Source organism: Tripterygium wilfordii, chromosome 12 (assembly GCF_013401445.1).
Source record: "Tripterygium wilfordii isolate XIE 37 chromosome 12, ASM1340144v1, whole genome shotgun sequence".
In the NCBI taxonomy this organism is placed as follows: domain Eukaryota; kingdom Viridiplantae; phylum Streptophyta; class Magnoliopsida; order Celastrales; family Celastraceae; genus Tripterygium; species Tripterygium wilfordii.
Window position 1 is genome coordinate 6,032,781 of NC_052243.1, and position 288,358 is coordinate 6,321,138.

At 37.4% G+C, this 288,358-nt stretch overlaps 18 protein-coding genes, 3 long non-coding RNA genes, 1 other non-coding gene and 1 pseudogene across 27 annotated transcripts; 14 read left to right on the forward strand and 9 right to left on the reverse strand.

Annotated features, from left to right (window-relative positions):
- Positions 1-7,552: 7,552 nt before the first annotated feature.
- LOC120010508 (sec-independent protein translocase protein TATA, chloroplastic-like) lies at positions 7,553-11,801 on the reverse strand. Its single transcript, XM_038861299.1, has 4 exons — positions 11,705-11,801; positions 11,369-11,420; positions 9,722-10,112; positions 7,553-7,891 (listed from the first exon to the last, which is right to left on the reverse strand). Exons 1-4 carry the CDS (start codon positions 11,799-11,801, stop codon positions 7,757-7,759), a joined length of 675 nt encoding a protein of 224 aa, XP_038717227.1. The 3' UTR covers positions 7,553-7,756.
- Positions 11,802-13,909: 2,108 nt separating this feature from the next.
- On the reverse strand, positions 13,910-17,366 carry LOC120010207 (light-inducible protein CPRF2-like). The gene is made up of 6 exons (XM_038860929.1): positions 16,927-17,366; positions 16,601-16,694; positions 15,374-15,578; positions 15,133-15,208; positions 14,918-15,043; positions 13,910-14,516 (listed from the first exon to the last, which is right to left on the reverse strand). Exons 1-6 carry the CDS (start codon positions 17,302-17,304, stop codon positions 14,130-14,132), a joined length of 1,266 nt encoding a protein of 421 aa, XP_038716857.1. The 5' UTR covers positions 17,305-17,366; the 3' UTR covers positions 13,910-14,129.
- An 829-nt stretch (positions 17,367-18,195) lies between these two features.
- LOC120011276 (mediator of RNA polymerase II transcription subunit 14) lies at positions 18,196-29,155 on the reverse strand. 2 transcript variants are annotated; one of them, XM_038862354.1, is made up of 9 exons: positions 28,635-29,155; positions 26,746-27,825; positions 25,407-25,504; positions 23,666-23,840; positions 22,532-23,543; positions 21,915-22,401; positions 21,380-21,866; positions 20,042-21,120; positions 18,196-19,453 (listed from the first exon to the last, which is right to left on the reverse strand). In XM_038862354.1, the coding sequence occupies exons 1-9, from the start codon at positions 28,842-28,844 to the stop codon at positions 18,652-18,654; spliced, it is 5,430 nt and encodes a 1,809-aa protein (XP_038718282.1). In that variant the 5' UTR covers positions 28,845-29,155; the 3' UTR covers positions 18,196-18,651. The 2 variants fall into 2 exon arrangements, with proteins under 2 accessions (XP_038718282.1, XP_038718281.1); XM_038862353.1 differs by having other exon boundaries at positions 21,380-22,401.
- Positions 29,156-52,130: 22,975 nt separating this feature from the next.
- On the forward strand, positions 52,131-58,953 carry LOC120010681 (annotated as a pseudogene).
- Positions 58,954-62,968: 4,015 nt separating this feature from the next.
- Positions 62,969-64,574, reverse strand: LOC120010680. Its single transcript, XM_038861474.1, has 2 exons — positions 63,995-64,574; positions 62,969-63,345 (listed from the first exon to the last, which is right to left on the reverse strand). The coding sequence occupies exons 1-2, from the start codon at positions 64,503-64,505 to the stop codon at positions 63,266-63,268; spliced, it is 591 nt and encodes a 196-aa protein (XP_038717402.1). The 5' UTR covers positions 64,506-64,574; the 3' UTR covers positions 62,969-63,265.
- Positions 64,575-66,298: 1,724 nt separating this feature from the next.
- LOC120010679 (receptor-like protein kinase ANXUR2) lies at positions 66,299-68,965 on the forward strand. The gene has a single exon (XM_038861473.1). It carries the CDS (start codon positions 66,299-66,301, stop codon positions 68,807-68,809), a length of 2,511 nt encoding a protein of 836 aa, XP_038717401.1. The 3' UTR covers positions 68,810-68,965.
- A 4,290-nt stretch (positions 68,966-73,255) lies between these two features.
- On the reverse strand, positions 73,256-73,362 carry LOC120011605. The gene has a single exon (XR_005471058.1). It is a non-coding gene; the product is annotated as a small nucleolar RNA R71 (small nucleolar RNA).
- An 824-nt stretch (positions 73,363-74,186) lies between these two features.
- On the forward strand, positions 74,187-74,966 carry LOC120010509. The gene has a single exon (XM_038861300.1). It carries the CDS (start codon positions 74,187-74,189, stop codon positions 74,964-74,966), a length of 780 nt encoding a protein of 259 aa, XP_038717228.1.
- A 15,750-nt stretch (positions 74,967-90,716) lies between these two features.
- On the forward strand, positions 90,717-91,857 carry LOC120011555. Its single transcript, XR_005471045.1, has 2 exons — positions 90,717-90,843; positions 90,995-91,857. It is a non-coding gene; the product is annotated as an uncharacterized LOC120011555 (long non-coding RNA).
- A 538-nt stretch (positions 91,858-92,395) lies between these two features.
- LOC120010366 (stemmadenine O-acetyltransferase-like) lies at positions 92,396-94,320 on the forward strand. The gene has a single exon (XM_038861141.1). It carries the CDS (start codon positions 92,769-92,771, stop codon positions 94,125-94,127), a length of 1,359 nt encoding a protein of 452 aa, XP_038717069.1. The 5' UTR covers positions 92,396-92,768; the 3' UTR covers positions 94,128-94,320.
- A 6,116-nt stretch (positions 94,321-100,436) lies between these two features.
- On the forward strand, positions 100,437-102,099 carry LOC120011550. Its single transcript, XR_005471043.1, has 3 exons — positions 100,437-101,452; positions 101,685-101,899; positions 101,990-102,099. It is a non-coding gene; the product is annotated as an uncharacterized LOC120011550 (long non-coding RNA).
- Positions 102,100-102,128: 29 nt separating this feature from the next.
- LOC120010510 lies at positions 102,129-102,461 on the forward strand. The gene has a single exon (XM_038861301.1). The coding sequence runs from the start codon at positions 102,129-102,131 to the stop codon at positions 102,459-102,461; it is 333 nt and encodes a 110-aa protein (XP_038717229.1).
- Positions 102,462-102,485: 24 nt separating this feature from the next.
- LOC120010511 lies at positions 102,486-103,407 on the forward strand. The gene is made up of 2 exons (XM_038861302.1): positions 102,486-102,693; positions 102,788-103,407. The coding sequence occupies exons 1-2, from the start codon at positions 102,486-102,488 to the stop codon at positions 103,405-103,407; spliced, it is 828 nt and encodes a 275-aa protein (XP_038717230.1).
- A 27,028-nt stretch (positions 103,408-130,435) lies between these two features.
- Positions 130,436-132,581, forward strand: LOC120010272 (probable WRKY transcription factor 74). Its single transcript, XM_038861028.1, has 3 exons — positions 130,436-131,575; positions 131,655-131,780; positions 132,223-132,581. The coding sequence occupies exons 1-3, from the start codon at positions 130,848-130,850 to the stop codon at positions 132,368-132,370; spliced, it is 1,002 nt and encodes a 333-aa protein (XP_038716956.1). The 5' UTR covers positions 130,436-130,847; the 3' UTR covers positions 132,371-132,581.
- A 22,433-nt stretch (positions 132,582-155,014) lies between these two features.
- On the forward strand, positions 155,015-155,997 carry LOC120011523 (histone H1-like). Its single transcript, XM_038862656.1, has 2 exons — positions 155,015-155,147; positions 155,253-155,997. The coding sequence occupies exons 1-2, from the start codon at positions 155,049-155,051 to the stop codon at positions 155,772-155,774; spliced, it is 621 nt and encodes a 206-aa protein (XP_038718584.1). The 5' UTR covers positions 155,015-155,048; the 3' UTR covers positions 155,775-155,997.
- A 1,856-nt stretch (positions 155,998-157,853) lies between these two features.
- Positions 157,854-158,345, forward strand: LOC120010512 (protein FAR1-RELATED SEQUENCE 5-like). Its single transcript, XM_038861303.1, has one exon. The coding sequence runs from the start codon at positions 157,854-157,856 to the stop codon at positions 158,343-158,345; it is 492 nt and encodes a 163-aa protein (XP_038717231.1).
- A 60-nt stretch (positions 158,346-158,405) lies between these two features.
- Positions 158,406-159,821, forward strand: LOC120010513. Its single transcript, XM_038861304.1, has one exon. It carries the CDS (start codon positions 158,406-158,408, stop codon positions 159,819-159,821), a length of 1,416 nt encoding a protein of 471 aa, XP_038717232.1.
- Positions 159,822-161,794: 1,973 nt separating this feature from the next.
- On the reverse strand, positions 161,795-163,210 carry LOC120010514. The gene has a single exon (XM_038861305.1). The coding sequence runs from the start codon at positions 163,208-163,210 to the stop codon at positions 161,795-161,797; it is 1,416 nt and encodes a 471-aa protein (XP_038717233.1).
- Positions 163,211-163,270: 60 nt separating this feature from the next.
- Positions 163,271-163,762, reverse strand: LOC120010515 (protein FAR1-RELATED SEQUENCE 5-like). The gene has a single exon (XM_038861306.1). It carries the CDS (start codon positions 163,760-163,762, stop codon positions 163,271-163,273), a length of 492 nt encoding a protein of 163 aa, XP_038717234.1.
- A 4,057-nt stretch (positions 163,763-167,819) lies between these two features.
- Positions 167,820-190,700, reverse strand: LOC120011493 (renalase). The gene is made up of 9 exons (XM_038862617.1): positions 190,256-190,700; positions 188,894-189,163; positions 186,820-186,946; positions 185,723-185,784; positions 185,378-185,608; positions 177,025-177,146; positions 169,025-169,163; positions 168,417-168,594; positions 167,820-168,341 (listed from the first exon to the last, which is right to left on the reverse strand). The coding sequence occupies exons 1-8, from the start codon at positions 190,619-190,621 to the stop codon at positions 168,451-168,453; spliced, it is 1,461 nt and encodes a 486-aa protein (XP_038718545.1). The 5' UTR covers positions 190,622-190,700; the 3' UTR covers positions 167,820-168,341; positions 168,417-168,450.
- Positions 190,701-207,038: 16,338 nt separating this feature from the next.
- On the forward strand, positions 207,039-221,396 carry LOC120011095 (flowering locus K homology domain-like). 2 transcript variants are annotated; one of them, XM_038862137.1, is made up of 7 exons: positions 207,039-207,197; positions 209,637-210,276; positions 212,347-212,599; positions 215,769-215,917; positions 216,006-216,284; positions 217,767-217,964; positions 220,919-221,396. In XM_038862137.1, the coding sequence occupies exons 2-7, from the start codon at positions 209,647-209,649 to the stop codon at positions 221,102-221,104; spliced, it is 1,695 nt and encodes a 564-aa protein (XP_038718065.1). In that variant the 5' UTR covers positions 207,039-207,197; positions 209,637-209,646; the 3' UTR covers positions 221,105-221,396. The 2 variants fall into 2 exon arrangements, with proteins under 2 accessions (XP_038718065.1, XP_038718066.1); XM_038862138.1 differs by having other exon boundaries at positions 207,040-207,197; positions 217,770-217,964.
- Positions 221,397-262,490: 41,094 nt separating this feature from the next.
- LOC120010915 lies at positions 262,491-266,431 on the reverse strand. 4 transcript variants are annotated; one of them, XM_038861840.1, is made up of 3 exons: positions 266,186-266,431; positions 265,224-265,276; positions 262,491-265,133 (listed from the first exon to the last, which is right to left on the reverse strand). In XM_038861840.1, the coding sequence occupies exon 3, from the start codon at positions 265,017-265,019 to the stop codon at positions 262,734-262,736; it is 2,286 nt and encodes a 761-aa protein (XP_038717768.1). In that variant the 5' UTR covers positions 265,020-265,133; positions 265,224-265,276; positions 266,186-266,431; the 3' UTR covers positions 262,491-262,733. The 4 variants fall into 4 exon arrangements, with proteins under 4 accessions (XP_038717768.1, XP_038717766.1, XP_038717769.1 ...); XM_038861838.1 differs by having other exon boundaries at positions 265,224-265,344; XM_038861841.1 differs by having other exon boundaries at positions 266,113-266,431.
- A 13,407-nt stretch (positions 266,432-279,838) lies between these two features.
- On the forward strand, positions 279,839-281,071 carry LOC120011399. The gene is made up of 2 exons (XR_005471016.1): positions 279,839-280,195; positions 280,268-281,071. It is a non-coding gene; the product is annotated as an uncharacterized LOC120011399 (long non-coding RNA).
- Positions 281,072-288,358: the final 7,287 nt, after the last annotated feature.

The window sequence follows — 288,358 nt, forward strand, 5'->3', positions numbered from 1 at the left end:
GCAGTTATAACAAGATGGTCCAGGTGGCAGCACATGAGAGAAATGAGGCAAGTTGTTGTGAGAAGGTGATAGTAACTTCCAACTTACAAAACATGGAGTAAATCAAGGATAACTGCAACAAGATCATGGTTTATGGAGAAGAATTTCGTGCAGGACAGGAGGTATAAAAGATGGTAGACAGACATATGGAGGACAACAAACAATCAGTCAAACAGACAACAAAACTCAAGCCCAAAGGCACTTTCGAGCTTCCTAGCATTTCAATTACTTTTCCAAATCCTTGTCAATTTCGAGCAAATATGATGTTGTTCATTCCAAATTCTCTTGTATTTATTTCTTGTCAAGTTTCAATGCCTACCATCGTTGTGTAAATTGTTCTTGGTGTCTAGTTAGTCTTCTTCATTTCAATCTCAACAAAGCGCACTTCAATGTGGACGTGTTGTTTATAAGCTTAACTTTTGGGCCCAAGGGCACCCAAGCTCTTATAGGAGGGAGAGTCCCTCCACTATGGGTTTGGATTGAAAACACAAGCGCCCACTCGCTCGCCCGCCGTGCCAGGCCGACTGATCGGTCGAGCGTGGCGAGGCAAGCAGACGGGTAGGGCCCGTGCGTTATTTCATTTTTTGGCTCATTAGTAATCCAGATTCATTGAATGTAGACAGATGACTTGGTCAAAACTTGTTGCACGTCCTGGTCAAGTGGGGGCCTGAAAATCAATGGTTGATCACTTATTTTTCTAGGCTGGTGGTTGTTGGGCTCTCCTATACAAGGAGAGTTTAGCAGCAAGTCTCAACACACCAAATACCACAATCATTCTTCTCTTCTCTGTGTTCTTCATTCTTCTCTGAGAGTGTTGTTCTTCCATTGGTTCTATTTACTCCTCTGGTATTGTCGTGCATTACCTGTACGTGCATATCAACAGCTGAATATTGTCTATGTACATGCATATCAACTGCTATTGCATAAATTATGTCCAGTAAAAAGTCTGTGCATATGAATTGAGTGAGCCAATCAAAAGTCAATTGAAAATTAAAAATTTGCAGTCGTGCATGTCTTTGTGCATGAAAATATATGTGATACACAACTGAAAAATGTAGTTAAGGATTTGTTATTATTGATCAATTCTTGTTCCATGATTCTTACATGATATATTGAACTCGTGTGCTATGATATAATTTGTGTGGTTCCAATAATCATTTTTTGTGTAACCGGTTTTGAAAAATTGGAATTTCTTTGATAAACAAATATTTTGATAATCTTTTTAGTGATTAACAATGACTAAGCAATGTCTAGAAAGTTATGTCTAGGAAAGGGGTTACTTAATTGTGCGCCGTATTAAACGGAAGACCCCCTCTTTCTTAGGAACGATCTGGTTGCTAAAGTTGTTAGTCTCTAATTTAGATAGTCAACAAAGTGTTTTTGTGCCTTTTTAAACCAATAATTTTGTGTTGATTCTGTGGTGTTAAATTACCGAGGCTTATAATTTTGAATTATTTGATCTATTTGTGTTACTTACTCTACACTTTGACTTGTGTAGAGAATCAATGGAACCAATTAAAAATGTTGAGGGATCCACTGTACATAGGAGGTGATGACTTGACCCCTAGTGGTTTAAACAACCTAGGTGATGTGGCTACTCCTAGCGGAGGTGTGCTAGTGACTGCTCCTATTAGAGGTGTGGCTGCTCCTAACAGAGGCGAGCCTAAGACTGCTCCTGTTGAGCCTGCTGCTCCAGCTTATGATGAGGGGAGGACTACGGCTCCTCTGGCTGGCCGTTTAATGGTTCCCGCCAAAAAGCCTGAAAAGTTTACCGGCAAAGATTTCAAAAGGTGGCAGCCAAAGATGCGTTTCTACTTGACCACATTGAACCTTGTCAAGTACCTCTACGAGGTGTGCCCTGTTCTGTTGCCAGGCGAGCAAGACAAAACGACTATAGCAACAGTCTAGTTTTGGAAGGATAATGAATATCTGTGCAGGAACTATATCCTTAATGAATTAGTTGATGACCTGTATAATGTGTACTCCAAAACCTCTTCAACCAAAAAGCTTTGGGACTCTCTTGAAAAGAAGTACAAAACTGAGAATGTCGGTACTAAGAAATTTATGGTGGCCAAATTTCTTGACTTCATGAGTGGATGGCAAGTCTATTGTCAACCAACTTGAAGAGTTCCAGCTCATCTTGCATGAAATACATGCTGAGGGATTAATAATAAAGGTGCCATTCCAAGTGGGGGCAGTCATCAAGAAGTTACCTCCTAGCTAGACTGATTTCAAGAATTACTTGAAACACAAGCGCAAGGCGACAAACATGGAGGAATTGATGGTCCATCTGAGGATTAAGGAGGACAACAGAAGAAGTTGGCACTTTCAAAAGCTTCTAAGGCCCACCTGGTGGAAACTTCCAAGCCCAAGCATGGGAAAAGAAAGAGGGAGCACCAGACCAAAGGGAAACCGAAAGAGCAACTCAACAAGTTTCAGGGTACTTGCTTTGTCTGTAATAAACCTGGACACCAGGCTAAAGATTGCAGGAAGCATCCTGAAAGGTACAAGGCCAATACCAAGGGAAAGAAGCAAGCCCACCTAGTTAAGGAGGAGGAAGCTTAAGAGGTGTTTTTTGCTGTCATCTCTCAGGTGAATATGGTGACAAACACCAAAGATTGGTGGATGGACACAAGTGCAACCACACATATCTGCTTCCACAAGGAACTCTTCTCAACATATGAGAAGAAAGATGATGGTGAGAAGGTTTATATGGCTAACTCTGCTCCAGCCACCATTGAAGGAGTCGGAAAGGTGATCCTGAAGTTCACTTTCGGTGAGTTGTTGAATGTGATGCGTGTCCCGGATATCAAGAAGAATCTGGTGTCAGTGCTCACTTTGATCGAGAAAGGATTCAAATTTGTATTTGAGTCAGACAAATTTGTACTCTCTAAGGGTGGGATTTATTTGGGAAATGGGTATATCAATGATAGGATTTTTAAAGCCAATTGTGTTGTAATAGATTAAAAGTCTAAATTCCTGTACCCAAAGACTATTATCAATAAAGAAGAGTCTTCAGCTTACATAGTTGTGTCTCCTTTTCTATGGCATGGTAGATTAGGACATGAAAACTATAGTACAATGAAAAAATTGGCAAACGTATGTTTAATTTTCAAATTCAATTTGGATGACAACCACAAACGTGAAACATATGTACAAGCAAAGTTTGCCAAGAAAGAAGTATTAAGCCTCTGACATTAATCCATACAGATTTATGTGACTTGAAATTTGTCCAAAGTAGAGGTGAAAAGAAGTACTTTATTACTTTCATTGATGATTGTACTCATTATTGCTATGTTTATTTATTAACTAGCAAAAATGAAGCAATGGACATGTTTGTAAAGTACAAGAATAAGGTTGAGACTCAACTTGGTAGGAAAATTAAAGCACTAAGGTCCAATAAGGGATGAGAATATGATTCTGCTCTCTTTGATAAGTTGTGTGCTGAGTTTGGAATAATCCACTAGACTACAGCGCCATATACACCTTAACAAAATGGAATTACTGAGAGGAAAAATCGAACTTTAAAAGAGATGGTTAATTCCATGCTTATAAGTTCAGGTCTACCACAAAACTTATGGGGGGGAAGCAGTCTTGACTGCTAATTACATTCTTAATCGAATGTCCCATAAGAAAATAGGTCGCATTCCATATGAGATATGGAATAAGAGACCACCATTCTTCAAATATTTGAAAGTGTGGGGGTATCTTGCTAAGGTGGTTGTACCTCCACCAAAGCAAGTAAAACTCGAACCTAAGACAGTGGATTGCATATTCATCAGATATGCTCAAAATAGCAGTGCATTTAAATTTTTGGTACACAAATCTGAAATTGATGACATCCATGTCAATACGATCATGGAAACGAGAGATGCAGAATTTTTTGAGAATATTTTCCCTTGTAGACAAGGCGAAACCTCTCAGAAATGAAATAGAGATTCAAATTCTGAGAATGAAGAAATCAGTGAATAAGAGATCGATGAAACAGAACCAAGAAGGAGTAAGAGATCGAAAATCTCTAAGTCCTTTGGTTCAGATTATCTAACATACATGTTAGAAAGTGAACCTCAGACTTATAATGAAGCAATGTCATCTCCAGAATCTCCATTCTGGAAAGAAGCTGTTGACAGCGAGCTAGAATCCATCCTAAGTAACCATACTTAGGAATTGGTAAATCTCCCACCCGGGAATAAACCAATTTGATGTAAATGGATCTTTAGGAAGAAGCTAAAAGTTGACGGATTCATTGATAAGTACAAAGCAAGGCTTGTAGCCAAAGGGTATAGACAAAATGAGGGTCTAGACTACTTTGATACTTATGCACCAGTCATGAGGATTACATCTATTCGGATGTTAATCTCGATAGCTTCGCTATATGGATTGGTGATACATCAAATGGATGTAAAGTCGCTTTCTTAAACGGTGAACTCAATAAAGAGATTTATATGGAACAACCTGAGGGTTTCAAGGTCAAAGGACAAGAACACAAAGTGTGTAGACTTGTCAAGTCATTGTATAGGCTTAAGCAAGCTCCAAAACAATGGCATGAGAAATTTGATCAAGTAATGATTCGAGATGGATTTCGAATCAATGAATGCAACATATGTGTTTACACAAAAACTATGAACAATGAGTGTGTAATCGTTTGTTTATATGTCGATGATATGCTGATTCTTGGTCATAGTGTTGAGATCATCAACAAAAGCAAGAAAATGCTATCGAAGAACTTTGACATGAAGACATGGGTGAAGCGGATGTGATACTAGACATTAAGATACTCAAATCTTCGGAAGGCCTAGCTTTATCTCAATCACACTATATTGAGAAAGTGATTGACCGATTCAAAAGACAAGGCATCAAGGATGCGAACAATCATTTTCTCCCTCACCTGGTCTTACATAAGAATATTGTAAACAATATTAATCAACTAGAATACTCTCGACATTATTGGCAGTGTCCTGTATATCATGATATGCGAGACCAGATATTGCGTATTCTGTTAGTAAACTAAACACATATACGAGTAATCCTGGACATGAGCACTGGAAAGCTCTATTGAGAGTATTAGGGTATCTAAACAAAACAAAAAATAATGTTTTGAGCTATGGTAAATACCCTGCTGTTGTAGAAGGATATAGTGACGCCAATTGGATTTCAGATTCAGAGGAATCGAAATCAACTAGTGGTTATGTATTTCTTCTTGGAGGGACAGTTGTATCATGAAAGTCCTCAAAGCAAACGTGCATCGCATGATCAACGATGGAATCAGAGTTCATCACTCTCGATAAAGCCGGTGAAGAAGCATAGTGGCTTCGATACTTTTTGGAGGACATTCCAATATGGCCAAAGCCTATGCCTGCAATTTGTATTCATTGCGATAGTCAAGCTGCAATTGTAAGAGCATAAAATATGATATATAACGGAAAGTCTCGACACATTCGTCGAAGACATAATTTTGTTAGGCAGTTGCTCTCGAGTGAAATAATTTTCATAGACTCTGTGAAGTCTAAAGAAAATCTTGGGATCCGTCTACAAAAGGTTTGAGTCAAGAGGTGACTGACTATGCATCGAGGGGAATGGGTTTAAAAGCCTTGATTTAATAAGTTACCTTGATGGAAACCTAACCTCGCGATTGGAGATCCTAGGGACTAGGTTCAACAGGACAACACAAGTTGGGTGTAACTTAAGTGTGAGTAGTGTGAAGTATTACTCCAACCCATTCCTAGAATGCACAAAGTGCTGCTAGAATGTGTGTATAAGGTTAAGCTATGCTTTTAATGATTACTATATCTTGTGATAAATACAAGTGGAGTATTAATGATACTCTTGATAGGATATCACCTATGTGAGTGAAGAGTAAGGCCGACTCTATGCAAATCTTTTAAAGGCGGGATTTTCTAAAGCACTCACTGAACCCAAGACATTCATAGCCGAAATAATGAACACAACCGAGAACCAGTTATGAATTGGATCAGTGTTGTGTGAGGTCTGTTGTCTAGGCTTACACAAACAACTGGCAGTTCAAGGCATCAGTCCACTGACTAGTTAAGTAAGTCCGATAGGCTTTCACTAGGGAAGGTTCAAAGCCAAAAGCTACCTATCTCGATGCAGTATTGACTCTATTGCACTCTCAGACGTATTCCTGTGTCCGAATTGTCGTCTGTTTCCATTCAATGTTGGGGATTATTGGAAAAATGGTGGTTAACCTTAGTTTGACCTAAATTAAATGACTATTTAATGAGTCATTGAATAATAATTAATGGCTCTTAATCTTCAATATGAAGAAAAGAGTTTGGAGTTTAATTTGGTCCAAAACCATTTTTCGGTTGAATGGAAATTGACTCCAAAATAGTCATGTTAATCATGAAGAACAAAGTGCAATAAGTGTATGTAGGTGAATCCCACATTGGAGAAATTCATTGTGGATGTGTTGTTTATAAGCTTAATGTTTGAAGTAAAGTTTTGTGCCCAAGGGAACCCAAGCTTTTGTAAGAGGGAGAGTCTCTCCACTATGAGCTTGGATTGAAAACACACACGAGTGCGCGCGTGCTCGTCGGCAAAGTCGGGCCGGGCCACCCGGTCGATCGGGCGTGTCGTGGCATGGCGAGGTGAGCAGGCTGGCCGGGCCCATGCTTGGAATTGAGCTTTAGAAGGCCCAATATCTCCTAATTTTTTACACAAAAGTCATTTCATTTTTTGGTCCATTAGTAATCCAGATTCATTGAATATGGACAGATGACTTGGTCAAAACCTGTTGACTCTGGCCAGCAATATCTGCTCGGCCCACTACCCTCATTACCTGGTCAAGTCAATTGTAGCCCAAGTGGTTGCACGTCCTGGTCAAGTGGAGGCCCGAAAATCAGTGGTTGATCACTGATTTTTCTGGGTTGGTGGTTGTTGGACTCTCCTATATAAGGAGAGCTTAGCAGCAAGTCTCAACACACCAAATACCACAATCATTCTTCTCTTCTTTGTGTTCTTCGTTCTTCTCTAAGAGTTATGTTCTTCCATTGGTTCGATTTACTCCACTGGTATTGTCGTGCCTCTTACCGGTGGTGTGGGGCGTTGTATCTTGGGAAGAGATTGTCCGGAGAGCAGAGGCACCAAATTGGCCTAGACAATTTGGTTTCGGTATTTTAATTCAAGCATTTGTTCTTGTATGTGATGTTGTGTTGATTAATATATGTTATTATGCTCGGTTTCTTGCTTGTTCGACTTGCTTGATGTAATTAATTACTTATATGCATGCGATAATTATCCAACAAGGTTTGCATTTCATTTATCCAAAATTGCATTTTACTTCCTGGTGATTCGACACCGGTCTCACCAGTTTTATTACTTGTCGACTACCCTACACTTGGGATAAGAACACACTATTTGGTGTCGGTCACATATTAGACTCAAATGCCACACACTAGGATTCCAAAGAACATCACCATTTCCTGTTAAGAGAATCATTGTTGAGACAACTCAACTCTACCCCAAAAGATATAAAAACTACAGAATTCATCCATTGATTGGAGTTAGCAGAATTCGTATCTTTAAAACTCTCAAAAAGACTGTATAATACGGAGGCAAGAGGCCTTGCTATTCCACAACACAAATTCTCATGTGCAGCAGATACACATTGAAATTGATCTACTAGTTCTAACCTTAGATACAAGAGATACGATTAGAGATGTGATACCAACTAAATCATATTTCTACAACTACGAACTCATACACTCTCCTTGGAGCTTGGAACTTCTGTGCCTTCTTTCTTCTCTTCACTTATTGCTGTAGTTTTCTCTCCAGCAGATTCCGTTGCAGAATCGGGATCCTTTTTAAGTTCCGTCTCAAACTCTTTTGCAGCCTGCAAAAAGCTCACAGATCAGTTACATACATGTATTGCTCTGTGCGACGGAAAAAGATGGCAGACATGAAAATTTGAACATTGCTTTTCAAATGTCGGAGCATTACCCAGTTCCATACACATCAGGTTTAACCAAATGGAGAACCCTCAAAATCGAACTCTCAAAGATCACTTATCATAAAGAATGGCCAAACATCATTTGCAGGTTGATCACTCCACAACTGATGTTTATAATTTTTATTCAGTTTTTTCTAGGATCAAATATTCGATTTTCATTGATTTCTCTTATGGATTCCTGTAGCCGACAAGGAATAGTTTCAGACAAGGCTCGGATTTTTTTTTCTCAGATCAGAAATTTCTTACTTCACCTCCTAATAGAACAGAAGATAAGGGTCTAGAAATAACTGTAACAATGCTTCAATGTTCTAAGTTTATAAATGGCCAAAACACACGTACAAATACACGTTGACAAAGTTTTAATTAGTAAGTTAGTAACATTTGGGAATTCGTATAATAAAGTCATTTAAAGGGCGTCTGAGCCTTCTTTCTCAGTGTTAAGGATTGAAAAACAAGGACGCCTAAAGAGGTGACCAGTCTTTTGTGCTTAGCTGCCCCCTGTAGAAACCGTTTTATTCACCTTTGACCTGACAATCTTAAATGAAAGAGCTAAAGAGGTGACCATTCCATTGTGGATGGCTGCCCCCTGTAGAAACCACTTTATTAACCTTCGACCAGACAACCTTCAATCAAAAAGTAATGCTCGTTGAAGCAAACAAAAAAGAGCAATACCATGCATTGAATGATGCTATGGTGCAGAAGCGCTATACCTATTAAGTAACCAAATGTCCATCCAAATAAATTCCAAATTTCAATCACTAAGAGAACAAGTGTGAGAAATGATACCATTTGAAAACTATATGGATTCAATTAACAGAACAGGCAAGTTAGCGCACAAATTAAGTAATGATTACTCTCCTCACCAAAGTAATTGTAATAAGATTTTCCTTATCTTGTCATCGAATTTTTCCTCATAAAAGAAACCACCAGGCATTGGCCCGAAAGAGCAAACATAATACTAAAAATAGCATTCTACACTTTTTTTTCAACATAATACTACAAATAACTTCTAAGCTTTTTCCTACAATAAGGTTCCTAACCGTCTAATATGCCATCATGAGAGTCTGAGACATACCAAAACCATGTACCTTTAAGCATTAACTCCATGGAAATGACTACTACTAATTCCAAATATTAGATAACTCAAACGTCCTACTTATACTACACTATGTTGTTGAACACCACATAGAGGAACAAAACTAATGAACAAAGAAGTGAAAATTTTAAAGCCTAGACTTTTCTATCATTTAAGACCCAATGAATCAAGAGAATCACATTCAGTAACAACATATTGAAAGGATGATCTAAACATAATTTCACATTCAGTAACAACATATTAGTAACTTGATCGTAAAACTGAGCAAAAGCTGCAATACAAGAAAACTAACGAACCAGTAGCAAGCTCGAAAACTTCATTTCTTCTACTTAGCTATCTTTCTTCCCTCGAGGGAATCACAATACATGCATCCACAATACAAGAAAATATGTGTATTTATAAGGATTTAACGTTGAAACACAGAAACAAAAGATTCCTAATTTTCATTTCGCTTTCATAATTATTCTTCAACAACCAAACTAAGGTGAAGATGAGATTCGCAAACTGAACTTTTGTTCTTTTGGCCTCATTCAAGAATCTCAAACGGTGAATCGAACTTGAAATTTAACAGTTTCTTTTTTCAATCATCTTTCATTCATATGAAAAATTCGTCGAACCTGTTGAAAGCTCTTGACAGTCTTTCCGATAGACCTCCCAACTTCAGGCAATTTCTTGGGTCCGAAGACCAGAGCAGCCACTCCAACAATGACAACTAGCTCTGGCACTCCAAGACCAAAGAAAGCATTACAAGTGAAACCCTTCTTCTTGATAGCTATTCCAGGTCTGCATCTGCTTGATAAAGCCAAAGAATTATGGGTTCTGAAGTTGAATGAGAGGTTATTGTGGAGGAAAGTGGAATGGGAAGAAGAGAAGAAGGGGAGAGAAGATGGAGGTCTTGAGATTGAGAGATTTACGATGTCCATGGCTACTCTCCCACTTTTTGGGTTCCGGATTTTGTTGGATGGCTGTGAGAGAGTGAGAGAAAATTTGGATTGTCCACTGATGGCGCTAGCGTTTTATTTGTTCTATAGTTTTATTTATTAGATTATCCAAATTGTTAGCAATATAATTTCTTTTAGAAAAAAACAATAAAGTATAATCATTAATATTTGCAAAGCTGCCACATCTTAACTTAAAATTAAATTTTCTAATTTTTCTTTGTAGAATGGGCAAAATATAATATTTGATCCCTCAACTATACTCTCAATTTCACTTTTGTTCTTAAACTTTTTTTTCCTCTTAACTTCATCGTTCAACTATTGAAAAGTATCTATTTCGTTCTTCAAGTGAGAGAGTGGCCGAAAAAATCCAACTTGACATATATTTGATATATCGGAATAATCCTAGTCAATAAAGGTGAATGATATTATCCCTAAACTATTAATGTCTAGCATTTCTAGTGCTTAAAAAATGGATATATATATATATATATATATATATATACTTCCTTTGTTTTGGGAGTAAGATGAGCTATTATTTGTCACAAAAAAATGAATTTACTTATAAAATTCAGTATGTTGAATAAATATAAAATAACTAGCGTCTTGCCCACGCGTTATAACGGGGTGTTGTAAGTACATGTGCGGTTTTTTTTGAGGTTGTATATATTAGTATATATTGGTATTGTTCTGATTTAATACGATAGATTCGTATATTATTATTATTTTTGGTTAATTTGTTTCTTAAAAACATTAGTATTGGTCTATATTTTTAGAATCCTAAGGTATGCGAAATTTTGTTTGTGTTTTATATAAAAAAAAGTAGTGACTTGAAAAGGCGCAATAAACCCCCAAAATCCCGCCTTATCTTAATTACTACTACCATAAAACCCTTTTGCAAGTCAATTATTGCGAATAATTAAGCAGTTATGAACTGCAAATAAGATGAATTGAAAGGAAGTTGAATCATTGAAATGATTTTTTTGAAAGACACATATTAAAAAGATAGCATTGTTTGTATTGTTTAGCAACTCACTCTCTATATCCGACTTAAAAAGATAGCATTATTTGTATTGTTTAGTAAATCATTCTCCATGTCTGACCCAGTTAAAATTACTCGTCACAACGGAACGGGACTTTTGTAATTTCATCATGTTTGACTCTTTTTTGGAAGTTTAATGAGAGCACACTATATTGCATATTCCAATTGCTTATAAGAGTCCCTTTTGGGGAAAAACAAAAATTGCTTATAACATCATATTAAAAAATAGTCTAACCGGGTCGATAAATACATAGATAAACAATCCAAACCAATGACATTAAAACTTGGAAACAAAATGAGCATCTAATAGCGACAATAATAGGGGGAAGGCAATGCCTAAAATTGATGGAAACATAAAAAAAAATATGCAAATAAATGTAAAGAAGCCATTGTGAATTCAATTCATCACCACTGGTAAGTAATGGAGGACTGCTAAACGTGTTTCTTAATTACAAACTCATGTATAACTCGTATGGTAGACGATGGACATCTATAGTGTATTGCAGCATACATTTGTCCCTGGGATCTCCATTCCATTCCATTGCAAGTTCCAAAACCAAGATTCAGGAATTTAATCTAGTTTATCTAAATATTTGAGAGAGAGAGAGAGATTCAGGTACCCAATAGAAGAGAGCCACTCTCCTCGTCCCCGACTCCATCTACGATTGTATCTCTTTTTCCCTTTATTGCATATGAGAACTCTTGCTTAGAGAGCATCGAATCCGGAGAAATAAAATAGTTGTATTATATATGGCCCTAAATAGAAGTAGACGAAAGAAGAAGAGAACAAAGAGGGTTGTGTATATATTGCCAATGATACAAAAATTAGTGAATTAATTACTACTCAGGATTGTCATAATGCAGTATAGTATTGCCACCCATTTTTTGGACGTATCATGTTTCTTGTCTTGTCTCCTTTTGCTTTTGTGGCTTGTCTGTCGTAGTTTCTGCTCTTGCTCATCTGTTCTCTTCTTTGTTCTGCCTTGTTTGATGTCTATCTTCTCTGCCATGATGTAATTTTGGAGATGAAAGGTATGAAATACCTTCCATTTTATTGAGTTGGAATAAAGCTTGTTGATGTGTCTTTCTCCAGTTGATTTTCTTCATTTGTGGCATCATGTATATGTATATTGTCCTTTAAATATGTCAATGCATTCAACGTGAGTTTTGGAACTGGAGTCTACACCAGTCAATATGCCTGCTTGCATTATTGAATCTTTCAACCTATTCTATATCAGTAGTTGGTGTATATAGCTATATTTTCCCACATAGTTTGGTTGTTGTTTTCGGAATTTTGTTTAAATTTGTGACACCAAAATAAGCTAAGAAAAACACAACATAACATACCACCATTTCATAATTTTCACCCCCAACTTGAATTATACATTATCCCCAATGTCAAAAGAAATAAATGCACAAGGAGCACAAAATTGGAAAATGGATTGTGAGCACACCAAAATGAGATGGAATCTAAACTAATCTTAAGCACATATGTACAAGAGTGATTCAATCACGGTGTTAAGGATGGGTGGGATCCTTGAGATCCCAAGAATATCCTCGTAGTCACTACTCCCATGTTGAGGAACATAGCAGACTATGCAGGATCTAGTCCCATTTTCTCGGAACTCTCATGGGAAAAATTGTAACCGGGATTTGAGGCACTACACTTTTCGAACATTTAAAAAAAAATTATACACAAAGCGGCGTTTAAAAGACTTTTTGCATTCACTTGCTAAATGTATCTTTTTTGATTTCGATAGATGCATTTGGTATGATTCAACTTTAATTAGGGTCTGGTGGTGTCACCTTGGTGGCCACTAAAAGTCTAAAAGGTTTGCCTAATTATCAAGCATATGAGGAACGAATATTAAAGATTGAGAGATTTTTTATTTCTTTAATAAGCGAAAAGGAAGGTATGTAGCATATTTTTCTTTATAATTTTATAACTCAGTTAAAGTTTGTGCACCTTTTCATGACTATTTTGGTGGCAATAAGAGCAATTGCAATGACAAAAATTTGTTGGGTCAGCAAAATTCAATACTGGGTCCCATCTCTATTACATAAAAAGTCAATCCAAACATGTATCTCAATACAGTCACATCAACAAAACACATCTCCTAATATAACCACATTAGCAAAACACAAATTCCTACACATTTTTCCTTTCCATCTAACATGGTGGCCAACAAATTCCCATGCCCTCTATAATATCCCCAATAAAACTACACCAAAACACATCTCCTAATACAGCCACATCAGCAAAACACAAAACTCAATACAACCACATCAACAAAACACAAAACCCTATACATATTTGTTGACCCAGACAAAATAACACCATTGCAAGTGCTCCAAAATGTGGGAAATTAACATTAGTATATATTATATATTTAAATATATAGTATTAATTTAATGTTATGATAAGCCAACGATTTAGTCTTTATCGTACCGGTTAAACCTCTTAAACCTTGAACCTTCCACTTACCGGTTATACTTAACGGTTATACTTCTTGTCAGGGTTACATCAGTTGCAATCCACGACATTTTTACTCAGCTGAACCAATGTGGAATGCATTCTCTCACTGTCAATGTCTGTGGAAGGGTCTCTGGATTGATAAAGAAATCTGAAACTTTCTCATCTCTTCCTTGCATATACTGTTCACATCGCCATACGCTACTACATTTCCAGACAGTTCCTTATTGTCTGGGTGTGGATAGACCACCATGTCCATCAATAGCTGCAAACTGTACCATTGTGGACCATCTCAAATAATAACATTAATCAAGCATCAATGGCTGATTTCAAAATAGAATGAAAAATCAAGTGACGATCAACGGAAATTCCTAAACTAGACAAAAAAAATGCTTGGTATTATCAAGTTATGTACAGCAAATGTCAAGTAATGGATTGAAAGACAACTCCAGCACTTTCATTCACATAAAGAATATGCATGAAACAAATACAATTCGGGCAAAAATAGTATCACAACATATTCTTTCCAATGAGCTCTTCTAATAAAAACCTAATACTTGACCATTCCTTTGTCACTGCAGTTCTCCATTGGAATGGGGACTCATGCCGCCACGGATCCGCTTCTGCAGATGCTCCAAACTAGCCACACGTTGCAAGGAAGCAGTTCGTCCCATCTTGTTCCCTGCCACTCCTGCTGTTGCAGAATTTGGCTGAACATTTTCAATAGAAGTGATGATACCATCATTGACTGCATTGTCTTCAGAAGTTATAGACTTATCTGGTGCCTGCTGATAAAAGTGATGCTTTGAGTCATCTTGCACAGGTACAGCAGCATCTACAGATGAGTCAGGAGGGCTTCCATCAAATGATGGCACCCCCATTGCGAACATATCAGGCATTGCATGGAACGGGGGGTTCAAGCCAGTCAGTCGTTTTACTGTGTCCTCTGCCATCTTCACCTGGATGTGTCCATATGCAAAAACATAAATATCGGCTTTTCCACTATGTATCATCTCTTTCTGAGTGTGGCATCGCATTTTATTTTCCGTTGTTCAATGTATTTTCTTCAAGGCCATCTTTCGATGCCCTTCTGTTCCTTTTCATGGTTATATGAATTGCTGCTTATCAAAAAAAGTATCAGCTTTCCAGCTTGCTTATTTGCAACAAAATTTCTTCCTTATTCAGTAGAAGAAGTGGCAAGGGGAAGGATACCAAAGAGTGAGATAAGACCAGGGAGATCCCCCTGATCATCAGATTTTAATCCTCAGCAAGCCAAAGCCTGCGAAGGTGATTGCTTGGCAAGGGATAGATAGGTACCTTTCAGTAACAAAAACAAAATGAATGTAAATGAATGGCATACCTTTGCTCTCATTGTTTCCACATCAGCTTTTAGAACTCTGTTATCAACAGCTGCGTCATTATACTTCTGGCTTATGTCAGTGAAACGCTTCAATAGAGAAGAATTCTCGACTCTAAGTTGAGCAACCTATGAAGAACAACTTTTAGACATATCTATGAAGAAGAAGATAGAAAACATAAAAAAGCAATGGCATTAGACAGGACTAGTAGCCACACCTGTGTCTCAACCTCAGTCAAATGGGCCTGCTTTCTTCTTCTTGAGCGTCTAGCTGACTCTCTATTTGAAAGCATTCTGGAAAACACAACATCACCAAATGAGATTCAACAGAAGTATCTGATACAAGAAATCTATCCATCAAGGATAGATAGAAAGGTGCAAATCAAAATACCGAACCCAATTGCATCTATGAAACCAACAACCCATATAGCCAAAACTTATAATAGTGATTATAGTTACCTCCTCACACGTTTCGCATCAGCAGGGTCCATATTCTCTGTCATTGCAGTTTCCCCTTCATTTTCTTCATCTTCTGATAGCTCTCTTGATGATCCACTGGTTGTTGACCTTACGGGAGCCCCAGATTTCTTTTGAGAGACGGGTAGGGCAGGAACCCCTAAAGGTCCATTAGTATCCTTATCTTGTGCCCTTGATAAATCATGCCCTGCTCATACTAGCAATATAAATACAATTATCCCAAAAGAGAACTACAAAGAGCACATGCCTGAAAAATGAACCCGAGTGAACAAAAATAAATACAAAGAAAATAAGTTGCATGTCATCCCATTGCAAAGCCTTTAGTTCTGAGTCATACAATAAATTCTTGAAGACACTTATATGCCGATGATAGCCGAACTACAGTTTTGAATCAACAAAGGCCATAACAAGCACCATATTATGTATACTCATCCATCTCTTCCATAACTGACAAACTAAACAAGGTCTTGTCCCTAAACTCGCCAGCACAATATTTTTGCCTTCAAATACATTCCCAACCATCATGGTTGCCATCAACTTATGTACTTCAGCAACCACTTGGGCAGTCACTGTGGGCTGCTTGTGCAAAACCAAGCACAGATTGCATATGAAAGTTTACGCCATGCTATCCTTTCTTTCAACAAAAATGAATAAGAGGAAAATGAACATTCTGTAATAATTTCTCTTTAAGCATTTAAATTGACCAAAAGTGAACCCTATATGTTCTATGCTTGCAAAGCAATGTATGCTGCAGTTTCATTCCTTGGTTGTGCAATCAGCGAAGTTCATACTATGGTAAATATTAAGTAAAGCCACTATTTCAAAACCTGTCTGATGGTTACACCTTTTCTCAGGTTTGCAAGCTTGGATCACCATTCTTTTCTTAGGCTTGTGAACTGAGATCACTACCAATTTCTATTGCGCTACGAAACCTGTCTGGCAGTTCCGCAATTACACAGAAATTGTTTATCTACGTTTGAAATTGAAGGCCGATCTTGTTCATCAGTATTTTTCCAGTCCAATTTTCACAGCTGATTTGAAAACAAAGAATTATCTTTCAGGAATTTTTTGTCCTTTATTATTATAGTAAAGGTTTAATATTTCTTAAACTTAATGGAAGAAAACATAGTTATACACAGTTGGACACACACAAACAACACTTCTACCTCCATATAAGACAAACATGCTCTTTAAAGAAGTGATGCAAACCTTTAGGAGCGTGGGATCCCAATTGTGAAGTATTTGGAACCCTAGATGCATTGTCAGCTCTAGCAGAAGACTCTTGAGCTTTGACCAAAGATGCCTAATACATTAATGGAAAATATCAAGTCAACCAATATCTACATGGCTGGATATCTTTCCAACCTAAAAAGAAGAGCAAAAAAAATTATGCTGCAACAGGGATACAATGGCTGATTAAGGTTGCAATTAATAAATATTGCGCGCTAATTAATTGCAACCTTAATCAGAAATTCATATTTCTCTCCATTGCATAAACAATCATACAAGCACATACACAACTATTCACAACTCACCCGAGTCAAAGCAACAGCTGCGCAAGCGAGGTTGAGTTTGCTCTTGAGGAAGGCCTGGTACTCCTCTGAATCGGGCGGAACATTGGGAGCAGGACCATTAAACGTCGCCGCGTCGTTGACAACACTGTCATTCCGCGTCTGAATCTGTTGCTCTTGTTGATCTCTGATCGTCACTCGGGCGTCGCTCGGCAGCTGCTTGGCAGCTCCAAGTCCAACTGAGGATGATTTGGGAGAGGAGGAGGCCTCTTGGAGAAATCGTTGGAAGGCCCACTCCGATGAACTTCGATTCATGAGGGAAGATTCTTCTTGTGATTCCGGCTGCGGAGACCAGAACTGATGATCGGAGATTTCTTCGACGGAGAATACCCTATCCATCATCCATCCGTAGTGGTCTCCCTAGTTCCCGGCGTTGGTCTTGTTTGTTGTTCCAATCTAATCTGAAATTTGACCTTTTTATCTGACGTGGATCCAATGTGTAACACATGGAGGAAGGTCATGTTGTTGGATATACATGGATTTAATCACTCATGTAGGGTCCACCATCCAATTGTGGAAGATCCTATGCGCACTTTCCTTTCCTTTTCTCTCCTTTTTTTAACAATGATTTTCTTCCTTTTTTTTATTTTTTTTATTTTTTTAACAAGGATAGGATTTGGGGACGGAATAAATTCAAACCCACAATCTAACGAGTGAATCATCCCTTACATACAATGGGTCTGTTTGGGAGTATTGTCAACTGCTGTGAGGTGTGGTGAGGCGCTGTGAGGTAAAAAAGTGTGGTGCTGTGAGGTGAGTTGAAACGTAAAAAGCTGTTTGACGATTGTGGTGCTGTGCTGTGAGGTGCGTTTGGCGTATCTAAATTACAATTATATTAGATGACTAATAATATTAATATAAAATCACTTAACGTTTACCTTGTACATTAATCTAAAATAAAATAATTGACCTAATTTGATTACCTAGGACAATTCAACATATATTGTAAACGTTATTCAACATATATTGTAAACGTTTGGGAGTGCTGTGAGGTGTGATGAGGTGCTGTGAGGTAAAAAACTGTGGTACTGTTAGATGAGTTGGAACGCAAAAACTGTTTGACGTGTCACAAAAAACTGTGGTGCTGTGAGGTGCAGTGCAACTGAACGCAGTTGAAACACACTGCCAAACATGTTCAATTTAATTGTCATTGAACGGCTCACTTGCTTTCCTGTCCTTTTCTGTGTACATCCATAAAACCTTAATGATAAAAACGACTATTGATACATTAAATAGATATTGGGTTAAAAACATGTGATCATTGAATCATTGATGTCCAAACACACTCCAAAAGGGTACTCTAGAGACCAATTAGACATCTTGCTAATGTCCATTGAATTATACAACAGCTCTTAACAGAATTTATTTTTTTTACAAAATCTGTCTACCAAGTGTTATCTCTGTACGGGGAAACGACTGCTAACATTAACCTTATCTCCAACAACAGGGTATAACCTATCACAAAATCAACCAAGCTACTCTTTATAGAACACACCACACCAACAGCAATTTCATTACCAGTCTGCTGCAAAATCAGTAACATAGTTGCTCAAATCTTCACCAGAGAATCATGTCACCAGGACTTGCATCTGTAATGAGGTCATCAAACCTAATGGCAGCTGAAAGAAAGCACTCCCACTAACATCCCAAATCATTAAAGATATCTACTGGTTAGCAGTGTCCCAAAGCTCATGTCGGCCCGGAACTTGAAATAACTCCACTGCCATCCCTCAGGCATTGAAGGCAAGAATGAAGTGTCCTTTGCACGCTATCTGCAACAATTCTTAACCTTCCTTGAGCAACATCTCCAGCAGAACTCCCATTAACTTCCACTGTTCGAGCAACTCTCTGTTTACATTTCTCCCAGTCATCAACACGCACCCAGCAAGCTCGGCCTCCATGGCTTCCTTCCATACCAAGGAAAGAAACATTAGAGTTTTCACCAAATGAATATCTCAATTGCACAGACACACAGTGAGGCAACCAAGCAGCACCACCAGCGGCATTTAGATGAGGTATGTGAGCAGGATCAAGAACAACAGTCAATGCAAAATCAACGGAGTTATGAGGCCGATCATAGTAGACGTTACTCTTGGCTGTGGTTGAGTTTTCAGAGTTCTCATCCATTTTGAAGCCATTGTGATTTTCCAGACATAATTCAATACGAGGTTTCTGTGCAGGAGCTACTTCTCCACCTTGGGTCTGAGTTAATCCTTTCTTCCATGCAATTAATTTTAAAAACTCCTTTAAAACTGAAATGGGCAAGGTAAGGAGTGTAATGAATGATGCAACACGAGAAGCATCATAGGGCTCTGATGCAACACGACGACTGAAATAGTCACATATCTCTGCTATTTCAGATTGAGATAGTTCCTCTTGTGCACTTGCAGAGTTTTGCTGTTGTTGCTGCTGCTGATGATGGAAACGCTTAACACTAAGGACTTGAAGAAGAAGTTGAACTCTGTGAACACTTACTGCAAACACATATCCCCTGCAAAGAGACAATTAATGCCTTGAAGGTAAAGATGACATGATCAGCAAACAACACATGCGAGATCTACAGTTGCATGATGAAAGATTTTATGCATCCATTGGGCGGACTTCCTTGTGGTGATAAACAAAAAACTGATCACAACAGGTACTGATACTGGAAAGTATAACTCCACTAAACTCAAGTATGAATCTTCTTTGTTTTCTTGTTTTCAAAATTTTTGAGTGCAAGATAAGATCCATACATTACGTTCCAATAACAACCAAAAGGACTGAAAGGAAAAGGGGAAATATGATAATTTGAGACAACAACTTGCTTAAGTATAAGAATATGCAAAATAGTATCGAGTCAGTCAACAGACAGAAAAAGACACCTTTTCGCTTCCTTTATTTCTCCTACATCTACTTCATTGAGTAGCATGGAAACTTTAGAAAATTGCTAGCTATCAAATGCAGGAAGAAACAAACAAAATAATAAGCACATCACACAATGGAAAACTTTAAAAATCAGAATAAGAATCAAGCATACTAAACTTTTCAAGAAACAAAATAAAAGGAAAATATGTAAGCAATACAATATTTCTCTTACCCCACAAAGAATCGCAATGCTGGCTGTTCCTGGTCCAAATTTAAAAGCAATCCTTCATTGTCTTTCAAAATTGACCCTAGGATCTCTTTCAAAAGGTCTGGTAACTGCGCAAATAGCCAGAGCACGCCAAGGTACTTAAGAATACCTCTTAGAACCTTCTTGAGAGCAACAAGGGGAACCCATCCACCTCCATACCCTCCATCGTCACCTAGACCAATAATAGCTGTATTCAATTCTCCTCTCACATGTGCTGGGACACCAGTCCCTGGGGATCTACGTACAGGCAATCCAGTGGAAACACTTGCCAAATTTGATGATACTGAAAGAGCATTCCCAACACGGTTCACACCGGTAGCGTGGCTACCAGCCCTAGATATCGCAACTGAGCCTGGCAGGCCAACTCGATTTCCATTTGCACTAGACAATTGTGAGCCTGAAACTGGATTCTGATTGCTTGAATTTCCCAGCCCAACCACCTGTTGACCACTGGTGAAACCAGGTTCTAATCCATTCAATTCTTGGGCAACATGCTCCATAATGAAAGGTCGAAATTGTGGACAAGGTAATGATCCACCAACTGATGGGCCTCCCTTTGGCGGTGTTGCTGGTTGCAACCAAACCTGATCGCCAGCAAAGCAGCGCATATCAACTGCAAAATGCTTGCGGTAAATGATTCGTATCCAGTAGGGACCACGTAGCACCACGGAAACATCGATGGGCAATAGCGAGCTGGGGACAATGCCAGGACCACCTCGCCCAGCAGCAGCTAACATTGCAGCGCCATGAAGGCTATGATTTCCAAGAGAACTAGCAGCAGTTGATACAGGAGGGTTCCCTATGGGGCCAGAAGAGGATTGACCAATATTTGAAGTGGAATTGCTGGGCAGAAGTCCTTGTGGTGGGACATACCCAGCCTGTTTCGGGATAGAACCAAAAGCTGCTACACCAGGGGCTCCAGGAACTGGACCAGCTCGTGCCGGTCGAGTTGCTGCTGCAAGAGCGTGCAAGGGTCCAGCAGTAAGGCGAATACAGTCCAAAAGGGATGCAACTTCAGCCCCATTTATGAAATCTTCCAAGAACTGCACAGAACAGAAGCATTAATATGACTGCAATTTTTTGAAGCCGTAACACGTCTCTGAACAATAAAAAGAGCATATTAAAAGCAAAGAAAAACTACACTGGACTATCATCCAGAGCATCAAATACTGCAATAAAAGAAGATAAATCATTTAACTTGGACCCTCAAGCAAGTGGCAAAAAAGAGCACATGATAATCAGTAAATTTTATACCAAACTCCATATAATGGAATCACTAATCACAAAAAAAGATGAATAAACCTTAGTATGAGGCCAAAGTTGGTCAGGGGAAACATGCATAGTGCAACCCTCTTTCCCCGATTCCCACTCAACAACAAAACGAGCTAGCACACCCGAACCAAAGCTAAACCACAAACTCATTAGTCCAACTGCCTCGATTCTAAATACCCTCCTCATCTGCTCCGACATTTTATCCATAGCTTCAAAAACACCTTTTCCTCCAACTGGTGCTTTCATATCAGAGTTTACATTGCTATCTTCTGATTTCTCATCAGCTCGTACACCAAGCAACTTCCTCATTCCAAGGGCAAACATTCTAGCATTAGATAGTCTTCGAATATCTGCCACTAACTTCTTTATACTATCTGCTTCAACAGACTGATAACTCAAGACAACGCCATCTGGATCATAACGGATATGTGAATCTATATCAGATGTGTTAGCAATGCGAACACCAGAACCCCATGATGTGTTATTGCTTCCTTTCTGAAGTTCCCATAAATCTCTGAAGTGTTGATCGTTTATTTTGACGTCCCAATACATGCTTCCAGGTCTGCCAAGTCGCAAGCATATATGCGGCCATGTATCAGCTCTGGCAAATGGAAGGCGAAACCATATATTTGAGGACGCACTTCTACGACCCACTTCTTCAACATAAGGAATATCCAGAGCGTCCATCTGGCTAGTTAGTCTGGCATGCTTAATACAAAGAGAACAATGCCTGACCACATGGAGAAGAGTAGAAACATAAATGCTGGGAGGAGCATTCCCTTTATTTGCTTCAGCTATAAGATTCCCATAACTGTATACTTCCTTTTTATAGACAGTTTCTGTTGTGATCAACGCCTGTGGTGATGGCCGCTGTGCAAGAGCTGATTCACAGATTTTTCTTCTCTTAGAAGGTCCTGCATTGGATCCAATGCCCCTGAGTGATGGAATAAAATTCAACACATCTGAAACCATTCGCTTTCGTGGATTACTGTCAGGTTTGGAAACAACATAATGACTTGAGCTGTGAATACATGCAGGATCCGCTGCATGGGCTGCAAATAAGGTTGGTTACTTTAGTTTAATCAAATCAAACTACGAATATCATAAATTTAAAATGGAAAAAAAGGGAAGGGAAAAAACATAGATATTTCAAAATAAAAAAATGAAGAGAGCTTAACTGACCTGCAGAAGTTGTTCCGGAAAAATTCATTCCACCAATTCTTAAAGATCCATCTGAGAGACCACCAGGTGAACTTCTGGCACCATTAGGTCTAGCACTAGGTAACGAAACTCGGGGGCCAGTTAACTGTGGTGAAGATGATAGCCTAGATGACCTACCCACTGACACTGCATCCTTCGATGAATCATTCAAAAATCTCAGCTGTTCTTCATCCATTGCAGTAGTAGAGCTAAGCTCAACTGAATTAGGAGATTTAAGCGATACCAAATCCTGATCTGATTTTGAACCTGACAGTTTCTTCACAGCAGTGCTTCCTGCTGGGCCGGAAGATAGTGAATTGAAAGAATGGGAGTGCACTGGCCCCTTGATATTGCTAGATGAATACAAGGAGCCATGGTAGTGGGAGGCCAAACTCGAAGATTTCGCATTATTCTGGGGCACCTCCCACTTTGGAGGGGGAGTTCCAGGATTTACAGAGTGAAGATTTGTTGGAATAGAGCCCAAATGAGGAGCAGGAGATGCACCGAATGAAGAAGAAATGTTCTGAACATGAAAAGGAGGAGCACATGCCCCTTTCTCAAGTTCAAACACTTCATCGACAACAGATGAAAAACTTGATGGTGGATATCCTGCAATTTGCACAGCACCCTCAAAGTTCAATTCAGAAAGAAGAGCATGATCTGAAGCCGAATTGGAGCCACCAGCAATAGGTAGAAAATAATTTAATTTTTCCAAGTCCAGTAGACTAAGATTCAGCTCATCTTCAAGCATCCGTATCTGGCTAATGTCAATTTTCATTATACGCAACACATTACTTGAGTCATTCAGAGAATGAGTCCTTCCAGATTGGCTGGGTTGAGTTTCTAGCAATCGAAACAGGGGTTTGAAATCTTGGTCAAGCTGCAACAGTAGGAAATAAGAGCCCCCACAGTCCGGAACTCCCATCAACAATATATTTGAACCTTCCAAAAGGTTTTTGGGTACTTTTAACGCACCATAACCATGTTCATATACCTGCAAAATCACTAGTCACTCCATCTCTGCGATGAAAATCAGACAGCAGTGCCTTGAGGCTCTACCACCTTTCCTTTTTTCTCCAAGACCAAGAAAAAAGGAAGAAGAAAAGGGATATTTACCTCAAGACCTAAAAATCTTCCAATAGATGCAAATAAATGCAAAATACTTTTGCTTCTTAAGCTCATAAATACTTCTGCTGCAGCCATACTCCCCTGATTTAAAGCATCTTCACATTCTAACAGTGCCGAAGGTCCCAGAATATTTCGGGATGACTGTAGAAGAAAGCGACCATTCCTACAGGTGAAAGCCAAAAATTAAAATCGCGTACAACTTTCATGATTTTGTATCCTCAAACTTTGCAAATGAAATGTTTGACCAAGCCAGTTTTTAACTATTATTCTTTTCTACTCTAAAGTAGAGAAGCTGCTTGGAATTGAGGAGTTAATGCCCCCGGAGACCTATAGGATATTAATTTAGGTAAACAAAAGTAATAGAATATTTTTAAACCTACAATACAGAGAGCAACGAGAAGTTAATATTTTCAAAAAAAATCTCCACAGCATAAGAATTATTTTTAAAAAACAATTAGGATATTTATGTGTATATATATACCCAAATTTTAGCCACACATATCCCAACAAGGCAAATTTGTGGTATCATTTCCCATACCATGTTTTCTTGAGAACTTTTCTGATGCTAAATATTAATTGCAGCCAGTAAAAATCTTTAGAGTCTTTCTGCATTCTGCCAAACCAAGAATTTAGCAGTGCAAATAATATTTTTAGTTTTTACCCTAATATTTTTAAAAAAAAAATAATAAACAGCCCTTCTCTTTTTCTTTTTTTTCCCCCCTTTTTGGTCGGGTTAGTCAGCTCCCTTGTTCTCTCTCTTTTTGTTTGGTTATGGGTGAAGATAGCCAGCATAAACCTGAGATTCAGCTAAAACCAGAAAAGCTCTAATTTGTCAAAGGACTGGGTAGATTAAAGCAGCGAAAACCTAGGAAGAAAAATAAACTTCAACAAGCCCTCTGAAATTCAAAGACAAAGTGACGCTTCAGCATCTGTAAGTCAAAGCTCTTCAAGCTATGTCAATAAAGTGAAAAGCAATGGAAGATTTCAAAGCGACCAGGTAGAGAGGCCTTTCAAGGATCCTACACACACACTTCAGCTTAGCCTCCCCCGTGCAAAACAAATTGTGAGAAACAAGACCTTCACTTTTGACAATCACTACGAAAATGCATATACAGCAATTATGATCGATCTCGCGGCCTGTTGCAAACTAGTATGGAAATAGAAGAAGAGACGATAAGAAAGCCAGAGTGTGGGTAGGCCTATTGGTGCAACAGGTATATGAGCTACTTCCTGCTATAATTCACTCCAAAACGACTTGATCATTGACTTTTCATTTTGGCAAAGAATAACGTAATATGCTCTAGATGCTGTCTTCAACCTAACCATCTTCTAGACCTTTTGACCAGATTAAACATAAAACCATGGAAGATTCAATCCAACAGATTTTTGTGTGTGGCTCAAGCTTATTGAAGATGTTTTCATTCGGGACTCTATTACTGAAAATAAGAGTGCACATGGTGAAATGTAAGTTTTAAGGAAACTCCAAAATGCTGAGGGACTCTAAAAATACGGCCTTGACTGGATTCTAGAATTGTTTTCCTTGTGGAATCAAGGTGTCATCTAGCTTGAACGATATCTAGCTTATACCACGATTCTATCCCGTGTCATGCACATAGAGCCTAGCAACTAGCATTTATGATCCATGAATAACAGCAAGATATGGAGGTAAGAGGAGAGAGTGATGGAAGGACTGCGAGAAGAATAATTTGCCCGTGAAAAGAGGGGATACCTTATATTTATGCCAAGGGTGAAAAACGAAGAGCCATAGGCACGCACACGTAGTACTTCCTGTCCGTCATATTCCCTGGTAGTGGATTTGTTATCTTTCTGCAGATAGAAATTCAGTGAGCAAAATCAAGTATAATTGAGTTATGGTTGATATGCACCAATATTTGTTGAAGCACAAATATATAAGAGAGAGAAGAAATGAACTTATTCCAATTATAACATATCTTGCAACTAAGTAGGCATTCCTATTGCTAGACATACAAAGGATTTGCTGAAACATAATGGACAGCTCTATCAACCTATACATTGCATATTTCACAACTCATATAATCCAAGACATCACTATGAAGCAGCACAAAAGTTCTGCATCAACTCCAAGAAATCAACAAAAAAAAAGAGTACACTATTAGGTTCAAGTAGTCTGTGTAGCATTCACTAACAAGCAAAAAATCCCACCAGAAAACAAAAGGACAAAAATTGCATGCCAATTATGTCCAGATTCCTCAGGAAACTCACACCTTTCCAATTCTGTTATTTCCCTTCACAAAAAAGGAAACTCAACACATTTTCAGACAAGCATATTTGTAGGAAACATAAAATGATGGTCCCAAGGTCTGGCACGGAATTGATCGAACAACATACCATCATGCAGAAACCATAATACTGAAATTTAACTCATAACATATAGTTACACCCATGATAAGAAAACAAAGGGGCCATAGTTCTGAAATCCAACAACAAAAATTTATCCAATATTAAAATAAGCCCTTCATCATAAAAAAATAAAAAAAAGGGTTAAGTTTGCTGAAGATAGACCAGAATAAGTGACCTCAAAAATCAAATTTAAAAGTGATTTAAGGGATCACCTTAAACTCTTCCCTGGAAGAAAAGAAAACAGATACTTATTTGAAGCAAATCCACTAAGATGGCTAGGGCATATACAACTTAGATATATTACTGTGGTAGTGCATAGAGGAGAGAAGATTCAAGTAGGAAAAAATAGAAAGAGAAGAGGGCGACCAAAAAGACAAGGATAGAAGTGATGAGAAAGGAAAATGCTTCAATAGGTGACAAAACAGAAATTTGAAGTCCAATCAATGCAATCTACACCTTCATCAATCTTTGAGCTCCACGGTATTGGTACTAGGGCAGTGATATAAAGTTTCAGTATTATTTCGAATCAAGACTTATCAATGATATGCAACACTCAAAAATATTAAAAAGAAAAGTGGGAAGTTAATCAGTTAACTTTGAGCATCTTGCCCCATTTTACTATAATCATATCAAGGATAGCCAAGAGTAATCCAAAAGAGCAATAAAATTGCACAATAAGGACCAACCATTTTATAGTCAACATCAGGTTCTTCCAAGTGGGACTGAAGAACAACATCACCTGCAGCACGACAGATCTGAACATTTTTCCCCAGATCCTTCTGAATTTCAAGTAGTCGAGTATACCTATTACAACATATAGCTCTAAGCAGCAAGTTCTCAACATCAATGCAACTCTGATCTATAGAAAATTCTGCCTCTTTTCCAGTTAATGGGTCTATAACAAATGTGCTATGAAGACATTTTATCTGCAAATCTAGTCCAGGTTCAATCTTTATAAATGGACATGTTGATGGTTCAGATGTGCTAGAGGTTTTATCCAGATCTAGCCAGTAAATAATTTTTAACCCTGGAGTTCGTAAACCAGCTGAATCACCTTCTCCTTCTTGGTTTGGTTGAAGAGAATTTGAACTACCTCCATGACCCACATTACCATCAGATATAAGCTCAAACCGAATAGCATCCTTCCATCTTCCTTGCCGAAGGGCTTGCACTTGCCTTATGACAGTGTCCATAACAAGGGCAACACAAAGCTCATGGAGTACAGAGTACAATATCCCAAATGGATTATCTGAAGCAGCCATTCTGCGCTCTAAATCATCTCCAAGAGCATGCCGTCGTGTTTCTTCCAGCTTTACAAGTCCATTTCTCTCACCGACAAGGAGCTCCAAATGCAGTATCCTCCACATTGATAGGTGGCCTCGATAGCCTAGAGTAACTAACACCTTAAATTCCCTATCCACACGAAGTAGCGCAGTTCCATCAAAAACTTTAACCTCAGAAATTTCTTTGGACAATGAAACTTCAAGTAATTTAGATCGAACAAGCATGTCCAGCTTCTTTAAAGCTGGTTTTTGCTGATCCTCTGTCAATGTGGTCTGCATGCCCACATCTTCTATACATTTTGGCAATCGCTCATAAGACCCTGTTAATAGGACTTCAATAGCAGATGGAACATCATACACAGGAGCACGAGCTTGCTGAAGTCCCTCATGCATGAAAAACAATGAATCTGCAGCTTGGACAAGACACGTATCGTGACTGGATAGAGTTGATGCAAGTTGCTGACAGTACTGTATGAGCGGAACCTGCAGATCATAGACAAGCACAGGAATATATTGTCAAGACTAATTGCACTGTTATCCAGCTCCAGAGCCTAAGGCATGCACTAACCATCACTACATTAGAAAAGGTTACAAAATCTAGAGCAATATTTTGGAAATCCAAATAGCATTACTAAGCCAATATTTTCTGAAGGTCTTTCTTTTCATTTTCTGACCCTGCTTCTGTTTTATCAATGAAAAATCACAATACTCATCTCAACTTTCAAACTGTGATGCCTAAGAAGCAATGGAGAAACCTCTCCCTCTGCGAGGCTAAAAATAGCATCCATCTAAATCTCCCTGAGCCCTCCTCCAGCGGCCAGACCCTCAGACAGTGCAGTCCTTCCCAATTTTTGAAAACATAATTATAGCCATAGCTAGCTACGCAACAAGGCCCCAATCAAATCTAGCAACCCATTTGCATTATTACAACCCTATTATGCAGGTTTATGCACAAATTCTCAACCTCAAAGAACATTCTTTCTTTGCAAAAGTCCCCAAGAATTGAACATAATTTAAAATTCCAGTCTTTCGCTTTCCTCCATTGTATCAGAATTGAAAATGAATAGAATTGAACAAATGTAGAGATAAATCAGCAAACTACTTAACTACTCTCTCCCAAATCCAACTGTTTCACTTTCCTCTGCCATTCCAGACGATAAATAAGAAATTTGAAACCCAAAAAAAAATCAAATGTAACATGAATCAATCAGACAAGCTAAATTTACGATCTTTTCCCCGACAAACAACCAAATCAACTGTTGACGTCCGTAACAGTAAACGGTAGCACTGACCTGTTGGCACCATTTGGCAAGAACATTGAGCCTGAGCATGCGCTGCTGGGTCTTAACAAGGTATTTAAGAAGATTAATCTTTTTCTCCGAATCAGACTGCTCCGTGGACTTGGATTTCTCAACCAGCTCCTTCAGTGACAAGAACGATTCCTCTGCCGCATGACTAACCAGTGTCGAGAACCCCACCGTCTGTTGCCCTAACTCGGCCATTGTTCGCTAAGCAAAAAAAATCAAGATTATGAATTTCTTTTCTCCGTCGAGAAGACGCGAATCCGCTCTCTCCACCGTCTGTCTTTTGCCGTAACTCAATCAGACTGCGTAGTTAAACCCAAAACGAACAGACGAATACTACAAAAACCGATCGGCGAAGGTTTCTAGAGAAAGGCAGGCAGTGTTGGAGGCGGAGATCCGTAGATTGAAAATAATGGAAATTAGGGTTTGAAGGTGATAGAGGAACAGTTGAGAGCACACAAACCCCTCTCTCATGAGAGTTCTGTAATACTCCCTGATTTGGGCGAAATCGGATACTAATAATATAAAGAAGACAGAGAAGGGAATATGAACTCCCAAATAATCGAACCTCTTTTTTGGCTTTTGGGTCCCACCAATAGACATCTTTACTACATGAGATTTTAGATTTTAATTTTTTTAAAAGATTAACTAGCAATAATTATAGGGCCAGTTTGGTAAAGTATTTACAAAGTAGTAGATATGTCAGTAGAAATTGTGGTAGCAGAAATGTTGGACAATTTTAGTAGCAGATATGCTGCTTGAATGTTTTGTGGTGTTTGGTTTAAATTTTGTTGATAACATTTTTTCTGTGTAGCATATTGTGATAAATTACGTGTAAGGGTATTATGCATTTTATTTGTAATGGAGAAAAATAATTGTATTAAAACATAAAAATTAATTTATATGTTTAATATAATCAAATAAAATTTAAATAACAGTAAATTTAAAGTTATTTATATTTAATATAATGAAATGAAAATTATACATAAATTAATTTATAATAAATTAATTTTAATTGTTAAAATTTTACTAACAGTTAAATTTTTTATTAATTAATTTATAAATTGAGAATTATTTTAAGAAAACTATTCATTAATAAGTGGATAACACAGCATGTGAGGGTAAAAATGGAACAAAAAAAAATAATGAGGACAATATCAACTTTTTACATTCAAATGCTACTAAAATGGTCCTTTAAAGTAGCAAGTGGAAAGTAGCTTTCTATGTTGGGTAAAATGGTCTCGGTTTACGTGCTCCAAAAACTTGTTTGGATTGTAAGTAGCATTTATACTACAAAGTAGTATATTAAACTTTTATCCAAAATACTTAAGTATTCTTAATAATTTCTATTGAATTTTTATTTACCAATGAGAGGTGGTTTGATTTGTAATTAATTGAGTTAGATATACATGTACCCAAAATTCAATTCCCACAAAACATATTTCTAAGTGATATTAAAAAAAAATCAAACTTTTACTTTTTAATTTAATTATACGGTGCAAAGTACCTCCAATAACCTTTTGTTTTACCACCACAAGCTATTTTCTCTCATTTTTCCCACGCTCATTCACTCGCATCAACCAAACAAGGACCAATGGTATTTTCCACCACCTGCATAACACAGGAACAATTCGATTGTATGCAAGTAGACACTTTTGTAACATTGACTATGATGATGTCTAAAACAGGTCTACCCTATCAGACAAATCAGCCAAGTCAGACTGAGATGGAATAACTAATTTCTCCTTTGCTGGTACGTGATCTCTTCCTTCCTTCCTGCATAAGGAGCGAACATAAGCTTCGGTAGGGCCCCGAGGGTGTACTCGGGGGGACCTCTCCGACGCTTAAGTCAGTACAGTACTAAACTTGGGAGGATGGCTCGTTGCTTCAAGCGTTGTCTCTTGCTCAGTAAGTATTTTAGAGTGCAGGAGTTAGATTGCTTACCTGAGGGCAGAGGTTCCCCTTTTATATGAGTTTGAAGTGTTTGAGTTGTAGTAGGAGTCGGACTCTCTCTCATTGGTTTTCCAGAGGGTTTCTCGGATGGTAAATCCTATCTGTATCCCTCTCCAAAGGGGAGTAGGACTCTATCTAGAATTGGCGTCCTATGAGGACTCTTCATCAGTTGAACTTCGTGCGTACATGCTTCTGTAGTACGGTTATCGAAGTGCGGTCTTCGGTCTGATAGTGCAGAGGCATACACTTCGGTCGAGAACCGAAGTGTACCCTTCGGTACGTCATCCATATTGTCCTCACTGGAACTTATTCTGCCACGTGGCTTTCTCCCATTAGTGGAGCTATTTTGGGAATATCAGTTGCCCCCCACACTCTTACCGAGGTATCTTAACGATGAACTGGGTATGAGTGTAATAATGTTTGTTCGACGGTTCATTTTTGCGGACAAGATCGAAGGATGCAGAGCGTCACAACCTACGCACCGTTAGATCAGATCTTTCTTCCTATATAAATAGGTGGCCTGCAGTTCTCTTCGATTTTTACTCGCCTCATTTTTACTATTTAGAGCGTTTAATCTGACTGACCGACCGAAGCCTTCCTTTGCAAAACCGAACATACTTCAATCTCTAGTTCTCTCAGTTTCCATACCATAAGGTCAGTCTTTACTTCCTTCTATTGTTTTTGTTTTTATTATGTCTCTAAGTTCCTCCACTTCATCTTCCTCTTCGGGGGACGCGTCTTCTTCCTCTACTTCGAGTGAACGGACTGCGTCTGACTCTGAAGTTAACATCATCGATTCTCCTACCCCCGGCCTTACTGAGGCTTCGGTACTTCGGTCAGATTATCCCAAAGTTGCTGATCGAAGTGAACTTCCTCCAAATCAACAAGTGGGGGGAGACGAGGTTGATTCCGAACCGACATGTTTATCCGGTTCAGGATTGGATGATCATGGGGTGTCAAATATCAAGAGGGACTTCGGTATCCCCTGGGCCTGCCATCGTATACCTTCAGACGAACACCCCCGTCATCCAAAGGAAGGGGAATTCGCCGTCTCGCTCCATTCCATAAAATACGGTGCAAGGATTCCATATCCTCCTACATTGATCAGTTTTTTCCGTATCTGCAATATTTGTCCCGCTCTTCTAGCCCCGAACTCCTGGCTCTTCCTTAATACCGTTCTTAACCTTTGTGTCAAATATACTATACCCTTCAATTCTTTTATCATTCAACACATTCTTAGATTAAGTCGCCATGGTAGGGAGGCCGGTCTATACTATTTCCAGTTTCGGCCACCCATTGAATCTCCTCGTTATCAGGCTTCAATCAGGGATTGGAAGAAGGGTTACTTCTTTGTGAAGGCGCCCCTTCAACCTGGAGAACACCTCCCTTTTCGAACTGAGTTCGGTATTCCCCATGTCTTTCATTTCAATAATCCTCGCGAACTAAGGCATGAGACAAATAGGGATTTATTGGACCGACTAAAGTCATACCTTCCTCCCAACCCTTCGGTCAACCTATCTTTTAGTAAGATTGACTATGCGTACACCTATTCTTCGGTCCTTCTTCAGAGAGGTGTGCTTCGGTTGGTCTTTTTAGACTTCGAGAAATTCATTTGTTTATATTACCTATTTATTAACATGTTCGATCATCCGTTGTGCAGATATGGTGAGCATGGAGGACTACGTCAACATGTTCAGCGCTGGGGCTTCGAAGGGCAAGAAGCACTGCATTGGTAAGGGAAACAGGAGGAAGCTGAACCCGAAGCGTTCAAAGAAGAATACAACGGTAGAGACTTCTGCTGCAGCCAACGTGCTCAAAGCTCCCAAAACTGTTCACAGTTCGGTCAGGGTGACTCAACCGAGCTCGAACCCCTCTCGGACTTCAGATTATGTCAACATCCCTCTTCCAGTGACCCAACCTCCCCGAAGGATGGATATTGAAGACCTCACTGTTCATACCCCGAACTGGGATGTTCTGGTGAGTGATTCTGCCAATAACCCAACCATTGCGGGTAGGACGGTTGCGAAGGCTCCAACTCCGGCTGACTTCAGTCGATACGAAGCGCTTGCTTTGTCAGACAAGGTGTCAGAGCTGAACGTTGCAGCTATGAAGGTATAATAATTTTATTTAACTTCGGTTCTCCTTTTTTGACTTGGTATTTTTACAGATGAAATTGGTCCCGAAGTACCGAAGTTCATTATGCCTATGTAGGTTGTCTCTGTTCTTGCTACACTTCCTGGAGGCATAGCGAACATGGCTCACAATGAAACGACAGCAATTGAAAGGGCCGAAGCAGCTGCCATGGCGAAGGCGAAAGCTGAAGCCGAGCTAGAGACATTTCGGGCCGAACTGACGGAGAGAACCGAAGCTCTAAATGCTGCTAACGCCAAGGAGCTCAAATACCGTAAGGAAAAATCCCGGCTGGAGGCTGAGGTCACTAGGCTTTCCCAAGCTGCTGAAGCTGAACGAGTGAAGGCTATTGCCGAAGGCAAGGCCCTGGGGGTTCAAGAGTTCAAAGCCTCTGAGGAGTTCAAGTTAACTCTTCGTCAAGAAGGCTACTTCGGTGGTCGTGGTGCCTTCAAAATGGCCAGGAAGGCTCTAATTGAGGCTGGGCAAGATCCAAGTGTTCTTGATAAGCTTTGCCCGGTTTTGGTTGGAAAGGACGGACTAGAGGAGTCCAAGGAGGAGATATATGCTGAACTTGCTAGGGCTGAGGAAGAAATTCGTCGACAGGCTGAAGATGACGAGAATTCTGAAGAAGATTTCGAGGATGGGGATGAACATCCTTCCACTGTTGATCTTACCGTAGTTACTTCGGATGAAGATCCCCCTCATGTCATCCCTACCGAAGGTGATTCTCCCATTCACTCGGCCGAGCTTGGCGAAGTTCGTCCCTTTACGCCATAGGGTATTCCTCCACCAAATCCTCCTGAACCGATCTTGCCAGAAGCTACCCTGCATGAACCTTTAGAGACGGAGCTGCCCCCTTCAACCGAAGACATTTAACTTCAATATTTATTTATTTTTTTTTGTATGAACAGTTAAGTATCATTTGGTAATGATATCTCTCTCTTTTCATGTTCAGTTCGCTCTACTTTGATTTGCAAAATTTGTTGTGAGTGCTTGAAGTGTACTTTATTGTCTGACCTTACTTCGGTTGAGGATGCTTGAAGTGTACTTCGAGCGTGAAGTACTTGTCGTGGCCGAAGGGTTGGCTTCGGATGAAGTATACACTTCAAGATCGAAGTACCTGATTCGACCGAAGGGTCTAAGGGCCGAAGTGGCCTAATTTTGAGACTTATAAAAAATTTTTAAGCTTTGGGCCGAAGGGCCTGTTTGGACCGAAGGGTCTTATGTGGACCGAAGGGTCTTATGTGGACCGAAGGTCTTGTTTGGACCGAAGGGTCTAAGGGCCGAAGTGGCCTAATTTTGAGACTTAGAAAATTTTTCTAAGCTTTGGGCCGAAGGGTCTTATGTGGACCGAAGGTTTTGTTTGGACCGAAGGGTCTAAGGGCCGAAGTGGCCTAATTTTGAGACTTAGAAAATTTTTCTAAGCTTTGGGCCGAAGGGCCTGTTTGGACCGAAGGGTCTTGTGTGGATCGAAGGGTCTTATGTGGACCGAAGGTCTTGTGTGGACCGAAGGGTCTTATGTGGACCGAAGGTCTTGTTTGGACCAAAGGGTCTAAGGGCTGAAGTGGCCTAATTTTGAGACTTAGAAAATTTTTCTAAGCTTTGGGCTGAAGGGCCTGTTTGGATCGAAGAGTCTTGTGTGGACTGAAGGGTCTTATGTGGACCGAAGGTCTTGTTTGGACCAAAGGGTCTAAGGGCCGAAGTGGCCTAATTTTGAGACTTAGAAAATTTTTCTAAGCTTTGGGCCGAAGGGCCTGTTTGGACCGAAGCGTCTTGTGTGGACCGAAGGGTCTTATGTGGACTGAAGGTCTTGTTTGGACCAAAGGGTCTAAGGGCCGAAGTGGCCTAATTTTGAGACTTAGAAAATTTTTCTAAGCTTTGGGCCGAAGGGCCTGTTTGGACCGAAGGGTCTTATGGAAGGAACGATTAGGACAACTTCTGATCTGTTGTTTATTAAACTAATGAAAAAATAACAACTCTTTTTATTGTTCAACTAAATAAAATATCTACGTAGATTGTCAGCATTCCATGGACGCATCTTCTTCCCAGGGTTTTCTGGGTCTTCAATTCGGTATGTTCCTTCCTTGAATGCTTCAATTATTTTGAAAGGTCCATCCCACGTCTCCCCTAGCTTTCCGGGGTGTTTTCCTACGGCCTCCTTCTTTCTTAAGAAAAGGTCCCCTGGGTTGAACTTTCTTTCTTTGACCCTTCGGTTGTAATACCGGGCTGTCCTCTGCTTGTACGCAGCAGTTCTGATTCGAGCCTCTTCTCTAACTTCCTCCACCAAGTCTAAATTATTCAGAAGTGCTTCATTATTCTCTTGGATATTGAAGTTAATGATCCTTGTAGACGGGATTCCAATTTCTACAGGTATCACGGCTTCGGAGCCAAATGCCGGGGAGAAGGGTGTTTCTCCAGTAGAAGTCTGTGCTGTGGTTCGGTAGGACCATAACACACTCGGTAGTTCTTCCACCCATCTTCCTTTGGCACTATTTAGTCTTGTCTTCAAACCTTGGAGGATCACTCGGTTTGTCACTTCAGCTTGCCCATTAGCTTGTGGGTGACTGACCGAAGTGACTCTGAGATCAACCCCCAACTCTTCACATAGCTTCTTCATCTTTCCTCCGACAAATTGTCTGCCGTTATCAACAATAAGGGCTCTTGGTATCCCATATCTACAGACAACGGTTCTCCAGATGAAGTCTATTACCTTATTCTCAGAAATAGTTGCAAGTGGCTCCACTTCTAGCCACTTAGTGAAGTAGTCCACGGCTACTATCAGATATGTCCTTTGACCCGATGCTGGTGGGAATGGTCCAAGAATGTCCATACCCCACTGAGCAAATGGACAAGGACTCTGAATAGGCACCATCTGGCTAGAAGGAAGGTGGGGTACATTGGAATGCCTTTGGCACTTATCACATTTTTTAACAAGCTTTTTGGCGTCTGACACCATTGTAGGCCAGTAGTATCCACAACGTAGCACCTGATAACTTAATGTTCTTCCCCCTATGTGACTTCCACAAATTCCTTCATGCACTTCCCTTAGGGCGTAATCGGCCTCTCTGGGCGCCAAACATCGCAGGTATGGAAGTGTGAAGGATCTTCTGTATAATTCTCCATCAATCAGAGTATATCTTGCTGCCCTTTTCCGGAGACTCCTTGCTTCATTCCTATCTTCAGGAAGTTTCCCTTCAAGCAGGAATTCTCTGATTGGGTCCTTCCAACTTGGTTCAGCTTCAACCGGAGCCACTTCTATTCAGCCGAAATACTTGGTTGAGGAAGTACTTCAATTCTGACCGAAGTAGGTCCTTTGGCTGAACAGGCTGAAGCTAATCGAGCAAGGACATCTGCTTTTGCATTTTCCTCCCTAGGTATTCGATTGATCTCTACCTTGGGAATCTTGGCCAGTAATTTCTTGACCGCAGCTAAGTACTTGACCATATTTGAGCCTCTCGCCTCATAGTCTCCCTTCATTTGTTCAGTTACTAGCTGAGAGTCACTGTTGATCAACAAATACTTAACTTCAAGTTCGACAGCAAGTCTCAATCCAGCTAGTATCGCTTCGTATTCTGTTTCATTATTGGACGCTTTGAAATGAAAATGAAGTGCATGTTCAATACATATGCCCCCCGGACCGAAGAGGAGTACTCCGGCTCCGCTACCCTCTTGGTTAGAAGAACCATCAACGTAAAGGTTCCATTTTCGAGCTGCAGTAACCAATGCTAAAGCAAATTTCTCTGCTTCGGTATAATGAGTCTCAGCATCTATCATGACCTTACTAACATAATACACTGGCTTCTGAATTTTTTCTTCTTCCCGGATAAGGACTGCACTAACTGCATGATCTGTCGTAGCAAGGTACAAGTACAATACCTCTCATTCTTTTGGACATGTTAGTAGGGGAGGATGTCCGAGGTATTCCTTTAAACCCTCAAATGCCTTCTGACACTCTTCAGTCCATTGAAATTCCTTGGCCTTTTTTAAGGCCTGGAAGAAGGGTCTACACTTATCACCCGACCTAGCAAGGAATCTCCCAAGTGCCGCTGCTCTTCCCGTTAATCTCTGAACCTCTTTCGGAGACTTCGGAGGTTCCATCTGAAGAATGGCTTCAACCTTCTCTGGGTTTGCTTCGATTCCTCTACTAGTGACAAGGAAGCCTAGGAATTTTCCTGAGCTTACTCCAAAAGCGCATTTGTCTGGGTTTAATTTCATTTGAAACTTATCTAAAGTGTTAAACACTTTTTGAAGATCTGAAGGATGATCTTTCGCCCTTCTACCCTTCACGACCATATCATCTACATATGCTTCTACTGATTTTCCTATCTGATCAGCAAAGACATGGTTTATCAACCTTTGATAAGTGGCACCAGCATTCTTAAGTCCGAAGGACATAACCTTATTGCAATATGTCCCTTCTGGAGTTATGAATGAGGTACTCTTCTCATCTCTTGGGTTCATCTTGATCTGGTGGTACCCCGAATAAGCATCCAAGAAGCTAAGGAGTTCGTGGCCTGAAGTTGCATCCACTAATTGATCAATCTTAGGAAGAGGATAGCAGTCCTTAGGACAAGCTTTGTTTAGATCCGTGAAGTCAACGCACATACGCCACTTTCCATTCGCCTTCTTTACCATGACCACATTGGCCAACCAATCTGGATACCGCACCTCTCGGATGAAACCGGCTTCAAGTAACTTCCCCACTTCTTCCTTGATAGCAGCTTGTCTCTCTAGGGCGAAGTTACGCTTTTTCTGTTTGACCGGTTTAGTCCCCGGTATGATGCTCAAACTGTGGGAGATGACTTCCCTACTAACTCTTGGCATCTCATGCGCACTCCCTGCGAAGTTCTTTATGTTAGAGAGGAGGAGCTTGGTTACCTCTTCAGCTAACTTTTTATTTAACATAGACCCTAGAAATAACTTCTTTTCAGTTCCATTCTCCACAGTTATTGGAAAAAGTGCTTCAACCGGTGTTGGCTTCAGTATCTTCTCTTCTTCCCGAACATCTAAGCTTCCAACTGACATGGAGGTCTTCTTCTTGTCCTTCAAGTCCGTGTAGTACATCATTCGAGCTAACTTCTGATCCCCACTCATTTCTCCTACCCCATTAGAAGTTGGAAACTTCATTTTGAGGTGGTAAGTAGAGACCACCGCCCGAACCTTGTGCAGCAATGGTCTGCCTATGATGGCATTGTAGGGGGATTGAACATCTACTACAAGAAGATCGATCATATGCATAACCGTCCTTGGATAGGTTCCCAAGTAACAGGTAGGGATATGACTCCTTTGGGAACTATGGATTCCCCTGCGAACCCATATAAAGGAACCGAAAAGTTCTTCAATTTTTCTTCTGAGATCTTCATCTCTTTGAAGGCGTGATAGAACAAGATATCTGCAGCACTTCCATTATCCACCAGAACCTTTTTCACTGTGAAATTTGCGATGACTGCTTCTATTACTAGGGCATCATCATGTGGATCCTGGATACCTTCAGCATCTTTTTCTGAGAAAGTAATTTTTTCTTCATCCCTTCTCGGCTTCTTTCTTTCCTTACTTACTTCATTTATTCGAGCATAAGCCCTTCTAGCTGAGGAGCTTTCTCCTCCTGCGGCCAGACCTCCTACAATAACTCCGATTGTCCCAGCAGTCCCCCTTTGGTGACGAGGAGACCTATCCCTTCTTCTTTGTCTCCTTCGGTCGTTATCCCTATCATCACCATCGGTTCTTCTTCTCTTTTCTTCTCTATCTGAAGTGAACTGCTTCAGATAGCCTCGCCTTATGAGGCCTTCAATCTCATCCTCGAGATGCCTACATTCTTCAATGTCATGACCATGATCCCTATGGAACAGGCAATACTTATCTGAAGTACGCTTTTCTGTCGGGGCCCTCATTTTCTTAGGCCACTTCAGTATATCCCTGTTACTTATTTCAAGAAGGATATTATGCAACGAATTATTAAGAGGAGTATAGGAACTATACCGAGGGACTGGACCCTGGTCAGTCTTTCTACCAGACTGATCATCCTTCTTCTTGTCATTCTTTCCTTCTACTCTTCCTTGCTTCTTGCTTGAAGGGGGCAAGTCTTTCTCACTCTTTCCCGGGGTGCTCGAGCCTTTTTTGGCAGGGGCCGAGGAAGAAGAAAACTGAGAAATTTTCATCATGTCTTCTGACTGCATGAACTTATCTCCCCTAGCGTAGAGTTCTCCCATACTCTTTGGGCGTTTTTTCGTCAATGAACGTACATACGCTTCATCCCTTACTGTCCTTACCAGGGTCGAAATAGCTACTTCTACCTGGACGTGTGGGATTTCCAAACATGCTCTATTGAACCTTGCAAGAAATGATCGAAGTGATTCTCCATGCTCATGGTCAAGATTCATCAGATCCAAACTAGTCTTTGCCGTCCTTCGTGCGGCGGAGAAGTGAAGTGCAAGTTTCTCGGACAAGTCCCCAAAACTAGTCACACTGTGTCTCGATAATCGATTGAACCAAGTTCTTGCTGGTCCAAAAAGGGTTGATGGGAATATCTTGCACATTATCAGGGCATTTGCTCCCCGACACTCCATCATTGATTTGAAACCCTGGATATGATTACAGGGGTCAGTTAACCCTTCATACTTCTCCAGCTTTGGAACAATAAGGTGACGCGGCATTTCAACTTCAAGTATTTCAGGAGCTAAAGGGGTCAACGTACTATCCCACACTCCCTCCATTGGGGACACTCCTTGTAGTGCTGCAATCTTCTTGTTCATCTCATCTAGGTGTCGACCGACGTCTTCATTGTAGGTAGTTCCCCTTCTAGTACTTTCTCCAATGGTACCATTGGGATTCACCCCTCGGCTTGGTTCTTTAGACCTACCTGAGTGTGAACTTCGCACCTCCTCATTGTGCGGGATTTCTTGGTTCACTTGTGTCTGTTGGTTCATGATTAGTTCAGTCAACCTTTGCACCTGCTGGGAAAGTTGTTGGAATTGTTCCTGAGTGCAAGGTACTTGGGACAGTTCAGCGTCCTGGTTATGCTGGTTGGTTCGGTCAGCAACATCCTCCTGGTGTTCTACCTCCTCATGATGGGGGTGTTCACCCTGCCCCCGGTCAGGAGCATTAGGGTCATCAACTCGACGGCTTGTTTCTGAAGTAGAAGCGACATTCTTTCTCAATCTGACCATTGTGAGTTTCTTTAGGGAAGTGTACTTCCTTCCCACAGACGGCGCCAAACTGATGATGTCTAAAACAGGTCTACCCTATCAGACAAATTAGCCAAGTCAGACTGAGATGGAATAACTAATTTCTCCTTTGCTGGTACGTGATCTCTTCCTTCCTTCCTGCATAAGGAGCGAACGTAAGCTTCGGTAGGGCCCCGAGGGTGTACTCGGGGGGACCTCTCCGACGCTCAAGTCATTACGGTACTAAACTTGGGAGGATGGCTCGTTGCTTCGAGGGTTGTCTCTTGCTTAGTAAGTATTTTAGAGTGCAGGAGTTAGATTGCTTACCTGAGGGCAGATGTTCCCTTTTTATATGAGTTTGAAGTGTTTGAGTTGTAGTAGTAGTCGGACTCTCTCTCATTGGTTTTCCAAAGGGTTTCTCGGATGGTTAATCCTATCTGTATCCCTCTCCAAAGGGAAGTAGGACTCTATCTAGAATTGGCGTCCTATGAGGACTCTTCATCAGTTGAACTTCGTGCATACATGCTTCTGTAGTACGGTTATCGAAGTGCGGTCTTCGGTCTGATAGTGCAGAGGTATACACTTCGGTCGAGAACCGAAGTGTACCCTTCGGTACGTCACCCATATTGTCCTCACTGGAACTTATTCTGCCACGTGGCTTTCTCCCATTAGTGGAGGTATTTTGGGAATATCAGACTAAAATCCGCAGGAATGCACAAGTCAGCTACGAACACAAAAAATAGTTTCTCCAACATATATTAACGACAATAAAGTAAATGAGACCAAAAAAAAAAAAAAAAGACATTCTCCCAATTTGCTATCATTCTCAAGTTTTTTCAAATTTCATCATGTATTTTGAAAGATAAATCATTTTTGAAATTTCGTTTTAAGAAAAAAAAAAAGTACCAAATGCTGATGTCATGTGCTAAAAAAATTATGAGAGCCGTAAAATGAAAAGGGATATTTATGTAACTTTACAATCTTCGTCCTTATTCTTAATTTTTTTTCATGGTTGTGTTTATCGGAATAAGTTTTGTTGATTTTATCCTTATTGGTAATTATCCATTTAAAAAAAAAAATTAATAACGTGTTGTGTTAGAAAATTATATATTTTAACATAATATATATTAGTACCTTTAAACTTGTTAAAGGTACATAGCATAACATGACTTCACCAAAAGATAGAACATTTTTCATTTTCGTCACCGAATGTTTAAACACTCAAAGTTAGTAACATAAAATTGAAATTTGTTCCATTTTTGTAATTTGGGCAGCACATATGTGAAAGGTTGACCACTAAATAAAATAATGGCGTGAAAAATAAACCTTCTCTATATCTCATCGGATTCATCTCTACTATTGCCACAAATATGAGCACTTGGGGGATTTGCGATCTGGGTTTTAAATTATCACAAATCTTACACATGGATGCTACAAGGATCACACCATCAAAAAACCCTTTTGGATCTATAGGAATGAATCAAGAGACAAATTGCACCACCCATTGGTTATCTCCATAGAGAAACAAGGTAACCCATGATATTGAGGGTCTTGTTTGATGGAGTTAAAGTAAGACAATCTTGAACAATATCATCAACATTGGACACAAAAGGCCCTTTAGGCTATCAAATCTGCCATGGGCAAGCGGCGATGCATAGGGAGATGCTCCCTTTCGAAACCCAACCTTATGCCCTTACGGGCTCCCTAGCCCTTATGACCCTAGTCTTGCCCTTCCCATACTTGATACCACCATCCTTCCTGATCTTTTCCTCATTGAGGATTGTATGGATTACAAATGGAGTGGGTTCTAATATGAGTGAAAATGGGTTGTTTGGTGTGTCTAATGAGAGAGCTTGTGAGTCATTTGACCACAAGCCTCGTCAAACTAGAAGGGTTGACTGCCCGAAAGTACCAGCCCGAATTATCATAATGGAACAAATTTCAACTTTAGGTTACTGATTTGAAACGTTTAATCATTAAATTGAAAAATTATCAATCTTTTAGTGATGACATGTTATATTAACCCAACTTACTAGTTATGGAATTTCTACCTACAAAAAATTATATTTAAAATTTTCTAATGTTTAGAATTATTAAATTTAGATTTATTTATATTAAAGAATATCTAAACTCAAGGATGGAATCATGATTTAAGGATGTGGGAGCCAATATATTCAAAACATCAAACAATCATAACAAGAAATGACACTAGCAAAAAAAAAAAAGAATCATCTCTCTATCCAAACACTTCTAAATCTTTTAGATCTGCTTCATCTAAAGGGAGGAGAGACAAACCTTCCTGTAACATTCCAAAATGTGACCCTAGCATTAACCAAGTGAGTTAAAATCTTACCCTAATAAATATAGTAAAGTCATAAGCAAGGAGAGGGGATGTGTATGTTTAAATAGGGGAGAAAGGCATGCTTATTTTTGTACTTCTCCATACTTTTGGTTACCAAGAAAGAAAGAGAGAGAGAGAGAGAGAGAGAGCAAGGGAAGTGTCTCATCATAGAAGAAAAGGGAGATATTGGGAGGCAAGGCTTGGCAAGAGATAAAGGAGTTCCAAATTCTAGTTACAAAAAGAAGGTAAAGAAATAGATTGATTTGGTTTAGAGAAATGGATGATCTAATGACATGCATGATTAGAAAATAGAAGTTGTGCACACATTATAATATTTCTTTTGATATTGATAAACACCACCGATTCTAATAGAAGAAAATTAATAGGGACCGAACCCGACTTGATTTACGACAAGCGCAAAGGAAAAGCTCCGATTTTTTAGTAGGGATATCGACTAAGGTGAGGGTTGCCACCGCTAAAACATTCTATATGATTTCTATGAAACTATGGCTATTCGACACATATATATAGTGTTCGTTTTAGTAAATTTAATTCCCCAAAAATATCCAATGATTTGTGTGAATTGATGTTGCTACTTGGAAATTTTGATGAAGCTTTTGGTTGGGTTTAAAGGCTGCTGAAATGTATACCTATTGCTTTTATATATTAAATAATTTGTACAATACATATGTCCGGCCGATGTGGCAATATTGTTCCTCTTATGTATGTAAGTGTATGTAAGTGCATGTATATATATAGTTATATATATATATATGGTCGTATGATATGAACACGGGATATGGCACGACCAAAATAGAAAAGATTATATATTATATATATTTTTATGATTAATCTCTTGTGTATTTGTAAGTCATACATGTGCCGTCCCGGATATAATTTATACATGTTGTTTGCCCAAATGGGCAAGAAAAGTCATTGAGTACCTTGGATTGATAAAAGGAAAGTTGGCATTTACTTGAAACTTGAAGTATTGATTATGAGTCATTGGAATGTGATGACATGTTTTGGAACTTCATATTTAAACTAAAAAGTAATACTACTTTTAACTATATGTGTTGAAATTCCCTATTCCACACTCTTGGTGAGTTGTACTTGATGGATTATTATTTAGTTATGGGATATGTTGTGAAAGTCGGTGCACGCGACAACCCCAAACCTTGGCCCGGTTGTGGGGACTAATTGAATTGGAAATTTGATGTGTTCGGGTGTGGTAGGAAGTGTTGACCCTACTCACCGCCCATCATAAAAGTACCACGAACTTTCTTGACGAAGAGGCTCACACGTGGTGTTCCCTCCCTACAAACCGGAGTGACGACTTCGGGTTAAACCGTACAAGGGACGCGGTCCACTTGTGGATCATATGTGGAGGAATGAATGGGAATTATTTTATGAAAACACATATATACATGCATATATTTCTTTTATTCATATATATATAATTGTGTATAAAGCGACCTACATTGAATTTCTTTCTTTTCCTTACGTAAACCTGGAATTATTTGATTTAAGCCTCAATTGTAGGGTATGACTTATGCAAGGAAGATTTACTTTATATATTTATTTTTGAAAATTTAAGTGTTCTTTGGATTAGCTTGGTTAACCCTCCTACATGTTTTCCATACATGTAGATAATAATACAAGCTAAGAGGACGCGCTTGAGCTCGCACAAAGCTTGGATGTTATGTTTATATTTATGTTAGTTTTTACTTTCAATAAGTTGTAAAGAACAACCTAAGTAGTGATGATCAACTTATCTTGGTGATGTAACTAAAAGACTTGGAAGTTTATTAAATATTGTGGTAGTTATTATTGATGTTTTAGTATGGTTCCAAAAAGGCTTACGGGGGCTATGCACGTGGACCCAAATGGGTGGGAAAGCGTGGATAGCTACCGTGCCGTGTAACCACCTCGGGTGAAGGAGGGGTGTTACATTTGTTGGTATCGGAGCTTAGGTTATGAATCACGACCTAAGCTAAAAAAAAAATAAATAAAATAATAATAATAATAATAATAATAATAATATATAAATATATATGCATAGATAAAATAGAAAGATGGGAGATTAAGTACGATTATATTATATAAAGTCCTTATTGGAGAAATAGTTTTATTTTATTGTTATGTGCTACTAACTTGAGTTGCTTGAATATATTATAGATGAATCCAGGAAATCAGGTTGCGTACGTTCCCAAAAGTTGCGATATTGGAGATGGTGACCCGAGCTGTGGGGTACGGTTTTCCGACCTACCATATGGTAGTAGAGCCACATGAGGCTTACATGCGGCTAGAGGTATTGCTGCCAGGTGGTGCCATGGACGAGCCGGAACCCAGGCTCGAGGTTAGGGAGAGGTTGGACCTCAATGTGGACTATGTGAGGGAAGTGTTAGCCGAGAGAATGTTGGAGAGAATATGTGAGCATGGTGGCTACAAGATTGGGGATTTTAACTTGAATAGGATGGAGAACTATGGTAGGGCATTTGGGGACATGAGAAGGAGGATCTCTAACCTCACAAAACAAGTGGACGTGATGGTGGCAAGCAGGAGGAGGAATGCGGCCACTTTGGAGGAAGTGAGGCAACAAAGAGATGTTGCCGAGCGAGATTTATCACGTATGGATAAAGAAAATAATGAGCTTAGGGCGAGGGTGTCCCAATTGGAGCATGAGTTAGATGTCATACGCCATGGTGAGAGTGAGAATGAAACGGACCCTAGTGAGGAGAGTGGGTTTGTTTCAACGACCCAAGGGTAGAAGGCCTTTATTTTAATCTTTAAGTATTTTAGTTAAATCGTTATGACTATGTTACATTTTCTCTAGTTTCCGTGCATGACAAAGTGAAAAATCCCTATCATGGGATAAGGTACCATGAGGGTACAAGATTTTGTATAAACTAGTACTGTTTTATGAACTGTGGTGGTTGTTTGCCTTTAATGGATTTCCATAATTATGTTAAAACGGGCTATGAAGTGTTTGCTTAATTGGTTAAGTTCTATGACTATTATTGCACAAAAAGGCATTATATATATATATATATAGCTGTGTATATGATTGAAGCATGCGTACTATATGTATATACACGTCCAAGTCATGTGCAAGTGAGTATATTTGCTACTTTTTGGATACCACAATACCAATAAACATACGCATATAGGAAGCCATACAAATCCTTGATATGTTATTAGGCATGAATTCAGTAAAGTTAATAGAAAATAGAATCTGTTTTGAAGAATGGCATCAAGAAGACCATGGACACGGGGACATCCGTACTCATCAGATGAGGAGACAAATGGAAGCAATCATTCTGAACAAAACCAAGGAGAGCACGAAGGACCCAACGATGGGACAAACCAAGAAGAAAATGATCTAGTACACCAAATAGAAAACATTGAAGAATTTGCTAACCTACCAAGCCATGAGGACACCTATCAAAATTCCTTGGAAAATGATGAAGACTATGTGGACGAAATCAATCAAATGCTCGAAGAGGAAAATCCATATGAACCCGAGCACGGGGATGAGACAGAAGGAGACAGTAATAATCATGGGAAGCCGAGAAGGAATCAAGGTGAACAAGGAAACAAGATACTTGGCTTAGTGAAGGCAATTGTACAAGCTATGGGAGAAGCCAATAAAGGAGACAAAACGAAGGGACAATCGTACGAGAGATTCCTGAAACTAGGGGTAACCCAGTTTCATGGAACAAAACTCCCGAGTGAAGCGGAATCATGGCTAAGAAGCGTCGAAAGAGCACTGAAGATGTTAAAATGCGGAGACGCAAAGAAACTCGAATATGCTACTTTTCTCCTTCAAGGCGACGCCTATAGATGGTGGAGCTTATACCTGGAAAGGCAAAAGAAACCGGATGCGGTGAGCTGGAAGGATTTTACCATCCAATTCAAAAGACAGTACTATCCCCCAAGTTATATTGATCAGAAGATAAGCGAATTCTTCGAACTTAAGCAATGAGGGATGACTGTTTATGAATATCTACAGAAGTTTCAAGAGCTATACCAATTTTGTCTTGGGATATGTTCTACTGAGGAGATGAGGTGTAAAAAGTTCGAACACGGACTCCGGGAGAACATTCAGGACTACACCAAAACTTTTGAGTGTACTGACTTTGAAGTACTGTTAAGGAAGGCATACATTGCAGAAGCCAGGACTTTGAAGAAAAAGGAACAATTCCAGGAGAAAAGAAAGGCTCACGGAAGGTTTGACGAATGGCAGAACAAAAAGGGGTGGTCCTCGGGATCATCTAAATCCACAGACAGCAAAATGAAAACGGAGATGAGTCGCTTGAAGACTGGAGAAACCGGACAACGAGGAGGCTTCAATCTAGGATATCGTGGACGTGGAGGACAAGGAAATGCTGGGGGAAACCAACCACGGGCAGAGGTGGAGTGTTATGGGTGTGGACAAAAGGGACACTACAAAAGAGACTGCCCCCGCAGTGGAGATAGTTACTCGATGGGGCAATCTAATGCCACACCCAATAACGCTGTGAGAGGTGGAAGTAACAGCACAAACAATTGGCAACAAGGCAGAGGAAGAGGAAATGGTCGAGGGAGAGGAGCTCAATCTAATAGGCCCAATACTCAGACCAGTGGAAGCAGGATTTTTGCAGTGACCAGAGATGAGGCCCAGGAGTCAGAAAACCTCATCGCAGGTACCATGAGATTATTTAATGCCGCTATTACTGTCTTGATAGATTCTGGAGCTACGCATTCGTTCGTAGATGAAAATTTTCCTGTAAGAGATTTTCGTGAATTGGGGTGGTTAGATAAAAAGCTAAGCGTAATGTCAGCTTTTGGGAAATTGGTGACCTTTACTAGAATTTATAAAAATTGTGAGTTATGGGTAGCAGGAACCAGATTTGAAGTAGATCTAATTCCTGCTCAGATCCCTGATTTCGAATTAATTCTAGGAATGGATTGGTTAGAGAAAAACCAGGCAAAATTGAATTGTAAAACGAAGGAGGTGAACTTGTCAATTGGTGAAGGAAAATGGATAACATTCACAGGTGATAGAAGAATATTACCTAGGAGTATAATCACGGTTTGTGTAGCTAGAAAGATGGTTAAGAAAGGATATCCAGCATATTTAGCATATATCATCAATGGAGAGATTGAGAATTCCCAAATGGGGAACATACCAGTAGTGCAGGAATATGTAGACGTATTTCCAAAAGAATTACCAGGATTACCCCCGATTCGAGATATAGAGTTTTCCATAGACTTACAACCTGAAACTAAGCCTATCTCGATACCTCCCTATAGGATGGCTCCAGCAGAGTTAAAGGAATTGAAGGTACAACTGCAAGAGTTGTTAGACCTAGGGTTTGTACGGCCCAGTGTGTCACCATGGGGTGCCCCAGTATTATTTGTCAAGAAAAAGGACGGGACAATGAGGTTGTGCATAGATTATCGACAACTAAATAAAGTGACAATTAAGAATAAATATCCACTACCCCGAATTGACGATCTATTTGACCAATTGAGGGGAGCAAAGGTATTTTCAAAAATTGATTTGCGGTCGGGGTACCACCAATTAAGGATTAAGGGGTTAGATGTTGAGAAGAGTGCCTTCCGTACAAGGTACGGTCATTACGAATTTTTGGTGATGCCCTTCGGGTTAACAAATGCACCAGCAGCATTCATGGACTTGATGAATAGAATTTTCAAGAAATACCTCGACAAGTTTGTGGTAGTATTCATTGATGATATCTTAGTATACTCTAAGGATCATAAAGAACATGAAGAACACTTGAAGATTGTGTTGGAGACTTTGAGAGAACAAAGATTATATGCCAAATTTAGCAAGTGTGAATTTTGGTTAGAACGAGTCACGTTTCTTGGACACGTAGTGTCAGCACAAGGGATACTTGTGGATGACGAGAAGATTAAGGCGATAGAGAATTGGGAAGTACCTCGAAATCCTACAGAAGTTAGAAGCTTCTTGGGATTGGCTGGGTACTATCGACGGTTCGTAGAAGACTTTTCCATAATTGCATCCCCCTTGACTAAGCTTCTCCGAAAAGGAGTGAAGTATGAATGGTCGGAGGATTGTGAACGAAGTTTCAATGAATTAAAGAAAAGTCTTATCAGCGCACCAGTGTTAACCTTACCCAATGAGGTTGACGATTATGATGTTTACAGTGATGCTTCAGGGAAAGGTTTGGGTTGCGTACTCATGCAAAACGGTAAGGTGGTAGCTTACGCTTCAAGACAATTGAAGAAACATGAGACAAATTATCCAACGCACGATCTAGAATTGGCTGCAGTGGTGTTTGCTTTAAAAATCTGGAGACACTACCTCTACGGAGCAAAATTTTGAATCTTCACGGATCATAAAAGTTTGAAGTATCTACTCGATCAACGTGAACTGAACCTACGACAAAGAAGGTGGCTGGAACTTTTGAAAGACTATGATTTCACGATCGAATATCATCCAGGAAAGGCCAACGTGGTCGCAGACGCATTAAGTCGAAAGTCGGAGTTCGAACCTAGAAGGAGGAGATATGGCATGACAAAGACAAAGCCTGGATATGAATTGCAGAAGACTGGAATACGGTTGGAGGAAGATACTGGGAAAGGAAAACTGTTGACCCATTTTGTTACTAGACCAACGTTGGAGGAAGAAATCAAGGTTATGCAACTGCAAGACTCTCGGTATGCTAAGTGGCATGAACAAATTAAAAAGGGAGAAAATCGGATATACCGAATTGATGAGGAAGGATTTCTACGATTGGGAGACCGATTATTGGTGCCTAAGAACTGGGAAATAAGGAAGAAAATAATGGATGAAGCACACTTATCCCCATATTCTATGCATCCTGGATCTACGAAGATGTATCGAATGCTCCGCCCCTATTATTTTTGGCCAGCAATAAGCAGGGACATTGCAGAATACGTGTCAAAATGCTTGACGTGTCAGCAAGTAAAGATAGAACATCGAAGCCCAGGAGGAACACTTACTCAACCACCAATACCAGAGTGGAAGTGGGAAGACATCACGATGGATTTTGTTTCAGGACTCCCAAAGACTCGAACTGGGAAGGATGCCATCTGGGTGATTGTGGATCGACTTACAAAATCGGCACACTTTTTACCTGTTAGCACCACAGAATCCATGGACAGACTTGCAGAACTCTATGTGAAGGAAATTGTTCGATTACATGGAGTACCCAGGTCCATAATCTCAGATAGGGACACGCGATTTACGTCTAAATTCTGGGGACAACTTCAGAAGACGTTGGGAACACGCCTAGGTTTCAGTACGGCATATCATCCTCAAACAGACGGCCAATCAGAACGTACAATACAGACATTGGAAGACATGCTCCGGGCATGTGCTTTAGAATTTAAAGGAGGATGGGAAAAGTACATACAACTGGTGGAGTTCGCATACAACAACAGCTACCATGCTAGCATCGACATGGCACCCTTCGAAGCATTATATGGGAGGAAATGTCGGACTCCAGTATGCTGGGATGAAGAAGGCGTCCGCCAATTAGCTAGCAAGGAGATCATGGAGTGGACCCTGGAGAAGGTGAATATGGTCAAAGATAATCTCCAAGTGGCACGAGATCGGCAAAGGCGCGCGAGAAGTCATCGAGAAAGAGAGTTGGAGTTCAACGTTGGTGATCATGTGTTTCTGAAAATATCTCCACAAAATAAGTTGTCAATCAGCCAAGATTCATGCAAATAAGTCATGGTAATAGTCTATTATCGAAAGCAAAAAAAAGTAGCGAAACTAACGTAATATTTTGAGGTTTATGGAAACGATGGGGGTAAAATGGTCTTTCTACTATAAGTAAAAAAAGATATGAAGAATCAAATTTTACAAAAAAAAACCCAAACCCATTTCTTCTCCCCGCACGACACCCTCATTGTTGACAATCACTATTCGTCGTTCGGACATTGATGGTCCCAAAAGAACCCTAAGGTCCCGAGCAACAAAACCCAACCCTCATTATATGACGACAAGCCATAAAACAGTCAAAAATTCCTTGTGAAGCATGGAGGCGCCGCCTCATTTCATCGTCAATCCAGCCATTTTGGCTGCTTTTGGGGGAAATTGCAACCACCTTTGGACTCCACAGTCCAAGGAGCTTTAGAACTAGCCGAGTTTTGACCAAAACTGTCAAAAGTAGGTTATTGGAAGTTCAGGCTTCGGATGTCCTGCTAGGTGTACTTATAACCTAGTTAAGCAATAATTGGTGATCGATTTTCGGTGAAAGACCAGTAGAAGGTCATGGTAGGGCTAAAGAAGGGTTGTCAGTCGAGATTTATGATACTCGGTAATTGGTTTAAATGTATTTATTTGAGCATACCTTGACGAGATATTACATCATTTGTTACATGGGCATCATTTTTGGATCGTCATATCCGATTTATTCCTGTTATATATGAATTCTTCTTTTATTTCCATTCCGACACAAGTCATTAATTTTCTATATCCTATTAGGCATTTGGCTCACCCTATTCTCTTTTCTTGTCTTGGTTACCTTTGTTTTTAGATGAGCAGCTGTTGGGCGAGTGATATGGGGGTAGTCCATTTTGTTCCATTCACACTTTGAATTTCTAGTAGAACTACTTTGTCTATTCGGATGTTGGTAATTCTGCTGTCATACATATTATGGATGATTTGAGATTTTTTGGATATGTCTTTGGATTATGTCTATGACATTTGGGGTATTTAGACACTCGTTGGGATCAATATTCCTATATTTGGATATCCGATTGTGATTATTGCGTGGATTATACATGTTACATGATTTACATATTTAATTATGCTTTTAAGAAATTTTATGAGCCACTTTTAGGCACCTTTCATCTTTAGGATTGACTTTCATCACTTTATCATGTTCCTTTTTACCTGTGGAATTCGGTTAATTAAGATTGAGGTAAATCTCTTTATTTGTTACCAGTTACTAGTGATAAAGCCTTATCTTAGATAAAGTATTTATCATATGGTAAAGTGATAATCATCTTAAGACTGAACAAACTATTTTGATAAGTATTGGATTAACTTTTTATCATTTGTCAGATATTTTATCTAACAAGTCTGCAACAAAACATTTGAAGAAAATACTAGATCTTGGTTCGGATTCAAATTTTAGTTTCATGTTTATTCTCTCTATAAATTGAGCAATAGATCAAATGTATGTGTTAGAGACATGGATTCATTGTGAGAGAAAACACAGTAAAACCTTTGTGAAATACTTTGATGGATTCCAGATTCATAGGTGGTCACCCGAACACCCTTGGTGAACTCCAAGGTTGGTTTGAGTTAGGTGGATTCCCAACAAAATTGTCTCGTTTCAAATTCTTGGTGGATTCTGAGGTACATTACACAATTAAGGTGGATTCTTGCTATGTGAAACATACACTAGATAAAGGTGGGTTGTAGATAGAAATCGTGCAGTTTGGATTTTCTCGTAAAAATTGTGTAGTTTGGTTAGTATTTATTATTCCGTAAGTTTTCTTAATTGTTGACTATTGTAAGAACACGCATTTTCAGTTAATAATAATACTCAATTGATTAGTTAAAATTAAACATCAAATGTTAATTTGTATAAACACGTACAACATGAAATAATAATAGATTGATTATTGGTATAAGACTAGCAAAAATTAATAAATGCAGTAACTATTTCAGTAATTAATAATTTCACTCCTCCAAATCCTTCATGTTAGGTGATTGATTGCTATAATAATAGTAAAAATTAATAAATGCAGTAATTATTTCATTAATTAATAATTTCACTCCCAAAAAACAAACAGGGTTTAAAGTTTGAAGGGAAAGCCACGTTTGTAATTTTTATAAACACGTACAACATGAAATCATGCGACATACACTTCTTCCAAACTCTCGTCAATCACGAAACCCACGCTTGTCCAAAATCCCCTCACCACGTGTGATCTACTTCTCTCTACAAAACGCATACCCAAACCTTTACTTTCCAATCGTTCGAACGACGACCCGGAAATCGGTTTTCTCGACTTCTCAAAAGACTTCCCTTGGACGAATTTGGGGTTGAATGCGGTGTTAAAAGGGAGATATGGCGGGACAGGTGGTGAAAGTGAAGAGAGAGACTCTAGAGGCATGCATGACATGCCTTCTTTGTAATAAACTGTTGAGGGAAGCTACAACGATATATGTGTGTCTTCATACATGTAATTGCTCTCTCTTGGGTTCTTTTTAATTTATTTTATTAGATGGGTATGTTCTTGTTTTGCATATTATGATCTGGGTTCTTTGTATTTTGCGATTTCTTGATCTGGGTTGGTTCTTGTTTAGAAATTCGGACGTGCTAATTTTACGATTTCAAATTCATTTGCAATCCTTACGTTTTTCAATACTTGGATTCTTACATGGTTTTATCTATTGATTGCTTGCTACATGGTTTTATCTATTGCTTGATTTATTATAGTTATTAAATGTGTGGCTACATGTGATCTTATGTGGTTAATGCCATCAAGAATGATGATTGAAAATGTCATACACAGTTCATCGGCGGGTCTACACTCTTGATTCTATGTTTCATGTACTTAAGGAGCACCTGGAAGTTACTGCAGTTTTTCGTTTGCATTTTTTGAAGACTAGATGCAATTTGTGTTATTTTCTTGCTAGAAGCACAAATGAGTAGTTGTTTTACAAAAGCATCTATCCAAAAATATGCTGTTTATTGTAGTTAGCTTTGATGTTTTAATTGTTGATTTTTCTGACAAAAATATGTGACCTTTTCATTAAACACAAGGTTGTCGACGTAAATTTTTTTTAATTTTGAAATAATTTTTCACATGTCTTGTCATTGAATCGCTTTGGCTTAACTATATTTCAACATCCATTGTATTTGACCGAGACATAACTAGTCAAATCTTACCGTATCAATTGTTCTTCCTTGCCTGAAAAGCAAGTTCTGTCGTTTATTTCATGCTTAAGTGAATATATTGATCATTGTTTTTGGATCTAATTTTCTTTTACATTCTGGTTCTAATAATTTAGGACAGTTGGTGATCATCCTGGGATCTTCTCTGCCTCCTTATTTGTATAGGTGCTTTGACTATTGGTCAGCAGAGGGCATAAATTTCTCATATAGGGACAGAGAAGCTGTTTAAGACCTTCTCTTTATAGTGTGAAAATGTTCGTATCAATTTGCAGCTTTTGCTGTGCTTTGAATCCAATTTCCTTGTTAGCAGAATGTGTCCTCGTACATGGTAGATCTAAACATTCTATCATTTTGAAAAAAAATATATATTAAAAAGAAACGGCATACAGGTTACTTTCACTATTAAGTTGATGTTTGGTATTGAGGCCCTGAGGCAGTTTAACTTAGTTATTTGCCGACTTTCGTAACTCTAAAGTGGATCTGGAGTCAGATAACGAGGTTTTTACGAAGGAGGATAGTGTGTTGTCAAACTGCTTATAAATAAGGGTCACATAAACTAGTTAACACACGTGCAAAACTTCTTTATTCCATCATATCCTTACTTCTTAATTCTTATCATTATGTCTTCTCCTTTTTAATTCTTATCACTGTGTTATCCTTCATTTTACTTATTATTGAATGATCTGAAAAAGGATATTACCTGCATTTGTCTACCATGATTTTCTTTCTTTTCTGTGGAAAGGAAATTAAGGGAGGGGGCATGTTTTTTGTGTGTGCATTACATTATTTGTAGAACTTATACCTTCCAGTTCCTACATCATCTCCATAGAACCTTTTGATTCGACGATTAGTTTCTAATACTTTGATTTTGATATCATAACAATCTACAGGAAGTGCATATATGAGAAGCTCTCAGATGAGGAGGCAGATTGCTGTCCTGTATGTGATATTGATCTAGGGTGTCTGCCGGTAAAGAAGCTCAGGTCAGTAGCTGATTCTGAATTCTTGATCTCTCTTTAGTATACATGCACATAAGCATCGTCAAACTAGCTCGGCGACATATGACACATGTAACGACGTTAAGTAGATACTTCTTTCTTTTTCTATTTCTGTTTTTTCTCTCATTTCCTTTTCCTTTCTTTTGCTTTTGGTTGAATGAACCACATTTCTGTTTTTTCTTTTTTTTTGTAGTCGTATAAATTCCATATAGATGTAGGCAGATTTCTTGAGTTCTTCATGCAAAGGGGTCTACTTAGACTGATGGCTCTATGTTTTTAAGACTTGTCAAACTAATAGCCAGTGTTGCCAATTATTTTAGAAAGGTCTATGCTCCTGAGTAATTAATCCAGACAAGCCATTCCTTACCTGCTTGGTATTGTTGATCTTTACTTTTTTTTACAAATAGTATGTTTTGGCTTTTCCTAGAATGTTTTAGTTGAAATGTTACTGAAAGTAGACTTTGGGGGCTGACATCTTCAGAAGAAAAAAGGACTAACTCAGTGAAAAAGGTTTTAACAATGGAGGCTAAGTCTGGGAAAAGCAACTGCAACATCTTAAATATGCTTGAGAAATTTTCATGTTGCAAAAGACATCCTCGGCCTTCCTTTCAGACTGTTCTTTATGTAGTTCTTCTTTAAGAAATTCTAAATTGTATGCACAGATCCCTATTTTCTGGTTGCACGTTTACCTTTATTTGCTTTGTGTCCCCTTTTTCTGTCTTCAATCTTATTTTCTGTTTTATGCTATTAGATGATCTCCCCTCATAGTCACTTCTGCCTTGTATCAAAATATCTCAATCATACGGTTCTTTTCCTGGATCTAAATGTCATAGATTCAAATATTCTGTTCTCAAATCTATTGAATCTTCTTGTTTCCACATGGCCGTCTTGCATTCCTGTTCTCCAAGAAATTTAAGTGACTCATAACTGTTCATTTATTGCTCATTCGGTGTAAATGCTGGAGATATCTTATAGACTCTACTTGTTATAATTCTTTAAAATATATGTCCATTGAGTTGAAATATTTAGATAAGAATCGGAATGGTTGCAAGGCCACTAGCAAGACCAATGCTTTCCTCACTAGTTGGATACTAATGTTGGAGAAAAAGTCTGAGAATCAGTGGTATGAATGATTTAAGGTTGTAGTAGAGAAGGTCACATGTTTCTACAGAAGTTATAGTCATAGAATTGATGCGTTTTAAATAAACTATATATTAAATTAAATGAATTTGCACTCGACTTTTAGTCCTTTTTGTGTGTTAGTCTGTGTTCTGGATTTTTTTACTTGACTTTGAGTCGATTTTGGATATCAATTTTTATCCGCATGTACTGGTTGTGGGTGGTTCATTCATTCGGCAATCTGTGAGAAAACTTAAATAGTGCAGCGCAAACTAAGTAATAATGATTGTGTTTGCTGCAACCAATTGCATATTAATGTTTGCTTTTCCTTACTTCAATTCCTTTGTTACAAAGTGGAGTCTGGAAGTTTCATTGAATTACTTTTCCTGCTATTGGGATTTCTTTTAATAACTTTCTAGCAAACAATTAGCTGATACTACATATCTTGAAGCTCCTTCTATATTTTTCAGGCCTGATCATAATTTGCAAGACATAAGGGCAAAAATATTTCCTTTCAAAAGAAGGAAGATTAAGGCCCCTGAAGTTACACCTTCTATTGCAGCGCCTGCTAAGAGGAAGGAAAGATCACTGTCATCGCTGGTGGTCAGTGCTCCCAAAGTATCAACCCAAACAGGCTTGATGGGAAGGAGAACAAAAGCTGGGGTGAGAAAAGATGCACCTTTACGAGGCTGTGGTTTTATTCTAGACCTACCCATTAAGAAAGTAGAGTTTTTCGAAGATCGTCCTATGAGCTCAAGCTCGCCTGATTCTCTGAACAAAACTGCTCAAATAAACGGTAGGTAAGGATGACTTGTTTTTGGCTCCTTATTGACTAGCTTGAGTTCCGATTGTGAGTTGTTTGCAAGCTATTCTTGCAATTGCATATTATGTTGCTTATGTTTTTTTTGTCATCCTTTTTCTTTTTTCTTTTTTTTTTGGGGGGAGGGGGGTGGGTGTTCTTCTTTATCTGTACTAAGAGTTCCTTATTAATTATAAATCAATACAGAGTTCTGATGTGGAGAATTCTCATGAACGCAAGGCTAAAGAAGATATAGAGAATGATGTTGATGTTGGAACAGTAGAAGGAAAAGTTGATCTCTGGACACCAGTAAACTGTCTTGTGGAAGCTACTAAAAGATCCAAATCTTCAAAGTTGAATTTGCAACCACCTTCCCTTGCTAAGTCGGAGACATCCAATGGCCATGCATATGAATTTTATTCACCCTTGTCCAAGGCCAGAAAAGCTTCTCTTACTTCTCAAGACAGTAAAATTCTTATGACTAAATCCAAAATTAAAGAGCGTGGAAATCATACTAAGGTTGAAGATATTAAGGGGGGACAACTTTGCTTCCAGGACCAGTGAACCGGAGACGGTTCCGTGCAGCATCACGAAAAAAGGCAGTTATGTCTGAAGGGCGGTGCACCTCGGTACAAACCATGGTAGATACTTCAGTTACTAAGTGCAACAGAAGAGACAGACCAATTTGGTTCTCTCTAGTTGCTTCCGAAGACCAGTAAGCTGGCCCTATCGCCTAAAACATTCAAAATAATTTTCATTTTCAAAGCTTGATTTCATTGATGTAATGTTACTTTCTGAATTATGGTAAATACTTCAGGAAAGGAAATGAGTCATTGCCGCAGATTTCTGCTTGTTACTTGAGGATTAGGTGAGTTCCTATGATCTCGTTTCGCATTTGAAATCCTCAGTTGTGTAATTTCTTTTAGTTCATGTTCTGATTTCTATGCCTATTAATGTCTTCTTGTTGCACTAAATTTTCAACCAAGTTTACTTGTGAATTATGCATTTCTAGCAAGAACTCATGAAAATTAAGAGGTCTATCCACATGTGCATTATCCACTAGATTTCTCTCTTTTGATGTCATAAAAAAGACAAGGTTTTTTCCCGCTGGTCAGGTGTGGGCTTTTATTAAATTAAAGCTAATAGTAGCTATTAACATGCAAAGGAAGCTTCGGTGAACCTGCAATCTCTCAGTGAGTTTGATGATTTACGGCACCTTCACTTGGGTGTGTGCCTTAATCCCTTCTGTTAATGTGCTTGCATTTGTGTTGACATATGAGTGCTTCTACTAGATCTCCTAGGAGTTTGGTTTTTTTTTTTATGACACAACTATCACTCTCATACCATAACAATGTAAAATGTGTACACTCTGTTTAAGATGTTTCAAGTACATGGAAAGAGAACATCTCGTTAATTTGAGAACTAGATAATATACAGAACTGTTGCCCTCTTTAGTTTGTGTTGAGTTGATGTCCTCTGCACTAAATTTATTTCCCATGTATTTGGGAAGGAGCGTGATTGTTTCTCAATAAGTTAAAGTATGAGTTCTTAATTTTTCTTTTCAATTTGCTTATATTAATAATTGAAATTTTACTCTATCGTAATTGTAGGCAGACCTTCAGATATGGTCATCTACTAAGTGTCATATTGTATTGAAACTTTTGTTTGGTGCATTGTAGGGATGGTAAAATGCCTGTCTCGTTCATCCAAAAGTACCTTGTTAAGAAACTTGATCTTTCAAGTGAGGCTGAGGTGACCTTTTCTTTCTTTCCCTTTTATTAGGATGACATATTCCAAGTTTCTGTTAATGCTATTTATGTTTTCTTTTCTTTTAAAAAAAATATATGCTTGCTCTATGATGGGAAAGATACGATATCAACAAGACTATTTGATCTAGGTTAAGGGTAGCACTGATTGAATGTCCAATGCGGAAATTATTTTAGATGGCTTGGCCATGAAAAGGTAGGGATATTGATGTGGTGAGTGTGTAGCTTTAGGTTGGAACAAATGGCAATGGAGAACTCACATAGTGGATTCCGCGAATTTCTCTTGTGGATTCATGTAACCAACTCCAACTTGTTTGAGATAAGACTTTGATGGTGATGATTGCCTATGATTGATTCATTGTTCTTTCTTGAAAGCTAGAATACTGTAAGTACGTACGGTTGTGTACATCTCCTCCTCTCCAGACACCAGTGCAGGAGTTTTACGTACAAGAGTTTACTTTTTTTATTAGTTTACAAAATGTTGTTGCCTAAGCACCAGAAACTTGTGGGAGTCTTGTGCACGAGAGTTGCTTATCCTTTTCTTTAATCACCTTTATCTATAATTCGCAAACATTATTGCTAGAAGGGAAAGTTGTTGCCAGTTTGAGGACAATTATTTCCATAAATGACTTCAGCATTTGATTGTTGTGTTAATAATTTTCTGTAGGCTAATGAATGAAGTTAAATTTCTTGGTGTAACATTTTTACTAACGATATATAATGCATTTGACAGGTTGGGATTTTATGCCGAGGTCACCCGGTGCTTCCAACGCTGCAGTTACATAGCTTAGTGGATATATGTTTTGGTACAGCACCGACATCGAAGAAGGTACAGGCATCCGTTGGCTCCTCGGCCAAGGACTTTGTAATGGTCCTGTCATATTGTCGAAAAGTCATAGCGTCTTAAAACGAGTTACATAGCTCGGTTGATGCTCTTTTTAGGCTTCCCAGATTGCCTTTTCGTAAGTGATACAAGAATATCATTCTCATCGGCTATTCCTAATCCTGGTCTTGAAAATGTTGGAATAGGAATTATATTTTCTTCATACGACCTTTGATATGTACCAACATGAAAATGGTGTTCCACAATATCCTTCATAGGTAAACCTGACCTAGTTATAGCAATAGCTGCATGAGAACAAAGGGAACCTAGCCAGCTGACAATTGTGACAAGAACATTTGTCATATTTGCACATGGTATAGACATGTGCAACGCAGAGATAGCGGTGCAACATTGAGAAGGAATGAAAGAATTTGTATAGGAGAGAGTAAGAGGCGACGAGGTAGACCTAAAAAGATATGGCTAGAAGTAATAAGAAAGAATATGAATTTAATATGAGTGGATGAGTGTATGATCCATGATATAAATGAATAGAGAAAACAAATACATGTGGTGGATTTTTGGTGATATTCTCATAGACTGATGTAGTCGAGTCTAAAATTTTGGTATAAAGTGGATGATGAATATAATGATTTGGACTCAATATCCCATTCCACTTAGCTGCTTCTTTCCTCTTCTCTGAAAACCAATTCATAAGCTTTATTCTTATGGCATCTATCATAGGCATGATGGGCAAGCTTGTAGCATCAATTATCCATGCATTGAAAGACTCTGCAGCATTCGATGTCATCTCATCATATCGACATGCTCAATTATACGTATTGGTTCGATTTTCAAAGTGTAACCCTTGTAGAAAAGTATCCACAATAGAACATCCTTTTCTTCTTAATTCATTGAGCTTCTCGCTAAACAACGCTTCTGTTGGAGCATGCACACATTCACGAAATAAAAACACCATTTTCTCCCTGAAAGTATTTGTAAATGCACAACGACTGAATTTATCCCTAAGGTAGTTCTTCAAATGTTGTCGATAAAAAAATGGTTGGTTGTAGGGAAAACTTTGTGCAAAGCATCCAATAAACCATCATTTCGATCTGTAACAAATGTAAGTTGACATTCAGACCTAACAATCTTGTATAGTTTAGACAAAAACCAAAACTAATTCTCTTGATTCTCTGAGTCCACAACCGCAAAAGCCAAATGATACAAACTTGAAACCAAAAAAGTAAGATTAAAGACATCAATACAATTAATTATAAAAATAGTAAGATTATAAATATAAACAATAAAACAATGACATTAAGTAATAGTAACAGGAATACACTAACATTAAAAATATTAATATTAAAATAGGTAAGATATCAATTACCTTGGTTACCGTCCTTTCTGATGGTAGATAATATGATACCCTTAAACCTTTCCTTAACGAATGTCCCATCCATGAACAAAATCCACCTACAAAATTTGATACCACGAATGCAAGCATGAAATGCAACGAAAATACGATGAAATCTCTTCTATTCATCATCCACTTCTAAAATATTATGACTACCAGGATTATAAGTCATAGCAGCTTCCACATACCACCTTAGTTGTTTAAAGGACTCACTTGGTTCACCAAAATACATGGACCTAGCGTTAGCAACAACTCTCCATGCCTTTTTATATGGTACAATCAATCCATAATTTGTTTGCATAAGATTTACCACGTCAACTCCAGACAATGCTGGATTAATTCTAATATGGTCCTTAATCGTCTCTGCTATGTGGTTAGAACTCAACCTACTAGAATCACCATTAGATAAAAAAAATTAACAACTGTGCTCTTTTATAAATTTCTTCACATAAGAAAATCTATTCACCGTCAAATTCAATGCAGATACATACGAACTACATCCCTGTGAATATTTCTCACTACACTTGGCTGAATATCTACAAAATGCAAACCTAAATCCCTCTACACCTCCCTCAAATATCCGCGCAACATGAGTAATAGCATGAGACCAATGAGATGAAAACAACAATCTCTTACTAGTTAAAAAATATTGATTATCCAGAAGATTATCTTCAATTTCACAAACAGTAACATTAACTGATGTTCCTGTTCTCCAATAACATGTTTTCATCCCTATTAATGTAAATTATCTAAATCAACAACTTCTGAAGACATGGACAATACATTTGGGTTCCCAATTATTACTATTTCTTGATCAACTGTTGAAACAGTAACATTACTAGCAGCAAACTTCAAACCAAACGCACGAGCTAAACATATCATACTCTCTAATTCATCTTGATTCCTCAATAAGCAACTAAGATGTCCAGGCAAAGAATACAAAATATAAATACTATCACTAACACAACAACTCCAACAATCAGACAACTTACATACTAAAAAATTAAATTCAAAACCACTACCAATCTTCAAAACCATAGCTTGAGAACCAAACTTACAAAGTAACAATAACTCTTCCTCCATCATAAACGATCAACAAAGTAAACAAATCTCAACTGGAAGCACACATATTGTGTATGTTAAATTTAATTGACTCTTTCAAAAAATCAATCTCTACTGTACTCCAAAATGCCTTGGTTAATCCATAAACAATAGCTGATAATGTAGATCATAGGTTCACCGATCATGTAATCAACTTCAACTAGGGAGGCGATGGCAGAGACAAGACTGAGATCATTTTTAACGATTACGAGATGATCCTTTTTTCCTTTTATTATTTATATGAAGGTCAAATTTGGAATTATGGAAATTTTAAACATTTTTATAACATAAACAAAAAAATGGACTTATGAGGGATAAAGTTTTTTAGAGTGGACTTAGATGTCCTACTAAACTATAAACAAAGGTTTTTTATGGGTTCAAATTAGTATGGGCTTGTGTCGGGCCTAGAAAGACAAAGCCGTGCGGGACAATATGAGTTGGCATAAAATGAACAAAGTACTACACATAATATCTTTACCATATCGATCACTTCGGTAAGTCAAAAAATTCAACCGTTAAAGTTACCGGCCGCATCGATTGGTAAACTGAACAGTTAGTAATGGTTAGTTGACAACCAGTAAACCGATCAGTTAGTAATGGTTAGTTGACAATTGGTAATTTTACCAATAAGACTCCATAACCTCTACACCTACTTTCTAAGAGTGTGTTTAGATTGAGGGATTTGGAGAGAATGAAAGGGGAGAGAAGAGAAGGGGAGGGAAGAGAAGAGAAAGAGAAGAGAATGGAAAGAATAATAATTTTCCCTCTCTTGTTTGAATAGATAAAAAAAAAATAAAGGAAAGAAAATTAGTTTCATTTACTAATTTATCCTTATTTATTTATGTTAGAGTGTTATGTACAAAGGTAAAATAGATTTTTAACATATAAATAACTTAACAAGTCATCCTCCACACTGCGAAGTGGATCTCCCAGGCATGGTCTCCGATCAGTCACCGGTACTCAAATAGTGTATCTATTGCTCATAGATCTCACCGTGTCAGTGCAACTAACTGGTGCTTTGCAAGTTTGAAATGTGTGATTTCACTGATTTCTAGTTTCACGATTGTCTGCTGCTTTGTTTCCTTTGCTTTGCAAGTTTGAAATGTTTGTGTGATTTTACCGTGTCTTCTTTTTCATTTGATTATGAATTGGTTATGAGACAGTAAGTATGACTTTGCAGGTACATTCTTTGTTTGGGACAATTAATTTCTTGCTGCGATCTACCCATCAGGAAGCAGAACAGATTCCTCCTGTTAAGCATTCTTCTGTGGACAGACAATATTGTATCAAGACCTATGGTCATAATTAAAGAAAATAAAAATAAAAATTATATTAACATATATTATATATATATATATGTCGATAATCGATAAAACCAATAGTACTGAATTTTCAGTACCGATATTAGCGGTAAAATGCTATATTGAAGAATTGATAATTGTATACTACCGCATTGTCTTGCTTGATAACCAAATGCTCAATAATGGTATGGTATTTCGGTAAATACTGTTACCATAACACCCCTAATACTAGGAGTGTGAAGTGACGAGCCGTTACATTTTAGTCTATTTCGTAGAAGTTTAATGAGGGTAAAATTTTAAGTTGGACTATCTTCTCAATCATGCTAATAATAATAAGAATTAAGAAATATGACTAATCAAATAAAAAGTGTACCAAGCAAATATAAAGCTGGACCAATTCATGTATATCATTGGTTCTATCTCCATATAGAAAGAGGCCAACCTCATGGTGGCATGCACTGTTGTTTCTATCAAATTATATGAAACAAAATTTGGGTTGCATACAGGTTGTGTCAAATAATAAAACAAGGGGAAATATATTATCTCCACAAGCTCTCTCTAGCTAGCCAAATTTTCTTTTCAAAAGCCAAATATGTAGTACTCACACACTAGGCTTCATAGCTAGAATGATTTGGGGAAAAAAAACTAAAAAAGATAATGCCCCAGATTAATCCATTAATGCCAAGTTAATCAAAACCCGGCTCCAAGCCAACCTCATGAGCTTCTCTTAATTTCTTGCTTTCTCTATCTCTCTCTCTCTCTGTCTGTTCTGTACAATCTCCATATCTCACACACACTTTAGGAGGATTGCATCACCGAACAAGCAACAGCTTGAGCCCAATGCTTCAACTTGGTCTTCACTTGCTGAGGATTGTCTCCTGCACAACAATCCCAAAAAGACCACAAATTTTTTATTACAAAAATGACTTAATTTGATCGACAATTCCTTTTAGACTCTTAGAAGACTCTATTTGTGTTCTTTGGTGCTCTTATTTTAGAAGAACAATGTTTTCTTAATGATAAGAAACCATGGATTTTTGGTTCATGTAAACTCCGACCAAGGCAAGTCACAGGGTAGGGGTTATTGCTGGAAGGATTAATTCTACCCAATTCGACCACTCCAGAGAAACGAACAAATTTTAATAGTTACGTAAAAGAAAAATTAACTAGTCGCAGGGTAGGAGTAATCTCGTAGTTTCTACAGGGTGGAGACGATGAGGTCGGTCCATAAATTGTCTTTCTTTTTGCTGCATTTCACTCTTAGGGTTGAAGAGAGATAGTGCATTAAGATGTTCACAAGGTTTAACTTGATCCTCTTCCCCAAAGATCTCAAATGAGGGAAACCTAGAAGAGCTGATTCTGTTTATATAATTTTGTGCTCTATTAGATAGAGAATAATTTTTTTAATGGATTTGTCTCTCATCTTATGCCAGACAAGCTGAAACTTGAGAAGTATTCATCCTACTCAACTTGACGAGTATGGAGCAGCGAACAAATTGTAATGCTTATATGTATAAGAAAAGATACCTGGGCTGCATATTTTCCAAGAATCAGACTCACTCCTTGGGCTCCCAAACGAGAACGAGCGAGCATCAAGGGATGAGGTTGACGCACGGCTACGCGGTGTCGACACTGGACTCGGAGAGAGCTGGCGGTTCACTGCAAAATAAAGGTCTAAAGCTGGCAATGTGTTGCACAATTTATGTCCTTGCTCTTCTTTGAACCCAAACCCTAGCTCTATACACCCTTTAAGCTCATGAAGATCCTCATCGGTCAAGTCCTCAGAGTTAATGATTCCATTCTTTCTCCTCTCCTGTCGTAGCATTTGGCGGCGACGTTTCTCCCACGCAATGTCCCGTGGGGTCTCGCACATTGACAATTGCTTCGAAAGTCGCTTTTTGTTTTTCCAAAATGAGGGCACCAATGGCATACGCTCCAACTCCTGATCAACCTCCGAGTCATATAATGATGGCGATGACGATGAAGATGATAACGACAATGTTGCAATGCACGTATTCTCCTCGTTATCACAAGACATTTTGGTTGAACGAAGACAAACCACACCCTCAAAGGGTTGTAAGTGATGGTCGGCCACAACAGCAGCAGAAGGCGCTGGCGCGGCCAACCGAGAGATCGGTGTGGGAGGGTGGTTGGTGTGGAGGTGAAGGTACGTATCTCAAATCCAAGGAATTCCTTTTTTTTATTTTTATTTTCCCTTTAAAAAAATTTTATTTATAGGTTTCCCCTTTTATTTATTGGAAGGACAACAACGCTAAGTAGCTGAAGGAAGAGAGATTGGCAATTTTGGGTTTTATTGTGTGAGAGAAGCGGACATCACTCCCATCCATTAGGTTGGTTCACCATTCATTTCTAACTGTCTAGTGTAACAATCCTTGTTAATTTTGGAGGGTTTAGAACTAATTTTTGGTAATTCTTGAACTAATATTTGTTTCTAATAGGAACAACTTTTTGTTGGTATGCGTTGTTGAACAAACATTGTTAATTAGAATGTACTATGTTATTATTTAAGTTTCACTCATAATATTCTTGAATTAATGTGATGGTGGAATTCTTTAAACTAATTTGCATGTTAAGGATAATGTTTTTTTATATAAACATTGTTAAAATTTTCACTGTAGGTCATTGGATAGTGTCAAAGTAACTCGAGTTGTCAGTCAAGGTGTATATATATATATATATATATATGTATATGTATACCATTTTGATCTTGAAAGCATGGACTTGGAACCATTTTCAGTTTATCATTCAGATGATATAATGTTTATTTATGTTAATTTACATATTGCATTGTGCCATGCATGTTCTTTGTTTGTGCGTATATACACGCGTAGTAAATATAAGAATAAATAAAACAATGCAAGTGAGTCGTTGGTTGAATATTAATCATTTTACATGTAACGGATCACTTACCCATTAAATTGTGAGTTCGAATCCTACCCTTCCCCAAACCTCAGTTTCAAAAAAAAAAAAGAGAGTAAAATACTTAAATAAATTCTTAGAATTTTTTGTTCATTCATTAGTAGCTAGGAAAGCTAATTAGCTCAGGGTTATCAGGTTCGAACAGAGTCGAATTTTTATTGAGCTCTAAAAATGTATAATATTATTTTTGTTATTAATTGTTTTTAACGTGAGGGAGGATTCAAACCTTGGACTTACTCGAACATGTTCACGAGCTCTTAATGTGTTTCTTATAGCTCATTTCTAAGCTAATTAAGTAATATGTTGAGTAGATTATTATAGTTTTTATGTACCAAATTCATTACTGCTATAATAATTGTTGTAAGTATATGTTTAGAGGGAAACAAAACAATATTAGTGCTAAATTTGGTGTACAATTATCTGTTTGTAACTTTCAATGGTAATTCATAGCTTGTAGAAACAGTCAAAGGCTATATATAAAAACGATTCTCACTCTCCATCATTGATTTCTAGCCACCTTAAACATTCCACCATCAACGTTTACAAGCAAATTTGGAAACCAAAACTAAGCATCAAAGAAAGAAAGAAAGAAACCAATAATACCAAAGGGAGACAATAAGTTTTCTCCACATTCTCTTCTTGCCTGGTTTGGTCCCTCTTGCTAGTCCAGGCAAGGCTATGAATGTTTTTCTTTTTGAGTGTCCATGGATGATTGATTAAAAGCTCATGCATGGCTTAGCCTACTATATATCAATCCCCCCACTAAAATAATAGAAAAAGAAGCAAACTGGTCTGCTTTTTTTTTGTAATTTAATTAGGGGGAAACTTTCAATCTCTTCTATTGCATTCAATTTGTTTTCCTGTACGCCCTCGCTCATTCGATCGTCAACCATGTACACTAGTAATCACATTTTCCTTTCTGTGCTTTGTTTCTCCATTCTTTTCCTCGTCCATCATGTAGTTGGTGGCACACCGGAGTCATTGGTTTTGAGTTGTGGCTCAAAGGATGGTGGCAAAGATGCTGATGATCGGTTATGGGAACCGGATACCAAGTACCTCTCAGCAGATGCTGGGAAAAACTCGATTACATCCACTGCTTCGTACCAAGACCCTTCAATTCAATCGCCTGTTCCTTACATGGATGCCAGGATTTTCACATCAGAAGTGTCCTACACATTCCCTGTCAAATCCAACACGCGTTATTGGGTTCGATTCCATTTCTATCCATCTGTTTATACTGATCTCAACATTGACGATTCCTATTTCTCAGTTATTGCTGGTGGTGTTACTCTCCTTAAGAATTTCAGTGCATCCATAACAGCACAAGCCCTCACACAAGCTTACCTTATTAGAGAGTTTTCTCTTGCCCCTATTGACTCTCCTGTTCTTAATGTCACCTTCAAGCCCTCTGATAGACAAAACGCATTTGCGTTTATCAATGGAATTGAGTTGATACCGATGCCTAACATGTTTGATTCGGCACTAATGGTAGGTTTTTCTGATCAATCATTCGATGCCAAGACGGCGGACGCGCAAACATTGTTTAGACTAAATGTTGGTGGACAGTACATTGCACCTGTAAAAGACTCTGGTGATCTTGGAAGGGCTTGGTATGATGATGTACCTTACATATTTGGTGGTTCGACCGGTGTCAATCTTCAGGCGAGCGATAATTTTCAAATCCAGTACAAAGATTTGCCAGAGTATTCAGCTCCTGTTAATGTTTACAAGACAGCAAGAGCAATAGGTCCAGACAGTGATGTCAACAAGAAAACAAACCAGACATGGTTGTTCCCGGTTGATGCAAACTTCACCTACATTGTGAGGCTACATTTCTGCGAATTCCAACTCTCGAAAATCAATCAAAGAGTTTTCAATGTCTACATCAACAATCAGACAGCAGAGGGTGAGGTTGATATAATTGCAATGACAGGAGAAAAGGGAGTGCCAACGTATAAAGATTACGCAGTTTTTGTCAACGAAAGGCAAGGAGATGAGGAGATTCGCCTTGAAATGAGTCCATCAGATACAACAAAGCCAGAATATTTTGATATGCAACTTAATGGATTAGAGATATTCAAGGTAAGTGATGGCAGCAAAAACTTGGCAGGTCCTAATCCTGTACCTTCTGATATGCTTCTTAAGTATGAGCATGACAATCCAAAGAAAGATTTTAATGACTACAAGAAATCTAATGTGGGTGTGATTGGTGGAGCTGCTGGTGGTGCAGCTGCATTTGGTCTAGTGTGTGCTATATGTGTGGTCGTTTATCAAAGAAAGAAGAGAATCCTCGGGACGGAGTCTCATACGTCTAGTTGGTTACCTGTCTATGGTAATTCCCACACATCAGCAAGCAAATCAGCAATTTCTGGCAAGAGTAATGCAAGCACTCACCTATCATCACTGGCTCAAGGCCTTTGTCGCCACTTCTCGTGGACGGAGATGAAGCAGGCCACCAAGAACTTTGACGAGTCTAATGTTATCGGTGTCGGTGGCTTTGGGAAGGTGTACAAAGGAATCATTGATGGAGGTGTCAAGGTTGCTATTAAAAGATCAAACCCACAATCAGAACAAGGAGTCAATGAGTTTCAAACAGAAATCGAGATGCTTTCAAAGTTAAGACACAAGCATTTGGTGTCTCTGATTGGGTTTTGTGAGGAAGACAATGAAATGTGCTTGGTCTATGACTACATGGCACTTGGTACCTTGAGAGAGCATGTTTACAATTGCAAGAAATCACATCTTTCATGGAAGCAAAGGTTGGAGATTTGCATTGGAGCAGCAAGAGGACTACACTACCTTCACACTGGAGCTAAGTACACAATCATTCACAGAGATGTCAAGACCACAAACATTCTGTTGGATGAGAATTGGGTTGCTAAAGTATCCGATTTCGGGCTCTCGAAAACTGGTCCAAACATGGAAAATGGTCATGTTAGTACTGTTGTGAAAGGAAGTTTTGGTTACTTGGACCCTGAATACTTCAAGAGACAACAACTAACTGAGAAATCTGATGTCTACTCCTTTGGGGTTGTCCTGTTTGAGGTGTTATGTGCAAGGCCTGCTCTCAATCCTAGCCTTCCAAAGGAGCAAGTTAGTCTTGCCGATTGGGCGCTTCATTGTCAACGAAAGGGAACACTAGAGGACATCATTGATACTCATCTCAAGGGGAAGATCACGCCAGAATGCTTGAAGAAGTTTGCGGATACAGCTGAGAAATGCTTGTCTGATCACGGATTCGATCGCCCTTCCATGGGTGATGTGTTGTGGAATCTTGAGTTTTGTCTTCAATTACAAGATGACCCAGATGGTTCTTCTAGACATGGTGGCGAGGGAAGTAGCACCACAAACAATACAATGGCAATGCATTACAACAACCTTGGCCTTGACACAAATGCATGATCCGATGACTCTGGCGCTATATGGGAAATCTTCTCCCAGATTGTCAATCCGAAAGGAACCCATGAATGACAAACAAAATTAAAACAATCAACCAGTTTGAAGGGTGATCATATGTTGTTTGTATTGTGTTGAGTACCTTCTATTCCTTAATCTGATTTTTTTCTTCTCTTTTATCAATGCACTGGGTAGGCCATATAAAAAAGTTCATAGAAGCTTGTCAGCTATCTAAGCAAAAATAACAGAGTCATGTTCCCTAAACTTTGTGCTCTATATGGCTATTATGCATCTTTTAATATTGTAATTTCTGGTAATTGTGCTTACACATAAATATATACCCAGAGATTATATATAACATCTTCCTCTGCACATCCTACAGTACCCAGGATTCAATAAACCCATCCACCCACTGTAATAGAGTATTTTTAATAAAAATTATACTGTTAATATGTATATTTATATTTAAATAATCATAAGCACTTTCATTAAACCTAACTCTCGAGTATATTGAATGAGAAGAGGTCATGAATGTCCTAAAAGTTAAGGGATAATTGGCAACAAGAAATATTACATTTTGCGGTGAGTTACCTATTAACTTGTCCTGTTAAGACTCAATGTCCTACTGATATGGTTTTAATTGCCAGCGCACAAATCGCACAAGTAATAAAGAGATGAGTAAATTATCATTTCCATTAGGGATATGTTAGCAAAAGAAATCAATGTCAAACAACCAATAATTATGCAAATTGGGTAAAAAGCATTAGCGATTGGTTTTGATTTTAACTAAACTAATTAAAAAGAACAAAGACAAATCAAACACGAGTATGTAATCGAGGATGGAAAGCACTTGGGTACTTAACTTCACCTCACCTATCCAATTCAATTCCCTTGGTCCCTTGATCCCTAATTCATCTCTCACTAATGACAATCGATTTCCCAACCTATTCAATGTTTTATTCCTAGATACATCAAACGTATTTTCAATATAAATCCATGTTATTCCTAACAATAAGATTAATATATCAAAAACCCATTAAGAACTATGAAAATCATTTAACGATTGCATAAGTCACAAACCTATATTCCTATGGTTCATGAACCCTATGTCATCTATGGCTTGAGGCAAACCCTAGATATCTCCTTCCGATCTCAATCTAGACAACAAATCAATTGAATGATGATCTAACATTCAAAAGCATTAATCACACCCATAGATAATCAAGAGAGAGAGAAATCAAGAAATAAGGAAACGAAATTTATTGTATCTTCAAGGTTTGGTTACATTAAGACCCTAGTAAGAAATCTAGCCACTCATGGAAGCAAAATACATCATTAAAGAAAGGAAATCAACCATAGAAACTAGGATAGAAAAGGAGAAAGAAAACCCCCTTGTAGACCCTCTTCTTCTCCAAGCTCCAATGATGGCTCCAAGCTTTCAATGGTGGTAGAATGAAACCCAGCTCCAAGAACTCCCCCAAAACCCTATTTTATGCCCTTTTATATTTCCCCAAACTCTTATGTCATTTCCAAAACAAGTTGGGGTCGTTTTGGCTTAAAAACACGTGAATTCGGAACTTTTTCATGAAACTACGCGTGCTGTGAATAGTACCTCCTATTGATCGGGAATATTTCCGATCGATCGGAAATACAATCTGCTTCCATGAGTTTTTGGGTATTTTGACAGGTCCGATCAATTAGGACCATTCCCGATTGATCGGAAATCAGTTCTGGACTCTAAATCTTCATTTTACACTCTTTTCCTTCATTTCTTGCCTTGGTACCTACAATATGCTAATATAGTTTTCTTAAGCAATATCAACTCTTAATCAACTCAAAATGGGATGAACTCATGTGTAAATGATGTACAAATGTATGTATATATTTGGCATATCACCTACATCGATGGCATAAAGCCAACCAAGTGTTTTATATTGACAAAATCCACCCTTACATGTCAATAGGCCTTTTCTCAAGCTTAAGTGAGTTGGCCCTTTGTCCACTTGCTGGCTATTATCCGATGTATCCACGAGAATCAGAACCTCAAAACAGATAATATAGTTCACATGTACGAAGGTGTGGATTTTTGATACGTCCTACACAAAGATAGTTCTTTTACACAATCAAAATGCATATAATTTTGTGAGTTAGTTTTTTCCTTGCGATCTTTCTACATTTTTCTTTCATGTGCAAATATTTCTTTTGTCGAGAGAAAGTGTTAATATTGGTGTAGGTTTTACCTTCTAATGTAGACAAGTTAGTAAGTGATAACACATATTTATGCACATTTTACATCCCTTATTCCTATACTTTGCACTAGTTTCCTTTGTGAAATTGGTTGTTTTGATGTGTTTTGTGTAAGTTTTGAAGGAATACGTCCCTAATGGTGATTGAGAGCTAAAGAGGCAAAAATATGGTGAAATGAGAAAAGATGAATATGTTTACAATTTTGAAGCCAAGTCAAGTTCCTAAACAGATTCGTCAATTTCACGGAATAAACTGGATGCGCTCAGGAAGAACTGGACAACGAGTGATATACCGTTGGAAAGATCTAGAAGTCTAGTTTCCATAGAATTTTACGGTTCGTGATTTGGAGTTCCCTAGAGGAAGTTGCATCAGTTTTAGCATCAGTGGTTCAGTGCAGAAATTATATACGAAATTAGAATATTTGATACCTCAAGTTACTATTCTTGGTACTCAAGACACGAAACAAATCTTGGGAGATTACGGGGCACTCGAATCTTGTGTTAGAAGTCAATGACAACTCTCTCAGTCAATTAAGTTCAGTTTTCATAAGGAGAAGTGTATTGAAAGTCGAGTTCTGTATCAATTAGGAAAATCACTTCCTTATGTTAATTGGACTTAATTCCTATTTGGTCTCAAAAGTCTCAGTTGTGCCCTATTGTGAAACTATAAAAGGGATGTAAAAGTCATCGAAGAACACACGGACGAAGGAAAGAACGAACAGAGAACACAAAGAGAAGGTGAAACCGGCAGCAAGCAAGCAGAGATCTACTACTTGGTTGTCTCTTTCTCTTATGTGTTTGAGTGTTCAAAACAGATGATGAGTGGCTAGTTTTCCTTCAGTTAAGGGGCTGGTTGAAGCCCGAACATGATTGTATTGATGCTTCGTTAATCTTTAATCTTATTTCTTGAGATCGAATGAAAATCTTTTCACTATATTACTTGTTGATGAAATCTGAGATATGTTTCTTTGAGTGCACGCTTAGATACATGTTTTAGGATTCTATTGCTAGGACAATATGATTGATCGCCCATATCTTCATAAAGTCTCAAGTAGCCAATGAATAAGATAGTTCATATTCATGTGAATTGATTTCTAGGTTATGTAAGATGCATGCCACATCTTGTGAATAAGATAGCTCATATTCATGTGAATTGCTTTCTTTGTGCTTAATGATTCTTGAATGTTGAATCTATGAACATGCCATTCTAGATTGCATCTTAAGAACTAAGTTAAGGAGTACATGCCATGCACTTGACATACTAATTAAGAGAAAGCAATAAGATAAAATCAACATGCCATTGTTTTATCTTAAACATCGTCATTCATGAATCAAGAATTACAGTTGAAGATTGCAGCAATACATGATTGTTATTGGTGGATAGCTTTCCCTTGACTCTTTCTCTTATAAGAATAAAAAACGTTTCCTACTTCTTATTGATTATTCTAAGTTAGTCGTGTAGCTCGAGTCACAATACTGTTTAGCTCGAATCACAATTAGAATTGATTTGCAGTTATATTCCAATCCTCTGAGGGAGATACCCTTGCTTCTCACTATACTCAACAATGTTTTTCTTAAGTTGCAAGGATTAAATTGAGTTATTTTTTAGTACCTATATTGGTTTTCAAAAATAGCTGAACAATTTTTGGCGCCGTGTCGCCGGAGATTGTTTTATTTAATTGCAAATTGATTTTCTTTTTGTTTCTCTTTTCAGTGTATGCACACTCGAAGTTCTCAAGGAAAGGACCTTGTTTACAATCCAGAGATTGAACGCACTGCTCGTCTACATCGTAAAGAAGCAGCCCAACGCCGAATTACGAAATCCACGATCTAGTTCGGACGAAGAGGAAGAGCAGCATATTTTTGAGGATAACGCAAAAATCTAGCTCAGCCATCATGCATTGCCTTTACTCCTACTGCAGCATCTACATATAGCATATCTCCTCAATTGATCAATTCTGTACCACACTTTTATGGAAAGTCGATGGAGGATCCAAACATGCACCTTCGGGAATTCTATGATCTATGTAGGACATAGAACATCCAACACCTAAATGCCGAGGGACTCAAGTTAATTCTTTTTCCCTTTTCTCTAAAGGATGATGCTAAGTGGTGGTTAAATTCCTTGCCAGCAGGATCTATTACCACATGGGATCAGCTGGCCACCAAGTTCATCACAAAGTATTTCCCTGCTCAGAAAACAAGGCAATTGAGAAAGGAGATAAATGCCTTCCGGCAGAAAGATGGAGATTCTTTTCATGAAGCGTGGGTGCATTTTAATGAGTTGCTTCGCAAGTGTCCTCATCATGGTTTTTCCAAAGATGACCAAGCTCAATCCTTTTATGAAGGCTTGAACGATGCCAACGAAGTCTTAGTGGACTCAGCATGTGGGGGAGCTTTCATGAATAAAACAAGTAATGAGGCTTTCAAATATTTGAGACCTTAAGTGAAAATTCTCAGCAATTCTCTACTGGAGGAAGACAAGGATCAAGGAGTAGGAGTGTTTATGAAGTAAATGTTCGAGATGGATCTTCCTCACAAATAACAGCTATTGAAAATAAATTAGACATGCTAATGAAGACCATACTCCCAATAAGACAAGCTACTCAAAGTGAGGTATGTGCTAAATGTTTCAATATTGATCATACAACTGAAACTTGTCACATGTATTCTACAGAGCTGGAACAAGCTAACTATGCGGCACAAAGGTCAAGGTATAACCCTTACTCCAATACTCATAATCCAGGTTGGCATGACCATCCAAACTTAAGATGGAGTAACAATGACAACGTCCATCAAGCAATTACTGCACCTCAAGGCTCGAGCCAAGGACAGATAGCTCGAGCTATGAATCCTCCAGCACTTTTGCAACGTGCACCTAGTAAGTCACTTGAAGATTTGGTTATGACTATGGTTGATAACACTAATTCCTTTATACAGAAAGCGGATAATCGTTTCCAAAAGCAAGATAAGGCTATAGAGAACCTTGAGAGACAAATGAGTCAAGTTGTGATGTTCTTTCTCAAAGGGAACCGGGTAAACTCCCTAGCCAAACCGAAATTAATCCTAAAGGAGTAAACCCTGAACAAGCAGTAGCTGTGACTTTGAGGAGTGGAAAGCACATTCTGGACAAGCCAATGTTGAATAACAAAGGAAAGAATGATGTGGTAGAGGAGGAGGACAAAAGAGACACAATTTTTGGGCAAAAGGAGATGGAAAAAAATATTGAGGAGAAGCAAACAACCGACCATCAGGTAACCAATGCTTCAAATTCATATACTGTGCCCATTCCTTTCCCTCGCAGGTTCATGAAAACCAAGAAGGAGCAACACGAAAAAGATATCTTGGATACCTTTCGTAAGGTCCAAGTAAACATCCCTCTCTTGGATGCTATAAAACAGATTCCCAAGTATGCGAAATTTCTTAAGGAGCTTTGCACTAACAAGAGGAGATTTGAAGAACATGAAACAGTAGCTCTGAGTGAGGAGGTGTCAGCTGTGCTCCACTGTAAACTACCTCCCAAATTGAAAGACCATGGAAGCTTTACCATACCGTGTACCATCGGTGAAAAAAGGTTTCAAAAAGCCTTACTTGATATAGGTGCTTCTATAAATTTAATGCCTTTTTCTGTTTATGAAGCACTTGATCTAGGTGAGCTCCAAGAGACTAGTGTGGCTATTCAACTTGCGGATAGATCACTTAGACGACCAAGAGGTTTGTTGGAAGATGTTTTGGTACGTGTGAATGAATTGATCTTTCCGGCCAACTTCTTTGTGTTGGAGATGGAAGAAGCTGTTATGCCAGTCTCCTTACCCCTCATACTTGGCCGGCCCTTCATGAGAACTGCGCTTACCAAGATTGATGTCTATGAAGGAACCTTGTCCATGGAAATTCAAGGAGAAAAAAATTGGCTTTAGAATTTTTGAAGCAATGAGGTATCCTTGTGATGATCAATCTTGTTTTTCCATTGATACTTTTGATTATTTGGTGCAGGATACATTCAATACAAGCATGGGTGATGACTCTTTAAAAACTGTGCTGGAATTGGGTTTGTTACCATGCCAACAATCAGCCATCACAATGACCAATCAAGAAGCTATTTGGTGTGAAGAATTGGAGAGTTTGGTGGCTGCCCTTGAAGCTTTGCCACGGATACAAGGTAAGTATTATTCTCCTTTTATTTCTCTTCCAAGTTCTAATGAAAAACTTGTACCTTCTGTGATTGAGGCACCAAAATTGGAGCTTAAACAGCTACCGGACCATCTACAATATGCGTACTTGGGAGACAATGAGACACTACCAGTTTTTATCTCAGCTAACCTTTCGGTAGAGGATGAAGATAAGCTGATTCTAGTTCTCAGAGAGCATAGAACAACATGGTTGGAGTATAGCAGATATCAAGGGCATAAGCCCAACCACATGCATGCATAGAATACTTCTTGAGGAAGGATCAAAACCTACAAGAGAATCCCAACGTCGATTGAATCCTCCTATGATGGAAGTGGTAAAGAAAGAAGTTCTCAAACTTCTTGATGCCGGTATGATATACCCTATCTCTGATAGTAAATGGGTGAGTCATGTACAAGTTGTGCCCAAATGATCTGGAATAACAATTGTGAAGAACAAGGACAATGAACTAGTGCCTCAACGTTTGCAAACGGGCTGGAGAGTGTGCATCGACTATCGCAAGCTCAACAATACTACTCGTAAGGATCACTTTCCTTTACCTTTTATTGATCAGATGCTTGAGTGTCTTGCAGGTCATGCATATTATTGTTTCTTGGATGGCTACTCGGGCTACAACCAAATTGCCATAGCTCCGGAAGATCAAGAGAAGACGACATTCACTTGCCCCTTCGGAACATTTGCATATAGGAGGATGCCTTTCGGTTTATGCAACGCGCCTGCCACATTTCAACGTTGTATGATGAGCATATTTTCTGACATGGTCGAAAAAATTATTGAGGTATTCATGGATGATTTTTCAGTTTTCGGTAATTCTTTTGACCATTGTCTTCATAATTTGTCACTTGTTTTAAAACGTTGTCAAGAAACTCACCTTGTACTTAATTGGGAGAAGTGTCACTTCATGGTAACACAAGGCATAGTTTTAGGCCATATTATATCTCCTAGGGGTATTGAAGTTGATAAAGCAAAGATAGATCTTGTTCGTTCTTTACCACCCCCTACATGTGTGAGGGAGGTTCGTTCTTTTCTTGGTCATGCAGGTTTCTATCGGCGCTTCATCAAGGATTTCTCAAAGATTACAAGGCCTCTTTGCCGCCTACTCCAAAAAGAAGTGGAATTTGAGTTCAATGAAGAATACAAAGTGGCGTTTGACAAGCTTAAGGGAATGTTAACGACAGCCCCTATCATTATGCCACCAGATTGGAGCCTTCCCTTTGAATTAATGTGTGATGCAAGTGACTACGCGGTGGGCGCTGTTTTGTGACAACGAGTAAACAAGTTGCCCCACGTTATCTACTATGCATCTCGGACTCTCAATGAGGCTCAAGTCAATTATACCACCACAGAGAAGGAGCTACTTACTGTTGTTTTCGCTTTAGATAAATTTCGATCATATCTTATAGGCACTAAAGTGATTGTTTTTTCTGATCATGCAGCATTAAAATATCTTCTCACAAAAAAGGATGCTAAGCCCAGACTAATTCGATGGATGCTCTTGCTTCAAGAGTTTGATACTGAAATCAAAGACAAGAAGGGGTGTGAGAATGTTGTGGCGGATCATCTCAGCCGCATGACACATACTCAAACTTGGGAAGGTGAGGTTTTACCCTTACAAGAACAATTTCCTAATGAACAAATCTTTGCTATGCAGGTTGCGGATCCTTGGTATGCGGATATCATCAATTATGTTGTTACCAAGAAGATTCCGGCGGACTTCACTAGAGCACAAAAGGATAGACTTGTCACGATGGCAAAGTACTATGTGTGGGATGATCCATATTTATGGAACCAATGCCCGGATCAAGTGATAAGAAGGTGTGTACCCGAAAGTGAGTTTGATTCTATTCTAACTTTTTGTCACTCTTATGCATGTGGAGGCCACTATGGAGCTAAGAGGACAGCTCTTAAAGTACTTGAGAGTGGTTTTTATTGGCCATCATTGTTCAAGGATGCATATCATTTTTGTAAGACTTGTGATCGTTGTCAAAGGACATGTAATATTGGCCCAAGAAATCAAATGCCACTAAACCCATTCAATATTGTTGAAATCTTTGATGTTTGGGGCATTGATTTCATGGGTCCCTTTCCTTCTTCTCATGGATTCCTTGATATACTTCTCGCTGTAGATTATGTTTCTAAGTGGGTGGAGGCACAGGCCACTCGGACTAATGATTCTAAAGTTGTCCTCAGTTTTCTTCGAGCTAAAATCTTTTCAAGGTTTGGTACGCCTCGAGCTATTGTCAGCAATGGAGGCACTCATTTTTGTAATAGATCCTTTGAAGCTTTGTTGAAGAAGTATAATATCACTCACAAAGTGTCTACACCATACCACCCTCAAACGAATGGTCAAGCAGAAGTTTCGAATAGCGAGATTAAACACATTCTAGAAAGAACCGTCAATACAAACCGAAAAGATTGGAGTGATAGGTTGGACGATGCTTTATGGGCATATAGAACTGCCTACAAGACCCCCATTGGCATGAGTCCTTTTCGGTTATTATATGGGAAGTCATGCCATCTTCCGGTGGAGCTTGAACACCGTGCTTATTGGGCCGTCAAGAAGTTCAATTTTGATATGAGGTTGGCGGGTGATCATAGACGTCTTCAGTTGAACGAACTTGACGAGTTAAGGTCTGAAGCATATGAGAATTCTCAAATTTACAAGGAGAAGACGAAGGCGTTTCATGATAAGCTAATTGCCAAGAAGACCTTTGAAGTTAACTAGAAAGTCCTTCTCTTTGATTCGCGACTTAAGTTGTTTCCGGGTAAAATTCGCTCTCGTTGGTGTGGACCATTTGTTGTTACTAATGTTTTCTCTCATGGTGCAGTTGAAATTCAGAATCCAAAAACAGGGAGCATTTTTAAGGTGAATGGGCATCGGCTTAAGCCATACCTTGAGTTGGTCACAGAGCGGTTGGTGGAAAATGTACCTCTCCGCGACCCTGATGTTAGTGCATGATTTGTGGTGCCGTCTGGCTGAAGACGTTAACTCAAGCGCTACTTGGGAGGCAACCCAACAAGGGAGAAGAAGGCTACACTCAAGCTGTATCAAACACAATCAATAGTGCTAGGTTTGCTGGAACACTTCTCAGCAGTAAACTGTTCACACCTGTTGAGATAGTGATGTATATTTTCATTTATACTGAGTATACAATGAGAAACCCTAGAGAGGGATCATTTAGAGGTTGACAGCTGTACAATTAAATACATACCAAAGAAAGTAAACCAGAGTATATTAAGTCATGCTCTAACAGTATCAACTATAATATTTTTGAACATCTAGATCCAACAAAAAAATACACGGATATACAAAATACCTTGTTGGAGCACATAGAAGACTGAAGAACTTGGATAATTTCTGTGTATTTTGCAATATCACCATAGTACATCTTTATACAAGAGATATGTAACTAAGTATAGAAACAAGATATTACTAACTTTTCTTTTCTTTTCTTTTCAGTTTTAATTTCTAATAGTTAATTTCTTTTCAGTTTTCAGTTTTACTTGTTGATGAAATCTGAGATATGTTTCTTTTCTCTTATTGTTTAGTTTCGGTTTGGGGGTGTGGGAAATGTTTAGAGTTAGTAAAAAAAAAAAAAAAAAACTGTTTTTGAAACCTTGATTTGAAGTGCTACTTTTGCTTACTAATGGAGATGTATATGTTGTGCATTGATCAATAATCTTTGACTGAGAGAGTGTCACGTAGGGATTGCATCATAGATGATTCATTTAATTGTGTTGTGCTCTTAATATCTTGGTGGACAAGGATGCCATAGCAGAATGAACTGTGGAAAAATAGTGGAGACTACCTTGTGAGATTTTTGAGCCTATACTGATTTTTTCTGAGAGATGCATTGTTATTTCTATTCTTAAACACTCTCAACTTCGTCTTTTAGATTGATCTCACTAGTCCTTGCATTGGATACTAAAGAACTAATCTCTATACAGATATCATGATGCTTGCCTTTGCTTTTGAGTTGAATGAACCCTGAAAGATGAAGTTAGGCTATGTGTGTCTTACCCTTGTTATACCTTTTGAATTAATTACCTTTTGTGTGCGCCGTTTACCCTATTGAAACCAAACACTTAAGCCTTTTCTTTCATTACCCTCAACTTATCCAGCTTGCCCTGTTCTGAACCTACCTTGTAGCTTGAGCTATGTTAAGATAATCTTGTAGAAATTCAAAGGTTAAGCTGGAAATAAAAAAAAAAGAAAAAATATGGTGTGTACCGAGGCAGATTGTGCTTTGAAACACATGATGTACCTCACTAACTTACACAAATTAGAAGGTAGAAGTTCTACTAATACGTTGTACCACTTGAAATTTTTTTGGGAAAATTGCAAATAAAAAGTCTCTAAGAAGATTTTGTGTATAAGAGAGCTATGAATTTATAAGACAAGATCGGTAGTGGTTTCTAAAAAATTAAACTCACCATATATTCTACTCCACCACTTATTATGAGATATTTAGATATTTCTTAACCATAGCATTTATATTACTCGTGACCTTTTCTCAGTCAACATTCTTTGAGTAATTGATTCAAGAATTTAGGCCTCTTTGCTATCACTACTGGTTTTTGTTTTGGCTTTCAAAAAATAGAAAAAAAAAAGTGTTTGTTTGTATTTTTTATTTTCGTTATCATGAAAACCTACAACAAATTTTCAGAAAATTTAAAAAACGCAAAAAAAAAGTTTGAAAAGTTTTTAAAACATCACACACACGACGACCCCCTTTCTCTCTGGCACGACATGCATGCCGACCCTTCTCTCACTTTCTCATTTTTGGCTTGGGTCTGACCCAGGTTTCAGGGATGGGTTTGTCCCTGGCCCAACTTCTTGCCAGGGTCGGTCTCGAGTCAGGCTTCGGGCCCAAGTCGGCTTTCGGGCTCAAGTCCATCCTAAGCCGAGCTACTGGCCGGGGTCGATCCCTAGTCAGGCATCAGGTTGGGTTTGTCCTGTGACAGTCTTCGAGCCATGGCTTCTTGCCTGAGTCGATCTCGGGCAGGGCTTCAAGCTCAAGTCTGTCCTAGGATTGTCTTCGGGCCCTGGTCGATCCTGGGTTGGGTTTTAGACTCGGCTGAGGTTGGTCTAGGGAGCGGGCTTTGGGCTCGGGTCAAGCTTCTGGCCCGAGTCTATCCCGAGGCAGGCTTCAGGGTCTGGGTCAATCTTGATTAGGCTTTGGGCCCGAATCGATATCGGGTAGGGATTGGTCTTAGGCCGGGCTTAGGGTCAGGGTTGGTCTAGGTTTGGGCTTCGTGTTCTAGACTGTGCCAGGCTGGGCTTCATACTCCTGTCTATTCCTGGTCGGGCTTTATGTCAGGGTCTTTCCCAGACCAGGCTTTGGTCCCGAGCTGGGTTTCAGGCGCTGACTTTTTCTGTGAATCAACACGCAACCAAACAGGTAGTCAAATTTATGTTTTATGTTTTACATTTTACATTTTACATTTTATATATTTGTTTTTTGTTTTTGTTTTTGTTTTGATAATTTTTGGAAGTGATACCAAACAAGTCCTAAATTCGTGTAAAATGGTTGTTATAATAGCAAATGTCATATAAGTACCACTTTGACAACTATTGGACACTTAGGTCCACTTAAAAATCTTTTTTCCACATAGGTGCCTCTTTTAAAAAACTAATAATTTCATATTATCATATTTGTCATCATTCTTCAATAGAAATAGATCTAGGAATACCTAGATTTAAGAAATCCCCCCCCCCCAATTTTCACCATGGCCACCGTCTACCTCCATCTCTACCATTGCCACCGTCCACCTCTACCACTGCCATCGTCCGTCTCTATCTCCACTGTCGCACCTCCACCATCATCTTCTTCGTTTTCTTATTCTTCTTATTTTTATTCATTTTCATCTTCATATTCTTAGATGCCATATGTAATATGAGATATGAGATCGTAAGATGAGATGTAATGAGTTCATATATGAGATCGTATAGTTATAATGTCATAGTTTCAATGCTACTGTTTTGAAAATGTAACATTATAGAATCAAATAATTTGACTTATTTTTTAATCCTCTATGTTTTGAAATTGTGAAATTATACAATAAAAATATTAGCATTATACAATGTAGATGGACTTTTAAATGTCTATGTTACTGTTTGAAAAAGTAACATCATCATGTTACTGTTTCAAACAGTAACATTACACGAGCAAAATGGACCAACTTTGGGTCTCCCTTTTCAGTGGCCGTTTGGACGAAATATGACTGGGCATTGTGTGTCTTAGTTAGGGGAGTCTAACGACGATAGTGGTATAGTGAACCGTCACTGAAATCGTCTGGATTTGAGACTTTTTCTACACAATGGCTGCGGCTTTCCAGCCAAACGGACTATCGTATGTGGTGAAGGAACGTTAGAGTGGATTCATGGTGATGTGGGATTCAATTGAGGTTGGAGACCAACCTCAAGATGAAGAAAACATGGAGGAGAGAGAGAGAGAGAGAAATTGTGTATATTTTTGCGGGGAGCTAGGAAGAAGAAAATAGAAAAGGGTATAAATGTAATTGACCTATTAGCGGGTAGTTTTAAAGAAAAGAGTTTTTGGGGTGGACTTTTATAGTCAAAAGTATAGTAATTAGTACCGGCTTGGAATTATCCCCTGTTATAATTAAAGATATAGATGTAAATATATAGACTTTTTATTTTATTAAAACCTCTAAAGATTCTTACAACTATAAATTGTATTAAACTAATAATACCAAAATACCCTTCATTATACAATGGACACGTGGTGGTAAAAAAAAACCCAACTTACTCGAAGAAATACCTCGAACACAACAACTCGGTATATTACCTACAAAGGTTACCTCTGGCAGACCCGAGAAGAAGAGCACTTCACTATCACACTTGGGTAATGTCCAAATATCTTGGATCATGTACCTCTGAATATCCGACAGGGCTATCTCAGATAAACTAGGAAGGTCACACAGAGTCCAAAAAGGAGTACAACTCCCAATGATAAATCCTTCTCCAATTTGAAGAGCAAGACAATTTGTTTCCTAGTGAAACTAAAACCTTATTGAAACAAAGAACACATTCCAAAAACGGAGTAGGATTCATTAAACCACTATAAATGCTACCTCTATTAGATATAATTTACACACACAATTCAATTTTTTCACTACATATTTGAAAGCCCGAACTACGAGTTTTCAATCCCTAGTTTCCTCACATTCTAAATTAAGTATCAAAGCGTCTTTACTAGAGGAATGTACCTTGGGGGACCTTTTAGTCTACGTTTTGCTCACCTTACAGAGAAGCGAAGCCTAACACCAGGAGCATTCAAAGAACTTAGTTTGACCATTTAGATGCATCAGTAAACTGAGCAAGATTTACATGTCATCAAAGTGGTGCAGTGTATGGGAAGAACGTAACTTTCCAAATTAATTATGGTCCAAACTAGAAATACCAGAGAAATCAACAATTCAAGGGTCAGTGGTTCCCAAGGTGATGATCGCGTACATCAAAAATATCATTAAGTTGAAATCCTAAGCAATCAAATCTGCCAATTGCTAATCTCGAGCATCAAAACGTTCCCGTCACTTGAAACAATTTGCTCTGCTACTTCAACAAATGCAAAACCTCTCTCAGAGGCTTGACATTAGTCAGTCACCACAACTACAAGAGGCTACTCCCATCCCGACCAACATAAACAAGGATGTTGCACAACACTCTCACGCTGAGGTGTCCAGACATCATAATCGAGAAATCACCCTACTCATACCAATGAGAGGAGAGTGAACATATTGAAGTTGTGATGGATTGAAAAATTGCCGCACTAAAGAAGGGTCCACTTCACGATACTGCATGGGTTAAAACGCTAACACTGTTGGCACCTGAGGCACAGAATATCAAGATGCCTAAAACCTTCAATGTATAGACTATTAAAAATTACCAAGGAAAGGGTGACCTGGTTTATCACGTCATAAGTTTCAAAACTATAATGGAATTTCAAGAAGTAGCCGAGAAGGAATGTTGCAAGGTTTCTTTTGTCTCTCTTATTGGAATGGCGAGAAAATGGTTTCTTTGTCTTCCTCAGAGAATCATCTCCAACTTCGGAGAATTGTCCCACATGTTCATTACTCACTTTGCCAGCGCTAAAAAATTGAGAAATATGAATATCACCTTGGCGAACATCATGCAAAGAAATGACGAGTCACTTCGAGCATTCATCACTTGATTCAACCAAGAGTGCTAGAAGTGCCCAACCCATAAATTTCAATTACGGTTATGACCCTTATCTGGTCAGTTTGACAAGAAACTCTAAAGCACACACATTCGAAAAAACCACCTCAAGATATAGGAGAGCTTTTGGCACGCGTTGAAAAATACATCTACGCAGACGAAACTATGGGGAAGCACATTATGTCACTAACTCGCCGATTGGGTCCACGATGAAGAAAAGAACCTCTAACAACCGAGATAGAGCAACCAACGATAAGAACCGTACCTCAAAAGACGTATAGAAGTTCGACAAAACACAATGTTCTTGATACAATAACTAACGTCTCCTAAACACCTATGTGAGGAAGGTTTTCATGGGAATATTGGATAGTGATCTCCTTAAGTAGCACCCGAAGATGAAAATAAAATCTGACAAGAAAATTAGTGACAAATGCGTAAGTTCCACCAAGGATCGATTCTTGACATGAATGAATGTTGACATCTTAAAGATGATATACAGGGCCTCATCCAACAAGGCTACCTCAAGAATTTTACTAGTGCAAGGGATGAGAAGAGAAGAAAAGACATGAACGATGATCGAGAAGAAGAACGATACCCAGAGAAGAGGGAAGATGACTCACCTCGTGAGCAAATCTATGTCACTGCTAAACCATCAATGTGATAATCAGTGGACTAGCATCAGGAGGAGAAATTTTTTCAGGAAGAAGAGCTTACGACAGAAAAATCCACCAAGTTGATGACAAAAGAAAGAAGTAGAGATGGATGACGAAGTTATCACCTTCACCGAGAAGGACACAGATAGCCTACATATTTCTCATGATGATGCGTTAGTGGTCGAGATTATCACAGTCAACTATAGAGTGAAAAAGATTTTGATCATTAATGGAAGTGTAGCTAAAATATTTTTTTTATAATGCCTTCAAGGTGATAAATATCTCCAAGGATAATTCGAAAACATTCTCATCCCCATTATATGGCTTCTCTGGAGAATATGCTCTTTCCAACTCTCGAAGTAGTTACACTTCTAAAGTGGTCACGAAGTAGGGGTACACACTCATAAGTGTCGTTATGATGCTCGTGAGTACCTTTGAAGTCGCCATTAGTTGATATTTATGAACATAATTGGACGTTTGATTATTAAGGCAAGGTTTCATACAACAATAGGGACTCACTAGGATTTGAGGAACCTGTTACGTGCGGGGAAGGTGTTAAGCATCCCATGACGTCTGTCCGAGTCAGACAATTACCATTTGAGAGAGAAAAAAGTTTCGAGTACTATCACAGTTAGCAAATAAAACTACAAGAGCATTTATAGTATAAATGTACATGAAAAAAGTAAAACAAAGGGGGGTTTGAGGGTCGGTCAGACTGATATTCCGCTCACAGCTTGTACCACTTTATGGAGAGACTGTATATGGCTTCCAAGTGAAGGCGAAACCTTAATGTGAGGGGGGTGCGATATATGTTAAGAATATGACTGGATGAAGAAGTATGTGATGAACGAGTGATATGATACTCTACCTTTTCCACATGGATAAATAGGGGACATGAACATATGCACTACATTTCAGACACAGTTTACTACGACATACAGGATAAGGACCCGTGCGGTTGTGACTCGTGAAACTCTACATAACATGATTTTTGTGAGTAAGTGATACGGATGAATGTAAGGCATGTTATGCTACATATTTCAAGTAGACATTTTTGTATGCATGATCGGGGTTGCTACACCAAAGCTTAACGGTGGCAATGGGGAAAGGTGAGAAAGTATATCGAAAATACATAGTGGGACATGTACATCAGAAATGCATAGTGGCTTTCCTCTAAGGAAGAGGAGCTGATGAAAGAGAACGGTTTGCTTCTCAAAAATATATGAAAGAGAAAACTCCAAAGCTGAGGACCTCAGAGCATCCATTATGGCCATAGCTCGTGCAGATGCATTGCTCTTCTTGTCACCTTAGCCTTCTTGTTCGTGCCAACTTCATCAATAGACCTTTGAGCCTTCCTCTTTGTCACACGTGGGGGCCACTCTGCATGTTCAAGCACTCATTTACGCTGGCCATATCTGGAAGAAAAATAAAAACTAAGTTAAAATCTTCGAGAAAGTAAACATAAGAAATTATTGTTGGAGTGAGAGAAACCATTCTACCCTAGGGCAGCTTTGTCGAAATGAGAAGCCTTAGTGAATTCACTAGCATACAACTCGGAGGCACAGAGAGTTTAGTGAAAATTCTTTTGAAATCTATGTATAAGTCCATCTCTGTGACAATAGCTCTAGCAGACAAAGAAACTTATTAAACTTAGGAAGACTCCAGCTGGTACGAAAGGCTAAATGGCTACCCTCGGTTAGGTGAAAATAAGAAAGAAGATGTTGGACAACAAAACAAAAAAAAAAATATTTTCTCGATCATAGAGGAACAACCAAAAAATCCAAGAATTTGAAGATAAACAAGCCAAACAAATGTCAATACGATGGAAAAAACTAGTCAAGGCAGCTAGAAAAGGAGTCTTAGCATCATACTGATGTGCGGAGAATAAATGACAAACTCCCTCTACGAGGATTGAACGGGGGATTCCTCAGCAAAAGTGGGCCTACAGGACCAAGGTATTCTAACAAGTCTCCTAAAGCTCTCTATCTCTTCCTCTGTAAACCTACAGTCAAAATCTTTCAGCTCTGAGATACCATCTTCGTTCCCCCTTCTTGAGATTTGGGATGAGGATTATCAAGATATGTTATTTCAATGGGCACATCCTTGGTCCCATAAGAGAAAAAGGATTCCCAAAGGAAGAGGAACCCTTAAAAGATTCAGTCGAGGCAAAAGTCCTCGAATCCTCGAGAATACTTTCATATATTTGAGAAAAAGAAGACATCTTGAAAAATATCTTAAAAGAAAATAATTGCTCGAAAAGCTTGTTGCTAAGAAAATTGAGATAGCTTGAGGCTCTAGAGTCAAAATTTGTAAAGAGTGAAAATGACAACTCTTCACTATTTATAGGTAAGACTTAGATTTGATCAACAGGCGAGATTGTGAGACTTTTTACATTCTCAGATCCGAGCCATCCATCTCATATTTGAGTCTCATTTTGACAACCGTAAGAACACTAAATGCAAACCTCCACCCAACTAAAAAAATTCAAAATATATAGGTCTATGGGACATATAATAATACCAAAACATCCTCCACTCAACAATAGACATGTGGTTGTCCAAATGGACACTGAACTTACCCAAAGAAATACCTCATAAAAAGTAACTCGGTATATTACCTACAAAGGTTACCTTGGTCAAACCTGAGAAGAAGAGTCCTTCACTATCACACCTCGATAACATCTAGATAACTTGGATCATGTACCTCATAATATCTAGCAGAGATATCTTAGAAAACTAAAAAGGTCACACAAAGTCCAAAAAATAATAAAACTCCCTAGGAGAAATCCTTCTCCAATTTGAAGAACAAGAGAGTTTGCTTCCTAGTAAAGCTAAAACCTCCTTGAAACAGGGAACGCACACCACAATAGAGTAGGACTCATTCAACCATTGTTAAAAGGCATGCCCATAAAGTATAATTTACGCACACAATTCACTGCTTTCACTACATTCCTGAGAATCTCAAACTATGAGTTCTAAATTCACAGTTTTCTCATGTTCTAACTTAAGCATCGGAGTGTTTTTTCCCGAGGAACACACCTCGAGGGACCTCTTAGCATATAGAGTTTGCTCACCTTATAGATAAACAAAGCCCAACACTAACAACATCCGAAGGACCTGGTTCAACCATCTAATACGTCAACAAACTGAGCAACATTGCAGCACATCATCAAACATCAAATAACAATAACACAAGTAACAAGAGCAGCTAGCGTGTTGGTGAAAATTCCTTTTCATTCAGGGGCAGAGGCAACCCTGGCAGAGTGGGGGCAAGTAGTTCTATTTTGACACTTATAGTTCTCTTTTGTCTTTAGTGTTTAGGTTTTTTCAAATACCCAACTATCAAGAGTTCTTTTATTGATGAAATTGCGTCATATATCTCTATTTTGTCTTTTCCCTTTGTCAAATACCTAAAAGGCTAAAACTAAAAGTTCAATATTCAATCGGTTCTTTTTGAGTTTTGACGAAGCTTTCGGCACGTTGTATGTCTTTTACCTTTATCCTAGGAATTAGGAAATACAGTTATATTATTATTCCCTTGTATATGAACCTTGTGTTACTGGAAAAGGGAGATTAGAGAAGAAAATGAGATGATAACTTCGTATTTTTGTTACATGTTGTGTGTAGATTACTCTTTTGTCAAGAATTTATTATAGCTTTAAGTCAAATTTTTTTTGTCTTCAAATTTGCCCTCACCCACTGCCAAGTCTTGCTCCGCCACTGTCTTCATTTGTACAGGTATGGCTTATCCTTGACATATCTACAACATATATAATTTGGTTTATTGAGTTATACTTTCAAGTAGTTTTCATTATTTATATGATCCGCTCCTATCTAATAATCCCATACTTGGCCAATGGGCAGAATTACCCTTGACCGAGCCCTAAAAAAATTTGGATGGGACAAACCCTTTGGTTGGGTTAATATAACAATTGATCATTGAAAGATGGTTAGTGTTGCAATTTGGCCACTGACAATAAAATTATTTTAAATTGGTCACCAACACTTTAATTTATGTCAATTAAGTTATCTAGGTATAATTGAGCAATTTCGATGAGTCAACTTGCTCCGTTAAAGCAAGTGTTCCATGTGAAAAATAATTTCCAAGGTGGAAATAACTAAGTTTTATAAAGATATTTGATTATGAAATGGTGCACTTCAAACCAGCTTCAAAACAACTGATATATGCACCGCATCATTAACTAAAATGATATGTTTCATAGGATCTCCTATGATAGACATGAATCCTTTCTGGAAAGACCCAAAGCTAAACACTAACATCAAAACTCAGAGAACCTCGCAAACACTGATCTTCTTTGTCAAAGCTTCGTCGCCAACCTTGATCTTCGCCGCCAATCTGATACTCAAACTGATCTAAAATCGAACAAAACTCTGTGGCTCTTCAAATCTGCCACCATAGAGAAACTCTTCTTGTTGCAACGAGGAGTATCTTCAGATCCGCCACCACAATGCTTCAAATAGTCAGCATCTTCTTGTTGAAACTCTTTAGATCTGCTACCACATACTTCAGGGGTCGAAACTTTGAATGATTCTTGATTCTGCTACACCCATCAAAAGAGAACAAGAACCAGATCTTCTGCCCCGTTACCACTTTCATCATCGTGGAAGTTGTGGGCTTTCCGAGAGCCTCGAAAGTCTTGAACTGTTTCTTTCTTTTTAAAATCGTCCGACCTTTTTTCAGGATCCGGATTCAAACCATGGCGGTGGTTGAAAAAGAGGGGAAGCTAGCAGGGCTTATGGTGAAAGTAGAGGCAAAATGGGTGGAAAGTGATAATGGCTAGGAAATTAGAGCAGTCATAATGATAAAATTTTGTTGGATCAATAAAAACATATGAGATTTTGTGTGGCACTATTGGAAGATGTGTTTTGTTGATGTAGTTGTATTGAGATACGTGTTTTGCTGATGTGGCTATATTGAGATTTTGTGTTTTGGTGTAGTTTTGTTGTGGACAACATGGAGACATGAAATATTATTGGCTTCCATGTTGGGTGGGAAGGGATAATGTATAAGAATCTGTGATTTGTTGATATGGTTGTATTGAAAGACGTATTTTGTTGATTTGACTGTTTGGCAATATTGATTTTTGTTGGCCTAGCAAAATTTTACCATTGCATTTGCTCGTAGAGGGAAACCTTGAGCACGTCGTGTAGGTGGAGAAAATTGATAGTTTTATATTTTAGGTCACTGTTTGCCACGTGTGAACGTCGTTTGTCACATATGCAATCTTTAACTTGTTAACTATCAACCTAACAACTCAGCAGGTTGACTGACCGAAATTGCCCAATTCTAATTGAGGGTCTGAATTGGCACAAATTGTAGTGTTGATGACCAATTTGGAACAATTTGACAATAAATGACCATTGTATTAACCCCTCTTTGGTCCATTTTTCAGATCAAAGCAACGAGGCGTTGCTGTCCCACAAAATTCAGGATGAGTATGACTAATAAGAGAACTTTTATTTACACACTAAAAGCTGTTAAGTTTACATCACAAAATTTCACTTTATAAGTTTACAGCAATTTATTATAAATTTACATCAAATTAATAGTGAGTAACCTAAAATACCCTTAACATAAAATTTTGAGTTTAGAAAGTACGAAATTTACACACTCATACACATCACCTTCTTTAATTTATGATTTTCATCCCGACCCCAAGATCTTTCTTTTAGTCTCATGCAAATGTTGTGAAAAAAATCAAAAGAACTCTTTCGGAGGGCTGAATCCGTTGGAATGTGATATATGCTGTAATAATATTTTTCTGGAAGCACGCTCGTATTAGATGTGAAACACGAGTTACAGGTGACATGTGTAACGTGTTAGGTTAGTCGAAAAATCTGTTAATGATAAGGTTAGGGTGAGGGAGATGATGAGTTGAAGGATTTTTACTATCTCCCAATCATCTTATTCTTAGAGGTTAAATTCTTATTGGCTTCATCAGTAGAATTTTTCATCTGTAAAAAAAAAAAAATCTGAAATTTAAATGATGCAAGTAAAAGATTCAGTGTTGTGGGACTAATAATTGACCCATTATCTCTAAGTTAGTCAATTAGTTGGTTATTAACCCACTGAGTTAGGCAAAGATATAATTATTATTGGTGCTAATGTCATGTCACCCACTTAGATTATTGACATTTAAAATGATTAATGAAAACAAAAGGTTTGAGGATGGGTAATGTTTGTCGTATGAAAATGACTATGAATTCTGTCACTCATTTTCCAAATGGAATTATAATAATTCCATTATTAAAAGTCAATCCGAAATGAAATTGAGTAATATTCCATTATAAAAAAAAAATCAACGAATCCTCATGCTCCATTAATTTATTTGAAGTATAATTAAAGGTTGCACACATTTGCCAGATTAAAGGTCATATATATATATGATTGGTCAGACAGAATATCAAGATTTGGCCACTTGACCAAATAATAATAATAATAATAATAATTCAGGATAACTTTCTTTTTGGATCAAATAGGGCATTGGCCAGCAAAAGAACCTTACAACTAACAATTTTTTTTTTTATAAATAAATTTAAATTGTTTTGATGTACAATTCCATCATGCCAACTTTGTCCTTAGTTAAAATTTAAAATTTATAATGTGAGTTAAAAACAAATAGGCAAACTTAGCATTTCGCTTCCTCCATCAACATCACACATTCCAAATGCCTGCATCAATTCTTTTTCCAGCAAAGTTTCTTCTTCTGTCCTTCGTTCAATAGAAAAGGTATTATTGCCAATTGCTTCGATTATACTATGTATCCTCTTATGGTTACATTTTGTTCAAGTGAGTTAAATGATTCAGAGTATGAATATCTGGATTTCTTTGTTCAACTTTATTTTTTAAGTGAGTTCAATGTTGTTTCTTTGTCATGTAGGCTGTGCACCTATAAATGTTCCTCGGTTCCTCAATTGTAGAGTCTGGATTTCAATCGTGCGGTTATTGTTGGCTTCTTATTTCGTTAGTCTGATTTCTTTTGGTGGGAGAAGATCGTGCGGCTGAAATTCTTGCATTGTTTTATGGCGTTCGTCGTTTTCTGGGAGCAAGTTTTTCAGGTGTCGTCTTCTCTGAAGAACGTAGTTTCTAGAGCCATAGCTTAGGTTTTCCAGGTGTCTTCTCTTTTTGATTCAGGAAGGTCTGGATCTTTCAATATATGCCACAGGTTATCTTTGATTCATACATTTGTGCTATACATGCATCTCCACTGTCTGGGTCCTTACATGTCTTCCATTACCCATTTTGCTTGACAAAGCTTGTAAGGTAGTGTTGTGAGAACCGGACTGACCCAGCCGATCGGACCAGAAAACTGGTGACCCGATTACCAAACCGGCATAGTTCTATCAATATTACCGTTTGAGCATGTGACTCGGTGAAAACTGACAAAATCGGACGGTCAGACCAGAAACCCGATGACCCAGCCGGTTTTACATGAACTAGAGATGTTATTTTTTAGATTTTTTTTTGAAAGACCCATAGACCATACACACGCTAAGCCATGACCGAGGGGCATGAAGGCCACCATAGCGGATGGAAGCTACCCAAATCCCAACCCCCTGATAAGAATGGAACCTTGGACCTCAAGGTCCTGGGCAGACAACTTGACCAACCAGGCTACCTCTCATTCTCTATTCTTTAGAGTTAAATGACTACAAAACATTGAGTTCTTTCGTAATTTCATTACATGTATTTCATTTTTTTACATATAATATGATAATATCAATATATGTATATTAATTATCACTTATCAAAATATATCAATAAAATCAATATGTCAATATAATATATTATTATTACATTGTTAAATGTCAATATTACATACATATTTTTTTGGATGATCATATTTCATTATTTATTTTTATTTTTTAGCATTAAGTTTAATTATAATATATTTTTTATTTATTAATTGAACATACGGTTAAACCGTTGACACACTGATTGAACCAGTGATCCGATCCTTTACCCAGATCGATGCTCAGGTCGGTTTTAATAACATTGTTGTAAGGTCAGTAATGCAAGTGAGTAGGAGCTTGCAATGAAACTGAAGTTATTCTCAACTTCAGTTGGTCTTTTAGGTTGAAGAAGACAGACGTTTGAGTGTTGTCAGTGCGTTTGAAGTTCCTAAGGATGCAATTGGTGTCAAGTCTCCAAGTGGGAGATTGTTGATAGGTGTGGTGCATGCCACCATTAATTGATTTGGTTGATGTGTGGCCTACCACCATTAAGTGTAGTGCATGCCACCATTAATTGATTTGGTTGATGTGTGGCCTACCACCATTAAGTGTAGTGCATGCCACCATTAAATGTGTTGCGCATGCTACACATTAAGTGAAGCCTCCACTTTGAGCAGCAGCAAGAGTTGGACTTGGGAGCAGCCGTGATGGAGTCTAATTCATGCATGTATTTTACTATATATACATTGCTTAGGCTAGGCTTACATGATATAGACCAAAAACCAGAGAAATCTTTTGTATCCCGTTGTGTCTCCTCAGAGATAATTTCTTCATAGTGAATACTAGCAACACTCCCGTGGACTTGGTACCTTGGCTGAACCACGTAAATCGCTGTCTCTTGTATTGTTTGTGTTATTTCCGCTGTCAAATCTCTAACAAACACTGTGATTGGGTAGCTAGTCAGCCAGTGAAAACAAATCAATGGAGGTGGAGATAATATCCAGAGAATGTATCAAACCCTCTTCTCCAACACCCATTCACCTCAAAACTTACCACATCTCTCTCCTTGATCAATTCGAACCTCGCGTATATGCTGCTAATCTTCTCTTTTATCCCCCAAACAAAGCTAATTCCATCTCTGAAACATCAAGACTCTTGAAAAAATCTCTCTCAAAAACACTTACTCTTTATTACCCTCTCGCCGGAAAAGCCAAGGACAGTCTTTCTATTGATTGTAATGACGAGGGTGCCTGCTATATCAGTGCTAGAGTCAATTGTGATTTAAGCGACTGTCTCAAGCAACCAACTTCCTCAACACTCCCTAACTTTCTTCCTAGCGGGATTTATTCAACTGAGTTAACATCAGGAGCTCATGTTATTGTGATACAGGAAACTCTGTTTTCTTGTGGTTGTATAGCCATAGCCTTTCTTTTTTCACACAGTATTTTGGATGCAACCGCTTCAAGTGGATTCCTGAAAACTTGGGCTACTATTGCTCGACAGCCGAGTACTGGAGTTAATTTATCTCCCAATTTTAGTGCCTCGTCTATCTTTCCACAAACTAGTGATGCATTCCCAGAGGATCTAACAGTTGTTAACTTGACGAGTTTCTACCATAGAAATGGCAAGTTTGTTGGAAAGAGATTTGTGTTTGATGGATCAGTCATAACCAAACTAAAGGCTAAAACAATGAGCTCGGGAGTCCAGAACCCAACGCGTGTAGAGGTGGTTTTTGCAGTGTTCCTTAAGTGCATCATATCAGCATTGAGAGTAAAATCAGGCAAACAAAAATCAGCATTGGCAATAACTACCGTGAACTTGCGACGGAAGGCAGTGCCACCGATCCCTGATACTGCTGTGGGGAATTTTGCTTGGCTAGCACCCATAGTCCCTCAAGTTGGGGACACCGGGGAGTTGTGTGATATTGTGCATCGGATAAGGGAATCCATGTCGCATATCAATGGTGAGTTTGTGAAGAGCCTTGAAGGTGATGGGGGGTTTAACTTCTTTTGTGAGTCTTTGAATGAGATTGGTAAATTGTGTTCTAAGGCTTTGTCGGAGGGAGCGGTACCAATTCAGTTGAATAGCTGGTGTAATATGGGATTTTATGAGTTCGATTTTGGGTGGGGAAAGCCTTTATGGGTTCCCTTTTTACTTGGAGAACCACCCAATGCATCCTTCATCACTCTCATGGATACAAGACAAGGAAATGGAATAGAAGCTTGTGTGGTATTGGATGAAGAAACCATGACTATGCTAGAGCATCACATGGAACTCCGCTCTTTAGTCTCAGTAGACCCAAATCCTCTACAAATTGGTTTGTTAAGCTCAAATCTTTGATCAATGTTGTTCCTTCTTCTTGTATTTTAATTTCTTTTGTAAAATGTTGTCGTTCTTGATCAATCTTGTTCTTCTTGTATTGTCATTTTGAAAAAGGCTTATGGGTGGATGATTTCTCCACAATGATTTTATTTTTGTTTTATCAGATGATTTTAGTTACAAAATCATCCAAAGGATATAACTTTGTGGACCCTATCCAGCCAAAGAGCCTACACAAAACAATTATAAGGTTGACTTAATGTCAAGTGTTCACAAGTTAAGAGTCAAAACTACTTACAAATTTAAGCTAAAATTTCTTATATTTTTTCCTCCTCAAAAGTAAAAAACGCCATTACTTTTGAGTTTTGTCAAATGTCACTATGCTAGTCCAATTTTGTTCCTAAAAAGTTTTGGGCCTGCGTTGGCCTAATCGGGTGAGTTAGAGGTTTGGACTTGAGATCTACGTCCTCTGATAGTCTGATAGGTTCAAGATTAGGGATGTTTTGTTAAAGAATCCATGATTTGTGGATCGAAAGCATTACACATTCATAAAATAAACATCCATAAAAGTACATAAACATGTGTCATGCCTATGTGGTTTATTTAATAAAGTTTTGTTTGTTTTTTTAATCTATGTGGCATACCTATCTAGCTTAGGACCTAGATTATGTAAGTTTATGGATGAGAAAATTATGGACATGTATCATTTTGGTTTGTCGATTACCCTTTGCATTGAAGGTTTCCCCTGTATTCTCGGTTAATTAGTACTCTTTTCAATTGATAAAAATAGGACTACATTTTTCCTATCATTCTATATCGAAAGGATTGAATCATACAGCCTTTGGGCTACAAACGCTTGCGTTGGTGGGGGAGCTTTCGGAAGGATCTAAGTTGTAAGGCAGCCTCATACGAGTTAGATTTGATCATTGTTAAGTGGCACACCAAAACTGGGGCAGTTTTGGTTGAATCTTTGAATTATCACATATTTCATCTTGGAGAAGCTTGGTTTGTCCTTTCTTCCTTTGATTTCTCTACATTCTCGCACATATCTTTGTCTAAAGGTTTTTCGATTGTCACCAATCCTTTTCAATAAAAATGGTGAAGAAATTCGCTTATGCAGTTTTGTCACTTGTGACATCTTTTTCCATATCCCAATTCAATTCTCGTTCCATATTCCAAAAAGTTTATCATTTGCATTCAGCAATTGACGTGCATGGCTATACTATTGAATTTATCACTGACAAAGTTTTGACAGAAAATATGAGTAGTGCATTGGGACAATACTTTTGACAGGAATTTGATTAGATTTTGGCATCTTAAGCTGGAAAGGATTTGAATGAAAAACTGGTAGCCGAGGTAAGCATTAGCAGGAAAGAGAGGATTGCATTCATAAGATGCGCACAATAAAATGAATAAAGAAAATCCAAATGAGCTGGCAGCCTTGAACTCAAAAGTGGGCACCCATGCAAATAGGCAAAGAAAAGGAAGAGAGATAGTTGAAGAGTTGGGTTTGAAATGAGTGACGGCCTTTACTAATCAGCATAGAGAAGATGCATTGACAATCCAGAGTCAGAAAGTCAAACCCTACAAAGAAGCAGATTTGTTCTAGCAATTCGCAACTGTACGCGTGATTGAGGATGACAAAGCCTTGAGAGAACATGCATTCACTCATTATTTGAACAAAATTGGTCATTACATGCATCATTGTTGCATAAGGTTTGTATTTTTTGTATTATGGCAGGTTTATGTAGAAGGTACAGCTTGGACATAGTCATTTTCCTCAAATCAAAACATATCACTTGCTTGAAACATCTTTCTGTTAAGACGAGATTACAAAAACTCTTGAATATCATCTGCAAAATAAAAATCATTTTCAGCCAAGCCGGGAATGGCTACAGTGATCCCGAGCACCTTTTCTCAAAATAAAAAAATCATTTTCAGCCAAGCCGGGAATGGCTACAGTGATCCCGAGCACCTTTTCTCAGAACAAAAAATCGTTTTCAGCCAAGCTGGGAATGGCTACAGTGATCCCGAGCACCTTTTCTCAAAACAAAAAATCTTTTTAGCCAAGCTGGGAATGACTCCTAATGATCCCGAGCACCATAGCCAAGCCGGGAATGGCTTCAAATGATCCCGAGCACCATAGCCAAGCCGGGAATGGCTCCAAATAATCCCGAGCACCATCAGCCAAGCCGGGAATGGCTATAGTGATCCCGAGCACATATATCAGCCAAGCCGGGATTGGCTACAGTGATCCCGAGCACAGATTTCAGTCAAGCCGGGAATGGCTGCAGTGATCTCAAGCACTTTTTTCAGCCAAGCCGGGAATGGCTATAGTGATCCCGAGCACTTTTCATAGCCAAGTCGGGAGTGGCTACAATGATCCCGAGCACCTTTCCTCATCCTTCCCGTATGAAACTCGGTTAACTACACCTTTGTCTGCCTTTTATTTCATAGAAGACATACAAAGGGGGCCAGCTGTAGTAACCGATTTTTGTCCGGTCGAATAATAATTAATAAAAACAAAAATATACAAAAATGCGAAAATTCAAGAGTCCGTGTCATAGGCTCACATACTTAAACAAAAATTCAATGCCTATTTCATGGACCCACAAACATACAAAAATCCTAAGACCCATTTCTTGGACCATAAGCCCATAAAATTCAAACTCAAGCCCAATACAACAAAACCCTAGAAAATATATAGAGAATAAAAATAAATTAATTAAATGGAAAATTAAAAGTGGAAAAGATCAAAAAGAATAGCCACATTGGTTAAAAGGAAAGAAAAAGTAAGGGCAAAAGGGACAAATGGAAAGAACTAGGGTTTTAGGAGAGAGGGGGTCTCACTCTCTCTTAATATAAAAGAAAGACAGCATTCTTCGAGATGAAAAAAAAAAAAAAGAGGCAGCCGCACAACAAAAAAAAAAGGAAAGGAGGAAACCGGGAGAGGAGAAAAAAGAAGAAAGAAGAGAGAGCAAAGCCGGCATAAGAAAAACAGAGGAAAAAAAGAGAGAGATTGGAGCAGCCGCACAACAAGAAAATCAGGGTAACAGAGCAGCCGGACACCACAAAAGACAAAAAGAAAAGCTGAAAAAAAAGAGCAAAAGGGAAGAGAGGTGAAACCGAGAAGAAAGAGAAGAGGTAATTTCTCATTACTCTATGGTGTTCTCGCTTCAACTTCTTTTTCAATTTGGTTTAATGACGTGAAGATTATTCAACTTAGATACATGGATTTGTGTTTGGATCTGGATTGATATAGGTTTATTCTCAGCTTCGTTTATCTGGGTTTGTTTTTGACTCATGAAAAATGTTTATGTTGAGCTAATTTATGGGTTTATCAGTTTACTGTTTGTGTTAATACATGATTTTTGATTTGCTGGTTTTGATGTCTGGTCATGGCATGTTGTATTGATATCGGGTGGTGATATTTTGGGGTTGAAATTTGATTGTTAATACCTGATTTAGCTTGCCCTTCTATGAAGTTGCTGCTGGTTGTTTATGGATTTTAACATGTTGGCTTGTTCTCCATGGTGCTTGGTGCGGCTATATAATGTTCAGCTTGAATGTTTGATTTAGTTTGATACCTGTGGTTACATGATGTTCAGCTTGAATGTGTGATTTAATTGATACATGCCTAGTTCTTGATTGTGTGGATGTGCCTTATGCGTTATTTCGAATGAGAAAGTTCTGGGCCTGTAGCTCATATTTCTGTTATGAATGCAAGGTTGATTGTTATACATGTTACCATGATCATGATAGACTATTGGTTCTAGACACATTCCTGAATGTTTGGTGTTGAAATTGTTGATTGTTTTAGCTTATGATTCGTGCATCTTCGAGTCTATTGAATTGGTTGAAATTGAGTATCCATTTTAACCCATTTTTGTGTTTGTTTGTTGGGTTTGGATCGGGCTTGACCCTACTTGGGCCGAGGGGCAATTTAGAGCACTTGGGCTGAAGGGAATACTTAGAGGATTTGAACCGGATTTGAGCAACGGGCCTCATGGGCAATATTCTAATTGTTGTATAATATTTGTATTCCTCATTTTATATTTGTCTTTTATACATAATTGTAAAGTGTAAGCCTTGTAATAGTGTAGAAAAATAGTGGATGTAAAATAAAAAATGCATACATGATATCCTAAGATGCTAGAAGCATATAGAAATTAGGAATTGATTTTGTGAATGATGATTGCATTAGAATGCATGCTTAGAACTTTGATTTTTCACATTATGCCATGATGCTTAGATGTATGCTAGGATTGTTTAAATGCAATGAAAATGAATGCAATGCGTTAGTCATTAGAATTAATTCAAGCCGTCTCACCTTAATAAACACACCAAGATTAATTATGGAACCCTTATGTTTTGTTTAAATACCAAAGAGCCTTCAAGATATTGGGGTTCCATTGGCATTCATCCAAAACATTTGGATTTCGTGGACCCGGAAAGCGAAGTATTAGGAGAATTTATTTAAGGACTCAAAGTGGGGTTTAAAGATATTTGACCCGTCTGATGGGCCTTAAATGAATTCTTTCTTTTCTCATGAAGAGTATAATTGTGAGTAAGACTTGAATTGAACATTTCTATTTGATTGTGGGCCCTTTTGGTACATCAACCAAGTCCCCAAAAAGTACATTTTCCAAAAATATTGAAACCCACTCAAATTGGAATTTTTCATCCAGACTAAGCAAAACAAATCATCTTTGGCCAAGCCGGGAATGACCCCAATGATTCCGTGCACACCTTTTTTCAAATAATCCAAATCCACTCCAATTGGAATTTTTATTCATCTTTGGCCAAGCCGGGAATGGCCCCAATGATCCCGTCAAATCATCCAAATTCACTCCAAGTGGAATTTTAAGCATTATTGGCCAAGCCGGGAATGACCCCAATTATCCCGTGCACCCTCTTTTCAAATCATCCAAATCCACTCCAAGTGAAATTTTTATTCATCTTTGGCCAAGCCGGGAATGACCTCAATGAACCCGTGCACCCTCTTTTCAAATCATACAAATCCACTCTAAGTGGAATTTTTATTAATCTTTGGCCAAGTCGGGAATGGCCGCAGTGATCCCGTGCACCTTTTTTCTTTAAACCACTCCAAGTGGATTTTTCATCACATTCACAATGAGATTTTCAAAAACAAATTAGAGCCAAATAGGAAAACATTCAAAGGTAATCATTTTCGGGAGTTGTGGGGTGCCTAACACCTTCCCCATGCTCAATATACCCCTTTGCCCATTTTTCTCGTAGACCAGAACGGATGTCCAATTGCATCCTAAAAATCAATTGGTGGCGACTTCATTGTTTTTCATGCCGGTTGCTTCGGGGGGTAAAACAAGTAAAAGGGGGGTTTTTTTTTTGAATGTCAGACAAGGTAAGGTCAGACAAGGAGGACAAGCGTCATGATTTCATGAAGGGGGTGAAACAAGTAAAAAAATGGATGGGAATAGTGACGCCCATTATTAATTCCTTCAACAACCCATTCAGACAAACCCGGGTGTTTCAGATGTATCTATATTTCATTCTTAAAAACACTTTGGAAAGTAGCAACAGATCCACTTGTATATAAGGAATCATATTTAATACAAAAAGCGTTCACCAACCTTATTCAATGCTGCCAAGCTAATGACCTTAACACTAGTCTATCAGCACCAAGAATGACATCCTCAACGAGTTTATCCAAGGCAAATGGCAAGAAGTAGTGCAAAAAAGACACACCATAAATTAAACGTCCATTCTTCACATATAGAAATCCAGAGAGATTTTGATTGAATCCTTGAAATTACCTGAAAACCAAACCTGGGTACTGCCCAGGTCTCGTGAAGGCGGCCTCTAAGGTTGTAAAATGAGACTTTGAAGGGCTTAGCCCATGCCCACATCCCCAGCATAAAGAAGAAGGTAATAGGCAAAAAAGGCAGCAAGAACATTCTGGTAGTATACGGTATCAAAGCATATGATGTAAAAACAAACGGTGCGTGCATTGACGATGTCAAATCCACTACATGCGCTAGGAATACAAAATCTGCTACCCTCTCATTATTTTCTGCATTAATGCAAATTTGATGTATAAAACCATTTTGTGTACCAGAATCTGAATTCATTTTCTTGTGGAGTTCCCAAGACTCGCCCTCGAGTGTAGTGTACTCCATAAGGCATCAAATTAGGTTTGCGATTAGTTTTGGTGCTTTTGATCTTCACCGTGAAACCTGATACATGCACCTCCTCTCCCGTTGATTGTGGGCGCTTCGTTCGTGTTCATACGGCTAATCCAGAGTCTTTTTTGGTCAAGCTCTTCTTCTCTTTCACCTGTTATGTTCTCCCCGCGGGTGATTCGGTTTTTTTTTTTTTTTTTTTTGGGCTCAAAATCTGAGGTTTTGGAAATGGAACGGTCGGAGAATTTGATTTCATTTGTTTCGGTTTGTCATTTGTTTAATTAATTTCTCTCATTTTCATCACATTCCTTTATTTTTATTCTGGGAAAAGGAAGTTCATGGACTTTCAATATGACTAGAATCTGCTGAGTATTTCTTCTTCTTTGTCCTAGATAGTAGTTTAAGAGAGATCCACTCTCTCATGCTGCTGACTTAATATTGCAGGTTGCTATGGCGGGTTATTTGTGTGGCAGCCTGAAATATTGTGTTCGTCAACTATGAATTTTGGGTTTCTGAACAATCTCCCATTGTTTCATAAGCATTCAAAAAGAGACTTGCAGACAATCCCTTAATCTAAGAGTATTATCATAGAACAATCAAAGCCAAATGCTGCCGTTAATATCAAGATATGGGTTTGGTCCCTACTTTCAGTTTTTCCAATTGGGCTATGAACGCCGGAGAAAAATGTCAATGTTTTTTCTTTTGTTATGATGAAGATGTAAGCTATCCATTTTGTGTTTTCATGTTTTGTAGGTTAAGAATTTTCTGATACGAAACGAAGCACGTTGGTCAAGATAAGTGTTGGGCAACCTTTGCCCAATTTCAGTTGGCTAAGCAATGTGAAATACAGATATTGGAAAATGCAGAAAGTCTGAAAATGCACCAGGGATCGATACTGTGCGGTGAAAACATTGATCTGAACCGAGGCCTCTTGACTTTGGCAGCTGAGTGATTTCAGTTTGAGTTCCTCTCCTTTATTTTCTATATTTTTTATTGTGGGTTTCAGTGATCACTTAGTCATGTTGATTGAAACTAATTAATTTGAAACCTTTTGTTTGGATGATACCTATGCGCAATTCTTTGTACAAATGGCATGCATGCCCGCAATGGATTTATTCTGTCTTCTTCGGCATATCTGCGCCTGTCTATGGTGGATTGTTTGCTCTTGAGACCAGACCTAACAAGGTAATAATTTATGGATAGGATTCAGTAAACCTTGCTGAGTCAAATATATGTGACAAAAATGCACAACTAAAACTGTCTTCGAGATTTTTGGTTTGTGAGAAGATAACCTGATTTTATTTTCATGAGAAAATAAGGTAATACACATTAGTTTTCTAAATTTTCTTATTGTGAGTTCTGGTGATCACTTGCCCATGTTGATTGAAGCTAATTAATTTGAAACTTTTATGAACAGGCCTTCCTGCAGCAGCTAGATTGTCTTCCAGATTGTTCACTTGTGTGAACAATCCTGGGAAAAAAGTTGCATGTCCAGTCTTTGGAACTAATTCAGATGTAGCTAACCTTAAAATAATAAATTTATTCCTGTGAGCAGGCCTTCCTGCTGCAGCTAGAGTCCAGTTGCATAAGGCAAACACCCCTGAACAAGACCTTCAAATAGCCCACTCTCAGGTTCTTAAATTAACAAACTTTTTGGAATTTTTAGATTTCTATAATTAGTCAATATTTTAACAATAATGCGGGATTTTTGTGGTTTAACAGGGTTTGCAATTGGGGGTTGTGGTGGTACTTCAAATATTAGTTTGGTGAGTTCCCCTACCAACTGTTAATGCCTTGATATAAATATTCTTCAGATGCATATTAGTGATACTTTTTGAAAAATTTCGAGGGTATTTAAAGAATGTGGGTGATATTTGTCAGAAATTTGCTCCTTGAGTCTACAGAAGAGGATGAGGTGCATGTCGAAGTTGAAAGTTCAAATTGCAAGTTGAAGAAAAGAGGAGGTTCTACTCCTGGCCGTGTCTTTATCAACCACAACAGGAAAGAAGGCCACGAGAAGTTAGTGCATGACTACTTCTCTGCCAACCGGACATACAATGAAAAAATTTTCCGAAGGCGATATCGTATGAGCCGTGATTTGTTCAATCGTATTCATGAAAGTGTTGTTTCTTATGACAACTATTTCGTTCAATCTCGAGATGCTGCGAATAAGGCTGGGTTATCTTCATTGTAGAAAGTTACTACAGCTCTCAGAATGATGGCCTATGGAGTATCCGCTGATATGATTGATGAAAATCTAAGGATAGTTGAAAGTACCACAAATGAGGCGATGAAAAAGTTTGTTGAAGCAGTGATTGTCATTTTCGGCGAACGCTACCTGAGGCAACCTAATTCTACTGATATTGCCAGGTTGCTTCAGCTACATGAGGATCGTGGATTCCCTGGAATGCTTGGTAGCTTAGATTGTATGCACTAGACATGGAAGAATTGTCCAAGTGCATGGAAAGGTCATTACTCCGGCCATCATAAAGAAGCAACTTTAATCTTGGAGGGCTGTAGCATCTCGCGATCTATGGATATGGCATTCATTCTTTGGACTTCCAGGATCGCTCAATGACATAAACGTTCTTGAGTGTTCCCCTTTGTTCACAGACATCATCAATGGTCGTGCTCCACCAATGAACTTTGTTATAAACAATCATCATTATGATATGGGTTATTATCTTGGAGATGGTATCTATTCACAGTGGTCAACAATTGTGAGAACAATTCCGATGCCTCAAACCATGAAAGCTAAAAATTTTGCTCAAGCTCAAGAGGGTGCCAGGAAAGATGTTGAACGTGCATTTGGTGTTCTCCAAGCACATTTCCATATCATTCGTCAAGGGTGTTGGTATTTCAAAATAGCGACGTTGAAGAATATCATGAAAGCATGTGTGATATTATATAACATAATCGTGGAAGATGAGCGTGACATGTTCAAGTCCATTGAGAATGGTAAGTATTACCTGCTTGAAGAAGTAGGTATCAGCGAGCTTGATCGCGACGATGCTGAATGTCATTATGATTTTGATCAATTCATTAAAGGGCGTCACAAGCTAAAAAATAAGAGCATTCATCGTCGTCTTCAAGAGGATCTAGTGGAACACTTGTGGGAAGTGCGTGAAAATGTCGAGTAAAAGTATAAGAAAATTTAATTCAAGTTCAATAACAATCCTCATTTTCAATAATAATATAATTTCACCATCCAACTTAAATAAATGTCTAGAAAAATGTTGTTACACATTCTCATTTCGAAAAATATCTTTTGAATATCTTCTTTTACTTCATTTCCACGAACTTGCGTTGCATTTCACTCAAGTTGGTCATATCAACCGTCATGAGCTTTTCCTCTCTCCATTATTGATCAAGCCTGATTTTCTCCCTCTTCATATCCATTAGCTCATCCATCTTCTTTGTATCTTCAACTACAACTTCCATCCTTTGGTCATGTATTTTTTGAAGCATTTCTTGCAAATGACGGAAATTGACGGAAGTTGTTGACTCTTGACTATCTTCAACTTTCATCTTTTTCTTCTGCCTTTGCTCTTTCTCCGCTTTCCTCCCAATAGGCCTATCCGGCTCCACATGGCCCGATGGTATAACATTCCGTTGAGGCTGGAATGTTTCTTCTACTTGTAGGTAGAACAACTTCGGTCATCCATTTGTGTGAGTTCTTCGAGACATTATAGCAATGAAGTAGTTTGAAACTTTTTTCTTTCTCTTCTAGAGCCCATGTTTTCAAAGCTTCATTTATCTGCATTGAAATTGTAAAAATATGAATTCGTCGAATTGAATTATCAAAATGCAACAAACAATATCAAAGAGTAAGAGGAAACACCTTGTCTTTCTCTTCCATGCCACTAGGATGTACGTTCTCAATACTTTGAACAATACCAGAAAATTTCAAACACTTGGTCCGAATAACACTAAATCGATTCACGATTGACTTATCACTACAAGGAGGATATGACTTTGCATTCTCAGAATACTCGTGCCAAACATGAATCCAATATTGCTCATTTGCTTGATCCGTCCCGGTAATTGCATCTTCACTAGTGTGCTCCCAAGCCGCAATTAGAATAAGGTCTTCTTGAACCGTATAATTCTCAGATTTCTTTGGCTTCACCTTGTTATTATTGGGAATCCATAACAGACATGCTCATTCTAAAATCAATAGAAATCAATAGAATAAGGCCTTTAGGATACAAAGAACATCTTTGAGACGACGATCACAACAGGGATTGGTTTCCACCATAACACAAACCAGACGACGATATACAAACAATTTAATCAAAGAAATGAGAGCCAGAAAATCAAAACTAGTACCAACACTAAAAATGACCAGCCCTAAATTAATAAAAACAGTATCATTATACAACATTGACCTCACAGGATCCATATAGGTAATAAAGTATCTTAATATTGTTGAAATTAGTCAAGTAGGAATTCAATTGTAAAAAGTTTATTTATCTATCTAGATCTCATTGATTTCTTGCCTAACAATTGCTAGTAATGAGGTATACCGATTTATGTACCTTCCAAATAAATTGTCTTTGTACTGATTAAAAAGGGCAATACATCCACCTAACTAAAGAGTCCAGGACATCATAGTAAAGATTGAGCCTCCAATCATATTATGCAATGGGCGCCAATAAAAAAGAGGGAGTGATTTCATTGCTATTGTTCAAATTGTTCTGCCAGCAACTCAATTCTGAACATATATGCATCTTCTTCTTTTTTTCTGTATGAAAGAAAATTTGCTAAGCAGAAAGCATATAGTTTAAGGGGAAGATATATGGATACCCTAGGAAAAAGTCCTAGGAAAACTTTGACATAGACTAACTAAAGGCATTCTATATAGCCTTTAACAAAGGAAGAAGGGCTTGCCTAGATCTCGTATTCCATCTATCATAGACAGATACAACAATGAAATACTTTCAAATACAACAGATGCATATATATAGCAGATGAACCAACAGATATAATGATGGAGGCAGATCAATCCACAACATATACAACAGATATAACAGCATATATAGAAATCAACAAAATTAAGCACGACTAGCCTAAACTTTGGGTTTGCAGTGAGTGAATAGAAACCACAGCAGATCAATTCACAGGATCAATACATGAATCAAAAGGAAGAAAACTCATAACAGATACAGAAAAGCACTTACACGAGTTAGGGTTTGCAGGGAGCGAACGCGAGGCACGATTGAGGGATTGAGGACAATTGAGCATGAGAACCGCGACAAATGCAGGGACCAAAAGCGAAGCACGATTGAGCACGGTTGAGCACGAGAGAGAGCGAATCGAGGAGAGAGAGCGAACACGAGGGAGAGCGAATCGGGGAAAGATCGAGAACGCGAGAGAGAGGAACGCGAGAGAGAGGATTGCAAATGACGGAAATTGACCCCTGTGAGTGCTCGACTGATGTGGCAGGAGAGAGATAATATTTTGAGGGTAAAAAAATGTTTAGGGACTGGTCTTTTGCGTCTTCAAGTTTTGAATAGTGAAAAACAATTTAGATAATGGTTTAGATATTCAATTGAAGATAGGGCAGCCATTGGGAAGTGGTTTTTTTTGTATATTATCTATATATGGGGATAGAGAGGAGCTTGGGGAAGCCATTGGGAGTGCTCTAAGTAATAAATCCTACTGGCAAAGTGAAGTTGAAAATGTTGAAAGAAATCGCAAAGGAATACTATGGAGTGGGGTACAACAATGTGTGAGAAGGATATTTTGCAGCCTGCAGAATCAATGACTGAAGAAAAAAGAAAGAGGGTTATTTAAGAGGCTTTCTTGTGAATCACTTATAGCAATCTGCCTCGTTTAAAGCCAATATGCTACGCGGTTTCACCCACCCAGACGCTGTCAAAAGAAAAGGGTGGGGGCTAGTTGCACTCCTCATTTTCCCATACACACCCCTAAAAACACAAAAAACCCTAGGCTACAAACACATCAGGCACCAACCTCTTCTCCTCTCCTCCTTCCCCATTTTCTTCCCTCTCCTTTTCTTATGATGCGAAGAGCACTAGAACCCAATTCAAAGATAAACTCTTTTCACCACTACCGCATACGAAACCCCCTTACCACCTCTGTATCTTCTTCTTCTATATCTCTATATATAGAACCCTTCTATGCTATTGATTTATGTGTTGTCCGGTCTCTAATGGAGAAATGGGCTCAAAGCCTTCCCGTGGTCCAACCCTTTTATGTCATCAAGTGCAAACAACTGCCAAAAACTCCTGTGATTGGAGCAAATAAGTTGGATTTGAAGCAACAGAAGCAAAATCTCTCGCTTTATGTGAGGCAAAGCTGCTCCAGGAATAACTAGTAAGCAGAGTGCGTGTACAAGAGATGTTGGTGAATGCAATCTTCAACAGAGTGCATTTAATTCATAGATTTAAATCTATCAAGAGAGAACCTTTTGGTAAGAATTATAATTGGGGTGTCTTCGGTTTTCCTAGAAAAAACATGAAAAAGGGGTGAACTTAGAATCATGTGATTTATAATGGAGTTTTTTAGTTTTGAGGTGTGAATGGAAAAACATGGAGTGCAATAGCCCCCACCAAAGAAAAGCGAAAGCTGCATAAACAAAAACCAAGAGGCTATGGCGTCGTTTTGCACACAAAGTTGCTAAAAAAAACAAACACGTGCAGACTCTTTTTACTACATTTTCTTACAATGAGGAACCTCTCAATTTTGTTAATACTTCCAGATTACCTATCAAACCTGCTCCTGTTATGCTTGTTTAGACAATCTAACTTTAAAAAAAAAAACAACAAGAAAGTCTTAATTTCGATGAAATTCATTTCAGATCCTTTCCTTTTTTCCAACTTTCCACAGCATGAACAAGAGAGTGACACATCCACTACTGAGATGACTGGGATGCCTTTAATTGGGATCCCTAACACTTTTGTAATCCTATATAGCCTGCTATGATATACTCTTCGTTTTTATGGATTGTAGGGGATGTTTCCAACTTTCCACAGCATGATCTTTTACCACTTTTTTTTCGGTAGTACTAGTTATACATATAGCAAAACATCCCTAACTATCCCTAATATAACTGGCTTTCCATATCAGCCACATGACATGATAATTTCAAAACTAAATAATATTTTGAAATTCAAAAAATTTCTCTCATAAATCTTGTACTTATCTAGAAATCCTCTTTCTCTCCATCCACTCTCCATCCACATCCTCGCTCTCTCCTACCACTCTCTTGCAACCCCCTCTCTCTCCAACCACTTTTCATCTACAACCCCTCTCTCTCCAACCACTCTCCATCTGTAATCTCTTTGTCTTTGTCTTCTGCAGACGACGTCATAGATTCGGTGATGAGGAAGATGACGCCATATCTTCACAGCTTGGTTTGTTTGAGTTGGTGGGCTGCTGCTGTTCTTTATTGGCTTGTTGACAGCAATTCTTATTTGTGAGAACGGCTTCAACAACTACGCTCGCTATTTGGGGTTTTCCATAGTGTGAGTTTGTTTATTTGGGGTCTTTCATGTTATGCCTTTGGTGTTTCATGTCTTTCATGTTGTGGGTTTGTTTGTCTTTGGGTGCTTATGTTGCTTTTGCCTCAGAGCTGGTCGGGGTGCTCTCCTCTTTCTTTGGACGCCCAAAACTCTATTCGAAGTGAATAATTACATTATTCTAATGTATAATTACACAATGATAGTTTTCAATTACATTATTCCAATGCGTAAGTACACTGATAACTTTAATTACAAAACAACAGGGAATAATTACATTATTCCAATACGTAATTACACATTGATATTTATAATTACATTGTTGTGGTCATACTTACACAGTTCACAATATATTGCTCTAACGTTATAATTAAAAATTATCTTCTCAAAATTATATAACAATCTATGGAATCATCTAAAAGACTGAGTTCAAAACATACAAATATCAATGTGAATCCAATTTGTTTCCTCTTTTGATATCATTCATGATAATATATATATATATATATATATACACACACACACACATTGTTTGCAAGTTCAATTACACTGGATAAATTTATAATTTTTTATTATGTTGTCTTAATTATATCTCATAAACAGTTTGGAGGATTACAAAACAACAGTAGATAATTACATTATTTCAATTCGGAATTACACATTGATAATTTCTAATTACATTATTGTGATCATACTTACACATTGATTTAGGTGTTGTAATGACTCTCGTGAAGGAGAGAGAAAAGGGTAAATCTGAGTTAAAGATAAGCGGGAGAGAGAGAAAAAAGAAAGTAAATTTGATAAGAAGAGAAGCATGAGAGAGAAAAAGTATATCAGAGTTGTCTTGAAATACGTGAGAGATTATTTCTGACAATTTATCTAGCTGGCATCTGACTTGTACTGCCAGCCAGATTATGAAGTTTTAGGGACAAGTTTATCTATGGCAGTTTGAACATTTTCGCTTTTCCTTTACTGATAATATAGAGGCCATTTACTGATTTGTATTAATGAAGTCTTCAGAAATATGTTCTCCTAGGTGGTATGCTTATATATTCTACTACGCACCCTTTCTTCACTTAGAACTGATAATTGTTATGAGTTGAATACCACATCGATGGGGCATTGCTCAACCAAGTGGTTTATAAGACCAAAGCCCACCTCCTATATGCAACAAGGCCTTTTCCTAGGCTCATGTGAGTTGGGATTAGTCCACTTGCTTGGGCTTAAGGAGGAAGAAAGCTGTGCAGATCCGATGTATTCACGGGAACTGGACAACCCAAAACGGACAATATTATTGACATGTATGGTGGTGTAGATTTATGATAATAACCTTTGCAAAGGACGTTAATAGCTTATATTACTGCTTTCTAGGTTTCAAACAGACTACAAAATCACAATATATTTGTCATCAGCAAGTCACATGTATTTATGCATATAAATATACAATAATTCTCTCATGCGGTCCAAATATACAATAATTTTTTTAGAGATTATTATACAAACCAATTTTGACACCCTCATTCACAGACCTATAGCACAATCGATCAAAATCGCCCTTCACCAGAAGTCACCCAGATCAGAACTTTATTTCTTATTCAATTATTAGGAATTCTACATGAGACCAATCAAAGAAAGGAGTTGAGGTATTCTCCATGTTTGGCCTCATATTTTGACGGCAGCAATTTCCTCAGTACTTAACGAACCAAAAAGATATGCATTCTGATACATATTTACAAGGACCATCAGGTTTTGCAAATCCTATTTGGGTTCCAAATATCTCTAGGCAACTCAGCAGTTACTCAATGAAAGTGGTTGGTTTCCAAAAGATTGCAAAGCAGCCACAATCAAATAACAATCAAAAGTAGTGTAAACTTAAAAAAATTTGTGGTGCAAATAAAATTTCTGGACGCGACTAATAATTGACCCATTATATCTATGTTAGGCAATTAGTTGGTTATTAACCCACTGAGTTAGGCAAAGATATAATTATTATTGGTGCTAATGTCATGTCACCCACTTAGATTAGGGGAAATTAAGGATAAGTCCCTCATTGAAAAGTTTTATTCCAATAAGGACATTCTTAAAAGTCTTATTCCATAAAGTCCATATATTTTGAACTAATATTCACAGAATGACAAAAAGTCAAAATATATGGTTTTATTGTTTAAAATACCCGTATCTTCATTCTCAAACATGGCACATGCCTTCTGCACATGATTCATCTTGGACCTCCACCGGAAGCTTTGTCTTAGCTGTCGAAAGTTTCGTCTCCACCCCTCGTCGCTTATTCTAGAATTCTATGGCATTTTTAGTGATTTTTCATCCGGATTTTTGTTGTGTTCGAACTAGATAAACGCATACTCACCATGAGACCTGTAGATCTTGTTGTTTTCTTTCGATCTGTCATCACATCATTATTTTCGACAGTTTATGTGGTAATTTTCGTGATTTTTTGGTTCTGATGTGAGATCTGCAGACTGCTGGTGATATGTTATCTGTTTCGATTAATTTGATATTTGTCATGATGTTATCTGTTTTGTTAAAATGTTATTTGTCTTTAATGATTTAGAAGAATATTGATAGATACAAAACATATATAATATTGACAGATATAATATCATATACGAAACAAATATAATATCTGCATATTCAGATCCGATTTCAGATGGAAAAAAAAGTTCTAAAAAACAATAAAACCTCAAAGGTGATGCGCCTTGGCCTGTGAAGTTGATTGGAGGTGTTGATGGTCGTCGGCGTTGGCCGTATTGGCCGGATCTAGCTCTTTTTCAAACGGTGACCGTGATTTCACAAAGTTTTTTCGGTGACTCAAGTGATTTTCTACTGTTGGTGATGATTGGGTTTTGATTGGGCTGACCTAGAGCTTCATTTTGGTAGTTCGTTCGTCGAAAATGATGTTCGGACGACCAACTTCTGATATGGTGGCGCGAGGAAGAAGGAGGGAGGGTATTTTGACAAGTCGTTAGGTTTTATCATTTTTTCTAAATTTTTTTTTAGATTATCCTTGTTGGTATACAATTTTTAAGTTTTGTCCTCATGGATAAAACCACCCTTAGATTATTGACATTTACAATTATTTATGAAAACAAAAGGTTTGAGGGTGGGTAATGTTTGTCGTATGAAAATGACTATGAATTCTGTCACTCATTTCCCAAATGGAATTATGATAATTCCATTATAAAAAAGTCAATCCGAAATGAAATTGAGTAATATTCCATTATAAAAAAAATCAACGAATCCTCATCCTCCATTAATTTATTTGAAGTATCATTAAAGGTGGCACTCGCTGCCAGATTAAGGGTCATATATATATATTGCTGTGTGTGTGAGTTTGTTTTTTTTTTTTTTTAAAAAAGGGTCATATATATATGATTGGCCAGACAGAATATCAAAGAATTGGCCACTTGACCAAAAAAATAATAATAATAATATTTCAGTCATCCAGTGGGGTAACTTTCTTTTTGGATCAAATAGGGCATTGGCTAGTAAAAGAACCTTAAACAGTGACAATTTTTTTTTTATAAATAAATTTAAATTGTTTTGATGTACAATTCCATCATGCCAACTTTGTCCTTAGTTAAAATTTGTCATAGGTAATGCTTGTTTTCACCTTTTATTTGTGGGTGTGGAAGGGGTGCTCTTTTAATTATTATTATTTTTTAAATTGTTTTGGCACCTTTTTTTATTTTTCACAATTGATTATAATATCCGAATAAAATATCTCCCCACATTATGCATCTTGCTTTGAATTAGATAATATTTTTAAAAACTAGATTTTCAATAAAAAGGAAGAAGATAAATCTAGGAATTAGTCAGGCATGATCTACCCCAACTGGCCACTAAGCCAGCATATTTGAGTGGAGGGTAAGATATCCCCGGTACAAATTTTCCACATTCTCACAGTAAATGTGCAGTCTCCATTATTTTATGGTTTATTACAATAATTGGATTTCACGTTCACACTTGTAGTTCACATGTGATATATATATGAATTCTCACATAAGGGGGTCAAGTAAGAGTCACTTTTTAATAATGTGGATGTGTGATGTGGCAAATGAGGTCCACTATTTTGAATCCCACATATTTCAAATCAATGATGTAATATAGATTCATATTTTACACAATGAGGACTATTTACACCCACCATTTTTCCATTGACACCCCATTCCCCCCAAAGTCCAAACGAGGCCCTTAGCCACCCCGAGTCTCTGGCCGGTGAACTCCAGTCGAGCATTTCAATGTCAGTTTCGACAAGGCCAAGAGCTGGGTCAGCTTCGTCTCTGGCCGGTGAACTCGTTGGTGGTGGTGGTTCATCGTTTTGTCATCGGATTCAGTCAGATCAGAGCTTTTTCTTCACGATGGCCGCGAGCTTCCAAGGACCATTTCAAAAGCTACAGGCGACGGTTTGAGACGAGGTTGGTTGGGTTATGCTAGTGAGGGTCGAGAGAAGCTTTTTGGTAGGTCAGTGGGCGGAAATGGTGGCCGGACCAAGCAGTGGCAGTGGTGGCCGATGATGGTGCGCGTGAGAGGAAAGAGGGGCATTCCAGTGTTAGTTTCGGCAGGCCAAGGGCTGGGTCAGGTTAGTCTCTGGCCGGTGAACTCGTTGGTGGTGGTGGTTCGCCGTTTCGTCGCCGGATCGGAGCTTTTTCTTCACGATGGCCGCGAGCTTCCAAGGATGATTTCAGAGGCTACGGGCGACGGTTTGAGGCGAGGTTGGTTGAGTTATGCTCGTGAGGGTCGAGAGAAGCTTTTCGGTAGGTCAGTGGCCGAAAACGGTGGCAGGATTAAGCAATGGCAGTGGTGGCCAGTGATGATACACGTGAGAGGAGAGAGGAAAATGGGGTGTGAATGAGTTTGTTAAGGGCGTGTTTGGTGGTTTTGAAAAATGGGGTGTCAATGACAAAATGAGAAGTGTAAATAGTCCTCATCATTTTACACCCATCACTATTCAACTCTATCTCCACATCAATATCGGGGGTATTGTTTCTTTTTCTTTTTTCATTACCAGCCATATCTTAATATATAATATATTTTTTTCCACTAGACTATTGTCACTAGATATACATTAAGCAACCACAGGTAAGTGATGAGGCATGATAGAGACATAGAGTTATGGTCTTAACAATAATTATCAACTAAATGAGCATTGACTCAACACTGGAATGTCATGTATAGTAATCAAACAATACCCACCACAATCACAAGGAGAGGAGATAGATATCACTGTTTAATTAATTGGGTCATCACAAAGTCTGTTAATCTAATAATCTTTTGAATAATTACAAAATTCTTAGGCAACTCATAATTACGTATATAAACTCCCATTTACCAACTAAATTACCAAAATATCCTTAAGTTTATGTTATTTTTTCAGAGCATGGACAAACAAGTATGTTACAATATTGTCACTCTCTCAAATCAGTCCATGTGTTGACATGTCAAATTCACTATCATGCTTGGCCAAAGGAGCAGTTCTCACTTCACACACTCTTTTTCCCGAATTTTCGATGCATGGTTGCTTGATAGCGAACATGACTCCCTCGTTACGACTTTAGATTACACTTACGGGTGACAAAACTCTATCATTGAAAGGTCAACTTTTATCTTCGTGGGGTCTGTCTGTAACTTTAAATCCTGCAAATGTCACAACAAGAACAACCGTAAAATCTCCTTAACTGGTTTGGGTGGTGCTGGTCGTGGAGGCTCCGACGATCAAGTTAGTATTTATCGGAGATGGAAGACCGGCTATGGTTTTAGTGTTTTGTCTGAGTGTATTTAGTGAAGGTTTGGTAAGTACTGTTCTTTTTTTGTTTACTAGGTTGGAAATTGCTCGATCCCTTCGCATATGGTAAAAGATGGGTATTTATAAGAGAACGAGGATCGACCTCGGGAATTGTGTGTTACTTCCACTTGTCCCGCTGGGCCATATTGTATAGGATAGATGTATGAAAGTCCATTATCTCCGTTGTATCAGGGTTGATAGGTAAGTAATGAGATAAAGCTACAATAAGAAATGATTATGACAGATGTTGATTGTCATGTGGATAGAATTGTAGGCGGTAATTAATGAATAAATACTTACATGGGAGAATATCATACCTAGGAACATGATGCAGTCACATCCACAAATGTCGGTTGTAACCTGAATTACTTGAAACTCCTTTACAAGGAAAATAGTCCATCAAGTGGCGCTAGGACGTGCGAGTGCCCTCGCTATGTTGGCGCTACCACACAGCCGCCAATACAGTAAAGATACCTTGAGACCTAGTTCTTGTTTTTAGGAAAAGGTTACTATGAACACAATAAAGTAAATGACCCAAAAGACATTAGTCGCAAGTGTCAGATAAAATGTCAGACAAGGTGTCAAACTTAGTTGGCGTGGCCGTAACACTACTTAGCTCATGATACAAAGGTTACATATGGGCCTTAGGCTAGGCCTTAGGCTGTAGTGTTTAGGCATGTGGACTCAAATAGTCTAACTACATTTCTCGTTACATGACCCAGTGGGGTCACACCATTTTTGACAACTACAATTGTCCCTCACTCTCTAAGCATGAAAACGAATTCATCTTGGAAAGTAGTGCGCGACATGTTCCTGCACAGAACAAGAAATATTTTGGTAAGGATAAACTTAAATGGAATTTGTAACACAGATAGCCTGAAATGACGTGTATATGAAACGTATCCTGAAGAGGCGTGTATAGCCTAGTACGACTTCGTTTGTTTGATGCTGATGAGATACAACTTCGTTTGTTTGAAGTTGTATGGTGCACAACCTCGTTTGTTTGAGGTTGGCAAAGTACACAACCTCATTTGTTTGAGGTTGGTAAGGTACAACTTCATTTGTTTGAAGTTCCGAGTAGCCAGCATGGGCGTTAGCGTAAAAGCTAGATTGAAGTCATAGCTGTGGCCTGAATAGGCACTAGTATGTTAGCTATCCGATGAAACCAAACTTCGTTTGTCTGGGGATGACTGTACATAACCTTGTATGTTTGGAGGTATGCACAACTGAATGTAGGCGATCGTAATGTTCAATATCTGTAAAAAAGGAAGACTCAATGGTAACTGCATGAGTAACAACATGATCAATTAAATAAAGAATTTATGAAAACGCAAGTGAATTAACAAACGTCTTTAGCTAAAATCAACTCCTTTGGCCATGTAAAGGCGTGCATAGCCTTGCTTTAAACTCAGAAAACATTAGTTTGTTTTAAACAACAAAAAGGAATATAATGGATGAGCAATCGTTTGCATACTTCCTCAAAAGAATGATTGTTTATATCAAAGGTAATACTGTATAGACGCCATCACACCGAGGTAAAAATGAATACTGAAGATAAATATTAAAGGGAATAATTCATACCACATGTCCAGGCGAAACGATAGGTATTTAATGCATCTGACGTACATAGTAATAATGTGAATTTTACAGCCAACGTTTCTTGGGGAGCACGTTTCAAAAAACGTGCATCATGATGATTTTAAGGGTATCTCGGGAAACGTGCAATTTACAAATTGAAAAACTGAAAAATTTAATCCATGTCCAAACTACTTGAATAAGAAATTCTCAGTCAGAATTCGTTAAAAACTTCCTGGATTTTGTGAAGTCATAGAGGGAAAAATCACCACGCTGCCGTATCAACTGAAGGTAACATTCATTTCTTTTTGCTTTTGATTTAGATTTCTATAGAATGGCACAGTCTAGCAATCGCGAGCTAGAGAATGAAGAAGTGTCCGGAAGCGGTAGGGTCTCCATTGGGAAAGCAAGAGAAGAAAAGGAAACAAGTGTAAATTACTCATGGACTGGGTCAAAAGGATAGGGTTCAGGTGACGAAGAAATTGAATCCGTCGATCATGCAAGCAAAGTTAGCAGTTCAGAGAGGAATGGTCACATTAAAGGTCCTTTGATACCAAAAGACTTAAACCCCAAATCGGTGTTAGCGTTGAGCGATATGAGTTTTCTTATAAGAGAATACAAAATCCATCCATCTATTGAGATTATACTTAGGGCTGATACAGAAGGGGTTGATCATCAAGTCCTTGGATGGTCACCATTTTATCTGTTGTCGTTCAAGATAGGGTTGAGATTTCCCATCCCAAGTTTACTCGCAGATGCCTGCAGAGTATGGAATATATCTCCAAGCCAATGGATGCCGAACAGCCTCAGAATTTATTGACTGTACAATGTTTGGCTGAAAAGGAAGGTCTTGAATTTGGAATTAATGAACTGGCGGTAGCATACTACGCCAAGGAAAGTGACCTGGAAGGTATTCCTTGGTACGATGAAAAGGTAGAATAGACCTGGTTCTTGACACTGTCTCCAATAACCATATTGGTGGTTGGAAAGACAAATATATCTTTGCTAGGGGTGCCCTGGTATACGGGCTCGATGGAGACATTAATTCGAATTAGACTAAAGCTGATAGTAAGTTTCTTTCCTCCTATATTCGTAAGTAACTGTTACTGAATCTTATGCGTCATTTCTTTGCAGCGTCACGGAATTATTTGTCAAAGTGGAATCCAAGCCTGGATGTGCTCAACCAAGTGGGTGCATTTTACAGCTTACGTGAACGCAAGAGATCGTGCAAGAATATCTTAACAGACTATAATTTGAAGAAATCTGTACTTTGGAGATATATAAGTAAGTTCATTTGAATGCACAAAGAGATGCTTCATTATCCACTGTTGGTATACTGAGTTCGTTTAAGCGTATTTTCCTCCTCCCTTTTATACAGGTGATGAGATGTTTGATAAAGTGTTTGCTGATATTACTGATGCGGATGACCTGTACGAGGCCCTGATGCAAGATGCTGAGCAAATGAAGAAAAACCAAGAGACCTCTGAAGAAGGATTTGCTGCAGCTAAACGTGCTACTAAGGCATCGAAAGCTAAAAAGGCAGGTGTAAAAAGAAAACCAACTGAAGAACATACGGAGCGGAGATCGAAAAGGAATGAGGATCCCATCGACAAAGGAAAAGGAAAAATCACTAAAGTTAGTAAGAAGTCAACACTGGAAGTGGCGGCTCCAAATGTTGGCGCTGGAACAAAAGTTCCCAAAAAGTTTCTTCATGATGCAATAGCGTCTGGTCCTAGAGGCTGGGGTGGCAAATCATTGACGGGGAGTGAAATGGAAGTAATTTCCATGTGGGTCCCCAAATCATTGACGGTTACTTCTGCCCCTGTGCTGCCCCTATAGGTATCAGGAAGTTTGTCTTCCCTGAAGAAGCTAGGAAACTGGACGCCATGCCTTTGCCTAGTCAATTCAACTACGCAGTGGCTCATTGCTTTACTATAAGTTTCGTTTGTTATTTTTAATATAATAACCGTTTTAACAAGAACTTTCAAACAACTGTACATCATATATAATTGATTTTGCATCCACTGTATTCTGACAGGCTTTGCAGAGGGTATTGAGGTCAGAAGAGAATGCAATTGACAATTTGGCCAAGGAAAGAGTTGAAAATGAAAAGCTGGAGGACATGGTAAAATTTTTAGAAGCCAAACTGTCTAGTGCCAATCCCTCATATGAAGAACTGAGGCTTCAGCTGGTTGGGGAAAAGAACAAGAATTCTGAAATGTCTGCTCAAATCATGAATCTGGAAGGAAAACTAAATGAAGCAGATGAGCAGTTATTGGACTCAGCTGAGTCGTTGAGTGAACTAGAGAAGAAAATAAGTGATGATGCGCACAAGGCCAACCAGTTTGGATCAAGAATTACACAGGCGACCAGAGAGGCACAATACCTCAAAGAATGCTGAGAAGAAGTCACTAAGCAACTGGAAAGTGCTAAAAGCAAAATGAAAACAATGGAATCTCAAATGCACAAACAGCCTAACAAGCTTGGCGACGTCTCCAATGAAAGAGACCTCCTTAAAGATTTATTGGCAGCGCAAACTGTGAAAACAACTGAAAAGGTTGAGATGGCCAGAAAGATGAAAGAAAATTACATCATTAAAATTGGGGCCATGGGAGGTGTTGGATAGGCCATGGAAAGGTTCAAGTTGTTAACTCAGTACAAAAATAATGAGCACCATAACTAGGATGTGGACTTGCTACTCAAGAAAGCTGCAGTGGTGCTAGAAAACTATCAGCCTAACCAAAAGTGGGTTATTGATGAAGAACAGTCTGAAGAGACTGCTGAAGTATAAGAATTGGCGCCACCAGAGATTGCACCTTTAGAGAGCAACATAACTCCTCCTGCAGAGCAACTGCTGGTAGATACCATTGAATCGCCAATACTGGGAAGTACCGACGCTCCTTCTGCCTTTGACGCAGTAAGAGGAGAATCTCCAACTGGACCCTAGTTCCTTGGGATTGAAGCCCCAGCTCCTCAGCCAGAAGTCGTGGATCCATATATTTCACATGTAGATCTTCCTGTTATTACTGAAGCAGTAGTGGCAGAAATTACGGAAGAAACTGTTAATCCCTTGATTTAATTCCTAGTTATTTGTAGCAATAGCCTGACATTTCGAGCTTTTAATTCTTCTTAATTTTTCATAACAAATAGTTATAAGTACTTTTTACTTTTGTTTGATCCTTTTTACGCATCTTAGAATTGATTATAACTGTGATTTAGATGTTTACATATATTTTGCTAGAACACCCTATTCTTGTCCCCCAGTTTTAGTTGGATTTTTAGGACATAACTCTAAAAGTCCAATTTAAACTTTAGTGGTTTACTTTTGGATATACTAGTTCTGTGAAGATGGGACGTTTACTTTCCATTATATTCAAGTTAATGCCTTTGGCAGGGTGGATCTTGGAATACAGTATCAAATCTTGACTGGTTAGACTCAAAGAGTTGAATGTCAGTGCCATATGGCATCGAGAAAACCGATAATAAGGCCAAGTGGCTCTTAAAGCTAACAGACGAACTTAAAAGGTTGATAAATCCGCAAGATTTTATTTACTATAGTAAGACAAGACTTCTCTATATAAGAGAAGCAAAACTAGCCTGAATCACAAGGATGTCAAGAAAATCTAAAAATAGAGTTCTGTGATAGCAGTACCGATGATCAGTCTACATGATCAGTTCTCGTAAACGTCATGTTGGTTGTCTACCGCTGACGGTGAGTTTGATCATCAGTGCTTATATCACGATGCAACAGAAATCCGAGCTTACGACTATAGTGTAAAAGGGTCATTGTATTAGCAATGTTGGCCTGACTTCATTTCTAGTCCAGGCACACCCTATGGTGGTAGCCTTCTACTGGGAATGAGTCAATCCAACCAGGCTTCTATGATGCTAGAAAAGATATCGAAGAACATTGATGTGGAAAACTGCAATTATTATGACCAACCACGGTCACACGTTTTGACGGTGGTACATTGTAACATTTTTGCATATCTTAGATATCTATTAATTTACATTGATTGTTTTAAGCATTTATTGCTGGGTCAACCTTTGTTCCCCAGTTTTAAATACATTTATAGCACGTACCGATTGGCGTAATCCTAACTTTCATTTATTAATGTTTTAACTCTAGGTTAATTGAATTAGACATTTATGTTTCCAATACATAGTAGACTTCTTTGTCCACATTAAATGTTCTCTATTGATTAAGAATTTAATCCTGACTCTTTGATTACTACAAGGAATTAAATTCATATTTAATATTTCGTATTTCAGAGGAGATGGGAAGGTGAGATTTTTCCTTATATAAAGACTCATTTAGATTGAGAAAAAGATCAATCCTACTGAAACTTTACTTCTATTATGGCGGCCTCTCAGAGTTCTGGTAACTCTCCATCGGACTCGGACAACTTCAAAGATGTGAGTTCCTATCTCCCCAGACTACCGGAATCCTCAACAATACATCACTGATTTGAAGGGAGAATTGAAAAAGGTTTACAAAGATATGGAAGACCACGAAGACAAGATTGGAGAGCTTACAAAAGCTCCGCAAACTACGGGGAATTCTTTGTCACAACTCTATGACCTTACTGAGATGCGGGCCATGGAATAGAGCACTCAAAAACTGCAGGATTCTCTCTTTAATCTCTCTGTTTTGATTAAGGAGACTTTAGAAAAAATAAATGAAAGTTTAAATATATGGTCTTGAGAGCTCTTTATGTAATAAGTTTTATTTTTAATAAAATTATAACTTTTGTTAATATTATTCTTATACTTTTTACTGCCGTACGTATTGCTTTATTACGATTATTTTTACCTAAATTTCGCACTATAATAGAGATTCTGAACGACTTTACGGAGAATAACAAACAACGATAAAGCTTTAACAAATAAAGAGAATAAAAATTCATTAATTTAAAAGAGCTTATCTATAACAATGGCGCTTCTAAAGTTTGGTGCCTGACTACCTTGTTGAGTTGTTAAACTTTATTTTGCTAAAGTCCTGCACTCAAAAGAACAATCAAAGGTAGTTGATGGGACTCCCATCGACACTCCGATGCTTAAATTAGTCCATATATTATAAACACATAGATTACTATGGACTGTACATTTAGAATACGAAAGGTATTTAAAGAAAGTCATACAAAAATCATAACAGCTTAAAGACAAAAAGTCAAAGTTTTAGGAATGGTACAACTTTAAATGAATGGCGTTCCAAAGATGTAAGATGGCTTCACTACTTTCCTTGCGTAGCTTATAGGCGCCATTTCCTAACACTCTGTCAACCAAATACGGGCCTTCCCAATTTGGACCTAACTTCCCAGCGTTAAGCTCTCTAGTATTCTGAAAAACCTTTCGAAGCACCCTATCTCCTTCCTCAAATGTCCTAGTTCGAATGTTTTTGTTGAAGTACCTTGAGACTTTGTCATGATAAGTTGTTGTTCTTGTGAGCACCCGGTCTCTGAGTTCATCAATTGTATCCAACTGATCATTCAACCCTTGCCAATTTCGCTGTTCATTTGTCCACTGGAATCTTGCAGATGGAAGCCCAACTTCAACGGGTATAACTACCTCAGATCCATAAGCAAGAGAAAAAAGTGTTTCCCCTGTAGACGTCCGTGAAGTAGTTCTATAAGACCACAACACCCCAGGTAGTTCATCAGCCCAAGCTCCTTTGCCCTTCTCCAAACGCTTCTCCAGGATTTTGATCAAGGTTTTGTTGGATGTAGAAATCCACCCTTATTCCCCAATTGGTACAGAACTCCTGAAATTTATGACTAGTGAACTGTGGCCCATTATCTGTCACAATCTCTTTGGGCACTCCAAATCTGTAAATGATATTCTTCCAGACAAACCTCTTCACGTCAACATCTTTAATCAATGAATAAGACTCAGCTTCTATCAATTTGGTGAAGTAGTCTGCCATTGCCAAAAAGTATTGTCGCTGACCTGACACCTTAGGTAAGAGGCCGACTATATCCATCTCTCATTTCATGAAAGGCCAAGGAGCAACAATTGGAGTGAGTCTCTTAGGAGGCATATGAGGAATCTGAGCAAATCTCTGGCATTTGTCGCATCGCTTCACATAATCAACTGCGTCTGACCTCATTGTTGGCCAATAGTACCCAGTCATTAATGCACGATGAGTCAAACTCCTGGCACCAGAATGGTTGCCGTATTCCCTTTCATGCAACTCTGTAAATACATACTGAGCTTGCGCTGGATCTACACACCGTAGTAAGGGACCTGAATAAGATCTCCTGTATAAATGCCCGTCATACACTGCGTACTGTGCTGCTTTAGCGACCAAGGGTCTTGATTTGTTCTTCTTTGCTGACATAACACCATCAACCAGATACTGGATAAACGGAGTCATCCATGTTTGGTCCGAGCTAATTGGGAAGACTTCACTGTTGTTTTAATCTTCTGAACCCTTCTGGCTTTTATGGATGGCCACTTCAAATGTACCAGAGGAATCGTCTGTCCCTGGTTTGTTTGAATTGATAACCTAAGGTTGGCTAGAGTGTCTGCATACGAATTCTCCGCATGCGGAATCTGAGTTACAGAAAACTCTACAAACGCCAATTGCAGTTCCTTCACTAACTCCAAGTAACAAGTCATCGTGGGATCTTTGGTTTGGTAGGAACTAAGAGACTGATTCACTATCAACTATGAATCCGAGTAAACCTTCAAACCCGTTACTCCGAGCTCCTTAGCCAACATCAGACCAATGACCAGAGCTTCATACCCTGCTTCATTATATGTTGCATGGAAGCCACATCTAACTGCTCGTTGAATCATACTTCCTTCTAGGGAAATCAACACAATTCCCAGACCGCTGCCTCTTACATTACTAGAACCATCCACATATAAAGTCCAAGCTTTGACAGCTTGCTATCATGCAAAGTAATTCTTTATCCGCTTCTGGCTGTATTGATGAAGCAAAGTCGGCTATAAAGTCTGCCAAGACTTGTGACTTTATCGCTGTTCTTGGTTGATACGAAATGTCATACTCACTAAGCTCTACTGCCCACTTGATTATCCTTCTAGAAAGCTCAGGTTTGTGCAAAATGCTTCTTAAAGGGAAGTTAGTCACCACTACAGTTGAGTGACATTGAAAATATGGCCTCAACTTCCTAGCTGCAACCACTAAAGCTAAAGTCAACTTCTCCAAAAAACTATACCGGGTCTCGGCTTCTAGTAAACTCTTACTTATGTAATACACCAGCAATTGCTTCTTTTCTTCTTCCCTAATCAAAACTGCACTAACTGCTACTTCAAAAACAGCCAAGTACATGTACGATTGCTCCCCAGTTTTTGGTTTAGATAATAAAGGAGGGGAAGTAAGGTAGGCTTTCAACTGATTCAAGGCATCCTCGCACTCAGGCGTCCACTCATAGTTAACAGATTTCCTCAAAGTGGAGAAAAATGATAACATTTATCAGATGATCTGGAGATGAAACGACTGAGCGCCGCTACTCTCCCATTAAGTTTCTGAATGTCCTTGACACAAGTCGGAGAAGGGATATTCAAAATGGATCGAATCTGATCTGGGTTGGCCTCAATTCCTTGCTTCGTGACCATGTACCCTAGAAACTTTCCAGATGCCACTCCAAAGGAACACTTGGTGGGGTTCAACTTCATATTATATTTGATCAGCAGATCAAATGCCTATTGGAGATGTTCGAGCTGTTGGTCAGCAGCCAAGGACTTCACCAACATATCATCGATGTATACCTCCATAGTGTCCCCAAATATTTTGAGAATATTTTGTTCACCAGTTGCTGGTACGTGGCTCCGACATTTTTCAATCCAAAGGGCATCACTTTATAGCAATAGATTCCCCTTTCAGTTATGAATGACGTCTTCTCTTGATCCTCCGGGGGCATCAAAATTTGGTTGTATCCCAAAAAAACGTCCATAAAACTTAATAACTCGTGTCCAGCTGTCGCATCGACCATCATGTCAATATGTGGCAGCGGGAATGGATCTTTTAGGCAAGCTTTGTTCAAGTCTGTGAAGTCAATGCAGACTCTCCACTTGTCGTTCTTCTTCTTCACAACGACAATATTGGCCAGCCAGTCAGGGTACTGTACCTTCATTACAGACCCATTGTCTAACAACTTCTAAACTTCTTCGTTAATCACTGTGTTTCGTTCAGGAGCGAATTTACTTCTTTTTTGCTTAACATGAGGATATTCAGGATTAACTTTAAGCTGATGCATTACGACCTCAAGGTCTATCTCAATCATATCTGCATGGCTCCATGCAAAACAATCGTAATGCCGTGACAAGAACTGAATCATTCTTTCTCATAGATGAGTAGGCAACTACACTTCAATCAGGAATTTGTGATCTGGAAAGTCAGGGTGGATTTGTACCTCATCAAGCATCTCCATCCTTGGCTCATCTGGCTCCAGACCGGGTACCTGGTTCTGTAGCTTCTATGAGGACTCATTCTTGCTCCTCATAGTGGTTTTGTAGCAACTCCTAGAAGAGTGCTGATCTTCCAAGATCTCCTTAACGCCACTATTTATGGGGTAACGTAGGACTTGGTGATAAGTGGAGGGTACGGCCCTTATGGCGTGTAACCGAGGGCGTCCCAAAATAGCATTATAGGCAGAAGGTGAATCCACAATTGAAAGCCTAGTCTGCTTGTTCAATCCTGGGGCATAGATGGGCAACATAACTTCACCCAATGAATGGCTCACCTCGCCATTGAACCCAATAAACGTTGTCGACTATCGCAATATCAAGGTTTCATCTAGACCTATCCCTTTATATGCAGCCAAAAACAATACATTGGCTGAACTTCCATTGTCAATCAAGATTCGCTTAGATTAATGTTGGCAACCTAAAGCGTAAGCTCCAAAGCATCATGGTACGGATGTAGAAGTTGGGTATCCTCGTCATCAGCGAAGACTATCACTTGGTTAGTGAAAGTCCCTATAGACCATGCCATTTTAGCAGCTGGGTTCGCCGGTATGAGAAAGTCCACTGATCTCTGACCGTCCAAAAATTACACAACAAGTTTGAGTGGCCAGTGGTGGCGGTGGTAACGCCTCTGGGTCATCAACTTTTTTCTTTTCCCAGATGGCCCTACCTCATTCCGATAGTAACTCCCTCAGATGACCTTTCTTCAGCAGGTAATCCACCTCATACCTAACGTCTCTACAGTCAAGAGTGGTGTGCCGAATATCTTGGTGGAAATCACACCACTTCTTAGGGTCTTTCCACCTTTCGGTCTCCTTCTTAGGCGGCCATTTCACCTCACTGCCCATCTGTTTCAAGACTTACACAACCTCGACTTGATGTATCTAGAGGGGATACTCCGAACAATTTTTCACATAATCCGATGCTCCAAACTTGTGGGAGCGCCAATTATTGTTAGGCTCGTCGACGGTGGATTGCTCCTTCTTAAGGCACTTATCTTCGCACTTTTCTTCTCTAGGGGGATTGGATGGTTTTCTCCTTGCATCCTCCTTCCATCGAACAAACACAATGGCTTTAACAAGAGCATCATAGCTCCTTATGTCACACTTCATGAGTTCTTTGTAAAACTCCCCATCTGGGAGTAGGAAACTTCGGAGTGCTTGAATAGCAGTCCCTGGATCATAGTAAGGTATGGATACCTTCTCCGTATTGAACCTAGCCAAGAAATCACAGAGAGATTCTCCCACTTGCCGTGGCAGTCGATATAAGTCATCAGAACACTTATGGATCTTCCGACTACTCGAGAACTGTATCATAAATGTCTCGATTAGCTTCTCGAAAGAAGCGATACTGCCGTTGGGTAGGTTGATGTAACAATGCAAAGCAGGACTAGTGAGAGTTGATCTGAAGTCTTTGTACGTACACGTCTCATACATCACATATGGTATGACGATCACACCCATCTTTAATTTGTAATGGGCCACATGGTCCTCGGGGTCATCAGTTCCATTATACAACTTCATACTTGGCACACTGAACCTATGTGGCAAATCCGTTTGGTATATGCTATCGACAAACGGAGACCCCATATAGCAATTAGCGTTGATCTTGGCCAAGACGGGAGGTGCTTTAGTTAATTTATCTATATCTCCCCTCAACTCAATAATCTGTTTGGTCATAGCTGCCTGAGGAACAGAAGCTATAGTGGGTCCTGTGAAAGGTGCGGCAGGAAAACGTGGTGGATGTGGGGGCCTACTTCTTGGAGAACCTGTCAAATCTACGGGAGATCCCTATCAACATTTTGCTGGATCTCTTTCGTAGCGGGACCTTTACCCCTTGAAGTAGAAGCATCATATCCCCCGGGGGTGGTGCCGAGAATGAATTGGGTATTTAAAGGGTAGGCCAAAGGATTTCTAGGTGGTATTTATTCAAGGTGGGGGAAAGGTGGAATTTGGACTGAAGCAGGATCCTGACCTTGGGAAGTGTTTTGATTTCTGAGTTGTAACATCTCTTAGCATAGCGCTGCATTATCGTTAGCCATTGACTCTAAGCGCGCATCCATCTACTCTCTATTCTTGGAGATGTCTTCTCTCATAGCTTGTATGAATTCCATCAATTGTTTTTTAGTGGCTTCGTTGGTATCAACCATAATTGGAACTTGTCGTGAAATCTTCTTAATTAAATGCTTGCAAAGGTCCCCCTATTTGGCGTGCCAAATTGTAGGGGCAAATTGCTACAATCGTTGAAAGGTCAACTTTTATCTTCGTAGGGTCTGTCTGCAACTTTAAATCCTACAAACGTCACAACAAGAACAACCGTAAAATCTCCTTAACGGGTTCGGGTGGTGCCGGTCGTGGAGGCTCCGACGATCAAGTTAGTATTTATAGGAGATGGAATACCGACTATGGTTTTAGTGTTTTGTCCGAGTGTATTTAGTAAAGGTTTGGTAAGTATTGTTCTTTTTTTGTTTACTAGGTTGAAAATTGCTCGATCCCCTCGCATATGGTAAAATAGGGATATTTATAAGAGAACGAGGATCGACCTTGAGAATTGTGTGTTACTTCCACTTGTTCCATTGGCCCAGATTGTATAGAATAGATGTATGAAAGTCCATTATCTCAGTTGTGTCAGGGTTGATAGGTAAGTAATGAGATAAAACTACAATATGAAATGATTATGACAGATGTTGACTGGGATGTGGATAGAATTGTAGGCGGTAATTAATGAATAGATACTTACATGGGAGAATATCATACCTAGGAACATGAAGCTGTCACATCCACAAATGTCGGTTGTAACCTGAATTAGTTGAAACTCCATTACAAGGAAAATAGTCCATGAAGTCTCGCTAGGACGTGCGAGCGCCGTCGCTATATTGGCGCTACCACACAACCGCCAATACAGTAAAGATACCTTGAGACCTAGTTCCTGTTTTTAGGAAAAGGTTACTGTGAACACAATAAAGTAAATGACCCAAAAGACATTAGCTGCAAGTATCAGATATGGTGTCAAATAAAATGTCAGACAAGGTGTCAGACTTAGTTGGCGTGGCCGTAACACTACTTAACTCATGATACAAAGGTTATATATGGGCCTCAGATTGGGCCTTAGGCTATAGTGTTTAGGCCTGTGGACTCAAATAGTCTAACTACATTTGTCGTTACATGACCCGGTGGGGTCACACCATTTTTGGCAACTACAGGACATATGTTATATGTCTTAAATATGGGTTCATACATAAAAATTTTGTCTGATATTAAACTGGATCCTGTTCCAAACACATAAATCTTGTCCGAACCCTAACCCGGATTAGTTTATTATTCGATTTACTTATTCAGATTTAAACCAATCCGCGTTTGGTCAATTAAGTACGTCCAAAATCCGATCTAGGTTAGGGTCCGAACATGTAAATATTTTGTAAACACGTGTTGTTGTCTGACCTGGAACCAATTTTTTGCCACCCCTAATTATAACTTTACCCTCTGGTGGTTTCTTTTCTTTATTGTTTACATTCCATAATGATGATGATGATGTCAACAAAATTGAGCTGAAGTTGTGTGACAATTTCGAGTCACCAAACACCTAAAGTAGCAAGTATCATAACAATTTTAGTTTTGAGGATAATTTTACAACAATTCCAAATATTTGTACCATATTTTACCAAAATATCTTACTATTTTCATTAATTTACCTAAAATAGGTTGGTCTACTCTTTTTTATTAATACTTTCAATCAAAGTTTGAAAACCAAACCGATCATTGAATCAAAAAATTTATCGGTTTAAGGTTCAAACGTTCAATCGGGGTTCGACATGGCTCAACATAATCTAATAAGTACAATAAAATATTATTAATCATTAAATAAACGTAAAAATAAATTTTACAGGTGTATTTCTTTTTAAAAAGTTTTGGCAAGTGTAAAAATAATTAATCATTAAATAAGAAAATATTTTTTTATTTTATTTGAAATATGTAATATATTTTGTAATGTAAATATGTAAGAACTAAGACTACGAAAAAATTAATTTAATTGTGAAACAAATTAGAGATTTAATTGATTATGTTTAAGGTAAAATGCATAATATTTCTATACGTAATTTGTCACAGCATTTTAAACAGCATAGATACTATCAATATAAATTGAACCAAACAATTCGAACACTTCAGATAACATAACATATATAGTATCATTTAAACCAGCCTATATTGTTGGACCTATGGTCCTATATGTCTAATTTTGATGATATTAAATCATTTATAAATGATAATGAAACATTAAAGCAATATTTGATTTATATGAATTGAATTTAAATGACTATATATTTTTGAGATAGTGCTGGAAATTAAGGTTTGAAAACAAACATACATGAACTAAGTTAGAGCATTAATTTTCCAATTATCATATCTTAACCAACTTAGGTCGAAATGACTTGAAACTTGAACCACATGCACATGAAGGCTTAATATATGTTCTAGGACTATAATCATGAGAAATTAAGTGCATCACATATATATTTGGTCATATGCTTAAATTCCGCCAAAACTAGGTTTTACCTAATTTTGTGCATATGTGTTCTTTGTGAACGTGGTGAACCAAATGAACTCCGATTTAAATGAAATTTCGTGTGCATCTTAGTTTCATCACTATGAACATATTTGATTTAGTAAAGTTCAAGAGAAAATGCCATTTACACTGAGTTTGCAAAATGACTTTGAATTTACACTTAAAATTTATCGGTTTCACTATTAGTGATCAAATTGCTTGGTTGAGTGACCAAACGATTTCCGATTGTTATGAAATTTTACATGGACATTCTAATACATATAAAATGATTTATCATGCAGTAATATGAATTTTCTGGGTTGTTTTTCTAATATAATTAACCTATGCGCTCTATATGAAGCTCTTTGAGCTTACATGCAATTGGGGAGTTCTACCTCCTATTTCCTTGTAGGTTAATCATCATTGTGGTCTCATATGGCTCAGAATTCAGTATGTTCAAGAGTGGTCGAAGTCCAGTTTCTAAGAATGAGCTTGGAGCTCTAGGAAACTATGAAAAATCCTATATTTGCCAACTTTCCACTAAGGCACTTAATCAAGTTGAATGAATCAAACATTGAGGCTATTGGTTGTGGTCTTCATGGAGATACAACTCTTTTCAATCATATGAGACAAACCTTGTCCTCTCTATCATTAGTGATATATTCTTGTTTGACATTTTCACTCAAGACATGTGCTACCAAGAAAGTTATGTTGGTGCAATCAAACAAGATCCTTGACATTTTCACTCAAGACATGTGCTACCAAGAAAGTTAGGTTGGTGCAATCAAACAAGATCCTTGACATTTTCACTCAAGACATGTGCTACCAAGAAAGTTATGTTGGTGCAATCAAACAAGATCCTTGACATTTTCACTCAAGACATGTGCTACCAAGAAAGTTATGTTGGTGCAATCAAACAAGATCCTTGACTAAGGGATCACTTTTGAAGTCTTTGATTCAAAATGAAGGGACAAGATGACATAGTACAATCTACATCCATGGTTGAGAATTAAAGAGAGTTTGAATGGTCAAGATTTGAAGACATACATTGATCAAATGGTTGTGCATAAGACAACTTTCTTGCTTGCAATTTTTGACTTAAAAAAGGAGCATGTGCAACGTCTATATGCTCTATGGTGGAGATTTGTTTGCTCAAATCATCAATGACCAAGATTAGGAGCTGCAATGGATGGTAGAGATCAACTCTTGAAGTTTGATCCAATGGCTGCAAGCATAGGAGAGAATTGCCTTTAAAAGAGGATCTTCCCTTTCATACAACTTGGAGAAGCATTTACAATCAAGAGAGAACTTTGTTCAAAGCTTTCAAGCATTCAAGCATCCATTGTCTACTAAAATCCCAGCTTCTTCTTGAGCCACTACTCAAGGCCTTCTCACCATTTTGCTGCTGCAAAGAGAGGGTGCTTTCACTTGAGCTCAAGGTGTTATTTCTCCCAAAATCACCTCACTTTACCTACTTGAAAATCCTACCCGTGAGTGTGTGATTGTTGTTATTGAAAGTTCTTCACTTAAAGTCCCTTTGTTAGGGCATATTACAAACATTGAAGTTTGAGGGAGTTCTTAGAAACCCTTGGTTGTAAAGTTTGAAGATTGTCTTGAAATCTTTAGTTTCAAGGGTGACCTAAAAACCCTTGTGAGTTTTGTGGAGCTCTTGAGAAAACCACATCCTTAGTGGAGGTTGAAAATCCTAGGTTGGTGAACCTAGGTAGTAGACGTAGGAGAAGGGTCTCCGAACTACTATAAATCGTTGTGTCAATTTTTGTTCATTGCATTGTTTGCATGTTGATTGACTAAGTGTTTAATTGTTTCCTAAACTATTTTGGTCATTGCAAGACCATGCATTAAAACTGATTTTCTGCCCTTGTGTGTTGATAATTTGCTTGAGGTTGATAATTGCATTAGTGGAGGTTTCTTTGTTAATTGTCATTAATTTGTTTAAATTGAAAAAGGGATTCCAATTGGAATTTGGGGACACAATTCACCCCCCCTCTTGTGTTAAACTCGATCCGTCATATATGTCACCATATATGCTACTATAGACACCACATATGCTACTTTTAAAATTATTCACAAAATGAACAAAAATTATAGCAAAATGAAAAACAACAGTTAGATGAAAACCGCAAGAATAATAGCAAAAGTGAGAATTTCAGCCAATTAGAATTGCAACCCCAAACCCCAGACGTGGGACCTCTACAATAGTCCATACACAAGACATTTTGACAAAGCAAGCCCCGTGAGAATCTATTGCAAATCAAAATTTCTTGAGAAAAACAAAAAAGTCGTCACAAGTTGGAAATAAAGAAGAAACAACAGAGGAATAAACTGCATAACGAGGTCTCTGATGATGCGTCCCGCCTTGTTATATCTTTTCACAGAGACTGCTTTCTTTTTTTCAGCTTCACTTTACTCTTTACATTTTACTTTTCTTAATTTTCTTTCACAATTCTTTGATTTCTTTTGGTTTTGTGTCAAGAGAGACGTTGTTCTCTTTTTCTTTTTTGGGTCACTTTAAGAAGTCCCAAAAACAAATTAGTCTTCTCTTTCACACTAGTGATCATAAGGAGAAGTCACAGAATTTCATTGTGCTCTTCTTTTCTGTTCTAATGACCCCAACATGAAAATTTGGTCAAATGAGTTCTGGGTTTCTTTCTTTTTCTTTTTCTTTTTCTTTTTTTGTGTGTGTCTATTGAGTTGATTTAGAATCTTGTTTTTTTGTGAGTTAGTGACCATGGAGGAGGTTGAACTGGCAAACAAGGCAGCTGTTGAGAGCTGCCATAGGGTTATAAGCCTTTTATGTAAACCCAAAAATCCAGTTCACAGTAGAGATTTCATGGTGGAAGCTGAAGAGGAGGCTGTGTTCAAGTTTAAGAGAGTTGTGTCTCTTTTAAGCAATGATTTTGGTCATGGAAGAGTGAGAAAGTTGAAGAGGTTTAGATCTTCTTTGCCCCAAAGTTTCTTCCTAGAAACCCCCAATTCTATGCCAATTTTGGCTCCAAGACCACTCCAAGTGCTCCCTCCCAATTTTCTTCAAAACCCACCTTTAGAAGTTGTTTCAAGGCCTCATTCTTCTACCCAAATGAGACAGAAAATGTTTCCTCAAATCCCAGTACTGGATATTAACTCACATATCAAGTCTTCTCTACAAGTTCCCCAACCAAAGCCCTCACAACACTATCAGTTCATTCAACAACAGCAACCATTACAAACTCTGCAATTTCAGCAGCACCCTAGGAGTAATAGTTGCATAAACATGAAGTTTGATGGTTCTAGTTGCGCACACACCATGTCATCATCATCTAGGTCATTCAGATCATCTCTGAGCATAGATGGTAGTGTTGCAAGCTTGGATGGGAATTCATTCAGTTTCATTGGTGTGCCTCAATCCTCTGAGCAGATCTCACAACAGCACAGAAGGAAATGCACTAGTAGTGGGAAATGTCATTGTTCAAAGAGGAAGTAAGTTTTTTGATCCCTTCTTTGTTCAGTTACTGTGGATGTTTCTTTGTTAAGTACCCTTAATTTTTTCTTTTGACAGGAAACTGAGGGTGAAGAGATCTATTAAGGTACCTGCTATTAGTAGCAAAGTTGCAGATATTCCTCCTGATGAGTATTCATGGAGGAAATATGGTCAAAAACCCATTAAGGGTTCTCCACATCCTAGGTATGTTAACAGTAAATGTTTCTGTTTTCTGCTTTTGATCTTCATATTCAATTTTTCATTTTCAATCAGGGTTGCCCTACCAAATCAATCAAGTTCACTAGATTTTCTTGCGCTTTCTCCCATCTTGGCCAAGCATATATATTTTCATATAGTTTGGGAATTTCTTATTTTCTTTGATTACTTGCTAATATTATAAGTATTTATGTGTTCTGCAGCTCAAAAGGCTAATAACTGTTTCTCTTATGACTTGCCAATTATCATATCAGATTATGGCAGCCCTGTAACACATATATAGCAGATCATGAAGTCTCCTTCGCCGTAACAGTTATAAGATTTCCAGATTGCTCAATTTTCTCACGGGCTGTTAGATTAAGTTCCATAGCTATTTTAGTCTATGCATGGCAAGGGTAGCTTAAGGTTTTAGTGACTATTTCATTTTCAGGGGATACTACAAATGTAGCAGCATGAGAGGATGCCCTGCTAGGAAGCATGTAGAGAGGTGCCTTGAAGATCCTTCAATGCTGATCGTCACTTACGAAGGTGAGCACAACCATTCGAGATTACTCTCATCGCAATCGGCCAATACATGAAACATACTGGGCAGCGTCCATTGGGAAACTCCTTTCCAAACCAGATGGTTTTCAATTGTGAATTACTAGTGTAAATAGTATCTAGTTTGAAATCTGACCAAATAATGTATTACTGCTGCAAGTCCACCCTAAATTACGGCTACTGTAAAATAGGGAATGAAAATTGTAAACTTGCTTGTCTTCAAGAAGATTGATACTTGCTTTCGTTTCTTGCATTGTATTACTTTGATATACTGCTATTTGTGTTCTTATGCATATGGTTCAAGGAGTACGTTCAAGCCTCACGCGTTGAGCGATACCAAATTTCTGCTATATATTGGGGCAGAAGAGTTTTTTAAACTTGCATACCTGCAGATCTTCCTCGACAGTGGAAGACCAAAGGCTACACTCGTATCCACTTCGGTGCCATCATATTAGCACTAACTTTTCATGATACAAAAGGTCTACCAGTTGTTGCAAAGAGTTGCTTTGCTCTATTCCAGGTTCTTGGAATATCAAACATGCCTGCAGTATTGCCATTGTTCAAACAACTCTCATAGTGTGTTTGGATTGAGGGATTTGGAGGGAAGGGAAAGATAGGTTCTTATCAATTTTCTTGTTTGGATAGCTTAAAAAAATTAAGATGAAGGATTTGAAAGGAATTGGATGGAAGATTTCATTAAATTTTTGTCAAAATTCTTTCTCCTCAAAATGGAGTCATTTGGAGGGAATGAATTACTAATTAAGTCATTTGTAAGTTAAATACTTATTTTACTCTTGTACATAATATTTTAACATAAAAACAAAGATAAATTAGTAAATTAAATAAATTTTCTTTCATTCCTTTTTTTTATCTACCCAAACATGAGAGAGACATATTCTCACTTCCCCTCCATTCTCTTCTTTCCCCTTCCCCTTCCCCAGTTCCCCTCCCATCTCTTCCCTTCCCCCCAAACTCTTCGCCTTCCACTTCTAAAACTCCACCATTTGTGGCAAAAGAAGTCAACACTTGCATTTCTCACCTACCTCCAAAACAAATGTGGTCAACTCGCTTTCCACATTTCTCATTAACCTCACACTCCATGTCTCAAACTTGTTCTCCTTGTCTTCCTTGTATTCAGATTGATGACAGTTCTTCCTCTTCCATATCCTTTCTCCACCATTTGGTGGTTTATATGGCCAAAGAAGAACCGTCAACCCCTCTACCCTTTTTCAATGAAGAAGAGCCAATTTTTCTAAAAGAAGTTCTTATGGGAGTCCTAGAATTAGATAGAGGCATTCATGTCTTTTATCTATATATTAGTCAAAGATTCAACTTAACTTTAAGGTAAGGAGTTTTAATGTAATTTATTTAAGGTAAGGAGTTTTAATGTAATTTATTTAATTTTAGTATAAAAGAGCAATCTTTCTAGGTTTAGGGTATCACGAAAGTAATGGAAAGAACGGTATTTTGCCTAGGGTTTCCGTTTGGAATCGGCTTATCGAGCAATCTTTGCTTTGATTTGCTTGGGGTTAGAGTAGAACCATAATGTGTGTTATGCACTAGATTTATTTGACTCTTTGGGATATTTTCTCTCCGATTGGCTTGAGTTAGGGTAGATTCAATTATATTTTTTCTTCTTTAGAGATTGTATTAGGATTAATTCTGTGAACTCGATCACACATATCTATCTTTATTCGATTCATTGGTACTTTCTCATTTGGATTGGATTCGACTTGTTAGAATATGAACCAAGTCCTTAACAACTTGGTGTTTTCATTGAGAGATTTGAAATCTCTTACTGCTTTAATTCTTTGATTTGAAATCAATAGAGACGAGTACCAACTAGAGTACCAACAGGGCAAGGTTTGAGGCCTTTGAGGAGGACGGAAAGAAGATGTCACGGACAATGGAGAAGGTGACTTTAAACCATTTAAGCATCATTTGAAAACCTTCAATCAAGAATTCGCACTACAAGTACTTTCTCATTATTTCAATGTAACATTGACATCCAGTAGAAAAATTGCACAACCTAAACTCTGCTCACAACTACTCCAGTTTACACATTTATTTTCACACACCCTCACAAAGGTACACACATAATATATAGAAGAAAAGTTTCACTCAAGTGTTTAAGGGTAGTGTCTACTCTTTGATGAACCCATAACCTGCAGCCATATGCCCACATGTCCACCAACCTTACTTCACACCAAAATTCTCATTTAATGAATCGTAGGGACTTTGTCGGGAGCAAGAAAATTGGCTAAGAAAGGCTCAAGAACACACAATATATCAATATAAATTGGATTCAAACTAAAGTCATCATAATCCAATCACAATTAAATTCAATGCAACAAGGATAAGCTTAAGGAATAACATAAGCTAGATAAAGGTACGGTTCAAACAAAACATGTGATGATCATGCCATATATCACAAAGTCTCACAAATAGGCATCCATCATAAGACTAATCCTAACTCCATCTAACCGAACCAACATATAGACTAACAAGAACTTCCACTCCTCCAAAATAACAAGTCAGAGTATCACTAATCCTAGTCATAATATCAACACATCAACCAAATAAAATCAGGGTAAGGTCTAATCAAGAATCAGATCAAACATCTCCCTCTATTGAGCCTTAAATCTCTGTTGAGCCTCATTCCCCTTCTTCTTACACGCGCGCTCCTTCTTCCTCTTTGAACCTCTGGTAGCCATAGATAGATCTTGAATCACGAGCGAACCTTATTAGAATTTTTCTTGAGAGACTTCAGCTTCTCTCATTTTGTTTTTTTAAGAATTGGTTGCTTCAGATTTATGTCCCCGATTTTTGTGTGAGCTTCAGGTAGCACTTAGGTCACAAACAGGTTACAAATTTCCCAGTAGTATTCTATTAGACACATCTCCCAATATTCAGAATTGTCTTCCTTCAAACACCACACTTAAACTCCTCTTCACCTTATCAATCACTTTCCAAACAACTCAAACAATAGCCTCGTGATGGAATTATATTTTTATGACTTATGAAACATGGCTAACATATCACAAAGATGGAAAGGTTTATCGCAAGAGAAGAATATTCAATCAAAGGACTAGGAGCAAAGGCAAGGTTCAAGGTAGGCCAAAATTTTCAAAGAATGCCTTCATCACTTTCAAAGAGTAAAAACTTAGCATTTACTTCAGATGGTCTAATGCAAGTTCTAGCTATACAAAGTCATGAAATTCATATCACACAAAATTTCTGAAGGCTCCTCACAAGCTAATTGGTGTTGCCAATAATATGTAAACTAACCAGACATTCATTGCAAAAGATCATGCACATAATCACACCATCAGTCTCAAAAGCACTTGATAACAATTCAACACAAGTATACCAATTCTCTTCTCAAAGCAATTTCAAAAAAATTTCTGCAAAAGCAAATTCCCTCTCCCCCAAACTTGAAATCAACATTGTCCTCAATGTTTAAAAAGAAAGAACAAAAAGAAAATTTGCGATGATGAAAATAATTAACAAAATTAAATGAAGGAAAAGGAAGAGAGACTTAGCTGATTTAAGTTGTCAAAATTGTGCTCCTCTTCCACATGGGTTACCTCCCATGAAATGTTAAATTTATTGTCTTCAGCCAAACATAGTCTTGGACTCTGTCAGAGATCAGTAGAGTGAAGATATATCACTTCATCCACGATGACTTGTACATTCTCCCAATAAGGCTTCACTCGATGGCTATTAACCTTCAATGTTTGATCAGAATCTTGATGTTTTAACTCTAATGCACCATGAGAGAACACAACTTGTATCACATACGGGTCATGCCACTTTGACTTGAGCTTTCCCGAAAAAAGTTTCAAATGAGATTTATACACTAACACCTTCTGCCCAATGGAAATTTTTTTCCACATAAACTTCTTGTCATAGTACCTCTTGGCTCGCTCCTTATATAACTTTGCATTCTCATAGGTTTCATGCCGCAATTCTTCTAGCTCGTTATTCAGCTTTCGGTAATCAATACACACTCTCCATCCCGTAGTCATTCTAGTAGGTATCAATTCATTATTTTCATTCTTAATCAGTGTGATGCCACTCTTCTTCGGGAGTACATGAATCGGGCTCACCCACTTGCTATCTGAAATCGGGTAGATCACCCCCACATCGAGTAACTTCAAAATTTCAGCTTTGACAACATCTTTCATATGCGGGTTCAATCGCCTTTGTGCCTCTCTAACGGGCTTTGCATCATTCTCCAATAAAATTTGGTGCATACACCTAGTTGGGTTGATCCCCTTTATGTCAGCGATGGTCCACCCAAGAGCAGCTGTCTTATGCTTCCTCAAAATTCGGATCAATTTTTCTTCCTCCCCCAAACTTAGATTGGCAGCTACTATCACCGGTAAAGTGTTGTTATCATCCAAATAGATGTATTTCAAGTGACTAGGCAATTGCTTCAGCTTCAAATTACGTGTTTTAACTGTTGAGGGAACAAGAGATGCATTAGTAGGTGTCAGTTGCTCAAAAGGAGGAGTATTCTTACCACCATAGGGCCCATTCAACTGGAGAACTTTGACAGCCTCCTCTATTCGGTCATCCTCCAAATCTTCTTCAGAAATTATTTTTTCATTCAAACCATGCCACCACTGCTTCAACTGGATCAACACTGGTAACCTGAAACACTTCACTCATAAGATCATGTGTAGTATCAACATGAAAACAATCATTATGATGATCATAAGATTTGAGAGCATCAAACACACGAAATTCCAGTTCTTTGTCATTCACCTACATAGTTACAGTCCCCTTTTTCACACTAATATTCGTGTCAATAGTAACCATAAAAGGTCGTCCAAGATTAATAGTTCAAGAAGAGAATCTCGGACTATCCTCCATATCCAACACAACAAAATCAGCATGCAACATTAAGTCATTTATAGTTACCAAGACATCTCTAAATTCCCTTTAGGTCTTTTGGCACTATGGTCGGCCAACTGCAAAGTTATAGAAGTCTCTTGGAGCTCTCCCAACCCAAGTTTTTCATAAACAGAGTAAGGTAACAAATTAATGCTTGCCCCTAAGTCTAATAGTGTCTTTTCAAAAAATTGATTTTCCACTTTACATGGTATGGTAAACTACCAGGATCTTTAAGCTTTGGTGGGAGTTTATTTAACAACACATCACTAACTTTTTCTTTCAAAGCAATTTTTTCATGGGCAACAAATTTTCTCTTTTGAGTACAACATTCTTTAAGAAATTTAGCGTAAGAAGGAATTTGTTTAATAGCATCAAGCAATGGAATATTAATTTCAACCTTATGCAAATTCTCAAAAATATCAAATGCCGTACAATTAATTTTCTTTTTGGCAAACCTTTACGGAAAAGGTGCAGAATCTCTCTCCCATTCTTGTGTCTCCACCGATGCAGTTTTGCGGCCCATTTGTAGTCTCTGTTTTCAGCTGCTCTGTCTTGTTAATTTGCTTGCCACTTTGGAGAGTTGTTACAGCTTTCAATTGCTCTGGGTGCCCAGCTGGATTATTCAAGGGCTATGAAGGTAATTCTCCCTTCTTTCTTTCACTCATCTCCTTAGCCATTTGTCCCACTTGGGTCTCCAATTTTTGAATGGCTTGAGTTGTTTGTTGCATGAATTGCATCATTATGGTCTCCAAGTCACTCCTCTTTGCTGGTTGCTGTGCAGGAGCTGCTGTTTCAGTCGTATTTTGTTCATTCCTCCATGAGAAATTTGGATGATTACATCATGGATAAGCTTGATTTCTCATGTTGAAATTTTCTTGCCCCAAGTAATTGGCTTGCTCTTGATCCGACATAGACGGCAATGGATAAGCTTTAGTCACATGATCATTATTTGAACAAATAGCACAAATAGTGACTGGCTTTGTTGGCATAGAAGCTTTCACATTCATTCCCTTCATAGCGTCAACAATCATGTCAATTTTTCGAATGATATTTCCCATCTCAACTTGTACCATAGTGTCGGTACTTACTTCGTACATGCCTTGCTTCCTTGTTGAACTTCTACCCCTTGTAGAAAATTGTTAGGAGTCTTCGCTCAAGTCTTCGAATAGCTCCATTGCTTCCTCACTATTTTTCCGCATTAACACTCCATTACAAGCTGAATCAACCTTCATCCTATTAATCTCATTCAAACCTTCACAGAAGTGAAGTACAACATCATTCTTATGTAAATTATGAGTTGGGCAACGAGTCAAACGGCTTTTGAAATCTTTCCAAGCATCATAGAATAAATCGTCGTCTTTGTGCTGAAAATTTTGAATTTCTCGCACTAGCTATTTGATCCTATGAGTTGGAAAAAAATTCCTTCGACAATTTAGTAGCCATCTGCTCCCATGTGCCAATGGTACCTACTTCAATAGAATTATACCACATCTTGACTCCTTCTCTAAGAGTGAATGGGAAGAGTATCAATTTCAGATTATTGGTAGTTATTCCTGTCATATGCTGGGTGCGACAAAGATCAGTAAAATCCTTCAGATGTTGATGGGGATCTTCATCAAACCGCCCCTCATAATGTGGCACAGAATTCAGCAATTGGGGGTGATAAGCTCACACTAGCTGCTCCCATAGGTTGGTATGTGATACATGATGGTTGGGCAATATTCTATGGGATATATCTGTTCATCATGGGTATCCGTGTATTCCCCTCGGCATTCCCAGAACCACCGTCAGCTTGAATCTCTCGATTAGGTGGATCTTCAGCCATGTTTCTTTGTCTCAATGCTCTAGCTATTCTTTCAATTTTTGGGTCAAAATCTTTTAGTGGCGTATGCTGAGAACGAGTATTCACCATGCAATTTTAAGAGACAAGTTTGTATTTGCAAAAGAAATTAATTGAAGTACGTTTAAGTAGTAAAAATAAACTAAATAAATAAATACACACTACTACCATAAAAACAATCGATAATGAACTTAACAGTCCCCGACAATGGCATCAAAAACTTGATCGATATTTTTTATCACAATTCACAAGAAATACTTACAATTAATACCGATGGGTTTAACCCACATGCAAGTGTACATGCCGAAAGACAATAAAATAGTGAATGGGGTCGAATCCACGAAGACTGTATTAATTACTAACTGACTACCAACAATAGTGTAAATTAAATCTTAGATGCTTCTATTATTAACTAACAAAATAAAATTGAACCAAATATCAATGGATGAAAACTAGCTTGGGTTTGGCGTGTCAACTACCTCCACCTGTGCACACAAATTAATACGCAATCACACAATTTAAAAGTTTAACAATGTCAATTGAAAGGCTTTTGTCCAGCTACAGTCAATCAAATTTCCCTAAACAACGATCCTGACTTTGGTCCAGTTGCAAGATCTTTTCTTATCAAAGGAGCCTTGGTTGGTCTATCCTAAGAGTTTCCCAAGACAAGCATAGGCACTAAGAAATCGACAACTGCACAATCTAGGATAATGGTCTATTACCCAATCAATCATGTCCTATGTTTCCAAAACTTTGATCTTACGCAAGTTCTTGTTACTTCGTCAAACACCGGGTCATGGTCAGCAGAATATGTTAAACTAACAATTCCTAGAATTATGATGTTGATTAGGCATGCATAATAATAGGAAACAAACAATCAATCCAGAGAACATATAATTAAACTTAGTCTGATTGTCAATCAAATCTGTGCACAAGATTTTTGATGGAAGAACTTACCAAACCCTAACTAGAAAAGAGTTTAGTTACACATAATCATAATAAAAACCATAAAAATACTTATTAACAATGTTCGAATCAATGGGAGAATTGAGATTTGCCGAAGGATCTGGACTGCCAAGTCTGATATGCCTCCTCCTTCTTGCCGCACTCTCTATCTAAATTAGGTCTCTGTTTTCTTCTTCAGCAGTAGTAACGTGTCTTTTCTCCAACACAAAAGCCCCCTTATATAGATTTGAAACCCTATAATGGCCCAGCTGTATTTGCCACATCAGCAACTTAAACGTGCAAAACTGATTCTCCCGTTCTGCGGCCGCAATAGGTTGCAAAACAGGTTACAAATTCTATCCAGTGACAGCTTTATTCTCCAACAGTACCTGTTCATAAAAACACCAATATGGACAGTATTTTGCACTACTCAACATAGAAAAATAGCAACTTTAAGCCCAAAAAAATAGTTGTATTTTACACCTAACAATGACCATGACGATGGTGTAAATTCACAATGACCCTCATACGAGTTGAAGAGAGAGAACACTGAGTTGAGGAGATAAAGTAGACAATATATTAAATGGTTGGAATGAAGGATGGTCGAACAACTATTGGAGACAAGAGATCTGAGGAGATCTTAAGGAGAACTGCCATATTCATGCATTCGGGTAATAGATAGAGGTAGAAAATTTGGAGAGAGACGGTGAACTCATGGTGAAGGGTAGGATTCGATTATAAGAAGAATAGGAAGTGGAGTTGAAGAGGAGAGATGGCTCAATGTTGAAGGAAATCAATCTAGAGCCTCAGGCCACGAGAGGAGTCGATAGGGAAGTCAATACTATGAAGAGGATGGAGAACTATGGTTACGAGAAAAAACCTCAAAGACAAGACTGAGAGCCTTATGGACGAAGGCAATACCACGAAGGGAGAGCAAATTTGAGGAATGAGGATGACAAATAATGGGAAACAAGAAACGGGACCAAGCTTATGACAGAAGAACTAAGAATCCAAAAGTAGTATTTTCTCTCTTTAGTGGCGGAGACCCACATGAATGGTTGGACAAGGCAGAGCATTATTTTCATATCTATAAGCTATCGAGATAGGACAGGGTGGCTACTACTCATTTCTATTAGGATGGCAAAGCGAGTATATGGTGGCGATGGATCAAAGGCCAATATAAGCAGGACAAAAGAAGGTTAGGGTGGATGTCATTTGAACATGAGTTTATGGCTCAGTGGGGACCATCATTCATGGCCAACGATCATGGACAACTTGCAAAGTTGAAGTAGGAGGTCAAGGTCTAAGACTACATAGAGGACTTTTGGTAGCTACAGAGCTTGGTTAGTGGTTGGTCTGAGGAAGCACTACTCGGGGCATTCATTGGCGGATTGAAGTCTGGGTTGGCTAGGGAGCTCAAGCTCAATCAACCGGGGAGACTATAGGAGGCTACGAGAATGACACGGAATGCTTGTCCTAGAATTCTAGGTTGATTTGGATTACTATTTTAGTTTTAACTTTTATTTTGTTTAGAAGTTATTTGGTTAGTTCTATTCCTAGTCAATTTGCTTAGTTCTATTCCTACTTAGTGTAGGGGTCAAAGTCAACCTCAACAAATTATATGGGTCATGTTCAACCCAACAACAACATAAAAGCCCAACAGAGGCTAGGGCCCCGAAGCCCAACAACATAAAACAGATCAGAACTCACTGTCCAAAAAGGACTTGGTCTTATCAAGGCAGTACAAAGCCGATGCAAATAAGGCCGAACCAATAACTAAGGGATGAATCCGAAGATAAGGCAGTTCCTCGTTAAATGGTGACAGCCAAAACTAGTGCAAACTACTCCAAACTACCGTAAACTCCTCCAAACTGCTATGAACTTCTCTAACTGCCACAACTACTGGTAACTGCTCAAGAAAAGCATTAAAGGAGTTCATTTGGAGGGTGGAGGGGGGATTGGGATTCGGATAGAGATTTCTTACTCGCACTGTATTCACGAGTGATAAATAAAATACCATATCATTCTGCACCGTGGACCTAGGCTAAAAGCCGAACCACGTAAAATCTCTCTGTTTTGTCTTCTTTTTGCCCATTCATTCTCCACAATTCGATTGTCGATAATTTACATCAACAATTTGGCGCGCCAGATAGGGGGAGCAGATAGTATTATCACAATGACAAACGCAGAAGATTCATGAGATGATGTTGTAAGCGAGAAGATGAAAGCTTTGATTCAACGCTTCGACGAACATGAAAGAAGGGTCCAACAGTTGGAGCAAGAAAACTTGACTGTTCGAAGAGAAAATCAAAAGCTACTTGATCTTATGAATCAACCTTCAAGTCCATATGTAACCAGAACCGTCCCTGCAAGTACTATCCCAAGTACTTCTGTTCGACTCAATGATGGACAAACAACGCAAATTCCCAACGCAAGTGTTCCCTTGCCAGGATTTGTGCATCAGACGGAATCATCATTGGCATCAACATCAACTCAGTTTCTGAGGCCAACGACACAATCCATGGCACCACTGTTTCCTATACCAACGTCGTCTTCGGCTATCCCAACAATTGGTGCTTGGTCAAACATAACTACAACATTGCCAGAAATTGCAACGCAGTAGAGTGTCAATAAAAGACTAGAAGAAATGGAATCAGCCTTCTTCAGGATACCAGGCATGCCACCACCTATAAAGAAAAATCGTACTTTCCTCAAATCTCCATTTGTTCATGCCATTGCCATGAAAGAGCTCCCAAAGAAATTCATCATACCACATATTAAACCTTATGATGGTACCACTGATCCAGAAGATCATGTGGATCAATATAGTCAACAATTGACTCTGGTATCATACCCATTCAACAAGCATGAAGCATGCAGGTGCCGAGGATTTAGTTTAACCTTGGTGGGACCTCCTTTGAAGTGGTATCTTAATCTTCCAGAAGGGCAAATCGCTTCATTCGCACAATTGGTCGATGTATTTGTTGAACAGTTTGCAAGCAGCAGGAAAATAATTCCAACATCGGATGATCTATATCGACTGCGACAAAAGCAAGGAGAATCTCTACGATCATTCTTGACGAGATTCAATAAAGAAAAATTGGAAATTCCGGGATGTTAGATGAAATTGCGATCAATGCATTTCGTATGACTCTTCTACCTGGAAGCAAATTATACGGAAAGCTTACCTGTTATCCATGTAAGTCTTTTCAAGAAGTTCAGGCAAGAGCAAGCGTTCAAAATAAATGGGAGGAAGATGAAGGAAGGCTTCCAGAGCGACTAACAGAGCAACCGAAGAGATCTTAGCAAAAGCAAACAAGTTCAGAAGCTCTGCGATATCCTCGCAAAGATCCTAAACTGATCGATTTCAAGAAGAAACCTCGATCTCCTGAATACAATTTGGTAATTCCACCAAATGAAATCTTATCAGTGCTGAAGAAAATGGGAGATGCTGTTAGATGGCCCGACAAATTACGTAAACCGCTAGACCAACGGGATACTTCCAGATGGTGTGAGTTTCATAACGATTACGGGCATACAACAGACGACTGTTTCACCCTAAAAAAAGAAGTAACTCAATTACTTAAGAAAGGTTATCTTCGAGATTTACTATCAGAAAGAGGAAGAGCGGCGATGTCCCAAGCTGAAAAACGAGAAGAGGAACAAAAGCCACTACCACCAGAGAAGATGATTAACGTAATATTTGGTGGATCGAAGATTAGCGAAATTACACATTCATCGGCAAAGAAACATATCAAGCAGACAGAAAATTCTGAGGTATGGAATGATAAGCCGATGGTACAATTCACGAAACAAGTTATCAGCTTCACAGACGATGAGATGGCGAAGCTACTCAATCCACATGATGATGCCCTGGTAGTAACTTTGCAAATTGCCAATTGCGAAGTTAAAAGAATCGTGATTGATGATGGCAGTTCAGCAAATTTACTGTTCATGTCCACACTCCAAGCAATGGGACTTTCAGAAGCAGATATAATCAAAGGTCCTATACCACTCATCGGCTTCAGCGGGGAACAGCAATACACCATCGGCTCTATTCCATTGCAAGTATATGCCAAAGGAATAAATCTCCAGGTTCGATTTAATATATTAGATTGTCAATCTCCATATAACGCGATACTTGGACGACCTTGGATTCATGCAATGAGGGCTGTGCCATCAACTTATCATCAAGTGATACGATTCCCAACAAGAGATGAAATACAAGAAATATATGGGGATCAACGTCAAGCAAGAAGTTGCTATGAACAAGCATTGAAAGGAAAAACCAAAGCTTTATAGCAATTACAGCAAGGGCCGATTCTAAGTAATCAAGAAGAACCGGCTAATAAGGAGATAGAAGAAGTCATCATTCATCCAGATTATCCAGATCAGAAGATTCAGATTGGAGCCAACTTGGATCATCAACTGCGAGAAAATTTGATCCGATTCCTGCAAAATCATAAACATACTTTCGCGTGGACGCATGCAGATATGATTGGAATCGATTCGAATATCATCACTCATCAGCTACAGGTCGATGATAATTTCCTTCCAATAAGGTAGAAAAGACGAAGATTCGCTCCAGAAAGAAATAAAGTCATCAATGAGGAAATTCAAAAGCTGCTAGATATTGGATTCGTCCACGAAGTTCAATACCCAGACTGGCTAGCAAATGTAGTTGTGGTAAAAAAGAAGAATGGAAAGTGGAGAGTCGATATCGACTTCATAGATCTGAATAAAGCTTGTCCGAAAAATTCTTTTCCACTTCCTCATATCGATGTACTTGTAGATGCGACAGCAGGTCATGAACTACTCAGATTTATGGATGCATTCTCCGGATATAATCAAATCTTGATGCATCCAGGAGATCAAGAGAAAACCGCATTCATAACCGAACGTGGTACGTATTGTTATAAAGTGGTGCCATTTGGATTGAAAAACGTAGGAGCGACATATCAACGGCTGGTCAATCGTATGTTCGCAAGTCTACTTGGAAAAACGATGGAGGTATACATCGATGATATGTTAGTAAAGACTCTGAAGGTCGAAGATCATGTTGAACACCTCAAACAAGCATTTGAAATTCTTGATGTTCATCAGATGAAGTTAAATCCTCTCAAGTGCGTTTTCGGGGTCAAAGCAGGAAAATTTCTGGGATTCATTGTTACACAAAGAGGTATTGAAGCAAATCCTGATCAAATCCAGGCGATACTTGATATTCCTTCTCCCACAAAAATACGAGACGTACAACGACTGGCGGGAAAGATTGCAGCGTTAAACAAATTCATTTCCAAATCATCTGTTCACGGCTTTGAAAAAATTGGCTAACTTCGAGTGGATAGGTGAACGTGAGACGACATTAAAGAAATTGAACGAATATCTGACCAATCCTCCAATTCTTGCGAAGCCAAAAACCGGTGAGATACTCTATCTTTATTTAGTAGTTTCTGAATTTGCGATTAGTGTAGTACTGCTAAGAGAAGAGAACAACAGGCAGCATCCGGTATATTATGTTAGTCGAAGTTTGCTAGATGCTGAAATAAGGTATCCTTTAATGGAAAAGCTTGTTTTAGCACTTATCACTGTAGCAAGAAAGCTTCGTCCTTATTTTCAAAGTCATCCTATCACGGTGGTGACGAGCTTCCCGATCAAAGCCATACTCCATAAACCAGAATTATCCGAACGTTTAGCGAAGTGGGCAATTGAATTGACTGAGCATGATGTCGAATATCAACCTCGAACAGCAATCAAAGCCCAAATTCTCGCAAACTTCATTGCTAAATTTAGTCCGGGAATGATGGATAGTGGTCACAAAGAATCGCATCAAAACAAAGAAGACGATGACGCTATTTGGCAATTATTTGTTGATGGTTCAAGTAATGCAAAGGGAAGCGGCCTAGGTATCATCTTAATCTCACCACAAGGAGATCAATTCCCTCAAGTTGTACATTGCGGATTTCATGCTACAAACAACGAAGCAGAATATGAAGCTCTGATTGAGGGACTGAAACTAGCAAAAGAATTAAAAGTTCAACGTGTTCACGTGACTTTAGATTCCCAGTTGATCGTCAATCAATTAAATGGAGAATATCAAGCGAAAGATGAAAGAATGAACGATTATCTGGAATTAGTGCGGAAGTTGCAACTTGAATTCAAAGAATTCCAGATTCATCAAATTCCCAGAGAAGAAAACCAACAAGCAGATGCATTGGCAAATCTGGGATCAGCAAATCAAGTAGCAAGAAATTCATGAAGACCAAAAGTAAGACCGTATTTTGCACTTAAAGCTTCTAGAGATAGCAAAATACGCCAAGAATTAGACATAAGTTGATATGGGGCAATGATGTAATAATTCTCGCAAGTACACAAGAGTCTACGAATAGTATAGTGTATGCAAGTACGAGGTCGATCCCACGGAGACTAGTTAATCTAATTAATGTACCTAACGTGATGAATGATTGAGATTTGGGGAAAAAGGAAGAATGATTGATGTAATAAAATAAAATAAAAACAAAGAAATAAAATTCAGATTTTGTATCCAATAAGAGAAGAACACTAGGGCATTGATTTCACCTAGTAATCCTATCACAAGCATCCAATTAACAAACACACAATTATGGTTCCGATTCAAGGGTTGATTCTTTCTTAAATATGTTGGTTCCTTCGTTCGCGGTGCCAACAAATATTATTAACAATGGATTAATCCTGTTCGGTTCGCAGTTTTTAACCCAAGGCTAGCAACTCATTACGATCTAAAGAACTATAACAACCAATCAATCCCCTAAACCTTGTTCATGGCAGTCGACAATTGATTTCCCTAATTTCAGTTCCACTAAGACACGTGAATTCGGTTCGTTCCTTAGTCCTAGCTAGATGAATCTAATTGAGCATTCAATTGGTGGCCAATCAACCAAACAAACAATAGATTATAAGCATAGAAATTAAAGACAAGAATCATGAACCAAAATTATGCATTCAATTAATTGAAGTACTTGCAATAATCATACTAGGCTACATCAAGCCCTAGCAAAGAGGTTTAGTTACTCATGTTATAAGAACACAAGGAAACTAAATATGAGAACGTCATGAATCAAGAACAAGAACAAAGAGAAAACTAGAGAGAAGAACAAGAGCAAAAGCTAGAGAATGTGGCTCTCCAAATTCATGTCTTCTATTATGCTAGAGGACTCCCTTTTATAGTGACAAAAGCTTCCTTCAATCAATGCCAATTCCAAATCATTCTCTGATTTCCTTCTCTCAATCTGATTCGGTTTTCCTTGCTTCCTTTTTTTTCTTGCCAAAATATTTCCTTCAAAGTCCTTCATATCAAAGCTTCCTTTTGCCTTCCTTCCTCTCACGTTTCTTTGCTTCCTATTGTCAAGTGGTGGCCCCACCTTTTTCACTCTTCAAAACCTTCCAAGATTCACTTTCCTTGATTAATTTGTCTTCTTTTGATTTTCTTCTTATTCTTCTTTTTAGGAAACCTTATAATGCTCTTTGTTCTTGTTTGATTAGGATTGGACTTGAAATAACCCTTGAATTTGTGGGCTTCTCCGTTGGCCTTAAATCATAGGTCCAAGAAATACTTTTTTTTCACCATTTTGTGCAAATTAACCTACAAACCAAACCAAAGATAAATTATGCAATATTCATGTCCATTCCCATAAATAGAGACAAAAATAAGTGTAAATTGAGGTACAGAAAATATGTAAAATATAGTATGATCAGGCAACTCCAAAAAATTTTAACACAGACTTAACTAAAGGTCCTAAAGGAAACCTTAATCCACACCTTAATGATATAGCATATACTACAGTCCAACTAGGAAATTCATAAGAAGCTGATTCGCTAGAACCAGGAATTCGCATTTCTATTTCCTGTGGAATTCTGAATTCAACCCTAATACTATCTAAATCCTCTTCCGTTAATACAGAAGCAGGATCCTTGTCTGCTATAACCTCATCCTCCAAAACTTTTTGAGTCTTACTTTTTGAACGAGTAGTTGGTAAAAAGCTAACCTTAGATGAACTAATCATCCTTTGACCCGATATTCCTTCAGATTCAGAGTAAGACGAAACCCTAAGATTAGTGGATTGATCTCCTAGTTCTTTTTCTGGTATATCACCTTCAGGAAACTCATCCTGAGTATCTATAACAGCCGGACTTTCATTCGGAATGATTGAGGGACCGAAATTAGATTCGTCTCTTTCATTCTCTCGCTCAAATCTATCGATGAATTCTTCAGAGGAACCAAGCCAAGCCATAATCGAAAATTCTAAAAAGAAAAAGTCGAGAAACGTACCGAAAGTCGAACCATGTCTTGGAAGTTTTAAGATAGTGGGTGGTTACAGTAAACCCATTAAAAAACCCCCAAGGACTAAATAGTAAATTCAAAATTCAAAAGTTAAAACTCCTCGGAAATCGTTCTTCCACGAATTAATCAAATCCGTTCGATCAAAAGTAACTTCTCGATAAGTGGCGAAAATGGTGGCGCTACATCATGTCACTAAAAGGCTAGTTAGAATCGAAATACGATTCAACTTCTAAAGTTGCGCTCTTTTTCCTATAAATATACTAGAGAAAACCCAAAGAAACACCACTTCCAAAACAAAAAACCTCTACAGTCATGAGTTCCTCCAAGCTTCCTATCGAGCCTGAGTACCGAAAAGTAATGTCCAAACCAACCAAGTCAGATGAAGGTCCATCTGAAGTGCCAGAAGAATTTCAACAGTTGAAGCGATGGGTATGATCCTTATCAACACGTCTCCGATCTGCAAGATCTGCTGATACGTTTGGATAAAGATCTCCATGAAGCAGAAAGAAGGATAATAGAGCTTAGGATAATAGAGCTTACCCCGAGCCTACAAATTGGCTGGAAGGTCACTTTATCGGCTTCGAGACATGTCAGAAAACGTTGCTATGGAAAGTGATCCTGAAAAGCTACGACAAACTTTACAAAACATCAATCTTTTTATGAAGAATAATCTAGTTAGAATGCATCATGCCTTATGGCCAAGACCTTAAAAGCTTGAGCAATTTTAACTATTTATAAATACTATTCCATGTCTATCTCTGCCAAAGATAAAGTTCTTAGACAAATCAAGAATCTCCTCTTTACATTCCAAATATTCAATTTCTATCAAAGATGAAACCTTTAGGTGAAGCAAAATCTCACCGGTAAAAGATAAAGCTTTATTAGAGGGAAGACGAAGCTTTACTAGGGGAAGACGAAGCTTTATTAGAGGAAGACGAAGGTTCCCAAAAATTCCAAAAATAATTCAACTCCAATAAATATCAATTCTGATCAATTAACCCTCGAGCAAACCAAAAGGCATTCCAACTCCTTGAGAAAAGACGTAGAGTAATGTCGCAACCGTCCATTTCCCCATTATCTATTACAACTTCCAAGGAAAAGGTAACTTCATATTCCATTCGTATAAATATTCAAAAGAAAGAATCAGCAGAAACCAATATTTTCCTCAAGGAATCTTTAAGGATGGATACTCCTAACTCTCCACCTGTGAAAAGATCTAGAACCGATGAAGGTTCTACTTCTAAAGAAGATGAAGATGGAAATGATCCTAGATTCAACCTCTCCCCTATAAGAGAAGATGTATACGAGGACGATCACCAGAAAACCATCGAATCTCTACAAAAAGCTCTGACAGAAACCAAAAGGAGACTTGAGAAAGCAATTGACAAAGTTCAAGACTACAGAAGACAACTTATGGTGACAAAATATGCCATACAAGGCGTTCAATATATGTCATGGGGCCGACAAGCAAGTAGTCATGATCCAGATAAATTGCACGAAGCAATCACAGAGATCACAGTACAACTTGGTTCTGTTGTAGATGGAATAAACAGTGTTCTTTACACCCTGGAATAAAATTCCTGTCCATTTTCCTTTTTTCCAAATTGTATTTCAAGAAAATTTCTACGAAATTCCATTTCATTTCCAACAAATATAAAAGGCGGGATATTTGGATTGTTTATTTCGAAATACGAAAAGACACCATGGTCTCTAAAAAACGGTGCAACCGTTTAGCTTCCCCACGTTTTTCAGGAATAACTGCTTCTTTGAACGTGAACCTTTCATCCTTAAATACACGGCAATAAGAAGGAGAAGACATTCCTGTTTCCTTCCAAAAAATCTCTCAAACACTCAACAAGATGAGTTCCTCTGACTCCACTCCTGTAAAAAGAGCATTGGATGAGAAAGAGAATCTCATTCCTTCAAAACGGGCAAGAAACGAAGACCCTTCATCTTCAAAAAAGGTAGAGGCCAAAGGAGAAGGTTCCACATCTCGAAACAACGACGAACCAGACGATTCAGTCGTTGAAATATTTGTAGTATCTGAAGAACTGTACGAAGAAAATCCTCGAAACTCCATCGAAGGATTAAAAGGACTTCTTGAAGAAGCCGAAAGAAATTTGCAAAACGAGTACGAACGAAACCAGTCTTATACGGATGTGCTTCGAGCGGCCAGAGATGCGCTGAACAGAGTTCGTACCTGGGCTCGTTATGAGGAAATATTGAGAAAGTGGTTGGTCTTCTTTCCATATATAGACACAAGGTGTCTTTGTAATTGATATGAACAAACAAGCAAACACTGCAACAATAAAAAATATATCTTTCTTGTCTCTTACTCTTTTGTTTTCTTGCTTTAAATCCTGAAACTGAAAGTTCTCTTATTTACAACAGTTTTTTTTCCGCTTTTGTTATAATCTTGGGGATAAATATGGATAGACCACTCAAAGATAGGGTCGTTTGCAATTGGGTCACCGAAGGAAATTTTTTTCCAATTAGATCACCCAATGTTTTTAATTTTTCCAATTAAATCACTCCAATCAATTTCCGATCAATTTCTTACCGAAAATTGCTTACTTGTCTCGTTTCTGCCGTAGTTGAGTAAATTTTGATGACAGGGATGAACAAGTCATAAAATTTGATCTGTAATATATTTAATTCAGAAAATAAAAAATAAAAAACAAAACCTCAAAATCCCTAAAATCATCACCTGCTCTGTCTTTCTCATCCTTCTTCATCTTCTCCTGTCAGCAACTCTCTCTCCTAAACCTTGATTTTGTCCATAATTTCACCTGCAAAATGTCCTCTTCAGCCTAGATCTAGACAAATAGGAAGAGAGATCTAGACGAATATCTCTGATTTGTGCTTCCAAATCCTCGTTCATGTCAGATTTTGGCATATTGGAAGAATCAAAGAAGCGCTGCCAGATTTAGGTTTTTCTGTCTCATTAGTCATTAACACCCAAAACTTCCTCTTCGTTGTGCAGCCGTCGAACCCGCCAAAGCCGACTCAGAAGCAGCAGACCTTGACACGCTACTTCCCTTTCTTGCCTATGAAGCCGCCGTTTGTAGCTCTCGGCGACTATCAAATCTCCAGCATGTTCTGAATTTTCTTCATAATTTTTTATTTTCTTTTGTATTTTGGGGAGGAGGGTAGCGTTCTAGGGTTTGGGTTCTTCTCCAGTAGATTCGGCTTGAGCATGTAAATTTCCTTAAAATTGTGTATCACATGTTGACTAATTAGGCTACACAAACGGCGGGATTATTGACACCCCCATTTTTGCCATATAAACCCCCTCTTGATATTGACAAGTGACAAATGACTACGCTACTTTTTCACCTTTTTTTTCTTTTTATCCCAATGTCAGAGAGCAGCTTTAATTCTTTTTATATACAAACACGCAAAATGAGGAAGTCTGGTGGAATTTTATTTAAAACCCAATCACGAGTAAACATGTATACATTTTCTTTTACTCTTACGGCCGTAAAAACGGCGTTCTTATTTTCACCACAATTTTTCTTTTTTACTTCTTTCACTACCTCTTGTCACATCATGATTGCGAGAAAAGGATAAATCAGTCAACTACATGCGATCTTGGGTTGGCCTGTAATCTAGCCTTATTTGCCGCCTTAATCACGAAATTGCCACTAACAACTCGTGTAACCATGCATTATGGATTTTTTTGGAGTTTTTGACCCCCTTCCCTGGTTGAATTCATGAAATATTATTGGACAATTTTTAAATCATAATGTTTGTTTTAACAGCTACATAATTACAGCTTTATATTCATGCCTAAATCACTTGTTGTGTTTTTCTCTATGTGTCATCCAAAAGCAATTAATGTGATTTTTTTACAAAAATTTTGCTTACATTTGGGCTTATGCTAAATATTGCAGCTCCTCATTTTCTTTACCTTTTATGCCAATATTTTAAAAAATTCTCAAAAATATTATACATTTCAATGATTTTGAATCTAACGTTGTATTTTATCTTGAATAAAAAATTAAATTCATCAAAGAAGATGCATGAAAAACTTAAATGATTGTGTAAGTGCAAAATGTTATAAAGAACTGTCAAATTAGCTGTAATTGATGAGATGAGCCAGCAATAATGGTCTTGGAAGAAATATACGAAAGATCATAGAAACGCAAGAACAAACCCTGTGGTGCACTGAACCTACACCAATCAGTATACTATAAACCCTATCTATTTTAAGATTTATTCACAAATCGTATTATTAGGCTAGCTAAAACAAAATTCTTCAAACACTACTAAAAAAAAAAAGAAAAAAGGTCAGAGACCATTCGTTTTAAATTTCGATGTTACTTTTCACACCCCTTTTTTGACAAATTACACGCAGGGTTATTATGCATTTTAGTTGTAACATATGCATATAAATGTATATATAAAAAAATTTATAAAATGAAGATAATTAATTAAAATAAAATAAAGATAATTGATTTTTTATAAAATAAAGGAAATTTATTAATTTATTAAAGATAAAGATAATTAATTTGTAAAATACAGATAATTAATTAATTTATAAAATAAAGATTAATAATTAATTTATAAAAATAAATATTATTAAATAAAGCCACACTCGTGTGTTATGAATTATCTGTATTATTAACACTATATTATTAACACTGGACCCACATTACTTTTTGTTAAAAGTAACGTGTAATGATTCCAAATGTTTTGATAATAAAATGGACACAATTATTTATCTTGTAAGAATGACTATTATGTCCTTTCAATAGGGGTGTATATAAATGTGAGGATTCAATGCATTTTATACTCTATATTATTAACACTGGACCCACATTACTTTTTGTTAAAAGTAACGTGTAATGATTCGAAATGTTTTGATAATAAAATGGACACAATTATTTATCTTGTAAGAATGACTATTATGTCCTTTCAATAGGGGTGTATATAGTAAAAATAGGGAGTTTATATAGCAGGACCCTACACAAATTCATGTTCTTTTCTCTCTGTAATTATTAACATATTATATGTGGCAATGACATTTATGATCCACATCAGCAAAAATCGCTAACCTGTGGCCGCTATTAGTCATGTCAGTAATTTGCGGTTGAAATTGATAAAAAATTGACTAGAGTGACCTAATTGGAAAAAAATTCTCTTTAGTGACCAAATTGCAAACGACCATATCTTTCAGTAGTCTATCTGTACTTTTCCCCAATTTCGACCAATCCTACTTCGAACAAAAACTTCTCTCAATTCCTTGAACCAAACTAAATGATTAACCACTCTTAAGAAAGCTTAGATCCTAATCTGTAAACTCATTGAATCCTCACAGAATTTAATTAACCACAGCCAAAGTTACATCCATTACAAATCAATTCACAAACACACCCTAAAACTTACTTGTACCCCTGCTTTTCCCAATTCAATCCGCATCCCATTTCACAACCTTCCAATATCTGTCGTAGAAACAAAAAATGTTAAATATCCTAGCAAATTTTATCCCAAATCTATGTGGCATTATCACCTAGGATGCTTACATGGCATATATTTGAAATTCAAATATTCTCTCCTCTCTCATTCTTCTTTTCTTTTTAGAAATTTGAAAATCAAATAATCACTCTCATATTTCCCTCTTTTCTCATACTTTCATCTTCTCTCATAGTATTTATTTATGCACAAACCAATGTAATTTCCAGACAGACCAGCGAGTTACACAGTTTTCATACCAAATAGACCTACAAGTTACACTGTTTTCTTGCGAGACAGACCTGCGGGCTACATTGTTTTCAAAATAGGTCAAATACAAGTTGGGGAGAAAAATAGTCTACAAACCAGTCAAGAATAACAAGGTAGATACATTGTCTCAAAAGCATATCATTCAAATGGTATCGAACACATTATTTCATTGTGTTCAAAACCGTGTAAATTTCAAAACAAGCCAAAAATAAGCGAGAAAAAAAATAAGTCACGAAGACTAATTATTACATTGCTGAAGTGGCCGGAGACGTTGTTGGAGGTGACTGGATACCCGGATCGAAAAATTGCGTTGTTTTTAGAACAATGTAATTTGCTCGGGTCGCCGAATTTCGATAGTTATCTGGTCGGAAAATAGGTGGGTAAAGAGCGCCTCGACGCATGGAGTCCAAATATGAGGTCGGTTGCCGAAAATGTCGTCGGAGGTGGTCGGATCGACTCGATTTGTGTCACGGTTACCTCCTCCTTTGGTTGTGGTGGTTGTCTCGTTAGAGTGGGGGAGGAAAGGAGAGAGAAAGTGAAAAGAGAAGAAGAAGAGAGAGGGAGAGTGTTTATATAGACACCAATGATGATGTGGAATGACCCATGGGATTGGGAATAATTGGATTAAAAAATGCTGACCTATTTAGCCACTGCACTAGAAAAGCATCCTATCCAACGTAGGATATTCAAAATACCATAAAAAGTTACGAAAGCACTACATGTCCATAATCTAGGTGGCATGAAGAGAAATGTGAGGGATCATTTTGTATTAAATGGTCTCCCACACTTCTCCTCATGACACCTAGATTATATATGGCCACCAAAATTATAAACGCATATCATTTTGAAAAAAGTTACAAATCCGCGTCATATGTCTATCACTATCTATCACTAATCACAGCTTAGCATCTTCTCTTATATAAATCTCATCCCCAACCGTCATTTCCAAATAAATGTTCTCCCTCGAAACATTCCTTCTCTGTGTACAACCATGGTTACGAAAGCAAAGGCCCAGAACGAGCCCATGGCTAAACAATCAACGGGGCCAAAGAAGCCAAAAGCTGCTCGCTCCTATCCTTCGTTTCTCGAGGTAACTCTCAATATATGGTTTTGAAGATCCTGAATTTTCTTTATAGGAATCCAATGGATTTGTGATTGATTTCGTTTTTTTATTTTATTTTTCTGGGTTGTGTAGATGATAACAGATGCGATTGTGACGTTGAAAGAAAGGACCGGATCAAGCCAGTACGCGATCACGAAATTCGTCGAAGAGAAGCACAAGCAGTTACCTGCGAATTTCAGAAAGCTTTTATTGGTTCATTTGAAGAAGCTTGTGGCGTCTGGTAAGCTTGTTAAGGTCAAGAACTCGTTCAAGCTTCCTTCGGCTCACTTGGTGGCTCTTGCCAAGCCGGTAAAGAAACCAGCAGCCACTGCGAAGGTCAAGGCCGTAGCGGCTAAGCCTAAGGTTAAGGTATCGACCAAGCCAGAGTCGAAAGCTGCTGCGAAACCTAAGGCGGTTGAGGCGGTGAAGCAGAAGTCTGCTTTTGGAGCGACTAAGGTAACGAGAACTTCGCCAAGGAAGAAGGTGGCGCCGGCGCTCAAACCGATGAAGGCTTCATTTAAGAACGTGAAGAAGGCTAAGAGTGTTAAGTCTCCAGCGAAAGTTCGGGCAAAGAAGTCTTCAGAAGGGATGAGTTGGGGAGTGGCAGTGTTGTAAATTTTGTAACAGTTGTTCTGTACTTTTATTTTTTATAACTTTTTGCATGTGTATGTTTTTCTAGGTATTTGCAACGTTTAGTTTTTTTTTTTGTTAGCATTTTATATTTGTGTTATCAAAGTCTGTAATCAGCTTGTTGAGTTTTTGAAAAGGGTCGTTCTAAATGCACATTGTTTTTACTTTGCACACACATTGTTAAATGTGTTGATTTGACACTCTATTATGTCTCTCTGTCCATCATATCATTGTGAAATTTTTTTATATAAATCTATAGCATTGAAATCGATGATTAGACACAAGCATGCCTGCCATCCCCTCCCTTCTCAGTCAAAAACTGCGGCTCATTCGTGTGACCCCACCTCACCCAGACCAACTAATTACCCCACACAGACTCAAATATACATATATATATATATATATAATAAAGTAAAAAAAGACAAGCAATTGTAATGAAAATGCAAATACAAGGAAAACTAAACAATGATGACTCTCTCGCTCACACCGCCTGTGAGACGGACCCCCCCCCCCTCATCATACATCCATGCTCCAACTCTATATGTCTATGTCCATAGTCTCTACTACCTCTCTCTCTGTCTCTCTTAGCTTACTCCACGCCATTATAAGGGATGCTAGTGTTTCTATAATGGCAATATCTTTCCTCAAAGTTATTCATCCTCTCTTTGATCCCAGAAAAAAAAAAAAAAAAACTTGCTTGTGCACAAAGTATTTGTTTATTTTTCTCTTTTATCTCTAAGAGATGATGAAGAGGAGATACTAGCAAAATGGGCTATAATGGCTTGGAGTACGTTTGTCAGTCGAGCCATCTACGTAGGTATGTTTGTTTTTTTTTTTATCGTTTGACATGAATCATGAAATTAATATAGCACACTAGATATTTATATTTATTTATTGTAAGCAAAATATAATTAAGTCTCCATTGTTCAGCAGCTATGGTTTCTCAAGCACCGCCTTGTTTGATAGGACGGACAGAGTGCTCAATCCGTAGCTTGGTCCAGTGTTTGTCTAGTGTTCTAAGGAAGTGAGTCCCTCTTTTAAGTTATTCTAGTTACCATCTTGTCAGTCTTCGAAGAAAAGCAAGGGTTCAAGCCATTCACTACGTAGCCCCTCTAAAACCATTACCTATCCCGTCCAAAACAACATATACCTCAACAGCAGAAGAAGGAAGTCACCCTCAATGCCCTTCATCTGATCATCTTACTTTCCTAATCAATAAGAGCAATCGGGCTTAAGAGAGGTGGGATAAGTAGGACTCACCAATGTGAATGGACACCACATAATAGATTTCGAGAAATCCATGCCCCATAACTAAATAAGCCCACCGGTAACTCCAGAGAGGAATATAGGTGCTTGCTCTTCAGTCTATCAAAAAATATATTTAGTTAACATTTGATTAACTACACTCACCCGACCTCCGGACTTAATTTTTATTGTTGCAGATATGGACCATTTGGAAGAAATGAGAGCTTCGGCCGAAGATTTACGATTGTCAAGTAGTAGTTGTAGTGATAAGGTAAATATAGATACTGAAGAAATTTCTTATTTGTGATACAAAATATTTTGATTAATTACAGATATTCAAGTAAATTTTTTTGTTGACAGGATTATACTATCAGAAATGAAATGAAAAAAGAAGAACTTGTGAATGATTGTGAAGAAAAAATTGAAGTTGACGTTACAAATTCATTTTTAATCGAGACGGTATAACAACTAGGGAAATAATATGTCATCTATTTTGAACATTTTTTGCAAACTTGTTTAACTTTATAACAGTTATAAATTTTTTTAGGTGTTCGATTCACGTCAATCGTTGATTGATTGGGTTCAAGAAACAGGGCGTAATTTGGGATACATCATCGTTACAAGAAGCTCATCGAGCTCATTATTATTGTTGCAATGCGAGCGTAGTGGCACGTACAGAAGGAGGAGAACCTCAACGAAGTCAACAGGCACAAAAAAGCTTGATTGTCTTTCAAACTTAAAGGGGTGAAACTACGTGGAGCTGATGATTGGATGGTAAAAGTGTCATGTGGAATGCACAATCATGCCACTGCATCATATATGGAGGGGCATCCGTACGTTGGTCGCCTTTTTGACTTTGAATTTGAGATAATGGTCGATATGTCTAGCGATCGTGTCAAGCCACGAGACATCTTGGCATCGTTGAAGAAACGAGATGCAAAAAATGCCTCCACTATTAAAACAATATACAATGCACGACAGAAATTCCGAACTTCTGAAAAAGCCGGTAAATCCCACATTCAGTCTCTAATGTCATTCCTACATGAGCACATGTACCTTTTCTATTATCGAACTAATGATATAACCAACGAGCTCCAGGATTTATTCTTTGCTCATCCAGACTCGTTAGAAATACTACGTGCATTCCCACATGTTTTATTAATGGACGCAACATACAAGACGAATAGGTTCAGGATGCCTCTTCTTGAGATTGTTGGGGTGACTCCAACAAATATGACATATTGCATAGCATTCGTGCTCTTGAATTCTGAGAAGGAGTACAATTATACATGGGCTTTAAGGTGTTTGTAGTCAACAATAGAGGAAAGCATTGCCCTAAGAGTTATTGTCACCGATAGAGAGTTGGCGCTGATGAAATCATGTGCTCTGGTATTTCCTGATGCAAAGAAACTACTCTATAGATGGCACATATATAGGAGTGTTTTGGCGAACTGCAAAAGATTATTTCAAGACAAGGAATCATGGGATGCATTCTATTCCTCATGGAATATGTTGGTGGAGTCTGAAAATGAGATTGCCTACGTGTACAATTTGGCGCACCTAGAGGTAATCCTACAAAACTATGCATTTGTGGTTAATTACATTAAAGATGTATGGTTGACACCATATAAGGAGATGTTTGTCTCTGCTTTGACAAATACGTATTTGCATTTCGGGAACTTGACCACTAATAGGGTCGAGAGTCAGCATTCAAAGTTAAAGAAATACCTGGGATCATCACAATCAGACGTTAAGTCCATAGTATCTTGCATTCATCAGCTTGTCCAAGCTCAGGCCACATCAATCAAGGCTAGTTTGGAGAAAAGTAGACATCTCGTCGAACATCGGTTCAACACAGATCAGTTCAGAGAATTACGTGGTTTTGTTTCGATTGATGCGTTGAATCTTATTTTCAACGAATCTGAGCAATCTAAAGTTGTCAGAGAAGATTCGTACGCCTGTGGATGTAAACTTCGTACAATCTACGGACTACCGTGTGCACACGAGCTTTCAATATATGTAAATGATAGTCAACCTATACCACTTGCTTCAATCGATGCATTCTGGAAGAAACTTGACCTATCGCCATGTGTTTCTCTTAGAGATGATGACATCGATTGTACTGTTGAGCTACAAATGTTTGCAGAACACTTTAAGCGTCACTCACAACCAAGAAAGTTCAGTCTACTACGGAAGATCAGGGAGATAATTAAACCCTCAACTACTATCGTACAAGATCCAATTGTTTTGAAAAGTACACGTGGACGTCCCTCTTCGAAGAAAAAAGCAGAATTACATACTCATTGTAATCCTATCACACCCGACTCCGTAGAACACGATTTTCTTCAATCATACCAACAAAGTAGACACAGTATTTCAATGGGACGTCAATCCTCGAAGAAAAAGGCAGGTAAAGTAACTCATACAGAACCAGGGAGACACAGTTGCTCGTCCCTCTACGGTACTCCACCACTCCCTACACAAAGGAGTTCTAGATCAAGTAATGTTATGCATGAACATATTTATGTTCGTCAGTTTCCCCCAATATTACATCCTTACATTGGGTCTGTACAAGATGTAATACCTGATGGAAATTGCGGCTTTTGGGCAATAGCTGTTTGTCTTGGTTTTGGCGAACATGCATGGGATACTGTCCGTCGTGACTTGATAGGTGAGTTGAGCGCATTCTGGCATGAATATGTTGCAATGTTTGGTAGTGAAGAGCATCCATTGGGTGTTCACAACTCACTGAATTTCTTTGAACTAGATAGAGCAGCACCAGTTTAGCATTGGATGACAATGCCAAACATGGGTCTCTTGATTGCTTCGAGATACAATGTCATACTACACGTTCTTAGTTTTGCACAGAGCTTCACGTATTTACCACTACGATCAACTCCTCCACCGCAGTATCAGCATGTAGCTATCGCTATCGGACACGTTAATAATATTCACTACGTCCAGGTTTCCTTAGCTGGGGGTTACCCAATGCCTACCATTATGCCTCAGTGGAATTACTTCAGGTATGAGTGCGCAGCTGCATGGGTTTTACCATATATGGAACAACTTGATGTATACATGCAGCATACTCTTTCTAGGTTTCCTCCTGAAACTATTGTGGTAGAAGATTATTAATGTAACAAATGCTATTATGCTTAAATAGAGTATTTGTTAATAGACTCTGATATGAATGCTTTAATACATGAAAAATAAAGATTTTTTTTTTAGCGTAAAAAGTTGGCTTGAATTAGTGTACCAAAAAAATATAAATACCTAATAGTATTTGATTGATCGAAAAAATATGAACACCTAATAAAAACCAATGAATCGGGTGCTTCGGCGTTTTTTTTCTGAATTAAAGTATTATAATATTCGATTTAATAATTTTTATATTTTGTTATTAAATTAATCTAATAATATAATTTTTATTAGTATTAAATTTTAGTTTAAACATAGTTATTTTTATTAATATAATGATTTTATAATAAATTTTATTTTTATTAATCTTACATTTAATTTAATAAATTAAATTTACTAATAAAATTAATGTTAAATATAACATCAGATTTTTCTTTAAAAAAAATGTAAAAAACTATCCAATCCACGTGGCACAGTCTTTTGACAAGTTAACGTCAATGTGATATGATGGATAGAGAGACAAAAAACTATCCGTGTCTCGTGTCTCTCTCTAGCAAAAAAAGGAAATTGCTAAATACACACACGTTTTACTTAGTACACACAGTGATTAGACAATGATTAGACATAAGCATGCCTGTCATCCCCTCCCTTCTCAGTCAATGTAAAAACAATGTGCATTTACTTAGTACACATAGTGATTAGAACTACCGTTTTTTTTGCTAGAGAGAGACACGAGACACGGATAGTTTTTTGTCTCTCTATCCATCATATCACATTGACGTTAACTTGTCAAAAGACTGTGCCACGTGGATTGGATAGTTTTTTACTTTTTTTTTAAAGAAAAATCGGATGTTATATTTAACATTAATTTTATTAGTAAATTTAATTTATTAAATTAAATGTAAGATTAATAAAAATAAAATTTATTATAAAATCATTATATTAATAAAAATAACTATGTTTAAACTAAATTTTAATACTAATAAAAATTATATTATTAGATTAATTTAATAACAAAATATAAAAATTATTAAATCGAATATTATAATACTTTAATTCAGAAAAAAAACGCCGAAGCACCCGATTCATTGGTTTTTATTAGGTGTTCATATTTTTTCGATCAATCAAATACTATTAGGTGTTTATATTTTTTTGGTACACTAATTCAAGCCAACTTTTTACGCTAAAAAAAATCTTTATTTTTCATGTATTAAAGCATTCATATCAGAGTCTATTAACAAATACTCTATTTAAGCATAATAGCATTTGTTACATTACTAATCTTCTACCACAATAGTTTCAGGAGGAAACCTAGAAAGAGTATGCTGCATGTATACATCAAGTTGTTCCATATATGGTAAAACCCATGCAGCTGCGCACTCATACCTGAAGTAATTCCACTGAGGCATAATGGTAGGCATTGGGTAACCCCCAGCTAAGGAAACCTGGACGTAGTGAATATTATTAACGTGTCCGATAGCGATAGCTACATGCTGATACTGCGGTGGAGGAGTTGATCGTAGTGGTAAATACGTGAAGCTCTGTGCAAAACTAAGAACGTGTAGTATGACATTGTATCTCGAAGCAATCAAGAGACCCATGTTTGGCATTGTCATCCAATGCTAAACTGGTGCTGCTCTATCTAGTTCAAAGAAATTCAGTGAGTTGTGAACACCCAATGGATGCTCTTCACTACCAAACATTGCAACATATTCATGCCAGAATGCGCTCAACTCACCTATCAAGTCACGACGGACAGTATCCCATGCATGTTCGCCAAAACCAAGACAAACAGCTATTGCCCAAAAGCCGCAATTTCCATCAGGTATTACATCTTGTACAGACCCAATGTAAGGATGTAATATTGGGGGAAACTGACGAACATAAATATGTTCATGCATAACATTACTTGATCTAGAACTTCTTTGTGTAGGGAGTGGTGGAGTACTGTAGAGGGACGAGCAACTGTGTCTCCCTGGTTCTGTATGAGTTACTTTACCTGCCTTTTTCTTCGAGGATTGACGTCCCATTGAAATACTGTGTCTACTTTGTTGGTATGATTGAAGAAAATCGTGTTCTACGGAGTCGGGTGTGATAGGATTACAATGAGTATGTAATTCTGCTTTTTTCTTCGAAGAGGGACGTCCACGTGTACTTTTCAAAACAATTGGATCTTGTACGATAGTAGTTGAGGGTTTAATTATCTCCCTGATCTTCCGTAGTAGACTGAACTTTCTTGGTTGTGAGTGACGCTTAAATTGTTCTGCAAACATTTGTAGCTCAACAGTACAATCGATGTCATCATCTCTAAGAGAAACACATGGCGATAGGTCAAGTTTCTTCCAGAATGCATCGATTGAAGCAAGTGGTATAGGTTGACTATCATTTACATATATTGAAAGCTCGTGTTCACACGGTAGTCCGTAGATTGTACGAAGTTTACATCCACAGGCGTACGAATCTTCTCTGACAACTTTAGATTGCTCAGATTCGTTGAAAATAAGATTCAACGCATCAATCGAAACAAAACCACGTAATTCTCTGAACTGATCTGTGTTGAACCGATGTTCGACGAGATGTCTACTTTTCTCCAAACTAGCCTTGATTGATGTGGCCTGAGCTTGGACAAGCTGATGAATGCAAGATACTATGGACTTAACGTCTGATTGTGATGATCCCAGGTATTTCTTTAACTTTGAATGCTGACTCTCGACCCTATTAGTGGTCAAGTTCCCGAAATGCAAATACGTATTTGTCCAAGCAGAGACAAACATCTCCTTATATGGTGTCAACCATACATCTTTAATGTAATTAACCACAAATGCATAGTTTTGTAGGATTACCTCTAGGTGCGCCAAATTGTACACGTAGGCAATCTCATTTTCAGACTCCACCAACATATTCCATGAGGAATAGAATGCATCCCATGATTCCTTGTCTTGAAATAATCTTTTGCAGTTCGCCAAAACACTCCTATATATGTGCCATCTATAGAGTAGTTTCTTTGCATCAGGAAATACCAGAGCACATGATTTCATCAGCGCCAACTCTCTATCGGTGACAATAACTCTTAGGGCAATGCTTTCCTCTATTGTTGACTACAAACACCTTAAAGCCCATGTATAATTGTACTCCTTCTCAGAATTCAAGAGCACGAATGCTATGCAATATGTCATATTTGTTGGAGTCACCCCAACAATCTCAAGAAGAGGCATCCTGAACCTATTCGTCTTGTATGTTGCGTCCATTAATAAAACATGTGGGAATGCACGTAGTATTTCTAACGAGTCTGGATGAGCAAAGAATAAATCCTGGAGCTCGTTGGTTATATCATTAGTTCGATAATAGAAAAGGTACATGTGCTCATGTAGGAATGACATTAGAGACTGAATGTGGGATTTACCGGCTTTTTCAGAAGTTCGGAATTTCTGTCGTGCATTGTATATTGTTTTAATAGTGGAGGCATTTTTTGCATCTCGTTTCTTCAACGATGCCAAGATGTCTCGTGGCTTGACACGATCGCTAGACATATCGACCATTATCTCAAATTCAAAGTCAAAAAGGCGACCAACGTACGGATGCCCCTCCATATATGATGCAGTGGCATGATTGTGCATTCCACATGACACTTTTACCATCCAATCATCAGCTCCACGTAGTTTCACCCCTTTAAGTTTGAAAGACAATCAAGCTTTTTTGTGCCTGTTGACTTCGTTGAGGTTCTCCTCCTTCTGTACGTGCCACTACGCTCGCATTGCAACAATAATGATGAGCTCGATGAGCTTCTTGTAACGATGATGTATCCCAAATTACGCCCTGTTTCTTGAACCCAATCAATCAACGATTGACGTGAATCGAACACCTAAAAAAATTTATAACTGTTATAAAGTTAAACAAGTTTGCAAAAAATGTTCAAAATAGATGACATATTATTTCCCTAGTTGTTATACCGTCTCGGTTAAAAATGAATTTGTAACGTCAACTTCAATTTTTTCTTCACAATCATTCACAAGTTCTTCTTTTTTCATTTCATTTCTGATAGTATAATCCTGTCAACAAAAAAATTTACTTGAATATCTGTAATTAATCAAAATATTTTGTATCACAAATAAGCAATTTCTTCAGTATCTATATTTACCTTATCACTAGAACTACTACTTGACAATCGTAAATCTTCGGCCGAAGCTCTCATTTCTTCCAAATGGTCCATATCTGCAACAATAAAAATTAAGTCCGGAGGTCGGGTGAGTGTAGTTAATCAAATGTTAACTAAATATATTTTTTGATAGACTGAAGAGCAAGCACCTATATTCCTCTCTGGAGTTACCGGTGGGCTTATTTAGTTGTGGGGCATGGATTTCTCGAAATCTATTATGTGGTGTCCATTCACATTGGTGAGTCCTACTTATCCCACCTCTCTTAAGCCCGATTGCTCTTATTGATTAGGAAAGTAAGATGATCAGATGAAGGGCATTGAGGGTGACTTCCTTCTTCTGCTGTTGAGGTATATGTTGTTTTGGACGGGATAGGTAATGGTTTTAGAGGGGCTACGTAGTGAATGGCTTGAACCCTTGCTTTTCTTCGAAGACTGATAAGATGGTAACTAGAATAACTTAAAAGAGGGACTCACTTCCTTAGAACACTGGACAAACACTGGACCAAGCTACGGATTGAGCACTCTGTCCGTCCTATCAAACAAGGCGGTGCTTGAGAAACCATAGCTGCTGAACAATGGAAACTTAATTATATTTTGCTTACAATAAATTAATATAAATATCTAGTGTGCTATATTAATTTCATGATTCATGTCAAACGATAAAAAAAATTAAATAAAAAAAAAAACAAACATACCTACGTAGATGGCTCGACTGACAAATGTACTCCAAGCCATTATAGCCCATTTTGCTAGTATCTCCTCTTCATCATCTCTTAGAGATAAAAGAGAAAAATAAACAAATACTTTGTGCACAAGCAACTTTTTTTTTTTTTTTTTCTGGGATCAAAGAGAGGATGAATAACTTTGAGGAAAGATATTGCCATTGTAGAAACACTAGCATCCCTTATAATGGCGTGGAGTAAGCTAAGAGAGACAGAGAGAGAGGTAGTAGAGACTATGGACATAGACATATAGAGTTGGAGCATGGATGTATGATGAGGGGGGGGGTCCGTCTCACAGGCGGTGTGAGCGAGAGAGTCATCATTGTTTAGTTTTCCTTGTATTTGCATTTTCATTACAATTGCTTGTCATCATTGTTTGAGTCTGTGTGGGGTAATTAGTTGGTCTGGGTGAGGTGGGGTCACACGAATGAGCCGCAGTTTTTGACTGAGAAGGGAGGGGATGGCAGGCATGCTTGTGTCTAATCATCGATTTCAATGCTATAGATTTATATAAAAAAATTTCACGATGATATGATGGACAGAGAGACATAATAGAGTGTCAAATCAACACATTTAACAATGTGTGTACAAAGTAAAAACAATGGGCATTTAGAACGACCCCAAAAAAAACGGTAGTTCTAATCACTATGTGTACTAAGTAAATGCACATTGTTTTTACATTGACTGAGAAGGGAGGGGATGACAGGCATGCTTATGTCTAATCATTGTCTAATCACTGTGTGTACTAAGTAAAACGTGTGTGTATTTAGCAATTACCTTTGAAAAAATGGAGTTTAGACTTTTGACCAATGTTATAAATACCAGATTTTAATCGTATTGGTTAGGCTATTGACAATCGGTCAATCGGTTCAATAGGCCGATTGGTTTGATTTAATTAATTAAAATTTTTGAAATTCATAATAAATTATAAAAATCTATAAATTATTAGAAAAATACTAAAAATTATAATCTATCCAAATAAAATAATAAACACAATAATAACAGTTTCAATTTCAAATCGAAAATGACATGTAACTCATCAGTTTGGTAGCCCATGGGAGTCCAGCATGTTTATTCATTGTCCAAAAATTATTGTTTTAATATAGATTTTATTGTTTTTTAAAAGCATCGTCTAGAATTTATTGTTTTAGTTCTGAATTCATTGTTTTTTAAATTTGAAATTCTATTAAAAAAACAATGGAATTAAGATTTTATCGATAAAACTCATCGATAATGGATATTGTTAGAAAGAACTTTATGCATTGATTATGAATATGTAATTTTTTTTTAAATTCTAACATGTATTTTGAGAGTTAAGACGTTTTAAAATTTCTTTTAAGAGATTTGAACTCTCATGGGCTATCACTATATGGACTACTTAGCATTACTACTTTCAAATTAAACAAAATATTATCAAACTCAATCTCAAATTAACAAATATCCTTATAAGAAAGTTCAACATAACCATATAAATTATAAAGTCCAAGTCCAACATAACCATTTAAATCTCAATTAGATTCAACTTTTACTCTTTTAATTTTTTTACTCATTTATTATCATATTTTGTTTTTTTATTGAAAAGTTCTCATTTTTGATTTTTTTAAACCGACAACCAGTATTCATATTGAGAACTGGCTAGTCGAATTGGCATTTAACTAGACTGATATTTTATTAAATCGTACTAGTGATCCCTTTAGTTTCCGATTGATCGACCTGTCCAACCGGTATTTTAAAACACTATTTTCGCCTATACAAAAACAAATGGTTAGTTACCATATTAAAATCTCCAAAAAAGTTGAATAAACAAAATTAAAAAAAAAATTACATAGGGCCTGTTTGGACAACAATTTATGGTTATTCTACCATATATTGTTAAGTTCAAACAAACGGTCATTTTGTGACGCATATATCGAGACAATTTCATTGAAATAATATGACCATTTTGAAATGGTCTGAATTTCGATAATTTCAAAACCATTTTGGTGGCATATTACAAAATTACCCTCAATTATGACAACTTTTATGTTTCTCCGTATTTGTATTTTTGGGATTTTAGCTTTGAATTATTCAACAAGAAGTCAATTTGTTTAGATTACTAATAAAAAGTCATTATTTTGGATTCTCATAAATAATTTCCAAATTTCCGAACCAACTTCAAAATGTTTTAATTTATTAATTGATATTATTTAATTTATTTAATAATGTTATTATTACTATGAGAAATTGTTTATAATATATTTTGCTATTTAATTGAATTAGTTACAATTTAAATGCATAATACCCCTGTATGTAATTTACGCAACAATTTTAACCCTATATATGCTAAAACTAACAAAAGTATAACCAAACATCCATCAGTATTTTAATCACCATATCTATTACCATTTATTATTTACAATATATGCTACAATATATGTTAATGTCAAAATTGTCAACCCATAATTAGGAAAACGCCAAATATCAAAACAACCTCACTTGCACATCTTTCTCCATGAATAAGCATTGATTATCCATCCATATTTGAGAAACAAACATCAAAAGCCTGAGAGCGAGAGAGATGGGAGAACAAAACAAGTATTTTTGGCCTAATTCTTCTGATGATGAGCACAACGGCCCTGTTTTGTTCTGATGGAGGAAAAAACCTATGATTAGCTTTTCCAAAAATTTCTAAACGGAAAATTTCGTGTGGAGTGATTGTTTGCTAGTGCTTAGCATCAAGGAAGGATACATATGTCAATGGATCTGAAAAACAGAGGGAAGAAAACCGAGGAACTAAATAAGCTTTCAAATAACAAACAAGTAAGAAACAACCTATTGGCCTGGTAAAGTCATTACTTACAATGTCTAACGAAAGTTTGAATCCTCCTAAACATTTAAAAAAACAACGACTAATAAAATTAATATTAATTTATCAAAAAAATAACAAGTATCTGCTGATCCATACAAATGAGGACCAACAAGCATCAATTACAATTTCGTCATTGAAGATCAGTAAACATCATTCATCTTCATCCACTTCCATCTTTTGCATGGGTTCATTCATGTCGAGATCGACCAATATGCACGCAACTAAGAGGCTCATGTTCTTAAAATTTTGTTTCAAGGAAACCCTGAAAACTGGTACCCCGCTTGTCGGCATTGCGCAGGGCCTAAGAATATACCTATGCAAGAGTTTTGTGAGTTGGAATGCCATTTGCGCCTCTTTACTGGTCAAATCACAGCATTTGGTAGCTTCCCAGCAAGCGTGAAATAGGAGGAACACTTCTACACAAATTATGCCACCTAATCATGCTAGCAAATGCACAAGAACACCAAACATGAAAATCCACCAATGCAACATAGTGATACCAATGCAAGTGTACTTACAAAGAACGTGAATCCTCTGAGGTATGATTTGAATTCAAGGAGTTAATTGAAGTGCTGGAAGCTCATTCGCAGGTACTGTCAACCCAATGTCATGTCCTCCAACTGGATGAAATTCATTGTGTAATCCAACGGCAAACTCCTCAGGACAAAGTCCACCACTTTGCAAATAGTCTGCAATCTGGATCATGTCTAATTTCAACAGAGTAGCTTTTATGTTGATAAAAAAAATAATATGTATTGCAAATATAATAATCCAGAAGACCCCATGTGGATTTCATATATTCAACATGAAGCCTTGATCACAAAATTAAAATTGTACATGAATACTCTTTTTGACACTCAGTCACAATTGAAACTAGACTTGGCAGTGATTCTTGTGTGTGAATGTGGGTATTCCTTATTACTTTTATTCAACCATCACTTGGACTTCCTCCAACAACCCCCTCCCCCTTCTTAAAATCTCATTCTTGGTGGGTTTACTGATCCCCTAGACATACTCTTTTTCACCATTTGCAAATTCGAATGAGTATAGCTGAAAGACGATGGCATTCTGGTACATATATACACACAAACTAACAGGTAAAAATTGAAATTATATAGGCACTTACATGATTACCAAGCGCCATTCCGCTTAAGGCTGCCGACTCTATGTTTGATCCTAACAGCCAATCACCACATATACCTGCCCTTCCATAAGGATCAAAAATGCATGGGATACCAGGGGTGTTTGTCGGAAGAGCGGCGCCCCTACATGTTCCACAGTAAAGGAAACATCAATCGGAATGCTTAAAAAGTTACAAGTAGTTCAAATGTGCACAAACATCTGAATTTTTTACACTTAACATTTTCTGTGGAGGACATGAAACCTCTATTGAAAGAGAGCCAGGGGTTTGCCTTCCCAAAGAGGGTAAATAATTCATGCTTTTGACTCACTTCAAGCACATCGATTAGAATTGCAAAGAAAGTCAAGAGAGAGGAGAGTACATCTAGTACTTCATACAACTAAAGGAAAACACTTGCCCAACCTTACGCATTTAGTTGAGTAACTCATATCGTTTAAAATTTTATTTCAAGGATGTCCACACCACGTCTGACAACGTAGATGTGGCTAAAATTCATGCTCGACCGAAACTACCGGCATAAAAATTGATTCTTTACAAATCAGCCTACATCATTGTGCTGAATTATATTAATGAAAAAGGATAAGCAGATGATAAAGAAAGCACCAAGCTACAGACAAATAAGGTATACAATGATATACCATGACAGTTCCATAATGATACAAAGAAAATTAAGCTCCTCATTAGTAGCATGATGCTAAGAACTATCAGCGATAATTCTAGTACCAACCATAACATTTGATTACTCATAAAACAATATAACGACCAGCACTTTTATTAAATTTTGATATAAGAAGCGGGACATTCAGCATCCTCCACCATTTCTTCACCTTCATGATTAAATGCTTAGAATGAGTGGACATTACCCCCCCACAACCTCCACCACCTCCACCAAACTCTTATCCTTTTCCTCTGCAGCCTCTGTCAACCTATCCATAGCATCCTTACTAATTACTACGGACATCAACTTCCCTACCCCACCTTCCAATATCCATCACTTTACCATCAACCACTACATGAACGTTGCATCTACCACCGTACCTTGGCTCATCCTCAACTACAAATACCACTGTCAACATCTCAACAGCCTTCACCACCACCTTCCCTACCACCACAACAACCACCAACACCACAACAACCACCAACACCACTGCCTTCACCCCAACAGCCCTCACCACCACCACCACCACCACCACCACTCCCACCACAGCAACAATCGCAACCTCCACAAATGCCGTCACCACTAACCCAGCCCTAATCCAACAAGGGGTGGTCGTCCCTCTTCCCCCATCATGTCAACGTGGATGAGGGGGGCTTCAAAAGTCCATAAATTGAAGATTGATAATCGGCCTGGACATATGCCAAGGAGCAATCGATGGCCAGCAAAGAGACTTGTTTTTGTGGACAGCAAATCCTTCAATTTGAGGATTCAGGTAAGATTGAGAGATTGGCTTCGGACAACCGAGAGATCTAAAGGTCGAAGCTCTTCTATAACCATGGATCAGACTACCACTCAGTGGCTCTGCAACTGCATGAGGAAGTTTCATCAGAAAAGGCCCAATTCTCCTTGGTTCCGGTGTCATATATCGCCGAAAATGATTTTTTTTTTTTTGTCTCAATCAAACCAAAGGGCTAAGTTGTGGTCCATTGAGGAAATTGTTGGTAAAAGGACCTGGAAGATCCTCATCCCTGAAGTCCTAAAGGAATGAGGATGGAAGAAAATGGAAGATTAAATTTTTATTTGGCTTCCTCTATTTTGATGGTGGTCCAAAGAACTGATAAAACTTTGACAGATGAGCCTCAGAACGTGTGTTGTCCAAGTTGTGGACACTGTTGACAAAACGAAGACCTCAGGCCAGCGTTGAAAAGCACAAACACCATGCCGGAAAAAGAGCCTTCTATAATTGGAAAAGAGGGCGGTGGGTCGGTGGCTCTGATCCCACAGGAAAAGTCGCTGACAAGGGTAAAAGTAAAGCTGTCATGGTGTACGATGGGATTCAAATTCAAAATTCAAATCTAACCTCAGAATGGGCCAATAAAGTTGGACAGTCCAAAGAGTCTTTGAAAAATACCTCCAAGCCTATTAAAACATTATGGAGGGCCAAATTTGATAATAGTGGTGAAAAGAATTGAGGATATTCAATGCACATTCATTTGGGGAGATACCATAGATCATAGAAGATTTCACCTGATCAAGTGGGACTCTATTAAACTTCCTAAAGACAATGGAGGCCTGGGAATTCTCTCTATAACTGCTCTAAATAAAACATTGCTGGGAAAGTAGGTATGGAAGTTATGTAAGCCAATTATGGAGGCAAGTCAACGGCTTCAGATATGGCCTCTTTAGTAGTAGGGGATGGGATGGATCACTAATATGCCAAGCGGCTCTCATGATACTGGGCTTTGGAAGAACATTGTTAGAATAGTAGTTAGAATGTATATTTATGAGGTATGGCATGTATAGAGGACTCATAGTCTGCTGTGTATTAAGATGTCGGCTATGTTTCAATGTATGGTATTGTGTATCAGTGTATGGCAAGTGGTATGTTAGTCTACATCATAATTATGATGTTAGTTGTCACAGTATGTAGTTCATGCTGTATAAAGGAGACTTGTTCCACTTCACAAAGTATAACAATAAATAATAAAAAGACTTTTGTACCACTATTTCTCAAACTCCCCTCTGCCATTTCTCACCTTGCTCTCTATTCACTCTAACTTGGTATCGGAGCAACCTGTTCAGCCACCTCCACCAACAGAACTTGCTGGTCGCTGACGAACAAAACCCATGTGGCAGAGTTGAGTGACTCCACCACACCCGCCGCCACTCGCTACTCGACCTCTTGCGCGTGAGGTCCTCGAGCCACCAACTGCACGTTCCGACACTATTTTTATTTTTTTGTTGCGACAGAATGATTGTCTGCATTTTCTAGTTCATCTTAGCATGGCACTACTCTGAAATTGGTATGATTCATCTATCTTTGGGGCATCTTCAACCACGGCAACTTCCAATCTCTTCCTAATGCTATCACCCTTTGGGTATTCTAAGTATTTGCTCAGACCTTGCTCCTAGCTATGCTCTATAGCAAGTTATGGTTCTGTTGTAGCACAATGGAAAATTCTTCAACATGAATTTCTGGTTCCACTTTGTTTGGTACACCTTCTACTGTGCAACTCTTGCTAATGAAAAAAAATCTGCATTGTGAGAGCTGGTTGTTATACTTTATGTCTTGTCTCCTCCAATTGATTATCTGTATCGAAACTTGAGAAACATTGTCATTTGAAGTTGTTGTTTTGATGTGCTCACACTGTCAGTGAGTTTCTACATGGAAATTAGTATGAAAACTTCACATTCATCTCATGCTTCCATGATGATCTTAGTTCCCATATTAGTAATTTGCTTTCCATATATTACTACTACTGCTACATTCGTCAACCCAGGTAATGTTACGTGTGTTGCAACACCATCTTTCCCTTGGGTTCTTGATTCAGGAGCCAACTTACACATGTCTGGTAATTTGTCCTCATTTACTAATTTGAAATCTGTTCAACATCAATGTTACTTTAGTCGATGGTTCTACTTGCTCCGTAGGTAGTAAAGGCAATCTTCATCCTCTACCATCTCTTTCATTACCCCATTCTCTTTATATACCCAAGTTTCCATTTAGCTTATTATCCATCAACCAACTGTTGCTCTGTAACATTTTTCCCTTCGGGTTGTGTTTTTCAAGATCTCAAGACCAAGGAGACGAATGGTTAGGGACATGAGAGAAATGGTTTATACTACCTGGATCATAATAGCTTCTCTACTTCTTCTTTAGCATTGAATGCTATCATTTCTCCTCTTCATTGGCATCTCCGTCTAAGTCATCCACTTTCGCTAGGCTCAAATTAGCCATTGTTTGAGTCATGTGTCTAATCTAGAATGTGAGTCGTGTCAACTTGGCAAACATCATCGTAGTTCTTTTCCAAGTCGAAGTTTTAGTCATCAAACGGAACCTTTCAATCTTGTTCACACTGATATATAGGGACATGCTCAAACTCCTACTATTAATGGCCATCAGTATTTTGTGATTTTTGTTGATGACTATTTTCATATGACATGGTTATTTTTGTAAAAACACCGATCAGAGGTACCAGGTGTGTTGCCTTGTTTTTATAACGAAATGGTCACTTAGTTTGATAAAAGGCTTAAAATTCTTCATTCTGATAATACTCTAGAGTATACACAATCTGTTGTGCAAACCTTTTGTCAAACTCGTGGCATTATTCATCAAACTAGTTGTGCTTATACTTCTCAACAAAATGGTGTTGTTGAGCGTAAGCATCATCATTTATTGGATATAGATTGTACTTTACTATTTAATATGCATGTCCCTCATCATTTATGGGGAAATGCGGTCTTCACTGCGTGTCATATGATGAATCGAATACCTTCTATAGTCTTGAATAAACAATCATCTTTCTCCTTGTTATATCCGGGACGTAACCCCTTTCCTCTGACTCCACGAGTTTTTGGTTGTGTTGCATTTATTCATATCCTTGATCATGGTCTCGATAAGTTATCTCCCCGTGCTCGAAAGTGTGTTTTTCTTGGTTACTCCCTTACACAGAAAGGATATTGTTGTTATTATCCTTCTTCTCGTTGATATTTTGTAAGTGCTGATGTTACCTTCTTTGAGTCCACTCCTTATTTCTCTGATACAGGAAAAACATTATCTTCGGATATCCTTGCTCGAAGTGAGGGGGAGTCCATACCAGTTCCTCACATCTCTGCTTCTGATAAAAGTCTTGTCCTTCCATCTCTAATATCATTATCTATATCTAGATCTAGTGGAACTAGTTCTCCTCCATTGCGAGTATATCAGTGATCATAGGATCACGCGTTGTTTCTTATGGCCCGAACCTTTCCTCTTCCCCGTCTAAAGATCCTGCACTTACTGATAATCTCAATCCAACTTCTCCTGGTGATTCTCCAAATACATCTGCAGACTCTCCAACAACTGGTGAGATTCTTATTAATCCAAACTCTATTCCTTCTGATGATTTGCCCATTGCTTTACGTCGTGGTAAGCGTACTTGTACACAACATCCTATTGCTAAATTTGTCTCATATCATCGTATATCTCCATGTTTGCATTCCTTTGTTTCCACTTTGTCTTCTGTGTCTATTCCAAAATCTCATGTAAAGGCTCTTACTTCTCCTGGTTGGAAGCATGCTATGGATGAAGAGATGCGAGCACTTCATGAAAATCAGACTTGGAAGCTTACTTCTCTTCCGCCAGGAAAACAAACAATGGGATGTCATTGGGTCTATACTGTTAAATATCACCCTAATGGTTCTATTGAGCATTTGAAGGCGGGACTTGTAGCAAAAGGATATACCCAAACTTATGGTGTTGATTACTTGTAAACCTTCTCTCCAGTGGCTCGTTTGAATTCTGTTCGTATTCTTCTTGTTGTTGCTGTTAGTAAGAATTGGCCTTTATATTAGCTTGACATCAAGAATGTGTTTCTTCATGGAACTCTTCACGAAGAAGTTTATATGGATCAACCACCCGGATATATAATATCTAGAAGAGAGCAACTTGTATGTTGTCTACATCGAGCCATTTATGGTCTTAAACAATCTCCACGAGCATGGTTTGATCGCTTCAGCATTGTGGTGCTTGATTATGGTTTTAAACGGTCGACATCCGATCACTTTGTGTTTGTTCGGAAATCATCTAGTGGTACCATTGTTCTGATTGTTTATATTGATGATATTATTATCTCCGGGGGACGATGCTGATGGAATTGTATCCTTAAAAGACCATTGCGTAAACATTTTCACACCAAGGATTTAGGCAATCTCCGTTATTTTCTTGGAATTGAAATTGCTCGATCTAAACAAAAACTTACTCTTTCCTGGAGGAAATATGTTCTTGATTTGTTGTCTGAAATTGGACTTTTAGGTACTCGCTCTGTTGATACTCCCATGGATACTTCTGTCAAACTTGATAGAAAATCTGGTGCTCCCTTTCCCAACATAGGCCGCTATCGGAGATTAGTTAGGAACTTAATCTATCGTACAGTAACCCGACCTAACATTACCTATGCAGTTAGAGTAGCTAGCAAATTTATGCATGCTCCTCGCTTTCCTCATTTTGAAGCTATTTGTCGAATTCTACGTTATCTCAAAAAGGCTCCTGGTCGTGGACTTCTTTATCGACCTTCCTCTTCTCTTATTGTGAATGGATCTCTTGCTTTGATTGGATACAGTGATGCTGATTGGGCAGGTAGTAGTGATGATAGACAATCAACATCGGGATGTTGCACTTTCATTGGTCCTAATCTTGTGACTTGGCGAAGTAAAAGACAATATGTTGTGCCTGGTCCAACGCTAAGGTTGAATATCAAGCTATGGCTCATATTGCATCTGAAATGCTCTGGGTTTCTTCCCTTCTACGTGACTTTGGGATTTCTGTTCCTCACCCTATGGCTATACATTGTGACAATCAAGCCGCTACCTTCATTGCTAATAATCCAGTGTTTCATGAGCATACTAAGCATATTGAGGTGGATTGTCACTTTATTCGTGATCTGTTGGTTCCTAAAATAATTTGCATTCCTTATATCCGCTCAGACTCACAATTAGTTGATATTTTGACAAAACCGTTGTTTCGCCCTTCTTTCAATCGTATGTTGGTCAAGCTGGGCATGTTTAATTTGTATGCTCCAGCTTGACGGGAGTGTTAGAGTAGTAGTTAGAATATATATTTATAAGGTATGGCATGTATAGAGGGCTCCTACTCTGCTGTGTACTGAGATGTGGGTTGTGTATCAGTGTATGGCACTCTATATCAGTGTATGGCAAGTGGTATGGTAGTATGCACCATAATTATGATGTTAGATGTAACAGTATGTAGTTCATGCAATATAAAGGAGACTTGCTCTCCTTTACAAAGCAGAACAATAAATAATAAAAAGACCTCTACAACACTATTTCTCGAACTCCCCTCTGCTATTTCTCACCTTACTCTCTATTCACTCTTTAACTAACATTATGAAGGGTCGGTCTGAATGGTTTGCTCACACTTTTTCAAAGTCGGATATGGGGATTCTATTAACTTTTGGGAGGATCCACGGATAGCGAACTTTTTCTTAAAATGGCTCTTCCCTGATATTCACAACTTGGCAACCAACAAGGAAGCAACCATCAGGGATTCGATCATCTTATCCAACTTCAATTATAGTTAAAATATCAATTTTATCAGGAATATTCAAGATTGGGAAGTGTATGGGATGCTAAACTTCTAGGGGACTTGATTTACAACTTTAGAGTTAATACCAGGGTGGTCGACAAAATGTGTTAGCAGCTTACTAAAGACAATTGCTTCACTGTTAGTTATTATTACAAGCATATTTTCTCATCAAATCTTCACTTTGGGGACTAGTTTTTCTTGGCCTTGTGTTTGCACATTAACTGGTCTCGAAAAATATGGAATTTTTTTTGTAATTTTGTTGGGCTGGCTGGTTTAGGCTCCTCAGGGCAGTGTTACAGCTGAGCTTAGGCATGGAATAATCTGTCCACCCTTAACACAAAAAAAGAACAATTTGCAGCTGGTTCCTATGGCTATTGTTTGGTGCTTATGGAATGAAAGAAACAGGAGGACCTTTGACAATACGGAACCTTCTGTTTATGTTCTTACTGAGGGTATTTGTTCTAATTTAAAGCTTTGGTGCTCTTGTAACAATCTTCTTGAGGGTATATGTATTGCGTCCTTGTAACTTTGGTGCACCTGCTTGGTGACTTATGAATAAATTTATTTTCCAATAAAAAAAAAAAAAAAAACACCTGCACTTGTTCACTATGGTTTCCAAGTTCAATTATAGGTCCAATTCAATACAATAACAAAAGAATACCAAAGTTACGATGTCACTGTGATACAATTAGAACAAGCAGCTAATGAAGTTTCCAGTAGTATCTAAAAGAAAGGCTAACTTACCATAACTGCACCCGAGTATAGAAGGGGCTCGGAATTGACCCTTTTGGTAGTCCAAGTGCAGCTTCTACTCCCTCAAGCATGCCTGTTTTTACTTTCTCTGCTGTGGCAGTTGGGATATTTTCCTGATTTCAAAATTTAACAAATCAAGAAACCAATCATATTGCCACAGCATTATTGGACAAAATATGCAAGCAATATTTTAGGGATTTACCAGTAGATTGAGACTTCAAGCTAAATTACCAACTAAATGTACAGAACTACGCACATAAAAGTTTACACTTCCAATAAATTAGAGTGAGATGAATAAATCCTCTTTATGAAGTCTTCCAAACTTCTGGCGTATCCCAACACCTAAGCAAAAGTCCAAGAATTCATGATTTGTGCTAGTCAAGTTCAACTCGAGTTAGCTGAAAATGAGTATTTATACAGAACATTATTTGTGAATGAACCCAAATCTAAGGCATTAAAAAAGGGGGAAAATGTTTAAATAACATTATAACTTCACTAAGAAGAATGATTGGGTTAGCAACATCCCTTGTGTGGCAGGGTAAGGAAATATAGTACAATTTTTTGAGAAATATTGCAATGAGTTTTTTTTTTTCTTTTGATAAATAATATTGTTTTTATAACATGAGGGAACGATTCTAACATTCAACCTGCTCGAAATTCTAAGAAGTGGCTATCACTAGGCAAAGAGCTCCTTGATCTTATTGCAATGAGTCTTGAAAGACCAATTTCCAGTTTTTCATATTTTGATGAAGAGAGAAATAAGCCATGGTGGTGACACTTTTATAACTAAAATGGGGATGGAGGTTTGATGCTGTGTTCATGGGAGATTTCATGGACATGTTTCGTGAGAACAATTTTTTTTTATAGAAAAAATTTACTAAGGCACCAGGCAGGTGCAGACCAGAGATTACGCAGTAGCTAGACTTATAGCCCCAAGAACATTGTTAAAAAGAGAAGTACACCAAAGTTTAAGGCAACTAAACCAGCTGTCTATGAAACTTTTAAAATTACACTCTACCGAGTTGAAAATCCTAAAATTCCTCTCCCCTCCAGATCATCTAAACAATAGACATAGGAAGCAGCAGAAAGATTTGTCTCTTCTTACTCGTTATGTGGGCATTGCTCCAAGCTAAAAGTTCCTTCTCCATGATGGGGCATGACACCCGGTTGATACCTATCAGATTCAAAGCAACTGACCAAACTTTTCTGGACCAGAGGCAGTGCAGTAGTAGGTGGTTAATAGATTCCTTTCTAGAATTACAAAGACAACATGTGTGCCCCAAATGATAGCCTCGCTTAAGTTATCTGCCATCAAAATTCTACCCCAAAACCACCTCCCAACAAAAGAATGCGACCTTTGCGGGAGTTTTAGATTCCCAGATGCAGCGCCATGGGAATTGAGGTGCAGTGTGGTTGGCGATTATTCTTGAGGATTTGCTTGTAGTAAGAGCTCACTATGAACACCATCCTTAGTTGGGCCCCAACAAATTTATCTTCCTGGTTTGAATTGATAATTGAGTTGTATGAGATATTCCAGAAACTTGTGAAAGAGCTCATTTCTCAATTCTGAGAAGCTCTACAGAAATTTATATTCCATGAAATACCAGCGCAAGAGAAATTTACCAGGTCATTGATCATGCTTCCCTTTTGAGAAGCCAAGATGTAGAGGTTAGGAAATGCCACCTTTAGAGAAGTTTGGCCAGTAAGTGGTCCTCCCAGAAACAAATTGATGTACCTGCACCAGCCTTGAAGCAAGTCAGAAAAGACCACTCTTCCCATCTTTTTCTGATATGAATCCAAAGGCTGGTGTCATAAGCTTCTCTATTTTGATTTGAGATCCAACCACTTATGTGTACTCGATATTTAGCAACGATCACCCTTCTCCATAGCTGATCCTTATAAGTGTTAAACTTCCAGAGCCATTTTCCCAATAAAGCTTTATTGAAGCACACTGCATACCATAGACATGATTCCTAAGCGTCCATCTTCCTTGGGAAATTAGATTTAGTAACAATTTAATGGTTATGCCAAAAGTAAATACTAGAGAAAACAGGAGATTGGGCAAACAAACTTTCCAAGTGAAAACAACCCGCTCTTTCCTACTACAGGAAAACCTTTCTATGGAAGCAAATTTGGAACACAAGACTCACTAATCCATATGGGAAAGAATTTTAACCCCTCAAAAATCCCAAAAAAAGGGAGCAGTCAATACAATTTCTTCTATTCTGCTATTTCTCTCTCGGAGTCTTTTTTTTATTCTCTTTTGAATGATGAAAAAAATTTCCGTGAAGGAAAAAAAAAAACACCGAGACTGTTCTTCCTTCAAAAACTTACAAACTCAATCTTCTAATATGTCAAAAATCAAGTATTTATCAGCTCTTCATTCTTTATAAAAGTACAAAGCATTAATAACCATGTTTTCTGCACGAGATTAAATTTGGTTTCTAGTCCTTTGGAAGCTTCTTATTGCTCTATTTCCATCACCAAAGCAATGAGTAGGGTACAGCTTGAACCTTTACCTTTGGTGAGGGAGGCATGCTTAAACCACTGTCCCTAATTTTGGCTTACTCTTCCACAGTCCAACACCTCCAGAAGCTTCTAGTGGTGAGTGGTGACACTTGAATTGTAAAGGTGTAATTGTATTTCATATATTCTTGGTTACAAGGTGTTATATTTATACTCTCTACAACAGAATTTGAATCTAATCTAAATAAGGCTAATCCCCTAATGTAGCTTTCTAGGAATCAATCAATATTTGATCATCTATAATTAAGGAGATCAGAATTCCTTAATTATAGATGACAAATTACATCCCTTAACTCTAGCAATCTCATCCCATATTCTAGATGATTCTCAATCACCTTAATTATAGCTAACATATTAACTCCAGCAATCTCATCCCATATTCTAGATGATTCTCAATTCTCCCCCTCAAGTTGGTGAATAGATATTTATCATTCCCAACTTGTCAAGAATTATCCCATAGGAGTTGCTGTCAATTCCCTTTGTCAATATATCCGCAAGCTGTTTCTTTGTAGGGTGCAAATCTCCCTGGATTCTATCTTCTCCTTGATAAAGTGCCTGTCGATCTCTATGTGTTTAGTCCTATCATGTTGCACTGGATTATGGGCTATGGATATAGCCGCTTTGTTGTCACAGTATAACTTCATAGGCCTTTCAACTGGAATCTTCAAATCTTTCAATATAATTTTGATCCACAATAATTCACAAACCCCTACTGCCATTGCTCTAAATCCCGCTTCCGCACTAGAGCGAGACACAACCTTTTGTTTTTTACTTCTCCACGAGATTAGGTTTCCCCAGAGGAATGCACAATAACCTGTGGTGGACCTCCTATCAATGACAGATCCAGCCCAATCCGAGTCTGTGTAGGCTTCAACTTCTCTATTTTCTTGCTTAGAATATAGTACTCCTTTGCCAGGACAAGATTTCAGATACTTCAATATTCTGTACACAGCTTCCATGTGTTCCTTTCTTGGATCTTGCATAAATTGACTCACCAAGCCCACTGCAAAGGCAATATCTGGTCTTGTATGGGCTAGATAGATGAGCTTTCCCACCAGCCTTTGATATCGGTCCTTGTCCACTACTTCTCCATCTTGATTTAAATCAAGCTTCTTGTTGACCTCAACTGGTGTATTCACAGGTTTCCCTCCTGAAAATCCTGTTTCTTTCAATAAATCAAGTACATACTTTCGTTGTGAGATAAAAATACCTTGCTTGGATTGGGCCACCTCAATTCCCAAGAAGTATTTGAGAGTTCCCAAATCTTTAATCTGGAACTCGCGTGCCATTTTCTCCTTAAGATATGCCATACCATCTTTGTCATCACCTGTAACTACAATATCATCCACATACACAATTAGGATAACCAGCTTACCATTATTGTTATGCTTGATAAACAATGTGTGGTCTCCCTGACTTTGATGGTAGCCAATATGAAGCATAAATCTAGCAAATCTACCAAACCAAGCTCTTGGTGATTGCTTTAATCCATAGAGAGCTTTCTTCAGTCTACACACCTTATTCTCATTCTCCTTGTTTTTCAAACCATGCGGCACCTCCATGTAAACTTCTTCTTCTAGTCTCCCATGCAGAAAAGCATTCTTCACATCGTATTGGTAGAGCTTCCAATCCTTGTTTACAGCAAGAGACAACAAAATTCTGATGGTATTGAGCTTGGCCACGGGTGCAAATGTTTCAAAATAATCTATTCCTTGTGTTTGAGTAAATCCCTTTGCAACAAGTCTAGCCTTGTACCTCTCCAAGGTTCCATCAGCTTTGTATTTGAGTGAGAATACCCATTTGCAACCTACAGCCCGCTTTCCTTTAGGTAAACTTGTGAGAATCCATGTCTGATTTTTATTCAAAGCATCCAATTCTTCTTGAACAGCTTGCTGCCATTTTCTGTCCTTGAGTGCTTCATGTATATCTCTCGGTAGCGTGGCCTCTGTTAAGTGTGCAGTAAATGCCTTAAGTGATGGAGACAACTTGTGGTATGACACATATCGAGCCATGGGATGCTTTGTGCAACTCCTTACTCCCTTTCTGACAGCTATAGGAAGGTCCAAGTCAGTATGTAGCTTAGATTGTGTACCTGTCGGATCCAAATCAGTGTTTGAATTGGAGTGATCTTGCGCGGAATTGGTGCCTTCTACTGGTTCTGCAACATTCTGTTCTGTGGGTCCTTTTTTTCTTTGGTACACATATTGTATGGGTGGCTGATTTGGTTGAGAAATTGGTATAAAAGACTGTTCATCAGTATGTTCTCCCCCTAAAGATGAAGGTTCTGTCTCTAGGAAATTTTCTGCATGTGTTTGGTGCTGGTTTTCTGCATGTGTTTGGTACTGGTTTTCTTGGCTGGACAAGGGTGGTGAGATAGTAGGACTTATTGAAGGTGCTGATAGGATGTCCTCTGGTTGCAGTAAAGAGAACAGATAGTCGGAATCTGCTAGGTACTCCCCCTTACGACTAGATGTGATGTAGAATGGTGAAAACTCATGAAATGTGACGTCTCGTGTAAGAAATAATTTTCTGAGAGTGGGAGAGTAACATTTATAGCCCTTATGCACTAGAGAATAACCCAAGAAGACACATTTGAAGGCTCGGGGAGCTAGTTTACTTCTGTCTATTGCGGGGTTGTGTACAAAACAGACACATCCAAAAGTTTTAAGGGGTAGATTGACTGAAAACTTGACTGAAGGAAAGTGATGACTTAACTTATCATGAGGAGACTCAAAATTCAGCATCCGACTTGGAAGTAAATTGATTATATGAGCAGCTGTTAGGACTGCATCCCCCCAAAGATAAGCTGGAACATTTTGAGTAAATAGAAGGCTCCGGGTAACCTCTAGTAAATGCCTATTCTTTCTTTCAGCCAAGCCATTTTGAGAGGGTGTATAGGCACAAGACATACGATGGACTATTCCCTTGGAGGTGAAGAATTTTTTCAACTCATATCCAGTATACTCCCCCCCTTGATCGCTTTGTAAAATTCTGATTTTTGAATTGAAGAGTGTTTCAACATGTTAACAAAGCTATAGAGAGTTTTAGAGACTTCAGATTTATCTCTTAAAAGGTAGAGCCAAGTATGTCTTGTGGATTCATCTATGAAGGTGACAAAATATTTATGGCCCGATCTACTAGACACACGACATGGTCCCCAAACATCAGAGTGTACCACAGAAAAAGGAATTGAAGTTTTATTATCACTAGAATGATAGGTTACACGCTGGTGTTTAGCCATTTCACAAGATTCACAGCTAAGATCACTAGCCCTAACTCTTCTAGTTAGATCAGGAAACATACGACATAGAATTGGAAAAGAGGGATGACCTAATCTCCTATGCCACAACCAGAGTTCTTCCTGTGACTTATTCAAGTTACTGTGTAGTCCAACAATTTCTTGGGCATTTTGGATGTCAGGTTCTAGGAGATAGAGACCACCAGATTCTTTAGCAAGACCATTCCTCTTCATTGTGACTGGGTCCTGTAGGAAACAATCATCAGCAGAAAAACATACCAACTTGTTAGTATCCTTAGCTAATTTATGAACTGAGAGTAAATTAACTGCTAGTTTAGGAACATGACGTGCAGAATCAACTCTTAGACTTGGCTTAACCAATATAGACCCTTTGCCAGCTACTGCTGAACAACTACCATCAGCCACCTCTACTTTATGAAGTCCAGAACAAGGTTTATATGTATAGAAAAATTTAGAATTTCCTGTCATGTGTTCTGATGCACCGGAATCTAAAATCCATGTTCTAGGATTACTAATAGAGGTTAAGGCTGAGAGAGTTATACCAGAATGAGTTGTACCAGCATCTGAACCTTCTTCCTTCATGATTTTCCTGATTTCAGAGAGCTGCCTAGCAGTGAAGCCGAGATCATCTCTATCTGAAACCTTAATTCCAGCAACATTTGCTGAAGCTTTTGCTACCTTTTCTTGTGCCTGCATCTTAGCAAACACCCAACAATTGTTTATGTCATGGCGGGACTTCCTACAATGGGTACACCAAAGATCCGCTTTGGGATCCTTTCCTCTTCCCTTCACACGTCTTCTTCCATCAACCTTGGCAGCCATGGCTGTCTCTGCAGATTCCTCTCCAGCCATGACCTTCCTCCTACTTTCTTCACTTCTTACCATAGAGAAAGCCTCGCTAAGAGTAGGAAAAGGTGTTTTCCCAATAGCCAAAGAACACACGGCATCAAATTCAGGCTTAAGTCCCGCAAGGAACTTAAAAGTTCTTCCCTTCTCTAGCATTTTAGTCACCGCTGGTGGGATTTTTGTTGCTCCAAGCTCCATGCTTTGGTAGTAGTCCAACTCCAACCATAGGCCTCTAAGAGTGCTATAGTAGGAGTTCACATCGTCTGAGGCACCTTGCTTGGTGTCCCTTATACGATTCTCGATCTCATACATCTGTCCATCATTGCCTATTTTGGAATAGGCTTCCTTCACCGCCTCCCAAACCTCTTGTGCATTCTCCATGAAGAGATAATTCTTCCCAATGCTAGGATGCATTGTCTGGATCAACCAAGCTGTCACTAGTGCGTTTTCTTCCTCCCATTTGGTGGCAGCAGCACTTTCCTCTGGTTGCTTCTTTGAACCATCTAAATGCCCAAATTTTCCTCTGCCTCTGAGTGTGAGTTTCACAGATTGAGACCAACTTACATAGTTGTGAGAGCTAAGTTTCTCGAAGACCATGGGCAGATTGTGGAAATCACCATTGTTGGTTGTGGATTGAGTGGCATTTTCAGATGTGTTCTTGGTGTCAGCCATTGAGGGCTTGTGAATGATCAGTTTGGGAATGTAAGGCTTGTTTTGGACGGTTGAGATGTGACAGAATAGAGGCTTCAATACCAACTTGAATTGTAAAGGTGTAATTGTATTTCATATATTCTTGGTTACAAGGTGTTATATTTATACTCTCTACAACAGAATTTGAATCTAATCTAAATAAGGCTAATCCCCTAATGTAGCTTTCTAGGAATCAATCAATATTTGATCATCTATAATTAAGGAGATTAGAATTCCTTAATTATAGATGACAAATTACATCCCTTAACTCTAGCAATCTCATCCCATATTCTAGATGATTCTCAATCACCTTAATTATAGCTAACATATTAACTCCAGCAATCTCATCCCATATTCTAGATGATTCTCAATTGTGACAACCATTACTTCTAAGACCGAAGTGGAGGTTGTTCAGAAGGTTCATTCTTGTCTTACAGATCTATCCATTACGATAGAAACCACATTTGGCAGCAACGATTTTCCCTCCACAAGCTTGCCTCCACACTTCAATCTCCAAAGCCTCTTTCCAATAGAGAATTCATTATGATACAAAATACATTTAATGCTAACCTCCCTTTTGCTCAGGGTCTTTCACAAGCTCCCATTGGAGCAACTGGGATCCTTATGACTTCAATTAAGCTTCATAATAAATCTCTTTGTAAGACTAGAAGTGTTTGCTTATGGAAGCCATTATGACAAACATACACATGTAATAAAACAGTAATCTCGTCAAAGTGGTTTTTGTGAAGGTCAATCTGCCTCCCTTTGTATGGCAATTGTTTCTTCCTAACTGCCAATATCTTCTTTTGGACTAAACAAAAGATGTTGATAAAGTTTCTGTATTAGTGTAATGGGTGCTGTATGTTGGATAAATATGTTCTGTGAAGCAATAGAATTTAAGTGCCTATGGATAACAAACCATGTTAATTGAGTCAGACCCCCTTAGGTGCCCTAATAAAATGTAATCACCATCTTTTGCTGCTTAGAAAAGAAAAGAAAAGGAAAAGCAGTTAGAAAACTGACCTGTGGAACCTTGTTTCGTTTTCCATATGCTGCAGTACTAAAGAAGGTCCAGCAATGAGGATTATTTTTCTGGGAACCAAAAAGCTTCACAGAATTGTTTCCCATCCATGAGAGAGAATCAACTCCCTTAACAAAGGCTCCTTCAAAAGGAAAACTTGCCGCGCCACTAGGGCTAGGAAGGGGATTCTCAAATGCTGCAAGAAGGGCCCATATGGAACTCAATTCCAGCCTCTACAATCATTGAAAGAGAGTATAAGCAGTCCAAAATAAATATACGTGACTAGTATTTGGAAAGAAGCCAAATCTGGCAGATTACATCATGCAAAGTAACTCATCAAACTCTACCTTCATTTGTCTCGCAATTAGAGGCAAGCCTGAAGAAGCTAGCAACCGATTTGCACATTTTCCTGTCAATCCAAAAGAGAATCATCGATACAATCAAAAGATTCAAAACAAAGTTATAGAAGTAACAACTAATGTTGTCTTTTAAGATTCTGAAGCTTAAGATGAAAAGCATTGACGATCAAGTCATAAACAATGGTGACTGATGAACTACAAGAACATAAAAGTTTTTAAATAATTGAAGTGCATGCCTGACAACACTGAGAAAGATAGAATAAAAGGGAAGAAACTACTATTGAAGAAAAACAAGCAAAATCATCTTAAAAGATTTATCGCCATAAAAAATAGTTATGTAAGTGCACCAATGTGGAAATGTTGAGAAAATTCAAGTATGATATTATAAGAGGAAAAGAGAGGAGAGAGTAATAATGATATGATGGTAAAAGATTACTAGATTGAACCCCCAAGGTAGATTCAAAGTAGTATTTTGTTGAGAATTTACACAAATGGATCTATATGTTAAGAATAAGTTTGTGGGTATGATACTTGTTTAACAGCTAAAGAAAACTTGAAAATGAATCCCAAAACAAGGACAAAATATAACATTACACAACATAGAAATTTTGTAATGTAATTATCGTAGTATATTCAAGCCAGTCAATCCGGGATAGTTTAGGTAGACAAGGATGAATCCTTAGCCTATTGGTGAAATCTCCTCACCACGACTTAGATTAGAGGTCAAAGGCATTTGTGCTACATGCGGATAAAGATGCGTACATATTGCCCTTCCCCAACCCTGCCTGAATTGCCTCAACTGCAGAAGTACACAGGAGTGTTTATCTTTTTTACCATAGTTTTGTTAGACAAACCATAATATTCAAATCTCAGTGAATCCAACAATTTACTAACAAAAAAACCTTAAAAACATGATGACAAGAAAGTATGATTTATTTCACTTTTTACAAGTTCATTCACCCCTCCTAAAACAAGAAAACACCATTTTCCAGCCCTGAAATGCAGAATAATACACAACACCAGCACAATATAATGACTAAATATTAATGGAATAAGTGAATTGATGAGTAGAAATAAATGGTCACCATTATGGGCTATTACAACCACATCATACTGCCCACGGGGATTTCCATTCTCGCTCAAGTGCCACATGCCGTTGAATGGTTCTAGTGTACTTATCCAACAAGGTCTCACCACATTGACCATACAATTCTGCACCAAATGTTGACAATTAGTTTACTACTTTACTCCTAGGAAAAGAAATGATAGATAGAAAAAAAAAATTTACATGGGAGGGGGGGGGGGGTTTCTCTTTAGTAGTTTATCCTATGTTTGGTCATGCTTTGACCGGCATTTAACTAGGCCCACCATCAAAGTTCTGACACTGCCTTATTTAAGTTTTCTAACAATAAACTGCACCTATGATATGCCGGGAAAAAATGGTAGCATATATGCTGTTTAATATGCTATGGCAAATTACGTGCAATGGTATTATGCATTTTAGTTGTAAAAAAGCAACAAAAAATTAATAAATAAATAACAACAATTTAGAAAATAAAGATAACTAATTAACATTGACTTTTTTTACATATAAAAAGTTAACAGTTTGATATTTCATTTTTTGACATATAAAAAATAGTGAATGAATTGGGTGTAGATGTGGGCGGCAACATCAGACCAGTGGTTGAAGAAGAAGCTTGATCAAGATGAAGTGGGGGTAATTTGGGCAACTCAAAAGAAAGGGAGGATAGTTTGGTTAAAAAAAGTAGAATTGTGGTGAAATGGTCCATTGAAGAAAAATTTTGGAATGACAATAAAATGCTACATTTATTCCCTTTATTGTATCAAAATACGTGCCACAAAATGGCAATTTGTTTGGGCAGTAGCATACATGCTACTGAAAATGGTGCAACAAACAAAGCCCGAATCTTTATCACACATCGAGTTAACTAGTCTATTATGTGTGTTTTTTCGTAAGGTTCCTCTTGGAGAGATCAGAAGCGGGAAGAAAATTACATTAGGTTGGGTGAGACTTCATAGAGAAACAAAAAGGATGTGGACTGTCTCCGAGTCAAGTCATTTCTCACTGTTAGTAAGGCTTTTTTAAGGAAGTGACCTTGGAGATGCACAATGTAGGACGATAATATGTGGAGAAAAATCTTTGATGCAATTCAGAATCTTAAAGAATGGGTGGGTTTGCAAAGAGAGTAGACAATCCTATGGGCTATGGATGAAAAAAACTGGCATCCCACCTCTATTTTTGTGATGGATAATGGAGAGAGAGTGTTCTTTGGGCATGGAAATTTTCAGAGATCTAAGGGTTGGCTACAAACATATATACTTTGAAGACCATTCTAGGCTCAAATAAATTATTAGTTTTACTCAAGCTCAGCCTAAGCATGCCAAAGCAAAGCTTAGCTCTGCTCAATTACACCTCCAGACAACAAGGACCTTACCTCAGAAGCAGATTTTGGAAACCAAAGGTGTCCAGCTAGCTTTTATATGTGAAGCTACTAGGGAGAAAATATTAATGTTGACAACTTTCAAAGGCAAGGGCATACATTAACCATCAGATTCTTTTTTTGCAAGAGAGAAGCTGCTAAGAGATAGAGAAACGGTCAATCACAATTCACAACCTTCCCCACATTACTCGCGTTCACGAAGCATTCCGGAAATGGTTCGAACAATCATGAATAGGGAATTGGTGGTAGACGGAACTACTAAGTAGGAGCTCAAGGCATGAAGTTCAATGGCAAATCAAACGGTAAAAGAAAAAAAACAAAGGAAAGACAAGAAAGAAAACATAGTTGACTCAGTATCTTAGATAGGTTGTTGGATCATTTAGAGAAAGGAACAAGAGAATCTCAAGGAGAATAATACACTTTAGGTCTTGTTAAGGATAGGTGGTTAAGCACCCTTTTCAGGGTTCAATGGGGTCTTTATCTTTAATGATGCCATTTTGCTAGATGTTTTAGACAATTTGTGGTTCCTTCTCTTGTAATTTCTTGATAGCCCTTTGGTGCCCTTTCCTAATTTTATTTTTTTAAAGAAAACAAAAGGTTATATTTATTCGAAAATGCTTCCTATCCATTTTTTACACGATGCACAACATCCAATCGAAAAAGGGAATATAAAGAGAAGGTAAGATCAAGCTATCACCTGTGACAGTAAAGAGTCACCAAGGGGGCGCATTCCATTGACACCAACATACCTTGAAGGTGACGAAGGGAATGGAACAAATCGACCACCCACCTCAAGCTCTCCAATTGTACCTTGCCATTCTTGAATTAGACCTTTTGCCAACCAGCTACTGACCAGCTCAGCAAATTGAGGATCACTCACAGTAAAAAACTGAGCAGCATGATCAAACACCAATGGCTGTTGATTAATTACTCTAGTTCCCATTCTTCCTCCCAAACCATGAACTCCCTACATTAAAATGACATCACAATAAATTCCACGAATAATAATAAGTTCTGAGCACAACACCTGAACCAAATCCTCCTAAATAATATTTCAACTAAAGTTCAATTGTTTCTCAGTGCTTCAATTGTTGATCTACAAAACATAGAATTTTAAAAAACGAAAAGAAAAGAGAAGAAAAGAAAGCAAATATTGAGATTTTCTTAATCCGTCTTATTATTCAAGTCCATATCATTCCTTCAATCCCATTTGGGTTGCAAAGACAAAGTTAGGAAAAGAAAATAAAAGACAAGCTTCCTGCAAGCATTTGACCTCTTTCTAAATGCACTTCAGAATGTTCCTTCATATTTTTGTATCCTCTGCTACATAAACAGAAGAGCAGCGGACAACCTAGGCACAGGAACCATATGACATTAAAGTAAGATTGACTCTGGTTCTTACATTCTTCCAAGTTTCAATCAATTTGTCAATTGAAGTATAAAGTTGACTGAGAAGTCAAAATGAAAGGCAAACAGAAAACCAACAAAAGAGCACAAATACACTCAAGTTAGATGCCGAATGAAATTTGTTCAAATTTATAAAGGATTTAATGCACATCACCAATCATAATAAGAACATATTCTTCGAAATCTTAACAAATGAACATGTAACCACATCAAAATTTCCAAACAGAATGTCCTTTAAGTTTTTGAAAGTTGTACCAGCTTTGCAAATTGATCAATCACAGTTGCAACAATCCAAAACTAGAAACATATTGACACACTGTCGACAAGGGTTCAGAGATATCTCTTTATTTCTAGACCAAAAAACAAATTTCAAAATTCTCCAGATTTATTATAAGATTAACCCATATAATCAACAATATCAACATAAGATTTAAAACTGTACCAACGCTTTTGGCTCATTTCAATTTTATTCCATCTACAATGAATGCAAATTTAAAGATTGAACATCTTAATTACTTCTCTGGTCTCGAATTCTCTCAACCTCTCTCTCTTTAATCAAATATTCAATAGAAACATAAAAAGAACAATCACACAAAATAAGAATAAAAGAAATAGAGCGAATACAAAGCAAACCATATAAAGAATAACCAACCGTGTCGAACACTGTGGACCGGACCCCTCTTTTCTCCAACTCTAAAGCGCAAACGAGACCGGACATGCCGCCACCTATCACCGCAACGTGTGGTTCGTGGGAGACCGGTACAGTGAAAGTGACCTGCTCCTGATTGAACGATTTCTTGAGAATTGACCTCCTGGAGGAGCCATACGATGATCTCTTTCGGTGTCTTGAAGCGGCTCTGGGACCATTCATGGAGGTTCTGCTGTTTGGTGTAGGCTTGGAAGTGCAAGTTAAGTGAATGATAGAAGTTCTGCGCAAAATGCAGAGCTGTTTTGGGACTTTGAGGGGCTGGAGAACGAAAGCAGAGGTAGAGGAGATGGAGGGAATTGAGTTGGTCATGTTTTGATAGAGAGAATATTGGCTCCTATCCAGGTTCTCCTCCTGCGCACTACGAGAGATTAATACACATGTTCTACAGCAACGGAAAAGACTAACAGCCACTTAGACATGTCCATCCCAAGTTTCCCAATTTTAAGTTAAAAACATATTTTAGGTCCAATTAGGCAGTTGCGGCGGGCTGGTTTTGGTGGGTGTGAAACTGTTTGGGGTTGGATTTGAATTGTGTTTGGGGTTGGATTATTGTTTGCTAACGATGCTGAGATGTGGTGGAATCTGCCCTTTAGGACAGATAATTGGCATTCACCATATTATTACTTTCTTACATCAGAGCTACTAAATGGCCCAAGAATTTTTAACCCAAGTCGACGTGGCGTGCATAGTCAACATGCCAACATGGCTAATTTGAAAAAATCTCTTCTTGCAAAAGCTTTCTCGGTAATCCAAGAGTAATTAAAGCCCATACTCTCTTCTTGCATTGAAAATAGAACCCCAAAACCCATTTCCTCTTCTCTTTTTTCTTTCGTTGCATTGTGCGAACATTATGCTCGCATCGTTGCAGATCTTCAGCATCGATACGTCCATATAGTTGCTATTTGAGATGGAAATCGGTGTAACGAAGAAAGAAATTTGAATGTAACGTGTTCTCGTCTAATAATAAGTCGGTATATTTGCAGTCCTTTAATGGTGATGGGGATTATCGACCTGGTTTTATTTGGTTGTAGCTACAGTCTAAGTTGAAAATCAGTGTAACTCCAAGAAAATTTCAAGGTTATGTCTTCCTATTAGTGTTGTCGTTGTTTTTTTGTGTTATTTTGGACATTGTGTTGTTTTCTTCTAAGCATGGTTGGTTTTCTTCAGACGGTTTGATTTATGATTTTTTTTTATTTGCATTGTTTATTTTGGTTCGACTTAATGAGCTTGGTATTACATTTGATGAGCTATCTTCGCTGAGCCTAGTATCATATTTCGTGTCTTGCATTGAGATTACAAATTGACCTAAGTTTTGGCAGGATATATATGGAATTTGTATTGTAATTTTTGTAGCTTTTTTTGAGTTTAGTTAGATATCCAAGGTTGGTCCCCCTAATTTAATAGCTTTGCATTGTTTAGATGTGAAGAATTTTTTTGGGATTTTGACACATCTGATCTTGACAGTAATGATTTGCATTGCATACCCATTTGTATTGCATTGATTCTTTGGGTTGGACTTTATGAGCTTGGCATTACATTTTGGTGTCTTGCAATGTTCCTTTGGAGAGGTATTTGTGAGATTGCACACTGACTTCAAGATTGGCATGATATATGTATGGGATTTGCATTGTACTTTGTGTACAATTTTTCGAATCTATATACCTATCTGATAGTGGCCCCCCAATTGCATTCTTTTATGCAAGTGTTTTTTAAGATATTTCACTGTACTATGAGTTTCGTCCACTATTTATTGATTTGCATTGTTTTGAGTTTGGCACCACATATGACTGCTTTACATTGTTATTTTGGAGAGGTTACCCAAACTGACCTAAGTTTTGGCAGAATATCTATGGAATTTGCATTGTAATTTTTGTAGCTTTTTTTTGAGTTTAGTTAAATATCCAACATTGGCCCCTCTAATTTAATAGCTTTGCACTGTTTAGATGTGAAGAATTTTTTTGGGATTCTGACACATCTGATCAAAATTTTTCACATATGATCTTGGCAGTAATGATTTGTATTGCATACCCATTTGTATTGCATTGATTCTTTGGGTTGGACTTTATGACCTTAACATTACATTTTGGTGTCTTGCAATGTTCCTTTGGAGAGGTATTTGTGAGATTGCACGTTGACTTCAAGATTGGCATGATATGTATGGGATTTGCATTGTATTTTGTGTACAATTTTTTGAGTTTATATAACTATCTGATATTGGCCCCCCAATTGCATTGCTTTGCATTGTTTTATGCAAATGCTTTGAGTTTGGCCCACTCTTTATTGATTTGCATTGTTTTGAGTTTGGCCCCACAAATGACTGCTTTACATTGTTTTTTTGGAGAGGTTAACATATTTCTCTTATTGCATTGCATTGTTTCCTTGGAGAGGTTTTTGATGAGACTAGTATCATATTTCTCTTATTGCATTGTTTCCTTGAAGAGGTTTTTGTGAGATTTCAATTTAACCTAAGGTTTGGTAGGGATATCTATGAGATTTACAATGTCATTTATGCTTTGCATTGTTTTTTTGGGATGGAATTCATGAGATTGACATTACATTTTGGTGAGATTTTCACAAACATCTTAGCAAAGTTGCATTGGTTCTTTTCACAGTGTTGTTTCCTTCATTGCTTTGTTTTGATTACACATCCAGTTGCATTGAATAACAATAGTAAAATCATGTTGATCAAAAATCATATTTGCAGGCCAATCAAATTGAAATGTCAAGAGACTACCCGCTTTAGTACAAATCAAATCTGGGAGTAATAGCAATGGTACTGAAGAATATGGAGTTTAGTAAGGAGCATAAAAGGTGGCTTAAAAAGACACCATGTTGGAATTTATTCAAACAATGGGTGAGAAGAACTCCAAAGGTAAAGACCAGGAAGAATGACAATGTAGTTTATGATATAATACGTACCTATGACAGCAAAAGAGGAGGATTCATGTTGGTGAGTAAGAAGTTGCTCGTAACTGCGAATGACATTAATCTTATATTTGGCATAATTTTCAGAGATGTTGACATGGTGGTTGTTAAACAGGGGAAACTCATTGATTCACAGTTTGTTAGAAGGAATTTCGCAAAGGAGGTGACAATTATCAAAGCGACAACTTTAAAGTCTGCAACATGTAAAGCAATCGATGGTAAAAATGAAGTGGACCCGCAAGATGTTGCTAGGTTGTTAATGCTTTATGTATGCTTGACACTATTCTTCTCCACTTCCTCGGATGGCCTTTCATGGGGATTCATCCCATTTGTTGAAGATCTTGAGAACATTAAGAAATTCAATTGGTCGAAATTGATTGCCAGTTACTTTATGGAATCAATCAGAAAATGTGCTAATGATAATGCTCCTGAGAAAGTTAATCGTTGTGTTACCCTTATGCCGGTAATAAATTCATTTCCATTTCCCTTTACAGTTATAATGTAATTAGAATTGTATGTGTCAATTTTAACCACTTTATTCACATAAATGTAGTACTGGTACTGCAAACACATGACTACCTTCGATCAGATTGTTGTTGTCTTGTTCCCAAGGTTCCTAAAGTGGGACCTTAGGAAGTTTCCAAAGGACTTCAAGCTGCAGCACATTATAAATTTGACACCTCGACAAGTAAACATCCATCTTTTCTAATTTCAATTTCTTATTTACACTTGTCTATGGAGTCAATGTAATGAGCTCTCTTGGTCTTTAAATCCCAGGTTCTACCAGCTGAACTAGTCATACTCATGAGGAAACACTATGTGTCATTGGAGAATCACATCAAGAACTCAGCTCTAGTAGCAATGAACACAGTGATGATGAAATGGAAGATGATGAAGTAGAAGATGATGGACTCGAAGATGATGAAGTGGCAGAGGATGGAGAAGAAGGGGATTAAGAGGAAGTGGAAGATGATGAAGATGCAGAAGAAGGAGATTCAGAGGAAGAGGAAGTAGCTAATGATGATGATCAGGCTAGAGATGTGAATGATTATATAGTTAATGATGATAAGTAAGTTGGCGATGGTTGCATTGTTTCTGAAATGGAGCAAAACAATGAACCTGGTAATCCTGCCATTGTTACTGATCATCATAAAATGGTTGGTGATTCATGTGAAGTGACTGAAAATATCGACACAACTCTAGCTCATGAACCAACAAAGAGAATAGATCAAGAGGCTTGTCAACATTGTAGTACTTTAAAAGAAGATTTGAAGGCATTAAATCTGACTTTGGAAGAAAAGGAAGAGATTTTGAAGGATTTAATCATTCGCTTGCATATCTCGACAGTTGAAAATGGGAAGTTGAAACATGATAACGAAGGAAAACAAAAAGAAATTGAAGAACTGACGATGACCTTATAACGACTAAGAGATGTCAACCTAGTTCTTGTTGAGCGTCTCAACGATAGAGCTGAACCAACCCCTCCAACTCTCCCTCCAAAGAGAAACACTAAAGAAAGGGCTTCAAAGAATAAGGTGAGGACTAGATCAATGATAAAAAATGTTAAGACACGATCAAGAAGACCATTGACAATTTCAGACTTTGAATACGAAGCAAAGAAAAATCTAAAAAGGGTCAGGACTGATAAAGGTAAAGACATTGATGATTTCATGCCGAGCAACAATGTCATGAAAAAAATGAAGAAACCCGCACTTTCAGCCATTAAATTGCTAACAGATGAGGATACACAAAAGTTTGATGAGTTATCAGTAGATGCAAAGGAGGGGTGAGAAAATTAATTATATTACACCATTGCATTGTTCTTATGTTTAGCATATGTTTATTCATTCGACTGACACCTTATGGCCTCTCAACTCCATTGTATGGTTTGGGGAAGGGGAGAATGTAATTAGGTTCTTTGACCTTTTATCTTTGGCTGGGACTGGTATGGCATCAAACAATGTAAGTAACTTTATTCGCACTCCAATTTTTTTGTCAATTGCATTCATTTTTTTCTTATTTTACTTGTTGTAATTACTTGGTCTCATTCATAATTTCAGATAATTGACACATTTTCAAAGTTGCTTACAAAGGGACAACGATCGCATGAATTGCCAGCTGGTGAAAAGGTTGCGCATTGCTTGGCAATGACAAGCTCTTGTATGGTGAGTATTGTATGAAGATGAATTGTTCTTGTACTAAAAGAACTGAAATAACCATTCATTTTATTATACATAGGCCTACATCAGAACAAAAAATGATGACCTTATAAAGGTCCAGTTGACAAACAAACTACTTAGTGAAGTAAAGGATCACAAGAAGATACTATTTCCACTTCATAGTAAGGGATCGCATGCAACTGCAAATCATTGGACATTACTTTTCCTTGACTTTGAAGAGCGATGTTGGAATCATTACAATTCTTTACTGCCTAGGTGAAGAAATGGGAGAGATCCATACTCAGAAGATGCTTATCAGTTGGTACTCTTACTTGACTCCCATTATCTTATTTTCATTATCTCCATATTATTATCCAATGCATTGTTTTCTTAAATGTTTTTTTGAGATATTTCACTGTACTAAGAGTTTGGCCCAATGTTGACTAAGTTGCATTGTTTTTATTGGCCTATTGGGTATGTTATTATACTTATTGCATACCCATCTGAGTTTGACCCCCAATAATGTTTGCTTTACATTGTTTGATGAGCTATATGTAACGCCCCGACCCGGAATGCGTTCCTTTTGGTATCCTCTTAATCAATCTCCTAATTAATTCAATCATTAAGTCACCAAAAATTAGACTGCACCTCCCCATAATACCGAGGATGCCAACCTGGAGTAAACACACAGCAAAATCACAAATATATTCACAACCTAGGCAGGGCCTCCGGCCATCTAACAATTCATATCACAGTTATATTCTCAATTCTAAGCAGGGCCTCAAGCCACCTAACAAATCATACAATCAATCAAATTCTCACATCTAAGTAGGGCATCAGGCCACTTAACAGTCACACATAATTTCTCCACACAACAACATATATAATCAGCATCCAACGCAAATAGCAATCCAGCAAACATAATAAATCGTCAGGACACAAAGTCCACAAACCCGGTTCGGGAGTCCCGATTATATGGAGTACCCTCCCTACCGTCCATCCCACCATCGAATATGGATATCACACAATATCTCAACTAAGAAATTATAGATACGACAAAATAGTAAAAACAAAGCAAAGTTTAGAACTAGCTAGTCCTATCACTCTCCAGGGGTCCATCCATGTCACGCACCCTCCTCCTGATCCGCGACCCTGGTACCGAAACTAGACTCACCTGCGAGGAGGGAATAGGAGAAAGAAAAGGGTGAGCGAAAGGCATAGTAGGGATTAATAAAGAATAAGTGAACAATATAAGGCTGAAGTATTAAATAAAGACACAAATGCAACAATATGATAACTAACATCATGTACACCAAACACCAGTAGATAACCACACCATACGAGATCCTAACTTGGCCCACCAGCATCCCTATACATATCGGGACTCGATCAGCCCAACGGCATCATCGCATGGTGTTTCAAGCACATATTGAATCCTGATCCGGCCCACCGGCATTCCCGTACTCATGGGAACCTTGAACGGCCCAATGACATTCCACATTTCACATCAATCATAACTAGGAGATATACGGGTCCATACTCGATATCTTCCATGCAATTACAATGCATGTCCAACATGGTTATGTAATAGGGTATACATACAACCTAAATATATATATATATACTACTACTACTACTACTACTACATGATGCATGTTCAAGAGTAATTCATGCTCAATGGAAGATTGAACAAGTAGGTATGCAATATAATTCAAATCATACAATAAGGATATCACAAAGTGGGGTTGTTCTCTCTTAGGTGCAATTAAGGCGAGAACCAATTTTAATGAACATTGGGAAAGAGAAACATTCGTAATAGGATAACATATTCAAGAGAACAACAAAGGTGGAATTTCCCTACTTTGCACTTCAAAAACTAGTTATGTAAACCAATACTCAACCTTGAATTCTCCGGCCTCAATCAACCTATTATTCGATAAGCCTATCCTCCAATCAATATACAAACAACTTCAATTTCACATATCTAACACAAATTAACCCAATAAATCAAGAAAACCCTTACCTTCTCTTACCCAAAACTTTCCAAGTTTTGAACTTCACCTACTCAAGCTTGCTACTCCAATCAACAATAGAATCTAGCAATACAACCATAAACAAGTCTAAATCAACCTATTAAATCACTAATGTCATCTAATTTAAAGATTTCCCCCAAATCTACAAAACCCATAAAACCCTAGAATCCCAAATCACCCTATCTCTAAATACTAGCTTTTAGATTTAGGAAACTTACCAAGATTGTAGAAACAAGTAGAAGGAAGGGATTCAAGCTTCCATTAGGCCTCAAATGATGTAGGAACTCATGGATTTTAGTTTGGGTTCAAACCTTAAAAGATTAGAACAAAGAGAGGAATTTAAGAATATGTAAGCTAGAGAGAGAAGTCATGAATCCAACTTGAAACAACTTGAAAGAGGACAATCTTAGGTTGATGGGAGGAAGGGAATTTGAGAGAAAATGGGGTTTAGGGCTTGTTTAGGTCGGGTATGTTAAGAGAATTCGTGAAATGGGTATTTAAAACCATCCTCGGGTTGTTTTTTTTAAAGAGGTGTCCGGACACCCTAAAAGGCCGTCCGGACACCTCTGCCGATTTGGCAGATCTGGGCCATTTTCTTAAAGCTGTCCAGAAAGCTTTTAAAAGCAGTCCAGACGGTTACACCTTTAATCCAAATTTTCAGTTTTTAAACCACCTGTATACTCCCAAGTCATTTGTTTTTATTTCTAATGGTTTTAAATATATTTATATACTCAACACATGTTGGCCCTACCCAATTTCTATAAGAAAAGAAGTTTGGGTTATTACACTATATGAGCTGATCCAAACATCATATTTTACTGTCTTGTATTGTTCCATTGTAGAAGTATTTGTGAGCTTGCACAATGACATAATATTGGCAATATATGTATGCTTTGAATTGTTTTATGCAAATGATTTTTGATGATATTTCACTATACTCTGACTTTGGCCCACTGTTTACTCATTTGCATTGTTTATTTCTTTTGGGGTTTTTTTTTAAACGTAATGACTTAACAGATTAGGTACTACGATTCAGTATTTCCTAGTGGGGGCGCATCAAACCCACCAGCATTCCTCTCAACAGTGAAGGACTCACCCCAACAACCAGTAGCTTCGTTAGTTTAACTAAAATTTTCTCTTATCATTTGTAATATTATTTATTCTATAATCCAATTGAATATGTGCTTTTATGGTGTAACAGTGTAGATTGTGGCATCATTGTGATGCACATAATGGAGTGCATCTTCAACAACAAACTCATCCCCAAGTCCTTAACAGATGAAGATATTCTAAGGTTTAAGGCGCACGTTATTCACTTGCTTCTTAATGACAAATGTCACGTATGAAGATTATCGTGTTATTACAACTTCGCAAATGAACCGAACAACTGTATATATAATTTTGGCTAGTATGGTTGAACTATTTCAACCAATTAACATTTTACAATGTCTGAACCAGTTGACATATTGTCAGTAATATTATTGAACAATGTAATGTTCTGATGGAACAATTTAATGCTAAGAAATGAATTTATAATTTTGTGATTGTATTGATATGGTTGACAAATGTAACACCCAGTTCATTTGCACCAATATTGATTGCATTGTTTAAGAACCCTTTTTTGTGTGATAGATTGACAACCCATGTACATTATATGAACATTGCATTGTTTTTTCACATCTATTCATTGCCTGATTGCACACCTATTTCAACATTGTCCCACTATTTGCCATTGCATTGATATGCACATTGCATTGTGTTACAAACCTAGTTAAGCATTGGTCCCATGATAGGACCATTTGCTAATATGGATGAACTATATATTTTGCTCGGATGATTGAAATAGTTTTCCATATGTACGTGGCTGGTATAACCAATGCAATAAATTCAAGGAATAGTTGAACTCATTGCCATGTCTTTGCTAATATTTGACACCAAAATTTGCATTTCCCCACTATTAGACCCATTACATTGTTTTTCATTTTAAGGCATTTCTAACATGTTGACGCCCAACTAAGTTAATCCACCAGTTTGTTTCAATTACATTGTTTATAAAGTTGAGAATCTACACATCATATATGTCCATGCAAGAAGCATTTGCATATTTTATGTCACATTCATGAGTAATTACACACCCATATGTGCATTTCTCGACCGAATGACCATTGCATTGTTCTTTTTCTGCTATTTGTTTTACAATTCCACAACCAATTTTCCAATGCATCCATTACATAATGATCTGATTGACCAGTCTAAATTATATCATTCAACACATAAATAAAATTACATAGCATAATCGATATCTAAAAAGTCTTTGATAAAACAAAGTAATTGTTACTTCAACAACATAATATTTAGAGAATCAAAATTATTCAGAAGTGGCACTATACCTGCAAATCAGGATACCAAAGTTGTTACAGGGGTTATTCCCATATGAATGTCACTTCTATTTTGCTAGTCTGTCCCGTAGTTCAAGCGTGAAAAAAGAAGTGCCACTTACTTATTTCGATTTCGAGCATCAGCACTGGATTCAATAGCAATTGCAGGGGATTCTTGTCCATCTAAAGCAGCAAAGCAAATGGCTTCAAAGGCTTCAGACGGCTGGTCTACTTTCTGCTCGATGAGGGTCATCAGGTCGGGTGGTAATCAAAGCAAAAAGGCTTTGTCCATTTGCTTCTTTCAAAGAGCATAATTGACATATGAAAGGATCCTAGTTCGTCGCTTCGATTCCTATTGATTCACCCTGCCCTTCTCTTATTAAAAAGCATTCACTCAGCCTGGCAAGTGGGTTGCATATGTTGAAGCAGAACTGATAGAGAAAAAAATATTATTTTGTCAAACCTCCCATAATAAAAAAAAAAACCTACCCATAATACCAAAAAAAAACAGTTTAAATATCACAAAAACCAATCAATCTCTTCTACATGTACGAATTTAGAAAGAAACGAAGGGACAAACCTTGGCTTTGTCGATGTTATAGTAGAGATTAGGACTCTTCGCCATGATTCCTTGCAAAGATGGAGATCCAAATTGTAAGAAACTTACATAAAACAACAGAAATTTACAGTCAATTAAAAAGAAAACCAAAGATTCTTGCTTAGAAAAGGAGCACAATCTAGCATGAACGAATCCAAAAGTTGACAAACTTATAACTATAGTGGAAGAGCAAGTGGTGACAGATAAATTGCAGTCAGACTGGTAGTCCTTGTAGAGAAGATCTATCACACACAAACAGAAAAACCCACCAAAATATCACAAAAATAGTCCAAATATCAGAATAAGCACTCAATATCGTCTACATCTAAGAATTTAGAAAACAAGTGAGGGACAAACCCTAGGCTTTCTTGTCGATGTTAGAGTAGAGATTGGGATCCTTCGCCATGATTCCTCGCAAAAATAGAGATCCGCACAAATAAATCGCAAGACTACCCCTGTAATACCCCATCCCAAAATAAAGATAAAGAGAATAATAATATTAACGATTAGTATAAAAAAATGGTCAAAGGACGTAAATGGAATTCAAAAATAAACTTGTTTGGTCAAAAACATAAAAAAAAAGTTAAGGAATTAAAAAAAGAAAAAATAAAGATTTAGTTAAAAAAAAAATGGGACAGTTTAATCAATAAAATAAAAAATAACTAAGTGAGGGCTTCACCTGATATTCACACTAAAAAGGCAAATGACCCTTTTTACCTCACTTCTCTCCACACACTCACGGAAGCTCCATTTCTGGCAATATTCCGGCGAAGCTCCAGCCGGAAAGGGTCATTCTTTGGTGGAGTCACACACATACTTTGATTTTCCACAAGAAAAAGAGAAGGATTAAGGTAAATTCTTGATTCTGGGGTTTGTGGGTTTTGGGGATTTAGATTCAATGACAATTTTCTTTGTTCAATAACTCAAAATTAGGTTCTAATCTTCTTATATTACTAGGTTCAATTGTGGTTCTTGAACCAATTCAAGAGGAAACTTTGTTTTCTTGATTTGGTGGAACTAACAAGTTTCAAGGTAAGGTTTCTTTAAAACGTAAATTTTACACAAAAACTTAGTTTTGACATAAATTAAGCGTATGACCAAATATTAATGTAATGAACTAATTCTTATCCTAGAGCACATATTGAACTCTCATGGATGTGTAGTTCAAGTTTCATGTCATTTGGACCTGAGTCGGTTAAATTATGGATAATCAAAGATTAAGCCTTAACTTAGTCGATTCTTGTTTGTTTTCAAAACTGATTTTCCAGCATTATACTAAGAGCAATTGCAATGGAGGTATTTAGGGGGCATGAATTCAATTTATTATCCCATTTGAGCCATGGAGAAAAAAAGGTTCCAATGGAGTCAATTTGTTGACTCCATTTTGCTGGGACCAGCATGGGGGAATGGCAAAGCCCATGCCTCCATGTTTACTCTTCAAGTGGGTCCCACAACAAAACACACTCACATTTATTCCAAAATTAATATTGAGCCCCATCTTTATTATATTAAAAATAAATCCAGTAAATTTACACTATTGTACCAATACATTTTATTGGTTTAGTCACATCACGAAAATATCTAGCCACATAAGCAAAACACATATCTCAATACATTTTGTTATCCCCAGCAAAAAACCACCATTTTGATTGCTCTAAGCATATATAATGTCAACTTCACATAAATATAGGCATAAGCCTTATTTAACATGTATGTGCACATATGGCAAGCATCATAGCATCTTCATTTAAATTTAATTCTTATAAATCAAAGAGTATTCTAATAGCGCACAAAAGACCTTAAAATATCATCATTATATTATAAAAATAGTTTTGATATCATCAAAATCAAATATGGTCCAAGGTCCAACATTGGTTACTCAATAGAAAACCCACGAAACAAGATTGAAGTTTATGCCCTGTCAAAGGGAAAGACAAATTTCGATTGCGTTCTACATAACACATAACTTCATTTTGGAGTGAGCATGAGGTGGATCGTATGCTTACAGAATGATCATCTCATACTATGATCATACCATACGAGCAAGTGAAACAAGACTTTGACTTGGATTGACAAGCAACACATGTGAATGTGAATGAAAGCAACATAGAAGAGAAGTTAGACATTATATTATTTTACAGATGTGGAATATCTATCGAGCATCTAGGTCATGATTGTTATAGCTTTGAGTTGTTACATATTAGTTATTATTTATTTCTTTGAGCTGATCTATTCATTTACCCCATAACTTAGGCAAGAAAATTTGAGGTCCAAAGGCACTTGAGCCACCATAAAGATGAATTACATTTGAGAACTTCAAACAGAAATTCGACTACATTGGCAAAACACTGGATTACAAACTACATCGGGATATACCCGACAATACTAACAAACAAACAAAAAATAACTTGAACACACCGAACGACGCCTGATTAAACAAACAAATATGAAAAATAAATTAAGCAAAGTATGTATGATGTAATACCCCGAACTTCTTTTTCTTTTAGAAATTAGGTAGAGCCAACATGTATTGAGTATATATATATTTAAAATCATTAGAAATAAATACCGAGTGAATTGGGAGTATACGAGTGGTTTAAAAGCTGAAAATTTGGTTTGCATGAGTAACTATCCGGACAGCTTTTAAAGTTGTCCGGACAGCCATAGAAAAATGGATGCAAATCTACAAAAATAGGCAGATGTGTCCGGACGGCCATCCAAGGTGTCCGGACAACTCCCTAAAATATGCACCCGTGAATTGTTTTAAAAACACTCATTTCGGATTTCTCCTCAAATACCCGACCTAAACAAACCCTAAACCCCATTTTCTCTCAAATTTCCTCCCTTCCATCAATCTAAGATCATCAACCAAGGTAAGATTATCCTCATTCAAGTTGATTCAAGATGGATTAGGAATTCTCTCTCTAGATTACATATTCATAAATTTCTCTCTTTGTTCTAATCTTTCAAGGTTTGAACCCAAACTCAAATCCATGAGTTCCTACATTTGAGGCGTAAATGAAGCTTGAATCCCTTCCTTCTATTTGTCTCTACAACCTTGGTAAGTTTTCTTAAACCTAAAAGCTAGTATCTAGAGATTGGGTGATTTGAGATTCAAGGGTTTTATGGGTTTTGTAGATTTGTGGGAAAATCTTTAAATTAGATGAAATTAGTGATTTAATAAGTTGATTTAGATTTGTTTATGATTGTATTTCTAGATTCTATTGTTGATTGGAGTAGCAAGTTTGAGTAGGTGAAGTTCAAGAACTTGGAAAGTTTTGGGTAAGAGAATGTAATGATTTCTTGATTTATTGGGTTAATTTGTGTTAGATATGTGAAATTAAAGTTGTTTGTATATTGATTGGAGGATGGGCTTATCGAATAACAAGTTGACTGAGGCCTGAAAATTCAAGGTTGAGCATTGGTTTACATAGCTGATTTTTGGAGTGCAAAGTAGGGAAATTTCATCCCTTTGCTATTTTCTTTGAATATGTCCTCTTATTAAGAACGCTTATCTTTTCTCATTGTTCATTATGATTTCGTTCTCGCCTTAATTGTCCCTAATGGTGCGTTTGGTAGAGGGGTAATGGGGTGTAATGGTTACAAGGGTAATTAAATTTTAAGTTTACTTGTGTTTGTTATGTTAGTATAATCTTTATTCCTGTAATAAATTTTAGTAATTGAGCTTATTTTTTATACATAAAGTTTACTGATGGGGGGACCTGAGTAATAAAAAGTAATAGGCAGTTTTACTCTAACCTATTACCCCCTTAATTAAATCTCCAAAATACTCCTCACACATGGTAATTGAAAATAAGCTCCAACGAGAAGAGCTTCACACTAGAAACTTATATATATATATATATAATATGTGTCTGCCTGTTATATATATATGCATATGTATCTATATTTTTTAAATTTTGATACATGATAGTCGTAACAATAAAAAAAAAACATGATCTTACTTTTTTCTAGTTTTGTTCATTACAATAATAACAAACAAGGGTAATGGTATTATACCAGTAACGTATAGCCGTAACAAACAAGAATAATGAATGCTTAGGTAAATTTGACCCTTTTTTACCAAACAATGGTAACAATTATTCTCCATAATTATTATTACCCTTGTAACATTTACATGGGTAACAAATTATACCCCCATACCAAACGCACCCTAAGGGAGAACAACCCCATTGTGATTACTTTGTTGTATGACTTGAGTTATATTGCATATCCCACATGTTCAGTCTTTTATTGAGCATGAATTATTCTTGAACTTGCATCATGTAGTAGTATATACGTAGGTTGTATGTATACTTCATTACTTAACCATGTTGGACATGCATTGTAGTTGCACGGTAGATGTCGGGTATGGACCCGTACATCTCCTATGTTTGATTGATGTGAAATGTGGAATGCCGGTGGATTGTTTAGGGTTCCTATGAGTATGGAAACACCGGTGGGCCGAGTCAGGATTTCACATGTTCTTGAGGCATCATGCGGTGTTGCCGTTGGGCTGGTCCCAATGAGTATAGGGATGCCGGTGGGAAAAGTTAGGATCCCATATGGTATTGTTATCAACTTGTGTTTTAGGTGTACATGATATTAGTTATCATATTGTTGCATTTATGTTTTTCCTTAATATTTCAGTTTTATATTATTCATTCACTCTTTATTATTCCCTACTGGGCCTTTCACTCACCCTTTTCTTTTCCTTATTCCCTTCTCGCATGTGAGTCTAGTTCCGGTATCAGGGTTGCAGATCAGGAGGAGCGTGCGTGACATGAATAGGCCATTGGAGAATAATGAGACTAGATGGTTCTAAAATTTGATTATCTTACTAGTATTTTGTCGTACTTGTTTTCTTGGTTCAGACATGTTGTGTGATACCTTAATTCGATGGTTGGATGGACGATTGGGAGGGTGCTCCGTGTGATCGGGACTCCCAAACTGGGTTTGTGGACTTTGTGTCCTGACGATTGATTATGCATGTAGGATTGCTTTTTACATTGGTTGTTTGATTATATATGTTATTGTGTGTGGAGAATTTGTTTGTGATATGAATTGTTAGATGACCTAAGGCCTTGCTTAGATTTGAGAATTTCTTTATGATATGAATTGTTAGATGGCCTGAGGCCCTGCCTAGGTTTGAGGATGTAATTGTGATATTTACTGCGCATTGACTCCAGGTTGACATTCTCTGTAATAGGAGAGGTGCTGTCGAAATTTTTGGTGATTTAATGATTGAATTAATTAGTAGATTGATTAAGATGATACCAAAAGTAACGCATTCCGGGTTGGGCCGTTACACATGACAATTTGAGTAATCCTTCAAACAGATATGAAAGTATATCTAGATTCAAATCTAGATCCATCAAAATTTTACTTATCGATACTTGAACTTGAAGCTTGAAATCCAGAATGTATTAAGGGATCTCCGATCATATACCATTCTTGAAACCAAGCTATCTCCCAAACGAAAATTCAGGGGAGAATCTCACCATCTGCCCTTAGTACTTAAACAAACAAACAAAGAAAAGCATTAAAAGAATTGTTGGGGAGATGAGGATTTGGTAGAAGATAGCACTGACTCCTATCCAAACGTGAAAGAAGGAGGTGGTAGGTGGTGTCAGAGACAAAACAGAGAGAGAAAAAAAAAATAAATAGAAAATAAAAACACATGAAGTCCTTGGCTCCACATGAAATAGCAATTGAATTGATTTTCAATGCTACAAGTTGTGGAAAAAAAGCTCATTTACCGCCGTTTGACGGAGCAGATCTGGAAGACAGCCGTGATCTGTGGGCCTTCTTTTCTTAAGAGCATTTATACCTTTCTTTAATTTTTTTTAAATACGTGGGCCACAATATGATTGCAAGATTTAGCAGTTCCGTATTTTTTTCAAAACAAAAACGTGGGACCCATTGCACATAAACATATTTAAACAATATTTTATATTTAGAATTACAAAATAATTATTTTATAAAACAGTATTTTCAGAATAGTATAATAAAAATATTTATAGTAAAAATAATTATACTTAAAAATAATTTAATAATTAATAAAAATAATAAATTTAATTAATAGGCAGATGTTAATAAAAATTAAATTTAATATAAAAATCATAAAATCTAATATTATAATATTTTAATTCAACATTTTCTGTTAACGTCAATTTATAGTTCACCAAATACCTCTATTTTTTTCAACAGCTTTTCCGTTAATATTAAAAATCAATTCAACGACTTTACCAAATGGACCCTTTAAAAACTATGTAATAAGTTGTGAGGTGTTTGATGAACTAAAAATTGTGTAGTGTTCGGTTAATTGAATTAATTAATTTTAATATTTACCAGATATATTAATTAGATCACCACTTTTTAATAAATTATACTCTAAAATTACTGTGTGCGCATCCGTATACTTCCTTGGTTGCAAGAAGAATATATTTATTAAGTTTAAGTACAATAATAATGTAATTTAATTTATAATTTTAATATAAACAATAATTAACGACCAATTCTGCTAATCTTCCCATTTATTCGTAGGGGTGGATATTTTTGTCAATCAACGACCAAGCGAGGGTCCCGAATTGTAAATTCAAAAACCTTTCACGGACAGGAAATAAAACAAAAAAGAGTCCAAAATCTTGTCTATCACACGCGAGCTTCACTTCTTTTCTCTATAACACTTCACTGGATATTCCAATTCGCTTCCTCCATTAACGCCCAAATCACTTAACGACGCATTCTACTTCATTGTTGCTGCTTGGATTAGATCTCCTCGTCACCGGTGTAAGTCAACTATATTGTTTCTATGTTTGGTTTTAAATTTTTAGGGTTTCAGGAGCTGCTTTTTCTGTAATGGCTCCAATTTTGGTTTCCTAGGGTTTCTTCTTGGTGATTCGAATATTTTATTTGGTTAGTTTTGGTTTCCGATTAGTTGGCATGAAGAAGGTTTTTGGTTATGCAGGGAAGAGATTACGGACGTGGTTTCAATTCTTTTTTGAGCTATTCATGCATTTGTTCTTCATTTTTCGATAGTTTTCATACTCCTCTTTCTTGTATTTGTCAGGTGTTACAGTTATGTGATATCATTTTCTTCCGTTCTTATAATTGTTTGTGGGTTCTTAAAGTTTACTGCCGGATGTGGAGTCTGCATATTGCATGCCAAAAGAGTTTTAGGGTGAATTCTGATGCTCTCATAAATGAACCACGTTTGGCTCTGTTAAGGGAGCATTCCAGGGGTTTAATTGGGACATTTACCTCTAGACTATAAGGTGAAGCTTGGCTAACCCTTCAGTAAAATGAAAAGGAAATGGGTTCATATGTGATGGAACTAGTAGGAATCCAACTCAATACTTTATTTGGGTTCACAATTTAACAACTGACCGAAGGGGGAGTCTGAAAAACAGAAGTCACGAACGGAATTACTTAAGATTGGTAAAAAGTCAAACAATTCCTGTGCACAATGCTCCCGTAGTGGGCTGTGAGCAGGGTCAAGGACATGTAGGATGTACGCAGACCTTACTCACATAATATATGAAGTCCTCTAGTTTGCCAATTTTGAGATTGGGCTTTGTGATAATGATTCAAGTTTATGAAAGAAAGAGCCCAGTAGTAAATCTTTTTCTTGCTACTCTTGCTAGTGTTTTTTTTTTGGAGCGAAAATAGAGTTTTGGACAATGTTAAATCTATTTAAGAGCATAATACTTGGGATTGGACTCATTAGTTTTGGTCTTTCCAATTATTTCAATTATAGGATCTCTAGTTTGGTCAACTGTGGATGCTATCATCCTAGTTCCGGCTTGACGTACTTGGGTGGCACACTGGTGCCAACTTGGTGCTCTTCTAGAAAGCTTATTTTTTCAACAATAATTAAAAGAAGAGTTCACAGTTTTCTTATCGATGGTAAGTATGGTTTTTGCACCTGAGTGGTATACTTTTAATGAGGAGGATAAACGTCATTGTGAAGCATTTTTCTTTAGGATTGGGACTTGACCACTGTTGAACAAGGTTTAGATGATTAAAACTTGTAATGAATAAATTCTAGGTTTCATAGGTGGATGAAGAGGGCTGACCTAGGAAGTATCCATAAGATATATAGAATATGGAAAGTGTTAGTTAATCTCTGACATAAATGAAGTTATAGGTTTGATGTTGTATGCAATATTTCAGTGTCAACATTTGGTTAGTGCTATGAGAGATGACAAAGAACTTTAGAGTGTATGATGTAGCGTTTTTTGTATTAACCACTGATGCTGATTGAGATTGACATATTCTCTTAAATATTTTATTTTGGTATTTTAGGAAATCAATTGTGTGTAAATCAATTAGTATTATTTTTCTAGGAGTCTAGTATTTTTTTTAATTAGGAGTACTTTTATATATTTACTTTTAGGTATTTGTTTAACGTTAGGAGTGTCTAGGGTTTCGTTTGATTTACTATTTAAGGTTGTAATCCTCATTGAGGAATTTCAGTTTTTGAGTCGAATAAAAATTATAGAGGTGAGCCGCCTTTTATTTCCAATTCTTTGGTATTCGTGTGTTGAATCAACATATTTAAATAGACTTGTTCCTGGTATTTGTGTGTCGAATCAACAGGTCCAAGTACGCTTTCTTTCCACCACGCTGTGCTGCATCAACCACCTTTCCCACTAAGTATAAATTCTTTGAATTGTGATGATTGGATTCATAAAACAATTATCAAGGAGGGTCTTTGACTGACTAGGGTGTCACAATGGTGAATATACCACCCACCATGAACCTGCTTAAGAACAAGTGCGTATATTGTTGGATGAATGCCTTGTATAATGTCGTCCAGTTTTACTGCTACCATCACTCTTGAGTCTTGAGTTGCATGAAGCGGGGAAAGTGTATGTTCAAGTGCGTGTGGCATGTATGCTTATATTTTGAGGTGTTATAGACCCCCCCCCCCCCCCCCCCCCCCCGGGGAGAACTTGTCATATATCATTTATAAATTTTTTCAAGTAAAGGAAATGTTCGTGTAGCTGTGTGTCACCTGGTTATCATATTCTTTTTCTGCAGAACTTAGTAGCTTGAGACAGTACATAATCATTTTGTTGTCTCTTGTTTCACATTATTCTTTATCATATGTATTTCATCGAAAGCCTGCAGTGCGGTTTTATCAGGAATCCAAATTAGCACGATTTGTTGGATTTTTCTGTATAGTTCGGTGATTGATGGCTTGTGTTTCTTGTATTTTTTCTCCAGTTCTACACTAATGGCAGAGATTGATCAAAGTTTGACTGAGCATGATGTGGAACACAGTATTGGTCACAACATAGACCACAACGTTGATCACGGTGTAGATGACAACGTTGATCTTGGAGTAGATCGGAACATTGATCATGGAGTAGATCAGAACATTGACCATGGGGTAGATCAGGACATTAATTATGGAGTAGATCAGAACATTGACCATGGGGTAGATCAGGACATTAATTATGGAGTTGATCAGAACATTGATCATGAGGTTAATCAGAAAGTTGATCATGGCGTAGATTACGATGTTAATCGTGGTGTAGGTCAGACTGCTGATAACTGGGTAGATGACACCATTCCTGAGAACATAGACAATGACTCAGATCATGATGTGGATCATGGTGTTGATCAAATAGTTGAAAACTCACAGGCTGTGGAAAAAGAAAGACATGATGGGGCTACGGTGGCAGGAGGTGGTGAAAAGAAGTGGCCTGGATGGCCAGGAGAGAGTGTGTTTCGTATGTTGGTTCCTGCACAGAAGGTTGGCAGTCTAATTGGACGCAAGGGGGAGTTCATAAAAAAAATTGTTGAGGAAACAAGAGCTCGCGTTAAGATACTTGATGGACCTCCAGGAACATCTGAAAGAGCTGTAAGTTCTTTGTTTTTATTATTGATTCACTTTTATTGTGATATATCATGCGTTAGTTTTCGTGTAATTGCCTTCTTGTTTTGCTATCTCACTCAAAATATTGAGCTGCATCTGGTATATGTTGCATGTTGAAATATATCTTTTGTTAGCTGGTTGTGATAGTTAATGTGAGAGAGCTAAAGGAGTCAAGGAGATGATCAACTCCCTCCCCACTCTCTTCTTTTCAAGTTGCTACTCCATTTTCCACGGAAGTTGGTTTCCTGCAACTGTTTTAGCTTTTTTTTTTTCATAAAGTTTTCTAGGTTGGACAACCTTTTTTTAGAATAGTGAATATTTGCTATCATGTCTGAAATGAGTTGAATGAATGTGAACAATAAATGAAGCTCACCTGTAACTTTATATTTTCTTGATATTACATTTATAAGATGCAACGTTCATTTAACTTTTTTGAGACAGATTTCTGATTGGCAAACTGAATATTGATAATGAAATTGTCAAAAATACCATACTCGGTAAAAGCACAAGGCATTATGGCCTCATTTAACCATTATATCAAATGTATTTGGGAGCTATGAATTACATGATAATATTGGAGAGCTGAGAAGCATGTGGCGGTTAATGGTTGTCGAGCTTAAAGTGTGTTCAATCAATTTGAACTGTGTATTTCTTTTTTTTCAAATCCATTTGATATGCTTTCAAAACCGGAGTTGTCTAGCACATTTGTTGATTTCTGTGAAAGATGTCAGGAATTAGAACTTTTTGCAGTGCGTATAACTCTCCCGCAAATGTCGAATAATTTGTAGTCTCCAGACAACTCTTACAAGTAAGAAGGGATGTGTAGTTGTTAAGTGAATCCACTTGGAGAAGTTGCCAAAGGAATTGGTTAAGATACATCAAAATAAAACGTGATCTCACCTGGAGAAGTTGCTATAACTGAATCCAGGGAAGAAATTTAAAGAAGGAGGATGCCGACCAAAGAAATCCATAAATATGAATAAAATTTATTATACTGCAATAACAAAATGAATCTGTGCAGGTTCTGCTCGCCTATTTTTAGGCAACAAACAATGATCAATTAGAACCCAAAATGAAGAATCAAAGATCCAGATTTGCAGAGATCAGCATTAATCATTGCAAAGTTCTGAACAGTTTATCTGGATAAACAGAGTCATCTTGTACGGACAACTGTATTGAGAAGCTCTGCATTTTCTATGGTAATTTCACAACCTAGATAATTGATGTCTTTCCGTAGATTTTAAAAGCCATAAAGGAACCTCTAAGGTGATATCAAACATTACCGTGAAGAAAATGCTTACAACAGAAAACCACAGCAAGCACTCAAAATAATTGGTAATCTCGAATTAGTTCTCTGAGATGGTAATATTGTTCCCTAGCTTTCCTCTTTCTTATAAAATTGTATAGATTATCTATAGGCATGATGCCCTAGGTCTTTAAAAGCATAATCTTGTGAGGCAGGGTCTAGCTGTGAAGTTTAACAGGCTGTTGCTAGGAATTGATTTAATAAGTCCCTGAAGTAAGATTGCAATGTTCGTAGATCTTATTTTACTTTTTTTTTTTTTTCTTTCTATTCGTCTGAGATTCTGTGATCAAACACCACAATAGGATGCAGTGAGTAGGTTGTCCCAACTGAACGTTATGAAGTTTTGAAATAGTGGAAATGTATATTTGTATATAAACAAAGAGAAACACCTGATGCACAAGGCTCCTTTAGCGGTATTGGGATCTTCAAAGACCAGGGGTATGCACCCTTAGCCACATTTTGGAAAAGGAGATTTCTATTTTCCCGATTTCTCTGATTCACCTTTAATTCAGTAATAATGTAAAATCCCTTTTATACAATAGGCTGGTTCTAACTTCTAATCCTCTGCGAAAAGTAACAAATTTTGCGTTCGGTGGTGCTTAAGGAAGGTGGCTGTCTTTACTTATATGTTATACAAATTGGGATTTGTATTAACTTCAACCATGTTATATTCCTATGTGTTTGCTACCTATGGACTGTGCCATGAATTTAGTCCTTCAATTTTGTTTGCTGATGCTGCTTTTGAATAGGTAATGGTATCTGCTAAAGAAGAGCCAGATTCTTCTCACCCTCCTGCGATGGATGGTCTTTTGAGGGTCCACAAACGCATTGTTGATGGTTTAGAGGGTGATTCATCACATGCGCCGCCATCTATTGGGGGAAAGGTGTCAACCAGGCTTCTTGTACCAGCATCACAAGCAGGGAGTTTGATTGGGAAGCAAGGAGGAACCGTGAAATCCATTCAAGAAGCCTCTAATTGTGTTGTTAGAGTCCTGGGAGCAGGTTTTGTTACCCTCCATATCCCTGTCCCCTTCCTCTTCCCATTTTCATTTTTCTCCATGCTTGTTTCTTAATTTTTTTTTTGTAGGCTTATTTTATCATCTTGATTTCTGAGCTATTTTAGATGCATTTTTTATTTTTCATTTGGAAGCATATATTACATTTTTTTCCTCCCTTTATGATTTAAGACAATATTTAGTAGTTTCCTTTAGTAATTAGGAGAGTCCATCTATTTATTTCCTTTCCTTTTAGAGGTCTATTTCTTCTAGATTTATTTGGAGTCTTAGTGTTAGTAGAAGTTTTGTAGTCTTTTAAGATGTTCTCCTAATTTTAGAATAATTATATTATTGCCTATATAAAGGCATGAATAGTGTAGTTAAAAAAAATCATTGATGAATTAATAATATTTTTGAGGTGTCTCTCAATTTTCTTGATTTTCCAAGCTTGCTTGGTGGATTGCAAGTTATGGGCTTAGTCGTTAATTAGCCAATAGATCCGTTCTTCCGCATTGCCTCAATTGGTATCAGAGTAGGAGTTGACCTTGTTCAATGGCCAACAACGAAGGAGGAAAAAGCCCTATAGTCGTTGGATGAGGGGCTAATTTTTTTGTAGGAGGCGTTGTAGGGTATGCTTAAATTTTAATCAACTTAATGTCTACCAGAGTCAACCAATCAACGGGTACGACGTTCAGGATGTTGCACGAAACCAACCTACTAATTTGAATTATCTCTTTCTTTGGAGTGGAAGACTACAATTTCAACCTATGGGCTCAAAGACTTCGAAGGATGGATTCTACATGAGTTTCTCTTTCAAGATTCATCCAAATAGTAACTCGAGGGTGAGTTATTTTTCTAGTGGAGGAGACTGATGTAGGACAATATTTAGTAGTTTCCTTTAGTAACTAGGAGTGTTAGTTTAATTATTTCCTTTTTAGAAGTCTATTTCTTCTAGATTTATTAGAAGTTTTAGGGTTAGTAGAAGTTTTGTAGTCTTTTAAGATGTTTTTCTAATTTTAGTATAATTAGATTATTGCCTATACAAAGGCATGAATAGTCTTGATAAAAAAATCATTGAGGAATAAATAATATTTTTGAGGTTTCTCGCAATTTTCTTGGTGGGTTCCAAGTTATGTTGGCTTAGTTGTGAACTAGTCAATCGATCCGTACTTCCGTACCACGTCACTCTAATGGCATATTTCTATTAGAATGCTGTTATTATATGCCCGTTATGGTTGATTGACTGACCTTTGTATTATTTTTGTAAACATATTATATGATTTTCTTGGGTGCGTGTTTCATCTGATATGGTTCCTAATCTTTATTTTGTACAAAGATATGTGGTTATCAACAATTTATTTGACTCTATTATCATAGATGGTCTAGTTGATGTAGAGAAGCAAAGAGGGAAGACAACTAAAAGAGTTGAAGGAGAAAAACTAGCCAAAGAAAATCAAAACAGCTGCTTAGATAGAAGCTGGAAGTTCATTCAAATTCACAATAATATTAATCTCCCTCCCCCTCTTCTAGACATGGAATTAGAAACTTATAGATAGAAACTAGAATCCCAAAAGACAGTCAAACTACTAGTAAATGCTAAAAATAAGTTCCAAAACCAATCAAGATACCAAGACAGATTGGTACACCAAAAGACTAAGTAAATCCCAAGACAAAAAGTCATCAAAAAGGCATTATTGCAAAAGTTCCTGCATCACCTGATCTCTTGTACATTAGCCTTATTCTTTATTAGCTTATTTTCTTTTTGCTTCTTGTACTCTTATCTCGTGCATTTTGTTAGTGCCCTTCAATAATATCCTTTTTGATTCAAGAAAATATAATGGAGTTATGACTACCAGAACATTTTATTTAGGTTTGTGTTTTTCTTTGGTAGAAACAAGGGCACAATTGGAGTTGGCTTCAGTGTTCTTGATAGTTAAATATACGTTCATTCACTTGTTCATTTTGGCGTGTTTGGTTTTAGGATTTGGGATTGTATTAGATCCTTTAATTTGATTCCTGTGTCGTGGTTGTGACCAGTGATTTGAATTTGGTTCTGTTTTTGTAGAAATGTTGATCTGAACTTTCGTATGGTGATGAATGAGAGATACCTGCTTGGTGTAACTTTTGGAAGAAATACGATCTTGATTGGAGGAGTGATTGGAGGACTTAATTGGTAGCATGATTATAGACTATAATTATGGCATGATCATAGGAATTGATTGATTAAAATCACTGTGCATAAGTTAAGGAGAAACTTACTCTGACTTGTTGTATATAATAGGATACTGCCTCTGTAATAGTGATATCACAGTAATACAGAAGAATTCTTCTTCGTGTACTTTCTCTCTTTCTTTGTTTATACTTTTTCAATAATATTTATTTCTCTCTTCTCGAAAGAGCTTGTTTCATGTTTTTCTAAGTTATGATTATCTAGCTTTTAATTTGTCATTAAACTCGAATAACCAGATATTGGATTTTGTGATTCCTAAAGCTGATTTCTTTGGAAGATTATTTCCAAGGGGCTGCAACCTATCTACATAGAATCATAGATACGTGGCTGTATTTGATGCATATGGGAAGAACAAAATTCAGATATTATGGGATTTTAGAGTCGTGGCCTAGTGAGGAAGTTAGAGTCTTTTTAGTTGGGTTTAGGTATGATTTTATGTTTCCTTAGGTTAGAATAATAGTTGGGTCTGTTGAATTATGTTTTAACTTTTTATTTACTGTTTAGAAGTAGGAATATTATCAGAATTCCTAGGTTTTCTTGAATTTCGAACTTAATAGTTATAGGTATTGTTATTAGTTTTTATTATGGTATTTAGTCAAGTCCAAAATCAATACCTATTTAGTATCTTGTAAGGAGTGAAGTATCTTTCTTTATGAGGAAAGCCATATAGAATTAGAGTTACCGAGGAGTCTGTAACCTCATATAAATATTCTCATGGGACTTCTTGTAAATGGGAGCTTTTTGATGGATAATATATGAATTTTCTGTGGTAAACCTTAAGAGACTCCAATGAGTCGGTTACATCTCTTCTAATCTAAATTTTCCTAGTTTTGCTGTTTTTATTCTAATCTAAATTGGCATCCAATGGGCTGCAGCTTATTTACATAGATGCGTGGCTCTATTCCTGAAATTTTTATTCTTTATTAATTTTGGATGGATTGTGCAGAAGATCTGCCTGTCTTTGCTCTTCAAGATGATAGGGTTGTTGAAGTGGTGGGGGACCCATCTGGTGTCCACAAAGCCATTGAGCTAATTGCATCTCATCTCAGGAAGTTTTTGGTTGACCGCAATATAATTCCTCTATTCGAGATGCATGTAAGTGTTCTATCTGATGCCATTTAATGAATTTAAATTCTTACTGCATCCGTGGAAGAAAAATAAATTACATTTTATTTTTTACCAGATGCAAATGGCAAATCCACCAATGGAGCACATGCCACCAACTCATAAGCCTTGGGGTCCGCCTCAAGGTCTTCGTCCAAATGATGGGGGAGGTCCTGGTTTTGGACCTAATTCTCGATACATGCCACCTTCACGGGAACATGAAAATTACTATCCTCCTCCTGACTTCCTTCCCATGGAGAAACAGTCTCATCAGGGTATATCTGCCTATGGAAGAGAAGCTCCCATAGGGCTTCATGCATCTTCTAATACCCAATCAGCTCCTTCAATGATCACACAGGTTAGGATTTATGATCTCTTTCTGCTTATACTTCTCATTCTCAGTGTTAGAAGACTGAATAAGAATAATTTGAAGTTTTGTGGTTCTATTTATAAGTTTATAGAATAACCAAGCAACTTAACATTGCGGTTGTTGCGTTCTGCTAATTAATGCTATGATTGCTGGGTTCGGTTAGGTCATAGACTTGAATATGTCTTATCATTTGAAAGGAGGAAGAGGGTGACACAGGAGTGGGAGCAAGAGAAACTGATGTAGGCGATTTGCTCTAATAATAGCATTTTGTGTAACGATTATTTGAAAATTCTGTTGGTCACTTGGTCCATTTTGATTGATACCATCTGATGAACTAGCTTGCTCTGTTTAGGACGGGGTCCAACACAGCTTTTCCGTGGAGAGATTCCAGTTTATCAAAACTATTTGATGAGTTTGAGGAGCAACATTAGGTCTAGCTTGCTCTGTTAGGATGGGGGGTCCGACATGGCTTTGCTGTCAAGAGATTCCAGTTATCAAAACTATTTATGAGTTTGATGAGCAACATTAGGTCGAGATGTCAAGTTCCCCGCACCGCCCTAATTGCAGGGTTTTGAATCCCCACAGCAGTTTTTTTTAGTTAAATGATAAAATTTTATCAAGGTATCAAGATGTTGCAAAAAGGAACTACAAGGAGGCTAAACCAAATCATTACAAGAGTAAGAACACTAAAACTTCAACCAACTAAAACAACTTCCTACAAAGAAATCTAGATTAGTTTCTCTATTGTTCAAAATCCTGTTGCTTCTCTATTTCCAGATTAACCACGTAATTGCCATAGGAATATATTGGAAAAGTCTTCTCTTAGGTAGTTAGCTTTACTATTGCACCGTTGAACAATTGAAAAGTATCTGATGAACTGGCTCTTAGTTGCTGAGCTGCGGGTGTTTTTTGGTTTGATTTTACTGGCTTGAGGGATCTGGTTGATGCTGTAGTATCTGTAATGGTTTTAATAGACTAGTCCAGGGCTTCCAGGCCTTTTTTTGGGGGTGGGTGGAGAAGGGAACCTTGACCAATGTGTTTATGTTAGGGAGTCTCATTTTTTCTTGCAATCATTTATTCTTGAATCTTGACTATGATTCGTGATCTTTGTGGAGGAGTACTATTGAGTAATCTATGCTTGATATAAGGAGCCTTAGAATGTCTGTACAGTCTTAATATGTCTGTGGGATAAGACATGTATCTTTCCATCTCTAAGACAAGTACATTTTCTTAAGCGTAAAACTTCAGATTGTATGGCATTTCCATTACATATGAAAAAAATGGAATTAGATCTTGGAAATGATAAACTCAAATAGATGACGCTTGTAATCTATTTTCCCTTCCTATTGATCAGAAGCATCCATCAGTGCCACACATGTGTTTTTGAGCATTGGCTGTCTGAAGGAAATTTAATTGCTTTGTGTTAGCTAGGAATTAGAAGCTCTAGATGATGTTATCTAATTTTTCTAGCAGGTTACCCAGCAAATGCAGATTCCCTTATCATATGCTGATGCTGTTATTGGGACGGGTGGTGCAAATATTAGCTACATTCGGCGAGCAAGCGGTGCGACTGTCACTATACAAGAAAGCAGGGGTGTTCCTGGAGAAATGACAGTTGAAATCAGTGGAACAGCTTCCCAGGTCCAAACGGCTCAGCAGCTGATTCAGGTAATTATTCCTTGCCTTGCCTATTTTGCTATATCCAAAATTGGTTTTGGTATAATATGTATAATTGGTGTGGAACATCTTAACCCAACCATTTAAGTTATTGCGTTGAATGACAAAGTAACTAATCTTAACATGCTATCAGAGCGGTAGGTCTTGGGTTCAAAGTTCAAACCTTAGCTTCCGCAATTTAAACCCCCATCTATTGTTGCCCCAAGTATGGGCCTTTGTGTGTGGTTTTTGTTGCCCCAATTGAGAGCCTTGTGTGAGAGTAGCCCTAGTGTTGGGCCTCGTTTATTGTGCACGTGTTGACCGTCGGATTGTCCAACCCACACGTAAAGGGGAGTGTTAGAATATGTATTAATGATGTGAAACGTCCCAACCCAACAAGTTAACGTATTTGCTTGAATTGCAAAGTAACTAATCTTAACAGACTTGCCAAAAAAAACAACTATTCTTAATAGGTTTCTTTTTCCTTCAATAGTATTCCTATTTCTATCAGAAATTCTGAATAAGTTCAATGCTCACATGGCTGCTGATTTCCTCCTAATTGTAAAACAGTGTCATGTGGGCATGTTTGTGTATGGTGACTTTGCTGTTAAGGTGAATTCATTTCCTTGCCTTCAGCTATTCAGCTAATTTTAGCATTGTCTCTCTTTTTCCTACATATTATTCTAATTTCTGTCAGACCAAGTTCATTGTTTACCTAACTGCTGGTTTATTGCACAATTGTCTGTCCAAGGTTGAATGTGGTTGTAAACTGGTTGCTTTTGTGTTTTGGTGAAACCCTTTCTGCTTGTGCCCTGGCTCTTTGAATAACTCACACTATATGAATACCAGCAATTATTGATAAGTTCAATCTGAAAACAAGAGTACAGTTGTCATCTATCTAATTATGATGCAGATGCAATGTGGTATACAAAATGTCGATAGTAGTATGCATAAAAGGATTGCAATTATGGAGTCAATATAAACTTATGTTAAGATGGGTGTATATGGTTTACAAATATAAACTATATGCCACTACTACCTTTCTGAAAACTCTGGGATCAACAATGGTGCTGATGGGATCCACGATTAAAATAGTTTTTTGGCCATTTCAAGTTACTCTTATCATAACATGAATCATGTCTGTTCCTTATGACCGAAATATGGTTTCTTTTGCTCAGCAATTTAATTTCACTTTTGCTCGTATAAGACTGGCTATTGGATTCCAAATGGAATGATTGTCAACAAGGGGAAAAAGCAGAATATAAATATATATGGGATGATGCCTTTGAAGCTCTTTACTTGCACACGCCTTTGATTGGAAAAGCTCTTTGGAAGCTCTTTATATAGTAGCATGCAAGGACAAAGGACTGATGTTGAGCACTTCTTGTTTGCTATAGAGATGGATGATCTTATATGAGACCTGTCCAGGACAGAAGTTCTCTTGGTGTACGTTATTTGGTACTGCAGTGAGTTGGTGTGAATTAGTTGATCTCAAAGATTTTAGGCAAGACAAGCATCCCATTAAATTAATTGCATTCAATTGCCATATATGATATAGAGTTTTTAATTTGGTAAAAAGAACGTTGATTTTGTTTGCTGAAAAATCTATTGAAGAACTACTGAGCATGAATTTGACATTAGTATCTTTTTTTTTTCAAAATACCTTTTAATTTTTAATGACATTAATGACATTTCTCAGACAAATTTTAATTAAATAAATTAGTTGCTCCATTTTTTTCATTGGTATAAATATGAATCTTGCTTTTGCGTGTTCAAGTGCCTTTGTAATTGTTAAGAGTTATATTTGTTTTAACAATTGCAATAGAACAAGGGGGAAAGGGTTAACTTGGTAGTCTTCAAAATGTTATTTGTATATTATGTATAGGTAAACAACTTTCATGCACAAGGCCTCAGCAGTGGGCGGGGTTCGGGAAAGACAGGATGTATATAGACTCTACCCCCACATAATATGATGTTGTTTCCAAAAGTTTTACTTGTGACCTCTAGGTTGCACCCAACAATTCTGCTATTGGGCCACATGTTTGCCTATATATTCTGTTAACATCTAAAATTGATTAGTGATAGTGTTCATCTTCTCCTGATGTTTGCTACCATGTAATTTCTATGAAGACCCTGGAAAAGGAAATGGATGTTATATGAGCTATATAGAATAAGTGGAGAATGTTGCTTTCGATGGGAAAATTAGCCATGGAAAATCCACTAACTACTGTCATTGATTTATGCTATTGTCTCCAAATTGCTTGGGATGAAGGTTTTGATAATGATGATAGAAGTCATGGTGTTTGGAATTGATTGCATGACCTATTTTATATATTTGTTGTAATATTAGCTTATTTTGATGTATGCTTTTGATTATTTAACTTTAACAGTGATAATTGACACTGCAAAAGTGCTTCTATTATATTGTTGAACTTTAGTCTTTCTAGGAAAATCCACTAATTACTGTTATAGATTTGTGCAATTGTCTCCAAGTTGCTTGGGATGAAGGTTTTGATAATGATGATAGAAGAAGTCATGGTGTTTGGAATTGATTTTGTGACCTTTTGTTGAGTTTATTTTGATGTATGCTTTTGATCATTTAACTTTAACAGTGATACTTGACACCCTATTATATGTGTAATGTGTTGGCAAAAGTGCTGCTATTATGTTGTTGAACTTTAGGCTCTATTATAGGCTGCTTTCATCATTTTTGTTTCTCAGAATTATGCTACGTTCGGTTGGATTGCTGTTCAAAAAAGAAGAAACAAAATCTTATTCAATTGGATTACTGTTCAAAAAAAGAAAAAGAAAAAGAAAAAGAAAATCTTTGTTGGATTTACTTGTATGCAGTTTTACTGACCGTGGTAGTAATGCTGCACATCTATAGTTGCATCTCGTAGAGGACTATTATGTGATCTCTATTTGCTTGTGTGCTGTTTATCACACTAATTATTTTTGTGTTGCAGAATTTCATGGCTGAAGCTGCAGCTGCTGCAGCACCAGGAAAAGCACAACAAGGCGGATCCGCTGACCAAGGTTACAACCCTTACGCATCACATGGTTCTATGTATGCTTCTCCCCCATCCAATCCTGGACATGGAAGCCACACAGGAGGCTATGGGTCAGTGTATGGTGCAAATTATGGGTACTGAGGAAGGCTGTATTGGTTTTTCATCACTCAAAAACAAATTTCTTTTGTCTCATTAAAAGAGAGCATAATCAATTATATGAATGGTAGATGTAATACTAGACTTTTGTTAGGTTCTCAGGTAATTTGGATGTTTTTGTTCCTTCATGTTGTTTTAGCCTAGGCATGCTGTTGAGACCTTTTTTTCCTCAGAATTCTTCTGTGTGTGATATTTTCTTGTATCTTTTATTCTCGAGTGTGTTACTATCAAATAGTTTGTCTCATAACATCCTTAAAGCAATGACTTCTGTAGACAAGTAACAAGCGTAAAACCAACAAATATATATTTTTTCTCCCTCATGTCACTCAGATTTGAATCAACATGCTTTTCTAGGAGTGTTTTTTTATGTCGAATCATTCCATGACCATAGGTGACATTCTTAAAGTAGTCAACATTAATTTATAACATCATGACGTAGTCAAAAGTTGTAAAGGATAATAAAAATTTGAGATCTATTTAAGATCTCTAGAACTGATACAATAAAGAAGTAGGGATTCATTCTTTACTTCCTGAATGGTCGCTTGTACATGTATAAAATACATGTTATGGTGGAACTTCTCTTTTCTTATCCTCAGATAAAGAGCGTATGTCATTACTCTCCTCGTAAGAAGAAATACAACATACGAGTTCTGAGTCTTGTCACTAATTCACAGGCGTCAAACTTGAAATTCTAATCTACTCACTATCAACAGTGCCATATGACTAATTTCACATTCGACATTCTACAAATAGACTCATGAATGGTGAGGAATCATTCATGTCGGTTCTTCTTGTTCTAAGAAACTCATCTTGGCCCTAACCAAGGGGACTCCATTTTCAATGATATTGAATTATACTCACTCCCATTGTGTCCTAGTCACGTTCTGAGCTAATTCAAATAGTTTCATCTCTACTCGCCCTCCTAGCGCTAGAGGTGATTGCTCGTGTGAGTGAGCCAATCAATGTCTATTGACACACTTCATAAATTTATACTATCGATGCTCACAGTGTATGCCATAAATAAATGTTGACTAATTTAATTCTTTAAATGACATTCAAATATTATTTAATAGCTACAAGTATTTACATGATCCACATATCATATAACATTCTAAATCACACTCTACGTAAGCCTAGGGATCTCACATGTTTAACAAATGTATCCCTAACTATTGGTTTGGTAAGTGGGTCAGCCACCATATCATGTGTACGTAGAAATGTGTTTGAGGACCACTTCATGTTCAACAATTGCGTCTCTAATATAGTGATATCTCATCCTGATGTGTTTGGTCTTTCCATGGTATTTGGGATCCTTGACTACAGCCAATGCAACAGTGTTATCTCAGAAAATTGTCACAGGTTCTGACGCTGATTTTACAACTTCTAAATACTATAGGAAACTCCTTAACCAAACTACATCTTGTGTTGCTGAGGAACAAGCTACGTACTCAGCCTCCATCGTAGACAGGGCTACACAAGATTGTTTCTTGCTACTCCATGGTATTGCACTACCATTATGTAAGATAGTATATCCTGAAGTTGATTTGGATTGATTTATTTCTCCTCCCCAATCAGCATCAGAATAACTGATCAGTCACAAATCCTCCTATCCTTGGTAACATAGCACGTAATATAAAGTCCCTCTGAGATATCACATAATCCTTTTGATTGTTATCTAGTGCTTTTGACCAGGGTTCGATTAAAATCGACTAACCAACCCAACAACATAACATATGTCAGGACGTGTACACATCATTACATATATCAAACTACCGACAGCATTGGCATATGATACTCTGGACATTTTTTCTATTAGGAGTTTTGGGACACATATCATGACTTAGGCTCAAGTTCTTATCAACAGGGGTATCCATCTGCTTGCTATCTTGCATGTGATAGTGCTCTAACATCTTTTTGATGTAAGTCTCTTGAGAAATTCCGAAAAGCCTTCTAGCGCGATCTCCTATGATCTTCACACCTAGCACGTAGCTAGCCTCACCCATGTCTTTCATTTCAAAGTTCGATGATAACCACTTCTTAGTGGTATCAATAAATTGTTTGTTATTCCCAGCCAACAAAATGTTGTTGACATACAAGGACAAAATTATGAAACTATTACTTGAACGTTTTAAATACACGCAATGGTCTTCTTCCATCATTGTAAAGCCATCCCTTTGGATTGCTTGATGAAACTTGATGTTCCATTGTCAAGATGCTTGTTTAAGACCATATATGGATCTATTTAGCTTGCAAACTTTTACACTCTTGTCCTTTAGACTCAAAGCATAAAGGTTGATCCATATAGATTTTCTCATCTAGTTCTCCATTGAGAAATGCAGTTTTCACGTCCATCTGATATAATTCTAAGTCCATGTGTGTGACTATTGCTAGGACAAGACGAATTGAAGTTATTCTCACAACTGGTGAGAAAGTATCTTCAAAATCAATTCCCTCTTTCTTGAGTGTATCCTTTTGCTACTAATTGAGCCTTATATCATTCTGTTGACCCATCCGCCTTTCGTTTAATTTTTAGAATCCATTTATTTCCAATGGATTTTCGACCTAGAGGTAAATCAACCAAGCCCTAGACTTGATTAGTTTTCATGGACTCCATCTCTTCTTCCATAGCTTTAATCCATTCCTTAGCTGTAGGACCAAATAGAGCTTCATTGACTGTTTTAGGCTCTTCATCATCCTGTGGATTAATCATGAATATTCCCCTCTCAATCTTAAATCGACGACGTGGGATTCATTCACGAATACTTTGATGAGAGGATCTTGCTTTATAGGAGTTTGATCAGGTACTACATCGCTCCCACTTTCCCCAGGAGGATTAACAGTTTCCTCTAATTCCTCTGCTGGTATAGGTGCGTCATTTTCTAGATTTTTCATTTCATAAAATTGAAATCTTTATCAATCTCACCTCTCACAGGAAAATCCTCTTCTAAGAATACAACATCACGGGACTAAATTTTTGTTACCTTCCCATCATCTTCTTCACCAATAAATATGAATCCTTTAGAGTGAGAAGAGTATTGATTGAAGATACACTTCTTCCCTCTAGGACCAAGTTTCCCGTGATGATGGGAATTATTGTGAACATAAGCTGCACACACCCAAGGATGCAAATTTCCTAAATTAGGATTTTCACCATTCCATAGCTCATATGGGGTGGAGGGGACACATTTAGAGGGCACACAGTTAAGATGTAGGTAGCAGTCAATATTGCATCTCCCCAAAAGGAAATTGGTAAATTGGCTTGCGTCATCATTGACCTAACCATGTCTAATAGGGTCCTATTCTTTTATCTGCTACGCCATTTTGTTGCGGAGTATAAGGAATAGTTAGCTGTCGAGCTATACCCTTTTCATCACAAAATTCTTTGAATTGTTCAGACAGAAATTCACGACCTCGATCGGTCTTTAAAGCTTTGATCTTTGTGTTTAATTGATTCTCCACCAAATTGGTGTATTGTTTGAAGCAGTCCAATGCTTTAGACTTGTGTCAAATCAGATAAACTTGACCAAAACGTGTGAAATCATCTATAAAAGTGATGAAATATACGACACCATGCCTAGCCCTTACATTCATTGGTCCACATATGTCAGAATGGATAAGCTGTAATGGACTATTGGCTCTCTTGGCTTTGCCAAATGGTAATCTAGTTGTTTTTCCAGCTAGGCAATGCTCATAAGTGGGCAATTCTACTTTGGTGAGGGATCCTAAGAGACCTGCTCGAGCGATTGCTATTTAATCGGTCTTGCCCAATGTGTCCTAATCTAGCATGCCATAATACACTATTAGTACTTGGAACAGAACTGGAATTTCGAACAACATAGATAGTGCATTGTCATTAAGTACAATATTAACGGTGTCTAACACCATAAAACCATTCAACACATAGCCAGAACCATAATATACGTTGTCTAGAATTATTTTCACACAACCTTTATTAAAAATAAGATGAAAACCTAGTTCTAGCAACATAAGCACATAAACTAGATTTCGTCAAACTTCTAGAGCATACAACACATCATGGAGATAGAGTGCGCGACCTCCTCGTAACACTAGCTTACAAATACTGATCCCAAGCACATCAGTGGCAGCATTGTTCCCCATGTATATACATCTACTCCCCTTCGAAATCCAACGAAAATCTACAAAAGGTGTTCGGTCCCTTGCTATGTGGTTGGTTGCTGTTGAGTCTACAGTTCAATAAGACATAGATTCAGCAAACATTAAGCAACTACTAACATATAAGTTAGAGGGACTAAAGTGGTCAATCATTACCTTTGGCTCAGTGCAATCACGAGCAAAGTGACTTGGTTTGCCACAATTGAAGCAGTTGTTGTTTCTGCCTTTCTTGCCACCGCATTTCCCATGCTTGCGCTTGTGTCCACTAAAACTAGCGCTTCGACCAGTGCATCGCGACTAGAGTTGGATGCTCTTCACGAATCAGCCATAAAAACCTCTTCAGCAGGTTTTTCAGTGAGAAGACGATCGTCTTCAAGCTCAATATGGTGAGCGACCTCATCAAATGTCTTGATGTTGTCGTTGTGGGTAACGTTAACATGCATGTGTTTCCAAATACTTGGTAAAAAGCGAATAACAACTTGGACTTGCTACTCGTCAATCATTTCATGCCCAACAGCCCTCAATTCACTGATCATGTTGGACATGACCGTTAGATGCCGCCTCATCGTGTGATTCTGGCACTTCTTATAACCATCAAATTTGAGGGTTAACTGACGAAGTCTAGTAGTCGAGGTTCCCCCATATTGAACCTTCACATCACCCCAAACTGCTTGAGTTGAACGGTGCTTCTCCAAGCGCAACATTATGTCTCTCTTTTTGTACTGCTCAACATCAATATACGAGCCACACGATCTTTACGCTTATAGGCTTGATATGCTTCCATATCACGCCTATGTTGAGCAGTGTTCCCATGCTTAGGCTTAGCCATTAATTGAGAGATTGTTTTCGGTATGTCTTGCTCTTCTAGGGGATATTGAATCTTACGATACCAAACATCATAGTTCTTTTCATTCAGTTTGTCTCCTTGGTTCAAGTCAGTGACAATGCTTTTGTTGTAGTCATTTCAACTATACAGACAAAATTGTTAACATTAGAATCTAGTACAATTTAAATTTTCAAATAATTTTGCCACTTCGTTTCAAATCAATAATATTAATCTAACATATGTTACAGAAACGAATAACAATGTAAATATTCAATCAATTCTCATTAGCATAGTCCAATTAGTATTTTTTGATTCAAATAAGTGCAAAATATTCTAGTTATTAGTTCATCTAATAACTATCACTATGTAATGACATTTCCATTCATGCACATTTATTGGAATTAACCAAAGAAATTACATAAAATAAACATGCCATTAATGAAAATATCCAATATGTACATCAAATACATAAATATGTACATACATAAGAAAGATGTACAAATAAAATCAATACAACATAAATCACATGCTAGGAACATAATCAGGATCTTTTATTATGTCATCTTCATCTTCTTCGTTATGTCCACCAAGTTCGTATACCTCATACCATGAAATAAATCGAGCAGCAGAATCCAAATGATTTACGTTTCGAACAGTGCGTCGAATACCCATATTAGCATACAGCCGTTCCCTCTCTAGCACTAACTCATTCGCGAGAGTTTCGAAACTCAACGTGCTCAACCTTTGCTTCAATGAGTTTCGAATCATATTCCACTCTTCCGATAGAGAATCGAGAGCAATCTAAATTTGTTGCTTGATGTAGAACTCATGAACATCCCGAATCCACAATTTTTTCATCCAATTATACATATGATATATGTGTAGATGCATGGTGTGACTAGGATTTTTTCTATATCCCAATAAGTGTATTATTTGTGCTCTTGTAGCCACTACAAACACAAATAATTAAATCACATTAACAATTATACTTTTAACTAATCAATTATCATATGTAATAATTTTTCGGTTACAAAAAAATTCTAGAAAAATAATACAAAAATAGAAAATATTAAACTGGACGGCTAGATCTGAAGTAGTGTGCTACACGTATCATTGGTGCGCGTGGGACGGGGTTACAAAAATTGCTGTTATGGACGTGGGTCAACCCGATCCATACACTCCTGTTCGACCCGCTATTTGACCAGGTCAATTGACTGGGCAAAGTCAACTAGCGCGTGAGCGCTCCATCATGCGCGTGGGTGACACACGCTGCCTTAGGTGGCGTTTTTGGCCGAAACAAATTTCTGATCAGACTGATTTGGATCTCCCGATTTCATTTATGAATTTTTACCATTACAGTCTTTTAAATTGGTGTTTGACGTTCAAACTCTAAGCTCATGACTGTAATTCGTCATAGAAAACATAAAAGCAAAAATTCAAACTAGTTTTGATTCTAATCTTTGAAAAATCATATCAATTCACATAGTTCTCCAAAAATTTCACAAAAATATCCGTTAGAAATCTTGTTTCAAGAGCTTTCCAATCATATCAAACTCGTTCATAGTAAAATTACATACGATACTCAATTTTGAATGCAAAGTTTTGGTTTTTTTCATGAATTTTGAAGAACATAAACCTGATTTACACAATTTTCAGCCATATATATATATATATATATATATATATATATATATATATATATATATTCTAATCATGCAAATCAAATTCCAAATTATAGAAACAACCTTGCTCCGATACCAATATAGGATTTTTAAGGAGAAATCGATAGACTTACTGATTTCCTGATCGGTACGAGTTTACGAGGATCAGTTTTCGGCTCGATTACTAGAATCAAGAACAATTCCACAGTATGAACACTTTTGTTCTGTTTGCTTGTAAACTTAGATTCTCCAAAAAGAAAAGGTATGGAATCAACAGAGAGCTTTCTTTATACTTTGTTCTCTCTTTTTAAAAGGAGAAGATGTCACCATCAATTATCTCCAAGATAATTTCTCAATAACCCATCTATGGGCCTATGGGTTGGGTTGGGTTGGGTCAAGCCTTCATGGATGGCCCAAATTCAAGTCCCAATTTCCAACAAATATGGTGGTGGAAAGGAAATTGTAGAGAAAAACAAGAAAGCAAGGAAAAAGAATAATCTCGTATATTTCATTAACTGTTTTTCTTATGGGAGCAGTTATTTACACACAAGTTTAGACTCACTACACACACATACTTAATACACCTTAATACCCTAATATTTCTTTTAATACACACAAAGAAATTCTCAAATTACCCTTTCACAAATACTAATTACATAATAATTAAAATCCTAAATAACCCTCTTCCTCTATCCACATATCTTAAACTACCTTATTCTTCACGGAGCTCTCACACAGTAGTGGCCCTCTCATTGGTGCACAAAGCTACGACTGCTTGATTGACAACCCTCTTGTTTCCCCTTTGAAAATCAACGACATCAAAATTTGTCGTTTTATCGAAACGGAGTGTTTGCAATTCTATTTTTTTTCCCTTTTCGGCTACAACGCCCCACAATTAGCAAAATCATACTTTATGTCCCTGATATTTTCTTGAATTCTCATTTATGTCCTTAAAGTTTAAATTTTATCTAATCTATCCTTAATGTTTGAAAAAACTACCTATTTCTATCCAAACTTGCAATTTCCGGTAAGATGGTGTCGGTTTTTGCTTACATGTCAACCGAAGTGAGAAAGTGGGTTATACACGTCAATTTGAGCTTGATAATATGTGCCACATCAGATATTAAATTTAAAAGCTTTAAAATATCAAAAACTTACTAATTAAGAATGGAAAAAATCAATATTACATTATTACCCCTGACTTGTAGCTTCCGTCCAACTCCACCAAAACGACAGCGGCTACGCCAATTGACTCCGCCACTATGGCATCCTCCGCTACGTCAGTTCGGCCGCCACAAGCTCTTCTGCGCCACACATACTCCAACCTTCGACGGGCGCTATCTCGATCCAGGTAACCGAGCCAGATCTATCGTGATTGGGGGTATTATCCATAAACTGCCTTTGGGAGGTACTGAGGAACTTCCTCCGATGGAGCTGTCTTTGACGACCAAGGTCTCCAAAGGGCAACAAATTTCCATTATTAATAATAGAAATTAAAAGGGATATAAGAGAAGTGGGAACCTGAGAGACGACCCAACAAAGCCCCATCCCAGCTAACCAAATAAGAGAACTATTTTGGCGCTAGTCTGTATGCCTCTGGTATCTTGTTACTTTGTTGGCTTCTGGTGCTCTGGTGGTGAAGCTGGAGGTCCCTCCTGGGTGCTCCCTTATTAGAGATGCCAGCTTCTTTGGGGTTAGCATTGAAATCTGCTTTTTTGTGGTTTTCCTAGCTAACCTCTTTTGTCTGCTACTCTGTGACGGATCGAGTTTAACACAAGAGGGGGGGTGAATTGTGTCCCCAAATTCCAATTGGAATCCCTTTTTCAATTTAAACAAATTAATGGCAATTAACAAGTAGCACACAAATTTGGACTCTAATGATTTTCCTAATCAATATTCAATCCAATGCAAGATGTGATACAATATAGTGAATGACCAAATATCAAATAATCAAGAATTGCACAAAACAGATTTTCAAGCAACACACTGCACACAGATTTTTCAACTCAGATTTTACCTATCAAATGATGTCAAAATGCAACGAAATTTTATATGCAATGTCACAACACCTTAATAAACACTATATCAAAATTTCAGATCAAAATTCAAGGTTTAAGGCAGTCTGCTAATCTCGGACAGATTAGGGTTTTGAAAATCCTGCAGTTTGAAACAAGTAGTAAATATAAACAAGTAAACAAAGAAATCAACACAGCGATTTATAGTAGTTCGGAGACCCTTCTCCTACGTCTACTACCTAGATTCACCAACCTAGGATTTTCCCAACTCCACTAAGGTGTGGTTTTAAGAGACCCACAAAACTCCTTACACCAAGGGTTTCTAAGAACTCCCTCAAACTTCAATGTTTACAATTTCCCCTAACAAAGGGAATTTCTCAATGGGATTTTCAGCCAAGGTTCTCACAGGTTACCTCAAAGGTATTTGGTATGGAACTCTCAAGATTACAGCAACACTCTCAAAGATAGGATTTTAAGAACAAGAGAGGTTTAGATTGTAAGTAAACAAAGCCTAAAGGATATAGGAACTTCCCTTTTGCAAAAGCAAGAGTAGTGAGAAGTCCTTGATTGTAGAGGCTTGTATTGGAGAAGATTGTTGTAGCAAATAGCAAGAAGGCTTGATGATTGATGAACTTGATAGCAAGAGGTTTCTCTCAAGGATAATTTTTCAATTTGCTTCTCCAAGTTGTATGAAAGGGAAGATCCTCTTTTAAAGGCAATTCTCTCCTATGCTTGCAGCCATTGGATCAAATTTCAAGAGTTGATCTCTACCATCCATTGCAGCTCCTAATCTTGATCATTGATGATTTGAGCAAACAAATCTCCACCATAGAGCATATAGACGTTGCACATGCTCCCTTTTTTAAGTCAAAAATTGCAAGCAAGAAAGTTGTCTTATGCACAACCATTTGATCAATGTATGTCTTCAAATCTTGACCATTCAAACTCTCTTTAATTCTCAGCCATGGATGTAGATTGTACTATGCCATCTTGTCCCTTCATTTTGAATCAAAGACTTCAAAAGTGATCCCTTAGTCAAGGATCTTGTTTGATTGCACCAACATAACTTTCTTGGTAGCACATGTCTTGAGTGAAAATGTCAAGGATCTTGTTTGATTGCACCAACCTAACTTTCTTGGTAGCACATGTCTTGAGTGAAAATGTCAAACAAGAATATATCACTAATGATAGAGAGGACAAGGTTTGTCCCACATGTTTGAAAAGAGTTGTATCTCCATGAAGACCACAACCAATAGCCTCAATGTTTGATTCATTCAACTTGATAAAGTGCCTTAGTGGAAAGTTGGCAAATATAGGATTTTTCATAGTTTCCTAGAGCTCCAAGCTCATTCTTAGAAACTGGACTTCGACCACTCTTGAACATACTGAATTCTGAGCCATATGAGACCACAATGATGATTAACCTACAAGGAAATAGGAGGTAGAACTCCCCAATTGCATGTAAGCTCAAAGAGCTTCATATAGAGCGCATAGGTTAATTATATTAGAAAAACAACCCAGAAAATTCATATTACTGCATGATAAATCATTTTATATGTATTAGAATGTCCATGTAAAATTTCATAACAATCGGAAATCGTTTGGTCACTCAACCAAGCAATTTGATCACTAATAGTGAAACCGATAAATTCTAAGTGTAAATTCAAAGTCATTTTGCTAACTCAGTGTAAATGACCTTTTCTCTTGAACTTTACTAAATCAAATATGTTCATAGTGATGAAACTAAGATGCACACGAAATTTCATTTAAATCGGAGTTCATTTGGTTCACCACGTTCACAAAGAACACATATGCACAAAATTAGGTAAAACCTAGTTTTGGCGGAATTTAAGCATATGACCAAATATATATGTGATGCACTTAATTTCTCATGATTATAGTCCTAGAACATATATTAAACCTTCATGTATATGTGATTCAAGTTTCAAGTCATTTGGACCTAAGTTGGTTAAGATATGATAATTGGAAAATTGATGCTCTAACTTAGTCCATGTATGTTTGTTTTTAAAACTTAATTTCCAGCACTATCTAAAAAATATATAGTCATTTAAATTCAATTCATATAAATCAAATATTGCTTTAATGTTTCATTATGATTTATAAATGATTTAATATCATCAAAATTAGACATATAGGACCATAGGTCCAACAATCTCCCCCTTTTTGATGATTACAAAACATGCATGATATAAATGTCTATTTGATTGTAATTGAATTTAATATCAATTCAAAGTGCATTAAAAAGTTTAATGATATCAATTTAAAACACTTTTGAAACTCATATACAACTTTAGTTAAGTAAGCTTAGCTCCCCCTTACTTTAACATCTATTTTCTCCCAATCATGGCATATACACTCCCCCTTAAGTTATGCCTATATATGCATTTTGGCAAATGATTTTAATGCAATTTATCATCATGTCTCTCCCCCTTTTTGTAATAAATCAAAAAGTGGAGAACTAAGGGGTTGATGCAAGTTTTGTAAAAGATGTATAAGCATTTTTGAGATTTTATCACAAAAGTGATTTAAGACCATAAACATTCTTCAAATAATATCAAAACTAGTTCTCATCAACAAATAATCATGGCTACACACCAATTGAACTAATAGAACCTAAGTGACCTAATTTGGAGCCTATCACACTAAGTGACCCATGGCCTCCTAATGACACTAGGTTACTCCCCCTTCAATCATGCATACCAATTTATACATTTAGCTTATAAGCACATATCACCAAGAAAATATAATAAGCATTCAAGTTCAATCTTGGGATATCAATCAAACAAGGATATGCATTCAAGTAATATGCTCTCAAGGTGCTTCACACAAACCCAATGCATTTCTTAGTTTTATGAATCTATCCTTAGCTAAAGGTTTAGTGAACAAATCGGCAATATTATGTTCCCCGTCTACATGTTCAAGCACAATGTTCTTTTTAGCAACATGATCTCTAATGAAATGATGTCTAATGTCTATATGCTTAGCTTTACCATGATATCTAGGATTCTTAGACAAATGTATGGCACTTATGTTATCACAAAGAATTGGAATGTTTGAAAATTCCATATTAAAATCAAGCATTTGTTGTTTAATCCAAAGCAATTGGCAAGTACAACTACCAATAGCCATATATTCGGCTTCGGTAGTGCTCAAAGCAACACATGTTTGCTTCTTGGAGAACCAAGATATGAGCATATTTCCTAGGTATTGACAAGTACCACTAGTACTTTTCCTATTTATTTTGCAACCCGCAAAGTCGGCATCTACAAATGAATGCAAGTCAAATGAAGATTTCTTATCATACCACAACCCTAGGGAAGGTGTGTCCTTTAAGTACCTAAGAATCTTCTTTATGGCCATGAGATGTGTTTGCTTAGGATTAGATTGAAATCTTGCACACATGCAAACACTAAACATAATATCGGGCCTAGATGCGGTCAAGTAAAGTAAACTACCAATCATTGACCTATATCTCTTTTGATCAACATCATTACCATCTAGGTCGGGTTCTAATTTGGTTCCCACTCCCATAGGTGTGGATGAACCTTTAGAAATATCCATGCCAAACCTTTTTAATATCTCATTTGTATACTTAGTTTGACTAATGTGAGTGCCAAGTGGGGTTTGTTTAATTTGTAAACCTAGAAAGTAAGTCAACTCACCCATCATACTCATTTCAAATTCATTCTTCATGCATAATGCAAAATCTTCACACATAGATTCTAATGTAGCACCAAACACAATATCATCAACATATATTTGCACAATTAGCATATCAAGACCTTTGTATTTAATAAACAAAGTATCATCAATACTACCACATTGAAAACCATTTTCAAGCAAGAACTTAGACAATCTTTCATACCAAGCTCTAGGAGCTTGTTTTAAACCATATAAAGCCTTGTCTAGTTTGTAAACATGGTTTGGAAATTTCTTACTTTCAAATCCGGGAGGTTGTTTAACATAAACTTCCTCATTTATCACACCATTTAAAAATGCACTTTTCACATCCATTTGAAAAAGTTTGATATTTTTGTAACATGCAAATGCAAGCAATAATCTAATAGCCTCTAACCTTGCAACCGGTGCAAAGGTTTCATCAAAGTCAATGCCCTCTTCTTGGCAATATCCTTGGGCCACTAATCTAGCTTTGTTCCTAGTTACATTACCATTTTCATCCATCTTATTCCTATAGACCCATTTTGTTCCTATAATGGTGTGGTCTTTAGGTTTAGGACAAAGAGTCCAAACCTTACTTCTCTCAAATTGTTCTAACTCCTCTTGCATGGCATACACCCAATCATCATCATGCAAAGCATCACGTACATTTTTAGGCTCTACTAAAGAAAGCATGGCAAAAGAGTTTAAAGGATTAGAATTGACCGTAGAGTCCCTTTTGGCTCTTAGTTGCCTTCCTTGATGCAAGTCTCCAATAATTAGTTCTTTTGGATGAGACTTCATCACCTTGTATTTGTGAACACCCGGTTGTTCCATAGCATTTTCAGCTTCTTTTGGTTCTTCATTTCCCTCGGGTTCACCTTCACTTTCTTCATTTGGTGGTGTTTCTTCATTTGAGATATTTATCTCCCTTAAGTTCTCCACCAAAGGGACATCATCTTCATTTTCTTCTAGCAATTGTACTCCATGTGTACCTTCATTTTTGTGCTTCAAAGGATGTTCCAAATCTGAAAAATCATTTTCTACACGCACATTTGGAGCAAGTGTGGTCATATCATCGAATTTAACATTTACACTTTCTTCCACAATTTTAGTTCTAGAGTTAAATACTCTATATGCTTTAGATGATGATGAATATCCTAAAAATATTCCAATGTCACTCTTTGCATCAAATTTATCCAAATTGTCTTTGGTATTTAAAATAAAACATTTAACACCAAAAACCTTAAAGTAATCTACTTTAGGTTTCTTGCCATACAAGAGTTCATAAGGAGTTTTCTTTAATCCTTTTCTAATGCTAAGTCTATTACTCACATAACGTGCATTACTAGTAGCTTCGGCCCAAAAATATTTAGGAAGATTATATTCTAAAAGCATGGTTCTTCCTAGTTCTTGTAAAGTTCTATTCTTCCTTTCTACAACCCCATTTTGTTGAGGTGTCCTAGGAGCACTAAACTCGTGTTTAATACCAAAAGAAGCACACAAAGAATCAAAATTAGCATTTTCAAATTCACCTCCATGGTCACTTCTAATTTTTGAAACTTTTAAGTTATGCTCATTTTGCAATCTTCTAAGTAAGTTTTCAAAAGCATGCAATGCATCACTTTTATGCACAAGAAACAAACACCATGTAAATCTAGTATAATCATCCACAATAACAAATGCATAGTATTTTCCACCTAGACTCCTAACTCTACTAGGACCAAATAAATCCATATGTAACAATTCTAGAGGCCTAGAAGTACTAATATCAAGTTTAGGCTTAAAAGACTCTTTAGTTTGTTTACCCCTAACACAAACATCACAAACATGCTCAACATTGAAATTTAACTTAGGCAATCCTCTAATAAGTTCATTGGCACACAACTTTTTCAATGTAGACATTCCGATATGACCTAATCTTCTATGCCAATGCAAAGCATCATCATTCTTAGCAAGCAAGCAAGATATTTTAGAATTTTTCATAGCATCAAAATGCATTACATACATATCACCACTTCTACTTCCTAATTTCACAACATTACCATAAACATCAAACACATAACATTTATCATTTTTGAAAAGAATATCAAAGCCTTTATCGGCTAAATGACTAACACTCAATAAATTAAAAGATAAATTTTCAACCAATCTTACTTCACTAAGGGAGAAAGAAGAGTTACCTATGGATCCCAAGCCTAGGATCTTACCTTTGACCTTGTCTCCAAAGGTCACAAATCCTCCATTCTTATTTGCTTCAAAGGATGTGAATAATGAAGCATCTCCCGTCATGTGTCTAGAACAACCACTATCCAAATACCATTTGCATGATTCGGATTTGGATTTTAAGCACACCTAGATAAACACATGTTTAATATACCTTAGGTATCCAAACTTTGGATCCTTTGGGGTTAGTAGCAATAAAGGCATATGCATCAATTTTGAAAGTTCTCATCACATATGCTTTCTTTTCAAAGTCATTCAACCCTTTAGGCACCCAAACCTTCTTCACATAAATTTTTCTCTTCCTAGGTGTAGTTCCCTTAGGAACATTAGCCTTACCCTTGGGGTAGGTACCATTTTTGTTCACGTTGACCGTGGCCTCCTTAGCCTCTAGGGTGTCCTTAAGTTTCATAGGATCATATCCTAATCCACTCTTGTCAAGATAATGTCTTTGAGATGCAAGAAGTTCATCCAATTTAGAAGAACTCATAGAAAATTTTGAAAATTGTTTTTCAAGCATATTGTATTTCTCATTGGTCATATCAAGCTCTTTTTGTAGAGAAGAAGAGTTAGGCATAATAATGCACTCATGATCATCCCATGTATCCAACTCACCTTCTAGCTCATGAATCCTAGCATGCAAAGCATCTAAGTCATGTGAATTGCTAGATGATGCAATGTTACTAGAATTAACACATGTTTTCAATTGATTTTTTAAATCCTCATTTTCTTGAACTAATGCATCAAGTGAAAAACATAAATCATCATATTTAGATTTCAAATCACAACACTCATTTAGATGCATTTTTTCTACTTTAGAAAGTCTACTAACTTCTTTCTTAGCATGCTTGTGTTTATGCATCAATTTCTCATAAGCAATATAAAGTTCATCATAAACACAAGAGAGCTCATCATAAGAAGGTTTAGAAGATATTACCATCTCATCCGAATTTGATGAGGACACTTCCTCTTCCTCATTTGCCATGAGACACAAGTTGGCTTGGAGTTCCTCTTCACTATCACTTGAAGATGATGATGAAGAATCATCCCAAGTGGCCTTGAATGCCTTCTTCTCCTTCTTCCCTTTTTCCTTCTTCTTCTCTTTCTCTCTATATTCCTTATGCTTCTTCTTTTGAAGCTTAGGGCAATCGGCCATAAAGTGACCTACTTTGCCACACTTAAAGCAAGTACTCTTTTCTTTCTCTTTCTCCTCTCTCTTTTCTTTAAAAGCCTTTCTATTCTTGAATCCTCCACGTTTGTTCATCTTCAAGAACTTCTTGAAATGCTTAGCTAATAGGGCTGCCCCTATTTCACTATCATTATCACTAGAATCCGAACTAGTGTCACTATTGATCCTAAGAGCTAAGCCATTTTTCTTAGGTGGTGCATCTTCCTCATCTAATCTTGACATCTCCAACTCATGTGTCATTAGACTTCCTATTAATTCCTCTATCTTAAGCTTCCTAAGGTCTTTAGCCTCTTTAATGGCTACTACCTTATCTTTCCAAATCCTAGGTAAACTCCTAAGGATCTTTTGGACCTTATCAACTTCCTCATATGGTTTGTTCAAAGCTTCTAATTCATTACATATGCAAGTAAGTCTAGAAAACATCTCCCTAATCTAATGCTCTCACCCTTCTTCATTCTAAAGGTCTCAAACTCGGTGACTAGCATGTTTATCTTAGAGTCCTTCACTTGACTTGTTCCTTCATGCTTCAACTCTAACATATCCCAAATCTCCTTTGCACTCTTACATTGAGCTATGTAATCAAATTCACTCCTAATAAGTGCAATGTGCAAAGTGTTGATTGCCTTATTGTTTAGGCTAAGTAATCTCTTATCTTCCTTAGTAAACTCACTCTTTTCCTTATCTACCATCTCATCACCCAAAAGTTTCCTAGGAACATAAGGACCATTCTCTACAACTTCCCACAAATCATAATCAATGGAATTTATAAAAATTTTCATCCTATTTTTCCAAAAACCGTATTGCAAGCCATTGAAAAATGGTGGTCTATTCATGGATAGGCCTTCGGCCTCACCATAAGAATTTATATTTGCCATAAATATGCCAAATAGGATATAACTCCTAGTTTTAGCTAACCTGCTCCGATACCAATTGACGGATCGAGTTTAACACAAGAGGGGGGGTGAATTGTGTCCCCAAATTCCAATTGGAATCCCTTTTTCAATTTAAACAAATTAATGGCAATTAACAAGTAGCACACAAATTTGGACTCTAATGATTTTCCTAATCAATATTCAATCCAATGCAAGATGTGATACAATATAGTGAATGACCAAATATCAAATAATCAAGAATTGCACAAAACAGATTTTCAAGCAACACACTGCACACAGATTTTTCAAGAGTTGATCTCTACCATCCATTGCAGCTCCTAATCTTGATCATTGATGATTTGAGCAAACAAATCTCCACCATAGAGCATATAGACGTTGCACATGCTCCCTTTTTTAAGTCAAAAATTGCAAGCAAGAAAGTTGTCTTATGCACAACCATTTGATCAATGTATGTCTTCAAATCTTGACCATTCAAACTCTCTTTAATTCTCAGCCATGGATGTAGATTGTACTATGCCATCTTGTCCCTTCATTTTGAATCAAAGACTTCAAAAGTGATCCCTTAGTCAAGGATCTTGTTTGATTGCACCAACATAACTTTCTTGGTAGCACATGTCTTGAGTGAAAATGTCAAGGATCTTGTTTGATTGCACCAACCTAACTTTCTTGGTAGCACATGTCTTGAGTGAAAATGTCAAACAAGAATATATCACTAATGATAGAGAGGACAAGGTTTGTCCCACATGTTTGAAAAGAGTTGTATCTCCATGAAGACCACAACCAATAGCCTCAATGTTTGATTCATTCAACTTGATAAAGTGCCTTAGTGGAAAGTTGGCAAATATAGGATTTTTCATAGTTTCCTAGAGCTCCAAGCTCATTCTTAGAAACTGAACTTCGACCACTCTTGAACATACTGAATTCTGAGCCATATGAGACCACAATGATGATTAACCTACAAGGAAATAGGAGGTAGAACTCCCCAATTGCATGTAAGCTCAAAGAGCTTCATATAGAGCGCATAGGTTAATTATATTAGAAAAACAACCCAGAAAATTCATATTACTGCATGATAAATCATTTTATATGTATTAGAATGTCCATGTAAAATTTCATAACAATCGGAAATCGTTTGGTCACTCAACCAAGCAATTTGATCACTAATAGTGAAACCGATAAATTCTAAGTGTAAATTCAAAGTCATTTTGCTAACTCAGTGTAAATGACCTTTTCTCTTGAACTTTACTAAATCAAATATGTTCATAGTGATGAAACTAAGATGCACACGAAATTTCATTTAAATCGGAGTTCATTTGGTTCACCACGTTCACAAAGAACACATATGCACAAAATTAGGTAAAACCTAGTTTTGGCGGAATTTAAGCATATGACCAAATATATATGTGATGCACTTAATTTCTCATGATTATAGTCCTAGAACATATATTAAACCTTCATGTATATGTGATTCAAGTTTCAAGTCATTTGGACCTAAGTTGGTTAAGATATGATAATTGGAAAATTGATGCTCTAACTTAGTCCATGTATGTTTGTTTTTAAAACTTAATTTTCAGCACTATCTAAAAAATATATAGTCATTTAAATTCAATTCATATAAATCAAATATTGCTTTAATGTTTCATTATGATTTATAAATGATTTAATATCATCAAAATTAGACATATAGGACCATAGGTCCAACACTCTGGTTTTGTTTTTAGTTCTGTTTTGCCTTCATAGTTAGTTTTCTAAGTGGGTAGGATTTTCCTGGGTTGTTTTCTGCCCAGTTTGGCTTTCCCTGGCTTGTCAGGGTTTGTTGTTTGTATATACACTTTCTAGCTTTGTTTCATTTTTTTGATCTTCAATATACTTACATTTTGATCAAAAAAAATAAAGGAGAAACTAAAAATTAAAAGAAAAACTAATGAAAAAAACTAAAGCCCCACCCTAGCAAAGAGGGAATGAAAAAAAAATCAAACACCATTGGATCTGGGAGAAGCCACAACAACACCATGTGTTCTAGCAAGGCACTTGCATCATTGTATGGTTCGAGAAGAGAGGGGGGCCTAGATGGAAGGGGTTGATGGCGGTGGCGGTGGCGGCTGAGCATCATCGGTTATTTGTTGATGCGTCAGTTCTTGTTCACTTTATACCCATTGGATTTTATGAAGTTGATCCAACAATTTAGATTTTATGTTTATTTAAAGGTTTTAATTTAATTTTCTGTTGTCACATTTTATAAATGTGAAAATTACACGTATATGCCACATACGCACTCAAGTTGCCATGTCAGTAAAAACCGGTACTATCCTGCCTGAAATTGGATGTTTGGACAGAATTAGATTGCTTTTCAAACTTTGAGGGCATATTAGATAAAATTTGAACTTTAAAGATAGAAACGATAATTTGGTGATACTTGACATAAAGTATGATCCCCAATCCCACATAATGGTCTTCAATGACGATTTGCCAACCCAATAAAGAACACGTCTCAAGCTTTCCCTGTAACCAACCCTCACTTTATTTAATCCTACACACACCTTTGATTTGTTTTGATTCACTTTTCTTCTCTATTGATAAACAGTTAAACCCATTTTATTATTGTGTATCATAATCATTACTATATCTGGTTTGTTGCATTTTATTATTTTAATTAAATCCCCAAATATAATTTACTTTGGTCCAAAGTAAACAGAGAATAAAACATTTGTCTTTAAATGGTGTTTTTGTCAATTGTAACTGGTTCATTATTTTTTCTTCTATTTATTGTTAGGAGAATTCAATTTATTTGTTTATTTTCTGAACTGCTGTTATCGATTAAGTTAATAGTACGCGCCGGATAAGTAATTTGATTAAAATATTTAGGTTATAAAGATTAATTCAATTTAATTGTATTGAAAAATAAATGTTGGGTGTAAAAAATAAATAGGGTTTTAAGGTAATTTTATATAAGGATTGTTTGGTAAATTTAAAATTTTTAAAAAATGAAAATGACATATAGCCCATCAGTTTGGTAGCCTAAAGGAGCCCAACAAGATTATTCTATTGATTTAATTAATGCAATAGTTTTATTTTCACTCTTTTATCCCAGAATTCATTATCCAAAATTTATTATTTTTATATAGATTCTATTGTTTTTTAAAGCACAGTCTAGAATTAATTATTTTAGTTATGAATTCATTTGTTTTTAAAATTCTATTAAAAAAATAATGGAATTAAGAAATTTCATTGAAAAAAACAATGGAATTGAGATTTACCTGATAAAACTCATTGACAATGGATCTTGTTAGAAAGAGTTTTATGTGTTGATTCTCAATATGTAATTTTTTTTAAAATCTAACATGTATTTTGGGAGTTATAACATTTTAAAATTTCGTTTAAGAGACTTGGACTCCCATGAACTACCACTATATGTGCTATCTAGCACTACTGTTAAAAAAATGTGTGTGCAATGAGTCGAAACTCGTGTGCGAATAGCGGCTCCCTTTTCTGATAGAAGCTACCACTTCTTTTATATCAGTCAAATTTATCATATGTGCCAAGTGGCGACAACGCTATTAACAAAAAGAATATTGACAAGTAACTCTAATAATGACCACTATGTCCTTAGGTTCACTTCAATTCCATCCCCATGAAATATTCACATCGTTGGGTGTGTAAATGGGCGTGCACTTGCTCTGGTTCTTAATAATGGTTTCAGAGGTGTTCGATCTATGAACATGTGGATGTTTGGATCTCCCTTCGTCCAAGTATGGGACTAGACTGGGCCACCATGGAAAGGGCTACTAGTGGACCTGGTGGTACGGATAAGCCCCAGCCTAGTGAAAGACCCCTATTGAGTACAGTCAACATGGGCGTCGACTTCGTCTAGTTATGAGATTAGATTAGGCCACCACGGAAAGGACTACCAGTGGATCTAGTGGTACGAGTAAAGCCCCAGCCCAGTGAAAGACTCCCACTAAGTGTAGTTGACGTGGGTGTCGGCTTAGTAAAGCAAGGGGTATTGATACGAATGTCCCACATTGCTTAGATAGAGGACTTGTGATATATTGATAAGGATGACAAATGTCTTCCTCAATCAGCCAACAAGTTTTTTAGGTAATGACCTATTGGGATTATTGGTTACAACCAGTCTATGTGTGGGTAGTGGTTGTGCTTGTTTGGTTGCTTGAGGAAAAATATGGGCTTACTGGGTGTGTGTATAGGGGTGCATCTGGGATGCTTCTTCTTAGTTAGAGAATAAAATTTGGCAAAAATAAAAAAATACACAAATTTGCACATGTTTACCCAAAAAAAGGTATTCTGTACGTAAGACAACAAGTCTTGAGCAGTTTGGTAAGTTAATTTCATGGCCTTCAATATTACACCTCACAAGAATATAATACGGTGACTATTTACGGGATCAAAGACAAATTAACATATTCTTCCTCAAAAGAAGACAAATTAACTAGTCGTATGTCCGCATTTCACGAGTTATTTATTTTTGTTTAGAATTTAAATTTCTTACATGAGTATGTAATAAGTAGAATATTAGTGCGTTATTTATTTTTGTTTATAATTTATTTTTTTTACGTGAGTATGTAATAATTAGAATATTATTGTACAAAGACATATATGTAATTGTTTGTACTGAAAATAACCCTCACACACCTATTGCCACGTGGCAAGGGCATAAATTTTATTTTTAATATTTGTTTATTTTTTAGATTTTCTAGCGATTATTGACTTGAAATTCATGGATAAGTTGCTGGAAATCAAGGGTGTCTAGAAATCATTGTTCAAAAGGCTGCAAAAGAGGAAGTTAGTGTCCTAACGATTTATCCTCTTTCAAAATAGTTTGTTAAGAGAGAACCAAGATTGTAGCAGGAATATCTCATGAAACTTTAGGAGAAGTCAGAGTTTGTTAGCCCTACATTTCTGAATTCTCTCAAATACATTTCCAACAGCTACACGATACTAAAAAGCCAAATCACGTTTGTCATGTACCTCGAAGAAGAAGACATTTTCCCATGACCCTTCGTGTAGGAGTATCAACAAAATGGCGACTGTTAGCCATGTATTCACAATTTCAAGCACGAAGCCTGCAAAGCAACAAGGTGGAGTGTACCACAGCCTCCTAAAGCGCCCATATTCGCCCTGAAGAAGGAACACGACCAGAGAAATGCTACCATTATCACCATTTTCAGGAGAAGATTGTGGTTACGAAGACCACTAATCCAATCACTCAAGCAAGCAACAAGAAGACAATTTACCATGATTCTGCACAATAGAATATGTGAGGGAAACGCTAGGGAAACAGGAGAAGAGTTGTCACCATGATCACCATAAGCACTATAAAAGGAGAAGGAAGAGAAGTCTACAATCACCCCATCAAACACAGACACTGCCTCTAGATATCTTTACTGCTTTCTTAGGTAATAACTCTGATCACTTATTTTTTCAATTATCATGACTCCGGCCAACTAGTTTCTAGCTTAGCCCTTTACTTTTCAAAGCCTCCGTGGCTTTGTTTGTTTTAGCTTGTAAAGCACGCTAAAAACAGTCAAAATTTATATTCCGCACATTTCCATATAACTTGACTAATCGTTCTTGGTAAGATCACTCGTATTATCATATATTGCTATAATCTGCCATACCTTGCATCTCACACAATCAAAATTTGTTTTTAGTTTTCAAATTGCTTGAAATGACTTGACTAGGATTCACGGTAGAAACCAATTCGTGTGTTAGGTGCATTTGAGTACTTGTTTCTTCATTTTGAGAAACGAGGTTAATTTAGGGACATAATTCACACCCATTTTTGGTATATTAATTTTCAATGTGAATGATTGAAAAAGTGATGAGAATAAACTAGGGGTTTTAGCCTTTCTCTTATTATCTAAAATACTTATCTACCTTTACAAAGGCGAATCCAACTTGTTACAAAAACTAAATACCGAAAAAAATTTTAAAAAAATATGTTCTCAAATCTATAGGTCTCGAAACCCGCCTGGACTGCAATTTGGAAGTGTTTGAACAGCTTGTGATCTGCCTCAATTCTAGATTGTTGTCCCTGTCTAGACATCTACCTGTCTAAAATCATGGGATTTGCTTCCCAGTCCAAACATCCTAGTTATGGTGTTTGAATGGCTTTTGCTCTGACTTGATTTTATAGTGCTAGCTCCCCTATCCGGACAGCCAATGAAGGTGTCAGGACAAATTTGGATCTATCTTGATCTTTTTGATTCCAACTTTCCGGTCTAGACATCCAGTGGAGAGTTGTTCGAACAAAAGCTATTCCAACTCTTTAATCCATTGCAAAAATAGCTTCAAGTGTCACAACTTGTCTATTTTGCTTTCGTTTTCTACAAAATCAATGGAAAATACTTGTAAGTGGAAAATTATGTTAAAATACACAAAAATGCACCAACACAATAGTAGAACACCCTAATTAAAAGGAAATTAGAATCTCATTTTAGAAATCGAATCATTCCTGTGTTTGCATTTTAGTATTTTCTTTATTTTAAATAAAAACGTTAGGTAAAATAGTAAGCGAATTTAATTCTCAAGCATGGATAATGTTTTTCATGGTCCCATTCACATTTCACAAAACAAATATATGTTATTCTTGACCGAATCTCTTCTTTTTATCTTCACATTTCGTGACCGAATAAGTACCAATTTGGTCCCAAAATTCCCCAATAGATATCTACGAAACCAAACAGGATTTTTTTTAATTCTTTTTTTAGTTCATTTAATAATAATAATGATTTTTAGTATTTGCTTATTGGTTACGTTATTGCACTCCAATCCCACAAAAATTTTGGGTGGCTGAGTTGCTTGAGTGTAAAGTAGTGGGTCCAATTTATCATTTTACTCATCCACACCCTTAAAAAGTGGTGCGTATCTTAAGTGCGCAATTTAGGTGTACATAGGAGAATTTCTGTGTATATATATATATATATATTTAAACTTAATTTTTTATATTAACATCCCTGCAATAAACCTCATATTTAGAATCACCTAATATTTTTATTTATAATATTTGTATTTATACAAACAGAGGAATCCGGAAAGAAAATACGTCTAAATAAAAATTGAGAAATTCAAGTCAAAACCTACACTCACAACAACCCAAAGAAGCAAGTCGCGCTATGAGAGCTTCCATAACAAAATCAAAGGAATTTTCAACCACACAACCACAGATCCATCAAGGTAAGAAAGCTAAAAAGGCATACTAAAAATGCTTGGAGGAAGAAAGACGTAACTCCTATTCTAACCATGAGAGAGTGTATTAGATTCGCCTTTCAATATTTTGTTTGTAGTCTCACAATAATGAGATTAGTACAATTCCATGCCATTGCGATCATCACTCCCTGACGACAAACATGTTTTCGTCACTACAATGACATTCAGTTTATCAACTGTTACAATATTGGTCAACATATCAGCTAGATTTTCTGTGGAGTTTTGACTCAAAGTTGATGCTGTAGTTGTGCGTTGTCTGGAGCTTATGTTCGGACATCTGGAATTGTTGTCCAAACAGCAGCCATGCAACTGAGGCAGGGTTCCCTTCCTGGCTTCCTGATCTAGCCGTTCGAAGGAGGCCCAAGACCTATCTGGACAGGACTCATGTTGTTCGAACGGGAGTTGCAGTTTAATTTTTTTCGGGACAGCTCTCTTATATTTGTTTAAAGAGTGTGTTGTATTGAAAATCTTGTGTGGGCGCCGTCTAGAATGGGAGAGGGGTTTTTATGGCTGCTTCATATAGATGTCCTCCTCCAAAAGTCCATGGATTATAGTAGTCTTGACGCCTAGCTACTCCTCTAAATATAGTTTCTCAGCTACCACCAAACTAAGCACAACCAGATTATGATGAGTTTTACAATCCGTGAAAATCTCAGTCTGGTCTATGGCTCTATGCCCTCCTTTTTTCGAAAGTCCTTTACAACCAATCTTACCTTGTACCACTTACTCCCATCTAGCTCTTCCTTGATTCTATAACCCATTTGATATGCAGTGCCTTTTTACCCTTGGATAGATTCAACAACTTCCATGTGTGTGTAGTCATGAGAAAATCTATTTCATCTTGCTTGATAAACTCCCACTTGATAGATTCTTTATGATTCATTGCATCATCATAGTACCCTGGTTCACCATAATCAGTCTACAATAAGTAATTTAAGGATGGAGAGTACATGTATGGTGCTTTCCTTTCTCTAGTGGACTTTCTCAAAGTTACTGTTCTTGGCCCAACTTTAGGAATAGAAACTGGTTCTTTAAAGTTAGTAACTTCAATGGCATCTTGTGGAGTTCTAACTTTCGGCCCTTCACATTGGTCACATTATTATCACCAAGCACTACAAGAAAAATGTATTTTGCCACGGAAGATAGTAAGGAAATTCCATTGCAAAACATATTTGACACAACAACCCTCAATTATACTAACAAATTTGACACTAGTGTAAGTAAGATTTAAAACATAGTTCAAATAACAATTATGATGCATGCTTTAACATCATAACAAACTTTTGAACAATAATTGATACAACAGAGTTACACCAAAATATACAATTTAGGTAAAAAGAATTACGTTATGTGATGTAAGATTTCGCACTTCTAAAATTATAGCAATTCAAAACTCAGTATATACTCACAAGTGCACGAATCAATAGTAGTGTAGCATAGCAAATACGAGTGTCGAATCCACGAGGATTAAGTATTAATCTATCCTAATTCCAAAATTCACTATAGACATCATCGAATAAAAACAAAAGATTATTTATGATTGAAAAATTATGAAATTAAAAGAGAAAATTATAAGAAGCATGCAAAGAACAAACAAATGGGTGAGCTACGGTTCCGATTTCACCATCTCTATTATACTTAAATCCTTTAGTTGTCAATTATCAATTCCTTTATGTATGTCAAAGACCAAGTCCCCTGATTCATGTAGTAGCCATGGCGTCTAACTTACTACGTCTATTCTTAATTTGCAACTATCCATGGCGTCTAGACTAGTTTAACAAACAAGAACGCAATTGGATCTATGACAACTTATGTAGCGATCACATGAATCCTAGCATATGACGTCTATGTCTAGGCACTCATGGTGTTAAATTGCAAGAAGCTATTCCCAATCCTAGCATGGTGTCTACTAGGAATTACATCAGAATAATCAAACTTAGATGGTAGCTAAGCATCGCAGTTCAATCATCAATTAAGCACAACAATCAACACTTGACATAGCAAAAAGAAACTAATAATTAATCAAACCAAATTCATTAAGCACAATCAAAGAGGCTACATCGTCCCCCTTGCAAAAGGTTTAGCTACTTAGGCGACAAAACAAAAGAAAATAAAACTGATAGAATCCATGGAAATCGAGGAAGGAAAACACAAGAATGATGGAACTTGATTGTCGAAATCCCTTCTTCTTCTTTCTCTACCGTCAACCTCCAAAGATCTCCCCTTCTTGACTTGTAATGAGGTATTTATATATGTTTTTAAACTCTCCCAAACCTCCTAGGGTTTTCTTCAATAATAAAAAACACGTAAACCTCAAAGGAAACTCCTAAAACAAGTCAAACTTCTAATTCTCGGATTTTATTCTGTCGAGCAGCTATTGAACGCCTGTTGAGCATCTATTGAGCGCTAGCTGCTAGCCAATATTGTGACATCTACGCTCGAGCATGGGTTGAGCAGCTGTTGAGCATAAGGAGCTGAAAAAGCACAACAAATATAATTTATGCAAAATCCGATCTTATTTGGATAAACAAAACGTCAATTCAACCTAAAAACATAAGCAAAAAGGTGTATAATAATATGCACATCATTATGCATAACAAAACATAATGCATGAACAACGGCTTAGGACCACAACCGAAACTATTCATAGAGGAAAATCAAGGAACAATAGAGTCCAACAATATCCATGGATAACGAGACAATACAAGGGGTTCAAGATACATAAAAATTATGGAAAGTAAGGAATTAGTGATTCAAGAATTTTCACAACAATTTGATAACAACAAATCTCAATGTGAGAATATTCCCTAACTCTTGTAGACATACAAAGTTCACGATGGCAAGGCCTGTTCATAGTTCCATGTAACTATCCTAGTGAGTTAACCTATCCTCAACATTACTCTAAGCCTTAGTTTGTCAAACCCTATAAAAAGTTGACAAAATTCTCAATTTGGGTCAGAAACCCTAGATCATCTCCCAAATATTTGAGCCCAAAATCAAGTATTAGGTTAGGAATACATTATCCAATAGTAGGGTAATCCCTAGCAAAGAAACTTTGAGGATTGAATCACCCTTCAAGTGAGAAAACAAGCTAGAGAGAGAGCCAAAAAGAGATAGAAAGAGAAGCGGTTTTAGCCAAAAATTGGAAACACAAGTATAAATGCAAGATCCATAGAAAGAGTAAGGATCTCTTGCCTTAAATTAAGCCTTGAACACTTGGATTTCGAGTTTGGGGCAGTTAAGATTTGTGAGAGGTAGATGAGAAAGAGATGGATATGATGAAAGTATGAAAAATGAGATTTTGACCCAATTTTTATCGCACATATGTGATTTTCACTAGAGTAGCCAAGAGTGAGTTAGAGCGGCTTGCTTCTAGTCGATTGATGTCCGCTTGAGCAACTCACCTCTAGTAGACTAGATCACATCCACTCGAGCATAGAGAAGGCCGCTCGAGCGGAAACACTTATGATAGAACCATCCCATATCCAATTGATTTCTTCAAAAGTGTTGGGCAACAAAATTTTCATTCGAGGACCAAGCATATTCGCCTAAGGTATCCCTTCATCTACTTAGTTTTGAGAAATAGAGCTTTAAAGCTACACAAAATTCTTGGAAGTAAAAATGTCTTGAATTTAACGACAAAACTCGAATATAAAAATATCTGGAAACAAAAGAGAGAAACAAGATAGAAGATTTATTGAGGTTCGACACCCCTTACCTATGTCCTTGAGGTAAGAACAACAAAGAATTCCAATAATATGAACAAGATTTACAAAAGAGGGTGAGCTATTAAACTCAAGAACTAACCACCAAATCCTTTTTCTTTGGACTCTTACACCTAAAAACCTCTCCCACTCTAGACGACAACCACATAATATTTTTAATACAACACACTTTTTAAAACCCTACAAATAAATACTATTTATAAGAGAGCTGTCCCGAAAAAACTTAAACATCAACTCTTGTCCCTAGAGCATGAGTCCTGTTCGGACAATTATTGGGCATTTTTCGAGTAACTAGACCAATAAGGGAACCCTACCTCCCGTTGCACAGTTGTTTTATGGACAACAGCTCCAAACAGCACACATACAACACCAACTTTGAGCCAAATCTCCACCTTGGATCAAAGTTGATTGTAACAAACGTGAAACTAAAAAAAGTAGAAAACACATTAGTCCATCCTAAAATCCTAATTCTTTCTTCGGGACATCGTCTTTCGTGTTGCCTTCTCCTCCTTGCACCAAATGATCTTTGAACTTGTCTGTCAGTTTCACAATATCAACCGATGTAATAGAAGTCGATAAACTAGCCTCACTTGATTTGACAACTTCCTTTTGGGCGTAATAGGGTATAGTCCGTGTGTGCAGTTGTATACGAAAGTATGCTTCCTGAGCTACTCTTTTCTTTCTTCTTGAGATTGCACTTCGCTTTGGCCCATTACGCGTTATACTTCTTCCCCCTTCATAAACCCAATAAAAAGAATAAAAAAGAAAGACTTTTTGATTCTAAGTGCAACAAAAAAGCAAATTGAAGGAGCATGGGGAAGTCTTTCTCAAAGGCCCTACCACAGGCACCCTGCCCTAAACCAACCCTAAGGTGGTCCGGGTGAAACAATGATTCGAGACATCATGAGAAGCAAGCCAAGGCCTCAAAAGCCTTTCCAAAGGAATTAGGTTAAGTTTCCTACATGGCTACTTCTAGCAGCTCCGAAGAGTAGGAATAGCCCTTACTGCCAACCAACCTTTCCTCTTTCTTTGCTGCAATAGATGAGATTGTCATTGGCATTGGCCTAGTTCCAATCCTTTTAGAAAAGCCCGTGTTTGCATAACTGCCATTTCCTTTCCTTGCGTGGATATCTTCTACTAGTGAAAGCGGCATCCCAATCCCAACTGACCCAGATAGCATACAGTGAAGCAGATGCTGAATTATTTCCATTATATCCCAGCCCAGAGGGAAAGATATGAGGAGCTAGCCTTCCTTATTTAATTTCATTTTCGAGATATGCTTTTCATAGTCAAGATGTGCCCGTGGGATTTCCCTTCTGAGATGGAGGTCCTGTTCCCAAGTCGTGTTGAATCAGAGCTGTGACCAAGTCGACTGCTTTCCTTCTCCTGGCAAAGTCCTATTCGGGGTGTGAAGGAAGCCGGTTAAATTCTTTCGGAGTCAATACCCGCTCAGGGGAAAGGCGAAAAAGACCCAGGGAAAGGAAAATGGCTATCAGTTCTGACTCTATTCCCGGACCCGAGGGTGATTCTATTGTTTCAGCTCGAGTGAAAATGCTTTCTGTCGAAAAGGAAATGCTTTTTAAGTTCAATGAATCCATTTAAATGGTTGATGCTTTCTTGTTAAATGCTCACTTCTTTCTTGATGGTTGCATGTGACCAAGCCAAGAATGGCTAGAGTTGAAAGAGAGATTCTTTTTTATTAGATAAGAATCAAGAGTAGTTATCTTTCTGTTTGAAAGAAGAAAGTCTGAAAGTCATAAGGTACACGTTTATCATCCTTAGCTACCTCACCGCATAAAGTCCAGTCTATAGGCCCCTAGCCCAGGGATAGAGACTGGGCTAATGCTTTGGGCCTACTAGATGAAGAGGCTTACCGAACTACCTTTGCTATAACTCAGAGAGAGAAGCCGCTCGTGTAGAATCCGAATACGACTCTTTACTGCTAAGCTGATCACAACTTCACATTCAACAACAGCAAGAAGACGACTCTAGCCCGCTGAAAGCTTTGAACATTCGCTTTTCTCGGGTTCCTAGCCCAAAGGTTCTATCGGTTGTTCACATTCAAGCATGAGTTAGTTCAGAGTCGGCAAGGGGAATCAGAGAAAGGGCAGTTTAGTCAACAATCATGACCATGGGAACATTTGTTCGCTTTCTAGGTACCCCCGAATCTACTAGTCATCGCCTTTGAGCTGGGAAAAGCATTTACCTGGAGTCGGCTATTCCTGATTCAGCAAAGGAAAGAAGCCTTGATCCCAAGACTAGCTGCGGATTGGATTCTTCCTTTTATCCGGACTGACTCTAATCGTGATTTTTACTCTATTATTATATTACCTCCCTCCGTCGCAATAGAAATCGAGAATGGAGGTGACTTCGCTACCTTTCTTGGTGAAGAATCTTTCTTTCCATGGGGGTACTGAACCGAGGGGAGGATATATCATTCTAGTTTGTTTGTCTTTTATATTCAAGAAATGACAGTAGTAGCAGCTTTCCCAGACATTATGCTAAAAAGGATTCTCGCTTCAAAGCACTATCCATTACAACATAGAAATAACTCTAAGTTACAACGGCCACTATTGTTCGACTCAACCTTACAACTTAAAACATTATATTACAAGGGCCGAACATAAATAAATCTTAGTTGCACCTTACAAGTTGAGAGATCAAGTTACAAGGACTGAACAAACATTACAGGTCCACCTTACAACTTGAGACGTCAACTTACAAGGATCGACCAATACTAGACATACATCTCAATTTAACCTTGTAGCAATAGAAATTGAGCTACACGAACTGAGAATACCTATACATGTTTCAGTCTCAAGATTACAAATATTTCAAAATTATGAACACTAAGCAAAACCACTGCTCAGCTCTCTTTTATAAATCTGACAACGAAGACTCACTTTCATCTAAACAAGAAAATAGTTTGTAAATTGCAAAGCCCGAAATACAATTTTCAAAAAGAACACAAATGCTTGAAAAAGGCCAAGTAACGAAACTAGAAAGAAATATAAGCAGAAATACCAATTCTTATAGAAAAGTTATATTGTATCGGGCCATATACGACCCAATTATCCAAAAATAACAAATTGGTCACAGATGACCAAAATGATTGTTCAAATTTTCTTTAGAAAATTAAGGTTATTGGAGAGACATTGTTGACTGAGGCTCCTCAGCAATATTGGCAACAACATGAGGCTCCCCGATGGAAAGAACAAAAGGTTGGACAACATTAACCCCGATAGGATCATTAGAAATCTCATGAATCTCGAATGGAGCACCAGTCGCATCGTTATTAACAAAGTCTCAATATCTTTATCCTCATCATCATCCTCCTCACGAACTTTTCGAGCCTTCTTAGCAATCTTGTAAGCTTGATAAACATTAACATTGTCCAACTCTTCATCATCCTTTCCGGCCAAAGCTGGGCAAAAAGGAGTAAGTATCTTAAGATCAATCAAAGCATCAATTAATCCTCTCCTTGCATGCTTAAAGGCAACTTGGATACCGAAGAAGCTCTTTTGTTTGAGAGTGAACCCTAATTCGTAAGATTTTTTGAAGTCCTAAACTCTAGCAATTAGGCCCTCCCGATATCTCCGAGAAGCCTTATCAACCTCCAATTTCTTTTGTCTTTCCACCTCATCCTGCAAACTGCCACTTGGGCCTTCTATCTCCCCTTTTGCTCAAATAGCATGCTCACCTCGGCCTGAGCTTTCTTCAAATTTTCCTCGACATTCACTCGATTCTCCTCGGACAGCTTCAATTTCACTTCAGCAGTCTTGTCTGATGCTACCATATTGATCACATCGTCGGATAGGCCACTAAAGTAAGAAATTATTTGTGACAAAAGTAGTAAACTTAATCTTTGCACAACAAATTACAAATAAAAACTAAGGTAAAAGCACTTAGCCTCGAAAGTAAATTGGACAGCTCGATAAACATCAGCAGGAGTGGAAAGGTTGTTCACTATCTTGGTAGCCACCCAAAGGTTAGAAGCGATATCAGAAAAAAAAAGGACTCCCCACTTGGGTGTATGGGGTTTACCATTAGAGTAGGAACGACCTTCTTCTGAGCTAGAGTAGGAGGAGGACTTTGGGCATAAGCCCGGATATCAGAAACTGGAGATACAATAGAATTGGGAACCAAAGTAGGGGTCCTAGGTCACTTAGAGGTAACATTCCTAGCACCTCCACGACCTCTCTTGCTAGGCCTTACATCGGAAGCATACAACTTCCTCTCCGGTCACCAAGGCTGTAATACCCTGAACTTATTTTTATTTTAGAAATTAAGTAGGATCAACATGTGTTGAGTATATATATGTATAAAATCATTAGAAATTAATACCGAGTGATTTGGGGGTGTACGAGTGGTTTTAAAACTGAAAATTTTGACTACATATGTAACTGTCCGGACAGCTTTTAAAAGCCGTCCGGACAACTATAGAACAAATTGAAACAGGGAAGGTTTCAAGCAAGGGGTGTCCGGACGGCCATCCAGCCATCCAGGGTGTCCGAACACCCCCTAAAACCAGCACGCGAGAAATTGTTTTAAAACACCCATTTCGCGATTTCTTTCAAAATACCCGACCTAAACAAACCCTAAACCTCATTTTCTCTCAAATTTCCTCCCTCCCATCAACCTAAGATCATCAATCAAGGTAAGATTGTTCTTTTTCAAGTTGTTTCAAGTTGGATTCGTGACTTCTCTCTCTAGCTTACATATTCTTAAATTCCTCTCTTTGTTCTAATCTTTCAAGGTTTGAACCCAAACTCAAATCCATGAGTTCCTACATCATTTGAGGCCTAAAGGAAGCTTGAATCCCTTCCTTCTACTTGTTTCTACAACCTTGGTAAGTTTCTTAAACCTCAAAAGCTAGTATTTAGAGATTGGGTGATTTGGGATTCTAGGGTTTTATGGGTTTTGTAGATTTGGGGGAAATCTTTAAATTAGATGAAATTAGTGATTTAATAGGTTGATTTAGACTTGTTTATGGTTGTACTGCTAGATTCTATTGTTGATTGGAGTAACAAGCTTGAGTAGGTGAAGTTCAAGAGCTTGGAAAGTTTTGGGTAAGAGAAGGTAATGGGTTCTTGATTTATTGGATTAATTTGTGTTAGATATGTGAAATTGAAGTTGTTTGTATATTTATTGGAGGATGGGTTTACCGAATAATAGGTTGGTTGAGGCCGGAAAAAATCAAGGTTGAGTATTGATTTACATAGCTAGTTTTTGGAGTGCGAGGTAGGGAAATTCCACCCTTTGTTATTCTCTTTGAATATATCTTTCTATTGAGAACATTTATCCTTCCCCATTGTTCCTTATGATGCGTTCTCGCCTTAATTGTGCCTAAGGGAGAACAACCCCACTTTGTGATATCCTTATCATATGTCTTAAACTGTATTGTATACCCTACTTGTTCGATCTTCCATTGAGCATGAATTACTCTTGAACATGCATCATGTAGTAGTAGTATATATATATATATATATATATATATATAGGTTTTATGTATACCCTGTTGCATAACCATGTTGGACATGCATTGAAATTGCATGGAGGATGTCGGGTATGGATCCGTATATCTCCTAGTTGTGATCGATGTGAAATGTGAAATGTCGTTGGGCTGTTTAGGATTCCCCTGTGTACGGGAATGCCGATGGGCCGTATCAGGATTCCACATGTGCCTGAAACACCATGCGATGTTGTCGTTGGGCTGTTCAGGGTCCCGAGATGTATAGGGATGCCGGTGGGCCAAGTTAGGAACTCGTATGATGTGGTTATCTACTTGTGTGTGGTCTACATGATGTTAGTTATCATATTGTTGCATTTGTGCCTTTCTTTGATACTTTAGCCTTATATTGTTCATTTACTCTTTGTTATTCCCTACTGGGCCTTTCGCTCACATTTTTTTTCTCCTATTTCCTCCTCACAGGTGAGTCTAGTTCCGGTACCAGGGTCGCGGATCAAGAGGAGGGTGCGTGACATGGAAGGACCCCTGGAGAGTGATAGGACTTGATAGTTCTAAACTTTGATATTGTTAATACTATTTTATCATACTTATTTTCCTAGTTGAGACACAATGTGGGATATCCCTTTTTGATAGCGGGATGGACAGTTGGGATGGTGCTCCGTGTGATCGGGACTCCCGAACCGGGTTTGTGGACTTTGTGTCCTGACGATTTCTTATGTTGTAGGATTGCTACTTGTGTTGGTTGTTGATTATACATGCTATGGTGTGGGGAGAAATTTTGCATGATTGTTAGGTGGCCTGAGGCCCCGCTTAGATGTGAAATTGATTGATGATATGATATGTTAGATGGCCAGAGGCCCTGCCTAGGTTGTGAACATAATTGTGATATTGCTGCGCGTTTACTCCATGTTGGCATCCTCCGTATTAAGGGAGGTGCTGCCAGAATTTTTGGTGACTTAATAAGTAAATTAACTAGGAAATGGATTAAGAGGATACCAAATGTACGCATTCTGGGTCGGGGCGTTACAAAGGCTGGCGCACTTGTATATCTATGTAGTCCTAGAAATTGGCCATGTTTGCCAAAGAAAAGCATGTTAAGGATCTGAAAATGAATAAACTGGAAAGTAAATACTCCTCTATTCACATTTTTATTCTCTCTTAGGTTGAGAAACTTTGGTAAAATCTTCATACGAGGATATAGGGGGATCGTAGGAGGATAGAAATGTCTCTTAAGATCATAATAATAATCTATTTCCTTTTTATCTAACTCTGGCAACCGAGAAAATTTGGACAGCTTGGGAAGGCATCAATTAGACCGAAAAGGAAGAAACTCGTTGGGCTTAAGAGGAACTCGAATAAAAATAAAACTTGTATTCCAATCATGATTGGATGACGCGTACTTTGGATCCACATGCTTTGGCATAAATTTCATGTAACATAATCCTCGAAACTGAGGATGATGACATAAAGTAGATGGGGGATGACTTTGACAAGAAAGGTAGGTTGTACATATCACAAACATATAAAATAGTACCAAGAAAAATCCAAGCATTTGGAGCGAGAATAGTCGGATTGATGTCATAATGACGGAAAAAATTAGTTAAGGCATAAAACCGGTATCTAAACACCATATTGCAGAGCTAGAATCGAGATAGCAAACTCCCCATGATGAGGATAAAAAGCAGAGACATCCATAGGAACTGGTCTACAAGGAAAAGGAATATTATATTGCCTCTTGAACATTTGCACCTCTTCATTCATGAACCTACAACCTAAGCCACCAGGCTTCCTATAACCTGCTTTTGTATGTCCTTTGAGAAGATTATGGTTGCCCTTACACCATTCTAACTCGGACCCTTCACTAGAAGATGAAGAACTCTCCTGGTCAGATGAAGAAGCCTCAGAAGACCCATAAGACTCATTGGACTCATAAACAGAAGCATCCTCTAAGACATTATCTGAGACATTAGAATCACTAGTAGAAGACATTTTTTTTGACATACCTCAGAAAAATGAAACGTTTGCTTGGTAAAAGAAGGAGGTATCTCAAGAAAAAGTATGCACGAAATGGAAAATATGGCTCGGTCTCAACTACTCACAGAGTAACAGTGGTGAAAATGACAACCTCCACCACTATTTATAATGGGGTACTAATCGAGTAAACGATTGAGATCAAAGGACTCTGCATATTCTCTGATCTGAGCTATTGATCTCAAAACAGCCGAAGAGTCCATTCATATTTAATGACAAGTAATAATTACAGACCTTCGAACCGACCAAACAAGTTCGACTCGATGTAGGTCTAGGGGGCATATGATGTTACCACTTTTAAACTATCAATCGAAAGTTGACAAGTGGCACAACCGATATAAGAAAAATATCATCTCGTGCTAGAGAACCCCATTTTAACTCTATAGGTAACAAGCTTTAGCCAAGGATAACCTCGATCCAGAGGAATCCATCTTAGTACTGAGGAGTGCTTTTCAATTTAAGCCAATTATACCACAGAACTGACGGATCGAGTTTAACACAAGAGGGGGGGTGAATTGTGTCCCCAAATTCCAATTGGAATCCCTTTTTCAATTTAAACAAATTAATGACAATTAACAAAGAAACCTCCACTAATGCAATTATCAACCTCAAGCAAATTATCAACACACAAGGGCAGAAAATCAGTTTTAATGCATGGTCTTGCAATGACCAAAATAGTTTAGGAAACAATTAAACACTTAGTCAATCAACATGCAAACAATGCAATGAACAAAAATTGACACAACGATTTATAGTAGTTCGGAGACCCTTCTCCTACGTCTACTACCTAGGTTCACCAACCTAGGATTTTCAACCTCCACTAAGGATGTGGTTTTCTCAAGAGCTACACAAAACTCACAAGGGTTTTTAGGTCACCCTTGAAACTGAAGATTTCAAGACAATCTTCAAACTTTACAACCAAGGGTTTCTAAGAACTCCCTCAAACTTCAATGTTTGTAATATGCCCTAACAAAGGGACTTTCTCAATGGGTTTTTTAGCCAAGGTTCTCACAACTAGCACTAAGCTATTTAAGTGAAGAACTTTCAATAACAACAATCACACACTCACGGGTAGGATTTTCAAGTAGGTAAGGTGAGGTGATTTTGGGAGAAATAACACCTTGAGCTTAAGTGAAAGCACCCTCTCTTTGCAGCAGCAAAATGGTGAGAAGGCCTTGAGTAGTGGCTCAAGAAGAAGCTGGGATTTTAGTAGACAATGGATGCTTGAATGCTTGAAAGCTTTGAACAAAGTTCTCTCTTGATTGTAAATGCTTCTCCAAGTTGTATGAAAGGGAAGATCCTCTTTTAAAGGCGATTCTCTCCTATGCTTGCAGCCATTGGATCAAACTTCAAGAGTTGATCTCTACCATCCATTGCAGCTCCTAATCTTGGTCATTGATGATTTGAGCAAACAAATCTCCACCATAGAGCATATAGACGTTGCACATGCTCCTTTTTTTAAGTCAAAAATTGCAAGCAAGAAAGTTGTCTTATGCACAACCATTTGATCAATGTATGTCTTCAAATCTTGACCATTCAAACTCTCTTTAATTCTCAACCATGGATGTAGATTGTACTATGTCATCTTGTCCCTTCATTTTGAATCAAAGACTTCAAAAGTGATCCCTTAGTCAAGGATCTTGTTTGATTGCACCAACATAACTTTCTTGGTAGCACATGTCTTGAGTGAAAATGTCAAGGATCTTGTTTGATTGCACCAACCTAACTTTCTTGGTAGCACATGTCTTGAGTGAAAATGTCAAACAAGAATATATCACTAATGATAGAGAGGACAAGGTTTGTCTCATATGATTGAAAAGAGTTGTATCTCCATGAAGACCACAACCAATAGCCTCAATGTTTGATTCATTCAACTTGATTAAGTGCCTTAGTGGAAAGTTGGCAAATATAGGATTTTTCATAGTTTCCTAGAGCTCCAAGCTCATTCTTAGAAACTGGACTTCGACCACTCTTGAACATACTGAATTCTGAGCCATATGAGACCACAATGATGATTAACCTACAAGGAAATAGGAGGTAGAACTCCCCAATTGCATGTAAGCTCAAAGAGCTTCATATAGAGCGCATAGGTTAATTACATTAGAAAAACAACCCAGAAAATTCATATTACTGCATGATAAATCATTTTATATGTATTAGAATGTCCATGTAAAATTTCATAACAATCGGAAATCGTTTGGTCACTCAACCAAGCAATTTGATCACTAATAGTGAAACCGATAAATTTTAAGTGTAAATTCAAAGTCATTTTACAAACTCAGTGTAAATGGCCTTTTCTCTTGAACTTTAATAAATCAAATATGTTCATAGTGATGAAACTAAGATGCACACGAAATTTCATTTAAATCGGAGTTCATTTGGTTCACCACGTTCACAAAGAACACATATGCACAAAATTAGGTAAAACCTAGTTTTGGCGGAATTTAAGCATATGACCAAATATATATGTGATGCACTTAATTTCTCATGATTATAGTCCTAGAACATATATTAAGCCTTCATGTGCATGTGGTTCAAGTTTCAAGTCATTTCGACCTAAGTTGGTTAAGATATGATAATTGGAAAATTAATGCTCTAACTTAGTTCATGTATGTTTGTTTTCAAACCTTAATTTCCAGCACTATCTCAAAAATATATAGTCATTTAAATTCAATTCATATAAATCAAATATTGCTTTAATGTTTCATTATCATTTATAAATGATTTAATATCATCAAAATTAGACATATAGGACCATAGGTCCAACAAGAACCACCTAGAATATCCAAAAAGAAGACTCCTACTTCAATTCAAAGAACAAAGGCAAACGTCTCGTAAATCAAATAGAAGACAGAACTCCTACTTCATCAAGAATTAGAGTTATTTCATTCCTATATAAAGACACTCTGGTCAGATAAATTATTCACTCACAACTTTCATACTTTCTTCCTAAGAACTCTAATCTCCGTGTGATATGGATTTAATTGCAAGCGCATAAATCGCACAAGTAATAAAGAGATGAGTAAATTATCGTTCCCAATGAGGATATAATGACAATTAAGATCAATGTCAAACTAGTAACAACTATGCAAATTGGGGAAACGGATTCGAGATTGATTTTGTTTTTAAACTAAACTAAACTAAAGCAAGAGAACAAAGACAAATCAAACATAAGTATGAAACCAAGGACGGAAAGCACTAGGGTACTTAACGTCACCTCACCTATCCAATTCAATTCCCTTGGTCCCTTAATCCCTAATTCCTCTCTCTATAATGACAATCAATTTCCCAACCTATTCAATGTTCTATTTTTAGATACATCAAACGTATTTTCAATATAAATCCCTGTTATTCCTAACAATCGGATTAATATATCAAAAACCCATTAAGAACTATGAAAATCATTTAACGATTGCATAAGTTACAAACCTATATTCCTATGGTTCATGCACCCTATGTCATCTATGGCTTGAGGCAAACCCTAGATATCTCATTCCAGTCTCAATCTAGGCAACAAATCAATTGAATGATGGCCAAACATTCAAAAGCATTAATCACACCGATAGACAATCAAAAGAGAGAGGGAAATCAAGAAATAAAGAAACCAAGTTTATTGAATCTTCAAGGTTTGGTTACATTAAGACTCTAGTAAGAAATCTAGCCACTCATGGAAGCAAAATACATTATTAAACAAAGGAAATCAACCATAGAAACTAGGATAGAAAAGGAGAGAGAAAACCCCTTTGTAGACCCTCTTCTTCTCCAAGCTCCAATGGTGGCTCCACGCTCTCCAATGGTGGTAGAATGTGTGAGAGTGTCCTCTAAAACCCTAAAAACTACCTATTTATACATCCCTAAACTCCTATGTCGTTTCTCATACAAGTAGGGGTCGTTTTGGTTCGGACCCACTTGAATTCAGAGTTTTTCGTGAAATTTAATGTGCTATGAATAGTACCTCCGATCGATAGGAAATACTATCTAGAATTCTTGAACTTTACTTGGCCCGATCGATCGGGATTTGTCTCTGCTATTATTTTCTCATTTCTTCAATCTTTGATCCGATTTGACTCCTTTTCGTTCTATATGCTCCTAGACACCTGTAATGTGCAAATATACAATTCTTAGGTAATATCGATCCTCAATTTACTCAAAGAACCATGAAATACAATGTAAATGGTGCAAAAATGTATGTATATATTTGGCACATCACCATGCTTCTTAGTCTCCATTCTTTGCTTTTCTTATTTGAGCATAAGAGTTTCTTTTCCAAGAAAAAACCCTTGGCCAGGCTTCATAGCTTATGTTTGTTCATCTTTTCAATTAAGAAAATCTCACCAGCAGTACCAAAGTTCAATTAAGAAATCTAAGGCTGATACTATCTGTGAACCTTAAAAACTAAATGCCACCTCTTCAAAATTATAAATAAAAAATCTTCGCACATAAAGGTATACATAACCAACATGAAAACAGCACAAACCCAATGCACCAATGTTATCAAATAAAAGAGGCAAAATATATTCATAAAAAATGCTATTTTAGAAATTATATATGTCTAATACAATTTCGTAGGGATGCGAAAACGAAAAAAAACTCTGCTAACACAGACGGGAGTAACACGAATGGAGATTTCTTGTTAGCAAAGTTTAAGAGAGAACCAAAAATAAAATAAAATAATGAAAGACCAAGGCTTGCCGGAGTGACACAAATAGGAAGGACAGACGTGCCTCCCTCTTAGGCCCGCCTCTTTTTTTTTTTTTTTCTTCTTTTTTGGTGTGATATTTGTTTTCCTCAAAAATATTGGAGATCATGCTTTATTTGTAAATAAGGAATTCTATTTGGATTATCTCGAAAACATCACGGCATTCAAGTTTAGTTCATGAGGTCATTTTCATTGGGATTATGTTGGAAACATTGTTATGTTCAAACTTAGTTAGTGAGGTGATCTAGTTAACGACCTCGTATTAAAGGGGTTGGTAATGAACCTTTTATATTTATAAATTACATGTGAGCATGATTCCTAGATTTATGATGGTTTCTTGTAATGAAATTGATCTAGATGCATGTTAGGTTTATTTACATGAATACGTGATTGAAAATCTAAAAAGCATGCTACGATGAAAGACATGATAAATATAATTTTGTTCATAACATGATTTAATTCGCATAAATTATTGTTTCTTACAACAAGATAATTATTTGAAATTGCAAACCAAATATAACGGTGAGCCTCAAAATTGTTTGTTTTATCCAAGTTAACGACCTATAACCACAAAAAGAAAGCCAAAGGGGCAGGACACACCAAATCTGTGAGAGAAACCAGCATACAATCCACTCAAAGAAAATGAACACACACTTCATCATGCATTACCAGAAGCCAATCATAGGCGAAATTGTTACCCTCCCGATGACCAGTTTGAAAATCTGCATAAACAGATGGAGAAGAGAAGTACAGCAATATCAAAGCCCCAGAAAAATAGTAGAAGATAAATGCAACCCTCCGGCCAGAAAAAATGGCATTGGTCGAGGCTTTAAGCACCATTACCAAAAACAGACTTCCTGTTCATCCTTGCTATACTACCTGTATTGCAAGCATGAACAGGAATACTACCTGCTTGCAATACTACCTGTATGAAAGAATGGCAGCATACAGTGAACCGACTACAGCAAATACATAAAATAGCTACAAAACCCTATCCCAACTACATCAACAACAGCACAAACCAGAAGCTATCAACGGAAAACTAAGAGCTGACGCCATTGTCATGTAGAGCTTTTAAGTTGCAGCCTTGGTTCCATTCAAATATCAGTTTGTTCCCATGTGCAGAAATCAAGTTGAAAATTCATATTTTTCTCAACTCTAGCAAAGTACCAACCACAAAAGAATTCATTATAACATCAGCGACCACAATCTGAGCTTATTATAACAAGCAGAAGACTATAGTTACAAAGAAGTATATTATAAAAGGCTAGGCAGTTTATCCAAGTTAGTTTGTGCACTTACAATCATGTTCCTCCTGTGAGCATTTCATTTCCAAACCACCAAATGAACACAATAATTTAGACTAACAATTTTTCTGACTCGGATTCCCTGTTGATAATAATTCCTAGGAAATTAAGCATCTTCATAATCAACGAGATAATAACGTACACCAACACCCCGAAACAATAATTAACAGAAAAATCATAAATCTCGACCATGACCAGTATGAAAGTCAAGCCTAGCTTTGATGGAATGATATAAAGATTACCATAAAGAAGAGAGCTGATGATAGCTTAATTCGTATTGAAGAACTACAGGCTACAATTATGAACACAATCTTCCATAACTTTGTATTGTTAAAGCAAACATTCAGTGGGATAGCTGATTATAACTTAAGTTGCATCAATGTCACATACAACATAAAAAGAAAAAAAAAACAAACACTTGAAAATCCGGAACTAGTTCGAAACTACATGAAAAAATAGCAGCCAGAATCCTTCTACACAAGAGAGACCTAATCAGAGTTATTTATACCAGTTTACCATTTCCCATCAGTCATGATTTAAATTGGTGCTGCACAAGTAGTTCTAAAATGTCCTGTCTGATTGCAACGGCTACAATGCACAACTCTCTTGACACGACCACGATCTTCTGCTCGCACTCGCTTCTTTCTTGGCCGACCAGGTGGACGAAGTGATTTTGGTGGGTTGATTGCAACCTCAAGAGCTCTGTTGGCATTAGGGTCTCCCTCAGACAACTCCTTCCAAAGACTTTTATCAGGAATTGGATGAATGGTTTGTGAATATGTCTTTCTATAGGTTGCTACAGTGAAACAACTTTCTGTAAATCTGTGGACATTCTGCCTGCAGGAGAGAAGGGCAGCCACAGCATGTGCACATGGCAAACCATACAACTGCCATCCCCTACAAAGACAACAGCGATTCCGTATGTCCACAATATTCGTTCCTTCATGAGAGATAACTTCAAATTCGGCTTCGTTAGCACGAAGCACCTGATAGGTTCGTGCACGCTCAAGAGCCTCTGCAACACGCCTCTCAGCAGAAGGGACAAGTATTGATGTCCATTGCATACTGGTCTCTCGACGTTCATTGAACCATGTCATTAGCTGCCGCCTAATACACTCCATCATCTGAATTATTGGAAGCCCTGAGGCCTCCAGAATCCAAGAGTTTAACGATTCAACTATATTAGCTGTCAAATGCCCAAATCTTGTTCCTTCAAAATAAGCAGTAGCCCACAATCGTGGAGGAATTCGACGAATCCAGTATGCAGCATCTTGTGATATCTCTTCAATCTCTAGAATCTTTGCTTCAAATTCAATTACAGTCAAGGCATGAGCAGCTTCCCAGAGCAGATTGACAAGCATTGTGTTATTAAACTCCTTTCGGAAACTCTCACTCAGGTGACGCATGCAAAATCCATGAAAAGCTGTTGGGAAATTCGCCTCTACTCCATCTGTGATTCCCTTTTGCCTATCTGACAAAATTGTAAGCCTAGGCATATTTTCTGTATTAATCTCGAGCAGGTTATGAAGTTCGGACAGAAACCACATCCAATTATCATCATTCTCCTCATCAACAACACCAAATGCTAGAGGAAACAGAGAACCATCTCCATCAAAACCAGTAGCAAGAAGCAAAGTCCCAAGATACTTACTTTTCAGAAAGGTTCTATCAAGCCCAAGGAGTGGCCTACATGCATTCAGAAAACCATATATAGACGCCTGGAAAGATATAAATAAACGCTGGAAACAGTTATCTGTTGGGTTTCCATAAACAGATGCTATACTCCCTGGATTTGTTCGTTTCACCTGTTCACAATATTGTGGAAGTAAGCGATACCCCTCTTCAAAGGATCCACGCATAGCAGCCATGATACGCTCCTTGCCTCGCCAAGCTTGCTTATAAGATAAGGTTATCCCATGAACCCTGTGAATCTCCTCCAGTATCTCCTTTGGCTTGTAATTTGGGTTTTCCCTAAGCCGTAGCTCCACAGAGTTTGCAACCCATTGAACTGAGGCTTGCTGGTGGCCAAGATGAGATATTCCTCCACATGTATGTGTCTCGTGGATGGTCCTGATTGTGAAAGTTGGGACGCCAGGGAGCTTTGCCGCATGTATGCGCCATGGGCATCCCTCAGTTGCACACTTGGCTGTGAAGCGGGTCTTGTCAGACTTTATGGTCTGGATTTCAAAATGGAGAGCAATTGCTGTATCCCTCAATGCCCTACGGCAGCTCTTGACATCTGGGAACTCTTGCCCCACACAAAGCTCGTAATTAGGACTTGAAACAACAGTACGGGCCTGAACAACTTGATGAGAATCAAGTAAAAGCTGAGAGTCCTCAATAGCCAAATCCTGAGATTCCATCCCCATCTCCTGGTTCTGATCCACAGCCAGTTCAAGATTCTCATCAAGTTCTTGGCCATCTGAAACAACCAATTCATGGTTTTCTGATAATGATAATTCATGGTTCTGCGAAGGAAGAGCCAACTCATGCTCGACATGTTCAGGTTTTCGATCCAGTAGCAGCTCATTACCATGGCCATAATTGTGGCCATCATCCTCTCCTTCACCATGTCCATGTCCCAATCCTAGGTCATGGTCATGGCTCTGTCCTAACCCCAGCTCATGATCATGAGGATGCCCTAGGCCCAGTTCATGGTCATGGTTTTGCCCCAAACCCAAATGATGTTCATGGGTTTGTCCCAATTCAAGTTCATGGTTCTGACCAAGCCCCATATTATGATTATGGCCTAGCACCAATGTCTGGTTCTGCCCCATAGCCAAATTGTGACTTCGCCCAAGTATCAACTCATGATTAGCCATTGAAGTAATCAATCTGAATATATTATTAACAGCAAAAAATCGCCCACAGAACAAAGAATACCAATTTATAAACTAATAGCTGAAACAATGACTTTCTGACTGAATCAATCGTGCCTGCAAAGCAAGACCCAATGTCATGTGAAATAACCATTCGAAACCTATAGCACAATCCTCATAAGAGAAAAAGACAACTGAAGAATATACCTGATTCAGCAGTCTATCCTAAGATGCTTCCATAAATTCCGTCACTTATTGAACTGTAAACAATTTACAAAGTGACAGCTTATTTCACCATAAGCAACCAGGCGAGTCTTGCATCAATAAACTTGACAATGCAAGAAAGAAATATTACAACACCATCAGGTATGATTGTATGAAGACAAACAGAATAGCATGGAAGAACATAGTTAAGGAAAAATGCAGCCCCTCTCCCACCCCCCAAAAGCTGCTTTCATCCTTACTCTCACTTATCATATTTGCATATTAAAACAACATCCAAAGCCAAACGCTTGCAAATCAACCACGGAAAGACGTAATTCATATTCTCTGGACCACAAAAAACCTCTAAGAAATCAAATAGTATAAGCGAACAGTATACTCACAAGACCACAACAGATCTAAAAGTTAAATCCTTCCTCTTAGCTCTTTCTGAGCAATCAAATAGGATAATCCCACTCATGAATCGAAATTATATTTCAAGATAATGGGTAAGAAAACCCTCGGAATATAGAACATAATTTACTAGCTTCTAAAGAATTTATTTTTTTAAAAAAAATTGAAATCAAATACTCTACCAACGAATCATGTTCATGTATAACAATATACTGAGCAAATTCTGTCAGCTACAAAATTAACTTCAATTACTGCTGTACTAACCTACTCATCTAACTATCATATTGCAAGAAAAAAAACACAACAGATACCACCAGGCCACCAATCAAAACAATAAAAAAAACACAAAATTATAAACAATTTAAAATAAACAAATCAAGACACAAAGCAATTGCGAACAGCTCAACAGTCAGGAAAAAAATTACTAAATGATAAAACGCCCAAAAGAGAAAGAACCAAAAACCCAGCAGCAAACACATACCACAAGCCTCTCTCGCATAAAACAAGAAAAATCAACAACGGGGTTCAAGAGAAGTGAAGTGTAGAAGCTGTACCACAACACAAAAAGCGGATCGAAATTCGAAAGAAGACAACTTGGGGCTTCCGCGAGAGGCCGAGAATATGGAAGAAAGAATTTGAAAATTGGGTTTTAGAGGGAAATTGGCGGGTAACTGGAGAACATCGGGAAGGGTAGGCGATGAGAAGGGTTGGATTGGGAATTAGAGAAGGGCAGAAGAGGGAGTGTGTGCGTTGGGGGGTTGAGAAGGGAAATGCAGGTTTTTGGGTAAGCAGAGATGGAAGGGTATTTAGGTCAACAGATTTATTGGGGGTCTTCTATTTTTCATTTGGGCTTCTTTAGAATTACTGTTTGAGCCCTTGAACTCTGTGTAAACTAATTTTTCTCATTTTATAACACCAATAACTTAATTTAAAAAAATAAATAAAATTTTTTCCCAGGTTTTTTAAGTATTCATTTGATTCAATTTCTGATTTTGAAATATCTACTATATTGAGTCTACAAAAATTAACTATTTGATTCTCATCATAAATGTAATATGAATAGAAAAAACTTGGACAAATGATATGTGATCAACCGGAGTTGGCAGATTTTATAATTATATTTTATCTCATAATTATATTTTCAGATAGTTCCAAGTATATGCCACGCACCGGGCCATTGAGTAATGATTTTGCATATTATAAAATCATAACCAATCCATAACTATCAAAATCGGTGATTATGATTAACTCGTATCATCTGTTCGGTTTCGGTCTAATTATTGTTTTCTATGTTATGGGCCTCAAGGTTGGCCTAAGAACAAAAACCCAACTACATACAAAATGCAAACCCAATATGTTTACAATATGTGAAATTGTAAAGTGTAAACTACAAAGTTCAAGCCTTTAAAAAAGAGTTCAAGATTTTCGTAGTTTTCTTGTTTCAATTGTGAATGAAGAATCCGTATCTCCTACTGTTGGTCTGCGTTATAATTGAATGAAGTGGTATTTTCTGATAAAATAAAGTTCAAGCCTTCAAAACCATCATTGATTCAAATTCTTCATCTCCTCCTCGCTTGTTCCATGTAAATTGTAGACTTTACAATGCCATCCACTAAAATTCAAGCAAAACTGCAAACTTTAAAGGCCATCACTGATTCAAAATCAAGGCCACTGATTCAATAAAAATGCAAACCACAAAGTGTGGCAGTGGAAAAGTGAAAAAAAATCAAACATTATTAGGGTTTAGCCCTATTATAGTCATCCAAGTATCAAAGTATATCATTACAGTCATCCAAAAGTTCCAAATTTCATTACAGTGACAAAGTTAAAAAGTCGTAATGCATCTTAGTTATGAGTTTTGACCATTTACAAAGGAAAACAATTGTAGGCAGTAGGCAGTAAGCTGTAAGCAATAGGTAACAATTGGAGCACTTGCAGTAGCAATAATATACAACGAACTTTCAATAACAATGCAATGAATGATACCTCACTTTGAGCTTTCATTCATATATAATAGGCATCAGTTGAATGCACTAATTAAAGTTTAAAAGAACTTTAATTTATATACAAAGTAATTTTGATGTAAAATTATAAAATGATACCTCACTTCTAACTTGCAAGGGCAGGGGCAGTGACAGTGATAGTAGAAATACCTCTAGAATTTTACAATGCTTCCATTTCTACAGTATATTTAAATAGAATATTAGAAATTTAGACTGAATAGAACATTAAAAATTTTGAACAAATCTTTTTCTATTTTCTCGCACCATTCATAAATTTCTATCTCGTCTTCAGTGGGTTGGCAACAATAATACTACCGTCCTTTTATTGGTGGATTTTATAATTATATGTAACCTCATAATTATATTTTTAGGTGGTTCTGAGTATATGCCACGCACTGGGCCTTTGAGTAATGGTTTTGCATATTATAAAACCATAACCAATCCATAACTATAAAAATTGGTGATTATGGTTAACTGGTATAGTCGATTCGATCTCGGTCCAGGTACTATTTTCTATGTTATGGGCCTCAAGGGTGGCCTAAGAACAATAACCCAACTATATACTAAATGCAAACCCAACTCATGTCAATGTTTTTTGTTTACAATATGTGAAATTGTAAAGTGTAAACTACAAAGTTCAAGCCCTCAAAAAAAAGTTCAAGATTCTTCTAGTTTTCTTGTTTCAATTATGAATGAAGAATCTCTATGTCCTATTATTGGTCTACGTTCTAATTGAATGAAGTGGTATTTTTCTAATAAAAAAAGTTTAAGCCTTTAAAGCCATCACTTATTCAAATTCTTCGTCTCCTCCTATTTTATTCCATGTAAGTTGTAAACTTTACAATGCCATTCACTAAAATTCCAGCAAAACTGCAAACTTTAAAGGCTATCACTCATTCAAAACCAAGGCCATTGATTTAATAAAAATGCAAATCACAAAGCGTGGCAGTGACAAAGTGAAAACAATCAAACATCATTAGGTTTAGCCCTATTATAGTCATCCAAGTATCAAACCACTCCAACTATCAAAATATAACATTACAATCATCCAAAAGTTCCAAATTTCATTACAGTGACAAAATTAAAATGTCCTAATGCATATGAGTTATGAGTTTTGACCATTTGCAAAGCAAAATAACAGTAGGCAATAGGCTGCAAGTTGTAAGTAGTAGGTAGCAATTGGACCACTTACAGTAGCAACAATATACAAAGTACTTTCAGTAACAATGTAATGAATGATACCTCACTTTGAACTTTCATTCATATACAATAGGTAGCAATTGAATGCAATAATGAAAGTTCTTTTGAACTTTTATTTATATACAAAGTAATTTTGATATACAATTATAAAATGATACCCCACTTCGAACTTGTAAGGGAAGGGACAGTGGCAGTAGAAATACCTCTAGAATTTTGAAATGTTTCCATTTCTACAATACATTTAAATAGAATATTAGAAATTTATAATTAATAGAACATTAGAAGTTTTGGAACAAACCATTTTCTATTTTCTCGCACCTGTCATAAATTTCTATCTCGTCTTTAGTGGGTTCCGTTATAAGTCAAAAGGTAGGCATATGAGCCAATCATTGGTGCAAAATGAGTACCTCCAATGTTTTGGGAGTCAAACTAGCCCAAAAAGGATTCACGACCCACTTTTCAACATTAAATACAAACTCTGAAGGCACACTTGACATCGGAGCAACAAATACATCCCTAGGAATCTTAGATAGGATTGGATACCTTGATTGATTTTCTTTTCACCAATCCAACAAATAAAATCCAAGATTTTTAGGTTTTGTCAGTCACCTCTAATAAATACTTATCAAGTTCGTTCTTAATTTGAATCACATCTCTCTCTTTTCTTCTTCTCATGAACAACTCCAAATTTGCATATCCCTTCTCTTTATTTACATTTCTCTCACTCTCATTAGATGTTTTTAGACTTCATTGAGCAACTCCCAGATATCCTTTTTATAATTTTCATAAATGTTGAATAAAAGACTTTTAACTCTAAACACCAACCCTTCAATCATGGTAGGTTCATCTTCCAAGAACTCAAATTCCCATTGCACTAGATATATTTTGTAATAAGGATCAAGGACCACCGCCACAACAACTTCGTTGACATCTTTGATATTTCCCCAATACTTGTTAAAACTTTGTTTTCATTGAAGTTGTAACATTCTTTAAGAATGCATATTCACTTATCATTTCTTTTTTCAACGCATCAACCATCATATACATCTCACGAAAAGGCACATTAGTTGTCACCATTTTTTAAGAACTAAGCTTCAAAGTTGCATCATAAAATTTCTTTAAGAACTTTACAAAAGTCTTTGTATAAGATCAATATGAGGAACTAGGAGGCATGAGTTTCCTCCTTTCATCACCAAACTCAACTCCAACCCTTCTTCTCTCATTTTGCTAATTCTCATTATCATTATCATTACTATCAAAATAATGCACATAATTAGTGGCATCCTCTTCCAGTCTCTCAAATGCCCCCTACACCTTCAACACTAAATATTTTCGAAACTTTTTCAATCTAGATGGAGAGGATGTGGTATACTTACAAGCCTTGCAAATACTATTAATTGAGCTATGCATTTCACTCAATCCTTCTGAAATAATTATATCGATATTTTGTGCACTAACACCTCATGTGTAAAAGATCTCTTTCAAATTGTAAAGCTATTGTTGCATTCTTAACCCCATTAGTGTATGACAGATGTATTAATGTGTTTTTCATGTTAGAATAAACCTTTGTAATCTTTGTTCACATAGTGAATTGTTTCGAAGGTTGGCTGCTTGATAGACTTAAGGTTTTTTTCATTTAGGTTTTTCTCATTAAAGTTACATGTTATTTGTTGTTTTATATTATGCATCTTTCTATTAGCTTGACTAACCATTTTTGTATAACACACGTATTCTCAATTGGTATCGGAGCATGTTATCAACATGAACATGAAAAGCAATCAAATTCCACGCTTTGAAGGAACAAATTACTCATATGGAAGGCATGTATGAGAGCTTATTTGAAGTCAATGGATGATCGTGTTTAGGTATGTGTAATACGTGGATATTCAGCTCCAACTATTGGTGATTCAGAAAGTAAAAAAGTTCTTAAACCACTTGATTCTTAGGTATGCTTCCTAAACTTAGAGGCTCCAAGGCGTTTAGAAAGAGGCTATAAAGGTGTTTAAGAACTCATAATAATATAAATTTACTCTTCAATTTGAGAGGTTCTATACTTTTCGAGGTGCCATAATGGCTTCTTAGAGACTTTTGATTAAAGCCAAGTTGGGCCCTTCCTTTTTGACTCCTCTGTGTCCTCCTCTTGATGGCCAAGATGACCATGAGGAGAGCAATGAAGAAACTTTGGCTTCTTATTGAGTCGTCGAGGTGCAAAGAAAAAGTGTGACCATTGTTGTTGAAGAATCTGTGGACGAAGAAGAAGTGGATATAGACAATATGGAGAATGTGGATGTATGGCCTGTCATTGTATTTTGATGGGTTCATTCCCCTCTCAAATATGTGTTCTTGTATACTTGTTGAATACTTTAATATTTAAATTGATTCTCCCATTTTCTCTCGCTTTATTCAATTAAATTGTTTGTTCAACAAAAAATTCAAATTATTAGCAGAGAATTGCATCTTTATGTAAAATATTTTTTGAAGAAAAATACATACATGAAAATCATTTATTTTCTAAGGTTTTACAAAGACAGCAGCTAATTTGCAGCTTAATGATACAAAAAATCACCCTCCAATGCTATAAAAACACATCACTCGAACAAATGATACCCGAACTGTGTGGATGAGTCGAGAAGAAATCTCAAAACTAAATCGAGCAGCATCACCTCGGAAACCCCAATTACCAAACACTTACGGGAATTAAGAGTCTTAAGGGAAACCAACTCCATTTAGGAAATGGATCATGATGGGATTCATCTTTCTTGAAATTCACCTAAGATTCACTAAGGAAGAGATTTACTTCTACAAAAATTAGAACTCTTCAACTCATAAAAAATGGCACTCCCATTTGGTGTCTTCTCATCCTCATTTGCTCCTTTCTTGCTTTATTTATCATCTTGAGGTGTTGGAGAGCTATTCTCATCATTAATAGCATTTAGTTTCTCCACACCTATCTCCTGATCATCACACTCAAGGAAAAGGTCAAATGCAAGAGTTTCAATAAATTTCACATGTATACAATCTTCTAATTTTGTAGACTTGGGGTTGTACACTCTATAAGCTCTAGAAGTTAATAAATACTCCACAAACACGCAAGAATAGGATTTAGCATCAAACTTATTTAATTCATCTTATAGATAGTCTATTCACCGCATAACATGCACAATTAATGGTCTCGGCCCACAAGAATTTAGGTAAATTATTTTAAACCAGCATAGTCTTACTAATTTCTTGTAAGATTTTATATTTTCTTTCTACTACCTATTTTGTTGGAGTCTCCTAGGTAAAGAGAAATCATGTCTAATTCCAAGGTCATCAAAAAAACCAATAATGCATTATTATGATTATCAAATTTGCCACCATGATCACTTCTAATCTTACTAATGTTCATGTTCTTTTCATTTTGAAGCCTCTTGATTAATTTTGAAAATTCATGTACAGTTTCATGTTTGTGGGCAAAAAATATCACCCACGTATATCTAGAGTAGTTATCAACAATTACAAATGTATATGATTTATCACTTAGACTTTTAACCCTGCTTGGACCAAACAAATCAAGATATTACAAGTAAAATATATTATTCAAAGATTTGGAGGGTCAATAGGCGTTCCATCCAAGACGATAGAAGAAACGAGCATCAACTTCAATTCAATGTTTTAAATACCGATTGGGTCAACCGGTTGAACTGGAAACCAGAGGCTCCACCGATCTAATATGATTAAATACAGGTTAAATATCAAACCAATCAAATACCGGTTTGCTTACCAAGTGTCCGATTCACTTATACCCAAAAACCAAAAGTGTACAGCTCAATGGCTATCGGTAAAAGTTATGTCCTCTCAATCTGATCTTTGTCATGGTCTATGCCTAGGCTCTTACTCGTTACTTTACGACAGCCTCAACTGTATATATGTCTGTTGATGCATTTATAAAGACATTAGTGTATGTACAACTAAAGGTAAAGCACATTGAGTAGAACTCTACAAGAAAGACAAAAACAAGTTGATGGTTTCGAAATGGATAAATTTGAATGTGATCGAGTAAATATTAAAATAGAAAGGCTATAACACAACAAGATGTAGATTTCTCTAAAATGCTTATTTAGAAACAAAATAGACATTATCAAGATAGAAATGCCACAACACACCTAGATGTAGATTTCATCCTCACTCAAGAAACAAAGGAAAGATGAACTCCAAGCCGTGTGATTTTTGAAGTGTTTATTCTTGTTAGCATGTTTGAATTCTATGGAATTTAGTTTGTTAATTTGGAAATGGTTATGTTGGACTTGGATTGTGAGATTTTTGTTAATTTTAGATTATGTTGGAGTGTTGTACTTGGACTTTAAAATTTAAATGGTTATGTTGAACTGTCTTATTAGGATGTTTGGTAATTTGAGATTGAGATTGGTAATATTGTGTTTATTACTTTATATGGATAGATTTTAATTTTTACTATTTTTCTAATTTTTCTAATAATTTAAAGGTTTTTTTTTCATAATTTACTATAAATTTTCAAAATTTTAATAAATTAAATCAAATCGGTTGTCTAGTCAAATTGGTTGAACCGGTAATGGATGATCAAACCGACACGATTACCGGTTATCGATGATCAAACCGGTAATGGATCAACAACAACATATTGTTCGAGGTCAATCAACTTAGTAGGATCAAAAGGACTGTCAAGTTGATCTGAAGACACATTGTCTTCAGTCTCGAGGACTTGGGCAGAGGTTTCGCCCAACTTCTTCTCCGCATCAAGATCTTTAAACATCCATTTTTTATTCAACGAATCTTCACATTCAAAAATGTTTTCATCGACTTTCTATACGCTAGCCTCGCCCTCCTTGAAAAAAGCATTTCGAGCTTTATCGCAGATGCAGCAGGCCCTCAATATCTTTTACTTACTCTGTCAACTCAGTTCTTTCTTTTTCAAAATTGAGCTCCACATTGACCATTCTTTCTTCTAGTTCTTGCCCAGAGCTTCGTCTCTTTCTTTTTGAAGTCCAATATTACTCTCGACCTTCTTCAATGTAATTAGCCCAGGAATGCACCTCGACATACTCTTGACGCCACTTCACAGAGTTAGCAGTTGATTTTTCCACCTAGGATCTCCAATGGTCAACTACGTCCTCAAGCTCCTTTATCCTCCAAGCACCCCTACTGAAGCATGCCATTCTCAGCCTCAAGTTGCTCAGTCCTAATCGTTGCCTCTTTAGTAACCCTAGCAGCCTCACTTTCGGCAACCTTGAGCTCGAGCTCAAGCCCAAGCATTTTTAACATTGGTATGAGCAATGGCCAAGTTCATCTCCAAACTCTCTAGTTGCCCGGCATTAAGTGACAATTATCTTGAGGCGCTCATCTCATGACATAGTACTTCAAAACCCAAACAAAAGCAAGAGATATATCAACTAAATGAATGTAATAGAATGAGTGTGAAAATCACATTGTCACGTACCTAAATCACTTGGAAGCGCTGGCTCCTCTCAGCTTTAGTCCTTTCAAGATATCTGCTTTATTTTCTCTTCTTTGCTCTCTCAATAAGAGCTTGATTATCCTCCTCTTGTCTTACCAAAACTTTGTCATGAAGATATCCATCGATACCAGTCTTGGCCTGATGCTCCTTCGCCCTTTCTCTTATTTATGAGTTCTTTTGGCGAAGTAAAATTTTGGAGTATATATCTCCTCATTTCTCCTCGTATGATTCTAAGTCACATTCACACGTTATCAAACATCTTTAGGTTAATGCTAATCGAATAGATAAAAGGATTTTAGTATACCTATAAATCTCCACAAACTAATTCGAATGAGATTAGTAGAGTCAAGAGCGACCTTCCACCTTCTCTCCTCCGCTGAAATTTTAGCAAATTCTTTTATTCAATAAGCTACCACCACCTGATCGATCTATAAATCGACTTTCTTCCAAATAATGCTATCATCGTTGGAAGGAAAATCTATAATCAATCCTTTCTAAGACCGCATAGGAGCAAGGAATTCTCTCTAACTCATGCTACTTCAGAGAATAAACTGACTTGGTGCCAATCCAATCTTGAACATGATTTCATATGCGGCTACCTCCCCATAGATATCCCAATCTAATCATTCCTCTTTCTTGGGTATCCTGAGCTGTATTTCACAAAGAATCTCATAAATATCACGAATACGCTTTAAGTCTTCTTTTCCTTACTTAGATTGAACATTCAAGGACGATAGTAGAAAGTGACCACTCATACCAGGATAACCGGAGGATGTTTCCTCTTGGTCCCTCTCGATAGACGAAGCTCTCCCTATAACATCGAACCCTTTTACAGTTCCCTCTCTCGGAGCAACAGGTTATTGTGGAATCTTTTCTACCCTCAGAGCTGCTCTTTTGGAAGTAATCGACCTTGACACTGTCCTAACAACACTATGCTGATCAGATTCTCCTATTGCAGAATGAGATTTGGCACCAGTAGTATCACTATCATTTATGGCGACTCCTTCATCACTAGCCTTAACATCAGAAGAAACTCTCGAACTAGTGTGTGAATGCAGGGAAAATTCAACAAAGACAAAAATAAGTTTACCTAGAGAAACTTTGTGGAACGAAGTTCTTCACACCAAAATGCTTTTATAACTCTCTCAAAAAAGTGGAAAGTCTTAACGATGGACTCCTCTTCCTTTTTTAAAGACGACTTTGTAATGTCTTTTCGAGAAAATTGGAGTGACATCATAAAGTGTCGTTGTCCAGTTCCTTGTATTGACTTAGCTACGTTAGATATGACACATGGCAAGAAACAACCTTTCATGCCTTCTCACATCCTTTAATTGCTCTTGTCGGTGATATACACAGGTATTGCATATACAAATTCATTTAATGCTAAAACTCTTTTTTTGCAGGGCAAGCTATTCACCGTAAAGTGCTTCGTCATCAAATAGCAAAACTTCTCCCAAAAAATACATACACACATGGTATTTCATTTATATGACTATCTCCCTTCTCAATTGACAATTGGATCGTTTCACAGGAACTCCAGACGCTATCCTCTGAATATCACGGCGTGATATCCTCAAGCCCTTTTAAAGACCTGGTAATGCCTCCCTATTAAGACCAACTTGGTTGTAAGTCCTAGCTTTCAGGGCATTCCAAGGCTAGCTGTGACTTACGATTTAAGGTCTTCCTTACATACACGTACTCTACATTTTTCTGGGTGCTCCCAGAATCTTTTATTATTTGCTTCTCTTAACAAAACCCAGGTAACGCCTCACAGTTAAAACTAGGTCAGCTATAAGTCCTTGCCCACGCACACCTACGACTAGTTGCAATCCCTGAGTTTCGCCATATTGTACTCTCAAGATCTCTAAACTAACAACCTTGGTAATGCCTTGCTGCTAAAAACATGTCAATTGTAAGTCATAGCCTCAGGGCATCTCACGGCTAGCCACAAACACATTGAGTTTCACTGCATGGTACTCTCAGGACATCTACACTTCCATAGTCGCCTAATCTGGGTCGCACCGTATAGTATTCCTAGCTTGGCGCTCTTTTTGAGATCACCACCTAGATTTTCTAAAATAGCTCACTGGGAGTGAGTTTGCTGTCTAGGTTGCTCACTACTTAGCCTGAGCCTGGCAACACGACATTTTTTCAGGCACAACTGACAACACTCAGTTCGCCTAACGCATATCATTTTCTACTACTCTCTAAGCCAAGCAACACTTAACTTAGAGTTTGGAGGACAAACTATAGTGGCCAAAAATGGTTCAAGCCTATTTTCCTCAAGTATGGCTTAAACCCTATCCATTCTTTGACTAACGAGGCCTAAGGCCCACACTTTAACCATAGGTCCACTATGAATACTTTGGGTTAATCCGTAAAGAAGCCCATGGTTCACCACAAATAAGTCTAAGGCTCACGCTTTACCTAAAGGTCCACCCGAGATTGTTTTCTCAAAAAGCTTATAATACACTCTGTCTCTTCATAATCTCTCGAAACACTTTCTTCCGTTGTGCCACCCTCCACGATCACACCCATATTTGCATCTACTACATCTCTCTTTTTGACTTCCGCCTTTACTGACTTGATTGTAGGATCTTCTTTGGTCGGCACCCTACTAGTGCCAAGGTTTTCTCGATTGTCTTTTGATCACGTGTCTTGTAGATTGTTGGTGGCCCGCCTCGACTTTTCAATGATTGTAAATCGAGCACCTACATAGCTAAAATTTATTCTACAGCTGATCTTCTTGCTAGGGTACTAGAGCCAAGAACACCTACACTCTCTTCTCTAAAGAGAACTCCAAAACCAATCAACTTTTTTGGAGACTGTATGGTTGCATCCAGTTAGCTTTAACAAAGTTCCTCAATGGGCCCTTTTAGAGCTCTACTTCTATCTGAACGTTTGGTGTATATGGGTGAGGGCTTACTTCTAATGAATGAATATCTTCATACTCTGATTCCATAAGCACACCTTGTCTTGCAACTTGACTTCGATGCACAAATACACCCTCATGATTAAATTTATTTCGACGTTGCCAAATAGACTCATAGTAATGGCCATTGTTCCTTGCTCCAGAGAAGAAAGATCTTGTGAGATTTTCTGCTAGAATTGATAAAATGATCTCATATGCACTGAACTTGTTTTCTAAAATCTTTTTGAGCTTACACAAAAAACATAGTAGGTAGCCGGACACTCCCACAAAACATGTATAATGGTCTTGTCCAAAGTTTTTCATATATGACATTTTGGATTTTTTGCAATGTACCTATTGACAATAAAAGCTTGAGTAGTCAAGACCTCATGAATTACCCTCCAAATAAATATTTTTTGTAGACAGTAGAGCTATAAGGTTCCAATTATACTTCCATACCGGATTTTGACCAGTTTTATATAAGATGGACGATGTGGCCAAAGTACGACTCCTAATCTTCATTGATCTATGATAACCACTTCGTACAATTTAAACTTTATTGGAAGCTCCATTGCAATGTAAAGTATCAAATATAAAGTATCTTTGATATGCTTAAAGCCAATGGACTACTTTAAAATAATTTGCACCTCAGATTCATTAAACAGTTGTTCTACCATACCAATGTTCCACCAACCTGTATCCCATTCAATTAAAGACTCAATCATTGCCTCCCACTGTAATCCTTCTCATCCTCTTGTCTCCTATAAATAATCAGTGTCAGAAGCCGTTAATGTTGCCAAATCAGAACTGAATCTCCGTTTCCAATTCTCCAACTTATCACATCCATTAATAAACTCCTTGCAACTAATATACTCACCAATAAGTAAGAAGCATTACCTCCCTTAGCCGTATGAAGGAAGTCTGTGTTCCTAAAATATTTCGCTTGTAGTACTCGGCTAGAAAGGGACCAGCCTTTTAGTATTCTTTTTCCTTGTTAAGCAAGAAAGGTCTCATTAAATACTTCAATGTTTATGAAACATATACCTCTAGTCTTCATAGTCTTGCAAAGCTTAGACCACGCTACGCAAAAAGGATGTCTCTAGTCAGCATTGTTTGCCCACCATACTTTATGCATAAGACGATCTATATCCTCACAAAGAATTTTTCAAAACTTGAAGAATTGCATCACGTAGGTAGGTATTGCTTGGAGAACCGTTTTGATAACAAATTTGTTGCCTGCTTGTGACAGATTTTGATGTAACCAACTTGTGATCTTCTTCTTCATTTTCTTCAGAATATATTGGAATGCATTCTTCCTTGATCATCCAACAGTTACAAGTAGTCCCAAGTATCTATGATACCGTTTAGCTTATGTTACTCCAACATTAGTTGATAAAATATCTCTTTCTCAATGATCTATGTGTTCACTAAAATAGAAGATTGTCGTATTGAAATTGATTTGTCACCCGAAGACTCTCCTATAATCTGCCAACAATTCCTGAATACACATCCATTCCTTAACCTTTACACGACAAAACAAAAGGCTATCATCTACAAAAAAAAAAATAGGTGAGACACTCTCTGTCGGCCTCTGTCAAACGACACTCCTATGAAAGAGAGTGACACAACTTTAGTAACTATATATTATTTTTCATAAAATCTCAATGAAGAACAATAATAAGAAAATAAATGAAGATTTAGTTGGCCATCCGCCAAGCCCGTGAATTATGTCAAAATTTGTTAAATTTTCTTTTATATTTAATTTTTTTTAGAGGTAACTGCACGAGTTTAGGGGGTCTTCTATAAATGTTTTACAATAGACAACGCTATAATTTGATTTGAGGCTTGAACAATTTTTTTTTGAAAAAATCATGAACGTTTTTTGATTGTGTTTACGAGTCCAACGGTATTTTTTCCTAAAATAAAAATTAAGTTGGAAGTGAAAAAGACATAGAATGTTTCAGATATGTATCCAACGGTTCATAATTTTCATATCTCTTTTATATTCAATTTGATTTTTTTGAGATAAAAAATACCGTTGAACTTATAATACCAATCAAAACATATTGACAATTTTCGTAGAAAAATTAAATTTAGAGGAGGCCCCTGCTATGGTTAATATAACTTTTGATCAATAAAAAGATCACTCAATATTCAAATGTTTTAACTTGTCACCAAAAGTTGTGGTACGTTTCATTATAGTAACTTCTGGTAGCCATTTTGAAACATTGGAACATTGTAATAGTTACTATATGTGTCTTCCAATCATGATTGGAAGATGAGTTTTGTTTTTGTTCAAATTCCTCCTAAATCCAATGGATTTCTTCCATTTGGTCTAACTGGAGCCTTCCCAAGTTGCCTAAATTTTCTTGGTTGCCCGAGTTAGATGAAAGAGAAATGGATTATTATTATGACTTCAAAAACATTTTTTCCTCCTACAACTCTTGTTTGCTTGCATGAAGATTTTACCAAGGCTTCTCGGTCTGAGAGAACATCTAAAGGTGAATAGAAGAGATTGTTTATTTGATGTGTGTCATTTTCTCATATTTCTAATTTGTTTTTCTTTCTGGCAGATAAGACCGATTTTGAGAATACATGGACATATAGGTGCCTAAGTCTTAGGCTACGAAGAGCAAACGTCCTACTATCGGTGTGGGACCCGAGCAAAAGAGGTTGTGCGAGAGGAAAGAACATCGGTTCTTTCTAACCTACTTCTTCGGCTTCTAAGACTACCCTACTGTCCCCTACTGAGATCATAGTTGCGACCATTCCTCCTCCAGCTCCAAAGAGAGTTCCTCCCACTCACATCACTAACGTGTATATTCCTAGTTGGAAAGTTCTTATTTCAAACAATACCTCCAATTCTCCTGTTTCTTCTGAGATGCTCTAGAACATCTTGACCTCTGCCGATGATTATCGGGTGGCCCAATTCGCTGCCGACACCAAGTGAACTCATGCCTTTATGAGGTTTATGGAGGTAAACTCTTTTCTTAGTTTTTACTTTATTTTGCTCAAGTATGTTTGCTGATATTAAACTTCTATTTTATAGATGGATTCTTATCTTAAGGGAATCTCCTCTGATTTTGCTCTGCTAGCTAATTCAGAGAGGGTTGCTGAAGATAAGTTCAGGCTATCCGAGGAGGCCAGTGTTTGAGCCTAAGAGGAGTAGAAGAAGGCTCATTCTGAGGTTAGCGTCTTGATCGAGCAAGAGGAGAATTGGAAGGCTAGGGTTGCGAGCTTGGAGGATAAGGTGGAGAGATAGAAAGAGTTGGTTGTAAATGAGACTTCTCAAAGATATCGAGAGGGCTAGATTGCTGGAGCTGAAATTTTCAAAAAAAATAATGTGATTTTGGATTTACGCTTTAACAAGAAGGTTTCTTCGGTGTCCAAGCCTCCTTCAAGCAAGTGAGGAGGGCCTTGATCGATGTCAAGATTGATCCCGAGGTGCTTACCCATGCTACCCGGCTTTGGCGGGGAAGGACGATGAAGAGTTGGATAAGGAGGTGGTTTATGAAGCTTATCGGTCCCTAAAGAGGCACGAAAAGCTCGTGCCAAGGAAGATGATGATGATGTAGACATCAATACTTATGTTGAAGATGGCGAGACTTATCCTTCCATCGAGATTCACAAGGTTTCCGATGACGTGGCAGATACTGCAACAATCGAACCTCTTATTCCTTCAACCGAGAAACCTCCTGCAACTATTATCTAGCAACCAGTAGAAAACCAAACTATTCCTGAACATGTTTGATAATGTCTATTCTGGTCGTATGTGACGGAGGAATGTTTGAACAATTTTTGGCCGTATGGCTCAACACAATTCTCTTTTTGTAGTAACTTTTACTTTATCTCATATTTCTTACTTTCTCATGATTTAGTATTTTTCTACTGTCCTGAGGAATGTGTAGGGATATGCATCGACTTCATCCATTGTCCCATCGGCCACAATATATTTCTCCACCCTAACTAGAAGACTTGCCATTTCTCAGATGGCGTCTTGGACATTGAATATTTTAGAATGGGATGTCAAATTGCTCGTACAAGGGTTGTGTTTGGCTGGCTGGTGGTGACCGAGTTTTCAATTGGCAGATTGGGTAGATGCGGTGGATCCCAATTGTCTCTTTGATGACCATCTGTTCTGCCTCGCAAGATATGTGTTGACCTAGTTTGAACCATTGATTAATATGAGAAGTTTTTTGTTCTTCCCATAGATGGCGCCAATATGATGACATGCAAATCTGTCTTGTTTCACGAATATCCCAAATGGATCGAAACTAGGCCAGATACAATGCTGTTGGTAAAGATCTCTGAGTTGGAAGATGAACAAACGTAAGATACGAAGTCTAACCTAGGGCATTTTTCATTGGAAAAGACACTCTGATGCTTAAGTCAGAAAAGGAGGAAGAATAAAGCCAAGAACTTGAATGATTGAAGCTTTTAGCTAGAAGTTATGGAAAGATGTGAATGAATATACCTGACCGGAGTGCCTTTTATGTAGTGATGGACTAATTGTAATATGTAATGGAGTAGGAGTGTTGTCTTCTATTTTGTTTAGGACACGTTGATGTTGGTCTTTCGAGTTGGAATTGGAGTCCTATATTACTTCTGTATAACTCTACTACCTTCAATCAAGATGTACTCCTCGGCCCTGAGAAGTCTTGGGTGGCTTGCCTGCTTTGATAGATGAGGATATCAATCGTCCCATGATGTTTAGCTACCTAACCTGAAATACTATTTAAGAGAGAGAATTTTTGCTCATCTCAGTCAGAGCATGTGTCTCCTTTTAATTGTGGGTTCAAAGTGATATTATCAAGTCTAATCATTAAAAAATAAAAATAAAAAAGTCAAATCAACATTTTTGGGTGTATTGTTTTTCCATTTTGGTACTCGGTTCGACTGTCAAAAACTATCACCGACAAATTAATTATACCACCGCGTCTTCTTCCTCTGGCCTTAAATCAACGATGACTTTTGACTCTATCATGGCTAATGGATTTGCTTTCATTTCTCTCTCGTCTCTACCATTCGCAAACAAATACCCAGTCAAAATCAACTTGATGGGAATCTTTGCCACTTCAAATTACACGTAAAGGAATGAAAGATAATGCTTGCAGTAGGTGTCGTTTTCTGTTTACCAGGACCGACTTTTTGGTCTATGTCGAGTTGTTAAGCTTTTTAATTTTTGGTTTAATGGGATACTGTGGAAAGCAACGTGCCCCGTTGTACTGTTGTGCAACAACTCGAATCTCATTTTGATCGGCCTCTCATGTCTCTTCTTTTTGAGTCTCTCTAATAGCAATAACGACTAGTCTTTTGCCTTGAATACCCAGATTGAATTCGACTCTTCTCCTTTTGGAATTCTCGTTGGTTTTGTCTCATGTGCAGATTAGTTCTTTGTGTTGAGGTTTATCTACATTCTATGCTAATATTGTTGACTGAAGCTTGTTCTTGGCTGTTCTGGATCTTTCTTAGGTTTCTACAGCCCCAGTTCGTGTCTACATCTTGAAGACAAGGTTGGGCCTTCGGCCTGTGTTATAGTTGGTCCAATATCATGAAGACTTACTAATTTGGGCTTGGAAGACTTTTTTCTTTGTGTTAGACTTGTCTTGTGTTAAGCTCATGGTTTACTAGTTTATTCAAACAAATCAATTGTTTTATGGGAATCGCTATTTACATACACGAGATTGGACTCAATACACTCTTAATTGTTTTTTAATATATACATTGAGTTTCCTAAACTACCCTTTCCCACACCCATACATATAGTTTAGAGGAGAAATAGACATAAAAGACTTGAGATTATTGATTTATTATACACCATTATAGACACAAACTAGTTGCACACATAATTAATTTGAAAAAATAAAGATTTTTGACAATTTTTCGATATTTTGTTATCATGATGAACAACAAAACTTGAATTATAGAAAATGGAGATAATTGTGAGATGAAAAAATAACTACAATACCTTTTCCTCAATCTGCTAAGAAATAATTTTCTAAGAGGGAGCGAAAAATTTGATGCATAAGGAAAAAATATGCTCAGAGTTTAGCAATTATTGTTTGCGCTACTTTTTTCTCCAGAGTGACAAAGGTCACCAGGAACATGTGTATGGACAACATTCTACGCATAGAAGTAAATGGATAAATCATGAATCCTATTCTAAACCTGAGTACTCAGTAGCGTCAACAAAGTGAAAAATGTGTTCAAGTTTGAAGTGCAATACACTTCACAAAGATTTTAATTATAATGCGAGTACATTCGTAGCAAGATAATAGCACTGCTATATATAATATGACATTATTGAATTGTAACATATGGTTGATCACATGAGGCGGAAAAGGCGTGATGATTGAAAGCATTTCTTAATACAACTTTAATTTAATTTAATTTAATTTTATTACATGTGGCAAGAGTTTGAGCCATACAGAAGCAGATGTGGCAGCTTCTAAAACACTTCAGTATTTTGTAATACAATTATCTTAATTATATGATTATGATTATGATTGCTTAATTGTTTAGCCGTTACTTTTCATTATGTTACCTTTTTTTAATCACTTTTTGTTATTGCCATTAGTATTTATGCACATTTAATTAGTGTTTAGCCGTTACTTTTCATTATTTTACATCTTTTTATCACTTTTTGTTGTTCCTAATAGTATTTATGCACATTTAATTGGTTATCACTGAAATAGCATTCATTTTCCCGTAATTAACATCTTTAATATTTTGTTTATTTAATATTATGTAAGATAATAGCACATTTAATTGGTTACCCCTCTCTTTGCTAATCTCCACAATTCAAGGAGAAGCATCCTTGAGGCCTCCATTATATGGAAGCCCGGGACCTGCTGTAATTTTATTACAGCAGGTCCCACGGTAATACCAATTTTTAACATTACAAATTTTTATTTTTATTTTTAAAAATTATAAATATGTAGTGTTCATCGCAACGAACACAACGATATATTTTTTGTTAGAAACAAAAATCAAATTCAACATGAAAAAGACACGACAATTCTAGACCATCGGATATAAACTCAAAATATTCGATGTTTTTGATCACGATGCATTTGATTTTTGTTTTAAACAAAAAATATACCGTTGGATTCGTTATGAAAAATACTATATATTTATAATTTTTAAAAATAAAAATAAAATTTTTTACTACCCATAAAGGGTATTACAGCGGGACCTGCTGTAATAAAATTACAGCAGGTCCCGGGCACTCCCATTATATATATATATAAATTGATGATTGATTGATATTTAAACTTGTGAAGGCAATTAATGGTGGAGTAAGTGAGATTTTTACTAATGAGACAATAGGCTTTCCCCTCCAAAACACTGAAACTCCTTGAGGAATACATGGGCTTTTTATCTCTATAAAACTCTACAGTACAAGGGGGAGAAAACTCCTTGAGGAATCCCATGGACTTTGCATCTCTATAAAACTCTACAGTACAAGGAGGAGAAAAACAGCATGGGATTGGGTTTTAGGCTAAATCTCAAGTGGGGTTTTCCTATTCAATTCCACACCCTAAACAATCCTCCTTCCAAGCTCTCTATCTCTTGGTGAGTTCTACTAAAAGATTTTCTTCATTTTTCCTCTCTTCTTCAATGTAATAAAGCGAAAACATTGAATTCTTTATCATAATAGTTTTCTTGTAATCCATGAATATCTGTTGAAAGAAGAATATGGAAGAGTAAGAGAATGTGGGAGAACAACTATTTGTATAAAAACTAGAGGCATACCTGCACTTCTCGCTGTTAATTTTTTATCTGTATGTATTGTAGAATATATTTTGTGATGCTATTTGTTTTTAAACATATGTGTATACTGTTTTCATTTTGTGTATTTTTTTTTTCAAGAAAATCGATCGCTTTAAAGCTTATTTATTAGGAGTGCTAGTGCCTGTTTGGTGTGGATGCAAAGACTTTTGGAAAAGGAAAAACATTTCCTATTCTTGTGCTGGAAACTGTTCGCTTGTAGCGGCTACACTGGAATCGATAACTCTACTTAAAAAGTGTTAAGTTAGTTGTTTTTGAACGATAGAGCTGTGCATCTCAGAACAAACATATTGGAGTCCATATGAAAAATCATGGGGAAAGGAAAACATATCGTACGTGTATAAACTATTTTTATGGGAATATATTTAATGAAAGAGTATTATAAAAGATACAACTTTTCAGTGCACCAAATCTGGTCTTGCACATACCTTAACTCAAATTCCTCAACTACTATACCGAAATTTGAATAGTAACAGCTGAAGGAGGAATGCGTTAATTTAACCAATGAAATATAATAGCTACTGTTATATTTATTCAAGTGGAAAAGCTTTCAATGAAAGAGCACAGAAAGTCACAATTTCGCAGCATACCCATGTGACAAATCGTACGCTACCACAAAATCTTAACATAATAAATTTCAACAATAAGAAACAAAGTATAAGTCAAAATTGGAGGAACCCATTTACCATAGAGACCTGAGAGTGCATGGATATGATGTTGAACAGGGGATTGGAATGGAAGAGCCTCCTTTGTTAAAGGACCGCATGTATATATGCATGGCAAACCATGAACTTCAAAAGGTGGTTTGATAAAATGGATGAGTCAAAGAGACTCTGAAATGAAAGGGCTCATGTTAACGCATGAATCCCATTGGACACCCCAAACGTGTTAACTAATTTGTTTGGTGTGGCTAATTCTTTTTCATGAACATAACAACAGCTAAAAGAGATACAGCGGCATTAAAAATAGAAATTCCTCTAATTTCTCACATTCTCCTAGCAACCAAACAATTATTAAAATAATTCAAGAAAGTTAACACTATACATGAAACTTGTAAGAAAAAAAACTCATTCAATTACCATTCCACCTTTCTCATTCAAAATAAAAAAATTACAAACTAATCCGAGACTTATAATCTAAAACGAAAAAACCTTTAGACCAATGGCCCTAAGAGCATTGAAGGCCCTCAAAATCTTTTGAGGATTGCTTAAGTATTCCTGTGGAAGTGCTTATAGACTGACTGCATTAAAAAGTTGTCATCATAAAGCAGTAGCAACCAATAAAAAAAATGAAAATTTTAAAAATATTTAAAGTTGGGGTCAGTTATGAGAAAATCCTTGAGGTTGCTTCCAGCAGTTATTACTTATTTGGATGGCAACGTTATGGCCAGAAGAGGCTACCTGCTGAAAAAAATGCAATAGACCATTAAGAGAAATACCATGGAAGAGGAACAACACTTGAGAAGATAGAGGGGGAGAGTCTAAGATTCCACAAATCTAGCAAATAAAAGGTTCTGATAGAGTCAGAGAGTCATCAGAACTTCTAAAGAATAATCCATCTGATGCTAAGACGTGAAGTACATCCGTAGAGATAAGCTCTCGCATTGACAAAGATAATAAATTGGTATAGAAGACACCTTTCCATATAAGGGCTACCCAAAGTAAATTTGACTCAGCGTCACTTACTTCAAGATGTATATTGTTTCTCTTAGCCAATTACTTTCATGGATCCCATGGCGTTAACTACATCCTGTTGAGCCTCCTTGTATAATAGTATACCATTAAAGAAACACCTATTGGTTTAGGCGGGAAAGTAAGTTCTAACAAAAAAGGAATGCCAAATTAAGTAGTATCACATAGACACTTCAAAGAAAATTTAAGGCTACTTATAGTCCTGTTGCATATAAAATATGCCAATGCCACGTGGCACAACAATGCCATTCAATTCGTTGAACGAAAGCTAATGAAAACGGCCAGGACTGAACAAGTGATTGGACGAGTTGGGAGCTTGAGCGAGGAAGATTGGTCAAAGAGCTGACAAATGACTGAAACAAGCGGCAACAACAGTTATACAAGCATATTAACATGTGAAGAAGAGTGGCCGACGTGGGGGTCATGGTTTAACAGAAACAGAGCAATATTAGGACGTGGAGTACACGTGATAGCCAGAGAGGAACCAGTTATTCAACACTATCAAACGGTTAAGAGAACGTGAGACACTTGGTAACAAATCAACGGATCTAATTGTAAATATCAGTGTTAACAGTTTTGTAGAGAACATGTATATAAGCCTAGATTTTAGATTTTACAAGGTCCGATCAATCAAAGACCCAAACGGAGCATGTAATTTCCGTTTCTTAGCTTTTAATCAAATTAGCCATTTTTCCATTTTCTTTCTCATGTGCTTACGCCCCTTGGAGGCCACCCTCTGTCTTGCATTTGTGCCCCTTTTTGGGACTTTGTTGTAAGAGGTTTGTTCCTGCACACATCGTCTGATCTTATTTGTTTACAACACTGAAATTCCATCTCAAATAAATTGGCACACCTAGTGGGACAAAGTGGTGTAAGAAGCAAGAGATGCCTCCGAAATCAAGCACCGAAGCTGTGGTTACTACTGAGGAACATGAGGAGCGTCGATATGATAATATGCAAGTGCTCAATCCAGAAGTTGTCCGTAGTCTCCTTAGTGATACAACCAATGATATGGTTGAACACATACGTACCCAGAATTTGCACAATGCTAATAGAATAATGCGTAATAATGCTATGCATTTTGATGGATTAGCCAAACATTTAAATAAATTAAATGAAGTAGTGGCTAAGTTAGTGAATGTGTTCAATAAATTGCCTAGAATCTACCTTTGGGGGGTATGGGAGGTATAAGCTTTCAAAACAGAGGCCTATATTCACCTGTAGGATCCTTTCCACCAAATGTATCAGGCGCTATATTTGAACATGGCCAAACTAGTACTCAGGCCACTGTTGGCCAGAATATGACTAATATGATCTTGATTGTTGACACAGAAGTAAGGGTGAGGTCAAGCTTGAATTAGGCCGAATTGGCGAGCGGTAAAGTTAGGATTGTACATTTCAAAACCTGCTTTCCCATTTGTGCCAGTCAAGACATCATGAATCAATTCTCGGCCAACCAAAAACTTGGCCCATATTAAAGAAGTAGGCTCAACAATGGAGTTATCAGGAAGAAAAACAAAATCAGGAACGTCTGTGGGATTAAAAGGAAAGAAGGAAGGAATAGAAAGCATGGAGTAAAAATAACCAAAAATCTCTCGGTGTGACATAGTAACCAGACCGAGTTTGTTCGGAATAAGTCCAGCACACTTCACTAGAGT

What these genes read in the sequence shown, in the direction of transcription:
- LOC120010207 (XM_038860929.1), bottom strand. Translation starts at nt 17,304, where the DNA reads ATGATGGATAGGGTATTCTCCGTCGAAGAAATCTCCGATCATCAGTTC. An exon ending in CAGCTGTTGCTTTGACTCGG is followed by an intron (nt 16,695 to 16,926) that starts GTGAGTTGTGAA and finishes TTAATGTATTAG; the next exon opens with GCATCTTTGGTCAAAGCTCA. An exon ending in GGGATCCCACGCTCCTAAAG is followed by an intron (nt 15,579 to 16,600) that starts GTTTGCATCACT and finishes TAGTATGAGCAG; the next exon opens with GGCATGATTTATCAAGGGCA.
- LOC120010511 (XM_038861302.1), top strand. Translation starts at nt 102,486, where the DNA reads ATGGCCTATGGAGTATCCGCTGATATGATTGATGAAAATCTAAGGATA. An exon ending in AATGCTTGGTAGCTTAGATT is followed by an intron (nt 102,694 to 102,787) that starts GTATGCACTAGA and finishes GGAGGGCTGTAG; the next exon opens with CATCTCGCGATCTATGGATA.
- LOC120010679 (XM_038861473.1), top strand. Translation starts at nt 66,299, where the DNA reads ATGTACACTAGTAATCACATTTTCCTTTCTGTGCTTTGTTTCTCCATT.
- LOC120010513 (XM_038861304.1), top strand. Translation starts at nt 158,406, where the DNA reads ATGAAATCATGTGCTCTGGTATTTCCTGATGCAAAGAAACTACTCTAT.
- LOC120010510 (XM_038861301.1), top strand. Translation starts at nt 102,129, where the DNA reads ATGTGGGTGATATTTGTCAGAAATTTGCTCCTTGAGTCTACAGAAGAG.
- LOC120010515 (XM_038861306.1), bottom strand. Translation starts at nt 163,762, where the DNA reads ATGGAGGGGCATCCGTACGTTGGTCGCCTTTTTGACTTTGAATTTGAG.
- LOC120010509 (XM_038861300.1), top strand. Translation starts at nt 74,187, where the DNA reads ATGTTGAATAACAAAGGAAAGAATGATGTGGTAGAGGAGGAGGACAAA.
- LOC120010366 (XM_038861141.1), top strand. Translation starts at nt 92,769, where the DNA reads ATGGAGGTGGAGATAATATCCAGAGAATGTATCAAACCCTCTTCTCCA.
- LOC120011523 (XM_038862656.1), top strand. Translation starts at nt 155,049, where the DNA reads ATGGTTACGAAAGCAAAGGCCCAGAACGAGCCCATGGCTAAACAATCA. An exon ending in CCTATCCTTCGTTTCTCGAG is followed by an intron (nt 155,148 to 155,252) that starts GTAACTCTCAAT and finishes TGGGTTGTGTAG; the next exon opens with ATGATAACAGATGCGATTGT.
- LOC120010512 (XM_038861303.1), top strand. Translation starts at nt 157,854, where the DNA reads ATGGAGGGGCATCCGTACGTTGGTCGCCTTTTTGACTTTGAATTTGAG.
- LOC120010272 (XM_038861028.1), top strand. Translation starts at nt 130,848, where the DNA reads ATGGAGGAGGTTGAACTGGCAAACAAGGCAGCTGTTGAGAGCTGCCAT. An exon ending in TGTCATTGTTCAAAGAGGAA is followed by an intron (nt 131,576 to 131,654) that starts GTAAGTTTTTTG and finishes TTCTTTTGACAG; the next exon opens with GAAACTGAGGGTGAAGAGAT. An exon ending in AAGGGTTCTCCACATCCTAG is followed by an intron (nt 131,781 to 132,222) that starts GTATGTTAACAG and finishes TTTCATTTTCAG; the next exon opens with GGGATACTACAAATGTAGCA.
- LOC120010915 (XM_038861840.1), bottom strand. Translation starts at nt 265,019, where the DNA reads ATGGCTAATCATGAGTTGATACTTGGGCGAAGTCACAATTTGGCTATG.
- LOC120011276 (XM_038862353.1), bottom strand. Translation starts at nt 28,844, where the DNA reads ATGGCCGAGTTAGGGCAACAGACGGTGGGGTTCTCGACACTGGTTAGT. An exon ending in TTGCCAAATGGTGCCAACAG is followed by an intron (nt 27,826 to 28,634) that starts GTCAGTGCTACC and finishes TATGATCTGCAG; the next exon opens with GTTCCGCTCATACAGTACTG. An exon ending in AACTTTGGCCTCATACTAAG is followed by an intron (nt 21,121 to 21,379) that starts GTTTATTCATCT and finishes TGTTCTGTGCAG; the next exon opens with TTCTTGGAAGATTTCATAAA.
- LOC120011493 (XM_038862617.1), bottom strand. Translation starts at nt 190,621, where the DNA reads ATGACCAACTCAATTCCCTCCATCTCCTCTACCTCTGCTTTCGTTCTC. An exon ending in GTGACTCTTTACTGTCACAG is followed by an intron (nt 186,947 to 188,893) that starts GTGATAGCTTGA and finishes CATTTGGTGCAG; the next exon opens with AATTGTATGGTCAATGTGGT. An exon ending in TATACTCGGGTGCAGTTATG is followed by an intron (nt 169,164 to 177,024) that starts GTAAGTTAGCCT and finishes TGGAACATGTAG; the next exon opens with GGGCGCCGCTCTTCCGACAA.
- LOC120010508 (XM_038861299.1), bottom strand. Translation starts at nt 11,801, where the DNA reads ATGCTCTCTAAGCAAGAGTTCTCATATGCAATAAAGGGAAAAAGAGAT. An exon ending in GATGCTCATTTTGTTTCCAA is followed by an intron (nt 10,113 to 11,368) that starts GTTTTAATGTCA and finishes ATAAAACGCTAG; the next exon opens with CGCCATCAGTGGACAATCCA. An exon ending in CTGTCAAGAGCTTTCAACAG is followed by an intron (nt 7,892 to 9,721) that starts GTTCGACGAATT and finishes AGCTTTTTGCAG; the next exon opens with GCTGCAAAAGAGTTTGAGAC.
- LOC120010680 (XM_038861474.1), bottom strand. Translation starts at nt 64,505, where the DNA reads ATGTCTTGTGATAACGAGGAGAATACGTGCATTGCAACATTGTCGTTA. An exon ending in TTGGAAAATATGCAGCCCAG is followed by an intron (nt 63,346 to 63,994) that starts GTATCTTTTCTT and finishes ATTGTTGTGCAG; the next exon opens with GAGACAATCCTCAGCAAGTG.
- LOC120010514 (XM_038861305.1), bottom strand. Translation starts at nt 163,210, where the DNA reads ATGAAATCATGTGCTCTGGTATTTCCTGATGCAAAGAAACTACTCTAT.
- LOC120011095 (XM_038862137.1), top strand. Translation starts at nt 209,647, where the DNA reads ATGGCAGAGATTGATCAAAGTTTGACTGAGCATGATGTGGAACACAGT. An exon ending in TGTTAGAGTCCTGGGAGCAG is followed by an intron (nt 212,600 to 215,768) that starts GTTTTGTTACCC and finishes TGGATTGTGCAG; the next exon opens with AAGATCTGCCTGTCTTTGCT. An exon ending in TTCCTCTATTCGAGATGCAT is followed by an intron (nt 215,918 to 216,005) that starts GTAAGTGTTCTA and finishes ATTTTTTACCAG; the next exon opens with ATGCAAATGGCAAATCCACC.